The sequence below is a fragment of the Rhipicephalus microplus genome, chromosome X (assembly GCF_043290135.1).
Source record: "Rhipicephalus microplus isolate Deutch F79 chromosome X, USDA_Rmic, whole genome shotgun sequence".
Lineage (NCBI taxonomy): Eukaryota > Metazoa > Arthropoda > Arachnida > Ixodida > Ixodidae > Rhipicephalus > Rhipicephalus microplus.
Window position 1 is genome coordinate 353,178,540 of NC_134710.1, and position 288,358 is coordinate 353,466,897.

Below are 288,358 nucleotides of genomic sequence, written 5' to 3' on the forward strand. Positions count from 1 at the left end.
GTTACAATTTGTATCGTACCTGTGGCATCGGTTCTCATTGAAATGCGCACCACCACTAAAACTTTCTAGGTGGACAAACTTAACTCACTGCCCCAGATGAGTTGTGGTGACACTTGTGCCATTAAAACATTGCATTACTTGATTGTCGCAACAATGTACATCGCACCAGGAAGCTTGCGGACTGACATCATCAACTTCTTGCAGCACAACTTCCGTGTGGTGTGTCTACAGAATGTTTCCATGATAGTCACTGGACACTTCAACGTTAATGTGCTTCAACGTGAAAGCCAGTGGCCTGTGGCGTTTCTCGGTGCCGAACTTGGATTTTGCCAGGCGCCGGACGTTTCGCAGTGAACTATTCACAACAAGACGGACTTGAACACTACGGTTAGTGCGTAACTGTCAGATCAAGCAATATCGACCATGTTTACTACATTTCGTACGGTTCCTAAATCTCCAGGAGGATTCGAGAACGCGCTGATTCTGACATGCCTGTGAATTCGGTTCAGAGGAAAATGCGCACCTCAACTATCGCTTTCGACGAACAAGCTCAACTTACTGCCCCAGATGAGCCGTGGTGACACTTGCGCCATTAAAACATCGAATCACGTCGTATAACAGCGCTATGTGTAGCTGCCGTATTTATCTCTTCAGCCTTCATGTCATTCAGCGCCCCAGGGCTCCTGGCTAACACCAAGACGTGGGATGCGTCCCACCGAGGCCACCGGGTAACGTTTCTTCCTCCTCCTCAATTGATGAAACATGATTAGTTGCCGCTATTCCTTGCTTCGAAGGTGTTGTTGTTGGCAATTTGGGAATATAACATTAATGATCACGAAACCATGCTTTTTTATCACTGAAATGTATCTTATAAACTTGACGCATTCATTTTACATCTGGGGCTTCTACGCTCAGAGTCGAATAGTTTCGATGCAGTTATGTTGCTTTGCGGCATCGGTGGTAATATACAGGTGCTAGATTGCACTCTCTAAGCAAGGACGGAGTGCCAGCCCATTTACGCCTCATCGGCAAGAGAGTTGCGAAGATTGGAAACTGCACCTGAGTAGCCGAGCCTTCGCAGTCTCTTTTACTCTGCCTTCAAAGGAAGAGTGAGTTCCGCAACTAACTATGACATACTTCTCTATAGAGTATAATATCTCTCGACAGTAATACACTTCCTCTGCTATTTCATTATTCTCTTTATTTGTGTGGGTGTGATTGTTTGTGCATTTATGTACATTGTAACATGTCTTAGTATTTATTTATTTTCACAATAGTTCCCGCTTCATTGTTTCGGCAAAAACTTGTTTTGGTACCTTTTTCATTAAACACAATAATTCCATGACTGCTGATTCAGTATACTATTTAATTTGTTTCGTGCGCACTACAATGTACCCGTCTTCACCAGGTGTTCAGGGTGCTGGACGATGCATGTGTCTGTGTGACGTTTTTGTTGGAACTCCCTTACTACCACGCAATCAGTGTGTGTACTTGTACGACATCTAATGAAATCAATAAATCACACCAAATTAAATCCGCAAAGACAGATATTTACACGAAAAGCTCCTTTAAGAGCATTGTCGGTCACCTTAGTACCTTAAAGGTTACCTGCTTCAAAGACGTTGGTAAAAAAGAGTTCAACACAACGATCGCACAGTGATTTATATTGTTTTTTTTTCGTATTCCTGACGCCGACATTTACCCGTGGGGGCAATCAAAGGCTGATATTCTTTCCTTCTTCTCTGAGGTACTTGGCCTAGCACTGGACTCCAAAAGAATGCCCCCAGACTAGGCCGCCTTGACGTTAAAAAAACCAGCCCATTATTATGAAATTCTTGCATTTCCAAGATCAGTAAACTGCTATATGTTCAGCGGTAAGCACAGAAACACTTCTTTTGTTATACGCGAAGAATATGTCGTAAGTGTGCGATTAGTCAGGCGTAAGGTCTTTAACTATGCACAGGAAACGAGATTATCTTTCAAATCATGTTCGACAAGCTCATTGTCGGAAATGAGCAGTGTACTCACGATTCAGAGACCAACGCCGTCATCAATCTTCAGTCATAGCCACCACTGCGCCCTTCCACCCTACATGTTTCCCTTCTCCGCCTTTTTATAGTAACGCCTCTACACCTGACAAAGCTAACAATGTCCTCTTCTCAATTGTTCTTTGAAACGTTAGTTGTTTCTGTTCAAAAAAAACGGAGGAGACCGTAAAGCTCCACCTTTAGGAGTTGAACGTGATAGCGACATCCCGTCCTTTATGTGTGTTTCAAACACTTGATGCATGAAAGCTTTTCGAATTAGCTCTGCGTGGCGTCATGAGAATAGGCGCGATGCTGTGTGTGCTTTTTGTTGTGGGGCAGCAGCTTTCAACCACGCAGCCATTATGATAGTCACATATTCTGACGGTCGTTGGCAATGGACGCTTGCGCCGCGTATTATTACTGCCGTATTGCATGTTGCATTGTGAAGGATGTATACAGGATGCGTGTGTTTGGAAAGCATGACAGGTACTTTTAGTAAATTTTCAAGCAGCGGAAGATTTTTTCACTGTTTTCGCAAGCAGAGGCACGGCCGTGGGGTAGACATCCACTTGCCACGCAAAGACACGGGTTCAATCCCCACTTGGAGCCAAACAACTCATACGGTCCCCACTTTGCTCCAAAATTTTTTATCATTTACTTATTTTATTTGGATCGTTCTCGCTTTTCGCTCATGCATGTGATAATGATTTTTCGCTCGCAACCAACGACGCCGACGCCAACACCGGCAACAACGCCGGAATAACTGCGAAAAAATGTCTTTAACACTATCGTGTTGAAAGACATTGTTGCGACTTTACGATAATTACAGTGACACAGCAATCTTTACTTGATCACGTGGCTTACTTGTGACCACGAAACTCACGGATTTTTGCATGACCCTTTAGCCTCTTTATTGATACTTTTTACATTTAGGCGAGCTCATGTAGGGGTGGTGGTGTAGCAATATTTATCCGGTCCTGTTTCACCTCGGCCCAGATTTTCTTCTACAGCATTGAGTATAATATTTCCATCAAGTGAATGCTTCAAACTGACTTTATGGTCATTTTCAATTCGTGTAGCTGTTCTCAAAACTATGGTCCATATTTAAACAATTCAGATACTTCTTTAGAATGATGATAGTTTTCACGATGGAGCCCAAGTTACTGAAAACTTGAACAGATTTACAGTTAAAGAAATGTGTCTTAAAAATGATCTGGCCCCATAAAACACACCTACGTAAGGCTCCTCGATGATCAGTTGAGGGCCACTCTTCATCCTGTGGCTACAGTGCTGGGCTTTTCGCGCGTGCAACAAATCACTCGAACATTCAGACGAATGGCTACTGCCAAAAAAAGCTGCGATTGTATATAACGCAACAAAATACAGTTTACTTACAACGAAGGATACGTTAGTAGCTGAAAACCTGTGGTTCACATTTACTTAACTGTATGGTTCAATACTTGCAATCACGAGATCAGTTCAATTATTCGTATTTTCATTTCATAATGTTTTAATCTTTTCTATTCATATTGGTGGTGTTCGAACAACACTCATATTGAGGTATTGAGTTTGGAAGCGTTTTCTGATAACGATATACGTCAACAAGATCAAGCTTTTCAAAACTGACATTAAAATTGCCTAGACTACCTTGTATATTTGCTATCTATAAAAAAGAACAAAGGAAGGGGCATGTAGATAGTGGCGCCGGAATATACCTTATATGAAGAATTCTTTTCTACTTCATAATCATTATTCGACTTAGAAGTTTGTACAATGGGAAGCAGCACCATAGCTGCCGTTCTAACATCTGTGTCCATGACAGCTTGGAAAGAATAGGGAAGGAAAAACTACGGAAGTTCGGAACTGAGGGTTATCGGCGAATCAGGATCTTTTGAGCCTTACATAATTGCTTCACTGATTTTCTTATCGTGTTATGCTATTATCACAGGCTGATATAAATTTTTACAGTTTTCATTTGCGATTACATATAGTTGATGGTAGCACCATCATTAAATTGTATATGTACTTCATTTTTGTATCCCTATTATTTATATATTTTTGCCACTATCGTTGCCATTGAAATACTTATGTCTTCAACTCATAGGGGGTCCCATTTCAGTGTGCACTACAGGACTTACTGTATATTTTCTTGTAAGCTGTAATACGAAACAATAAAACTTGATTTGATTTGATTGAATTCAGGTAGCCATTCATGAAAAAATTGGTGATTGATCGTTTATTCTATCGCATACAATTAGTTTTGGTCCTTCATTACAGTACGTCGTAAATAAATGATGCCGACATGCGAGTTTCGGTTCTGTTTATATTACTGATGGTATACTGTATTACTAGAAAACATAGCCACTTTATGAGTTTGATTTTTTTACATAACTTTATAAGTGTGTCTATTTGCTGAGAAGAAAAATACTATTATATTTTCAAATTTCTGAATTTGTTTAAGCACAAAAGGTCTGGTCTACTTTGCAATTTACATAAAAAGAAGTTTCGTGGCGAGCCGATTAAGTAAACTGGTATACTCTGACAAAAATATAACAAATATGCCAGTTAGTACATAGACAAAAATGCACGCGTCAACACATTGTATATCCAACGACGGAATGTGAGTAGACTATTTTCTGGCCCCTTGTATGACTGATTGATGATTGATATGTGGGGTTTAACCTCCCAAAACCACCTTATGATTATGATATACGCCGTAGTGAGGGCTCCGGAAATTTCGACCACCCGGGGTTCTTTAACGTGCACCCAAATCTGAGCACACAAGCCTACAACATTTCCGCCTGCCTCGGAAAGGCAGCCGCCGTGGCCGGGATTCGATCCCGCAACCTGCAAGTCAGCAGCCGAGTATCTCAGTCACTAGACCACCGCGGCGGGGCCCCCTGTATGACTAGAAATGAATGCATTCTTGTGGTGCTGGTATTTTAATGTACTTCAAAAATCTCATCGTAAACTAAAGTGTGCACGACGAAACGCTTGTCGATCTCATGATGTTGCCTGGTGTTCATTTATGACACAAATGTTTCTGCAGCCTTGTGCATAATTTGACAAATTATTCCCAACCTAAGAAAGAACTTTAGAATTCTGATGGGTTATTTTTGTTCGCTTCTCTTCCAAAATTTCAGCAGCAACCGTGAAACTTCGCTACCCAAAGCTTGGTTGTGTAACGTCTCACGCTGCTAATCTCGAGGGCGCGGGTTCGAATACTGGCCACAGCAGACACAATTGGATGGGGTAAAAATGCAAGCAACACCTCCGTCTCATGATCATAGGGTTGTATTGCCACATGAAGCTCCAGCAATTGTTACTATACATTAATACTAAATGTTTAATTACTATATCTTACAGGAAAGAACAACTAGGTTTACATTTGCAAAGGAGATTGAAGCTACATTGTCAGGATTCTGGCGTGAATAGTAAATATTCTCTAAGTAACCTGAGTTCGGAGTGCGTGCTCCGTAAAAAAAACCACCGTATGCATCCAACCACTGCATGATCGACCTCAGCAGGTGGCGAGGACACTATCCAGCGTTGACATGCGTAAACGCATTCAACACATTTATATTGGCCTGTCCCAACACCGGTTATCATGTAGCGGAATATGGAAGGAATGTGCAGGTGTTCTTTTGCAGCACCAGTCATGTTCAAACGCTCAAGCTTGTAATGGTGGCACCCGAGGCTTCATGCCAATAAAGTAATAAAGCGCATGTACATTGTTTTTTAAGACACATAATTGCTTACAAATCGTGGTACCGAGTACAACGAACAGCTTAATAAAAACTCTAATCTGATTGGTTAGACATATTTATTTCAAGCTATTGTCACGCAGATGTCTTTAATTGAAGCCACAGTCAAGTTTGAAGTGGTAGCACACATCAACAAGTATGACTTTCCTTAGAAAAAAGAATGTAATCACGGCAGCAACCTTTGACACTCTACCAGCGTAGAGTATCTTTCAATAAATTTTTAAAATCAATGAGAGAAAAAGAAGTGTGTATGTTTAGATTCAAAATTACGCAAAAAATCTCACACAGTTCTAACGAGCCAAGATATCGCACCAGATCATGTGTCATGATCGTGAAGTCGTATTGGCATGTAAAAGTTTTTGAATTCGCTTGTATGCTGGTCAAAATATTGAGGTGCTTCCAAAACGCCCACTCCTTGAATTTCATTCTGAAGCTCTTCGCACATATTCCAACCAAGCAAAAAGCAATGAAAATGCCAGGCAAACTAATGAACTTCGTATTATTCTCTTTTAATTCTCTTTTCTCTTGCAGGCGCCAGCGTGAAGGAATGTCTCGACTGCAAGTACATAGATTGCTGAGATCAGTGGAACGTTGCGCGTATTGGCTACAAAGTGTGAGTATAGCGCGGGAGCATGACGGTTTGTGGAACTTAGGCTCAGGGAATGGAGAAATTCGGCTTTAGAACAATGTGATTCTCGTTAGGTCTGAGTTTTTTGCTGGCGCACTTGAGAGGCTGAGTACGTGGTCATTTTCTTATGGAAGTTTTTCAAGACTAGTAAGCTGAATGTTTAGGTAATATTTTTGTGGTTATTGTATTATTTGTATATAATAAAATAATAAATATATTATTTTTATTATGAGTAGTAGTAGTATGAGTAGTAGGAGTATTAGCACTAGTGCTACGGACACGTCGTAGTACAATTATTCTTCACATCTTACACACCAAAATAGACGTACTGTGTTAGTTGCATATTTCAAATTAATTTCAAGCACCTGTGTTTTTAAACCTATGCGAGTGCATGAATTATGAAAGCAGAGACGGGCGACACCTTTCCTGGTGAGCTACCATGGCGGTTTGTTCGTAGTCTTTTAAAGCGATCAATATACAATGAGGTGCAGTAACACCAACATCTTAAAGCGAACACGGACTTGAACTCCCCCACCCGTGAATACTGTAGCAAAATAACGGATTCCCAGACGTGAAAGAGAGACGTTCGTTATCACTCCCGGAACGACGTTATAGAACGGGGCTATAGAAGACTCCAATAAATTACTATACGTTCTGAAGAACGCTGGCCGCAAATGTTATAGTTTGATAAAGTGATAATTTTTAGGAGGTGGAGAAAAAATACTAACTTTTGTTGGTTTTAAGCCTTCGGCTGGCAGCAACAAGCACCCGCGGCTCAGCGGCCGTCGTTTAAAGGGTTTTCATGACGTCCGGCTATTTTTCCATCTACAACCCTATTGCAAGAACAGCGTGACGCCAGTACGTTTTTTGGCAGTGGTACACGCTGGAGACAATGGTACACGCTTGTAATAACTGGCCCTTTGCTGGGCGCACTGGAAAAAAGCTGGGTCGCACTGGTAGGGGCGCTGGTTCAACCGCTGTGCTGCTGGTGCGCACTGCGAAGCGCTGGAAGCGCTGGAATTTTCACTGGCAAGTGCTGGTGAATACTGGAGCACGCACTGTTTCTACCAGTGCAGCGTGCTTGTTATTGCAGCGTGTGCCGTGGTATGTTTCGGTGTCATTGAATATAAAACTTTTGATTCGACGACACGAAGAGATGCTACTTTAACAGATACCGAGCATACGTAATTATTGCGGTGCACGTACGTATCGCAGCAATTATAATGCACCTTTTTCGCATATGCCCCCACGTAAACTAGCCATATTCGCCTCATCCGTGCACGTATCGCTGTAACCATTCCAAGTTGCAGTGTTTGTAAGCCTGGAGCTGCACGCCACTCCTAACAGAAACCGGAATGTTGACGAAACATAAATTAGCTCTCTCGATGGCTTCGCAAGGTTTTCCAGTGGGGGCGAGAAAAAATAGCTGTCGTTCGATTCCGCCACGCTGCATAAATGTATGTCTGGCCATGCTTATCCTTCTACTTACTTCAGGTAAGAGTTAGAAATGTTCCGAAGCTCAAATGCGGAATCTTCAACCATCCCAACTCACCGCGTCGAGAGAGGTTTCATCCAGTGCCCGGCCCAGCGAGCAATATACCTGTGGTGCCAGGTTCGTTGGTATATATGTGGCCGGCGCTTCCTGCTTCGTGTACAGACAACTTTAAAATTTGACAATAACTGTAAAGTATAGTTTAGACATCCATGAACCTAAATAAACTATTTTGTATTGTGTCGACGTTCGCACAAGGAGCACTGACGATCGAACGTCGCGCTTTCAGCTACGCAGGCTATCACCGAAAGCTGCCGGCCGCAATTAGCCGGTACTTGTCCGACTGATATGTAACAACGCACAGTTTTCAGTTGGTAATTTAGTACGCCTTCTTGAACTGACTCCCTGACACATGTTTTCAGCGGATTGCACTGGTAATTCTATGTGTGTTTTTTTCAATTGTCGGTATTGATATAACTGCATATATCTGTACACTGGCCCGCCTACTGTTTACTGCCAGCGGAGGCAAGAAAAACAGCTGTCGCTCGGCATAGCCACTCCGTTAATGCATTTCTGGCATTCATTGACCTTCCACTTACTTCAGGTACAGTTTAGGTAACAGTCATAAACATTGCAAAGCTCAAATGCGGAAACTTCAAGCATCGCAACTCAGCTGCTTCGAGAGCAGCCTTACCCAGTGCCCCGTCCCAGTGAGGTCTATATCGTGCCGGCCATGTCGGTGTACACGCTGCCGGCGATTTTGCTTTAAGTAGGCACAATAATAAAGTGTAAGAATGGCTGCAAAGTACAGTTTAGACATCCCTGCACCTAAATCAACCATTTCTCAGCGTGTGCGGTGCCCGCAGAAGGAGCGGCGACGATCAATGTGTCGTGCTTTCAGCAACGCAGGCTGTCACCGAAAGCTTCCTTCCGAGCACAGGAGCCGGTACTTTTTTGACTCGTATGTAAGAACGCGTAATTTTGAGTTGGTAATTTTGTACGCGTTAGTGAACTAACATACTGGCATACTTTTTCAGTGGATTTCATTAGACAGTTCTTCGGTGGTTTCTTAGTTGCAGGTATTGATATAACTGCAAATATGTAATCTGGCACGCTGGATGTGTACCGCTACAACGTCACTTGCGCGAAAAAAAATGCTCAGTATTCACTCGTGCACACGGATGTCTACCGAACAAAACATTTAAATCATCTGTACATGTTGGCCAGTAGCAAGTGCGAGAACCGACTATTGAAGAAAAAAACTATCGGCAGCAACAGCTGACAATCTGGGGCTGCTCCTCCTGTCAATTTGAGATTCTTCAAAGTTAAGATGTGGATGCTTCAAAAACTTTGTTCTCTTGCTAATATCCGCACGTAATTCGGTGCCCGTAAGCCGTTCGTCACCGTCTAATCAAGATACAATTGTTATTTGGAAAGGAATATCGTGTCAGTCTTGACTGTGCAACTTGTAAACATGAAGATGCACGGCGCGTTCTCTAGATAGATAGTCATTTTAAAACCCCCAACTGCATGTTGCGGCGTGGCGTAGTGGGAAGCGTACTCAGGCCAAAATCAGGAAGTAGCTAGTTTGAATGTCATCAGGAAGCGTTTTTTTTTCAAATTTCTTATTTTTATTGTGAATTGGCGTTATTTTACTGATATATTTGTTTAATTGTGGCAAATGGGCACCCCCATTTTAACCCTGCGAAGCCATTTAGCGGAGAGTACTCGGACGCTGCCGCTCCAGCGTCCCAGTGCCTGCGCTATGATGCGCTGGTACCAGCGCCCTACTGGGCCCATAATCAGGCATAATTGATTGATATGTGGGGTTTAACGTCCCAAAACCACCATATGATTTTGAGAGACGCCGTAGTGGAGGGCTCCGGAAATTTCGTCCACCTGAGGTTCTTTAACGTGCACCCAAATCTGAGCACACGGGCCTACAACATTTCCGCCTTCATCGGAAATGCAGCCGCCGCAGCCGGGATTTGAGCCCGTGACCTGCGGGTCAGCAGCCGAGTGCCTTAGCCACTAGACCACCGCGGCGGGGCCATAATCAGGCATAGCGCTGGACGCTGGTACCCAGTGGCGCTGGTTTTTGCAATAGGGAAGTGTTTGTTACAGTGGCTACACGCTTACTTAAACTGAGTTGCACATTGTCTATAGCTATAGGCTTTATGCTAAACCATGAGGTCTGCACAATAATTAGTGTCATATCGAATCTGATTATATATAACAGTCGCGGGCTCATTCATATTTTTAAGGCACGCCCCATTTAAACAGGGAATTTAGTTGTTACATTCGCTGCAACTTAAAACCCCTCCATAATATGTTTTAAGGAGAAACCGGTCACAAGTGTTCTCATTCCCAGTCTGGCTATAATATTGCTGTACTCATTTTTGGCTCTCATCAGTATATATGTCCGGGGACTCACTCAGACTCAGATCTTACTGTATGTCTCAGTGAGTCTGGGTAAGTAATACTTTGCTAAGTTTGGGTCCAAGAAGTCCAGTTGAAAAAAAATGTTCATGACACTACTGAAAATCCTGGGTTGGTGGATGGTGGAATTGTTGGTGGATATGTTGGAAAGAAAACTGGATATGATGGAAATATTAGTGGATATGATGGAAACTGTAGTGGGCCTAATGACTGATGACGGCGAGAGTGGAAAAAAAGGATGGCAGATGGTGGCGGTGGTGGCGAGCCAATGGTGGTGATGGTGGAAAATGTCGGCTGATGGTGGTGAGAAAAAACATGCTTGGTGGAAGGCTTGGTGACCAAGGTGGATGACGGTGGCGTGGTCAGCTTGGTGGATGAAGGCGGCATGATGAAAGAGCGCATGACAGTATGTGAAATCACTTATTTGTAGTGTTTCATCCTTAAATGTGCAGATATATATGTTTACGTTCAAAAGAAACCAACGCTGCTCACTACGCTTCCCAGCACGTTTATTTTTTTATTCTTGTGGTGTCAACAGTGCTTCAATTTTTGTAAAGCGTAGAATACGCGGCAGGTCTGTGTGCTCAGATTTGGGCGCACGGTAAAAAACCCAAGTGGTCTAAGTTTCCGGAGCCCTCCACTACGGCGTCTCTCATAATCATATTGTGGTTTTGGAACGTGAAACACCTCATAAAAATCAATCAGAGTACGTGGCTATGAATATGTTTGTATTTCGCGCACGTACTTACATCAGTTTGACATCCGCGATGTGTTTCTTTGTTGTAATGTTTAGAAGACTAAAAGTGTCACTGTGAAGAGTCACAATAAATGTTTTACATCGCCGTGCAGTTGTCTAGAAACAAATGAGCTCCAGTTCGCAACTGCCCCTTGCAATGTTAGAGCAGAACACAGCGGTCACTTGATGTCACCACGCTAGAAACGCAAGTCTGGTAATTCTTGCACATTCTTTTGCTTGGCCCCTACTTTTAGGTTAACAAAGTGCGTGTGAGTTGCATAAACTTTCACTTTCAACATGCGTCGTGACGACCCCCAGCGAATTTGACATTCACCCTTCTGTTCTAACACCAAGATTTCCACCTGGGGTGAACCGACTGGGCCCCTACAACTGTTATCGGCGCTTCTGGGTTTCAAAATACACAGTTTCGGCGAGTAAAAATGAGAATACAGCGCAGCTGTGGCATCATTTACACAAATGAAGCCTTTTTTATTGTGTACGGTGTCCGCACAAAAAGCGACAGACATCAATGCGACGCGCTTGTAGCACTTCCACCAAATAAATATACGCCCCCCCCCCCCCCCTCACCGACAGCCGCCACTCGCCCTCGCCGGCACTTCACTTTCTCATATGCGAAAACACAGACTCGTAGATTCATATGCTTACTGAACCAGTATGGTGGCATAATGTTTCTGGCGCACTGCACTTGTTTTGGCCAAGCCGTCCTGTAGTTGTTCCTAACGACAGAGCAAGAGCGGTGCACTGGCACGACTGCGTTGTGCGTTGCGCGAAAAAAATCACAATCAATTGTGTGGCTGAATCTATCGAATGAACATAGAAGCGTCATAAAGCCTGAACAGATATCGCCCTTTACAAGGAGCGAGAAATGAATATTGAACTTGGGAGTAACCGCCGATAAAGGGTACCTGCTCCTCAGTCCACTGAGTTGTTTTCTGTCTTGCGGTTGTAAATTGTACCAAAACATAGCGCTGTTGCCATTATCGCAGTGGCCGCAGTGGCAATCGTTACAGGCAGCAGTTGTTCATGTTTATCAAATGTGCAAATTTTCGTACCAACTGCAGATCCCATCCATCTCGAGTAAGCGACAAACAAAACTGAGGTTAAACAGTGAATCTGTGAGTTGACTACTTATTTAACACCAAGGTTGCCATGTGTTGGCGTGATGCAGTAGGGAGAGACAGAAACAGTTATACACCAACTGCATAACGGGCAATCTCCTTGCCCATACGGGAACACGGCAGTATTCTACAAGACTTTCAAGGCAGAGTTAGCCACTGTTCTACAAAAGGTTTCCGCTGAATCTTTAACCAAGAGTGGCCTACCAATTTCATTCAAGAAAGCACATACTTTTCTGATCCCGAAAAGTAAGGACCCTGTAAAACAGAAATATGTGTCTGGCTATAGGCCAATAACATCGACGAATGTGGACTACAAAATAATAATGAAAGTTCTGGCGATGCGGTACACTGCTTGGCCCACACCAAAATTGTTGAATAAGAGAAAGATCAAGGTTTACGAAGGTACATGTAACACGAAGCATATTGAAGTGCTGTGACGCTGACTTCAGAAAAAGTGCTATGTTGCGAATTGATCTAGTGAAACTTTTTGATCAAGTTTACCATAGTATTTTGTTTAAATTGTTAGGACATGTTAGCGTTGGCTCTGTGATACTGCAGGGTGTCAAGACGGCTTACAATAATTGTTCAACCAAGTGTATTGTAAACTGCCATTTAACTAGAAAAATTATTGTACGTTCATCTGTAAGGTGAGAATACGAACTTTCGCCTTTATTATTTGCTTTGTACCTAGAACCTCTGAGTGTGACATTACAAAAAATTCAAATATACAGGGTTTTCATTTGGGCGCTTGTAAGTTGAAGACAATAGCATATGCTCATGATGTTGAATTATTTTGTACCAGTCAGGAGAGGATACTCACCTCCATGAGCATTGTACGAAGGTTTTCCGATGCTACTGGTAGCATTGTAAACGTAGACAAGTGTGTTGGACTGCGACATAAAAATTGGGAAGCATTTCCAGCGGTGTATAAACGGATTAAACAGTCAAGCACGCCTAACACATACCTCGGTGTTCAGCTTGACTAATATAAGAACAACGATGATCTGCGGGCCGAGAAAACCAAAAGGCTGTTGGTTCTGACACAGGAATAGGGAGGTCGTGATCTGTCCGTCTTCGCTCGGGCGACGATATGTAACGTCTTCTTAGTATCGCGGCTGGTTTACTTGCTGCAAGTACTGTCGTGTTCCAGGATCAATATTCAGAGGATTCATAGGCTTCTTGCTGTTTTCATGTGGCCATCCCAGTACGAACGGACAAGCCGCAACAACCTCTTCTTAAAACTAAAAAAAGGTGGTTTAGCCTTGCCACACCAATTTTTGAGGCAGGTTGTATCAAGGTTTCTCTGTTTACGAAATAAAAAAATGTTTTTACGGACATTCCTTCAAATTAGGCTAGCATAATGTATGCCGAACTTTATTGTTACCTCGAATGATGAATTTCGTTATCGTGTCAGTAGCTTTCCTCGAGAAGTTGTTGCAGCTTTTCGATTTCTTAGTGCTAGATTTAACTTTAAATACTTATCTAATGTCACTAGAAAGCGTTAGCTGAGAGATTTTAATAAATATAATTTTCCTGTTCCTTTGTATCAATTTGTGTATAGTGGAAGCCAAGGAGAGGACGTTTTAAAATGAGGTAAAAAACGATCGTACCAGCTGGAGTTAAATCGTTCATTTATACGCTGCACACGAATACACTGCCGGTTAAAACGTGGCTAGAACAAGGAGGACATTTGTTTACCATGGGGATACAACTGCTCATTGTGCCGAAAGCCTGAATTGGTAGATAATGTTTTTATCAATTGCTGACACGCATTTTTGTTTTGGTATGTTCTACAGAGAACACTTAAATAATATTTACCTCTCACTTCACATAGGATTCGATATTTAGGAATAGAACGTGGACTGCTAAAATTTGAGATGTTCTTTCTCCTTGGCTTACACAGCGTATGGCTAAGACGCATGGCAGTCAGACATTGTGATTTAGAGGCGCGGCGAGTACGTATTTATTTTATTGAACATATCTGCAAGTCTCGAGGAATTTTTGCAAAACTTTTCTACAATGTTGAATTGCTAAATGTTATGGACGAATTATGTCATTTGAAACCATTTTAAGTCTGTGTGGCAAGTGGCTCGTCTGTCTGCCTTGAAGCCATGACATTCGGCTAGAAGCTTAGCAGGAGTGTGTTTGTTGTTGTTTTAATGTTGCATGTGGCAATAAAGATAAAAAAGTTGGCCTGGCGCAGTGCTCTGCGTGCTCACTTGTGAATCCGAATGTTGCAGGTTCGATTCCTCGCTGTCGCACCCTTTTTTTGCGGGTGCTTTTTACACCGTTTTTATACAATTATTTTAAATATATTTTTTTCAGTGGCAGCTCGTCACGGTGGTTCTGACACTGCTTCGCGCTTCAGCGTTGCCGGCACTCCACCATCCGTTATACACCAACATTTCCACCCACGGCCTACCAACATTTCCAGCACGATAATCCACCGAAATGTTGGATGGTGGACGTTTTTTTTTTTCAATAGGGGAGTGTAGGTCTGAGTGATTTTCCTTCAGGATGATTTCGGTCAGTCTCAGTTTGAGTAAGTGTTAAGCTAGATGTACTTCTTGAGTGGGTTTGAGTAAACTCCACGTTGTGTTTTCTACCTGTTGTTATTTATACTGATCATTAGTAAGGCTATCAGCCTTATCTGTATTTACTTTTATACACACCTCTGCTCGGACAATATTACCAAGCATTATCAATCATGCAACATCTCAATATTTTTTTTCAGAGGTGTTATTTGTGTAGGGGACTGCTTTGACATGCCCTTCTCCCCGCCCGGAAACCCTACCACTGAGTAGTATTCAGTTGGTAACGATTTAGAGCTGGTCAAGATTACCAGCGCAAAAAATAAAAACTGAGAAAAGAAAGGACACAAAACGAGCACTGACTTTGAAATGACAAAGTTAATGAAGAAACGTCTAACATATACGTTTATTGGCGCATTCACTTGCAAATCAAGAAACCTTCAAAAACCAAAAAATGCTTCTGCGTAGGCGCGAGGCATCTCACCTACACAACGTTAGAATTAATAATCTAGAACTGATATTTCTTTATCATGGGGAGCAATTGATGGTGCGCTGACTCAGTTTTGCCCCAGCTTTTGAATACAGTGGGCATCAAGTATTTCCTTTGTCATCTAGTCGCAGTGGCGTAAAAAAAACCCTCGTTTGCAAAAACTCTGGAGCGCAACCACAGGATAAAAAATATCATATTCAAAATATTACCGCTAGCGTTGATAGAGCAGGATGCCCCATGTCTACGCAGAAACTTTTTTTTTTGTTTTTAAGTTTTCTTGCCTTCGGGAGCATGCACGAAGAAATGTATATTTTGTATGTTTTCTTATTAAATTTCTCTGTTGAAAGTCAGCTTCGTCTTGTGTCCTGTCTTTTCCATGTAATAGTTTTTTGCGCTGTGTACCTTGACCAGCTAGGAGACCCTGCCACGTGAAGCTGTTGATAAATATATTTGTTTGAGTGACCTACATAAAAAAATGCCCTTAGTGGATTTTAAGAGCCCATCACTGGTATTCGGAGGCCTGAAATCAGAGCACCATTTACGTGAGCTGATTATGTTAAAGCACACTGACACTATTGTCGATGTAGGTACTTCTATGCCAATGGACTCAGGAGTCCACTCCCACGGACTAATTGACACTCAAATAGGATCGTATCTAAGTTTGAGGGAGCCCTAGTGAGCGATAATTTGTTAAACTTGAGTCTGAGAAAGCCCAAAATGTTTTTTTGTAAAGAAAGTCTGAGTGAGTCAGAACCTGACAGGTTATTAGGAGCAAATCATATTTAATGAGTGAGTCTGAGTGAGTTTCTCAGTTTTCGCTGACTTACGCTCATGAGTGACATGGACGTGAGAAAAAATGAATGTGTCCCAGTATTGAGCACCGAGTTATGTGCCAGTAAATAACCTTGCAAAGTGAAATTTAGGATGAAGAGAAAACTGTGTTCTTGGGCGATATTAACTTGCTTCGACGAGAATTTAGTCGACAAGTGCTCTAATAAACAAAATACGGTGTATAGACTTTTGCATCGGGTGAGGAGGTCTGGTCTGGCAACCAACGCAATCCTCCTCTGTGGCATGCGGACGACGACTTGAAGTGGTTGTGTTGATGCTGGTATGTGTGGCGTTATCGAGCAATTCGCTGTGTATTAAGCCAGCCTGCGGATTTCGTTTTTCTTCATTGCTATGACGGCCAAAAATTGGTAATCAGGAAATCACTGCACTGTTTTTGGGTGCAGTACCAACTAGAGAAAAAAATAACTGCTGTCAGTAGGAACATGTCTTGTGCATCACCAGACGCCGAGTTTTTGTGGCTGTGGGCTATTCAAGTTGCATTGTTTTCATGTTGACAAGCAGCAGCGGCTTTAAATGGCTTGCAAACCTATTCAGGAACACTTTGTACTTTCTGCGGGTATTCGGGTATGTTAAGAGCACTTTTTATCAGGCGAACTAACTGCAACAATTACGACAACGATGCTCTACCTCGCCTATGAACGGAAGGTACGCAGCCTATGCAGCTATTCAAAGAATTACATAATTTCTCGTTAAACGGCCCCGCGTGACAATTCTTTCTATGGCAGGTCAAAGCACCATGTCACCGAGAGTCACTCATTCATCGCGATTAAAAAAAGAATATAAAAATGGGACGCGCAGGCACGTCAGCATCGTTTAATGTAAGAGCTATATTCAAGTGCACACTAGTAAAAACAAAGAAGCGAGTAAGATACGGTCATTTGTTCAGAGTTGAGAAACAACTGAGACAGTAGTTAGTGCGCAGTTAACAAAAATAGTCCGTGCCACGAAATAAAGACGAACTACTACACTCCAACGCACAAATCCCTGCCTTTCTTCATATCTTCTCTCTCTTTGTCTTTTTGTCTTGCGGCGGCATGGCGTAAAGAAATATTGTTAGCAAAGCGGATGACTACAGCTCATAAAAGATAATCACTATGCTCTCGAAGTTTTTCGCTCATTCTGGAAAAGAAATACGCGAAACACTGCGCAATTTTTGAGCAGAATGTCGGTGTTGTGAATATACTGCATCAACAGAGGCGGGCTCATTCGCGGCACAGTGTCATAAAATGATTGACCCTGAACGACTTCAACTTCGTCAGAACATATCATAGACTCATTTTCTGAAGAACCTGCATCACGTCAGTCGAAATTCACTGCGTAAAAACTACAAAAGAACGAGCCAACTGCATTCGCCCGCTTGTTTCTATGCGAACAATCAGCTTCCCGCATGACACATGAGTTGCCAGACAAGAAAAGGACCGCCCGCTAGCAAGATGGCAGCACCCACGAAAAATAAAAACGTCTATATAACACTCCATTTCAGATGTTCCAATTTTTCGTCCAGCCTTGAATACACCCATTTCGGAACGTTACATCCACGTCAGCCATTACGTCATCGGCGCGCTACGAACGATTGAGCAAGGCTTCTCTATGTGTCACTTCTGTCAGGGCGGCACGCTGAGGAAGTGCCATGCGACGTCTGCGAGTAAGTAGCAAGGTAAGGAATATGCCTTCATACCTGGCATGCGCCCTTATCTAGCAATAAATGCTTCTTGATCTCAGAGGCTTTCGTTGAGATGATACATGCTGTCCCTGTAGTTCAGGCTGCTGCAGAAACAGCCAAGAGTAGCACAGGGACATGAAAACTGCAGAATGCGCGGCAAAAACTACACCGCCAGACGGCCAAGGCATTATTTTGTAGTGCAGATGGCCAGTCGACAAAGTAGGGGCGACGTAATGGTATGTTTGCATAGTGAACTTTCATTGAACACCATCAAATCACTTCGCAGTCGATGATAGTCACTCTAGAGAGGCGTGAGAATTATTTTATTCAAAATAAACTGTAATGATGACACGCATAGCTTTGATATTTGCAAATTGAGATCGCCTTAGTCGTGTGAACTAATCAGCGAGCTTATTTGAGGGATATAAAAAAGTCAGACTTTCGATACTAGGCCCGTAAAGCAATGCAAAACTCCAGTTATGCACCGCTGTTGAAAAAAACAAAATATTCTAAAGCCACTTTTATATTGGCCAGGTTACATCCACCTCTACAATGTCATTGCAAACATGCAAGAGTATTATATAATTGAGTCGATGATAAAATTCACTCGTGAATACACCAACGCACTCCTCCTCCCCCCTCCCCCCCCCCCAAAAAAAAGATGCCCGGCAGCCCATTGCTTTGGTCAGGTACCCTTAGCCTGCTTTTAGAGCCAAGAAATGGCAACTGAAATTTTTTTTAATGTTCAGAATTCCTGGTTGCATTTACGGATTCGCGCTAGTGTGCAGAGATGCCTAATTAAATTAGTGATCACGTTTTATCATGTTGAAGTAGTGTTCCAGGGACGTTGCGCCTCTTTTTGGTACGGCAATTAAAATCATATTCAAATTTTGCCATATTCTTTCTGTATGGCACCTTTCACAACTCACTTTCTACCACGCGAAAATCTCTTTTTTGTTTTTTTTCTAGATAAGAAAACTTTTTCTATCGCGCTTGCCTTCAAAAATAAATTCAATTTGATGTCCAATTACCTACATTATTATTTCTTTGAAGCTGGTAGGCGACAAATCGTCACCCTTCCCTTTTCTACCAATGAAATTTTATCGCAGAAGAAACTTTGACATTGTTTGCTGGATCCACTACGCATTTGTGACGTTTTTAAACACGAGAGTGTTTTATGCCGGGTGTCCACCACAGTTCCGTGACGTATTTCTGTTATAGATATGACAATGTAAAATATTTATTATCAGATAGCAAAGATAAGGGAGAACGAAAATTTCCGCTGTGGTGTGCCGAACCAGTGAACTCACGCTCCTCAGTGCGCGACATAAACCACTACGCCACAGAGCACTCCATCATGCTAACGGTGATCATTTATGTACACCTTTTACTACCGGCAGTCCTCAAAGCTCGGCAATTTCAGCGCGTTTTCGTCATCAGTAGCGAGATGGCATGACGGGGGCGCGCGTTTTAAAGGTTGCCGGGCCGCGTTGCCCCCCCTCCTTCCCCCCACAGGCATCATGATGGTCTTTGTTGCTGGTTCACTTGTTTCAAGTGCTTGATTCTCATTGCAATAAAAATAAATAAATCTGAAGATGTTGGTGTTGACTCTTACGTGGCCATATCCTATGCTAAATTTATAAGATGGGTTTACGAAATTCGAGTAAAAATATCTAAGTTTTTACCATGATGCAGGTATTTGGATAAAGAAATTCGACATGTATTTTTAATTTCATTCCACTAATTGTTGAGGGACACCCAAGCTTCGCTTCAAGAGTATAACGCGATAGCGCATTCGTGCACCGTTCGCATCAACTCCTCAATCGGTAGTCTCGCTTCGCTTTTGGGAGGATGCATGTAACGGGCCGAAAAGAAGGAACGTCCATACGCGTAAAGCTAGCCATTTCAAAGTATCCTAAAATGTTTACTGCAAGCACAGTTGAGAAGTGCGCACTTTACGTCCGTAAGGCAACAACCTACGTAGTTCTTCACTTTGTTCATGCATTTGTTGATGATGTTGAACATGCTTATCAATTGCTATGGGCAGGCTTATAAACGCCGCACTCACTGTACAAGTCAAATGCCTTAATGCCTGATGCAATTCTACACTTCTTTCATGCAATATTACATGCTTTAAGAAGACCCCTTGCAATACATGTCATTCATATACGTTTATTTTCTAAGGTGTTTAGAGCCCCGCCGTGGCTCTGACGCTAAACAGTTGGTTGTTACAGAAAGCATGGGTTCATTCGCTGGTCCAACAAAAAAATTATTACTTACTAGCACCTACCTCGAACTTCCGCTCACAGGCGAGGGTGATTACTCGCTTAGCTTGAACGACACCGAAACAGACGCCGCGCTTGATTATCTGTTAAAGGAGTTTTTATATTTAGCAAAAAATCACGGTGGTTTTGGCCAGTTCGTAGGTTCTGAAGATAGTTATAGCGTGAGCTCAGAATGACGAGAAGGTGCTCATTTTCTTTTCCCTTCGTAGTCGTTCTGGGCTTGTGCTATAACAATCGTGTTAACTCTAGAACGTTTAAACCGACGGGCAAAGTGGTGGATGCACATTGTATCAGTACACCTTCGTTTGAAAATCCGTGTTTAATGTTCGAGGTTGGCCGTTCACCGCAGACAGAAAAGTAACAGCAAATGAACCGGCATGCTCTCACTTGCCACCCAAGCATCCTGTGAGGATAGTAAAAAAAACAGAAGCTTAAAAGGGCGCTCCTTATAGCCTTGTATCGTATAGAATAGCAAGACTGGGAAAGAAAGCAGAGAGAGTAAAAGCCCAGGAAAGTCAGGACCAGTTAGATATCCGCCAGATCTGTCGTCAACCATGCCTGCACGGCTTAGTTCAAGGTACGCAAATTTTAATCATTGCTTTCTGTTGACATTACCTTTACATTATGCAAGGACTCAAGTCCACGTTTTGCAACCACCGGCGTACACATTTTCGACGCAGGCAGCGTAGATGAGCGAAGAAAAAAATAACCTATTGCGGCATATTGTCGCTCTTAAGGTGACTCGCACTCGATTCATGAACCAGTATTCTAAGCGGCAATACGCACTAGTTCACTTGTCAAGATTACCATAAATACCGACAAAGTCCTAGCTGGAATTTTTCTGGTGTCAACCTGTTAGCGTTGTTCAGTGCCATAACTTTCTCCGAGAGCCAGCTCGCAGTCTGTGATGCCTCAGACGTTTCTTTTCGCAGCTAAGTGGCCTATATAACCAAAGCTGTGTAAAAAAACGGTTTTGTGCACTACTCAACCAATCCGAAGGTCTTACTGGTCTAACTGCATTTTTTTTAATCTGTGCGGTTCAGCCTATAGGCCACATTACTCGTATCAGAAGGAGCCTCATGAGCAAGCAGGTTTTTTCAAAGCTTGGGCTGATTCTGGCAACGAAATGAAATACTTATCCAAGCTTCCCCTTGGTTTTTGCTTCTGCAGTTTCTCACTTTGGTTAGTCTCTGTGTGTGATGCACAACCTGCCGATGACTTGTGGAAACAACAGAAGAACCACTCGGGTGTGCAGTCGAACAGTGCCGGATTGCACACAACAGTGCGAATGGACCCTCATTTGAGACTGACAGATGAAGAACTCCCGTTTACTTATAAAGGTAATTATACTAAGCCAGATAATGAAGTGTCTTCAACCGCGGCTGTGGAAGTGGCGGAAGAAAGCACAAATGAATCTATTTTTACGGAAACGTTTTTTAAAATTACGATGACTTCTGCTAGCCAAGCGAAGACTGCATCGATGCATCCTGCGCCTTCTACAACAAGTGTCCCTTTTAATGTAACGGAATTCTCTAGCACCGCCGAAGTGAACACATGGTGGAGGAACCACTCTGGGCAGCCTGTGGCAACGTCGTTGGTGCTACAAGAGACTACCAGGCCACCGAGAAATACAACATTCTTCAGCACTTTGAAAAGCACAATCAAGAAGCTCATGTCTCAAGCCGGCAGTGGATTTCTACGGAAGTTGTTCCATGCTGACGTATCTAGTGAATGCGTCATAGGCATAATCAAGTTTACGCAAGCTCTTCAAGAGTTAAAACCATGGGCATTGAGGCGTGAGTATGATGCATCTTAATATTTTTATCTTCCTTGTTTTAGGTCACTGTTGAAAGTGCATAGGAGATGCAGCCTTTTAATTGGATAGTAAGCTATTGTCGAGCATACATGATATTCTCCGTTTATAGTTATGTCTCGTTATAGCTTTTGTCATTTTCCAGTCCGTGAAACACGTTGGCAGGGAAATTTAAGATAAACTGATGATGCGCGCGTGCTTTACATTCCCTTTTTATGGATTAAGGAGATGTTGGCATTCTTTAAAGAATCCGGTAATCTCTCCGTTAAGAGACACTTTGTATACAGTGCGGAGTATTTTCGTAACACAATCTCTTCATTATTATTTACCAGATTTTATGTTACCGTACCTTCAGCAGTGGCTTTACATCATTACATTCCCTCTAAGGCTTTCATTACTTCCCCTCTTGTTACTCGTGGCATGTAAAATTTCTCTGGGCTATTTCCGTTTCTTAAAATATCATCCTCGTTGTATCGCCTGCTGTATAGATCTGTAGAACTACTCCGCTACCTCAATTATCTTCTCCATATTGGTGATCACCTTTGAACTTTGAACTTTGAACTTTATTTATTTCAACATTCGGGATGCTGAGGGCCGTGGTCAAAAAGCCTCTAATGGGCTTGACTGGGACCACGACCCCTTACAAATGGGCAGCATAGGCAACACTTTTATCGCAGTGACCTCGGCTTCCTTGTCCCCTACGTCATTCATCTGAATTTAGCCTATGCGTAGTTTTGCCATCAGAGCTTCAAGTCTCCTTCAGTTCTTTACGGCGTGCTAAATTCTCTAAAGGTTATACCGTTTTATGTCGGATACCTTACGCCTATTATTTTCCTAAAAATCCCACTAGCTCTATTTTGTCTGTTGAATTTGAGGAGTTTATGGTTCGGCGTGTCTTAATAGGGTTTTCTTCTGGCAAGCTTGCCAGAGTACTGTCTAATTACGGTACACATCACCTCTTTTCCACACATTATTTTGATACTAGCTAGAACATGGTTCTTTGCAACAAAGCTAACTTCAGCTTTCTCCATTTGAGCTATGAATTTATTCTGAAGAGAGGCTGAACTCCTGTGCTTTCCATGTCAGCTCTAGCTCATTACTTGGTTTTTTGCGTATCAGCTTATGCAAATCCTTCCTCAAGTCGACGTTAATTCAAGGCCTCACCATTCAATGATCCCTGCATTGGACCTTGCGAACTAATTGCGTATTCCGCACAAGGCGCGAGTGGGCACACAAAATGGAGTCCATTTAATTTTTCAGTTTTTCCAATAGGATTCTCACACGTCCACTCACGGCTAGGCCGTTTTATTTAGAAGGTATTCAAAATATGTAAAATAATCACGTTTTGCGAAGTCTACCAGTAACTCTCCTCCGGATTTTCTAGAAGTGATGTCATCCCCCCCTGTATGGTCTACAGCCTGCTTCTTGAATTCTTCACTATTCAAGTCACTCATCAGTACAGTATACTGTGGCTTTGCGCTACTCACTGGTGATTTTACATCTTCGTAGAAGCGTTCAAAAAGACTGTCATCAAGGGTGGATGTAAACGAATGGGCCTGTACTACTTTCTTCTTGTAGCTCCTTAAAAACCTAATAACGATACTTGCTACCTTCTCATTAATTATATAGTCATGCTCTATGTTACCGGCTATATTTTATCAATAAAGAACCCCAGCCTTAGTTCTCGCCTGTCAGCTAAGCCACGATAGCACAGAACGTGCCGATCCTTCAGCAGTATATAAGCCTCAAATATTTCCCTAACTTCGCTAAGCCGTAACACGTCCGATTTTACACCCTCTAATTCCTGGAATAGAGCAGCTGGACCCACCTCACTAGATGAATTTCTAGCATTAAAGGCAGCCATGTTCTGATTCTAATAATGGCCTGCCCGGACCCAGATATTCTTAGCAATCTCCGCTGCGTGGCCGGTCTCACCACTGCCTTGGTCAGTTTATTTGCATCTGGTGGGGACTGAGGGCCGATGGCTCATTGGATTCTTGTCGAAGGCAGCGGCAAAGTACTGTACCTGGTTTGCCAATGCAGTACTATACACTCCGAGCAGCATGGTGACTGGTGCGCTGCCTCGCGCCTGTTAGAGCGGACAGCCGTTGAAAGCCCGAGCAGAACCAAACGCGCTCCCAACGCCCGCTAGCATATAGATTATCGGAATTATGAACTGTTGCGTAGTAGATGCACCAAAAGGTACATGTTGCGTCCTGCGCGAAGGACGTTTTACAGTTGTTCGACTCGTCCCTGCTTTATTAGCAAGCAATATAAGTGGCTTTCGGCTGTGAGATGTAAAAAGTGTTTGGTTTTTGTTCCCTCTGCCATCTCTCGTTCAGACGCTGCATGCTTGAATTGGTCTCAGACACCACTTCTGCAGCTGCAGCGTTATTCTATGATATTTCGGCAGACATAAAGCTCGTGGGAAACGAAAGTTTTGCAAGACAGTTTAATTCACCGTAACTCACCGTATACCTTTTAATTTATAACTCACCGTATACCTTTTGCAGTATATAGGAATGCAGAGCGAGGTGATTTAGTGCTTTGCTGGCTTGATTAGATTATCAGCTAAAAGGCGAACTGAATTACGTAGGATATTACTGTGAACACAACTAGCCACCCAGGAGCACTATGCAAACGCGGTAGCATCAAGCTAAAACAATGATAGGTTGGTTCACACTTGATAAGCTGGCGCAATCCACCACGAGCAATGGGCCTTGAATTTGGCGTTGTCTTGTTATGTGTTGCTAATCTGAAAATATTTAGGAATAAATTGTTTGCGAAGAAAGTAATTAGCTTATTTCAGGCAAGAAACCCTAACGTTAGTAAAGAATAAGTGTATTTCATATAACTTAAGCATTCGATTCGTTCCGCCTCACTTAGTAAATAGCATTCATAATCGCAAACGCACCATCGCCTAAAACCTAGTGCTTTAGCCCTAAAGGAAGGAAACTCCGGAATTGATAAATTGAATCTCATCCTTTGGAGTGGTTCATCCAGAAGTCTTTTATTTCGATTGATAAAAAATCTGTATGTTAGGAATAATATTTTCAGGGTTAAGAGTAGCACAAATACAAGGTTAAAAACGAAGTTTTGCTATTGCTGTAGCGGCGGGTGTGCGTTTCGCAAAGCAACACAACAGCGCAAGAGGTTGTCGTTTATGAGATGCCACTGTGGCTAACGGGACCGTGGCCGAAGTAATCGCCCCTTCACAAAGTGAAGCGAAAGACGAAATGGGGCTGCGGCGTCTTCTCTGGCCGAAATCGTAGTGGGTTCTCTTTATAGCCCGCGCCTCAAGCTCTTGGCGTATCTGTGTGAGCGGGGAGGTAAAGAGCATGATCATGATGAGCGAAGATGATGCGGCGACACTTTGAAGCAAAACAATTTGCGTGGCTGAGAATTGCCGTGGCACCAAGCCCCAACAAATGAGCGCTCCACCGGCTACTTCCGATGATTTCCACTGAAAATTATTGTGGAGCCACCGATATTTCTAAATATCGACAAAATATTTTGCAAGAACTCGGGTATTGGGCACGGAGCAATATGATTGTAAGTCAAAAAATGACAGCTTACGGCGACAGTTATGAAGCAAGCGTCTTGCATTACACGCATCGGACGCACGCAGTTGCCGTCAGTGTTCTGGCGACGGGCAACAAGGCACTCACTAGCGTGAAAAACGTGGCTGCTTTCGTGCAGGTTTTCCCATTTATTCATAGTGGCACTGCAGAATAATGTTTCCCTACGATATACAAAATCCTGCTCGAAGAACCAGTGCGCCGACCAGGGACGCTTTTGCCACCACAGCTGTCAAATCAATGAGGAGCTGCTTTTTGCTATACAATTTTGCTCTACAAAAATACCACATTTAATTTGCATGTTTAAAACTAATGTTTGTGTGCTCATCGGTGGTGTCTCGACAATACCCTTAGTGGACACCTATGCTCATACCCGAATCACGTAATAAGTAACATTACTGTCTCGGTATATTTCTTCCTGGAGGCAGACATGGAGAATGAATTGAATGATCCAATTGCGGGAGCTACCCCTGTAAGAGTTGCTGTCGCCAGGACCTTTCGAGCGTTTACGAGCCGTCTATTTCGCCACGTGCAAGATTGTGTCTCATTACGTGGCACAAAATTTTGGGAATTCCACTTGACAACAAAACAATAATGGTAATATCCGAATGTTTGAGTCCCAAAATTATGATGTGATTATGGGAGACGCCACAGTGGAGGGTTTCGTAAATTTCGACCACCTGAGAAATGAGTCGAGCACCTTCACCACTAGACCACCATGGCACGTTGCACTTTGCAGCAGGTGGTCGGTTTGTTGACAGTAATATATCCCAGCAAACTTAGGCCGAAGCCCACGAGATACAAAGATGCTACCGATGGAGTTTTGTTTATGCCATACACTCGCGTATGATGATAAGCTCTCTCTCTCTCTTTAACGCTTATGTAATGAAAAAAAATCTTCTCTACACAAAAAGCTGAAATTCTTGTAAATACAGATATGTCAGCATCACATAAAATTGTTCTCTATTCAGTGCAATCAGATTATTCCTCTTATTCATAACACATCCTACCGCTGCACGCGCTTCTTGCGTGCTGGCTTCGCGGTTTTCTTCGCCTCTTGCATCACAAATTTCAAACGCAGAAGACGTACCTATTGAAGTAAGGCCCGTCAGAAATTTTTTCTAACATTGTCTAACTAGGAAGTAGTGTTCTATCTGTTACCAATAAAAGTAACTTAATATGTTACTCGTTACACCAACAAAAAAAAAAGAACGCGTTACCGCCCTACGTTACAAAAAAATGTAACGATTGCCGTTACAGTTACCGAAAAAAATAACGGACGTTACCTATGCTGTTACTTAATAATATATAAGACCATAATTTAGGTTTTGCTGCAGGAACCCTCAGTAAGATTGTCTTAAAGCTCTCACTTATTTTTCACACATAACTACTTCGCCAAATGACAATTTCACCAAAATATTGGTTTTATTAGAGTTGTTTGCACAGATGCAGTGTACCTTAGCAATGTCACAGAGATGATATATTAAGTTGCATCTATGCTTGCATGTGGTGGCTGTAGACTCGAGCACATAGTGAAGCTATTTGTCTCAGCGTCACGTTATACACAATACGAGATTCGATCATCCGCTCCTCAACTTGAATTTCCACAAACTAGCCGAGTTGTATGTTCTCATAAGTATAAACGCTTTCCGCAAAGGACGAATCACTTGACTATCAACAAATTTACGGCATTTTTTCAGCGTGCTTCTCCTGGCAAAATAAACGCACAAAATTAGTATTAGCGAAGAATTGTTTTAGTGGCGTGGTCACCTGAAAATATATTTGTGCATAAACATTTCTTGTTCATTTTAACCAGTTTATTACCGCACAAATTGGGAGCGTTTATGAAAAGGTGCTCAAATCAGCCTCACTCGCTCAGGAGATTTTTATTTAGAAACGTAGCTACACTTGCAGAGAGAAAGAAGCAAAATTTATTTTCTAAACAAAGTTGATAAGACACACAGTATTTACAACTTGATATTTAATTTAAGCAACGATTTTATTTCGAAATTATCATCGGACAGCTTGCCCCGCTTGTTAGCGAATGTGTCCGCATCTAAACTGAATAGCTGCTCGGCGGATGCTATTGAAAGAACTCCTGTGTTCACTTTTAGGAAGAGCTAATGAATGTGCGAAAAGTTTTCCTTGAGTCCACTCTGCGCGAAGTCCCGGGGTACTAAATGGTACCGAGAGAGTTCTTCGTCAGTCAGCGATTACGTAGTACAGCCACTACCAAAAAAATCCTCCTCCGTCGAGTTGGAGCTCAGGAAGGTCGCTGTACGCAGAGTCTCGTTGTTCGCAAGCCGAGAAAGTAGAGAGTTTTAGTGCTGGGTACCCGAGCGGCTTGCGTACGCAGGACGTTGGGGCGGCGGTATTGCGCATGCGCGAAACCCCAGACAGATGCGTCGCAAGATCGCTGGGTCGATGGGGCCATGCGTCCGCGTGGTCCAGCTTCGCAAGAACTCACAAAATCCGCACTGCGGATACTCTAGCTGTCGAGTTAAAATAAGCCAAACTGCGAGCACTCGTAGCGATTACACGGTTTCAGCCAGATTTCCAAAGCTAGAATGGCCCGGAACATAGAAACTATAAGACAAATGGCAGCCCCCAACCAGCTGAATAGGTGGTGCCATCTAGCGCGGTCATTGTGAAACAGACAACCACAACTTTGTTATTGCAAAAACATTGTGCATTGTACATCTGGTGCAAAAACTGCGCAGCAAAAATATTACAAATGAGTAACCTTTTTATTCATTTTCACCTCAAAAACATTACGCGTAAGCTAACACGTTCATGACTGCGGTTGCACGAAGTGTCACAAGATGTCGACACTGTAGTTACAGTAACCTTGTATTTTTCACTTTTTTGCGTATATCAGATTACTGCACACAATAAAAAAAGTGTCCTTATCACTATGTATGTTTAATTTAACATTTTAAATAATAAAAAGACCTAAATAATACTTACGTGACAAGACGATATGGCTCTGCGAGCGCGTGTGAACTTCGTGCGGCTTGCGTTTGCGTGCGTGCCATCGTGGCGCCAACTAAGAGGCATTCCGGTTGGGTATGGGTTGGGCACGCAACGCCGCGCGCTCCCAAGCCCACAGCGCCCCAAGAGAATGCGTACTCAGCACTAAAACTCCCTAGTATCGACAGCTCGCCTTGGGATGCTCGGGGCGTCATGCATGCGCAGTACCGCCACCCCCCCCCCCCCCCCTCCTGTGTACGCAGGCCGCCTGCATACTGAGCAATAAAACCAGTGAAGCTCAGGGCTTGCTCACGCAGAGGTGACCCTCACAGTTCGTGTGAGCAGCTTCTACAATGACACGAGTTCCTTCGTCTTTGTGCACGTACAGAGTAGTGATGCTGTAGAGCGCAGGGTGGCCGCCGCAGCGATCGCAATGAATGGCCAGAGAGCCATCGTCTCGTTTCGAACATTATTGTCCGGCTCTCAGAGAGAGCCATTGAGATATCTGCCTGTCTGGCCGATGTGGCAGGCTCTAGACGACAAAGGGACTCTGTAGACCCCCCCCCCCCTCCTCGCAAACATTCCAGAAACCGAATATGATGCCATACATAGCATCCAACTTGGCGTCTCGTGACCGGACTGCTCCTCCGTGAGAGCATACTAACTTGTGTGGGTCCAAAAAACCACGTCAGTACCAACGTCTAGGCCAATCTTTTTCAACCTGTGTGAACAAAGCTGATGTTTGTATGAAATTATCACGACTTTTCCGTCTTCCCATACTTTCCTGTACGCCATTATGTGCAGCACGTCGTACGTGCCCCGGAGCTCTGTAGATGCTTTCGGCCACAGCAACCAGCAACGTCTCAAGGTAGCCAGCTTTTCCAAGACGAGCCACAGTGGCCTATACTGTCTTCATGTCCGTGCAGAGAATCGCTGCCTGCTAAAGATACCATCCTGCCCTACCAAACTCCTCAAACTAAATTTTTTGCATGCTTTTTTTTTGTCAATACCTGGTCGGTGACAGCAGTCCGACGCTGGAACAAAAGAATTTGTCGGGGGTAGTTCTGGGAATGGGGCACGATCGGAATGAAAAAGTAACGAGTAACGTGGCACCTCACGTTACCGAAAATCGTTTAAGGAAGTACGTTACCCATTACAGTTATGAAATTGAAATGAGTACGTTACTAAATTACCAAAAAAAAGTTACGCGTTACCGGTAACGTAGTTACTTGCAACGCGTTACCACCAACACTGCTAGGAAGTTGCGGAACGGTATCAAAACTAGTAGATGTGCAACAAGAAAAATTGCAGTGTCACGCCCATTCAGGAAATAACACCTAAAGAACTTTTATCAATAACGACGATTAGAATTTGTGTGTGACATTTTACTACGCTGCCCTCTGCCGTTATGGCTGAGAAAGTGGTGCAAATTAAATGGTCAGAATGAAAGCCTTCGAGATGAAGAGGAGTTTCGTGACATCGCATTAAGCATTTATTGAGATGGCCGTCATGTCCAGTGGTGTAAATAAAGGGGGGAGGTAAAGGTGCTTGACCCTCTTGTGTTCCTGCTGCAGAAGGGGTGGAGGCTAAGCCTTGAAATTATACCCATTAAGAATTATCTTCCAAATGTCAGATTTGCATTTCCTGGCAGTCAAGGACAAGAAGCTTTTCGTAAAAGGAAGCACAAAAAGCTCTGCCATTTTTGTTGCATATTTTAACCTGTATGACGAAGCTGAGAATAGTATAGAGCCTGTCTGCGAGCTGCAATCAGAAACTGACCCTGACATTCGATGTCGCTTGGTGCTATTTTTGGAGACCAGGCACCGACATTAGGCATGCCTTCATTTTACAAATAATATTATTACTATTGCTATACGTAAATCCGAAAGTCTACCGTATTTACTCACATAATTTGAGCCCTAGCATAATTTGGGCCCTAGCATAATTTGCTCACCCCTAATATGTTGCCAGCTTTACGGGAAAAATATTTACTTGCATATTTTGCGCTCTCAGACCAGTACGAGCCAGCTCGCTGGTGCGTGGACGAAAATTTTGGGTTTCATATTTCAGTCGGGCGTGCCGGGCTCGCGCCCTACCGATAAGCGAGCGCAGTCAAACGGGCTGCGAGTGCGAAGACCGTTTTTTCGAGGACTTTCCCTGACCTAGATTTACTAAATCACCGTACCCTAACGCCCAAACCTATTGACGGGTCAACGCTGATGGGTCGCCAGAACTGCTGGATCGTTTTCCTAATACTTTCCTCTATAGTTTTCACTCCTGTATCTCTCTATCTCTACCACTGTGAGCATAGCCGCTGACGTCACGGCACGGGTAACGTTCGGCACCGGAGGCATGAGAGGGCTTGTCGCGCCAACTGTTGCTCTCGTTCTCTGCGGTCGCACTCCAACACGCGCTTGGTTGATTTCGGAAGTTTAAGCTTCGCCATCTGTCAGCCGCGTTTTCTTAAAAATGTCTTGCGATGTGCTACAGCAACTATATATATGACAAAATTCAAGCTCGTTGTTACAAAGTTTGCCGATGAAAATGCGAATCATGCCACCGCCAAGTAGTTACATTTGAAGTGCCTCAACGTGTGACAATCTGTGCGATCGGTACGGGAAAATGCAGAAGAGTCTGCGCTTGCTAATACAAGTTTCTTGCCTGTTGCGGAGCTTTTCAATTATGTGCGAACGCTTAGTTTGTTTGGTTTTGCTGTGTCGTGGGACCTAGTTTCTCTGTTCATTGTCGAGAAGAGCTTCGAAAAAATAGGACATTCGAACGGGCTGAACAGAACAGAGAGCAATGGTCTTTGGAAGGGTGGTGACAGAGGCCACGGCCATGATTCTCAGTCGGGCCTTTCGATCAGTGATTTCGAGGAGACCGCGCTTGACCGGGTTTGACTGCTTTAGGTACACGCTAACTCTTGAAAATAAACAAGTGCACTTCGATCGCACTCCAAGGTAATAAATTTTTTATATTATATGCGGTGCGCGTTAGTAGTACATAGTTTTGTGTGCGTTCACCAAATCCTCGCGTAATTTGCGCAATCCCTTCTCGGAGCCCCAAAATCACAAAAAGGTGTGCAAGTTATGTGAGTAAGTACGGTATTTTACAGACAAATAATACATATTTATAACAAATGCCCAACATTTCAATATACGTGTGTTCCCTATTTGTGGTTTTTTATCAATGTATATATAATAAATCTATCGGCTATACGTACTACAGTATAAAGTTGAGTGCGCATCCTATCCATTTTTTTCACTTTTGCTAAGTTGGGCCCCTTTTGTATGGCCACATTGAAGCTATTTACAAAAAAAAAAACAATACGTAATACAATTAAGACTACCCTATTGCAAAAACCAGCGCCACTGGGTACCAGCGTCTTGCGCCATTGCTGATTATGGGCCCAGTATGGCGCTGGTACTGGGACACTGCCACTCCAGCGTCCCAGTACTCTTCGCAAAATAGCTTCACAGGGTTAAAACGGGGATGTACATTCGCTATAAATAAATGAATAAACAAATAAATAAATAAAGAAAATAGCGCGCAATCACTTAAAAAGCAAACAATAAAGTGCAAAGGATAAAATGCTGCCCGGTGGGATTTGAACTCGCCGCCTTCCGATTTAGACCAGAGTACACTAACCATTAGGCTACGCCAGTTTTTTTCATGGTATTTGATAAAGTACTTGCGCAATAAAGACAAAATCAAGCGAACAAAGTTACAATCAAATAGCGAAAGTAAGCACTCAAGCGTTACTCATAAACACTAAATGGCTGACACAGCGTGAGTTACATGGAGAGTTCTTCACATCGTGTTATACAAACAAAAAAGGGGTGAGGTCAAATAGTTCTCTAAGACGGAGTACCAGTCCTGTCTGAAGTCTAGCTCATCGTAATTGTTTTTTTTTAGGTGAATAGCCATTTGAATGAAGTGTGCGCTTGAAGAGGTGGTGGGCTCTGCGTTGCGGTCTTGCATTCGTGTCTTTCACAAGCTGTGCATACCCATGAAAAAAAAAACATATCATATGGTACTTCATCAAGCGCTGCTGGTAGAAAATAACGTATTGTGTGAGAATTAATGTCAAAACCATGAAGCTATGCCAGAACGTGTTCGTTGAGTTGTAAATCAACTACTTATTGAAAGAAAGAGCCGTTTGACTTCATATTTACAAATTGCACAGTCAAGATTGACGCGATATTCCTTTCCAAATAACAATTGGTCTCGATTCGACAGTGACGAACGGTTTCTGGCGCTTGATAATGTGCGGATATTAGCAAGAGCGCAATTTTTTTTGAAGCATCCATATTTCAACTATGAAAAATCTCAAATTGACTGGAAGAGCAGCCACAGATAGTCGGCTGTTGCTGCCGAAATTTTTTTTCTTTGATAGACGGTTCTCGCACTTGCTAATGGTCAACATGATACAGATGATTTAAAATGATTTGTTCGGTAGATATGCACACATACGAGTAAATATTGAGTTTTTTTTAGCGCAAGCACCAATACAGCAGTGTATATCCGGCGTGCTAAATTACTTATTTGTATGCAGTTATATCTATACCTGCAACTAAGAAATCACCGAAGAAAGTACTCGTGCAGTTCACTGAATATGTATACCAGTGTGTTAGTTCACTAACGCGTACCAAATTACCAACTAAAAATGACATGTTCTCACATACGAGTCACAGAAGTACCGGCTACTGCGCTCAGAAGGAAGCTTTCGGCGACAGCCTGCGTTGCTGAAAGCACGACACATCGATGATCGCCGCTCCTTGTGCGGGCACCGCACACGCGGAAAAATAGTTGATTTAGGCTCAGGGATGTCTAAACTGTATTTTACAGTAATTCTTACACTTTAGCATTGAGCCTACTTGAAGTATAAAGCGCCGGTAGCATGTACACCGACGCGGCCGGCACGGTAGGCCTCACTAGGACGGGGCCCTGGGTAAGGCCGCTTTCGCAACAGCTGAGTTGCGATCCTTGAATTTCTGCACTTGAGCTTCGCAACATTTCTGTTACCCAAACTGTACCTCAAGTAAGTAGAAGGTCAATCATGCACTTGTTGAGTGGTGGTACCGAGCGACAGTCGTTTTTCTCGCCTACGCTGGCAGTATACAGTGGGTGAGCCAGTGTACATATATATGCAGTCACATCGATAACAACAATAAAAAATGCCCAAAGAAATACTATCGTAATCCGCTGAAAACGCGTGCCAGCTAGGTAGTCCGTTCACGAAGGCGTTCTAAATTACAATTGGAAATTGCGTGTTGTTACATATCAGTCGGAGAAAAACCTGCGAAGTGCGGCTGGTAGCTTTCGGTGACAGACTGCGTAGCCGAAAGCTTGACGCATCGATCATCAGCGCTCCTTGTGCGAACATCGACACAAGGCAAAATAGTTGTTTTAGGTTCATGGATGTCTGAACTAATTTATTGTACATACGTGTACATACCCAGCCATATGCGGTCTGATATCTCCGAATATTTTCATGCTGAGCCGCGACACGCACACGCCGGTGTGCTAAAGACGTATGAGCGGATTTGCCAACGTTACTACTGGCGGGGTATGTACACGTTTGTACGCAAACGCATTCGCTTATGTTACCTGTGCCAGCAGCGCAAGACATTTCCTCATTCGCCCGGTCAACTGCAGCCTTTACCATGTCCTGCACGCCCATTTTACCGTGTTGGGATTGACCTATACGGCCCGCTACCGTGCTCTGTTGGTGGTAATCAATGGGTGATTGTGGCTGCCGACCATCTGACATCTTCGGTAGCCGCCACCACACATCGCTGCCATTCGCCGTTCTTGCGGTTTGTCAAGACACTACCGGAGTATTTATTTCTAATCCGAACTCGTGTCCCCTCAGTTTGCACCGCAACGAGACGCTCGGCCACATTCAGCTTATCGATGAAGGTAATATCGTGCCTGCCGATTTCTTCGACACCAAGTCAAATATAGAGCTGAACGCGTTGGTTCCTCACTTTGCCTCGAACAGCGTGTCATCCAATGCATTTCACAGTTCTATTGACAGCCATCTCTCCCCGGCTCAACGAGAGCCGCTTGTGTACCCTGTTGCACGCACTCAGGCGTTCGTTTGACATTCCCCAAGTGGTGCTAGGAAGAACAAACACCGTTGTGCACACGATTGACACAGGGAAGAGTACTCCTTTGCGCCCGCGCCCCTATCGTGTGTCCCCGGCGGAGCGTCACGTAATTGCAGAACAAGTAGACGACATGCTACAGCGTGGAGTCATCTAGCCTTCTTGTAGTCCTTGGTCTTCACCAGTTGTACTCGTCAAAAAAAAAGGATGCTTCGATCCGGTTCTGCGTAGACTACAGTCGCCTAAACAACATTACGAGGAAAGATGTTTGCCCTGTTCCTCACATAGACTACGCTCTCGACTGTCTCCAAGGTGCAGAATTCTTGTCCTCGCTTGATTTTCGCTCAGGTTATTGGCAGGTCCCAATGCCTGAGCCTGATCGTCCAAAAACGGCATTTGTCACACCGGATGGTCTCTATGAACTTACCGTAATGCCATTTGGACTCTGCGATGCGCCCGCCACATTCGAGCGAATGATGGACAGCATTTTACGCGGTCTCAAATGGAACACATGCTTGTGCTATCTTGACGTTGTGGACTTTTCACCCGATTTCACTTCGCATCTCACTCGTCTGCGTAAAATTCAACAGTGCCTCACAAACGCAAGGCTTCAGCTTAACCTGAAGAAATGTCACTTAGGGGCTAAACAACTCACCATACTTGGTCATGTCATCTCGAAAGCCGGCATCCTTCCCGACCCTGACAAGCTTCGTGCTGTTGCCGAATTTCCTAAAACCACTACAGTTAAAGAACTACGGAGCTTTGTGGGCCTGTGCTCCTATTTTCGTCGGTTTGTCCGGAACTTTGCTTCCATCATCGCTCCGCTCACCAAACTCCTTGCTGGCCCTGCAGATCTTCCGAATTGGACTGCAGCCTGTGACGAATCCTTCGCAACACTGTGCCAACTCCTTACCTCACCACCCGTACTACGTCATTACGACCCTACTGCGTCGACCGAAGTACACACGGGTGCAAGTGGCGTCGGCCTTGGTGCAGTACCCGCGCAACGCAAACCAGGTTTTACGGAGTATTTGGTCGCCTATGCCAGCCGCGCCCTCGCTAAGACAGAAGCCAACTATTCTGTTACGGAAAAAGAATGCCTGGCGATTGTGTGGGCGTTAAACAAGTTTCGCCCCTATTTGTACGACCAAACGTTTGATGTGGTAACTGACCATCACGCACTCTGTTGGTTGATCCCGGCTGCGGCGGCTGCATTGCCGATGGGGGCGTAATTGTTGTAGGCCCGTGTGCTCAGATTTGGGTGCACGTTAAAGAACCCCATATGGTCGAAATTTCCGGAGCCCTCCACTACAGCGTCTCTCATAATCAAATGGAGGTTTTGGGACGTTAAACCCCACATATCAATCAATCACTCTGTTGGTTGGCTTCACTGAAAGATCCTTCTGGTCGCCTCGGACGTTGGGCACTACGCCTCCAGGAATTCGACATACGCGTTGTCTACCGATCGGGGCGAAAGCACTCTGACGCAGATGCGCTTTCACGATCACCCGTGAAATCTGATAATACGAAAATATCAGCCCCTGACCTTCCCCTCTCTGCCGTCAGAATCACAGACATGTCATCCGAACAGCGGAAAGACCCTTGGATTGTCTCGCTCTTGAATATTCTTTCTGACGCATCAACTTCCGGTTACCCACGTGCTCTTCGCCGCCAAGCAACGCATTTCACCATACGAGATGGCCTGTTATACCGTCGCACCTATCAAGTGGTGGGTTGTAAATGACTGCTAGTCATACCCAGCACCTCCACCACTTCGCAAGGGAGTTTAATAGCGGCGCCAAGTAGTAGGCAGGCAGCCGGTACGGACAGAAATGCTCGAGCAGTCCAGCGTCTACAGCCCGTGCAACCACTTGTGCTTTGTACTCAGAGAGAGATGGTTCCACTAGTCAGTGCTTTGCGAATGCCCCACTACAATATGTGGGGTTTAACGTCCCCAAACCACCATATGATTATGGGAGACACCGTAGTGGAAGACTCCGGAACTTTCAACCACCTGGAGTTCTTCAACGTGCAACGAAATCTGAGCACATGGGCCTACAACATTCCCGCCTCTATCAGGAAGGCAACCGCTGCCAGGATACGATGCCGCGACTTGCGGGTCAGCAGCCGAGCACCTTAGCCACTAGACCACCGCGGTGGGGATGGATGTCTAAACTATACTTTACATCTATTCTCAAACTTTAAAACTGTGTGTACCGGAGGCAAGAAGCGCCGGTAACGTATACCCGACGTGTCTGGCCCGATAGTTTAATGCTCGCTGGGCCGGGCACTGGGTATGACCGCTCTCTACGCGGTGAGTTGGGATGGACGAAGTTTCTGCATTTGAGCATCGGAACATTTGTAACTGTTACCTCAAGTAATGAAAAGGATAAGCACGGCCAGACATCCATTTACGCGGTGTGGCGGAATGGAACGACAGCTTTTTCTCGTGTCTCCGCTGGGAAACCTTGAGAAGTTATCGAGAAAGCTCATTTACGTTTCGTCAACTTGGCGACAAAAACAATTTTCTCTTTTTGTTGGCAGTGGCGTCCAGCTCCAGGTTTATAAACACTGCAACCTGGAATTGTTACAGCAATACACGGCTGATGCGAATATGGCCGGTATACGCGGGGGCATATGCAAAAAGGTGCATTATAATGGCAGCGATACGTATGCGCACCGCAAAAATTACGCATGCCTGGTATCTGTTCAGGTAGCATCTCTCACTGCCGTCGAATGAAGCGTTTTATATTTAACGAGACCGAAACATACCATGGCACATGTATACATTAATGTGCACGCTACGCTGGAAGAAGCAGTGCGTGCTCCAGTATTTACCAGCGATTTCCTGTGAATATTCCAGCGCTTCCAGCGCTTCGCAGGGCGCACAAACATCACAGCGGTTGAGCCAGCTGCCCTACCATTGCGGCATACATATTTCCTAGTGCGCCAAGTGAAGTGACGGTAAATACCAGCGAGTACCATTGTCTCCAGCGTGTACCAGTGCCAAAAAAACGGACTGGCATCATACTGGGGACACTGTTATTCTGCAATAGGGTACATTTGAGCTCAATCAACGAAAAGAGCCAGAATAATTTCGTACAGGCCACTCAACAAAACACCATAGTCATACTATCAACCAAGTGACAGAAAAATGTGCCGAATATAACAATCTATAGGGCACAGCCTTCATAGATTATGAGAATACATTTCGTTCTGTCGAAATATCCGCAGTGATGCAGACTCTGTGGAATTAGGACACTGACAAAACCTATGTAAACATACGGGAAGAAATATACAGCGAATCTACAGCCTCCATAGTCTTTTATGAGGAAAGTGACAGAATTTGAATAAAGAAGGGTGTAAGACAGGGAGACTGTATTCTGCAATGCTATTTATCACGTGTACATGAGGTTTTCATGTTGGTAGATTGGGAAGAGCTTAGAATAAGAGTTAAATAAGATTATCCTGTGATTAGCAGTTGAGATCGCATTGATGAGCAACTGAGGGTTTAAAATACAGCTCATGATTGCTTAACATGACACGTAAAGCAGAAAAGTAGGACTGAAAATTAGTGTACGTAATATCAAGTTATTGTAAAATAGTCTCGGTACACAACACCCCTTCTCGATAGGTGAAGAGACATTGGAACGCGTGAAAAAACCAGTCTACTTAGAATGGGTAGTAATGCTGGAGTCGAACCATAAATGTAAAATAAACAGGAAAATAAGAAACAGATAGAGCACACTCGGTGAACGTTCTCAAATCACGAGTAATAGCCTACCACTAATCCTTCAGAGGAAGATATAAAACAGCTGTATCTTGCCGATACTTACCCAAGGAGCAGAAAACTGGAGGATAGCAAAGAGGTTTTAATTAAATTGAGGATGACGCTGCCTACGCTGGAAAGGAAAAGGAGAGGTACTCCTAAAGAAACAGAAAGAGTGTATCAGGCAACAAACTGGGGTTATGGATATAGTAGTTGAAATCAAGAAGAAGAAAGGGACAAGGGGCAGACACACAGCGCGTAAACAGCACAACCGCTAATCGTTAAGGGTAACTGACTAGTTTTCAAGAGAAGGCAAACGCGTGAGTGGGATACAGAAATTTATGTGGGCAGGTGAGATTAAGACCTTTGCAGGTATAACGTGGCCGCATAAATCATACTACCAGATTTATTGGTGGAACGGGGGGAATGTCTTCGTACTGCAGCGTTCGTAGTCAGTCTGATTGTGGTGATAATGATGATAATCTTCAACTGAACGTGTAAGCGAAAGGAAACAAATAGAAAGGCCGCGCACTACTTTCATACTTGAACCAATACAGCGAGAAAGTACACACATCAGCACAGGTGAGATGACGATCAGCGATGTCCTCGTATTAACTGTGGTGCTGCTTTAGCTAACTAGGTGAACAATTTCAGGTATTTAATACGAAGAACGCTACTGGCACACGGTGCTATTTTGAGCCGTAGCTTTTGATTTCACACTAACTGATAAATGCATGCCTAACGAACAAAAATGGCAGAAAAATTCACGGAACACCAAACAAATCTAGAAATATACGAATCTTCAAGAAATGAATTATGACTATTGGGCGAAGCTATGGGCACCGTATAGATTAGTAACAATGCGTTCCCTGAGTGTTGCCCTATAAAATACAAAGAGAATGACAAGAAGTGGCTTAGATATGTGGGATTTAACGTCCCAAAACCACCACTTGATTATCAGAGACGCCTTAGTGGAGGGATCCGGAAATTTCCACCACCTGGGGTTCTTTAGCGTGCACCTGAATCTGAGCACACGGGCCTACAACATTTCCGCCTCCATTGGAAATGCAGTTGCCGCAGCCGGGATTCAAATCCGCGACCGGCGGGTCAGCAGCCGAGTACGTTAGCCACTAGACCTCCGCGGTGGGGCACAGGAAGTGGCTTAAGGAGTCGACGAAAAAGCTAGGTCTTAAGGTCAATCTTGTCTACGTTGATGTCGCCGACTAGCAGGGTCGTAGATCCCGGTGGTTGCACACCGCACCCGTGCCCCTCTACCCTACGAAACTTTTTTTGCCATGGCATGTTATAGAGAGCGAAAAGTGTCAATTTCGAAGAGGTGCCCCCCTCCCCTTCTATTTAAAAGTTCTGCCTACGCCCCTGCCAACTACTGTAAAGGGTTTTAGCTTGCAGATTCATTTATTCTTCCATCACAATTGTGTACACATTTTAGTCACGTACACACATACGTTTCTACTGTAGCAACTAGCAACAGTTTCCTATATAGAATGATTGTATACAGTGAGAGCGGAGAACAATGCTACGTCCTAGGCTCCCTAATGTGTTGCTGGACGTCGCTGCCTGGTATAATGGCTGTGTGCTTCTAAGTGTTTTATATTGTTCAGTCGAAGTATTATTGATAATAGCCTATTGGTATTTTTCTCTATTAAAGCTGCTTTTTGTGTCCCACATCTATGCATCTACGCGTGACGAACAAGGCATGGCCTCAAGGTGGTTCGGCCCTAAAAAAGCCTCCATTCAGGGGTGCATATCGATTATATATACACATGTCTAAACATGCTTAAAGCGAGTGTTGCTCTAGTTGCAGCTTTAGCTCGAAGAATTATGCCCCTCCCACCGCCGTGGTGTTCTAGTGGCTAAGGTACTTGGCTGCTGACGCGCAGGTGTTGGGATCGAACCCCGGCTGCAGCTGTTACATTTCCGATGGAGGCGGAAACGTTGTAGGTCCGTGTGCTCAGATTTCGGTGTAAGTTAAAGAACCCTAGGCGGTCAATATTTCCGGAGCCCTCCACTACAGCATCTTTCATAATCTTATGGTGGTTTTGGGACGTTAAATCCCACATATCATCATCATCAGGAATCATGGCCGGTCTTGACAAACGCATCTCACGCTAAAATGTTTTACGAGAAAGTTTCAGTTAATTAAGATGCGAGGTATGATTACTCAAGCGGTTGACTGATTGCGAAATGCAATTACGAAAGACATCATTTCTGAATACGACACGAAGTCCTATTTTGTGACAAGGGCGCTAAAAGCATGCTAACGCTTCTTTTCTTTACTTGCATGATTTCTTAGACCACCAGAACTATCATTGTAAACGCAGCATCAGCCTTATACCAAACAGGTGTATTAAAATTTTTTTGTGTACTGCACAAACTTTTAGCATCTATCTATCTATCTATCTATCTATCTATCTATCTATCTATCTATCTATCTATCTATCTATCTATCTATCTATCTATCTATCTATCTATCTATCTATCTATCTATCTATCTATCTATCTATCTATCTGTCTGTCTGTCTGTCTGTCTGTCTGTCTGTCTGTCTGTCTGTCTGTCTGTCTGTCTGTCTGTCTGTCTGTCTGTCTGTCTGTCTGTCTGTCTAGTCACCTACGCCCGGTTACTCTCCTGATCACCCCCTTCACCATATTAGTATGAGAGCATAAGATGGCTTAATGAATATTAAGACACGTATAATTTCACGTATATAAAGACACGTATATAATGAATATAAGACACGTTAAGACACGTATAATTTCACAATCCTACCGCGTGTATCGTGAAGACCCCCCCCCCGCCCACCTTGGTGGTCTAGCGACTAAGGTACTCGGCTTCTGACCCGCAGGTGGCGAGATCGAACCGCTGCTGTGGCGACTGCATTTTAGGTGGAGGCGAAAATGCTGTAGGCCCACGTGTTCACATTTTGATGCACCTAAAAGAGTCCAAGTGGTCTACATTACCGTAGCCCTCCTCTACAGTGTCTCTTGTAATTATATGGTGGTTTTGGGACGTTAAAAGCCACATCCATCAATTGCGTCGTGAAACCGTTTCCGCCGGACGTGTGGTGCATTCGCGCAGGCGAGTATATGCCACAGGTGTACGCAGTTATGGGCCATAGGTGATTGACAGTTTATTTATATTTAGGAACTATGAAAACAGACATGCAAAAATTTCGCGCGTGAACCTAAGGAAAAAGCTCACATAAGCAGCGTTGACCCGACGAGTCCCAAAAATAAACATCAAGGTTACAGCAGGAATCAAACCCAATCATTCTGCGTGGCAATGAAGCATTGTACCACAGAGCCACGCCAGGTATCGGAGCTTATTTTTAAAAACATCATAATGTTCGTGAAACGTCAATTCGTGTAACAGTGCTGCCTATCCTACTTTATAAACATTGCATATGTACTCTTACGATATAGCTGTCGTGTCGGGTTAATGTTAATTGGAGTTAGGCACCATCCGCTGAAGTTCATTTATGTAGGAATGCCCCGGGCTAACATGCTCGCGAGCACCAGCGCTTCATATCAGCTTATCCCTTCTGGTGTTGCTAACATGCATGTTGCTGTTGGCATGGTTAGGCCACAGTAAACAACTGGTTATATAAAACATACGCAGCTGTTCAGCATGTGTCTCTGCCTGCATTTGTACGTATCTCAAGCCGATTTTGCAAAGTTTAACTCAGTTAAAAGATAACAACCCAGTTACATTTCATCCACATGCTTCGTTTAACGTCAATTCCCAAAACTTGTGGGGTCTGGCGAATGTTTTTCAAACGTGGCAACGCAGTCACCTTTCCGGCAAGGTGTGCTCATTATGCCCGACATGAAATCACTGACGGTACACTGTTGTATATTTATTCTCTGGTTAAAATATTTGTGAGTATTGAACTTACGATATTTGACAAGAACGCGGCATGGCATAAACAACGCTATAGATGCGCGTTATAAAATTTGGGGATTTTAAGTAGAACTCCCTTGCACATTGTTATTAAAGGGCCTCTAGGCCGTCTCCGATGTCGTTTTTCTAGTATTTCAAGTAAACACGCGCATCGTGTGCAGAATGTCTTCGCTATTATCGATTGTACTCGTGGCCACACTTCTAACCACCGGCGCACCAGAAATTCCAATTAACGATTCCTCCTGTTCTCCGGGCCTCCCGGGCCTCGGCCGTGACACTCAGTACGAATATTCTGTGATTGGTGGAGCAAGAGCCTACGGCTTACCGTTAGTCTGCAAACAGCTGTCAGTGCTGCTTGTTGCTGTTTGTCGTGTTACCCACGTGCGCGCACGCGCCCTTGCGAATGAACAATTGCTGCCCGTAACACAGGGCCCATAGCGGAACGATTAGGATAAACACGAGCCAGCATGGCAGCAGCGGTTCGCCAACAAGCACGCAGTTGTCAGAGTCCACGTAGGGACGGAGTCGCATCAAGTGGTAGTGGACAGTGTTTCAAGGAGGGCTGGGCAATATCGAACATACATATATCTTAGATACTACCTTAGATACGCTGTGAATGTCGTGTATCTGTATCGCGATACGTCTCATATTAGAAGCATTTTTATCTGTAGTTGTCCGTTACTTTCGATAATGTATCGTGTATTCTAAAATACAAGATAACTCAAACGCAACACTACCGTGTGAAACATTAAAAACTGACTGATGTTAACTTGAGAAGCAGCGCACAGATTCAAGCACAACAGGAACGAAACGGACACCACTGCACTTGCATCTAGTTTATTATGCAGAAAAGACACGATTAATATACAACATGATAGTGTGTCATGTGTAGTGGGTAAAACGTTAGCGAATCGATCTTTTCTGGTGCAATTCTCCTGATTGGGTATTCGATACGCCCGGTCAGTTAGGGATCTTAAATATACGCTAACGGGAAACGTCATGTTCACGTGGAATAAGCAGGCGCAGTGAAGAACGCGCACAGTTTTGGGTGAGTGTGAAAAGATACTTTAATTACATTGTAGATAAAGCAGTGTTCGAATCATCATCTTCTTCAGCCTGACTACGTCCCCAGCAGGACAAATTCCTCTCCCGAGTTTCACCAGTCAACTAGGTCCTGTGCTTGCTGGTGCCATTTTATACCCACAAACTTCTTAATCTCATCTGCTCACCCAGCTTTCTGTCTCCACTTACCTGCTTGCCTTCCCTGAGAATCCACTTGGTTACCTTTAATGACAAGTGGTTGTCCTGTCTACGCGCTACGTGCGTGACCCATATCAAGATCTTCTTGATTTCAACTCTGATATCCTCAACTCCGGTTTGATTCCTGATCCAATCTGCTCTCTTCTTGTCTCTTAAGGTTACACCTACCATGTTCCTTCAATTGCTCGCTGCGTCATCCTCAATGTAAACTGAGCTCCTTTCTAAGTCTCCAAGCCTCTGCTCCGTAGCTAAGTACCGGCAAGATACAGCTGTTATATACCTTCCTCTTTAAAGACAGTGGCAATCTGCCTGTCATGATTTGAGAGGGCTTTCTAAATGTGCTCCACCCCCTCACATCTTAATACATAAGAAAGAAGATGACAAGGACTTGCAGAATTACAGGCCGATCAGCTTGCTTTCCTTCGTATACAAGGTATCTACAAAGGTAGTTGCTAACAAATTTAAGGAAATACTAGAATTATATCAACCAAAACAACAAGCAGGATTTCGAACAGGCTACTCAACAATCGACCGCGATTATTTTATCAATCAGGTAATAGAGAAATGCTCAGAATACAACCAAACATTATACATAGCCTTCATAAATTCCGAGAAGGCGTTCGATTCAGTAGAAATATCAGCAGTCATGTAGACACTGCGAAATTAGTGCGTCGATGAAGCATATATAAACATCCTGGAAGAAGTCCACAGGGGATCATATGCTACCATAATGCTTCACAAACAAATACACAGAATACCAATCAAGAAGGCTGTAAGGCAGGGGGATACAATCTCCCCAATGCTGTTTACCGCGTGTTTACAGGAGACTGTCAGAGACCTAGAGTGAGAAGAGTTAGGGATAAGAGTTATTGGAGAGTACCTTAGTAATCTACGCCTCACTAATGACATGTCGTGTCTCAGTGACCCAGGAAACGAATTGCAACTAATGATTACAGATTTAGACAAGGAGAGCAGAAAGGTAGGTCTTAAAGTATTCTCCAGAAAACTAAAGTAATGTACAACAACCTCGGAGGAGAGCAGCACTTCGAGATAGGTAATTGTGCCTTGGAAGTTGTAAAAGACTGCATTTACTTAGGACAGGTAATGACCGTAGAGCCGAACCACGAGATTAGAGTAACTAGAAGAATAACAATGAGGTGGAGCACATTTAGAGGTGGAATATCTCTTACTAAATGTATCTCATCTTGGACTCCATGCTGAATAATTGACACAAATTTGATGGCTCATAGCGAACTAGAAAGCGCCAATACACGTAACCACGCGTGCAGTTGGCCACTTCTTGGTCGAGGACCAGTGAAGTGACTGATTTCATGATTGCCGTGCGTAATGTGGTTACACCTATTGATCTTCGCTACGAAAATCTCAACAGGGATGCAGGATTGCATTTCAGTGAGTCAACACTGATCCCCCGTGCACGCGCGGCAGCAGCAGCTCTTTCTACAAATGTAGCCTAACTCCGTGGTTTTCGTTGACGGCATATGCGAGGTGTCCGATTGCCGAATACAGTTTAGGCACATGCGCATTTAGTTTTTCGTTTTATTGATGGCGTTTTCGTTTTGTAGAACTCTACCAGAGGCGCACTGCTTTGAAGAGTATCGTAGTAGAGCAGTGAGCAAGTGCCATGCAGAGCTGTTCAATCCGTCCCTGGAAGGCTGCACGCATCCGAAGAGCATGTGGGAGGGTACCAGTGGGAAGAATTGTAACATGAAGTAAAAACCACCGAAGCCTCATTATTTGCGGTTGTACAGTAGTAGAACATATGTGAATTCCGGCGCAGAATTGCTGCGGGGCGGGCTCATATAAACAATCTCAACGTGACTGGAGCCAGACTACACTTGCGGATGATGTTATTGCGAACATGCTCACTGACAGAAGCAAGGAAACAAAACAAAATGAATGTGCAAGATATGAAGATGACTAGCTTTCGGCAAAGCACGGATGGACTGCGTTTGTGATCATTACGAGAAACGTGAACGTTGGTACTATGGACATAAAATCTAGAACGCGAAGAGCGACAAGCACTGTAGTAATGGTCTAGTGCGTGCCGTGCAGTCATCGCCATGAAAATGTGCACTTATGCAAAATAGGACTGATGCACGCCTATTAATGGTGATGACTGGGGGTGCGCAGCATACAGTTTTTAGTACTTACCGCTGTTCACACCTTTTTTGACACCAATAATAAATATTCTTTAGTTTATCGCATATTTATCTCTCGTTGAAGCAAAGTTCCCATCAATAGGGGCCTGTATGTGATCAGAATAGGATAATTTGCCATTGCAGTTCCGCTTCTTGTATCTCTTTAGTGCTATTACGCATGAGGTTCATCACTGGAGACGTGGGCGCGGCAGTGAACGTATGCTCCGACGTAATGATCACGTGATGCAAGCATTTCTGAGAAGGCGACTTTGTCGGCGGACTAGGAATGCAAATGTTCATTTCTTGATCGAGTATGAGTTCACACGTGGAACCTCTTTCTCTTCGTGAAGACGCAAACACCCCTGAAGCCTTCTCAAAAGTTACTTGGATACATAATTTCTCATTTTCAACCCCATCCTAGGCATGCTGATTGGGAAAATTGCCATGGTGAAAGTACCAGCACGCAAACAAGAATGAGAAGAGGTGACACAACTTGATGCAAGAAAGCATAGTGCGAATGCCCCACCGCAGAAGCCCAGTGGTTATGGCACTCGACTGCTAACCCAAAAGTCGCGGGGTCAAATCCCGGCTACGGCGTCTGCAATTTCGATGAAGACGAAAATGATTAAGACCCGTGCACTTAGATTTAGGTGTTCGTTAAAGAACTCCAGGTTGAATTTGCGGAGCCCTTCACTATACGGCAACTCTCGTAATCATATATTAGTTTCGGGATGTTAAATCTCAGTAATATTGCGAGTATGTGAAGAAGTGGGATTTAAAAAGATAACAATAAACGGTTGCAGGAAAGCCTATACTTAGCTTTTTCATTTCATTCTTTCCTGCCCACGTCGGCCCACGAAAGCTCGCCTTAAGCAGAGAGACTGACGTGTCTGATGAGTTTGCAAAGAGCTTCTTGATTGCAACTCTTCAGCAACAAGACCATGGACAGCGCTTTTCCTTTCCGATTTTCACTAGGGTTGTATACACGTTGAAGAAGCAAAGTTGTTTAAGCCGAACAACAAGATAGCGAACATTTCAAGTGATAAGTTATGTGGCGAAGCTAGAAAGAGGTTAAGCAAGTTCAACCTCTCACCGCGCCAATATCATTATATTTACACGTGTGAATAGGTATATACGCACAAATACAAACAGATGTATATACGCACAAATACAAATGCCACACAAGAAATAAAGCGGAGACATAACCCCAAAAAGAAAATTTTGTCTACAACCCTAGACACGTATACAATCTTGATTAAACTTGTAAGTAGAAACAGGCCTACATCAACCTATTTATCCTATTTATTTTCATAGGCTTGAATATAAGCAAGGAGCCACAAGCTACATGCTTATATGAGCCACAGGTTCTCAGGAACCTCATGCTCTCAGAAAATTGTGTTTCCTTTGCTAAAGGAGAGGAGTAATATTCAACTAGCAAAAGCAGTCTCTAGCATCGCAGATGGTACCAGGGGAGTCGAAAGTGGGAAAGGGAGTGTAAGAAGAGCGTGGTTGCATGCTTCCACTGCTTTTGACCCTGTCGAGGCGACGTTTTCACGGGACGCGGGGCGCCATAGTGCTCCGCTTGGGTCCGCAAGGAAGCTCCCGAGCCCATGTTAGGCGGGCTCGGCTTGCTGCCTTGTCAGAGTGGCGCCCGGGGCACTTGTACCCAACTTGCCCCACCCTAGTTGCGCCACTGCGTACAAGCACCTAAATCCAAGTAGTCAAGGATTCTCACCTTTTTCAAACTGCTAGAGCCGTGGTCCCCATACAACCCGTTTCCTTCAAAACGGCAGCCGAGCACAGTAACCACTGACAGCAATTCTGTAAAAAAACCATAAAAAAGGGAAAGGGAAATTTTTTTCTCAGAGACTCGAACACGCGTCTTGCCAATCGACGGCGCGCCCGCTACTAGCTAGACAGCCCAATTTACTCGGCCATAAAGCCAGCCAGGTGCGTAGTTATTAGATTTCTGTTATCGTTATCGAGATACTATAGTGCAAGACGCGAGTGGTAGACGCGACTGCGTTGTGGAAAATTTCGTTCTAGAACGTATTTTTTGCCAGGCATAAACAAGGTTGCGGGTTCAAATCAAAGCTTAGTCTTCTAACTACTTCGATCTTTGAGCAATTTGCAGGTTTTCGCCTAGTTTTCTTTAGACTATCTTTGTTGTCCCGAAAAACATGGTGTGATTTCGGTGGCTTTCATGACGTCCCATTGTGTAACGTTTATTCTTAGTGGGAATATAATCGGAAGTCTCGATGTAAAAATGCTGCTATTATGAGGTGCAGTACACATTCCAGAACTTGTGCCGTTAGAATTTTTGGAATTTCCGCCTCTAAAAGTTTTTATCGTCGAAAAATGACCTTGTCCCATTGAAAACGCGAGATTTTCCACCAATGGCCGCTAGGAGCGCTGATCAGTCAATGTCCCGTCAAGGAAACAAACTCGTAAATTGTCAAGCAAGTATTTAAACAACATCAGAATACCAAGTAAAAAGGAAACATCGGTTAACAAGATTGTGAAGGAAGAAGAGAGGGACACGTGGAAGATGGAAATGCGGACGAAATCATCACTGGAGATCTACCGAACTTATAAGCAAGAAATTGCAATGGAAATGACCTACGATAATTCTCGGGGTAGTTCTCTGCTCTTCGAGGCTAGAATGGGAGTATTGCAGACCAAGACGTACCGAGCAAAATACGAAGGCACAGACACGGTATTTAGTGCGTGTAGAGAGGAGGAGGAAATGGCTGAACGTTTGTAAATGTTCTGTAAGGGGCTCCACCCTACAGTTGATTATAATGGCGCCAAATTTTTCAAAGCATTGTGGTTTAGAAACAGTGAAGACAAAATCGACTTTAAACAGGTAAAAATAACCAGGAGGAGGCTAACTGAATGATGGCTAAATTCTAGGCGCGAGTGAAATTCAATCCTGAAACACACAAAGGCAATACTTAAATTTATGGCTAGATGGCGTGAGGCACCGACTGATCTAAAGGGCACAGCCGGATACATACATACATACATACATACCTACATACATACATACGGTTTACATACATACATACATATGGTTTTGGGACGTTAAACCCCACAAATCAATCATTCAATACATACATACATACATACATACATACATACATACATACATACATACATACATACATACATACATACATACATACATACATACATACATACATACATACATACATACATACATACATACATACATACATACATACATACATACATACATACATACATATATCCATCCATCCATCCATCCATCCCTGAAAGCTTGATAGGTTTGTGCCAAAAGAATATGATCAAAAAAGTCTCTACAGAGTCTAGATGCACTTAAGCCTTTCATGAAACATATTTCGTCAGTAGCCGATAAGCTCACGTCAGCGCAAGTAAGTATAGCGGTACTGCACTTATGTTGGTCTAGTAACACATGCAGTTAACTGGACTTGCTCATGCGCTCATGCAAAATGAATACCAGCTGAAATAATCAACCCAAATTTTTGTGCTTTCTCGTCACTCGAATATCTTTGCGGAACTGGAAATTCATGGGCTCACAAACCACAGTGCGGCGCAAAACATGTGACACCCCAATACAGCCATCATCGTCTAATGCATGGTCAGACTGATCGACAAGGTCTACGGCAGCTTCCGTTCGCTGCGAGTCACATCAACTGTCTTATCTTTTCTGTATTCATACTTGGCACACTAACCAAGCGCGATCCAAGGTGTGAATCACTGACAAAGTGGCAAGAGGAAGTGCAGGCAATCGCTAAACACCCATTTTCCCGCTCTTCACTCAATTCAATATTGACAAAGTAAGTACTAAATATACTAAAAATACAAGTAAACAAAATATGAGTTCTTTACACTTCAGTCAAATTTCTCGTCGTTTAAAAACTTTTGAAATACAGCAAATGCGACAATACAGGTAAGCGTCACTTCGCTGAAAAAAACAACAACAAAAAAACATGATGCCCGGCAACCGCTATGAGAGCACATGTCTCCTGAAAGCGAAACTAGGGCCCGTATTAAAAAACGCTCCTTCACTCAAGGGCTCCCCTCGTTTTGAAGAAGTCAAGGCAGAGCGTGCTGCTCCACTCAAGGAGCCGCTGCATTTCATGAACGCTCCTCCACACTTCCTTCGCCAAGGGAGGCCTCGGAAGTGCTCCCTCCACTTGAGTGAACTGCATAGGCCGAGAAAAGCACCTGATAACGAGCGTATTCCTAATTGTGGTTAAGAAATGCCTATCTTTGTATAATAAATGAACGCTTTTCTTACTCATTCTTTTTTTATAAATTGACATTACAGCAAAATACATGCATTTAGAGTGGTAGCATGGTTTCCGTAAGCCTTGAGCCGGTAGAGTTAGCGAAGCCCCCGCTTCAAATCTGGCAACAGTTGCGCCCAGGCAGCAGCTGATGGCGTTTCGTCTGCTGCTGAACGTTTCCACGTGCTTAGTTTATTTCGTCTCGTATGCGTCTATTAATTGCAGTTTATATTTACGGTAGTGTCTGAGTGGGTGTTTGAGACCCTGCTTTCGCCGAGGTGACTAACGAACTACATGAGTGATGGCAGGAAGCAGAACATATGGTTTGTTGCTTTGTTTACTTTCGCTTTGCTGAGAGCCTTCTGCTCACTAGTGTAGCCAGCGAACGTGTAACGCGGTGGAGTGAGTAATTTCTACTTTATATCACATTATATTGGTGTGCTTTTAGAATTCACCTCCGACAAAGACTACTTGTACATGAATTCGTTTTCGAAGCGGGAGTACGTGAACAGTTCCTGATTTCAGGGGACTGTGCTATGTTCATTTTTCTCATTTGCTGCGAATTTCAACGTTGCACTTTCGTAGTTGTTCCTCTGCATGCAATAGAAATTTCGGAAGACAATGCTCGCAACTTCTATTCAAGGTTACACCAGAGTGGCGTTGATTTGATTGATATGTGGGATTTAACGTCCCACAACCACCATTTGGTTATGAGAGACGCAGGGTAGCGTTAAAAAGTAGGCATGGTACACTCGTGGCTGAGCGTTCGAATTAGACTGCTATGCAAATTAATAAAAGTGATCGTTTGGCTTTCTTCAACTACTTTCTTTAACTTCCCGTTCCTTATGCTGAATCACTGTTTTTTTCTTATCTAGGCGTGGTGTCTATGTTGCTAAATTTAAAAAACTAAGGCATCCTGTGGTCCTGATAACATACCAAACGTATTTCTACGACGATATGCTTTATCTCTAGCAAAGTTTTGGGCTATTATTTTTCGCTGTTCTTTGTTGTCTTCCCAGCTGCCCAGTAACTGGAGGATAGCCCGCGTTGTACCCATCTTTAAAAAGGGGTACCGCTTAGCACTAGGAAATTACCGTCCAATCTCACTAACTTCACAATGTTGTAAAATTATTGAACACATCATAGCTACTAATATAAACAAGTATAGTGAAGAACACTCTATATTAACCATTTATCAACATGGTTTTCGGAAAAGATTATCCACCGTAACTCAACTCATCACACTGTTTCACTCTCTTGCATTAAACATCGATAGACACGGTAGGACAGATATGCTCTTTTTAGGTTTCTGCAAAGCCTTCGATAAAGTTCCCCATAGTAAACTCATTTCCAAACTTAGAACAATAGGTATACCCGAAATATTCGCTTGTTGGATTTCTGCGTATTTAAATAATCACGAACAGTACGTTGATGTAGGGGGCCAATATTCGGACTGTCTTTCGGTCACATCAGGCGTACCACAGGGCAGTGTGTAAAGCCCTTTGCTTTTTCTATTGTATATCAATCATATGGTTGATGTTACTCACCCTAGTGTAGAAATAAGATTGTTTGCAGACGATTGTGTTTTGTTCAAAGAAATACGTTCCACTAACGATTTCAACGATCTGTGTACAGGCTTTGCATTATATATGAATGGTGCAAAAAATGGCGAATGTGTCTCAACGCGAACAAATGTATATGCCTTCCAGTGACTCGCCAAAAGAATCCACAATCGTATACATACATATTAGGGTCGTCACCACTGCAACAAGTAAACTCCTACAAATACCTTGGTGTGCCACTCACTTCCAACTTATCTTGGTATCTCCATATTGATAATGTTTGTTCATCTGCCTTTCGTAAACTATGTCTTCTTAAACATAAACTTCAAAGTGCTCCCACGAATGTTAAAATACTTTCTTACACAGCCCTTGTGCGGCCAAAACTAGAGTACGCGAGCATAGTATGGGATCCTCATACAAAACGTAATAGACACACTCTTGAGCGTATTCAAAGAAAATCTGTTAGATTTATATTCAACAGGTACTCCAAGTTAGACTCACCCTCAGATTTAATGCTAGCCAACAACATTCCCTTACTGCAGATGCGAAGACAAAAAGCTAGATTAGAATTCCTTGATCAACTTTTTAACAAAAAAATAGCTCTAGACTCATCCCCGTATTTGACACCCCTTAGTAGCCGGCCCACCCGACACCACCACCCAAAAGCCTTGATCCCATATTTTGGTCGCACAGACCTACTGAAGTATTCGTACTTTCCAAGAACCATATGTGAATCAAACTGTCTTACTAATACATGTCATGAATGAACTAACCTACCAAACGACCTTCTTCGCCCTTTATTGTTTCGTTTCGCAATTATTTTATCTGTATGTGTATTACTACCCTGCTTGGACCTCGAGTCTGCAGTATTGAATAAATAAATAAATAAATAAATGGCGAAAACATCATGTTAAAGTTGTTTTCTTCAATTAGCCGCATATATAGTCAGTTAAAAATGTGTGTTCGTGTTTCTGTGTTTCAATTTTAGCATTTCAATTTCCAAGTATGCCTGAGAAGGCAGTTATTTTTTCCGTCTTCTTTTCGCCCTGCATATGTGAATGCTCTAACATGACAGATTCGCATAGACGTATCCTTTAAATCTTTGTAGTTCCGTCTCCATGTTCACACAGCGGCCCCGTCTTAAAATTTTTGTCCCGCCTCCTCTATCTGCAAGCTCAGAAGCACATTCGTTAATAAACAAATAACCTTTGCACTAAAGTTTTGGCTTTTATTTGTAGAATATGATTTCCGGGAATACCTCTTGAAAATATTCGTGGTTTCGGTGCTTCATTCTAAAACCTCGGCGGTACATAATTTATAGGAGATGTTTTTTTTTTTGAAATAATAAAACTCAAGGCGCTTTGACTTTTGGTGCTGTTCTGTCTTAAAAACAGCCGTGGTGGTTCACTGAACCTTGAAGAAAGTGTCTTCAAGAAACAAAGTATTTTACTTTGCAGATTTAATGAAGACTAGTGCAACTAAATGGTAAAAAATGCTCAAGAGTATTGGAGACATCGCGGATATATCTGGTCAAACCCCTGTAAATAAAGTATCCGCTATTGTTTCAACATTAGCATGTGTACACGCTGGAACCACGCCATCTCAGTTTCATGGAAGGGGAGTGGTGGTGCTGTATATAAAACAAGCTTGATTTTGTAGAACCGCTCTCTTGTAGAATCAGAGACGAGGTTTTTGTGATCCTGTTTCATCCTGAAAAGATGAACATGATGATAATTATGCATTCAAAAATAAACAAAGTAGAAATTGCGAATGGCAAAATAAACCTTTATTACATTTCGCTGATGAGGAGCCATGTGGCAACACAAGCGTGCAACTGCAAAGTGGGCATAATGAAGCATATGCAGCTGACACACTGTCGAAATAAATTTAGAGATTCTAAGACATCATAAATAAGTTCGAGGTAGTAGACACCATAGTGTGTCTTATGCAGTGCAGTTACACGCATTCACTGCAGATTTCGTCCTTTTGTGTACAGTCATGCAAACTCTGCAATGCATTGCGAATACGGCACGTTTTAGGAAACCTTTCCTCTGTGTTTTTCCGTCAGCAGCCTGGCCCCTGCACAAAAAAGGCAAGACATAATATTAGTACAATTTTCGGGATGAACTCATTCATTATATTTCTTGCGTTAAAGAACCGACATGGTTGAGTTATTAAGCTTTGCCTATTTTGACACCTGTTTGGCTCAGGCACTTGGGGAGCTCACCAGGCATATGTTTATGTAATTCGACAACCTAATTGCACGAATCAATGACGTAGACAGCAATATCTCTTGGGGGGGGGGGGTTCAACCATAAAAAACCATCTTATATTGTATCTGCTGTATTTCTATTTCGTATGTTCCGTTTTTACAAGACACTCCATGCATTCTTGTGTGCGTGCACGTTTCACGCGGAGCACGAGCCTCTTCTTGATTCTCTAAAGCTGGGTGTGGTTGTTCATTGGTATTGTGAACTGCATAGACACTGTATATCGAAGCTATGTTTCACGCGTAGAAGCAACAACAACACACTTATTGATCCAGCTGCATTGTGTTTTGTTCTTCCTAAACTGTCTCTAATAGTGATCTGACCTGAGCAATGGGAAAATGAACAAAAAAAAACAAGAAAAATAAGAACTTACTTTCTCGTAGATACAGACGATCATCTAACGAAAGTGTTCTTCGTCGTATATTTCGGCTAGGGTAGCAAAGATTCACCGGAGAGGAAGCCGCTCAGGAGTATGGTGAATGCAGCGCATCGAAAGTTTGCTATTACATTTCTTCTCAGCTTGTTTGTCCAGCTTTCGCGCCACGCTAGAAATGGTGTGGTGTGCAAGCTTCATCGAAACACTTGAAAGCACTGGCATCCGCAGTAAGTCTTGGATCACTCGCACGACAAGTATAGGCACGCCTATAGGCAGGTAATCATCTGGCTCATGCACAAAACACAACACATCAAGGCACTGGTGAGCGCTCCGCTTGACACCACGCCCGCCTGTCCCGGCGCCACAGTAGCCGTTGTCGAAGCGTTAACAAGGCAGCTCTGTAGTGAACGTGCTCCGTCACTGTTGAAAGAACGTGGCGGTGGCAGCCAAATTGATCGATAAACGCTGTCAAAGTGAGACGGGCTCCGCCATGGACGCGATGTTGGCACAGAAACTTCCCTCGAGGGACTATTCAAGCTAGCTCGATCGCTTCCTTGACAATCTCGAGGAAACGCTCGAGATTTTCTCAAGTGAAGGAAGCGTTTCAAGTGAAGGGCGGCTTGTGAATGGGAAAACGCCACTCAAGGAGCGTTTCGAGGGAAGGGTCGAGTCGAGGAGCGTTTGTGAATACGGGGGTGAGGTGCCAGGGATGCCAACCTATGATGACCTTTTATCCCTAGATTAACCCCTACATTCTCTAGATAACAGAAAGAATCCCCAGATTATCTTTTTATATCACTGTTCAGGCTATTGACCCTTTACTAAGTATTAAGATAGTGAGCTCTCTGGCAAATCTCTTCCGAATCTTGTTAAAACAAAAAAGTGCATAATACCTACTAGTAAAGTGTTGCTTTTTCTAAATGTTGTGTGGAGTTGCACATAAAGTACACGCAGATGGTACTAGTAGCTATAGACGTCAAACTTTGTAGTTTCACACACACGCAGCGCCGTCTATCGGCGTAGTTTTAGGTAAAGCAAAGCCCGACTCCTTTGCACAGTTTGCTACGCAACCAGTTACAGCTAGCGCGGGGGAAAGCATGATTGGACTAAATATTCGGAGTATTTGCGTATTGAACACTGCGAAAAAGATCTATGAATTTCTCTCTTCTAATCAGACGCATCGTCTAACTGCCATAAAGTGCTTGCTGGTTCACTCGCCAGAACGAAAGCGAAAACGATTGAGCAGACGCAACGGGTCCGTCTTCTACGAAGGAAGACCTTAGCTGACGCTATCAGTACGTTATGCGTTGCTACGTGCGTGAAGGGCTTCAGTTTTACCGATTTCCATAGCTTTCACGAAGCAATATGGCGAGATCGCTTGATACGGGCAGTTGCGAAAATGTTTGGTCAGCGAAATATACTCGCCTTCTCCCGAGCCGGTCCCATGAGAAATGGTGATAATATGAACCTCCTGTTATTTATTTGATTAGCCTTGACGGATAACCGTGGCAACTTTGACTACGAAGCCGAACAGATGTTCTGACCACGGTGCCCGCCGTGCAACAATAGACTGATGGCGCAGGCAATGAACATCGCAGACGCCGTAACCACCGATATCCTGAAGTGGTTGCCACCACACAATATCACAGACGTAGGCTTTGGAGGCTCAAACTTCTGACTTTTTTTCTAGCAAATGCGAACGCGTGCGTCGGACAGGTAAATAAAAAAATCTTTGTCGTGACCACAATCACGATTTTCCCGCCATCGGTCTTTACGATTGCCGGAGTTGTCTCCGAGGCCTCGGTTTTGCATTTTTTTGTACACCGAGAAAGTGGACGTGCATGTATCCCCCCTTGCATAATATTCAAATGGAAGACAATCATCAAGATAACATTCTGAGATGCGTAATCAAACAGTTCAACGCACAGAAAAAGAAAGATGGATGGAGAATGAAACTGCAAAGGGTTAAACTGCCAGGGTCATTTGTGTCGAAAAAAGTGAACTTCGTACCACTGATTGTAAGATACATTGCTCATGTATGCACTTCATCGCTATGCCTAAATTTAAAGCATTTACGCGTACAGAACCCGAGTCTGAGTTTTTGCCTCGAAATTGATGTCATGCGCTGCTCTTTTGCCCCTAAATTACGAGTTGTAGCACGTGGAATCGACTGAAACATCTTTTGCATGGTGACCGCAGTTCAGTCTCATGATATTTTCCCACCTTATTGAAGCGAGGTTTGATTAACCGAAAAACTTTGCCAGGGGCTTCATCTTCAGAAAGCCATGCCTCAACACCTGCGAAACAGGAGGGCCTATGCACGCTCGCTTGTGGACGGCTCCCTTTGCACTACCCAGTTATGGCAAGCGTGGCGATGAGGGCACTGGTGGTGGCTTGTTTCTTAGCGCCGCCCTGGTAGAGTCTTACGTTTATAGATTCAAAAATTCGGGTCAACTACAAAAGCTCCTTCCTTGTACTTGCAGCTTGTGAAGTGGCGATTTATTTTCAGTTTTCACATGTGCAATCTCTGTCGCAATATTTTTTAGTAAATAAGCGTGGGCCCCCTTTAACTGGCTGATAGCCACGCCTTTAATGTGTACTTCCGATCGGCTCCCCGTTCAGCAGAACAATTCTGTCAGGTTTTTCTCTCACGTGAAGGGCGCGACGGACACACTAAAACACCCCAACAGTCTTCTCGTTTATCTTCATCACGCCGTTTCTGCCATACTGAACCAGTACCGCATTACTTATTCTTCAGTCCTGCTTTCGTTTCGTTCCTGTCTAAGCCTCCTGGTTCAGCTATTTCACATGGATACATAACTCGGCAAAAACTGGCTGTAAACAGAAACTTGGCACATGTTTACAAGCACTACAATAAAAATTATGTTTGTTTCATAGAGCAGCAATCAATAAAGGCGCTAGTGTTGTTAGCGTGCATGCTTGAGCTCTTACGACGACAGAGTCTCTTTTTTTTCAGCGTTTCGCATATAATATTGTCGCGTTACAGAACCATTATACCTTTTACTCGGCCCAGCAGAACACCGAGACTCTTAAGCAGGCAAAATATGAAATAGCCAAAGTTATAGCTTTATGAAAACTTTCTAGCTGAAAGAGCGTGATCATTTAGTATTGCCTTAATTATGTCAAGTAAGGTTATTTTTATAGCCTTATAAAAATCTTGAGATTGAATCTGAAGGACGCCAAAGTCCTCAAAAAAATAGAAAATCCCTAAATGTAGGGATAAATCTTTAGGTTAGGCATCACTGTGCGGTGAACACTGTCTCAACACACTACCTGTCCTCGATCAATTGAAATCGAGCGCTTTTAACTTCAGCGTGTGTTCGTTGGAAATTGATATTTACTATAAATACAACTTTACTAAGATTATTATGCAGCTTTGTTTATGCTTTTGTCACTCATTATTCACACAACTGTAGCAAGCCTCTAAATGACTACTTGCGCACGTGTCTCAATACATCCACGCTTCGCCGCTTTCCCTAAAAACGACTCGCCGAGAAAGCCAGCTGCCACAGCCGCCAGCGGTTGGTGATGTCGTCAGCACTGGGAATGCGGAGAGCCCCCCGGACTTGAAAGTCTAAGTGGTGTTGGGCGGCGGCGCTTGAGAGGGGAAGAAGAGGCGCGTGTGCGGCGTCTTTTGATGCTTGTAACTTAGTTTTGCCGTCTTTTTTCGAGTCCCCCTGGCACCCGGTTTTTGCGTAACCATTAAAACACAGAGGCGTGCGCTTTTTCGAGCGCTTGTTTGGGACAAACATGACTTTATGGAAGCTTAAATGATCAGTTCAAACATGGAAATCATCAGATATGCGTTTTCCGAATGGCATGATTCCCATGCAACGCTCATGATGCGCCTGCAGCCGTTTTGTTATAACCAGATGTAACAAAATTCATATGATATTAGGTTAGCCTGCAACATATTTAACAGTCGATCATAAAATGCCAATCATGACATAGATGTCATGTATGCCATGGCTTACATGCCGCGGTCTTGGGACGCTCGTGGCCGTTTAATTGAGTGCATATATACCTCAATTCGTATGGCACAGAAGGAGGGTATCACAAATGCAAGTAGTATGTCGCAGCATGTGAATAATTTTATGCAAGTCAAAGTGCGGTATGATTTCAATGTGACGTTCATTGCGCGCCACGGCCTTTTCGATCATTTGCTTGATATATACCAAAATTTTTATGGCTTGACGCGACTGCGTGAAGAGCATAAATGACAGGCCGTAGCATGAAATTCATGCAATGCATGTCATGTACAGCCTAATTTACATGCCAAGCTCATGGTACCTGTTTCACTAGCTTGATATGTGCCAATGTATGTCGTGACATGACTGCATGTGACATGATGGCGTGACATGACTGCATATATCTGTATGTTTGCAACGGTACAGACATAGTTGAGTTTTTTCTCGTGGTACTGCCGGAATTTTTGTAAATAAGTCATGTAGTTGAGAGATGTTTTTTACAATGTGGAAAAAGGTAACCTGCCGTTATTTTTGTTTTCTTGTGCCTCCCTCTAAGCAGTGGTGGACGCTACAGCGAAGTACCCAAACGGCCTTTTCCAGATGACACTAGCTGACCTCGGGGCTTACGACGAGTGTATTGAGACGGTGGAGCGAGACACGGACGGAATAGTGCAAGTTCGGGGTCAGTACTGTGATGTGCAAATTAAACTGACGGATAACAACTCTGCCGTTGATGAACTCACGCGGGCCGTTACCTTGTCCAACGCAAAGGTAACTATTATTTCGTTACATACTTATTTTTTCATTATTCCTAACTACCTTAACGATCCATTATAGCAGGATTTCATAAGCAGTGCAGACCGACTGCTGGTGCAATCCTATATACAAAGTTCATAATTCTTCCCTTTTTCTATGAATGGGGGAGCGTTAAAGATCTACAGTTCATGGGGCCCTATTGATGAAAACATTCAAGAGCCAATAGAATATTTTATTTCTTGTACATAAACTACACTTGTGCCACATTAACTTATCAGATGACAAGACAAGATTTTGCTGAAAATTTCTTTTTGTTGCGCTAACCAGCTGTCAAGCAAACGTACGTTTTTCACAAATGACAATACGGCCCGTCCTACTACTCGGAGGAAATAAGGTTCTTAACAGCCACTATCCCCTTTCTGCATCGTCAGCAGCAGCCAATCACAGACGCCAACCCCTCTTTCTTCCCGCAAACACACCTCCAGCCCACTTGTTTAATCGTAGTAACGCTTTTCTGAAAAAATAAACCACGTGCGTCTTTGTAGAACTGGGCGGTAAATTATTTGCTATAATTACGTGACGAATGCATCCAATTTTTAAATGCGAAGCATTGCTTAGCGAAATTCGGTGTCTTTGATCTATCTATCTATCTATCTATCTATCTATCTATCTATCTATCTATCTATCTATCTATCTATCTATCTATCTATCTATCTATCTATCTATCTATCTATCTATCTATCTATCTATCTATCTATCTGTCAAGCCGCCTATGACTTTTAGCTCTCGTGGCTGTTTCAATAATGGTATTGACACAAAAATTGGTATAGCATAACATGGCTGTATGACGAGCATAAGTGACGTATTAACAGGAAAATAATGACATTTATGTCACACGCGTCATGATATAAACTTCATGGTCTTGCTGCTCTTGCGGTGGTTTTCTTGGCATGACATATTCCAAAACTGGTATGGTATGACATGACAGCATGATAAACGTAAGTAGCAGACCGTATAACGTGAAAATTATGACATGTGTCGCATGTGAAACATTACTACATGATACGCTCATAGTGCGGTCGCAGTAGTTTCGCAAGCTTCTCATGTACAACATTTGGTGTTACGTGACATGAAAAGATGACTTAAGTATATGACTGGTGCTAACATTATGATCATGACATGCGTTTTATGTAAGAGCATCACATGCCACACTCATGATGCACTCGCGGACGTTTCGCTTGCTTCACATATACTAAATTTAGTATTACGTGACGTGAGCGGATGACGAAGGTATAAGACTTGTGCATGCATGATAATCATAACATGCGGCCATGTAAGAACATGAATACATGTCACGCTTATGATGCGCATGCAGCCGTTTCACTAGCTTCACATATATCAAATTTAGTATTACCTGACGTGAATGGATGATGAAGGTAAATGACAAGTCCAAACATAATAATCGTGACATGGTAGTCATATACGGCATAGTTTACGTCTGCGCTATAAGGTTGTGGTGATTTTAAAGTGACATATCAACCTTCCTCATTTGTGCTTCGCATATCATCAAATTCCACTGTACGTAGGATCTGCCAAGTTTTTCTTCTATGTTTTCAAATAAGCATCGTCCGTTTCCTGGCGGCTGTCAGCAGTGTTTTCATAGAGAACAATGTTACGGTGCCTTGCAGTAGTTTGGCGAAATCCACGTTTCATTGTATGTTACGTAAATGTCATAACAAAGAATAAGCTATCAGTTATGGCCGAGCACCTCACCGCGTCAAGCTACGTTTTCTGAACCTAAAATACATCTTTTAATTATTACCAGGAACTTGAGAAAGAGGAGGTTCAACACAGCTAATGAGGAGTAGAAAGCTTCAACAATACTATAAAAAATATTTACATAGACAAGGCCTAAAATTGATTGAACTCTTTGCGTGTGAAAATAAATATAATTCGTGCTGGAAATTTAAAACATGATAAGCGCCATGCTAATATATTTATTTGCAATCTGATCAATATGTGGGATTGAACGTCCTAAAACCACCATATGATTATGAGAGACGCCGTAGTGGAGGGCTCCTGAAATTTCGACCACCTGGGGTTCTTTACCGTGCACCCAAATCTGAGCACATGGGCCTACAACATTTCCGCCTCCATCGGAAATGCAGCCGCCGCATTATTTGCAATCTTACAATACACAAATTTATGATTTCCAGGAATTTGTAAGAAAGTCTACAAGGTATTTTTTAACCAAGCTCTTTCATTTCCAGACTGATTTTGTCACCTATTCTGCTTCCACCGCTCGTCATTCCAGGGAATATACACGGATTGAAAAAATAATTTGTTTTTCTCTCAAAACGATTTCTGGCGTTGTCAATTATTACTTCTGAATATCAGTTCGCGCCACGATGGTGAACTAGGAGAGCGTAGTTAGAGGAAGCCACTTCTACTGGGCATGGTGGCGGCAAAAGCGCGAGTGAGAGAAAAAAGTCTGTGATCACGAGTGATGATTAAAAAAATACGATTACTTATTCGGTAAACACTGTTGCGGGTTTTACCGATTCGTCGGATACGTAATGGCATTTTGTCACCCCATATTCCTGAAAACGTTTTGAAATTATGGCTGTTGGAACTATGAGAGGCTGCTGGGGATTTGTTTAAGTTAGGTTTTATTCAATGTTGCTACAAAAATAGGACTTTATTACATCCTCATGTGCGAATGAAAGTATGAACAATTCATTATTTGTGATGCACTTCACAAAGCACCACGCGAGTATCTGTCTCGGGCTATATACGGGAACAGTAGTAAATAACAAGACCCTACCTAGTGCGCAAACGTTGTTTCTTCTCCCACCCTTTGGTAATCCGTTCACAAAGCGTGCTGAAGTTAATACTTATTGTGCCAGTTCCACGATGTGTAAGTGCAGGGTAAACTTAAGCAAAATTCCCGTGAATCCACCTAGGTAGTTGCCTTTCTGATGAGTGAACACAGTGTTTTACTGTGAATTTCAGTCTTATTTAGACACTTGCCGGACGGCATCAGCACGGCCTTTCAACTGGCTTCTAGCGCCAGTTACCACCTGGAAAGGTACTGTAAATTCAGAATCTGCTACCGACGAAAAGAGTGCCTGGCATCAAATTTTGGCTAATTTGAAAGTTTTCGGGCGTGCACAATCTTCTATAACGACAATACATGTAGGCATACAGAGACTTTTCACTCCAACACTGCGAAGTGAAACGAAATTCTCATCAAAAGCGCTCCCCATTTACTTTCTTGTGTGCCGCTTGCTCACACCAAACATATGGTAGATTTAATAAAGTTGTATTCGATTCCATTCAGTTCACCTATATTGACATTTTGCAAGCATGTGTGCACAGCCCGGAATTTTCGCACATGAGCATTTTTTTTCAATAGTGCTAGCATGTTTATTGTCGCTGTGTGATTGTAACTCAGTATCGCAAAGTTTCTGCTATTTCGCAATTGATAGTGTTACTATGCTTACTCAAAAAAACATAGTGCGTACTTATTCACTCGTTCGGTAAGACAATGACTGCAAAAAAATTATTCCTAGTCATTTTTATGAATTGTTCTAGAACTATAGAAGGCGAAAGCTGTCTCAGTGACATCACAGTAGACGTGGTCATTTTCTAATAAGACTGAATCTTGGGCTAGTTACTCGTACTTCACAATGATCCGGCACCGCAACCACTGAAAAAAAAGATCACTCATTGAACACGGGAGTGTATGCTTAAGTGGCTTCGCGTGTTCACAGTTATGGGTGTGAAGCCAAATTCAAAGAGGTTAGTATTCTGAACAAACATAGCAACAAGTCTGTTAGAGGGTTGAATGAGGCTTAGTACATTGAAAAATGTTCTGGTTCATGCATTAGTTAATCATCAGTGACGTTGCCTCATTGTAAATATGACTTTTCAAATCAGCGATTCTGACTTTGATATGTATGTAAGCACGTTTCTTGTTTTAGTCGTTTCGTTTTTGTTGGTACACAACGAATTCTGTATTCCTTCAGTTTGCGCATGCGGGAAGCTCAGAGTGCTTGTTTTGAAGGGTGTCGTTTTCAAAAAAAATTCAGTGGTGAATTCAGCGCTGTGTTTTTTGTGTGCCTTCTTTCCCTCTCCTCGTGTGGTTTTGCTACCGTTTCATTATGAAGGTTTGATCCTCCCCCGCCCTCTTTCAAAAGCCGTCGGCAAGTAGCGTGGTTTTGCACTGCTTCCTAGACTGGAAGCACTGCGAGCTGTCGGCGCCCCATTTATTTTTGCACCTTTGACCAAGCGACAATGTCATGTGACGACGTCTTTATCCGACATCACCTGATGTGACGACGTAATGATGCCTCACCTTTCGGTGATTCGTGAAGCCATAACTACTTCATAAGGTGATCAGATCAGGAGGTTATGAATTTCTCATCATTCATGCCGACGACAACGCTGGGGTATGCCTACGCCGATGGTAAATATTCTAGTTTCGTGAGGCATCTAGTGAGCATCGTCACTATTTAGCATAGTCAGAAAACAATGCCGCTTGGTGATGGAGGCTCCTGAGAATACTTGAGCCACATATTGGAGCCCAGCACACAGCCAAGAATTTACGATTCTCAAACTAAGCCATAAATATTTCCATCTTCTCACGAGATTTATAGCCACGCACCTAAATGACGGCACCATGAACCAAAAATCTACTGCTATTGGTGGATTTGAGCAACGTGAGCTTAAAACCTCTGGCGCCCGCCTTGCGATGCCTCTACATGTAGGTGCTCGCACTCATGCTGAAACTATGTCACGCGTTTAAGAAAAAAAAAGTCTAAGGGCTGAGCAGTGAATGCGATAGCAACAATTTAGAATGCCATGCAAAGAATGGAACGCATATCCAAACGTTCAGCGCGCTGCTCACACATTAGCCTAATTACACACGAAAACATTACACACAGAACGAAAGCGAACTAACAACGTCCACAGCTTGACACTTAACACGATGTTCGAAAAAAATGCGCACAAAATATGCTCGCAGGTGCAGACAGGTCGAGCGCGAACAAACAACTGCCTAGTTGTAGCATCGCTCAATTTGAAAAGCGCGCTCTTTTTGGAAGTGGGGACTTCACAGAGAGCGTACTGACCTTCGTGCGCTCAATAACTACAACGGAATCACATCATTTAAAGCGAAACACGTACGATTCTCCCCCACTGCTTGAAAAGCTCGTGCATGCACAGGCATCACATCCCACGGGGTAAAATTCGCAAGGGAAATGAGAGCAGGCCCCACCGCGGTAGTCTAGTGGCTAAGGTACTCCGCTGCTGACCCGCAGGGCGCGGGTTCGAATCCCGGCTGCGGCGGCTGCATTTCTGATGGAGGCGGAAATGTTGTAGGCCCGTGTGCTCAGATTTGGGCGCACGTTAATGAACCCCAGGTGGTCTAAATTTCCGGAGCCCTCCACTACGGCGTCTCTCATAATCATATAGTGGTTTTGGGACGTTAAACCTCACATATCAATCAATCAAATGAGAGCATGAGCTCTCATTTGATTGATTGATATGTGAGGTTTAAAAGCATGAGCTTTTGCACCATGTCGCTGGTACTGCTGGGAACATGCTGATCTTAAATCCGAAGCATTTCGTGGCTAACTTCGGTGACTTTGGCCGTATCTATCTATCTATCTATCTATCTATCTATCTATCTATCTATCTATCTATCTATCTATCTATCTATCTATCTATCTATCTATCTATCTATCTATCTAGCTGCCAACGACTTTTATCTCCCCTGGCCGTTTGGATAATGGCATCTGTTGTACCAAAATTGGTATGGCATACATGACTGTATGACGTGCATAAGTGACTAGTCATAACATCAAATCCATGACATGTCTGTCACGAATGTCAGGATTTACATGTCATGGTCTTGCTGCGCCTGCGGTAGTTTCGTTCACATGACTGCATGGCAACGTAAGTGACAGGCCCCAACATGAAAATCGTGACATGCATGTCATGCAATATTATGACTACATGCCGCGCGGATGATGCACTCATGGTCGTATCGCTAGCTTCACATACTGCAAATTTGGTCATACATAATGTGAATGAATGATGAAGGTATATGACTGGTGCAAACATGATAGTCATGACATGCGGGTCATGAAAAACTTGACTACATGCCACGCTCATGATGCGCTCGCGGTGAATTTGCTAGATTTACATGTACCAAGTTTGGTGTTACGTGACGTGCATGGGTGACAAAGGTATGTGACTGGTGCCAACATGATAATCATGATATGCGTGTCATGTAAGAACACGACTACAAGATATGCTCATGATACGTTCGTAGGCATTTCGCTGGCTTCAAATATCACAAATTTCGTATTACGTGATGTGAATAGACTACGAAAATAAAAGACACGTTCAAATATAATAAGCATGACATGCGTGTTATGTAAAACATGACTACATGCTACTTTTATTGCATGCTCGTGGCTAATTTGCTAGCCACCAAATCAGGTTTGCGTGACGTGAAAGGGTGACGAGCACAAATATCAGATGTAAACACGATATTCATGACATGGAAGTCCTGTACGACGTAAAATTTACGTCTGCCTCGTAACGTTGCGTTGATTTTAGTGTGACAATTCAACCTTCCTCATTCGTGCTTAGCATACTATCGATTTCACTGTGCGTGGTATCTACCAATTTTTCTGCCGAGTTAGGAATACGGCCAGTGGTATTGATGTATTTAAATAGCCTTCCGTTTGAACATTGAAGGAAGTGGGCTTTCTTGGCTCAGCTGGTAACACCGCGAGTGGCGGAGCGAGAGGTCTTTCACGCAATTCTGCGGGTCAGAAACATTTGTCTAAATTGGTTTTCTATGAAGCTCCTATACATACATGTAAACATATTACGGTACATGCGGCGACGAGAAAAACCAGCTTAGAGTGCCCTATATATGCTACAGGAATAAAAATGGCCCGTATCTGCATGTTACAATGCCAATATCGTCAAAAGACGATAGCCTTGCGTCTGGAGAGAGTGAACAATACGTTTATTTATTGGTCTGCGCAAGAAAATTTATGAATGGTATTCTGGAGGTGCTGCGTTACTGTGCCTCGAGCGTGCAGCGGAGGTGAACGAGCGCATCAAGTCATGTCAGATGTGAGACATGAGCGCTATCTGGCAGTTATCTTTGAAAAAATAGAACGTGGCGGGCGCGCCGGTCTCGGAGTTGATAAGGTGTAAAAAGCAGGGAGACTGGTCGGTACCAGCACCAATTGATTTGTGGAGTTTAACGTCTCAAAACCACCATATGATTATGAGAGACGCCGTAGTGGAGGGCTCCGGAAATTTCGACCACCTGGGGTTCTTTAACGGCGCACCCAAATCTTAGTACACGGGCCTACAACATTTCCGCCTCCATCAAACATGCAGCCGCCACAGCCGGGATTTGATCCCGCGACCTGCGGGTCAGCAGCCGAGTGCCTTAGCTACTAGACCACTGTGGCGGGGCCGGTACCAGCACCGTGTCATCTTAGCAAAGCGTTGGAAACACTTGCCGTTTCTGCAAGCGTTGCATGGCCAGCGCAGCGTTATAAAGGCTACGAACTTTAAAATGACTTATCTGTGCCTTTTCTAGTAAAAAATACGCATACATAATATTGACGTGTTGTTGCGGTGCCTCGGATATGCACAATAATTGCTTTTTAATTGCCATCGCACAAGTATAAACGCTGAATCTTGAGCTATACTGGTGAGTGCTGCGGATGGGGTTGGCCGTTTTGGATATCGCCTGGTGGTTTTTAAGGTATCGTTAAGAGCAGACAAAGAGAGAGACCAAACTTTTTGCGTCAAAAGTCCCCAAGAAAGACTTTCGTCTTTAAAAGGGTGCTCAAGGCCATGACGCAGCCTGACAACCTGTCAAAGCGTCTGGCTTCCTTTTCATCCTACTTGCGTAATTTTCAGCGGGCTCACTGGTACGAAAGGAAGAAAAAGGTGCTCAAAGTGCATGGAAGGTTCGTGTAACTCCGCTCGTACATGATAGATTCTCAAAATCTTTTCGGCAGTCGATTCACCAAGCCATCAACTTGTTTACCGAAGTCACTCGATGATTACTTGGAAAAGTCAGCACACATGTAATAGCTGAATTCTTGAAAACTGATTTTTATGATGGGGTCAACTTTGATACCGGTACGTCATGTTTGTAAATTAATTGAGTTAATCATTTCGTTACGAACACGTGCTTTCATAGCATGAATATAACCATAATTATCAAGAGGCCTTATCCATGCGCAAAATAAATTTAGAAACAGTGCAGAGCTCACACTAGTGGTTCAGAGCTCCAATCAACAGTGAAGTTTGTGTTCGACCTAGCAATGCTTTGCTAGTAACGTGGACATTTTACACTATGGACATGTCACGTGACTAGCATTACATGGCTTTGGCGGGAACATCCTATCCTTTGACTTACTCGGTGTTACGCAATTATTTTTTCCGGCACTGTTTACTATGAAATGTTGCATGATTCCAGACATGTGAGTAGCTCTTTTGTCATGTTACGTGATTTTAGTCCCGTGACTTGACGTTACGAGATTTAAGTCACGATAATATAGAATCCTCAAGCATCGCTTAGTGGTGGTACAACTCCAGACAGGCAGTGCCATCTCTGGCACAAAAATAGAAAATAGGATTATACGTCGGACGTATTCTGTCCTATTCACTGCACTGCCGCTCGCTTCCGTGCCCGGTCAATGCAATCATGCAGTACTTGCAGTGCCACCCAATTTACCGCTTCGAAAACATCTCTCAGCTGGACAGGGACTTCGAAAAGCGAACTTAATCAAAACTGAAAAGTTAGTCCATCATGTTTACGATATAAAGCAAACAACAAATGACAACTACACCCGACCTATCGCGAAATACTTTTCCGAAGTGATCAACATTGCCGTGTAAGACGAAGTAAACATCATTTAATCCAACGTTGAAAATGACTAATGCTTTGTATGCACTGTAAAATGAGCCACGCACATGATCGATTTTATACGTTGTCGGCAAGTAAAAACATATGACTGTTGTTTTTATGTGCCTACTGGTAGTAGCCGACGCGTAGTCATAAACAAACTTTCAGGGCGTGAGAAAAACAAAGATTACATGACCATGGTACTCAAAAGCCTGACAAGGTTGTAGTACAGTCCTGAGAGCCACAGGAGCATGACTCGCTGACTACGCCACGAGGCAGCCATTTGAGTGGATCTCTTTGTTTTTAAAGACGATAGTCTTTCTTGGGGACCTTGAATGCCAAAATTTTTGTCTGTCTGTCTGTCTGTCTGTCTGTCTTTCCGTATGTCTGTCTGTACTATTGTCTGTTCGTCCACACTAACGATATCCTAAACGGCACCCAACGATACATCAAACAGTCAACCCATTCGCAGCGCCCACCAATATTGCACAAGTTTCAGCATTCATACTTGTGCGATTGCCAATTGAAAAGAAAATATTGCGCATAATTATGGTACCATTCCAACGCGTCGATGTTTTTTATGTATGTATTTATACTAGAGAAGGCACACAAAAGTAATTCTAAGGACCATGGCGTTTATCACGCACCGCCGAGAGTGCAACGCGACGCTTAGAAAGGCAAGTGTTTCCAACGCTTTGCTATCACAGCATGGTGGTTGCACCTGCCCGTTGCTTTGCGTTCTAGACCTTATTGCCTCCGAGACAGGTGCGCATCTTTCACCGTGGGCGCGCACGCCTTCCTTCGTTTTCGAAGATAACTGTCATATGGCGCTCGTGTCTAACGTGCCTCGATGCGGTCGTTCACCTTCGCTGCACGGATCGAGACTGTCTAACGCAGCGCCCCCAGAATTCAATTCACCAATTTTCTCGCGCAGAACATCAAGAAAACGTTTTGTTCACTCTCCACACGCAATACTATTGCCTTTTGACGACATTTGCAGTGAAACATGCAGATACGGGGCCACTTTTTGTGGCCCCGTATTGCACTTCCTTTTTATGAAACTATCAATTTTACAGGTGTATAAGACTTGGTGCGTGAGAACGGTTCAGTGTGATAGAAGCTGAACTTTCAGCACAATGTCATATCTGGCGTGCGACGTGCTCGTGTAACCAGCACACACGTAAACGCACACTTGAAGCACTCTACGTAGCATAACATGCATAAACGCTGGGCGCATAAAAGAAAACAGCAGAGTCTCCGAAGATGACAATTAGAAGTTTTCTATTATTTTTCAACTGGGTTCAGTGGCTAGATGGAATATCACCCTCATTCGTAACCACCATATATGGTTATGAAAGACGACTTAGTAGAGGGCTCCGGAAATTTCCACCACCAGGGGTTCTTTAACGTGTACTAAAAACTGAGCACACAGGCGTAAAACATTTTCGCCTTCATCGAAAATGCAGCCGCCGCAGCTGGGATCGGACCCCGCGACGTGCAGGTCAGCAGCCGAGTACCTTAAAGGGCCACTCACCAGGCCCCATACCGAATTTTAGTTGGACAGTGGAAGTTGTTGAGTGTCCTATGTCGAACGTTTTGCCACAAAAATTTTTTGAATCGGCTCATTACAAGCGGAGAAAACAGGTTTTTCGAAGCGGCGCGAAACGAGGGTGAAAGGAGGCGAGCTCGAAACTCTTGCTGCTCCTCCGCGTAGCCTTCGCAAGCCAAATCTCTTCTCCACCCTCTCCAGCATCCGAGCATGAGGTGACGTGTGCATGACATGCCCAAACAAGTCCAACCTCCGAGCGCATGAGCAGCGTCGCTTTGTTGACTTGCGTCATTTTGTGGTCTTCTTCCTGTTTCTGCAGGATGGTTTGGAAAGGCTGGCTTAGACGCGGTAGAGTAGATGAGCACAATGAGTGCACAAACGCGTAGGAGCGTTCCACGGTGGTCGTCTGCTCAATGCGCTGACCGCGAGGACACGAACGCATGTGAAACGCTGGCGCATTAGCCCCGCATCTCGTAGCATTGCACGAAAATAATTGAAAGAAAAACGCGCACATTTTTATTGCGTCTCATTATTTATTTTAAGTTTTATTAGTCTCTTAAAGCAACAAATACATAAACTATGCATGTTGTGTTAAATAAGTTTTGCTATGTCACGTGGTATACTGTTGAAAACGTCAGAGCAGACTCGTCTACGTAGAAGATCAACGCCACTGTTTTGCCGTGTACGTAGGGCCATTCCTACACCTACGTCATGCCCTCATTCTCTACGCATGCGGTGGCAGAGGGGAGGGAGAGCAGCTTTCATCTTGAAATTTGACCCATTTTCGTGGCGCGTAGCGTAGCAAAGTTTGGCAGACGTGATCATGAACGCCTCGTCTATGCATTGCGATTGTCAGCTCAAAATTGTCAAACCTGTTGAGCGGCCCTTTAACAACTAGGCCACCACGGCGGGAAATTAAATATCACCCCACTAACGCGACAATATTAGAAAGAAAACAGCAAAAGGATGTCAATATTTGGTGAAAATGCACATACTTTTATACTGGCGTGATCGTGCCTCCTTAGAGACGCGTGAATTGCGCGCAGAGAACCTTTGATGACGTGTGGTGTTCAGTTGAAAGCAACCAACACTGAAATGCTAACTGCGGTATGACCTATGCGAGAGTGAACGTCTCACAAACACAATGAATCGAAACGCAGTTTTGTTTCAACCGATTACCATAACTAAAATTTTACAATGGATCCAAGGAGATAGCAAGCAATCCGTGCTGTGGTCGTCCCAAGGATGCACCACGTTACGTAGCGATTCAGGTAGTCGAAACCATGATATCAAGCAAAGAATTGATACAATCAAAACGGAAGGCGAGACAGAGCTTGAGCATAATGCTTTTTACTGCCTAATCCACGCTTGTGTTCTTTCGCTCTCGTACCTTTTGTCCGGGAACTAATAAAGTTTTAAAGGTGGATCGTGTGCTTTCGCACTGTCTGCACTGTCGTGGCACACAGAAGTACTTCGGACCTCACTCCCACTTTCATGGAGCCGCCTATCCTATAGCGGAAATACATATTTGCAAATAAAGCCTCACTGTTTAGTGTACCAAGCTCACGGCACTTTGCCGAAGTTGCCCGCACCGACTGATAAACGTGTGTTTGGGAAGCAGGCTGAATCGACCACGCTCTCGTCCGCGTGTATCCCCAGTTTCTCCAGAGCTTGCCACCAGGGCTGCAGCAAGGCGTTGCCGTCACTCCAAAAACTTGAGCTTCGAGCTTCTAGGCCTCCAAACCTCGGCCAGAGGGTGCAGCGCCACGTGTGTTTCATCGCCTTTATTGGGATTTCTAGCAATAAAAATCATAGCATATCTACTGAGTGAATGATGATGAGTGGGGTGAAGCTTCCGTACGTTCACCTGTGCTTCTGTTCATCCATGCGTCCATGCTTTCGTCCGTCCATGCGTCCATCTACGCATCCATCTGTACGCCCATTAATGCGTCCATCCGTACGTCCATTCGCCCGTCTGTGGATCCGTTCATTAGCCTGTCTGTATCTGTTTTCTGTCTGTCCATCCAACTGTCAATCCGTCCATTCGTCTGTCCATTTTTCTGTCAGTCTGTCGATCCGTTCATGCGTCCGATTGCATTCGAGAATGCAGACGGCGTGCGGGTAACACCAACAAGACGAGAGCCAAGGAAGCCGAGTGTAAGCGTCTTCAAAGCGCCCGCCGCTCTGCTTCATCAATGCCTAACCGACGATCCGCCACGTACGGCGACTATCCATGAGACTGAGAGAGGCCCTCCTTACTCACGCATCCAGGCCGAACCCACGCAGCAGCAAACTGGAGAGTAAGAGTAGTGCACCATTGAGAATATTCTCACCTAACTGCATGAGACAGTGCCGTATATTACACTGTTCGAAAGATACTGCCTTCAGTTTTTCTCGTCTCTCCTTCTCTCGGTTTCGCCAAACGCAGGACAAGCTTATACTATGAGGAGCTCCACTGCTAAAACCGGTCGCCTTCTGCGTGTGCTCTCTCAGCACGTTCACGCACTCTGCAGCCACTGTTGTGTGGGCAGCTTTCACGTGGCTTCTCATCTGTGACTTGCTGCGAAGGTTTAAAAAGATAGTGAAAACGTTTTCACAGTGCCCATTTCACCAGAACCGAAAAGAATTCATTGAAAACATTTGCGCGATCAAGCAAGTCAAACTCAGTCTTTAAGCGAATGCTATGTGCATGTAGATGGTGAACAGCCGCCTTTCGATGACATTAAAAGTGAGGTGATGGCGCAAATTTTATATTGTTGCGTACATGCACGAAGAAAAAGAAGCGCACACGGTGAACGCACTGGTCGCCCAGAGCGAGAGAGGAAGAAGAGGATCAGGAGGATCTTTAACCAGTCGGCCGCTTCTGAGCTGCCCCTCACGACCTAATAAACGGCCCCTTTCAACGTCTACAAGTCTCTTTCAAACGTAACAGAGTGGTGGAGGTGCTGGGTAAGCGCTTCAACTACGGAACGATCGCTGCCACAGCTTCGACGAAGCCGTTGACTTGCCGGTCTCCCACCATCTGCCGTGAGTGACTTCGACATGCCCGAAGAAGCAGGCGTTTCCCGGACGACACCATCTGGCCGCTTCCGTACTACCGAGTTCCACCGCCCTTCGGAGGAAAAGCCGAAGAAAATGTCGACGCCTGGCTCACCAAGTACAAACGTGTGGGCAAGTCCAATGGTTGGGATGCAGCCGCTATGCTAGCCAACGTAGTGTTCTCCCTTACCGACACCGCACTGGTATGGTACGAGACCCACGAGGACGCACTCACGACGTGGGATCTTTTTGTTGAAGAGCTCAGGGCGTGTTTCGGCGACTCGGTTGCTAGAAAGAAGCGGGCTGAGCAAACACTGTCGCAACGGGCACAACTACCATGTGAGACATGCACCACTTACATAGAAGAAGTGTTAAGGCTGTGCAAGGTGGTCTGTGCTACCATGTCGGAAGAGGACAAAGTTGGGCATCTGCTCAAAGGGATAGCTGAGGACGTGTATAATTTTCTAATTGGAAAAGAAAGCCTCGGTTCTGTGTCCGACGTCATTCAGCATTGCCGAACGTTTGAAACGCTCAAGATGCGTCGAATTGCGCCGAAGTTTGGTCGGCTGGCTAACGTTACAACTGTTGCCAGTGTGGACACGAATCCTGGCCTCGACCTTTTTTCTACAATTCGACAGATAGTTCGTGAGGAACTGTCCCACCTAGAAATGACGTGTTCGACAGCTGACCATCGCGAGTTGCGTCTGCCACGTGAGACTATGGATGTGCCTCCTTTGACTCCATGGCAACCGACGATGAGCGCGGCAACTGTGGAGTACAGCCCAGCCCCACAGTCAAGGATGACAACCAGACTTCCCGCGTCACGGTGTGACCGACGCTCTCGGCGCATGCCTCCTCGACACCCGACGTCTCGGTACGACTCACCCAACCGGTACATCCGTCACACAAGAGCAAATGATGACGCTGTATTCATCGACGAGTGACCGACGTTTCGACCTCGGCCGGTGTGCTATTCCTGCGGTGTGCCAGGCCACATATCGCGATTTTGCAACCGTCGGGTGACTCCTCGGTATCACCAACCATCTGACTTTTCACGACCCTTCGAACAGCCTCATGGTGTCCGGCGGCCGGCCCACATACCACCTGATGACAACTATTGGCCCAGCAGCTTCCGGAACCACTCCCCGGCATCTGACAGGAGTTTAACGCCCCCACCGCGACCTCGTGCTCATCGTTCTCCTTCACCGCTGCGTCGCAAAGCGCCCTCTTCGCCACCGGAAAACTAGCCAGCGCGGCTAATGGGGGTGAGGTCGCTGGAAACGTGCTACTGAGAGAAATACCTCCTGTGTGTATGTTTAAAAACAAAGTGCGTGTTTTGGTGGATCATGTGCCTGTGATGGCCTTGGTGGACACAGGTGCAACGATTTCCGTGATGAGTGCTTCCTTTAAAGACGTGTTAGGGCGGAAAGTTGTTTTTACCTGGGATGAAACTTCGACGTTTTGTGGAGTGAGTGGAGAGCCATTGCGCCCTATTGGTGTGTGTAGTGCTGAGGTATTTTTGGGAGGCCTTATGATAACGACAGAGTTTGCGATTATTCCTCGGTCGACACATGATGTCATTCTCGGCATAGACTTCTTGCGAGAATGTGGTGCCACTGTGGACTGTCACACGGGGAAAGTCTTTGTGAGTGGCCAGATGCCTTCAGAACTTCTGGACACTCCGGCAAATGACCAAACTACGCTGTGTGTCTGTGGCGATACTTTCATACCTGCGTTGTCTACCGTACGTGTTCCTGTTGTTTGTCGCGGCGCGGATTCTGACAGCTTCGATGCGAGCGTAGAACCAATGCACATAAACTGCGTGAAGAAGAATGTGTTGGTTCCCCATTGTGTGGTGTCGATTGATGGCGGACGAACTGGCCTATGGACTGTAAACTGTTCCTCTGAGCCCGTGACACTACCCAATGGTTTGAAATTAGCTTCGGTCAGCAAAGAACATGTGACCTTATCAGTGGTCGAGCTCACAGACGTGCCGGAAAAACGTGACGGAACTGGTTGTCACAATTTGGACGGGGCGCTTATGGCAACGATAAATAAGTCGCTTAGCTCAAGCGAGCGCCGAACTTTATTGAATGCGCTGTTGAAGCACGTTTCGGTATTTGAGTTTGCGCAGAAGGGCAAAGTAGTCCCTATCCCCCTGTCTCGAACGCGCCATACCATCAACACTGGCGCAGCAAGTCTGATTCGCCAAAAACCATATCGTGTTTCCCTGTCAGAAAGACAAATTATCAACGACCAAGTGCAGGAAATGATGCAAAAGGGAGTGGTACAACAGTCAGCCAGTCCATGGGCAGCACCGGTAATCCTCGTTTAGAAGAAAGATGGATCTTGGAGATTTTGCGTCGACTATCGCCGACTGAATGCCGTGACTAAAAAGGACGTATACCCGCTGCCACGTATAGAGGACGCAATAGACTGCTTACATTCGGCATCTTATTTTTCCTCCGTAGACTTACGATCCGGTTATTGGCGGATTCCGATGCACCCAGAGGACAAGGAAAAGACTGCCTTTGTAACCCCTGATGGGCTCTTTGAATTCAACGTGATGCCATTTGGACTGTGCAATGCACCGGCCACGTTCGAGAGGTTTATGGACACCATTCTGCGTGGTTTGAAGTGGAACATCTGCATGTGCTACCTCGACGATGTCGTCATCTTTGGCCGCACGTTCAGTGAACACAACTCTCGTCTGGACACTGTTTTGAACTGCATCCGAAACGCTGGCCTAATTTTAAACTCGAAGAAATGCCACTTCGGAGACCGCCAGACGCTTGTGCTCGGGAATCTCGTTGACAAGGATGGCATCCGCCCTGAGCCCCAGAAGACAGCAGCAGTTGTAGCGTTCAATGCGCCGCGTTCCGTCAAGGAGCTTCGTAGTTTCCTGGGGCTTTGTTCATACTTCCGCCGCTTTATTCCGAAGTTTGCCGACATTGCGTACCCTCTCACATGCCTCTTACGAAAGGACAATTCCTTTGAGTGGACTCCGGAGTGCGATTCTTCATTTCGTCAATTGAAGTTTTTGTTGACGTCACGACCCGTCCTTCAGCACTTCAGTCCTTCTGCTCCGACAGAGCTTCATACGGATGCTAGCGGCATAGGTATTGGAGCCGTCCTAGTACAACGTTACGGCGACCGCGAACACGTCATCGCATACGCAAGTCGCTCCCTAAGCAGGCCGGAAGAAAACTACACTGTTACCGAACAAGAATGCCTGGTGGTATTATTTGCAATTCAGCGGTTTAGGTCTTACCTGTACGGACGCCCATTCACAGTCGTAACCGGCCACCATTCGTTGTGTTGGCTTGTCAACCTTCGTGACCCTTGTGGCCGCCGTGCGCGCTGGGCACTCCGGCTACAAGAATACAGTTTTACCGTCGCTTACAAGAGTGGTCGTCGACATGCTGACGCGGACTGTCTTTCACGTATGCCACTTAGCACAACAGATTGTGAATCCGATGACCTTGACCAGCTTGTAGCGTCTGTGTCGCCTACGTTCCCGGACTATCCCAGTTTCAGAGCAGAACAGCGCAAAGATGCCAAACTCGCACCACTATTCGCCGCTGCATCCGCTTCCACTAGTTCACGCCGTTTCTGTATGCGTGATGGACTGTTGTTCAAAAGGAACCTCTCCAGCAGTGGCGCGCGTTTCCTTCTAGTGGTCGCGGAGAGCCTGCGAACAGTTATTATGAGTGTCATGCACGACGACCCCACATCTGGACATTTAGGTTTGGCGCGGACGCTTCACCGGACTAAAGAGCGCTTTTATTGGCCGGGTATGCAGAAGTCTGTTGAGAGTTACGTGGCAAGCTGCATGCAATGTCAGCGTCACAAACGTCCATCATTTGGTCCAGCTGGTCTTCTACAGCCGATGCCTACTCCAAGCGCACCTTTCGAACAAGTGGGCATTGACTTTCTGGGCCCCTTCCCAAAATCGGCTAAGGGCAACCGATGGATAATTGTTTGCGTCGACTACCACACACGCTACGGCGAGACGGCAGCCGTCCCCTCCGCAACTGCCAGTGAAGTCTCGTCGTTTTTGTTACAGTACGTCATCCTCCGACATGGCCCACCTCGCCTGATTATCAGTGATCGTGGACGACAATTCACAGCGGATGTCGTGGAGGAGCTACTCCGTTTATGTGAATCACGCCTGCGTCACTCGACACCATACCACCCCCAAACTAATGGGCTGATGGAGCGTACCAACCGCACCATTATCAACATGTTGTCTATGTATGTCTCATGCGACCACAAGAACTGGGATGACGTACTCCCGTTCATTACTTACGTGTTCAACACCGCGAAGCATGAGATTACAGGCTATAGCCCTTTCTTTTTGCTTTATGCACGTTCGCCCCGGCACACAATCGACACAATATTGCCTTTCCGTGACCACGACAACGTCACTGTCACCGAGACTCTCTGCCTCGCCGAAGAGGCGCGTCGCATAGCTTGACTACGCACATTGGCATCGCAAGGCAAAGCGAAGGCACGCTATGACATTCACCATCGACCAGTGATTTATCGCCGTGGTGATCTGGTGTGGTTGTGGACTCCGATGCGCAAGCGCGGGTTATGCCAAAAGGTTTTGGCCACTTACGATGGACCTTTTGTCATCGTCGACAGACTTACAGAGGTCAACTATGTAATAGCTCGTCTCACGGCGAGTGGTCGACGAGCTGCCAAAACCCAAGTGGTTCATGTTGCGCGCCTGAAACTGTACACGCCCCGACAACTCGACTGACTCGTCCAGCGGCCTTCGTCTGCGCGGAGAGGAATGTTGCGTACATGCACGAAGAAAAAGAAGCATATGCGGTGAACGCACTGGTCGCGCAGAGCGAGAGAGGAAGAAGAGGATCAGGAGGATCTTTAACCAGTCGGCCGCTTCTGAGCTGCCCCTCACGACCTAATAAACGGCCCCTTTCAACGTCTACCAGTCTCTTTCAAACGTAACAATATGTATATTACGGGTAACACGAGCATTTACTGCGGCAGTTGTGTCTTCTCGGAGCTGTCAGCAAACCACCATTGGGCTTTCGCGTACGTTGATAAATAGCGTTTCAATTTCGACTCCTTTGAATGCCAAGTTTGTCACGCGGCTTTAAAATTATCAGGAAGTCACTGTGAAGAGCCTAACCTAAGTCTCCCCTGTTCAGTCCCTAGCATCGTTGCAACGTGCACTGTTCAGTTTTATAAGAGTTTCACTTTTGTCGAGGCTTTCATCAGAAGTTAACATCGTTGTGTTGTAAGTTCAATGAAACCTTGAGTTGTTTACAGCTCCTTTGAAAGTGTAATGATGGGCACAAAACAGTTTTATTCCAACTTCGACCATGCGTGTTTCATGCTTCAATTCGCATATTGTGCATGTCTCATCAAGCACCGTGTTTATTGATTCGAATGTCATTTGGGTTGCTTTGACAGTTCGCTTGGTCTTCGTCATATTATACGATACCCACTAGGACCTAGCATGTTCTAGGTTACGCCAAGATCTTCCCCTGATAACTACGTACAATTTCATGACACCATTAAAATTTTTCTTCATTGCCACCTTGCTTCTTTTTTCAACTCGCTTTCATACCTGCAGCTGTATATCACTCACTGCTGAGGCGTATGTAATACTTTACGTGCCAAAATCTTGATATAGGAAGCATGTCAAAGTGTGAGACTCCAGATTAATGCCGGCCACCTGAGGTTTTTATTAATGAGCACCTAACTCTATTAGAAGTCTAAGGCGTGAGGACAAAAACGGACAGAGTGCTCACACCAACCGAGTGCCACTTCTCTCTACATCAGGGTTGCCACTGGTGGTTACTTTTCACCAAATTGTTGAGTTTGAAAGGTCCTTGGTGACCAAAAATACGGATGGTGACAGTAAAATCCAAGTTCTTCTCTTTGTTGAAAAACCAACTCTCACCCCTCGGTGCCCGAGACGCACCACTCGAGGTAGTATAGCAAGTGGGAGAAGAAAACGTGCTACTGCTATTCCAATAGCGGCGATAGACTTTCTGGTCGCTTGAAGATGAATCAGAAACGCTGGAGAAACTCTCGTAAGCTTAGAAAAACTTGTATTTACGGACTGTACAAAAGTTACATAGGTGCGGACGTCGACGTCACAAATAAAAAACACTTGGAAATGAACCACTTTCAGTAGGGCGACCCTACGGCATTCGGTGGAGCCGACGGTGCCTACCACCGTAAGCCCTGTTCAGAACACTTGGTCGAAATTTGGGGCCTCTTTTTATCCTCTCCGTGCTCCTCCCTTACATAACTCTTGGCGAATCGTCACCTGCTTGTCCACTGATAGGAGAGTACACTTGGTCGATGAAAAACGCGCCCCGAGGACGTCGCCTTCGTGTACGTGAAAGATCATGCCCCTCGCCTCAATTAACACAACAACCAAAATGTAAGTAACACAAAACTATAAAATTTCATAGAGACAATGGCCAGCTCAGCGGCACACAATTATCTAGACAGAGCTACACGTACATCGTATTGCAGCCATAGGATGACTTCCCTGTAACACGCCAACTTCTTGCGGACGGGGCAATGATCCGTTTGTCACGTGTGCGCTGTAAAAAGAACCTCTGGCTGACCGCCCGTTGTTACACTTACGAGTTCGATTGCGCGGGAGCAGTAGAAGACATGCCAAATAAACAATAGGCACCCCAGTCGCTGTTTTGTTACGAGCCCGCCCGCTTTCGAGAGCTACCCCACCGGACCTTAACGAAAAGTTCAGGCGATCACTGCGTTTCGCAATGCGCGCCATCAATTTTGCTGGCACGCAAACCGTACATGGCCGTGCCATATGCCCCACCGGTGTGAGGAGTCGCCGCGGCACGCTGGGTTTCGGAAAGTGCCTATCAATGCGTCGGCTGCCAGTGCTAAGAGTCAATTAGGGGGCCGTCACAATGCCGCCTATAAAAATCCTTTTGTTGTCCACGTTGGGGAAGGTTTCTTTTCCCTGAGTTAACAGGAATTCGAAACGCTTGGATGTCTCAGGCGCTGCAGAACTACTCGGAGTACCATGCTGCTGCCGTACTGTCTGCATTCTCCGCAAATACGTACTAACACGCTTCCACAGAAGGCAACCGAAGCAATTCTGCCTGCCAGCGGATACATACCTCCCCAAGCTTACGACACAAAGCTAATCAAAGCAAACTAAAACTGCCACGCAGCCTATGCAGCCGCGCAGCCTTAGCGAGGTCCTACACCCCCAATCTAAGTCTTCGCGACAACTTGTTTGCAGTGTTGGCGAAGTAAACACAATAAAAAGTACCCCCATATCCACGAAGTGAATGATGATGAGTGGGTGAAGTTCCGGAAGTAAACCTGGTAAATCATCAATCCTCCGTGCATTTTGCCTACTCGATTTTAATACAACGCTCCCCCTAGTGTACGTCGCCGCACTAAATGAAACGATTGCTTTTTACCAATGGCACGTGCCATATGTGACATCTTTGCCATTTGATAACATCTCGAATCTTTAATCCCCATATGCAAGTACCACCGTCTAGTTTATTACATCTTGCATCTTCTCATCATCAGCTACAAGTGCCGCCATAGAGTGAACACTGCAAGAACTAAACGAGAGGTGGCTACATATAAGGGTTTGTACCGCAATCTAGGGAACACTGCAAGAAATAAACGAGTGGTGGCTACATACAGGGGACGCAGAGACCACGGCTTAAGGAGCTTCGCCCCTAAAAGCAGACCGCGGTCAACCAGTGGACGTAAGGCTGGTTGACAGCCATAGCTAAACTGCTTAGCAGGAGTGTCCCCTCCACTACGCAGTGGTCATGCTGCATCTGGCCGGCAGCCACATGCGCAAATGCTATCCCGCGCAAAAAGCACGCAAAGTGACCCACTTCTGTTTTTTTGGTGCTCAAAAAACGCAACACTCTATATCTGACAACAGCGTTGCTAACATGATAAACCTAATTAGTGTGCTGCCCTGCTCTCTAAATATAGCAAATCAATGCAAAAACTCATGTAGGTGTAACGCTGTATCTAGAAGACCTCATAAAACATGTCAGAGCTGCTCGCTCCGCACACCTATTCGCTAAATTCGGACAATGCATGCGACATCTGACCCCAATGTAAGAATACGAATATTCATGTCGCAGGCAACTCTCTGAACACAATGCAAGTGTTTTTAAAAACATGACACAAATTCCGACCCATGTCACTGAACAATCTGGTGCTGTTGCCCTATCCAATAGAATAAAAAAAACGCAAAAACAACATCGGCACGTAAAAGCAAACTATCACACTCGCAGTTCAGGGGAACACACTTGATAACTTTGACGCACTACTGTATGGTGTCCAATCGTTTGATCGCCATTCGTAAGTGTTCTTGCCAAGTTTGCACAATATATCGTTACGGTGCTGCATCGACATGAACGAGGGTGGCGGTCACCGAAGACGAAGACGAAGAGAAGACGTAGAGCTGGCGCGTGGTACTCATCCGCCTCATCGTCTCGCTGACGATCAGCTGTTTTAATAAACCTCGATCTCGCCTCCATCACACTTGATGGACGTGCTGGGTAACCTCCTCCCAACGAAACTTCGCAGCGGCCGTCGTTTGGGCGGTAACTCTGCAACTCTAACGGAAAATGCGGAATCTTCATCTGCCCTCGGTTTTTCTGTGGCTGGAGATGATGCAGCGACTACATCTGCTCCGGCGTCTACAGCCGTCGTGCTTGATCCCCCACGGAATCTTGGCACGTTTAGCAGCTCCGGCAATCCAGATGAAGTGGACGTTTAAGATTGGCTTGCAAAATAGGAACGTGTGAGGGCTCGATACCGATGGGGTCTGACTCTTATGCTGGCAAACCTGTTGTTCTACATTTGGGAATCACCAAAGTATGGTATGAAAACCATGAAGCAGAACTTGAGAGCTGAGGCCCCGCCATGGTGGTCTAGTGGCTAAGGTACTCGGCTGCTGACCCGCAGGTCGTGGGATCAAATCCCGGCTGTGGCGGCTACATTTCCGATGGAGGCGGAAATGTTGAAGGCCCGTGTGCTCAGATTTGGGTGCACTTTAAAGAACCCCAGATGGTCAAAATTTCCGGAGCCCTCCACTACGGCGTCTCTCATAATCAAATAGTGGTTTTGGGACGTTAAACCCTACAAATCAATCAATCAATCAACTTGAGAGCTGAGAAACCTGGAGGCAGAAAATGTTGGACTTGTCCAGGAAGTCTCTTGGACGAAATAAGGCTGCAAACAAAACGCTCGCGTCTCGGGCACAAACGTCTACAGAATAACACATCTCGTACATCGAAGATGTGATTTCTTTGGGTCGGAAAGTCAATGCCAAGATGCCGGAGGCCGACAATCTTGGGCATATTCTTAAAGAGATTGCCGACGATGCCTTCCATCTCCTAATATGTCAGAATCAGTGAATCGTGGACGCCATTATAAAGGAGTGCAGGCGCTTTGAACAAGCTAAGAGCCGGCGCATCGTCGGCGCGTTTGCCCGGCTTCCCAACACGGCTGCAGCGTCGTCGTGTGAAGACCGCGCGAGAACACAATCACCAGTACCCGTTTTGCCAGACCAGGTAACTAGAAGCGTAAGGCGTGAGATTGAAGCCATGGCACCTGCTCCAGCTTACATCGGTACAGCTGATACGACACCAGTTACTGCCCCAGTGGTTCAGGTGATCGTTCGTTAGGAACTCTCCAGCATCGGCATCCACTCGGCGTGCGCCATGACCAGTCCACAGCCAACCTTATGGCGTCCAGCCTCCTCCTATCCTGAGCAGCGCTTTCCTGCCACCCACTCTCGCGACCCTACAGCTTGGAGGACTCCCGATAACTGGCCGATTTGTTTCCACTGCCATCGTATCGGCCACGTAGTTCGTTACTGCAATGCCCGCTGGTCCTCGCCACCTCGGACGTCGTCTGCCACATACCACCGAAAGGGTGACACCCGCTTTGCGCCACCGACCCAGTTCTCTTTCAGGAACGTGTGCACAAGGTTCAACAGCCACTCCCAGTCACCCCATGGTCACCAGTCACGCTCACCTTCAGGTCGTCGCCAGTCGTCTCGCTCACCGCAGCCTCACTGGTCGTCCTCCCCGTTTGACCCTGCTATTTCCTACCCAAAAAAATTAAACAGTGCAGCGCCTGGAGGGGACGCTGCAACGTCGACTTCATCTCAAAGTTTTCTTTTGACGCTTTTGACGAGACAAAGTTTGCTTGATGTTGAAGTTGATGGTGTACCTATTTCGGCGCTTATTGACACAGGAGCACACATTTCAGTGATGAGCGCAAACCTTCACCGCTAACTGCATAAAATCCTCACACCTGCCGCTTCCTGTGCACTCCAAGTCACCGATGAAGGAACTGCTGTAGTTCACGGAATGTGCAATGCCCGTATTCGTATAGCCGGTCATTCTACCTCTTTTCTATTCACCGTCATTTACCAGTGCCCCACGACCTAATTCTTGACTTGGATTTTCTGTCCAGTGACTCCGCACTGACTGATTGTGCGACAGACGCTCAGCTTGAGTTGCCTAAGCTTGCCGATTTTTCGGCCGACCTGCCTCCCAACTTGCGCTCTCACTATAATGCCCGCTTGCCACTGCAAGCTTCTACCTATGTCGTTTTGTCTTGTTCAATTAATATGCCCGACGGTAACTACCTCGTGTATGTTATTGTCGACGTAATGATGGCTCGAGACGTCACCCTTGCTCACACCATGGTTTCTGTGGTCGATATTAAAGTGGGCATTCCCCTTCTCAACGCAAGTCTATTGACTCAAAAGATTCTTTAAGACATGTCATTGGCCACCATCTCTTCGCTAGACAATCGCATTATTGCCGCTTTGGACGCCGATGTTTTGTCGCCATGTCATGATGCTAGTTCTACTCTGCCTCCTGACGCCATCACGGAAGTGATCGCTTCCGATGTAATACCGGCGCAAGCTACAGATCCACATCATCTACATGTGTCATCTCGCGACATGTTTTGCTTCGACAACCGCCTTCTGGGTTAAACATCTCTCGTTACTCACTGGATCAACACTGGTGACGCCACTCCTATGCGCTGGCGTCCATGTCGCGTTTCTGATCAGGAACACCAAGTAATTCAGTGCGAAGTTGATAAAACGATCACCGAGGGCGTTATAGAGCCGTCGTTCAGCCCTTGGGTCTCCCCCGTCATGTTCGCGAAAAAAAAGATAGAAGCTGGCGCTTTTGTGTCGATTTTTGCCTCCTAAGCAAAGTAACTCATAAAGACGTCTACGCGTGGCCACGAATCGATGACGTTCTTTTCTGCATTTATGGTGACAATACTTTTCATCGATTGACCTTCTGTCCGGTTATTGGCAAATTTCAGTCGTCCCTATTGACCACGAAAAAAACGGTCTTTGTGACGACCGATGGTCTTCAGCAATTCGAGGTCATGCCGCTTAGACTTTGCAAAGTCCCGGCAACTTTTGAGTGCATGATGGACTCCCTCCTCTGTGGATATGAGTGGTATATCTGTTTATGTTAGTTGCATGATGTCATCATCTATTCCCCTACGTTTGACAGCCATCTCACACCTCTCTCTGCCATTCTGGATGTTTTTCACAGAGCCACTTTTTAACTGAATCCAGTGAAGAGCTTTTGGAGAGCGCGAAATCACCATACTAGGTCACCTTGTAAGGGCTGCCGACGTTCAACCGGACCCCGATAAGGTACGGGCAGTGCGAGAATTCGTTATACCTCGCTAAACTAAAGATGTCCGCAGTTTTGTAGGATTGTGTTCCCATTTTCGTCGCTTCGTCCGCAACTTTGCTCACAATGCCCAACCTCTTACTGATCTCCTAAAAAAAGGTCGCTTCTTTCACTTGGGGTGCCGAGCAAGCTGACTCTTTTCCTACCTTTATGCATCTGCTGACTGCGCCACTAGTACTAGCCCATTTCGACCCTGCTTCGCATACAGAGCTTCGGACCGATTCCAGTGGCCATGAAATTGGTGCGGTTCTCGGTAAACGACAGCACGGCAAGGATCGAGTAATTGTTTACGCCCGTCGTCTTCTTTCGCCCGCCGAACGGAAGTTCACCATCACTGAACGTGATAGTCTAGCGCTAGTGTGGGCTGTGACCAAACTCAGGCCCCACCTATATGGCCGAACGTTTCCTGTAGTCACCGACCTTCATGCTCTCTGTTGGCTTTCATCACTAAAGGACCTGTCTGGACGTCTCGGGTTGCTGGGCACTATGTCTTCAGGAATACTCATTTGAGGTACATTACAAGCTGGGGCGACTTCACAAAGACGCAGACTGCTTGTCAGGTCATCCAGTTGAAGAACACAAACTACAAAATCTTGACTCGGACCACTGCGTGTTGTCCATCCACGCTTTGCTTGACATCGCCAGTGAACAGCGACGTGACCCATCGTTAGTGGCTATTAGCGACCATCTAACGTCCCCGTCACCCTACCCGTCTGTCTGTCTGTTCGAGCTGCTTGACAACATGCTGTACCATCGCAGCTTTATTGCTGATGGCCTGGAACTACTTTTTGTGCTACCGCACCATCTACGCAACAGTGTCCTGGAACAACTTCATGATGTGCCAGCTGCCGGTCACCTTGGTGTCGCTCGTACACACGATCGAGTGCGACGTCTCTGTTTCTGGCCCGGCATGTATCATACTGTGGTTCGTTACGTCGCTTCATGTGGCCCCTGCCAATGACGTAAGCGCCCCTTGATACTGCCTTCTGGCCACTTACACCCCATCGACATACCCAAGGAGCCATTTTTCTCTGTTGGACTTGACGTGCTAGGCCCTTTTCCTACGTCCATCTCGGGTAATAAATGGGTTGATGTCACAACTGATTATAGCACATACTTTGTCATCACTCCAGCACTGCCGATGTTGTTGCGCCACCGACTTCGCTGACTTTCTTTTGTACGACCTCATTCTAGATCATGGCGCCCCTCGACAGCTGCTTACCGATCGAGGAAGGTACTTCCTTTCACGTATCGTCGACGACATTCTCCGTACCTGCTCCACTCAGCACAAGCTTACCACAGCCTATCGTCCCCAGACGAATGAATTGACCGAGCGTCTCAAACAAACGCTTACTCGGATGCTGTCGTTGTGAGTTTTGTCTAATCACTATGGCTGAGGCAGTGCACTGCAATTTGTCACCTTTGCTTATAATTCTTCTAGACATTCTACAGCGGGTTATTCACCATTCTATTTGCTATTTGGTCGGCATCCAGTGTTATCAATTCAGACCCTAATTTTTTCGTCCAGACCCTTGTCTACTCCATACGCCAGCGACGTCATTGTTTGAGCACATACAGCTCGACAAGTCGCCCATGACCGACTATCGTTTTTGCAAGCACAGCAATAAGATCGTTATAATAGTTGCCCCACCGTGGTGGTCTAGTGGCTAAGGTACTCGGCTGCTGACCCGCAGGTGGCGGGTTCGAACCCTGGCTTCGGCGACTGCATTTTTGATGGAGGCGGAAATGTTATAAGCCCGTGTGCTCAGATTTGTGTGCACGTTAAAAATCCCAGGTGGTCCAAATTTCCGGAGCCCTCCACTACAGCGTCCCTCATAATCATATGGTGGTTTTGGGACGTTAAACCCCGCATAGCAACCAACCTATAGGAGTCGACATCGAAGCGTCCACTTCACACCGGGATCTCTGGTACTGCTTTGGTCACTCTGCCGCCAAGTCGGCTTATTCAAGAAGTTTCTCTCCCGTTTCAACGGCCCCTACAAAGTACTCCGCCGACTTAGCGACGTCAATTATGAGATCTCACCTGTCGACTCATCTTCTTCGACCACGTCAACCCAGACAGACATCGTACACGTTTAAAGACTGAAGCAACATTGCCCTGCTAGCTCCTCACCGCTTTACAAAGCGCCGCGACGGCGCTTTCGCCACGGAAGGGTGATGTTACGGTGCAACGTAAACATGAAACAGGGTGATGGTCGCTAAAGATAAAAAAGACAAGAAAACGTAAAGCAGGCGCGTGGTACTCATCCGCCATATCGTCTGGCTGAATATCAGCCGCTTTAATAAACCTCGATCTCGCCTCCATCACAGTATCAAGCAATGTCCGTTGCATGTCGCAAAGCACTTCTCTCTTCATGAGTGTTTGGCATAGTCGTTAGTCACAGCACACAATGCACATATTATATTCACTGGGTGACCGCTTCAGCACCCCTTTCCTCACGCTGGTCGCGCTCGATCTGTTACATGAAAAAATTCGCGCTAACACTTTGAGAATGAAATATTGTGCAGTCTTACACTGCAGCTTTAATGTCATCCTCTACCTCACACCATCTGAATGACACCTAGTGCTGAATAACTCATTGTCCACAGGGTCAATTGTGGCAATGCAAATTTGAACAGAAATATTGCGACTGTGGGTCACATTCGCGTGCGCACCTGTCTACCCAACAGGGTCATCTCTTGGCTCGTAGATAGCTGCGACTAATGGTCTAATTGAAGTATAGCCACCACTGCCGCCAACGCCATGAGACAGTGTAGTTACGCTAACGCATTCCTTGAGTCTCACAACTGCCATGGCGCTGACGCACAGTGACTGCTTGTCTTTGGCGCACCTGTGCTCTTACAGGATTCGAACCCATACAGTTTGCTCAAAATACCCGTCTTTCACTGTGTGATTTATTTTCCGGCAATGCACCGGGGATCCTTTACGCGGAGTTGTCATGGTAAAGTCCATGCCATCCACTGTCGCCACAGCAAAAGATTCGTGGCTACCACCGCCCGGTTTCTATTCCTTTTCGCGCAGTACTCGCTCGCTCTCTGTGTTAATCGAGCCACGTTCTACGGTTTCCAGTACCATGATGTCCTCACTGGGCAACTCAATTGATTCAGCCACGACATCGGGACCGAAGAGGTGCGTCGTTTCCTGTGCGGTGTCTCGCGACTGCGCCATGGGGTATAATCGAACTACCTTGGAGCTCGTCCCCACAAGAACCAATGCGTAGCATAAGAACGCCAGGCCCTACGCCTTGCAACTTGGTTTCTACGTCTGCATCATCAGGTTGCCAGCAAGGGTCAGCATTGCACTGAAATCCTTTATTCGATAGGGGAGCGCCCTCAGCTACGTCGTTAATCTCCACGGCCTGTGTTGCCGCTTCTCCAACCTTTTTCTCTGTCTCGACTTTCGACTCGGCGTCCTATATCTTTGCCAAATTTAGCCTTGCTTCAAGCACCCAGCGGCGTTGTTCTGCGAACCCGAGATGGAGCTCCTTTTGCCATGTTGCCAAGGTCCAATGCCAGCACACAAGTAAAATTATTTTCTCCGTTTTTCCAGACTAGCAGCAAAAGATGTTGAAGATTGTGTTGTGACTTGATGAATATTTAAACTATTCCATGCACAGTTTAAACTATTCCAAGCACAGTTCTAGGGAAAAAGAATATTTGAAGCAGTTATTGCGGGTACGGAAGGGAGTTATTGTGCAATGATGGCGTTGTCTAGTGGCGTAACATGAAGAAATCGAAATAATTTTTCTATTATTTATCTTGTAATGGTCATTAATTATTAGATACAAATATTTGAATTGGGATATATGGTTTCTTTCTGAAAGTGAAGGTAAGTCAGCTCTAACTAACAGTTCATTAAGAGAGGTTTGTTCATAACTGTTCTATATGAAGCAATGGCTCTTCTTTTTATTTTTGCGACTTCATGAATGTTATTTCAAGTTAACGGATCCCAGATAACCACAGTATAATCAGGTATGGGGGAGAATTTGTAAGCAAGAACATGGACAGATAGAGGGGAGACTTCGAAAGTCCTTCGTAAAAAGAACAGTTTCTGATTAGCCTTTGAAGTTACTATGTCAAGGTGTTTTGTCCACTTAAGGTAGTTTGTTATCCATAACCCAAGATACTTGTAGGCTTGATCTTTTAAAAAAATGACATTGTTTGCAAAGTATTGAAAATTTAATTTTTTTTTCATGAGAAATAGACAGGTACACTGTTTTTTTTTTCAAAATTCATTCACATTTGTCAAGCCTCGCAGCAGGAAACAACCTTGTTAAACGACTCGTTGAACAAAACTTGGTCATTTGAGGATTCCATTTGAGACTAAATAACGCAATCCTCCTAGTAGAGCCTAATAATTATAAGGATACCATTTACTATGTCGTTAGTATATAAAGTAAATAGAAGAGGACTCAGAACGGACCGTTGGGAGGCGCCAGAGACAACAGAAAGGCAGTGAGAGAAATAATTATGCAAAACTACAAATTATTCTTTGTTTCTCGAGTATCCCTATATTCAGTTATTAGGTTGATCATTCCGAAAATTTTTTCTAGTTTGTATAATACTTTATAGTGTGAAACCTTGTCAAAAGCTTTTGAAAAATTTATTAAAATTCCATCTGTTTGTTTTCAATTTTAATTGAAGTAGCGAAGTCATGTATTGTTGAGTCTAAGTGTATCGTTATTGAAAATCCCTTCCTGAATCCATGCTGATGTTAGTTCAAGAGATAATGTTTGTTCATAAAATGTGAAATAATATTGTGGATAATGTGTTCCAGAAGCTCGCAAACGGTTGAAGTTAGCAATACGGGGCGAGAACTTTTGACACTCTGCTTGTTGCCGGATTTATGGATAAGCTTGACTCTAGCTGTTTTCCAATCGTCTGGAACCTGGCCTTTTGCCGTGATTTCACTACTTTCCTACGCACGGGGCTTTCCTACACACAGAAAGAGGAGGGGAGCCGGAGCAAAGTTTGTAGTGCCTTCTTTCGGGCTCCTTGCGATGGAGAACATTATCGGGTACTGGGTAGTCCCGTCATTTACACACCTAAAGTGTTCTTGCACCATGGTAGAGCGTAAGAACAAGCCCCGGGCGCATTTAGTTTTTGCTTGTTTTTTTGTTTCGTCTCGAGCGCCCGTGACAAATCGCTTGGTAGGGGGATTTCATGCTGCTGTTTGAAGGCGGTGGTGTGCGCCTGATTAAGCGCTCGTTTTATATAAAAAGAAGTGCTCTGTTACAAAATATACGCATCCTCATACTCTTCTCGACACAGTAGATCACAAGAGAATGCAGTACTTCCAAGTAGCGTCTCTTTATGCATTCGAGCTGCTCAGCGGCACACAATAGCTTCGTGGCGTCACACCGCTCAAAACCGTCTGCCACGCACGAGCACACCTAAGAATCGTACTGAAACACAAGAAACTTGATGCAAAGAACCCCTCCCCCCCCCCACATGATCGCACACAAAAAGCATGAGAAAGCACACGGAAAGGAAAACAGACATGCACAAATTCTCACGCAACTACATTGAAAGAAACAGTGTCTGCCACTTGATCTGTGGAGTGTCAGCACTCTCAGCAAACAAGCGACCGAAGCTGTCAATTCTGCTAAGACGCGCTCGCGAAGCGACCCCACCGGCCGCACTTTCTTTTTTACTTGGCGGTCGTGTCCCTGGTGTGCCTAACGAAATGATGTATCCAAAGCACGTTAAAGATAATTCGATATACAGTCCTTCAGGTATACTTCAGCCATCATTTCTGGAAGAACTTTAACAATTTCATCTCCTCTTTTTAATCGTGTGAAGGTGCTAAAATGTTTTAATTTGAAGCCCTTGTGGTAATGGTGACGTTCTTCCGATATTTTGAACGCTTTAGGTTGGTTAAAAGATGGTTTAAAGTTTTGACGACAACTGAAAAAGGTCAATTAGGTGTCCTTTGCGGCCAAGATATTAAATTCTCTGCAACATGTACAGCCGCGGCCACGTCTATGTTGAGCACGCGAAAAGCTGTTCTTTGCTCTGTGGAGCAACACCTTGGGGCAGTATAGGGCTATGACGTGGTAAGCCTGACAACAAGGCTGATCTTGCTCCTGATACACCCCTTCAGAGCCCGAAACTGCTGCAAGGTTTCGGCCCGCAGAGAATAAACCGGCTGCTCGAGCGCTCTACACAGATGTAGACGCAACTGTTCACCTAGAGTACATACTTTATCATGCACACCAGTGATAGTGATCACGCATCGGTCATTACCTGAAACATCTTAAAAACAGCTTAGATGATGAATAGCTCAAATATGTCGATAATTATTTTAATATCCTGTGTAATAACTATCAGAAGCCAAGCACAACGCCTTAATACTATATTGAAGGCCATGTACTGCATTATATTCTTCTGCCTGGGAGAAAGAAGCTGTTCTATATAACCTGCCCTTTGATAGTCCAAGGGGGAAGATACTGTTCCGTAAAAGAAGCTGTACAGCCTATTTTCGACGTTCCATGCAGCAGTATTACTAAATGAAGTAAAAGGAAGTTGTATGACGTGCTGTACTCACTGCCGAAAATCCCCCACTGAAAGCTCGCACTGGCATGCTGAGGAGTGGAGGTGAAGCAAGGGCAGGCTATGTAAACCGTTGTCGTTGTTCAGTTCAAATATTTTTTTTTCCCTGAAACAAAATCCACTTTTTCAAAATTTTCTGCTTATCTTGCTTACATACTATACTATGCAACAATATTGAAGCCCTATTTTTACTTTTAGTACGACATTGCGAAAAGGGAGCCGCAATATGAGTCAAAATACTGTTTTTCTGAACTTTGCCGCAATATTCCGGCATTATTTTTGCGTCATGTGCTCTTGAAGTATCCTAATCAAGTATTACAGGAGCATAAAAAGCAGTAATTGTGAAATTCTTGCTGGGAAAAATTTGTGGTTTTTATAAAACATGCTAAACATAAAACACATTGCAATTTTTCACCAAAGCGAAATATAAAGAAAATTAAAACACAAGTGATTAAAAACTATCAGTCAGGAAAGTGTAGCGCCTTGATAAAAATGAAAGAAAAATTATTTCGCTCAATTCACTCAGACAGTAATACTATATGTACTATTCGGCGTGACACAGTTTCACTTGGGTGCCCAAAATTTGAAGCGCCCTCTAGGCAACACAAATTTTTTTGCGAAATATAACGCCTCCATAACTACTTCTCACATTCACATACATCTGTGCAATTTTTCGCAGCATGATCGCAGATGGTGGAGAATCAACTGGGTGCACTTGATATAGGATAACACACAAATATATATATATATATATATATATATATATATATATATATATATATATATATATATATATATATATATATATATATATATATATATATATATATATATATATATATATATATATATATATATATATATATAAAGAAAGAGAGAGAGAGAGGCTGGGAGGGAGAGTAAGCGAGAGAGAGAAATCATGAGCCGACAGAAAAACAGAAACTGTGCTTTAGGTATGGCAAAAAAATGCGAAGCTGCCTCACTATTTTTCATTTTTACGTGATCGAACATATAATCTATTTAAAACGCCATATAGATATTCTTGGCGTGTTCATTTAGTTGTGAGTGTATAAAAGTACCGAAGAATCAGTACTTATTGTGATTTTGTAAGCGCAACAACCACCGACCCATATGTTTTCAAGTTCATTGATGTCCTTACTCAGTGGTTCGAAGACAATCGTTGCTATCGCAGACACTGGATTTGATATGGCTTAATTTAACAGCCTCTCTAGACTATTGGATCTTTTATTAATGCCATCTGTGAGTTATAAAGGGTTTTACTTGCGCAGTGCTTCTTTTTTTACTATCTTCCCTCTATTTCAGGCTGCGAAATTCAAGAGCCTTATCACTAAGCCGAGTCTGCCTGCTTTTCGGCTGGGCTTGTGCTTTATCGATGCTTGCAAAGAAAGAGACCTGACGAACATGGGCCGTGCCAGTAAGTTTTTCGTCATTTTCAACCAATGGAGTTATGAAACACCCATATAAATTCATAAGGGGATATTCAACGCCTCTTTATTATCAACTAAACGTCTAGCCTGCATCATGTGCTCTGTGGCACGCCCGGGCCATTCTAGAGAAACCCAACATTCTGTGAACGCAAAGCAATTTCTATCGCTTTATTCGGCTATAACTGGGGCGTGAATGTTCACAGTCAAATAATATATACGTTTATTACAAAGAAGAAGAACAAAACAGCCGGCTGGGTTCCTTCCTAAATTGGGAAAATCGGGCCAAGTGGGGCTTGACACGCGCATGCCTGACAGACAACCTTTAAATGTGAAGCATTTATTGCGTACTCCAAGCACTTATAGCATCTATCTATCTATCTATCTATCTATCTATCTATCTATCTATCTATCTATCTATCTATCTATCTATCTATCTATCTATCTATCTATCTATCTATCTATCTATCTATCTATCTATCTATCTATCTATCTATCTATCTATCTATCTATCTATCTATCTATCTATCTATCTATCTATCTATCTATCTATCTATGCGCCTACGTCTGGGTCTCTTGGAATCACTTCTGTCATTTGGCGCAAACGAAATTTGGTATGGGCGTGTAAGAAGGATTGACCCATATGAAAGGCTGGTCATGACGTGAATAACGTGAAAAATTTTGCCGCGTAGACCGTCAAACAATTTACGCCAGACACGCCTGGAACATATCCGTATACCACGGGTGGGTCGATGCCACAGGTATGCGAAAATGTGTCACACGTGATTTACAGGTTATATCTACTTACAGTAACACAGGAAAGGCTAGAAAAAACGTTGGTACTTTCAATTCAAGAGCGCCAAGAAAAAGCTAACACCCGCAGCGTCGACCTCACCAATGCCAAAATATACCACGCCTTATCCATTTTATGAATGATGGCAAGTAGACAAAGCTCTAGAGGGTGAGATCATCGGTACACCATAACTCTCCTTTCAAATTTAGCCCATTACATCATTGTGAATACGTAAGGCTGCGTATACTTTAGAAATCAACTTTTATTTGGGTTATTCGCAGCCGCTCGCAAACGCAGCTGCGGAATGCCTACACATACGGCACCAACTGTTGCCGACAGGCGACGACCGTGCTGGCTCTCCGTGAAAGTTAGCTTACTACAGCAATAGAGAGACGTAATACTGTGCGTATGTTATGTAAACCAACTTTTATTTTGTTCTTGTTTGGAAAGGCGCTTTATGGTTGTTGAAGTGGTGAATCGGTGATGGGGCATAGTGATATGTTTACATGAACAAAGTAGCGTGCACTTTTCAAAAGATATTACGAGCCAGTCAGAAAGAAAGGACAGACTTACGGATTTAAGAGCTTCGTCCCTAAAAAATAAAAGGCAGGGTCCCAGCAGGAATCGAACCGAAGCATTCTGCGTGGCACTCAGGTATTCTTCCACGGAGCCACGCCTGGTCTCCGAAGTGCTTTGCAAATAGACCTTAATGCCATATGGAATGTCAATTGTGGTAAACAGTGCTGGTCATAGTTACGACCAGTGCCTAGGCCGACGAGGGAGCGGCGTTCTTTCTTAGTCATAGAAGTCACCTGAGGGCTGGTGGGCTTACGTTTACCATGCATTGTCTATCAGCCTGAATGCAAGGCGCCGTGCCATCAGATACCGTAAACAGTTCCCTGAAATCACTGCAATGGTTTCTGTGGACGCAACATCATCCCTGGAAGAGACATTGGCGTCAGCTTCAACGACAACTCATTCGGCTTATTGAGCAAGTAGTTCGGCGGACCTTTTTGGGCTTTGTTTAAGCAGCCCATTTTGATGAATCCTCTCGTCGAAGCGCGGGACCACCCACCCAGCGGCACTTTCACGACTAAGAGCCACGTTCGTGCCACATTGCAGGGCAGTGACCACGCCTCACTACTCGTTGTTAACCATGGCGGGTGTGGGCGTCACCCTCGGAAGATGTATGTGACATGTTATTGGACCGTGAAATCTGCCTCCATTCCCCGATCTAGAATTCTGGAGGGAACTTACTCTATATATTGAGCCACCCAGATAATTCGAGAAAGCTCGCCATGTACAGAATGGAAATAAACTCTCCTCTGAAGTCACCGGTGCTACAAAGGCCTGTCTCAACAACTGGATGGCAGGCGTTGGGATATGACTCAGAGACGGAGAGCGACATAGACCAGAGATCAGTCGAAAGCCTCTGGCCTAGAATTTGGCTGGATTGAAGCGGTGTAGTGCGACTGCAGGTAATAAGGTGAGTGGCTGGCTTTATGCTTGAGATATATCGATTCCTTAGCCTAGACCCGTTAAAACGTAGATATAATCCACAACTCCTAGACGCTGTGTCTAGTATGCCAGCAGAGAGAAGCACTCGGCGATTATCTGAGCAAACTAAGATAAGCAGGAAAAGTCAGATAATTCGGTAGAAACACATGTCTGTTTTGTGGTTGTTCCAAGCTCTATTGCTAAAACCGCGTCCTCAGCAGGATGCCAGTATGTTTTTTGGCACTAGTACACCCTGGAAACACTGGTACACGCCAGTATTTACAGTTACTTCGCTAGACGCACTGGGAAATGGTTAGGTCTCACTGCTAAAGGCACTGGAATTTTCACTGGAGTGTGCTGGTGCATACGGGAGCACGCGCTGTTACTATCAACGTCACGTGCACGTTTATGTAGCGTGTGCAGTGGTATGTTATGGTATCGTTGAATATAAAATGCTTAATTCGACGGCACGAATATATGTTACCTTAACATATCCCGAGAATGCCTCGCCACTTCGGATATCACACATTGTCACATCATGACCCTGGCCTGTAATATGCGAAATTACTATTATTTTTAATGTATTCCTTTAGAATAAGGAGCGAAATCCGTTAATAACTTAAAGTGGACAACACTAAATATTTTGTTTACAGGACGCTTTATTTTTATAATTCACGCAAGGTTAGTAACAGCGTTAATTTTTGCGGTGCACGTGTACTGCAACAAAGAGTGCACTTTTTGCATGTCTTGCGGACATTGCATATACACCAATTTCGCATTAGTGATGTATGGTTGCAATCATTCCGTATAGCAGTGTTTAAAATGAGAAGCTAGCCGCCACGCCTAACAGAAGCAGCAAATTGTTTGTGCTGTAAAGTTGACGACACGTAAATGACCTCTCTCGACGCTTCACAAGCTTTCCCAGCGGAAGCGCCAAAAAACAGCTGTCGTTAGATATCGCCACTCCAGAAATGCATGTCGGGTAAAGCTTGCCCTTCTACTTACTTCAGGTAACAGTTAGAAACGTCCCGAAGCTAAATGCAGAAACTTCAAGCATCGCAACTCAGCTGCTCCCAGGGCAGTCTTACCCAGAGCCCCGTCAAGGAGCATTAGTCCTATTGTGCTGGCTACATCGATTTACATGTTACAGGAGCTTCTTGCTTCTAGTAAACACTAATCTAAAGAGTAAAAACAACTGTAACGTATAGTTTAGACGTCCGTAAATCAATATAATTTAAAATCAACCATTTTTATTTGTGCGTGGTGCCTGCACATGGAGCGACTACGATTATAGCGTCATGCTTTTAGGGACGCAGGTAGTCACCGAAAGCTGCCGGGCGTAGTAGCCGGTACTTCTCAGACCTGTATGTAAGAACACGCGATTTTCAGTCGGCAATTTGGTACGCCTCAGTGAACTAACACACTGTCTTACTTTTTGCGCAGATCACATTAGTATTTTCTTGGGTGCTATTTCAGTTGTATGTATCAATATAAATGCCCATCTGTACACTGGCACGCCCGCTGTATTGCCTGCGGAGGCCAGAAAAACAGCTGTCACTCGATACCGCCCCACCAGAAATCCATTTCTGGCAGTGCTTGCCCTTCTACTTACTTCAGGTACAGTTAGAAATGTCGCGAAGCTCAAATTCAGAAACTTCAAGCATCGCAACTGAGTTGCACAGAGCGGTGCCTTACCCAGGGCCCGGTTCCAGCGAGCATTAGGCTTATCGTCCCGGCAGCGTTGGTGTACAGTGTAAATTTTTAAGGAAGGGAGCACGGCGACAAGTGCGTGGCTTGCGCGCTCCGGTGGCTGCTGGCAGCGCATTCAAATGAGAGCGATAGCAACCCCCGCCTCTTTTCGCGTAATCCCACGGTGAGCAAAACAACCATTCGTTGCTGATATAAAACGGCAAGCTTGCAACCTGTCCCCCTTAAAGACAATTACCGGCTCTCGGGTAATCACCTTGAAAGGGGGGGGGTTGCAATCATGCCGCTGGTTCTAGATCAGCAACGAACGGTTGTTTTGCTCACCATGAGTTGACGCGACAAGAAAGTGTGGTTGCTCTCGCTCCCGCTCGAACGCGCTGCCAGCAGCCGCTGGAGTGCGCAGGTGACGCGCTCCCATGTTTCCTTTCATAAAATTCACACTGTACATGCTACCAACGCTTCTTGCTTAAGTACGCACAGTTCAAAAGTGCAACGATTACTGTGTTATACAGTTTAGACACGCTCTTATGAATATTGCAACGTCCTGTAAGTGTATACTGTATGGTTCCCCACGGCAACATGAGGACGCAACCAGAAAGTTTCCTAACTGTCGCGATTTGGCCACCGCTCTTATGTTGCCTCAAGGGGTCATCCTGTGTGTTTTCTATCTGCGACCATCTTGTATGACTCCCAAATGTTACGATTCGGCCGCCGCTTTTTTGTCGCCTCGATGTCTCTGTCCTGGATGTGTCCTGTACGTAGCCACCTGTTATGCAGACCAGATATTAGGTTCATTGGACTGTCTGCATGGTGCGGAATAATATGGCTGCTGTACTTGAAATGTACATGAACATGTATACAAAACTTTGCAAAAACATTGATTTATGATTCCTTATACAACAGTTTAGAGCATTTTGCAGACAATATTTAAACAGGTACTGTACATTTGTCGGTGGCTGAAAAAAATAATATTAATAGATCCGCTACCAATAAAAGTTTTTCATCCATCCATCCATCCAATAGATGCGCTATAACATCGTGCATCTTCAGCAGATCACAGCACTTTAAAGGTTTTATTTTTTCAGCACCTTTCTAGGTAATAGAGACTACATTCATTTCTCGAAAACACACTCTTCGCAACAGTAACTTCTGATCACAAGGCAATTTTCAAAGCATTCAAAACATCATGGACTCCTTAGATAGGCTCGGCACACCCAAATTTGTTATTTCATGTACGATATGCAAAGTGTATCATAATGACTTGTTGGGCTTTACAGTTGGGCTTTACAAATATATGCCGCCTTACAGACTATAAAAGAAGGAACATTCATAACTTCACAACTAACTCAGAATACATGCGACAGTCGTTAAATATTGCAAAAAGTCAAGAATGTGATAATCAACATAAGCATTCACTAACCAGAGCTGCTGAAGAAGGCATGAATGCTAAAATATTTATTTATTGCAGTAAATTAGGAATGTGACAAACACAACATCGGAGCACTAGCAGAGATGCCTGGTTGGCCCCAGACTGCTGTATTTAACTTGCATCATGGGAAACAAGACTACAGCCCGCAACCAGTACACCCTTCACGTAACCCTCGACGGCTGAACTGAAGGCCGCAGAATCAAACCCTGGCTGTGGCCACAATGTCGATCAAAAAAGAAATGGTTGAGACCTGTCTGCTTAGACATGGGTGTAATTTGAAGAACTCCAGGTGGTCCGAATTTCTGAAGCCTTTCAATATGGCGTCCCTGATAATTAAAGACTGGATCTTTAGGCAGATTGCCTATTTTTTTCTGGAGTCTGTTTCGAGTCTTTTTCACATATAAATGCAAGCTAAGGGATGGTAAACATTTTAATAGCATATTTATTGTGCCTATTAGTGCCCAGTTGGAGCTTTGTGCCTATATGAGGTTTTCAGTGCCTAAAAATGCTTTTTCACGTTCGTCGAGTAAACATTTTGCTTTATTGAGCTCTTCATATGGAGTAAAACAAGAAGCACTTGATGTGGCTATATTAAAGACAATACGTGCATGGAGCGCTAGCTTTTTTTTTGTTGATAATTTTACTACTGGTGAAGTGCAATTATGGTTCGAAGTAGGGTCCATACCGTTAGGTTTGAAGGAAGGAAGGTCGCTGGAGGATACGAGAACAAAACAGGTTTATTGCACTATATACACATATTTACAGCAAATAAAGGTTAGGGGTTTCACAGACCACGAGCGTGGTGGTTGAACCGTTACATGGTTCAGAGCGACGTGCAGCACTCTGCGGCGTCGTTTTAAGCCCTGTCGGGCTCCTCCTCTCCAAGTAGAACACCAATCACACACACACAACAGGTGAGGGGGACGAGCATGCAGGGTCCACGTGAACGTCCAATATTGAGTCGTGAACACAGCACTGCAACGTGGCGCCAGCAGGGCTCTTCCTCGTCGTGTGTGTGCCGCTAGTCGAGAGGTCCCACGATCCTGACAGCATACATCAAAGGGTCCGCCGATTTGTTCGCTTAATTAGCGGGATGATTTTCCGTGGCCGCCGCGGTCTCTTCCAGGAAGATGCTGTCTTTGTTGGCCTCTCTCGAAGGGTTAACGGCGTCTTGGGTACACGACGTCTCATCCTCCGGCTAGCACGGACAATGCCTGACGAGCATAGGCAGCCGCCCGGTCGTCTACTTGATTGGGGATTAAAAAAAGCGCCGCTTTCCTGTCAGCTCTGGCGCCGGTCACAACAGCTTCCCCGTCGCCAGATGAATCACCGAAGTCACCAGGCACTGCTGCTGCTTGAGGGGATGACGAAAGGGTCCGCGTTTGAAAGTCGGGAACTCGCCTTTGCTTGCCGCATTGTCTGGGTTTTTACTCGATTCTTCGACAGCGTCTGGCAGGCTTGGCGCCGAAGGGATTGAGAGCCTCCCCAGTAGATCGGCTTACGCACAATGGCGTCTGCCCACACGAATTTCTATGCCAAACTTAACAATACGCGCATACACTGCGTTGTATTGGCTAAAACAGATCATAAGTCGACGCACTGCCACGGCCAACGTATATTTAGTCTCGGCCAACGTGCTCCGACACATGTGACATTTTCCAACGATTCGTTGAAATCGCACTTTAACCTCACTTAGACGTGAGTGGGGCTTGTACCACAGTGAGGACGAGCGTGGCTAGCGCTTGTAGTGTTAGCAGGCCCCCAAAAGATTTCCGTCGCTTGGTTCGAGAGTAATACAGCACGGTTGATTGAGCGTGGCTAGAGTGTACTGTATGTCAGGAGAGGCTAACGCTATGTATCCACTGAACAATGAACAGTGAACTTTATTGACATCATGTACATAGTACACACACATAGTACACAATGCCGGAGGCCAGCAGAAAAGCCATCGCAAGGATAGCTTGACGAAGCTGCGGGCCCCCGTTTTGGCACCAGCGTACAACGGTGTTCTTTGTACATAAAAAATGTACTGAACAGATAAATCACTTAGTACAGGACCCGAAGAAAAATGTGAGCCTACTACAAATAACCACGTCTTGCGTACAAACCATACATAAAAGAAAAATATAAGCCAACGGATGTACTAAATAGCTCAGTACATATAGATTACCTTCATAATACATGCATACTGATTAACATAACTTTGCAATTTACATAGAGTACAATATAGATATATAATTGCACAAATCATTCAATACACGACCGAAAGAAAATATGAGAAAAATATGAGGTGGTTACAAATCGCCATGCCTAGCGTACACCGACATATTATCTATAGTTGACATTCATAGGCATGCGCGAGATATTATATAGTGCCAATGTAATTATTTGCAAGAAAGGAACGTATTGCATTGAAAGTGTTGCTTTCCAGCTGAAAGTTAAATTCGTATAAAGCATTTAGTAGCCTCGGAAGTCTGTTTTCTAACGTATGTCGCCCATATGTTGTTCTACAAGTTTTAACAGTCCGCATTTCGCAGTTTCGCGTTTTATAAGGCTGACAATTTCTTTTAAGGTTGGCAAGTTCAGTCAAGATTACATGTTTCCTCTTTAATTCTTGTTTATAGGCTTTCGCTTATCTAAAGTTGTACATCTTCTCAAAAGGCATTACATTATACTTTTCAAACAACGGGTAGGTGTGAAAATGTGAAGGCACGTCCTCTACAGCACGTAGAAATCTTCTTTGTAGACAATACAATTTTTGTATGTTTTCTTGGCTAATGGATGCGCAAACTAGATGGCAATAGTTAATTCTTGAGGAAAATAAAGAGTTGTAAATTAATATCATTACATGTCTCGGAAGGATCAGGCGATTCCGGTAGACTAGTCCCACTATTTGAGATAACTTACTTGATATTGTGTCGATGTGCTCGTTCCAAGAAAGCTTTTCCTGGAAGATCACTCCTAGTGTTTTAATAATGGGTACAACATCAACCGGGGTCGAATTCAGCAGTATTTGTTGCCTCAATGTTACCTTCTTATTTTTACTTCTGAATATTACAGACTTGGTTTTGCTCGTATTCATTTTAAGATGGTTTTTCCCAGTCCAGCTATTTAGGTTTTCCAATACAAAATTTGCTTCGCCAACTAATTTGTCCGCCGAATTTCCTCGTAAAAATATGCTGGTGTCATCAGCATAAATAATAAATTCAGTGCTAGGGCTAATGCTGACCACGTCGTTAATATAGATATTAAAAAGAAATGGTCCCAAGATGCTCCCCTGTGGTACACCAGAAGATAAAGGCAATAGATCGGAAAAACAGTCGTCGATATGAACCCTTTGTTTCCGATGTTCCAGATAAGACGTAATTAGGTGCGCGGCATTCCCTCAAAAACCGTAACGGTCAAGCTTTTTGATTAGAATTTGGTGATTTATGTGATTGATTGATTGATATGTGGGGTTTAACGTCCGAAAACCACCATATGATTATGAGAGACGCCGTAGTGGAGGGCTCCGGAAATTTCGACCACCTGGGGTTCTTTGGATTTATGTGATCGAAAGCCTTAGAGTAATCAATAAACAGCCCAAGAACCAATTCTCCTTGTTCTAGCGCTGCCAAAAGTGACTCTTTTTGTTTTAGCAATGCGAACTCCGTACTAAGTCCTTTGCGGAAGCCAAACTGTGAGCTGTTTAAGAGACTGTGCTTCTCTTCAAAATCTGTAAGACGATTTAAAATAACTTTTTCTAGCACCTTTGACATGACCGGCAGTATAGACAGGGGACGGGTAATTTGCCATGTCGTTTTTGTTTCCTTTTTTGTGTAAGGCTGTTACACGGGCTACTTGCATTTTACGGGGGAAAACAGCCTGGCACAAACATAGGTTAAAAATGTGGGTAAGTATGGGTGCGAGCTAATCGGAGGTGTACTTTATGGGTTTAATTTGGAAACCATCGATATCTTTAGCCGTACTGGTTTTTAAGTTTTGAATTATATTTACTACTTCAGCTTCAATAACTGGTTTCAGGAAAATAGAGCTGCTGTTATGCGCAATATTTTCAACGTCATTCTGCACTGTAGTAGGCTGTGAAACCTCTACAAAGTATTGATTAAACGCGTCTGCCAGAGACTTCCCTGTCAGCTGTACGTCGTTCACAATCACTTTGCTCACTTTATCAGGTGGGATGTTACGTTTTAAGATGGAATTTAATCTTTTCCAGATAAGATGGGCGCGCCCGTCAGCAGATTCAAATTGGTTAGAGTAATAGTCACACCTCGCTTTTTTTAAGTCCTTGTCGAGGCAGTTACGAATTTCTTTGAAGTCTCGAAATAAGTCTGGGTCTTTTTATTTAATGAATTGCCTGTAGAGCTTGTTTTTTTTCTCGTATTCTTTTCATAAGCTCAAGGCTAACCCATGGTTTCCGTATGTTTTTACGTCTTTTAATATGCACATAAGGAAAGCAAGATTCATAGATGGAGCTCAAAATGGCGAGAAATGTTTCATAGGAACAATTTGCGTCATTACAAGACAACACATCATACCAATCCACTAACTACATTCTCTCCCGAAACGTCAACAAGGCATGTTCCGACATTTTTTGCACTTTTTGTATTGGCTGCCGTATCTTCCGCACGTTTTGTTTACAGCAAATGAATATCGGCAAGTGATCGCTGAGGTCACACGTCAATACCCCGGCTTTGATCTTATCGATGTCTAAATTGGTAAAAAACATATCAATAAGGGATGATGACTCAGTGGTCACTCTTGTGGGTACATCTATTACGTTTATAAGACCGTAAACCTTCAACAGTACATTCAGCTTGCATGCCGTGGCATCATTTTTCAGTGTATCTATATTTAAGTCACCACCACAAATAAAATAGAGGTAATTTCGAGTAGAAAAATCAAAACATTGTTCTAGCTTATCGAGAAAATTTGACACCGAGTCACTTGGAGGACGGTAGCAGAGCTCCTTGAAAATCCCCGTCGCTATGTGCGAGAGTAGTGCAGCTCGGTGGTTGCGTTTCGGAGGCTAGAGTACATTGCACCTATAGCGTACGCTAATCAGTTGAAACTAAGCTAGCCTAGCACTGCCGACTACAACCTACAGATAAGCTTTGTTGCATTTATGCTTTTCATAATGGCTCTGTCGAAAGTGTGCTGCGCAATGCGGAATAAAGAGAAGCCGTAAAATGACCTCAAGCAATGAACCAGTGTATCAAGCGCTACTTCGTTGATCTAGGAAAGGTGCACATGAGTAGCCGGGGAGAAGAAATTAGAAAGGTCAACAATACCCTAATTTTGATGTCCACTCTGAGCCACACATAGACATAAAGCTTCCAAAATTGGTTGTGAAACTGCCAGTTTATTCAAATAACCCCTGAATTTGCGCGAATAACATGTATTTTGCGGTAATTCAACGGGTACACAGATTCATGTTGTTATTTTATATCCACATCTGTGAACTTGCATGCACTGAACTCGCACGCACATAAGACGCAGAATTCAGTATTATGCCAAAGCTTCACTGACACAAGCCACTTTCAACTTTATAAATTATAGTGTACAGTATTTCACAATTTAAACTTGTCGAGTAATATCATGCAATAAAGGTATGCACTAAGTGGTGGAAGTATGCATAAGGGACAGGATCGCTATCGTTTTCAAAGCTTGAAGAGAAAGCTTCAGGATACCCTTTTTTGTTCGGACGTGCTAGAAAGGTTTGCCTCGTCTCCAATAGACCCGTCGCTGACAGAGTTGCCTAAAAGCTTAAGTCTGCCTTGGAAAGAGTCCCAGGTTGTATGTGCTAAAGCAAGTGTTTAGAGTTTCGAGTGGTGCTGATTCAAATATTCTGGATGCCATTACAGCATTGAAAGTGCTAGGGCACAAGTATGCTTCACTAGCTTCTGTGAACGTTGGGCGTCCTTTTTCACAATAAAAGAAATACTGACTGAAAGCAAGCACAATTCAAGGCTGAAAACCTTCAGTAGACGGTTGTTTGTCACTGTTTTTATTGCCTTTCCCACAATGTCAAATTACCTCAGCTTTCACCTAAATCTGTTCAAGCGACTGTGCTTTTTGCCACTCCTTTTCATGGAAAATATAAATTTAGCTTTTCTAAAGCACAAACTTCATCTGCTGTGTTTGTGGGAAGTTGAATATTTGTGCTCAGCACGCTACTGAATCAATTATAAATGGCGCCTATGTATGCCTAAACAAAAGTTTTCAACGCCCATTTATGCCTAAACGGCATTTTTAAGGCCTGTTATAGGCACCTAAAACATCATTTTCGTGCCTAAAGTACCGGTATCTACTGATAATCATATTGTAGTTCCAACACAAACTCAGCAAATATTGTTCTAAATACACTTCACAAAAATAAAGCAGGGAGATATTACTATGTAGTTGAAAAATTCAGCATTAACCCCCCCCCCTTCAATCCATGGACTCAATTTACAATATTTCAGAATGCCGTCTGTCAGTTAATATTAACAATGTTCAACTTGAGTATGTATCACTGCGAAATATCACACATTGAAAAATAAGTATGATGAAATACGACAGTAGGAAATCACTTGATTTTACCTATGAAATGAATTTCCCAAAGTCAAAGAAATAACTAAGGTTGCGTAATAAGATGAAATGTTCAGTGTAGGTTACAGTGAAAATAAAATTAACAATGTGGTAATTTTTTATCACAACGGAAAAAGTGTTTCTTTTAAATAGCTCATTGCACATAAGGCATCAATTAAAATATGACATGCGAGTCTGGAGGGCACCTCACTCAGTAGATCTTGAAAAAACGAAATATGCATTAAAGAGCATAGTAAGTAGCACTGACACATTGAGAAAGGTGCTTTGTAGTTGAACTAAAATTCAGCTCCAAGAGCAGCAAAAAACACTTCACCACATTAGTTGTGTCCAGGGACACAAATAAAGAAAATATTGCTCTCAGTTGCCCAATCGACTAAGAATATTGAACATTTAGTAACTGAAAGAAACGGGTATGTCTGTATTGGAAAGTTGTAGGCAGGCGTGTTTCTGCACAGTCCTACTTGGAAAAATTCTTTGAGCAGGTTTTTGTCCCTAGATGTCCCGCTCCAAAGCCTAATGTTGTTTTTCATGACTACACTCGCAAGACAGCGAGAATCAGCAAACTATTACTCTTTGGTGGGACGACCAGCCAGTTCTTGCTTTTGCCAGCAAAAAGTAAAACAGTTATTATAATGTTCACCCATGCCTTTGACATATGGTAAGATTAATTGCTTCAATCACATCAGGGAGTCGGTCCTAGTTCTCGCTGTCCTGCATACATAATGATGCAGGCCACAAGTAAACTTTCCAGGAGGATTTCTGAGCACAAGCATGCTAGAATCTTTGCAAGCAAAGTTATGTGAAAATATAACTTACTGAAATAATTAACACATAGTGACCACCTGCTGTGGTCACTAATAAGTTCATTATTTAATAATACTCAACGGCACCACTGACAAGGATAATTATTGTCTCACACTGCGTCCCCCTGGATACAATGATGTCTGCAAAGATGCCTTTTACACAAATGGCTTACAGCGCTAACATTTTTTTTAAGGAAAATCAAAAGGCGTTAACTTTGAACATTCTGAACATCTGAACATGCGTGTTCCTTGAATACAGCTACCAGGTGATTCTGTGTAGTTCTCTTTCTACAGAAAACAGAAACCATGTGCAGCAGCTGTGCACCAGTAGCCAAGTTTTCTACGAGCCAGCATTGATGACGTCTTCTACACTCTTCCTACGACGAGCATGCATTGGTTGCCGTGGAAACAAGAAAACATTTCAGCGAATATGTCGGCTAGTTAGGTTTTATTTGGCAGTTTTTTTAGAATGATGAGAAAATATCTGCTTTAAAAGAACAGCATGTACAAAATCTGGACATGTTACAGAAAAAACTTCCTCAATGTTTTTGGCGAATACAACTGGAACTTACATTAAAGAATAATATGCAATTTTCACAATACAGGTATGTCACAAATATACTTGAATAGCCCTCCTGCATAGTGCGTACGCATGCCAATTCATTGATACGACAGCAAATACATAAAGGTATACACTTTTATGAAGTATTCATTGCAGCTAGGTAACATAAAAAATTACATTACGAATTTTATTTTGAAAATAGCTAATGTAGCTTTGTTCCGGCTGCCTACATTGAGACGATTATACCTATAATATAAGAAATTGGTTTCAAGAAATTACTATTGTTTGCTGCTTAATAATGGCCATTAGTTTAATAATTCTGGTTGCCTGAATAGGCAGTACCTCTCGCATACCTGTTATTACAGGCTGTGTTGTGAATGTATGAAAAAAAAGTGGAAATGCTAAAACATACCCGGCTTCCATATTGAAGAACATACGATCACAACTAAGCATGTAAGCTTCTGCAACAATCTGCGGTAACCAGAATCCTTGAAGCTATTGGCCGCGATTTAGCAATACACAATAAACATTATATGAGATTGATTTCCGACATTGTATAATTGCTTCAATGCAAACAGCTTAGAAAAATTCAGTCTATATTCAGGATTTTCAGACAAATACAATGTTAATTTACATTTTAAAAGTACACGTGCATGCCTTATGCTTGCATATTGTGATTTATAACATTATCGCGAGTTGTGAGTGATAAATGAAATATTTGCTTCTGCTAACACCAGAAATCTCTCTTACAACTGTAGCACATGCCTAGAGAATATACTTAGGCTTGTCATCTCATGTGAAACCAATTCAAACAACACGCTGGCTACGATTAAAAGCAAATAAAGCATGACGTTTTGGCTACTGTACAGGAGCCTTGCTCACAAGTGACAAACATTGTGCCTTTATTCGTGGTCAGTGTGTAGTTTTTATTTCTTTTCATGTCTGTTCCTTACCAGATGGGTTTATGCTTGTCATCTATTAGAAAATTTCATTGGAGGTGGTGGTCTAAACTGTTCGTACTGTTTGTACATGTAAAAGTGTTTATCAATGTTAGAACACCAAGGTTGGGCAAGGCGCACGCAATATTTAATAAACGAAAACGAAAGAACGAAATCCGTGTATATTGATAACAAGCTGATTAAAATCAAATGTGCTCAACAACATAGACTTATGATCTAATTAGGGCTCTCACAGTCAAGATACAGCGATTCAGCCGCAATTAGCCACGAAAGATTTGTTCGATTGGAATGAAAAAACTTTATTTCAGTCCTGCGGGACGCGCTTAGCGCGTAGCCGGCGTTTCCCACGTAGGGACCAACAGGGAGTACCTGGCGGCCGCTTCGTGGGCCTGCTGGACGGCCCATTGCTGGTCGGCGAGAATCGAGCTCCTGAGAGACCTCTCCCGCTTGCTTGAGGTAGAGTCGGGAGTTGTTCTAACTCCCAGAGCATGTGTGCGAGTTTCGCTGTGTGTCCACATGATGGGCATGTTTCGCTGGGGTATGCATGAGGATAATTAACGTGAAGCGTGACAAGGTTTGGGTACGTGTGTGTCTGTCATAGGCGTAGGGTTAATGCCTGTGGTCTGTTAAGTTTTGGATGTAGGGGTTAAAAAATGCGGCGTTCCAGGTAAAAGTGCTTTGCTATGTCATTGTACGTAATGGGTGCATCTCGATTGGTATCTAACTTAGCAAGATGGGGTCGCCCTGTGGCGGTGCGGTCGGTAAGTGCGCGCGCTGCATCATGGGCGATCTCGCTGAGGTTGGATAGGGCACCCGACACCTGCCGAGATGGGCGGGAAACCAGATGACAGTGTGGTGCTTCAGGGCCCTCGGGTATGCTTTGCAGGATACGTAACGCCTGGTGCTATATGACTCCACGTTCGAAGGCTTTCATGGCCACCCTAAAGCTGCTGTACATGAATTCCCGTTTGCTGTCGAGCATAGCTATAGCTATACTCACTCGCTCCGCTACTTCGGGGTTTCGGGTATGCATTGTGACAGAGTGAAGAGACTGCTGCGCGGATGATACCACGACCGCGACACAGGCTTCGTTGTTGTGATAGGCAGCGGCGTCCACGAACGAGACATTGTCCGCTTCCACGTCTATGCGCTTGAGAATGGTGGTCGCCCGCGCAAGGCGCCTGCCTCTGTTGTATTTGGGGTGTACATTTCGTGGAATGGAAGCTATCGAGATAAGGTCGTGGATTTCACGGGGAATTAGAGTGAATTCTTGGGGGTCCCTGGCCTTCGAAAAGAAGTCGAGCTCGCACAGAATATGGCGGTCTGCCTTGATGGTGGTGAGTCGGGTCAATTGCACGCGTTCCTGAGCTCCAGCGATCTCTTCTACCGTGTTATGTACGCCAAGCTCGAGGAGTTTGTACGCTGGAGTGGTGATAGGGAGGCGAAGGGCTCGTTTGAGTACCTTGCGAATAAGCGCATTGAGTTGATCGCGCTCAGCACGTAGCCCTTTGTGTATAGCGACAACGTAGGTAAAATGGCACAAAACAAACACGTGTACGAGACGCAGCAGGTTGTCTTATTTGAGGCCATGGTGCCTGTTGGCTACTCTATGTACGAGTCGTATGGCATTCTCAGTCTTAGCCCTGAGCTTGTGTACTGTTTGGGGGTTGGTTCCTTGGGACTCGATAATCATACCGAGGACCTTGATGGTGTCTACCCTGGGTACGGTATGACCATCTTTGGTGTGAAGGGTGAAAATGAATTCCGCCGGAGGTTCCCATCCTTTGGGCTTGGCACCCTGGCGTTTGGGCAAATATATCAACAGCTCCGACTTCACGAGTGAGCACCTGAGACCAGTGTGGTCGAGGTAGGACTCGGCGGTGTCGATAGCCTCTTGCAGGGCAGACATGATGCAATCCGACCCTGTGGAGCACCATATGGTTACATAATCCGCATAGATAGTGTAATTTAGCCCGTCGATTTTCGAAAGTCATTCGGAAAGTCCGATCATCACAAACTAGAGGAGCGTGGGCGAGAGGACGGATCCCGCTGTTCGAGCTCCACTTCTTTTGACACTAGGTCTCCTACGAGGAGGATGGCTCTGCGTCGAGTGAAAAAAGAGCGGATGAAGTAGTAAAATCGATGACCGAGGCCGAGGGCTGCGATCACTGCCAATATTGACGAGTTCGTTATGATATCGAAGGCCTTTTCTAAATCGAGACTGAGTATTGCACGAGTGTCCCTAGTGTTTACACCATCTAGAATTTGATGCTTTAGGAGTAACATGGCGTCTTGAGTGAATAACCCTGGTCGGAAGCCAATCATGTGGGGCGCGATGCAGTCGTTATCTTCGAGGTATCGACCAACCCTGTTAAGTACGACGTACACAGCCACTTTGCCCACGCACGACGTGAGAGATATGGGGCGTAGGTGATCTAGGCTCGGCGCCTTTCCCGGTTTGGGTATGAGAACCGTGTGAGCTAGTTTCCAGGCATCTGATATTTCACCCTTTTTCCATATTTCGTTGATAATGTCAGTGAGGTAAGTGACGGAGGGATCGTCCAGGTTGCACAGGAGATGCCATCGGGGCCAGGGGCTGAACGGCCATTGAGCTCATGGAGAGCTCGGCGCACATCTTCGTGGAAACGTGGGCGTCTAAGTTGGTGTTGTCGCTGCCAGAGTAATTGAAGTGAGCAGTCACAGGGCCCGTGGGAAGCCGGAGACAGTTTTCTACAAGGTTCTTGACAACATCTTCCGGTGACACTGTCCGTTTAGTTTGATGAAGTATCTTCTTGATCAAAGGACGCTAATTTGTGCGGGTGTTGGTTTTATTAAGGAGGTGTTTGAGTAAGTTCCACGTTTTGCCATTACGAATCTGACCATCAATCAAGTTACAAACTTCGTCCCACTGCTATTTTCAAAGGGTGCGAGTGATCTGTCATGGCCTCGTTCAGCTGGGATATGCTTTTGCATAACCTCCTATTAAGGCACTGGCCCTTCCACCGGGCCAATAGAGACTCTTTGGCCTCAAGTAGATTGGTGAGACGACTGTCCATCTTTTCGGTTGGAAGGTCTGTACTGATAGTTTTGGTTGCCTTGTTTACCTCAGCTTTGAGCTGGGCCATCCACGTCTCGAGGCTCGGTGGGGTATCGGGACGAGGTCGTTCTGCGCGGGTCTTACGAAGGAGGTCCCAGTCAACCCGCGTGTACGACTTGGTCTTCCTGCTGACTGTGGGGAGATGTAGGGCCAATATGAAGGTTGGACCAGCGGGCGTCGGAAATATTCTTGACGAAGCAGAGATCCGGTGTAGTGTCTCTTTGCGTGGACGAACCGGTGTGAGTGCGGAAGGCCTAGTCCATAATGAGAATAAGGCCCAGGTCATTCGCATTTTTCCAAAGCTCGTTACCTTTGGGTGTGTCCTACGTGTAGCCCCAGGCGCTATGCGCGGCGTTTAAATCACCTGCAATCACTAGTGGGTTAGGCCCCATGTGACGGACAGCTTTCTGGAACAAGCGTGTGAATCTTTGTCTATGATGAATGGGACTACTGTACGCATTGAGCATGTACATGCTTTGTTGTGATATGCTGCCAGAAAAAATTATGGCCATAATATGTTCGATTTCAGGCATATTGAGACTGTGCGCTGTGCAGGTAACCTTGGTAGCAACCAGGGTGGTGGTACCGCGTCCTCCCGAGGGGCCAGGCAACCACTGGTATCTGGTAAACGTGGCGGTTGGTAATACAGTTTATTGTAATAGCATGAAGTGAGCTTTGGCGTCGTGGCTACGGAGGTATTGGTGCAGGAAGGCTGTCTTGTGGGCGAAGCTCCTGCAGTTCCATTGCCAGAATCGCAACTCGTCATTGAAGTATGTAGGAGTCGGCCTTAGCACACAGCGGGGGCACAAGGGCCGCGTGAAGTGGTGGACTGGGCACGGCTGTACGTTGCGACAACGGCTTACGCGTGCCAACGGCAGGGGCGACGACGTGATCAAAATATTGCTCCACTTGGCCCAACTGATTACCGTGGGCCGCAAGGGTAGACTCCACGAGAGCCATGCTTTCGCCAAGAAAGCGACGGTTTTCCTTAATCGCGCATAGCGTGCTCTTAATGTCGTATAACTTTGCCATTAAAGCTGGCTGGTCGTGGGCAACCACGCGTTCCTTGGGTGCGCTCTCGCCGTCGTCGTTACCGGCACCTACTGGTTGCGGCTGCAACTAGGCGACTGCATTGTCGTCCTTGTCGGTTGTGGGCGTAGCAGCGCGTGCGTTTTTGTCAGTTTTCAGTTCGGCAATTGCGACTGTGAGTTTGCGTATTGTTTCTTTCATCATCGCATTTTCGTGTTTCAAGATTGCTATCTCAGATGTGGTGTGTGTATCATGCTATGGGAGTGAACACGACCTTGCCTGTGATGTAGTGTTTCCTTTTCGCGGGACGGCGTCAGCTCAAGTGAGGGTTTCCCGCTTATTCTTGTTGGTGTCGCCTGGCGATGGTGGTGCCGATGGGCTCAGCGATCGTTGACGCGAGACCCCGGTGAGACGAGTGAGGCCTGGAATCGGCGTAATGCCCGGAGCCAGAGTGGGAGCCGGAGCGTGACCTGGAGCACTACCCGGGCCGGGAACTTGAACGGGAACCGGGATGTGAACCGGAACGGGACCTGGAGTAGCCTCACGATATAGATCTGGTTGGAGTCCCACTTCGCGCACTGCTGGAATGGGTCCGAGGGTGGCTCCGGGACCTCAATGCATGCATGGTGCGGTTCCTGGGACGACTCCGGGATGGGGACTGGGATCGGCTGCCATCCGATCGACCGTCTGTAGAAAGCTTCGAGGCTAGGTCGTTGTCAGCGGTTGCGTTGAACTCGTTCATTGCTTCGTGACTGTTGCGTCGCGTCGAGTGTGCTCGCTCCCATCGTCGTCGGCGGAATGGGTAGCGTATGGAATGTGGTAGCGTTCTTCGCATTCCTTGTTGGCAGTGAGGTGGGCTCCTCCACAAAGCTTGCATGTTGTTGTGCCGCGGTGTTTTTTTTTAGGGGTTCGGCACGCTTCAGCCTCTACAGATAACGTCTCCAGGGTTCGGGCACACGTCCGCTTGATGGCGGAGTTGACCGCAGGCGTAGCAGATATCTGTCTGCGATATATCGCACAAAATTGGGCCCGCGATGTTCATCAAAAGCCCCAATCGCTGCAGTGGTACTTCCGATGCGATTGGCAGCCAAAGCTGATGGATTGCGGTCGTTGACAATCTTCGCATCAATGTCCGCCGAACCGTCTTTCACGAAAATTCCTTGATTGACGCCTTTGCATGTAGAATGCAGTGCCGCTTCGTAGGCACTAACTTCATAGGTATTATCAGCATTTTTAGGATTTAGCATTTTATAGGATTAGCATTTTTTTCTTTGCTTGCTACTAAGATATTCTGTTTAATGTTGGGCTGAGCGTGTCTGCTTGCTGTTCCAATGAGCTGATACCTGCCGAAGTCGAAATGGCTTCAGCGATTGTCGTCGGGCCAACCCTAGCGATGTTAAGACCCCCTCTAGGCCTAATGATTATGCGGATGTAGTTCTTTGGTAGTTGAGGCATTCGGCTTGTTCGAATAATTTTGTTCTTCACATCTTCTCTGTTGCGGGGCTTGTGCTCGTTGCGTTTCGAAGCGCTATATGAAGGCACACGTTTAGAGCCTTCATTTTGGGCTCGCCGACACGAGGCGGTCGGCCAGCCTGGGTCTGGCGTAATTTTCTTCTGGTCAATGTCTTCTCCTGTCACTTGGTATTCCATCGCTCAGCGAGACAGTGCAGCTACAGGTTGCGCGAGTGAGCACGAGCCACGTTAGAGCGAAGAAGACACTAGTCAGGGCTAGCTGTCGGCAGGCGAGCAACGATGGCGTAGGCGAAATAAAATGCAAGAAACAAGCACTCACTGCGCCTAAATCGTGTCCGCAGAGTCCTTGTGACTTCTGGAAGTCGTTGCACTAATCTAACGTTGAAATCACAAATTGGCGTTGCGAAAACGTTGAATAAAGCAGGAGCCGTAGTGGAAGCTTTCGCACACTTCGGCTTCTTCGAAATACAGTTCAATTTTAACAAACGGCTGAGAACTTATGAGTTTCGGCTTAATCGGGTAACCTATGTTGCGGGTGTATGCTGTAAGCTTGGATTTGACTAGACAGGCAGCATTACCACCTAAACGAAAGTGCAAGCTTTGCGAGTCCTACCTAAGACGAAAACGTGCTGCACGAGAACACTAAACTCGACGATAGTTATAGCGCGAGAGCACTATTACTCGAGCAACACTAATACTAAACTCGAGTAACACGGTAGTTCAATAATGCGTGTCGGGACGGATGCATACACCGGCATACGTTCGGCTTTCCGCCTGAATTCATGATCGCAATTAAAAGACGACGTACAGCACATGAAACTGTTGTAGACAGGTTCACGTTTATGGCGCACAATATTAACAGGCGCGCAAAAAAAAGCAGATTCAAACATACGCGCCCTAGATGTCATCAACGCTTAGAGCTAACAAACGCCACCTTCGCCCAAGAATTATTTAACCAAAATAGTAGTCCATCACCAGCAGGGCCCCTTTCAAACACCACTGCCAACTAAGGTGGGCGCCACCTTAACTCTGCTCAAATCTGCTGCCGAAATTCCGCTGTGCACACATACACACTGAACCATACTTCAATCAAAAGAAAAGCTCGCCCACGTCTAACTTCGCACAAATTTGCCTTCAACCAGCAGAAATTATACACACAAACAGATTTGCTACATTACAAACTTAACTTATTGTCCACATGTTACCAAAAACGTAGCACGGTACCGTTATCACGCTCTCGGTGTTAACAAAACGCTGACAGCAGGAATGTGGTACATACATGGCGAGTGCTCTACAATACGACGCCACACGTCCTCACTTGAGTATAGCTCATCTTCGTAATAAGCAGCACCAGCAGAACACAAAAAAACACGTAGCGCAAGCACATCTCAAAACACGGCAAAAATCGACGCCAAACCGATCCCTGCCAGGCGCCCCAAGGCCCCCACCAGCACACGTATAGTGGCTATAAAGGTTTTCCTAATGTCGTGAACGGGTGCCTTCCCAAGAGGCGGCGGAGAAACCAAATTCTATGTACCACGACACGACGCTGCCTGTTGCTGGCGCGCTGGCGACGTAGATTGACGATGGGCTGAAGCTGGCGGCAGTGAAACTGCGTCCCTGTTGCATAACTCCTTTCCGAAACACTCAATTAAACCATAGATATTTTCACTAATTATCTTCGTGGCCGAGATAGAAGGAAATAAATGTACTTTTTGCTAACCATACAGCCTTCTACAGATGCACAAAGTAGGAGTTTGACGTAATGTTGTATCACGCACAAAGATTACTTTCTTAGCAAGAAATCTTCTTAAAAATGCAATACTTTGCCAGTGCTTGCCCCCCCCCCCCCCCAAAAAAAAATCAAGGTGGATGTTTCAGCTGGCAAAGGCTGGAATAGAATGGTCAACAAGTAACTGCCAGACTGGTGAAGTACCAACAAAAAAAAATATATGCAACAGACGATGGACGCACACGTTTTTTTGTTTTTTCTACTTAGAGCTGTCCATACCAATTGTTAATTTGGGAAATGTACCCTCTTTATTGTGCTTTTCTACGCACGCAGAAAAAGCTGCGAAACAATCCTTGAAATTAAGCGTGTCAATTGCTTTCAAGATCAGTTTGTCTAATTTAGATCGTACGTGCAAGGGGAGTGGGAAAGACATCGTCACTAGTTGTTGGAAGGGGGGGGGGGGGTTCCTGTTGGAATTCGGCACTGGAATTTATTTCTAACCTGCGTCTTCAGAGGTTTGAAGTAAGCCCGTGTGCAGCTGTGAATCTGTCTAGCCGCTCCAACGTACTATATGGCTGAAACGCAAAAAGGACATCTTGTTTTGTGCCAATATGCAAAGGCGGATACAAGTCCCGCGAAGAAAAGGTATTCTTATTTAGAGCTCCCATTGACCCAGTACGCCTGCAAGGGTGGGCACGATAGATCAAGATGAAAGACAAGAAGCTTGGCGAAACGTGTGTGGTGTGTTCGCGACATTTTGGTGACCGCTATGTCAACGTTCAAACACGTGATCAATAGCGAGGTTGTAGAAATTGATCATGAACGACCAGCATTTTGATTTCCTTCAAGCTTGGGAACTCGAACAAATTGGTTGCCCAATACATAAGCAGCGGCTCACTGGAGTGGTGATAAAATTTTATGCATTCACCAGGCTGCTGTTTTTTTCACAAAGTCACTGAATATATACCGTCACCTCAAAATGGGTCAAAACAAAAACACCTGAAATTGCGGCGGTGCCAGTAACCACGATTTAAAAGTCACGCAAGAATTTCGATTTTTTTTTCTAAGTGTCATTGCATTGATAAATCGAAGTTTGCATCCAGCTGTTGCTTGTTTTTCTCTTTTTTTATGTTAATGTACGTGCATTCGGTTTGTCGCTGCTTCCTGATATCTGTTCAAAATTTATTCCTCGTGTGTGCTTGATTTTCAATTCATCGGGGGCTGATGCTCATTTTTAATAATTCCTTATAATTTAGTGTTTATTTCATTGAGATATACCTGTCTTTATTTCTTTTTTAATGTTCACCTACATTCTGCATCAAAACATTCGTCTTTGCATCTTTTTATCTCGTTGCTGTATTTTTTTGGTAAGCGCTGTAAATATATATGGATATTTATGTCTTTATACTAAAACGGAACTGTGTGGAAAAGAATGATAATAAACTGGGACTGAAGCCCTGAATCTTCTACATCTTCGTTCCGTACGCGCCTGATGTCCCACTTGATGACCTGGCAGTATACTCCAAAATTCTGTTTTTTTCTCTTGTTTACAACCTTGTTTACAACACAGGCGCCCTGTGTGAAGAGTACAGTGAGTTTGTACCATTACCAAAAAGATTGGCTTCAACGAGAAACACCTGAGAGTGCGAACTGGGACACGTAAATGCCGCGTGCCAAAAAATGGTTGCGCCCTCTGGCTGCTGTATCGTAAAATCTTTCAGCTTCTGCGCCTCGTTCGCGACACTAGGAAAGTTTTCTAGCCACCATAGCACAAATATTATGGTTACAGCCACGCAGACGTAGATCGCATTTGCGCACTAAAATAATCTTTGTTATTGCATCTAAATATAAACAATATACGTAAATATATGCTACACAAACAGTTAGAGCACGAAATATTTTTTTATTTTTAGAAAAAAATTAAAAGGCAAACGCGCGAAATTTTAATCGTTCGCAGGTGCTACATAGGTAATGTAAAAAATAAAAAAACAGCAGCGGCCATAATTGCCACAAAATACTCAGGCCTTTTGAATAAAAATTATACAATCGTTCATGCAGGCATGTACACGCAAGATTTTGTTGCGATGATTGATGGCCCTTATGCATAGGCCCTTCTGCATAGAGGGGGGGGGAGGGAAAGGGGCAGTGGCCGTTTTCCCCTTGGTCACTGGAGCGATGTCAAACTAAATATACAGCAAAGAAAACAACTAAAATAAAAATTTACGCCATGGTACGCGCGTGTATTTCCCACGTTTCACTATATATATATATATATATATATATATATATATATATATATATATATATGTTGTGCGTGTGTGTGTGGTTGTAGGAGTGTGTGGGGTACGTGTTTGTGTCATAACAAGAAAAGGAGGGGGGGGCGAGAATTGGGCGCAGTCACTCACTCCTGTGGCTGCGGCACTGGTAAGAGCTGCTTTTGTACTACCGCTTCTTACCGACATGTGAGCTAAGGTGCACTTGCAGGTAACATTCTGCAGTAAACATTAAGGACACATTTCAGAGGTAACAAGAAGGAATCCTTCCACAGGATGGAAAGGATTTCGTAAACATAGAGTAGTGTCTTTCAGGCAACATATAGATTAAGGAACCTTGAGGACACATCTCAGAGGTAACAAGAAGGAATCCTTCCACAGGATGGAAAGGATTTCATAAATATAAAGTAGTGTCTTTCAGGCAACATATAAAATAAGGAACCATAAACGTCATGCAGGACATTAGTAAGAAACAGACAGTACATTGACAGGACATCAACATTTTAATATGGGTGCTTCAAGCTAAATCAACAATTTTTTTCTTGTGTACGGTGCCTGCACCAGGAGCGACGACCATCGATGCATCACGCTTTCAGCAACGTAGGCTCTCACTAAAATATGCCGGCCGTGCTCTGACTGGTACTTTTCTGACTCGTATGAAGATGCAATCTTCAGCTGGTAATTTGGTACACCTTAGTGAACAATCTAAATGCACTTGCGTACTTTTCAGCGGATTGTATTAGTATTTTCTTGGGTGGTTTTTAAGTTGTGGATATCTCCACAACTGCAAATCTACCCTGTGGTACGCCGGACGTATACTGCTATATCGTCGCTTTAGCGAGAAAACTACATAATAATAAATCGTGTTCACGCATATGTACTGGACAAGGCATTATAAATATTCTGTTCACGTTGACCAGTAGCATGAGCGAGAAGCGACTCTAAAAGCAAAATAATATCGGCAACTCAAAAATATCCCTCAGCTCATTTGAGACTTTTCAGAGTTAAGATGTGAATTCATTCAAAAACTTTGTGCTCTTGCCATTATCCACACGCCATTCGGTGTCCGGAAGCAATTCGTTAGTATTGAATAAAGAAGCAATTCGTATTTAGGAAGGAATATTGCGTCAATTTTGACTGTGCGACTTATAAACATTAAGCCAGATGGCGTGTTCTTTAGATAAGCAGTCATTTTATAACATGTGGAAGTGTTATGGAATGGCATAGTCAGTAGAGTACGCATTTAGGAATCAGAAGGTGGTGAGTTAGAATCCTGTCATTGGGCTTTATTTTTGTCTTTTAAATTTGAATGTGAATGCGCGCCATATCACTTCTTTTACCTATATATTTCTTTATTTATGGCGAATAGGTTTAACCTTGTGAAGCCATTTTGCGCGCAGTACCTAGCGCTTCCCAGTAACAAGCAGCCCCAGCGTCCCAGTACCAAGCGCGATACTGGGTCCATAATCAGGTAAGTCGCTGAATGCTGGTACCCAGTGGCGCTGGGTTTCGCAATAAAAAGGGTACGTTGCGTGATTGTTTTGGGTTGTAGCAAGACCAGAAGAGTGAAAAAGACACAGAAAAAAGGTAGAGAGGGAAGTTGGTCATGTGGTACTGCTTGAGTGGTTAAGCTTTTGATCTCTCCTGTTGTATTTGCCAGGCTTCATTTTCTACAAATCCCGTATCAAAATGCTGGTTGGTATGTGTTTTATCACAGCTGCGCCAAAGCAAAATAGTCGCCATGGATATACTGTGATTGACGTGGGATAACCTGCTAAATTTTCGTTGAGGACAATATGTCTGCAGTTCAACTTCCTAGGTTTTTTTATGGCTAAGGCATAACGCCCCAAAATCACCATATCATTATGAGAGGCGCCATAGTGTAGGGTTCTGGAAAAAGCGACCACCTGGGATACTTCAACGTGCACCCAATACTGAGCCCATCGGCCTTCGTCTTCACCCCCATCGAAAATGCAGCCGCCGCAGCGGGTATTTGGTACCGTGATCTGCGGATCAGCAGCTGAGCACCCTTAGGCACTAGACCACCACAGTGGGGCAACTCCATAAAGTTTTTCTCAAAAGCAAAAGCAACAAGGCGGATAACGAGCACTTCGGGAATAGGTATTTATAGGAACAGGAATGAATAGAAAACGTAGAATAAGCGATGAAGAACACTGAAAGGCGATGCGAGAAACAGCGGAGGAAAAGGAAAGATTCAAACGCGAGTGTGAAACCCTAGAAGACGGGTTTGATACGAAGCAGCAGACTTGTTAATATATGTAGCTAGCGCCAGAGAAGAGCGAAGAACAGTTAAGAGTGGCGCGATCCAAAGGCATAGCACATGTGAAGCACATGTGAAGCACATGTGAAGGTAGCAGCATGTTCAAGAATGAACCGAGGTTGGCAGCTGCAAAAGAAGCTGCGCTTAGAGGAGAGGCCACCGAAAGTCAGAAAAGGTGAATTGTGGTGCTGTGGAAGGTGAATTCTAGTGAAACAGCTAAGATCGTGTTAGAAGATGTGGCAGAGACGCCAGGCGAGGTTGTACTGACGGTTGATCTTGCATACAAGATTGAAGGAGATTTTGATCCGCTAAGCAAGAACACCCACGTAAGATCAACCGAATGTACGGAAGTCGCGCAGGCTAGAGCAGTTGTGGACAGCTCCGAGGCCTGTGAGCCTGGTTCACGTGATAGCATAGCCACTGGGAGTCCTGCATGTGATGTTCAAGGGAATTTCGACCCACTACTCAGGAACACCGCGTTGAACAGAGGAGATGGAGTGATGGTACAGATTGGTCAGTACAATGCAGTTGGGGCAGCTGCGGGGAACGTGAGGTAAGTGCGGAAGAAAATGGCTGCACTGTTACTAAATGCGGTAATCTGTCCACCAGTAATAATAGTGAGAGAAAATATCATTTGTACCTAAACAAACGCTGTGCGAGCAAGGCTAATAAAACCAACGAAAGTTGCTGGTGAGCAAGAGATGCAAGCGAGATGCTCAGAATTGGAACCCATATAGAAGAGTAGGCGGAAAAGGGTTATTGAGAAAAGTGTGCGATAAAGAGCACAGCCAACTTTAGGTAAGGCAATAAACGTTCGAGGGCTGCAAACAGAATGAGGCGTTTGTCGTTGGTGCCAGAAATGTCTTGCATGCATCCGAGCCATCGGAAGAAGAGAAATTGAATTGCGCATTGGGCGAAAATGCAGACAGAAGGAAGGGGGAAGTTAGTCTCCCGTCGTTCTACCCATGGCACATTTGATGGGGCATGGCAGTGCAAGTCGATGGCTTACAATGAGTAGCTGAGCATGGGGAAGCACGCAGATCAACAGCGAGGAGCCTGGTCTGGTCTGGACAAAGCGAATGCGTTTTGTCATTGTTACATTCATGGTTCACCAAAAAAAAAACCACTAACGTGACCTCCACACGTTCGTCTGAAAACTGAGTGTAAGCCGTAAGCTTTTGAAGCCCGTCGCTAGTGGATTCGTTTTCTTTTGAAGTTTTGTTTTGACTGTTTGAGTTGGTTTTGGTTTCTGAAGTGGTAATTAACTACCTCGGCTACTAGAAAGTGTTAAGGTAACTAATTTTAGGTCTTGTTTATTGCTGAGGCATTGGATTTTTTTTAGGGTAAGCGTTCTGTGTTTGCCTAACAACACGCATAGAACGTTTTTGATGGTAGATGCAAGTAGTTGAGTAAGAATGACGTCAGACGCTCATTTTGAGTTAGCGAGGATAAGCAAGAATATTCTTTCAATTTTTTAGGATGCATGCGAATGTTTTTTTGTTCATTTAATGTTTTGTTCACATGTGTCTGCTGTGGACGTTGGGAAAGTTATTTTGTGAATTTACATGTATGTTTTACAAGAAGGGCAACCGCAAGGATAGTAGTTAATTCAGCAGTAGCACTATGAAGTGCGTTTGCGGACGTGTAAGGTGAATGTTCTTAATGTTGGTGGACCCCGACCGTTAACCTTTCGTCTTCTCAAAGGAAAATGACGACTAGCATGGGCAGCACAAAATCTTGGAGCTCAAAAGATAACGTGAAACTTAAAGGTTTTGTTTATTATTGTGAGCCCTAGTTGAATTTGAGTGGAATACTGACGCTGGCACACAAGTATGCCATGAATGGCACACCCTTTGAGAGATCATGTTCTACGAACACTGTTTAGTTGAAAGCTTATTTTCGAAGGAGGATAGGGATCTTCGGCGAAAGCTCTGAGAAACGTTCTGACTGCGTCTTTGTGTTTCGTTATGGAATTTGAAGAAGGTTGTTTTTAGATGATTTTTTGGACTCGATCTGTCTCAGTGTAGGCATGGTGCTCTCTCGTGCCTATGGTTGTGTATATGTATATGTATTCCCAGGAAGAAAGCAATGAGGAGCAAACGGGAGAGTCGTTCGCTGGTCATCATCAGCAGTGGCTTGTAGGACGCCCCCAAACGACGACGCTTCAGACAACCTGTATGGCTGGTGACCCCCAGGATGAGTCTCCCGCCGGTGGACGAGCTTTTGACCGGTGCTTTGGCCGACGAGGGAGCGGCATTTTTCATCAATAAGGTTGCCGATGGGCTCCCGGCATGTGGTTCACCGTGTATCCTCGTTGGAAGCAGGAAATCGAGGCCCCTTGCCATCACATGCCGTGAAGAGTTCTCCGAGACGACCCCGATGGCTTCCGCAGATACAACATCTTCCTTGGAAGAAACATCAGTGTGAGCCCCGGTGACAACTCGTCCACTGATTGAGCGAGCAGTTCGATGGACCCTTTTGCGCGTTGTTGCGGTGGCCTCTTTTCATGCACGCTGCCGTCTGAGCGTGGCAATCCTCACCCAGCGGCATTCCCAAGGCAAAAAAGAACCACGTTGACGCCACAATGCAGTGCATTTACCATGGCTTAATAGTGGATGTTTACCCTGGGCGGGAGTGGGCGTCACACCCGGAAGTTTTATTTGACATATTAGACAGTGCAAATTGATTGGACCCATTCAACTATACTGAAAGCTGAGAAAATACACTCGTTATAGTGTGCTGCCCAGCACATTCTAGTGAACTCGCCGTTTACAGAATGTAAATAAACGCTTTGTTAGGTTCGCCTTACTCTTGCCTCGGCATCTTCATCGCGGGTCTCGTGTGGCTGCTTAGGCATGTCGCCACACAATCCAATTTTATGAAATTTTATATGCACTGCTACAATACACCCATGACGACGGCCTAATATAAACAGTACCAAAGCAACAAAAGAAACTGTTCAATATATATTGACGCTTACAATGTTTGTAAATATCTTTAGCGTCATTTTGTATTGTTTCACCAAATAAAAAAGTTACAAGTGCGTCACCTTCAATATCCTTCGCATAAACATCGATTCTCAAGTTACTTGGGATGTGTCGAATTTTATTGCAATGACAATTGTATTGACGCTCTCGGCTGAATTTTGCCGTCACCATCGCCGTCACGCCCCGGGTATTTATGTGTAATTATATATTGAAAACTGCATAAAAATAAATATTGAGGAAAATTCTAGCGCCATTAATCAGACATTCAAACAAGAAGACGAGGGGTGGCAACAGAAGTGGGCGAGAAGTACACGTGGAGTGTGGTGGCACGGTGTTTGCAAGATGGCGTTTGTTTAGACGGCAGCGAGAAAGACGGTTCGCCAGGGTCACGGTCATGATTTTGTCCCGAGTGCGTGGCAGGTGCCAAGGGTCAAAGCGGCTTGCTTCGCTTGGCTTCAAGCGTTGACGGTTCCTGGTCCACGCGTCAGACGAGAAGTCTGCTTGGCTTCGTCGACCCCAGTCTTCGGCACAGACATGCTCCATCGGTGCGTCTACTTCAGCGTCGCCCTGCTTTCTGCCAAACTCCTGTGGTGCCGGCATCGCAGTTTATATTGCGCGTACGCAGACGTGCCCGGAAAACGTTTCAAGTACTCGCCAGGGAGACGTTCTTGTGTTGAGACTCAGCTTGAGCTTGTGTTTTGCTTCTGGAGTTTTTTTTGTGTTATAACGCATTGTGTACTACTCATACACCGTCCTTTTTGTATGTACTTTTGTATGTTTCTTCATAAAGTGAAAAAAAAAAGAAAACAGCTTACCAGTTTCTTCGGAGTGTTGCTGTCCTCGACGCCACTTGTTCCTATATATTCAGTATTCAAAGAACCTCGTTACACCGTCCCTGCCTCAGTACTTATCTCAGCGACTCCTATCGCCATCTCTTCGCACAATAAGGTTTTCTTTTTCCATTCCCTCTCCCTACCACCTCTATCTCATCGTACCTTCAGACTTTAATGGTGGTCCCATGTTGCCTTTTCGTAAGATCCGACTCCACCCCTTCGTGGCACCTCCTTGCACCTAACCAATTACTGCTGTTGATTTGACCTATGTCCCGGTCGGTCGGTGTGTGTCAGCCTGGAAGACTTCCCCCACAGCCTAAACCAGTGGAAAGCCCTCTCTCAAGCAAAGAAAAAGCAATAAAAATGTACAAGCTCCAAGTTAAGAGAGGAAAAAAGGTGATCTGCTCAATAACGCGAGCATTATGGGCGACCAGGAGTTCTTACGCTAAGATAACGTGTGCTGGCTTTATTGCCCGATGCGTCGCGTTTTGAGCGCTGCGCTAAACAGCCTCTGTATCTGACGCCTGACGACCTGATGCACAAGCCGGCTTCCGACACTTCCAACCTGGTGTTTTCGTCGCCATTTTTCACCATCGCCACTCTTCTTCCTTGAACGCGAAAGACAGCCATTCGTGGAGAACGCACACAGAGCACGGCAGCTGCGGAGAGTGACGAAATGTCGGGCCTGGCCTGGCTGTCAAAATGCAGGAATCATCGTAAGCTTCGCTTATAAATGGGCACCTTTTGCAACTACGGGATGATAAAAATAGGCACAATTCGCGGCACTCACACCGTACCCTCGCGGCATAAACTCGGTATAAATTAAGTGATACATATTTCTTTGCCTCCCAGCCCAACGTCTTCCATGAAGTTTTCTTTTCTTTTTTTGCAGTTCTGTCTTTCCTCTTGTTTTTGTTATTTTCTCTTTGTTCCTTTCGATACTGATGCATGTACCGGTGCGTTTTTTTCTCTTTCTTTCTCGCTCTGCTCATGGCGCATAGGCTTTTGCGCATGCACTTTTTCATTTTTACAAAACCAGTGGTCAGTTGTGGCACTTGCTCTTCTTCTGTCATTTAACACCCACTAAGAAGCTGCCGACGTGAAATCTTCTGGGATTAGCCTTGATCTCACGCATTTTAACACTTAAAATGCCAATTAGACGTGCATTAACAATGTATCAAAAAAGATAGCATGTATTTGGGGTCTGTGTTCTCATTAAAGAAACTACCTGTGTTTTCTAACGCATTCTTTTTTTTCTGCGGTAAAAATTGCCCTTTGTGAACCACCATGAGCAGCAGTAGGCTGTCTTGTACCAGGTCTGCCCCATTGTTTTTTGCAAAGTGGTTAGTAAGTGTTCACGGAGTAGCAACCATAGCTCTTATCACTTGTGAGCGTTTTTCGGCAACTATTTTCAAAATCTAAAATAACGAAGTACCATATAGCAAATTAATTTTTACAGCAAGCTAAGCGCAATTTCGGGTGGTCACGCTTGATTTCAGCTTCAATATTCTTTTTATTACAAAAGAGATAACGCGAGAGCCACCATGATATCGGATATAACAAAACAATGTGTAGTTCACGACTTCATTTTTGTGCAAGGTGTGGTTAGGACATCAAAAATTGGTTAGAAATGTGGTTAAAAATTTTGTGGAAACTTTAGAAAAAATAAGGAGCGTCTATACTATGAACAAGACCAGGAGACTGAAAAGGTACTTGGAAAAACTACAGCCGAATGAAATCGCTCAAGCATCAATGACAGGGGCAGAAACTCCTGATACCTCGCATGTATTCGCTTTCGACAGCGGCGGTTGCCGGGCATCCTAATAAAAATGAATCACGAACAAAGAATTTTTTATGATATCACTGGCGAGGTCCCCAAATAGAGGGAAAGGACGAGAAATCAAGAGGAGGAGGGTTGACATGGTAGCCCTCAATCAGTATGAGGTAACCATTAGCGGCGTATTGTGTGCAGTGCAATTAATAGAGCTGATGCAGAGCGCGGAGCCAGTCCCCAACCCATCAACTAACGAAGCTGATCGGTTTCGTGAAGGCGAACGTGGGAGAGCTGCGCACGAGAAATAAAGAAGACTACTTCGTTCCCACTGTTCAAGAGTGGAGGTTCGGGCTTGGACTCGGGCAGACGGTTGAGGCTGCAATAAAGCGTCTCTTTACCGGACTATGGCTCTTCCTTCGCGCTGCCACCGTGCACTCTAGTCATCGGGGGACCCATTCCGAACCTCAAACATCTTCCCTGCTTAGCAAGTGTAGAAGCTAGTCAAAAGTAGGATGAAATTAACTGCCGCTGTCGACCTGAAGTGGATAGCCCACAGCCAGGAAAGCGCTGAAGTCCGGGAAGTTGACAAGGCGCTCACCGCTTTTGGGATCAGCTGGTGCGCTGCCAGGAGCAGCATAAAGACGCTCGCTGCTTTTGGACCTGTTGGCGTGCTGCGATGCGCAGCATTGGAATCCAGCAAGAGCCTGCTGATCAACTTTGGAGCCAGGAGTTTGGTAGTGGAAGAGCGCGGCGCGTCAGCGAACGAGAGCAGAGCAGCAGCGACAGTTGGTGTGACAGACTGAGACCGCGACAGGGGTGGTGTGGTGGAGCACCCGAAGCATCACAGGATTCATAGCAACCAGCGTTGGCAACGATACCGACGCCATTCCAACCAACGTAGTCATCGGGCGACGCATCATTGCAAGGTGAGGCCTGCTTTGTGTTCCCTCGCGGCCCCCTCCAAATTTTTTTTACTGAATGCACTTGTGTTCAGGCACACGGTTGGAGATGGCGGACTCAGATAGAAATGTGATTGAAGGTGAGAGTGTTAATGAACTTGATTGCACTCGTGAGTTGCAGCTTGTGATTGAAGTGTTGAAGCTCAAGCTCGAGCTGGAGCAAATCAGGTCGTTGCGTGCTTCATCAGAGGATCCGGACAACCGGAACCAGCAGAGCAGTATCGGAAGGTACGCGAAAAAGGTTAAGGCAGTGCTAGCACCTATGCTCATTATTGAGCATTTGATTCCGGTTTGGTTCAAAAACGTGGACGCTCTTTTTGCGGCATTGAGCATTCCTGGGGAAGTACAGGGCACAATGTTACTACCATTCTTAAGTGAAAGGTTGCGTACATTCGTTGCCAATAAGGTAGAGACTGGGGTGATGCCATACTCAAATTTCTAGTATAAAATGTTAAAGGAGCCGCTTATGACTCCGAGCGAGTACCGTTTGTTGAAATCAAAATAGAAGCAGGCGAGTCTTGGAGCCAAGTGACGGCGCGCCTAGATACTATGTTTGCGTACTACGTGAGAAGTAGACAAGTGGAGACATTTGAAGGTTGTCAGGAGTTGCTTATAGCTGACAGGCTAAAGCAGTTGATGCCAAACGATCTCCTCTCACTGGTCACTCAACAGGAAGTGAAGGGCTGGTTGAAGGCCAAGGATATTGCGCAGTTTTCCGCCAATTTTGAAGAGAGCCTCGACAACGCTGACAAGCAGGGTTGTTGCCGTGGTACGGCACCAAAAAATTTCAAATATAGGCCGCAAGCCAAACCATTTGCTAGCGCGAATTTCAGTTCTAATTCAGAAGCGTGTTTGGGCTGCGGAAAACGGGGCCACTTTCAGAGAGATTGCGAGCTATACCGTAAGAATGCTGCTAATACAGACGAAATTTCATGCGTGGCTTCCCAGATTAAGCGAACATTTGAAAGCCGAGCCACACCATCGCGACACTCTGCGGTTATGAAGAACTTACTGACGAGGAATCCGCAGATCGAGGTCCTCGTAGGAAGTGAGCCCTGTTACGCACGCATTGACTCGTGTGCGGATGTCACGGCAGTACGAACGAATGAAGTATCCACTGAAATTTTGCGTCATAGTACTGGCAGATTAAGATTAACTGGCACCTTTGGGCAAGGTGTTACTGCGTGTCTTGTGTGGGTACCTCTCGGATTTCCAGCCCCACCAGGAAGCGTCGCTGAGCTGGTAAAATTGCGATGCACAGTGACCAATCAGTTGAATACGAGTGTGCCCGCAGCGCTCACTCCCGCAGATTACGAATGTCATCGTCGTCACTGGCAAGAGTCACTGGAAGATCCAAAGGAGGGTAATACGAGGGTGAACTGTGTAAGACAGCAAGTTAGACCGGAGCAGTATTCACCGATGAGAGAGCCAGAGCATGTGCTATGAGATTACAGCCCTAGTGCTAACACCGTGCAGCGGACAGTGGAGAAACAGGACGGCCGAGCAAGGGAGCCGCAAATGACTAAGTTCTCGTCACGTGTAGACCAGGCGCTGTTGAAATGTTGCAATTCTGCTGCGGAATGTAAGAAAGTGGGCAACGAACGACTTGGTCAACTCGGTCGAAGTAATCTCGATGGTGAGAAGGAATGACATGAGTCACTTGCAATTGTGCAGCGTTAGGAGAAAAAGGGGTCCCACGCCAAGTTAACTGATAAAGAGCAGTTAGAGGGGAAGCGGTCACGCCAGTCAGTAGAACCAAACTCGCGCTGAGACGAAATGTTAGCACACGACAACTCTTGCGGTGGTAAATTCTCAGAAAGGAAAACGAAAAAGCGCATTAAAAAGCGGCTAGCGTTGGGGTTTTCTGGTGGAACGAGTGGGTTCTACGTCGTGTGTATTTCCCGTTCAAAACGAAAAGTCGTTAGGCCAGGACCATCGCGTGTGCGGCTCAAGTGTGACGTGGAGCCGTAAGATCTTTGTAGAGTTGAACTACCGTATTCATTGAAGGTTATTTTTGTTCCAAGTTCTTGATTTAATGCTCTGAAACGTTTTTTTTCTCGTGATCGCCACGGCGAGAAGTTATTTTTGTTACCAGTTTTTTTTCTTTTTTTTAGTGCTTAGATATGTCATGTTACCGAAGAGTGGTGGCATTGTGAGAGGCTTCTAGTGAAAAGTCAGTTATTTATCGGTAATCGCTATTCGAGAGTGTCGAACACGCGACTGTGAAACGTAGAGGCACAGGTAGTCTTTGATTGTGTTGGAGGCCTTCGTGTTTATTTCTGAGTTCATGGCAACCAACACCAGCCAAGCTTTTGTTTGGCCAAAGACGTATCGGAGACGGCCATTAGGGGCTGCCTCTCCCAAACGATAGGTGAATGTGAACGATCAGTCGCATTATTCACTGAGAGGCAGAACCCCTCGCACCAGTAGGCGTTCACACTTGAATGAGAGGTGAATGTGAAAAAGAAATTGTTTGTATTGAAGACACGCTGAACGAGGCTGCTTGTGCTTTTTCGCGTTTAGGATGATCACTGGATTGCGTGATTGTGACTGTTTAGTGACAAAGTGATGTTTTGTCTGTTTGATATGGTTGAGTGCTTTTCGTTGTCTTCGTTGTCGTTGTAGCGACTGAAGTCGTTTCTGTGAATGAAATGACTGTACAGGAGTTTGCATCGCACATTTAGGTTATGTGCGTTATGTTAGGGTGAGTCGAAGAGACTAACAGTTCCGGCATGATGTGAAAATGTTCTGTTTGTTGTACTAAGCATTCTTGTGTTATTTTTGAGAGGCGAGCTGTTCTCTAAGTGGTACAACTTTTTTAGGTGTAGTAGAAATGTTGTATAAGAATAAATTTCTAGATAAATTAGGGTGGTATTTTTTAAGTAAGTTAACCATAAGTTTTTTTCTTGATGCGATCCGTTGAGACCAAGATATACCTATTGCGCTGAGTCCGTCACTCTGATTGTGTTTCGCGGGGTCTAGAGGGCGCATGGAGTGGGTCTCACGCGTTGAGACAATGGCCAAGTGGTGTGGCGAATTCGAAAGACAATAGTCACAGGACTATGCACGGTGCGTGTGCCCTGCTTCAAGCTAATTCAAACTGACTGACGCTGTGGTCTTCATTCTGAGTGCGTTCTTTAATTTTGTGCATTAGGAGAGTGTTTTCTCTCGGAGGACCGTTTGAGCATTATGTGTCGCTGTGTCTATTTTTCGCAGAAGGATGCGAAAGTTCTCCTGTTCCGATTAAAGTGAAAATCGGTTCACGCATGTGCGCGCACCGAGAGAGAAGTTATTTTGAGTGACTTTTTTTTGTATCGCGTTACTGGACATCAAGTATCCAGTAACACTCTCGAGGAGGGAGGAGTTACTATGAGGTAGCCATTAGGACGTGTTGTGTGTAGCGCAATTAATGCGGCTGATGCAAAGCGCGGAGCCAGTCCCCGACCCGTCAACTAACGAAGCTGATCGGTTCCGTGAAAACGAACGTGGGAGACCTGCGCATGGCGAATAAAGGAGACTCCTTCGTTCACACGGTTCAAGAGCGGAGGTTCGGGCTTGGACTTGGGCAGACGTCTGAGGCTGCAATAAAGCGTCTCTTCAGTGAACTACGGCTATTCCTTCGCGCTGCCACCGTGCACTCGAGTCATCAAGGGGATACATTCCGAACCTCAAACATCTTGCCTTCTTGGCTGGTGTAGAAGCTAGACGAACGGAGGAGAAAATTGATTCCCTCCTTTCCCACTTCACATGCAAGCGAAATGCACCCGTGTTTCTTTCAGGTGCGCTAGCGGCTTGAGCAATGCGGCCATAAATAATTGTTAATGTCTTTTTTCAACTTTGTTCATGTTTTGAAAGGGGCGAAAGTTAAGCTGACTGATTTCACAATAAGATGAAACTTGATCAACGCAAATTAAATGCACTTTATTGCAATTTTTGTACAAAAACATACACGTAGTTAATTTACAACTGATTTATGAACATATTTAGCAAACGTTGTGCCAGGAATATCCCAACAAATGCGAAAATTTTCAACATTCGTGAGTAGGACACAGTGTATTTGACGCAATCACATTTCGTATGATGACGCTCATAGTTTTCTTAAAAACCTTGACTATCAAATACGGCTGATGTTCAGAGTCACGGAGAGGCTTGAAGCGATGAAAAGTTTTTCGAGAAAGAAAGCTGCTAGAAACAGAGTTTCGGCAAGTTGAATTGTCTTCGTCAGGGCAACAGCGTTGCCTTGACGAAGAAAAGTTCACTTGTCAAAATGTTGGCCCCATCGACATTTTCAGTAATTGTTTTTACAAGCATTTGGTTCATCACGTGTCTTTGAGGTACATTGTTAGAAGGAAAGACTGACAAATTTTAATACCGCGGCTACAAGATATTCATCAGCAGGAAGCCTTTATGACAACATTTGAACTACATGCCGAAAGTAAAAGCAACTAAAAGTATGTAGCTGAGTCAACTCCCAATCGAGCCTTTCAACTATAGCGTTTTCCCGACAGCAGCTTGGCTGCCGTATTAACCAATTAGTCAACCGACACTGCAATTCTGTCAGTCCAGTCAGGCTTGCAGAGAACTGGGTTTCTTTATTACTTCAGTGCTCAACTTCCATGTGTATAACGACGGAGCCTCGCGCGCGGAACAGCACGAGCTACGTCTGCAGTCGCAAATACGACCCATCTGAGAGTGCGCGGCGCTAGTAATGTGCCTGCCTTGCAATACAGATCGTTGTTTATCACCGTGGATGCACCAACCGCTTTGGCCGTCGAAAGCGCTACGAACACTTTAGCGAAAAACAAAACAAAAGCTAGCAAAAGCGAAGCTAACCTTTCTCGCTTTGATATGATATCATAAAGCGAGAATAAGTTTAGAGTATAAAAGGCGCTTATACGGCCAATTGATTTCTTTCTTCTTCTTTTCTTTCGGTTCTATAATGTTGACAGCACTTGATCGGCCAAAGCAGTCATTGCGGCCGCGAAAATAAAGAAGCGTAGAAACTGCAAGGCAGGTAAATCACTGGCACTGCGGATGCTCAGATGTTGTGCATTTGTGACTGCAGGGGCCGCTTGTGCTGTTCTGAGCACAACGCTCCGTCGCTATAGACATGATGGTTGAGCATTGTTCTCATGCAATATCAACACCTGCTCGACTATTGGGTTCAAATTCTTGTCCTCACCCGCTGCCTTGAGGAAACGCTGAAAAACGTTCGCAGAACTACAAATCCCGGGTTAGCACACCGCAGAACAGCAGAAAACATGTGTTGCCCTATTAAGCCATCTCGGAAGATAGCATTGTTGAACTGTTCGGCATAGCGCACTTTGGCTGCTGTTCTCAGCTCGCCACAATTTTCTGTTTTTATCTTTCCCGTAGGTGACATGCCAACCAAGCGATGTAATTGAGCGCAATACAACTTCTGATATCACTGAGCGAGGGGCGACAAGGAGCACTTCCCGTGATCACTTCCCGCGATTCGCCTGATTTAAAATTCACGAAATAAGGAATAAGAAAAGACATATAAACAGAACAGAAACTCTTTGCAGGAGTATCAAATATGTTTTTATTTGTAAAATTTGTGACAACCAATAAATGTGAACATTCACACTAACCACACTTCGTTCAACCGGATCTTATGACGCCCAGCAACTGCGGCGAGCGTACATGTTCTTTCAAACCGAAACGAGCACCAGGTTACCGGGACTTGGCAAAGGCCCTCTTGTGCATGCACATCGTGGGAAACTTCGCTGTCATGGTGTATTTGTTTTCATATTTAGTAGTTTACCACGAGCCAGAATAGCAATTGCTAGAGTTTGGCTACATGAACAATATCTTATAAAAAGAACTAATTCATGCTCTACACTCCAGTTTTTTACAAAAGGTTTGTGCTATATTTTGCGGTCTGGCATGCCTCAAACACGAATGCTTCAGTTGTGTAAATAATGTTGGGTTGCTCAGTCACCCAAACCTCTAACGTAGGGGTGTAGAGGTTACAGAAATAGACATACAAATAAATACTTTAGTTTTTAATAAAGAGTGTGCTTTTCTTTAAATGGATGTATTATCTGATATGCACAATACAATTACAAGCAAGGCTTCAATAAACCATTGAATTTTTTTGCGTATATTTAGTCGCAGGAACTGGTGTAAAAGTTGACGTGAAGAACTGCGTGAGTAATGAACCAGAAGAGATGAACAGAGCCCAAATGTGCATCATGTAAGTGTGTACGAAAATGCTTTATTCGTTTGATTCCTTATTTGGGAATGTTTAAAGCGAGATTGGATTACTGCGTTGAATCTCAATAGTAGGTGGTACAGCGCAACAAGTAAAATTGAGGCGAGAATATGATGTCACACGGTAAAAACACGCAGTGTGTAATACAATACGTGTAGCATGTATAGTCTGTGATGCGTAGTACGTGTAGTCGTACGTGTAGTCAACAGAGTACGTATTGTCAAATGCAGTAACTGTTCCTACACCCGGTAACTGCAGTTTCAAGCCGAGAGTGTCGAAAAGCTCACTTAGTTTATGACTGAAAGGCTTCAGTCGTAAGTGGATTGTGACCAGGTGTGCTTGTTTTCTCGGGGAGCTCTAATCAGTCACGCTGGAGATTTCACACCATCATTTACATGCGAGTGAGGCAGTCACACGTTAAATGTATACTCTGCAAATAACTAGCAGTGTGTATAATATGGTTTCGGATTGATGTATGATGGACGCTAGTCCTATGTAGGAATAACAATATATAGGAAAAAGCGTTGGAAACGACAAGACATTGAATTGGAGGTGCTTCTAGCCACCTGACAAAGGCCCAACTTTTTTTTCTGTTGTTCGGATAGATTGTTACAGACGGGTTTAGTTGCAGCACAGATAATAAAGAAATTTTAAATGAGATTGATTGATATATGGGGTTAACGTGTCAAAACAACCATATGATTATGAGAGACGCCTTAGTAGAGAGCTCCGGAAATTTCGAAAACATGAAGTGTTTTTAACGTGCACCCAAGTTAGAGTACACGGACCTATAACATTTCCGCCTCCCTCGTAAATGCAGCCGCCGCAGCCGGGATTTGATCCCGCGACCTGCGGGTCAGCGGCCGAATACCTTAGCCACTAGACCGCCATGGCGGGGCAAGTTCTATACGAGAAATTGCTGCATCGAATGAAAGAATATGCGACCACAAAGACGATAACAACAACAAATGCAACACAAAACCCAGTAGAACAGTGAATGTACTGCGAAGTATACAAGATTGGTGAAAAATGATCAGCCATATTTGTTTGCAGCAGCCGCTGGATGAAAACCATGTTTTTGGCCGAACACTTTGCGTAGTTACTGGAAATATCAGAGACAGGTGTTCAAGTAGTATAGGTAGAAAGTAAATGAAACACCACAGGAATGCTGCGAATTCCCACATTGAAAATAAACAGAATGGTGCTAATGTGCCAATCATGGAATAATGAACATGGATGATAAGCATTTCACAGGTGAATCGTTCCTGGGTGTAAGAATATCTCTCCATTCTGCTGATAATGAGGATATCTTGGAGCCCCACCATTATTTTTTCAGTGGGAAGGTATCAACAAGTCAATATTTGAGAAGGTGGGGGAGGGTAGATACTTATGCGTGTATTTGGGTAAAAGGGGGTAGGAAAAATTTTTGGAGGGTGTGCTGTTCTTCGCCGGCACCATCTGCTCGCGCAGCTCCTATAGTACTAGAGGCCACCGGCTGTACTTGGCGGAGGTACTTATCATGAAGAAAATAGTGTATTAGTTCCAATGATGCTTAATATAGCCACATGAATATACCTAATCGTGTTTTTTTAGGCTTGTATGTGGGGCCACTCTTGTTTCTCCTGCATATTATTGATAGTCAGAATTTTTAGCATTCCTTCAATGATGACGTCTGGAGGCGACACAAATATTGTCTTTCTTGGGTCTCGTCTGCACTTTGTAGAGAGTGAAGAAAATATAAAATATATTGCTGGCGGAAATATCGAAATGTCTGACAGCAAATGGTATTGAACACAGCATTTGATTTACTCTAGGGCAAATGATCAAAAGCTTAAATTGCAATGAGCGCCAATGCTTCTTCCTTCTTATGACAGTATAAACCATCGGTAACAAGAAAACTGCAATCACATGCAAATCTGAACGTTTTTGTTCCGCAAGAAGTAAAGCGCTATAAACGAGAGGTAATGTTGCCATGAAGTTTATTGTCCATTATTAAGAGTACGTTAGGTGCAGCAAATAAATAACAGGCAGCTGAGAATGGCAGAAAAGAAGTAATACAGATAGTGTGTAACTGGACGTTACAATGCGTATTGATCATTTGGAATATTGAAGTTTTGATAAGTGACAAGAAAATCATAAGTGTTACGAGAACAAGAGCTCCGTCGCGGTGGTCTAGTGGCTAAGGTACTCGGCTGCTGATCCGCAGTTCGCGTGTTCAAATGCCGGCTACGGCGGCTGCATTTCTGATGGAAGCGGAAATGTTGTAGGCCCGTGTGCTCAGATTTGGTTGCAGGTTAAGGAACCCCAGGTGGTCAAAATTTCCGGAGCCCTCCACTACGGCGTCTCTCATAATCATATGGTGGTTTTAGGACGTTAAACCCCACATATCAATCAAAGTTACGAGTACAAGAGTAAATATATGAGAGTATGACAACAAACTAAAACATAATACAACACTAGAGCATGCTCACGAGCGATAAAAAGGGCACTAGGTTTGACTAATGCGCGAATATCAAACCACGCCTTCTGCTTCCAAAGATCGATGTGAAAGCAAATTTTATGGTTAGGATCAAAACCTATGCGAATAAAAGTAACAATATTACAAGCTAGAATATATTTAATGAGTAGTTTTAGTTTATGTATAGATGTTATTAGGACATCAGCACTCTTAAGTGAGTAATTAATTTTAGTGGATTACGGACTTGATAACGGTTGCTACACCAGTTAATTAGGTTGATCAATGAAATATTCAACCTTCTAGTACATAAGAGCAGCCACCCCCTTCTAATAGTGCTTGATTGCCGACCTTTAAATCGCTAAATTGAGTCCCGCACAAGCCGTCACGCTTCAGTTGACCCGAGATGCTACTCGCCCGTGCACTTAGACTTGCGTGCACGTTGAAAAACTTGCAGGTGTCGAAATGTTTGCATCACTGCAGTACGATATTCATCATAATCATTATCGTGATATTGGTGCGTAAACCTGAGTATTTAGGATCCTTGTATTACTAGCATTAAGACTTGTCAGAAGCAAATATGGCAGTGTCATCTGCGTATTAAGCGCTATGATTGTTAATGAAGGAGTTAGGAGAATCCGGGAGATGGTTCTTATATAAAATGAGAAGCAAAGAACCTTCTAATAAGCTTTGTGGTAAACGCTGTTTATTGCACTGAATGTATATATTAACGAAATGCTAATATGAAAAATCACGTTAGCTTTATATTTTCGAAAGTATCCAGTTCCGTTGCTGAAATATACATGAGAAATTTGATTCCATTGTGGATCAAAAATGATATTTATTATTGTGTTTGTAATCTTACCTAAATATTGTTATTGTTCTTGTGAGGCTCCTTGCTAACTAACTTGGAATCACTATATCCCTCATAAAAAAGGCTGTATAGCCATTATTACAATTACATGTCTGGACAACCCAAACGAACTGCGAGAAAAAAAGATTACTAAACGTGTATAGCTTAAAAATCCATCAGTTGGCTCTTTAGGTACTATGTTTAAATTTATACTTGCCATTTTAGTCATATTAGATGATCCTTTAAAGTCTCTATTTCATATATTTCTATATGTCAGCAAATCGAATAACTGTATCGCAGTGAAGTATTGTTCCCAAACACTGCACTACCGAATCGTGACACTCAATGGCAATGACAAATGTACAACCGAAATAGTAACTCACAAATGCTGAAAAACAATAAACCGTGAACTATGATTTGTGCTTCTGCAATAGCTTATATTATGTTTATATCACGATAACTCACGAATTCGTATTTATTGTGTAAACTCCAATAAATATTGATTTTTATTTTGCCATTAGTACATGAGCCTACAATAAGGATAGAATGACTGCAATTTGTACATCTTTTTTCAAATTGTTAATTTATCTCTCTATTGACCACTTCGCCTAATTTTAAGATTTCATTACCAGGAGCATGTCCTACGTGCTGAGAAACTTCCGGTCACTTCACTTATCACACTTTAACACCAAATCATAAACCTTCTTGTTTACATAAGCACAAGATATACCTTGCGCTGAAGTAAGGAAAAACTTGTTACCCTATTTTGGTAAAAGGAAGGCGTTTAAAACCAAGTGCTATCTCTTTTATTGTTTTGCGTAGCCTAGAAGAAACTATAATTGAATTGTTTGTCCACTCACCAGAAGAAAGATGTTCAAAACATGCGGGGTTTTCATTATAGCTTTTATTCTCTGCCAGTGCTGCTAAGCTTTGTCAGTGAACCCTTTTTTGTAAACAGCAACTACGACTTTATGTAATTATTATTGTACATGCGGCTTTGTTGTCCAATGCGTTTCCTTACCAAAATTTTCAATTTACACCATGACTTAGTTTAAGTACTTGGTGCTTATGTAGAAACGGATGTTTCAACATAAGCACTTGAATAAAGTTCAATTTAGTGTCACGTCATTTTAACTAAACGCCCAGTTGTCGTTGTATCCATAGCAATTTGGGCACGAAGAACTAGAGCATGCCATTTTTTAAGCAACACTCAGTAAAAGGACCTTTCCCATTACACTCATTATACTTCAATCATTTGTGCCATTTTCAGCGCATCATTGGTTGTTGTTGCAGCTATTATTGTTGCTGCAACATGTCTTGACCTCTACGCTGAAACGCAAGACAAAAAACTGATGAAAGGTGCGTAAAAGTGCACAGTATTCTTGTTGTTTCATGCAGTTTAAAGATGTCTGAAAGCAGAATTATTGAAAAGCGAAATGTTTTGTTTCAATGACTTTTTAGTGCAATGTTTGTTAATAGGCTAAACAGTTTGAGTGTTTGCTCTCAATCGCCTCGTACAAACGTCCCAACTTTACGCGCCGAAAAGCATATTTCTTCAACTCACCTTGTCTGCGGCCAGGAAGGGAATCAGTTCAAGGGCATAATGATGTCACACTTATTGACAGAAACTCAAACACGCGTCTACAAGAGCGTATACTCATGCGTACTTCTACTTTATCGCGCAAGTTAAAACACGCTGAGTTGCGCACGTGCATAAACGTCTAGAAGTCATATACTGGACTGGCTGGGTACATCTAGAAATGCTTGGCGGGGATCATCCAAAAACACACACGTCCAGAGCTGCAGGTGACGATTGAGCAACATTTCGCTTGAAGAGATACGTTTTTGCTAGATTTTTTTTCTGCATGCAGTACGGGTTTTCCAAGTACGATCTGCACAAGACAGTACTTTCAAGACAACGATTGTGTTTATTGGACTCATAATTTTTCATTGCAGTTCTTTCGCACAACTACTTCATGGCGTTTTCAGTGCTAAGAAGCAGCAGGCTGCTGCGAAGCACCCAACCAAATCACAACTTCGATACGCGGTGTTTCCATGGACTCCGGTTCTTGAGCATATACTGGGTCTGCCTTACTCATATGTACGTCCTCTTCAATGCAAATATATGTGAGTTACTTTTCAGATCAGGTCTGTGCACTGCAATACATCTTATCTATGCATACTGCGATACTGAATGAAGAAATAGTGGACGCGGCGTGCCAAAGATGATAAAGAAATACGTTTTTCACATGATTGACTACGAAAGACTTGTTTCATTGATATAGGATATTTCTCCATGTATTAATCTTGGTGAATGTTTCCAACGAGGCGCATCTTGCCCCCATATAAACATTTCTATATTCTAGGTGGAACACTAATAAATTAGGTTAAATCAGTGTAGAATTACCTCAAACTCATTCCGAGCATGCGGGTGCCACTGCAGTGAATCACCCCTATAAACTGTATCACTTTGTCATATATAAGACATAATCTATTTTTGGGCTGTGTATTCACCTGATATTAATACCATAAAATTATCAGATATATTGTTCATTGATAAGAACGTTACCTGTGCCATGAATGAATTGATACTTTTCATCTTTCAGCGAGGCTAATCAACACTGTGCAATTCAGCCAGCACTGGACGTCACCCATCCTAATCGCTGGATTTTTAAGCGTGGATACCTTTTTCTTTTTGAGGTGAGCTTCATACACCTTCTACGCAAACGTAACAAGTAAACAAACCGTATTTCAGCCATTCAAACTTCAGTTCTGGAAAAAAAACAGTGTGTCTTCAAATCCGCTCACGCGTATAGAATTTTGTGAGTGCCACGACACCCGAAAGCTGAAGCAGCACTTGGGCGGTAAACAAGATGATGTCTTCAAACTATCGCGTCACGCATGAGGTTAGGAGACTAGTCCCCGTACACCAAGGCTATTCTGAAACATTGCTGCCCAAATATGTCTATACAACCGCCCTTATATAGAGAAGAAGCCTCTTGTTGTAGGCCCGTGTACTCAGATTTGGGTGCACGTTAAAGAACCCCAGGTGGTCGAAATTTCCGGAGCCCTTCACTACGGCGTCTCTCATAATCATCAGTGGTTTTGGGACGTTAAACCCCACATATCAATCAATCAGAAGAAGCCTCTGATTTACGTCACAGTTGTCCACATGGTGTCTCAACTATTGTGTGTTTCTTGCACAAAAAAGAACACCAAATTGGTGCAGAACGCACAGCGCAGTCACGTAGTAAGCTCTAAACATTTTTAAAGCCTGTTATAAACTGTATTAGGGTGCCTACGTTGAGTACAATAGCTCAGCACCAGCTACGCCCTGTGTTCATCGTCACTTTTCATAGTAGCGAAATGCCGACTACTTGTTTGCAAAACACTGTTTACACCTACGTAGACGCACACTTCATCGTCGCTGTCGCTGATGATGCTCACGATGAATAACGGGTTAGTCCTTTGTAACGGACCTGAAAGTTTAGCAGCAACGCCAATCATCATTGCCGGCTTGCTGGTTTTTTGTGTGATTACAACGTAAAATTACGAAGATGTGCACTTACCAGGACCAAGCTATATAGGAATATGAGATACTCAGCAAAAATCTCTTCGAAAGTAATGTCCCACGAAAGAAACGACAGTTTTGCCGTCCGACCTTTTTTGCATGTTGAGAAACTGATTTCATTTTTACAGTGAAAGCTTTATATGATTAGAAGAAACAGGAAAACGTGCGGCAGCCATGTCCCGAGCGGTCTCCATTGGCTGTGTTATCAGTTGCGTCATTCGAAGCATCATACACACGTGCGGCATTGGCAGCGTTGTGAGAGATGTCGCCCACCGCACCGGTGCCGTGGCACGGTGTGCACGCGCATCAATTCCTCCTAAAACGTTCCACATGGGTAAGCTTCTGTGTCACGTCAGGCGGAACCGACTGCTAAACAGCTGGGCCACGCGTTTTAGAGTATGCTGGTTAGCCTTTTTTACGGAGTACTTGGGCCGTAATTTCATATTGAGCACCATGGCTGCGAAGTACACACGTTAGCACATTTAGCACGAACGCTCCGCCGCGTGTCCTGCAGCAGTTTGATTGATGCTGCCGCCACGTACGTACGATTGAGTTCTGTTGCCAAGATGCTAACCATACATGTCAAAATACTATCCAAGCCTACCGAGGTAATATCTCGGCAAAAGCGCAGAGCACTTTGCGGCTGGCATCAATCAAACTAACCCTGGCCACGCATCGAACTGTTCGTGTTAAAGGTGCTGACGGCTGTACATTGGTAGCTGTGGCGTAGGTGGCAGACGATGTCCAAGCAAAAATTGGCTGTTATTTTGAACTCTGACGTCTTACTTCAAATAACTTGCGATTTCCCGAGAAATTATCTTTGAAAACATCTCATCGCATTGTAATATTGTCGCAGTACAACGTGAACAAAACACAAGTACGCCTTGAGGCAGCGAAAGCAGCGTGTTTTCAACAGCTGAGCCGCCAGATTGCCTTCTTTGTTCTTGAGTCAAGCCAGAGGCCCACTACCTAAAGTCCGCTCAATCCCCACATCATCGTTGTCGTTTACACGCAGACACGGGTCATTTGCCTCTCTCTCAAAGAGCATCGACCCAATGCGAAGTCAATAATGCAGTTTTTTAAGTCTCACGCTATCACTCGATGACGCAAGGCTTCATGCGTACTACGTGAACGAGTTCAGGATGGTGCTGGCGACGCTTGGTACTACACGAACTGCCGGCAACAACTTCGTAAGTAACCTCACTGAGTTGTCGCATCACTCGGTATGGCCCAAAGTATCTTCTTAAAAGCTTTTTGGAAAGTCCTCGTTTCCGTACGGGTGTCCGAACCCATACTTTGTCGCCAGTTGGATAGACGACTGTTCTGCGGTGAGCATTGTAGCGGCCTGCATCGTACTCTTGCTGCTGGTGGATCCGTAAACGTGCAAGTTTCCTAGCTTCTTCCGCACGTTCCGTAAACGTGTTGGCGTATGGGTCGATGTCGTCACCTTCGTGCGACAGCATCGCTTCTAACATAGTTCGCATTTCTCGTCCATGAACGAGGCTGAACGGGGTCAGGCGGGTCGTTTCTTGCTTGGCCGTGTTGTACGCAAACGTTATGTATGGCGAGATTTCATTCCAATTTTTGTGTTTAACGTCTACGTACATCGAAAGCATGTCTTCAATGGTTTTGTTTACACGCTCTGTCAGCCCGTTCATTTGTGGGTGGTAGGCGGTGGTCTTACGATGCGCTGTTCCACTCAGTATGAGGACGTCATCCAAAAGAGCTGCCATAAATGCGGCTCCTCTGTCTGTGATCACGATGGTTGGTGCACCATGCCTCAGTACAATGTTCTTGATGAAAAATCTTGCCACATCCGCTGCTGTACCTCTCTGCATAGCTTTGGTCTCGGAATAACAGGTCAGATAATCCGTCGCGACGATAACCCAGTGGTTCCATGCAGTAGAAGTAGGTAGTGGGTCCAAAATGTCCATGCCGATCTGGTAGATTGGAGCTGTTGGGACCTGTACGGGTTGCAAGAGGCCAGCTGGTTTAGTCGGTGGTGGCTTGCGTCACTGGCAGTCGAGACAGGTACGGACGTGGTGCTTCACGGCTGTGGTTAGTCTCGGCCAGTACTACCTTTGCTGTATTCTGGCCGACGTTCTCCTGTAACCCAAATGGCCAGAGCTCACCTCGTTGTGGCATGCTTTGAGTACTTAAGTACGAAGGGCTGCTGGAATGACGAGCAGATAGGCGGATCCCGTCGGCGAAAAGTTTCTTTTGTAGAGTACTCGGTCCCGTAAACAAAACGATGACAACACTCTTGCGAAAACTCTTGGCGCCTTCTGAGATCTGCCACCCAAGTAGTTAATTAGGCCAAGCAACTCACCGTCGTCACGTTGTTGCTGCGCAATGGCGATCTTGTGAAGGGCACCGCGAAATGCCGTTTCCTCCTCTTCAGGTAGGGTTGCCGACTCAATGGGCGAACTGGACAGACAGTCAGCGTCCATATGTCGCTTGCCTGACTTATGTACGACTACCATATCGAATTCTTGCAGCCTGAGATTCCAACGCGGTAATCGCCCAGTAGGGTCTTTTAGACTTGTTAACCAGCACAGTGAGTGGTGGTCGCTAATTACTTTGAAGGGGCGGCCATATAAATACGGGCGAAATTTTGAAACCACCCATACCACGGCGAGACATTTTTTCTCAGTTGTGGAGTAATTAGCTTCAGCGCGTGTTAACGTTCAGCTTGCGTAAGCAATTACCTTTTCTGTGCCCATTGGAGGGTACTGGGAACCGTGTGACAGCGGCCAATTTTTCCAGGATCGGGCCGGACACCGGCGTTACTGACGACGTGACCAAGAAACTGAAGTTCGTGGAAACAGAAATGACACTTTTCTGGTTTCAATGTTAGGCCCGCAGACCGTATGGCACGTATAACAACGTCCAGCCATCTTAGATGCTCGTCGAAAGTTGTTGAAAACACTACAACGTCCTCCAGATAGATTAGGCACGTCATCTACTTTAATCTCGAAAGTACCTTGTTCATAAGCCTTTGATAAGTCGCGGGCGCGGAGCACAAACCAAAAGGCAGGACTTTAAACTCGTATAAACCATCTCGCGTCACAAAAGCGGTTTTCTCTCGGTCTCTTGGGTCTACCTCGATCAGCCAGTATGCACTCCTCAAGTCCATGGAAGAAAAGTAGCGAGCGTGCCGAAGTCTGTCAAAGGAGTCATCAATATGTGGGAGCGGGTACACATCTTTTTTGGTCACCCGATTCAGCTTCCTGTAGTCCACGCAAAAAAGCAGCGTGCCGTCCTTTTTCTTTACAAGCACTACAGGCGTTGCCCAGGGGCTCTGAGACGGTTGAATTACATCATCTTCAAGCATTTTCGCGACTTGTTGTTGCATGGCTTCCCGTTTCTTTAAAGCTACACGATAAGGGTTCTGGTGAATAGGTCTCGCCGTGTCCTCGGTGATTATTCGATGCTTTGTCAAAGGTGTTCGACCAACTCGTGAGGTCGATCAAAAGTAGTCGCGGAATTCGGCTAGCAGCTGAAGGAGTCTCTGTCGGTCATCCTGTGACAGAGTGGGGCCAACGTCGAGAACGGGTTCTGGTTCTTGATTAGGCGCTTCGTCTAATACCGATAAACTTGAACTGCCTCGCATTTCTACGATATTGTCGTACGAAGCGATAGCTGTGCCTTTCGGCAGGTGCCGGCACTCAGTACTGAAGTTGGTCTAAAGTGAATTCCTGCGCCTACCAGTGAGACGGACGATACCTCGTGTGACCGAAATTCCATGGCTAAATAGCAGTGAGCCAATTTGGTCGGCAATGCCTTCGCCATCAAACGCTTCGTGCCCTTCCACCGAAACAACCGTGGCGGGACGACAACATCAACATTAATTCTACGTAAAGTGTTACGTATTGCGTCTGAACAGTCAACTAAACCAGGGCTGTTGCGGAATGTAATTGAACGGTCCGGGATGTTGATGACAGCACCATATTCTCTTAAGACGTCCATCCATATGATCAGGTCCTTGCAACATGAGGTAAGGATGACAAACGTCGCCATGAAAGAAGAACCGCCGATGCCAAGTCTTGCTGTACACCTTCCGACAGGCATCAACAGCTGGCCACCTGCTGTCCTCAGGTGAGGTCCCTTCCACGTAGTCTTCACTTTTTTGAGGCACATGGCAAGGTTTTCACTTATAATAGAAAAGTCGGCACCGGTGTCAACTAAGGCTGTTACTTGCTGTCGATCTGCAAAAACGAAAAGATCTTTGGTCATAGTTTCGTCAACGTTACAACTGGTCGGCTTTACGGTGTCCTGTGGTGAGAGTAACGGGGGCCTTTTTTCGTCGCTTTGGCGGCCTGAAACCTCACCCCCGGAGGTTGCCGCCTTCAGTTTCCCCGGCGTGGACTTGGTGACCTCCTTCCGCTGGCGTCGGCTGTAGTGGGGTGGCGCGATGAAGGCGAATATGCCGGAAACGGAGAGCGTGGTCGACGTCCCAAACCTGGCTGTGGTAATCAGGCTCACTGTCGTCATTGTTGGCACGGCGGTTGTCAAAATGGAACTGAGACAAGGAAGGTTCTTGAGAATCAGCGTCCCGGCATGGTGGGTAGTCGTCGTTGGGGCGTCAATCGTCAGACCGTTGCCGAAGAGGTCGAAACGTATCGATGTGGTGCCAGCAATGACGGGAAATGTGGCCCACACCTCCGCAGGTAAAGCAAAGCAGACGTCTGTCTACGGTGAGCCAGACGTCTGTTTTACGAAGCTGTAGACGCCGCAACGGCTCGTAATGTTGCAAATGCCGTATCTCGTTGGGAGACGGCTCTTTGTACGGCAGCATTTCATATGGCGGCACGACGGCAGGGCACCGCGGTGTCTGTTCTTGCGGTGGCGACCAAGGAACGGCTGCCGATGGCTGGCGGTACGACGGCGCAACGGGCGGCGGACGGGGAAGCGCGGCTGCGTAGCTCATAGGTCGCTGATCGTGAGTAGGATCAGCTGCTGAAAACGCTTGGCATGTTTCTTCGCGGACGACTTCAGCGACAGACGCCGTGGGTGGTTCCGTAACCAGAGTCCGCAGCTTCAGCAGCTCTTCGCGAACAATCTCTCGTACTAAATCGCGTAACGAGCTTTGATTATCAGATGTCGTAGCGGTGAGTTGATTGCAGGTGCTGCTGGACAAGCGATCGTATTGTTGGCATCGTAGTTGAAGCGCCCGCTCGATAGCCGAAGCTTCTTGGATGAAGTCTGTCACGGTGCTTGGCAGGTTCCGCAAAAGTCCGGCGAACAATTGCTCTTTAAGGCCATGCATGAGGTAGCGTAACTTTTTGTGGTCGGTCATGTGCGGTTCAGCTTTACGGAAGAGACGGCCATGTCCTCAGTGAACATTGCGACCGTTTCATTGGGTTTCTGAACCCGTAGCTCGAGTAAATGTTGCGCACGATCGCGCTGGTCGGCATTGGCAAATGTGTCAATCATCCCTCTTTTAAAGTCACTCCATGTTGACAAACTGCCTTTTCTGTTCTCGTACCAAGTACGAGCACTGTCGTCGAGATAGAAATAGGTGCGGGAAAGCCTTTGTTCAAGATACCACTGGTTAGTGTTGGTGACACGTTCATAGTGATCAAGCCAGTCTTCGACGCCTTCATGTGCTCCACCAGCCCCGCCGCTGTGGTCTAGTGGCTAAGGTACTCGGCTGCTGACCCGCAGGGCGCGGGTTCGTATCCCGGCTGCGGCGGCTGCATTTCCGATGGAGGCGGAAATGTTGTAGGCCCGTGTGCTCAGATTTGGGTGCACGTTAAAAAATCTCAGGTGGTCTAAATTTCCGGAGCCCTCCACTACGGCGTCTCTCATAATCATATAGTGGTTTTGGGACGTTAAACCCCACATATCAATCAATCATGTGCTCCACCAGCAAAGCGATCAGGTACCAGCGGTGAAAATAAGGTTACCTGAGATGAGTTTGGCAGACTACTGTCTCGTAGTAACTTTTGTGGACTGGCGGTGGCCATTGGTAGATGTGAGCGGTGCTTCGTAGAGGGTTCCTCGAGGAGGTGAACTCTGGAGGGAGGCTTCGCAAGCGACGACTGAAGCGATGCACGGGAGTGTCGACAAGTGCTGCTGGGCTCGATGAACGTCTCCTCATGGGAGTGTGGAGCAACAGGTGGGGTCGCGGGCCAGCACCTCCACCAGTGTCGTAGTACAACGCGAACAAAGCACAAGTATGCCTTGAGGCAGCGAAAGCAGTGTGTTTTCAACAGCTGAGCCTTTGTTTGTTTGTTTCGCTGGGATGATTGCTCATATCCACTCAGGGGGATTGGCCAAGAAAGTGTAGTTCAGTTTTTCTGTGATCATTTTAACTATGCGTAATGAATTGGTAATATAATAATGTAGAGGGGAAGAAGAATATGTGCCGCAGTGGGTCACGCCTTTAGCAAGAGGAGTAGAGCGCGAGCTGTTCCCCCGAGCGTTGCGTTTCCTGCGTCGGTTCCTGACGCCCACTTTCCGCATAAATAGACCTGCTGTGCAAGTATTACTTGCGCCAATAAACCACGTTTCAGAGTGGTGGAGGAGCCGGGGTAACTCAACCTGGAACTCCGCAACAGGAAACTACCTGCCATCCTAGACATGGCTGAAGAAAACACCCAGCAAGGTACGACCCAGCCTCCGATGGTCATCGTGCCCACTGCGCTACGCGTGCGCGATCCACCTTTTTTCGACGGTACTGATGAGCAAGACGTAGAAGACTGGCTGTCGACATTTGAAAAGGTAGGCGCAAGCAACAAGTGGGACGCCCCTTCGAAGCTGCTATATGTACCCTTCTACCTGAAAGAGGTGGCGAGTCTCTGGTTTAACAACCACCAGTCGGAATTCACCACTTGGGGTGCCTTTAAGCAACGCATTACCGATGTGTTCGGTCGCCCGAGGTACGCAAGCTCCGCGCCGAAAAGCGCCTACAGGGACGCGCACAGCTTCAAGGAGAAGGCTTCACAAGCTACATCAAGGATGTGCTCGACTTGTGCAAGCGCCTTGACCATTCAATGATCGAGGCAGACAAGATCAAACATATTTTGAAGGGGATAGACGACGACGCCTTCCAGATGCTGCTGGCCAAGGGCCCACGTACCGTGTCCGAACTCGCCAATCTTTGCCAGAGCTTCGAGGAGTTGCGCAAACAATGGGTCATGACATGGCGTCCAGCGGCTACTGATGAAACTCTCGCGGCATTGAGCCTGGGTGGAGACCACAGCGCAATCATGTCCGAAATCAAACGATATGTGCGCGAGGAGGTGACCCGACAACTTTCGTGCCTGTCATATCTACCGGCAACGGAACCCTCTTCTGAGCGTCTCGCGCCCGCCATCAGGCAGGTAATACAGGCGCAGGTCTCTGAGGCATTGCCGTCCGTCTCTCAGACAGCACCCGTCACCGCGCCATTGGCTTATGCTGCTGTTGCTGCTACTCCGCCACGACCTCCGCTTGGGCCGACACCTCAGCCTGTACGAGTATCAACGACGCCATTTCCAGCAACACAACAGCGCTATAACGGAAACCCTTGGCGCACAGTTGACAATCGCCCGATCTGTTACGCATGCGGATATCCAGGTCACGTGGCGCGCTTCTGTCGCCAGCGCTTCGCAACGGGCCCGGCTGCACCTCCGAGGTACCCTGACTACTCTTTGCCGGCTCCGTACAACGCGCAACGAGAACTGCCACGTCAATGCGACTGACAATCAGTGGAACGCGACCCGTCACCAACCGAAGTAGACCACCGCCCTGCTGACGACTACCGATCATTCGGTCCCCGTCACTCTTCCTCACCACGCCGCTACCGTTCTCCGTCCCTTCTGCGTCGCCGACCGAACCCTGTAGAGACGGAAAACTGACTGCCGCAGCTCCGGAGGCACGAGCTGCGAAATCGTCGCATTGTACAAGTCCTCGCCCGTCCCCCAGAAACATGCTGGAAGTGTTTGTTGAAGGTCTACGAACTCTTGCGCTTGTTAATACGGGTGCCGCCGTATCTGTGATGAGTCAGAAACTCTGCCGTTCGATACGAAAAGTAACAACACCGCCTTCCGACGTTTTGCTGAATACCGCGAGTGCGCAACTAATTCGACCAGTCGGAGCATGTACGGCAAGAGTAAACATTCAGGACGTCTTGTACCACATCGAGTTTCTCGTGTTGACCACTTGTGCCCACGACGTGATACTTGGATGGGATTTTTCGTCACGCCACCACGCCGTAATTAACTGCGCTCGCGCGCAGGTGGAATTATTTGTGTGTTTAGATGCGCCATCTACCGACAATGAGCACACTCACCTGGGCAAGCTTCTTGTTGCTTCCGACGTTGATGTTCCTCCTCTTAGTGCCATCGTTGTCCCCGTCAATCGCACTGAATTATCCGGCTCTACCGTTGTGTTCTCCCCATCTGACGTTTTCAGTCGCCGCCACGGTACGTCTCTGCCATACGCCGTTTTGCCACCTCCCCAGGATACTTCCGGAATTGTCGTTTGCAATCCTAGCTCATGCCCTGTCACCTTAAGAGCTCACGAAACACTGGGCTACGTTCATCCTGTTGATGACAACGTTATTGTGCCTATTGAGTCCCACGACCCTGGCCAGCAACTTCAACTGAATGCCGTTACTTCTCTTTTTTACACGGGATGACTACTCCTCGGATATCTTCAATCGTTCCATCGACAGCCAGCTTCCTCCGGATCAACGGGACCAGCTAATTACCTTTCTGCATGAATTCCGAGATTCATTCGACCTTCCTCAAAAGGCACTGAGTCAAACTAACACCGTCGCTCACACAATATACACTGGAACGCACCCTCCTTTGCGGCAACGCCCCTACCGCGTATCACCCAAGGAACGAAGGGTAATTGCAGAACAGGTAGATGATAGGCTTCAGCGCGGTGTGATCAAACCATCTTCTGGCCCCTGGTCTTCACCTCTGGTGCTAGTGAAGAAAAAAGGCGGTTCGATTAGATTTTGTGTCGACTACCAGCGTCTGAACAAAATTACACGGAAAGATGTATACCCTTTTCCCCGCATCGACGACGCTATTGATTGCCTACAAGGTGCCCAATTCTTCTCTTCGCTGGACTTACGTTCAGATTACTGGCAGAATCCCATAGCAGAGTGTGACCGTCGCAAAACAGCGTTCGTTACGCCGGATGGCCTATACGAATTCATGGTTATGCCATTGGGTCTGTGCAATGCACCTGCAACGTTTGAGTGAATGATGGACAGCATTTTACGTGGCCTTAAATGGCAGATATGCTTATGTTACCTCGATGATGTTATTGTATTTTCTCCTGATTCCCTTACCTACGTCGACCGTCTGCGCACCATCCTTCAGTGTCTTACCAAGGCAAACCTCCAGCTTAACCTAAAGAAGTGCCGCTTTTGGGCTCACCAACTTACTATACTTGGTCACGTTTTGTCAAAGGATGGAATTTACCCCGACCCAGGCAAACTTCGAGCCGTAGCCGACTTTCCGAAGCCGACTTCACTCAAAGAAATTAGGGGCTTCATCGGCCTGTGCTCGTATTTTTGTCGTTTCGTCCACAACTTTGCAACAATAATAGCCCCACTTACACAACTACTGAACGGTCCAGCTATTCTTTCTAACTGGAACCCGGTATGCGACGAAGCTTTCCTTACACTGTGCCGCCTACTTACGTCCCCACCGATTCTACGCCGTAACGACCCACGTGCCCCCACTGAAGTGCACACAGATGCCAGTGGCATTTGTCTGGGAGCAGCACTCGCGCAACGAAAGCCCGGTATTCCAGAGTACGTCGTCGCATACGCAAGCCGCGCACTCATGAAAGCGGAGATGAACTACTCCGCAACTGAAAAAGAATGCCTCGCAATCGTTTGGGCATTAAGCAAGTTTTGTCCTTACTTGTACGGACAGAGTATCGACGTCGTGACCGATCACCACGCACTTTGTTGGTTGGCGTCGCTAAAAGATCCTTCAGGTCACCTTGGACGTTGGGCTCTTTGACTACAAGAATTCGACATTCGTGTCAACTACCGCTCAGGACGAAAACACTGATGCGGACGCCCTCTCACGATCACCAGTGAGATCCACCGCAGACCTGCATTCGGACACCAACTTCTCCATCGCTCCCATTTCCGTCACAAGCATGTCGTCTGAACAGCGGAAAGACCTATGGATAACATCTCTCTTCAACATTTTTCCCGACTCTTCAATGTCTGCGTACCCACGCACTCTTCGACGCCAAGCCACACATTTCGCGATACGGGACGCGCATCTATACCGCAGAAACTACCACGCGGATGGTCGTAAATGGCTCTTGGTTATACCACGCCACATGCGATCTGATGTCTGTGCGTATTTTCATGCCGACCCACAAAATGCTCACGCTCGTGTGTTAAAAACGTATCAGCGGATCCGCCAGCGTTACTACTGGCGTGGTATGTAAACTTTTGTACGAAAATACATTCGGTCTTGTTCATTATGCCAACGACGAAAGACAGCTGCCCACTCACCCGGATTAATACAGCCTCTACCGTGTCCGGCGCACCCTTTCGACCACGTGGGTATCGATCTATATGGTCCCCTTCCTTACACTGCCACTGGAAATTGATGAATCATTGTCGCCATCGACCATCTGACGAGATATGCTGAAACAGCTCCACTACCTACGGCTGGTGCACGTGACGTAGCCAATTTCGTTTTGAGACGCTTCGTACTGCGTCACGGGGCACCACGTGAACTACTAAGTGATTGAGGGCGTGTCTTTTTATCCGAAGTTGTACAACAACTCCTTCAGGCATGCCGCACGGTGCACCGCACCTCTACAGCCTACCACCCGCACACCAACGGTCTAACTGAGCGCTTCAACCGAACGCTAGGAGACATGCTCGCCATGTATGTCAATTCCGACCAATCAAACTGGGTTGTCATTCTTCCATTTGTGACCTATGCGTACAACACCGTGACGCAGTCAACCACAGGCTTCTCGCCTTTCTTTCTTCTATATGGGCGTGAGCCATGCTCCACCCTTGACAGCATTTTGCCGTATCGTCCCGACGTTTCAGAGTTCAGCCCTCTTTCTGAAATTTCGCACTACGCTGAAGAGTGTCGTCAGCTGGCCCGATCATTCACCTCGGACATGCAAGCATTCAAAAAAGACCGCCACAACCGCGACCAGCAAGTCGGGACTTTTGCCGTGGGCTTGCTTGTCTGGCTCCGACTGCCCTTCCACTCCCCAGGTCTGTCCGCTAAGTTTGCTCCCAAGTTTCACGGTCCTGATTGCGTCGTCAAACGTCAATCTCCTGTCACATACATGATCGAGCCGGTCATGCCATCTACAGACAGGTGATGCCTTGCTCGTGAGACTGTCCACGTGAGTCGTCTCAAGCCATATCATGACCCACTTCTAATCTCGTCACCTTGACTTGCCAGGATGGCTCGTATTCATCGCCGGGGTATTGTAGAGAGGAAGAAGAATATGTGCCGCAGTGGGTCACGCCTTTAGCAAGAGGAGCCAAGCGCGAGCTGTTCCCCCGAGCGTTGTGTTTCCTGCGTCGGTTCCTGCCGCCCGCTTTCCGCATCAATAGACCTGCTGTGCAAGTACTACTTGCGCCAATAAACCCCGTTTCAATAAGACTAATGTAAAAAACAACATAAAAAGAGCAAACGAAAAAAAATGAAGTTGAGCAATTTCAAGTTTTTAGGTGTTATGATTACCACTAAGCCGTGTTTACTTAACTCTGCCCTGGGGAGTAATAAATAATAACTTTTTGATTGAAGATCACAAAGGTATGCGCTTCGTTGCCTGAATATAATCGCAAACGGCATTAAAAGCATCCCTGTGGCAATGTCCCAAAACTGAAGCACCAAAGTTTAGCGCCGTTTCCGCCGTCAATCTAACGCCTATTTTCAGAAATGGCATAACTAGTAACCTTTTTCGAAGTATATCGTAGCGGCGACAATACGAAAAATAATGATCTAGTGATTACATTTCTCCGCAGAATGCGCAGAGGGGTGATGTTGTCTGACCAGCTCTGTGTAGATACAGGTTTATGGGGGGGGGGGGGAAACACGACATCAAAATTAAGTAATTAAGTCTTCGAGCTTTCTGGAGTGGCTCCAGTGGGGTTGCCATGGAAACATGAGGTGGTTATATTCTGTCCATGTAGTTACTTTTTCTACCGTATTAGTGGAGATTGCTGATTTTGGATATCCTATTGCCGTGATATATTCAACATCTGGCAGTATGAACAAAACTGGCCCATCAAGTGCGGCTCGTGCTAAGGAATCGGCCAATTCATTCAATCTCAATCTACAAGGTCCCGGAACCCAAGGTAACTTCAGGAGTCTCAACTGCAGGGGTACTAATGTTTTGAATGTGCTTAAAATTTGAGATTTCTCTGAAGCTGTCAGAGCTGCACAAACTGAAAGAGAATCCGTCATTATGACGGCGTTGTTTTGGTTTGATGCCGCAAGATTGTCTACTTTGTTCTTGAGTCAAGCCAGAGGCCCACTACCTGGTGTCCGCTAAATCCCCACATCATCGTTGTCGTTCACACGCAGACACGGGTCAATATATTGCGTGGAAATATTCTGGTATTCTATAATGTTGACAGCGCGCAGTCACGCTGAACCGAAGGGGGAAGAGTGTTGCTAAGGTTTGACCATACCGATTTGTGCCAGTTCTAGCTTGCTGGTTTGATTGGTCCTTTGGGGTGCTTAACCACGGTTAAAAAATTATTTTCATGCTTTCATTACGCTCCCTCGCCAGTTTTACTGTACTAATTCTTATTACAGGGGTAGAAGAGCTACGTCATTTGCGCCATAATGTGCCACTTATGAGCGCCATCCCACGCTAAACCACTTCTGCTTTGTCAAGCTTTCCTATGAACGCAGTAGTGTGCCGTACCAGTAAAATTTAGCCGCAAAGCGGGAAAGCCATCAAGCATCATGCCTGGAAACCTGGCTGAAACATTTTAATTTTGATTTTATCGAAGCAGTTATAGTTTCGGTTTCGTAAAGGCTGTGATTGTTTTTGGAGCAGCTGTCAACTTTCCACTTAAGGAAGTGTGCGTGATCACTTTGCGCGCGCGATTACGGCTGGCATCAATAGCTCCTAAATCTTTCTACGTGCTACGCTGTAAACGCGAAGTGGCTGTGAGAATAGCATCTCTCCCTGGCACGGCTGATTTGCTTACACCTTCGTTTTGTAGAGTTATGCAATGTCGTATTTCAAAGAGTTTGCGGACAGGCATATAATTTGTTGCTATCCTATTCATTGGTTCAACTTTCCAGTGAAGCTTTTTTATAACATGCTATAGCTCGTAAAAATAAAGGATGGCAGTAGAGGTGTTCAATTACAATTGGCAGATTCCACGTACAGTCGGTATCAATATTATCTAAAGCACGAATAGGGAAGCTGGATATGTCACTTTAAAATCAGCACGACTTCACGAGACACATGAATGTAGTACACAGTAAACACAAGTAGAAGTGGCATGCGCACTCGGGTATTAAGCTAAGGTGCAAGTGTGTTATTTAGAGTCACGTAACGATGGCCCCATTAACGCTTGCAATACCAAAATCACCAGGGGTGGGCTTGTAATTGCTGCTATTCATGACCTAATAATACATGACTTAATAAATAATAATTAATAAAATAATATATGACCTAATAAAAATTGGGTAGGCAGTACTGCAACGACTATTGATGTTTCACTAACATTTGCGTCTAGCCCCGCCGTGGTGGTCCAGTGGCTAAGGTACTCGGCTGCTGACCCGCAGGTCGCGGGTTCGAATCCCGGCTGCGGCGGCTGCATTTTCGATGGAGGCGGAAATGTTGTAGGCCCATGTGCTCAGATTTGGGTGCACGTTAAAGAACCCCACGTGGTCGAAGTTTCCGGAGCCCTCCACTACGGCGTCTTTCATAATCATATGGTGGTTTTCGGACGTTAAACCCCACATATCTATCATCAATCAACATTTTCGTGTATTTGAAAAGTAGTTTGGAGACCTGGCGTAGCCTTGTGGTAAAATGCTTCATTGCCACGCAGAATGCTTGGGTTCGATTTCAGCTGGGATCCTGACATTTATTCTTTGCATTCTTTGGGTCAACCCAAGCAATGTCAGGTATTTCTTAACGCTCGCGCATTGAAATTGCCGATGCGTGTTCTTGTAGTTACTGGGTGGATTACTAAGTGTCAATCACCTGTGGCATATACTCGCATAGCAGCGGCAGATACCCGCCCGTGGGTATGTGCCACTGTCTGGCGAGAAGTGTTTGACGACGTACGCAACGGGATTATAACATTATTCATGTCTTGACCAGTGCGAAATATTTGTCAAACCATCTTACCCTCCTATGCTAATTTTGGTTCACGCTACGTTGAGGAGACCCATGAAAGGACCCAAACGTAAGCGGCCAGATAGATAAATAGATAGATAGATAGATAGATAGATAGATAGATAGATAGATAGATAGATAGATAGATAGACAGAGAGATACACTGAAAGTTGCTGAAGTGCCCTAAGAAATGCTTCGCAATTAAAACCAGAAGGTAGGGCTTGCAATTCTAGTATAATGTGAGACGAATAGTGATGGCGGAGATGGCCTCACTGGGTGCATAAGTCTATGGCGTCGTTTGGCTGCAAGTGGGTGTATGAAATCGATATATAGCAGCAAGATAGCAAGTTCAGTCAGTCGGATTACGTTCATATTTGAAAAGTTTGTCGGAGCTCACCAACAAAATAGGTGGCTGGAAGAGGCTGACTTGGATAGCGCTTGCTTGCACAAGTCAAGTTTTATGAGTCAGAGAAAAAATGTATTTAAAGAGAATACACGGTACTTCGCGCATGTGCCACAGAACGGGGTGCAACAATAGCCACTGGTATATAGATTACAACATTGTCTTTATTATTTGTAATTTATTATAATTTTTAAACGCTGTGTGTAGAGATACGTGTATTCTTTATCATGCAGCACAGTCGTGGCTTGGCTGACACTGTCATGTGCCCTCTTTTGGATGTGGTATGATTCCACTACCTTATGTGTCAGCTGATTGTTTTGTTAAAATATTATTTTTTTGAATAAGCAGACGGTAATATCCGAAGTTTTTACATTGCTCTGATAGATGAGTATCGGCTGATGCCTTAACAGCTGTGGGGTGTTCTCTGAGCCGGTCCTTTTCATCTCTTCCTGACTGCTCGATGCAAACTTTTCCACAAAAAAAAGTGTCATATATACTACTTTCTTTACGCATTTCACGAAAATTTTTTAGTGTTTTACGGAGTAGGCTTTAGAATATATGGGCTCATTGACGCGTCGACACAACCTTGCCAGTATTGTTTTTGCCAAAAGCTTGACGTCCACGCTTTTTCTAATTCCAACGTGCTTTAGGATTTATGTCAACTTGTGTACGCATGGAATGACAGCATTTTTTTCTCACGTTTTGTCACCGAACTGTATCTTTTTTTTTGCGCTCTATATTTTGAGCTAAGACCAAGCAGACTGAAAAAATAAATGTTTTGGAGAACCTGCTTTCCAAGAATTTTCCAACTAACTCTTGAAATTTTCACTGATTAGATGTACACCGAATGTCTGCAAAGCCGACATGATACAAGATTTCACTATGCTCCCATTTGACAACTTTAGGCACCCCGATGCGTAATCTACACTGACATAGCACTTCTTGGATGGTAACAAGAACAAATGTGCTCCCTAATAGATTCCAATTTTAAATCTAAGAACTGCAACTCGCTACTTCTAGGCAGCTTGGTAGTAACCTCTAGGCCGAATTATACTCTCCTTAAGCACTTCAAAACGTTCACTACATCCCGAGAAGGTTTTATGCCATGTGTGAATATCAGGAAGTCATCCGCATACCTAAATATAGGTTTAGCAATTCCAGAACTGTGCTTCTCAATTCCCCTGTCCAGTATACTCAAAATTATTTTGCTTAAAATAAATGCGACAGATAAACCTATACATGTCCTAAATCGCTGAATTAAAGACCCATTTTCCCACGAAACAAAAGTAGACCCTAAATAGAACAGTAGCAGCTTCAGGATTGATGCTACGTTAACACGGGATGGATTTTTGCGCAAACTCCCCCTGGAGAGGTTTCGCTGGAACGAAGTTCTCAAACAGTATTTCAGCCAGCCCTCACACTGAACCTATTATAATTAGCGAAGCCCATAGGTCAATGATATAGCTTCCTTACGAACAAGCAGCCTTATGAATTTGTTCACCTCGTCATTACAGTGGCTACGGTGAATAGAAGTTAGCGGGTTAACCAGGCAGCAGCAATCGCGTTTTGATCAAGACGAAATGCTAGAGACCTCTACGGAGTGCGATGTTAGTGAACTTTAAAGACCAGATAGTCATATTTTTCGCAGAGCTCCACTACGCGTACCTCACAATCTTACGTCATGGTTTTGAATCGTAAGCCCTGACACAATATCACCTCAGTGAATTTGGCCCCATGTTTTAGGGTTCGTCTTCACAGATCAGGGGCCGTATTCACAAAGCTTTTTCTGGCTACGCATTTTCTTGGCCAAGAATTCTCTTATCTCAAAGGATTACAATAATTCGGGTATAAACTTACCTTATTCGGCCCTTAAGAGGGCGAGGAGGACACATGATAGCCGATGAAACGACAAGAAAATGAAGAAGTGTGTGCCCATAACATCAAGGCAGCACGCAAAGCATCAATCATCGAGAGTATACAATGAGAGCCAATGATTTGCTGCTTCTCAGTTTCAGTTCCGCGGGTGTCTTCTACAGCGCTCACGCGATGCCGCGTTGTAATGGACGCCTGGTTGTGCTGAACAAAGCCAAGCACTCGCGCTTCATCAATGACCGTAGCTAAAAAAAATTGTTCAATGGCCTTAGGCAACAATATATGCACTATCTCGCCAAGTACAGGTGAACAACACTCCAGGTGCACCACATCAATGAAACCACGCAAAACTTGATGCATGCAATGTTTGAAATTGTGCCCCAAATGTCTTCCCCTGTTTAACGCGACTAGTTACTTTACATTTTAATGAAGCTGCACTGCTACTCAATGAATCCGGTGCAATCGAGCATGGTGTAGTAGTGAACGTAAGACGCTTTGTAGTTAGACGTAAAAGGTTGCCTTTTTTACAATATACTTATTACGAGACACAAGATCAACTGTTGTGCCTGCGGACGAATTCTGCAGAAATCTAGAACACCAGTAATGAAGTTAATTTGTGAGCGCAATTTTGCAGGTTCTTTACACTAAAGCCGGAATGCAAAAACGTGATACGCTTGCGCTTAGATATGTGTCTACATAAAACGAGGGAGACTCGTCGGGAGGTGTTTCAGTGCTAATTCTTTTCACAAATTATGGTGCAGTTATTTCGTCCAGTGGTGCTTGAGTGAGCAAACAAAGTAACGGACGTGCATACGAGTCTTGAAGTCAAGAGACGTTACCACACGCGTGAAAAAGATAAAGAGAGAGAGAAAGAGACTATTGTTTTGTTTCTGCAAAAGCCTGAAATTGAAGTGATATACAGCAAAGACAATTTTGTGGCCCAGCAGACGCCAGTAAAAGTTTCCGCAAAGAAGCTTCAAATTCTGGAAGAGCATAAAAAAGTGTGGTACACGTTTTGTGGGAGCGACAGCCACACAGAAAGCGAGATGAACTGTCAATGTCTTTAGATGTGAGAATCAATGCTAATTAGGACAGTTGTGAAGCAATGAGCGAAATCTTCTTTAAATAACGATAATGGAAACAAACTGAGTATTCATTTTGCGAAAGTGACACTAGTGACAATAAATTCAGAATAGTCGACTAGCGTTGTCATACGCCGATCTATTCTTATTTTTTATTTATATTTTTCAAAATATAGAAAGGTAGCGTATGTTAGAACCGGCTAGCCCAGCATCATGACAGTAATGTACAAGATAAATAGTGCACAGTTATACAGCCACATTTGGTGGTTTCTACCTTCTAGTAATCTTGGGCGAGTGAATTCTAACTATTTTTTTCTATTTTTGAGCAAGTTTCACCAAACATTGTGCCTTTTGCGTCATTCGAAGCATTGACAATATATTAGCAATAGGGTAAACGCTGCAATAGCAAGCTCTAATCTCAAGCCTTGCATCAGTGGACAAGTGGTTACAACGTTGAACTACAATGTAGGAGATACTGGGTTAGATTCGCAGTGTCACCAAGTAATTTTTCTAGAGGTTGCCCTGCCTGAGATTATGCGTGGCGCCTGGTACTCATTTCTTGAGAAGGTGCCTTTCGCACTCTCTTCTTCACTCCCCTTCTGACCCAAAAGCGCTGTGCCGTGTTCCCTCCTGAATTACAAACATTAGGGTTCATATTTTCCCCTTCTACCCTTTGTTATCGCATGAGTGCCCAGTGCCGAAATACCAATATCATACCTGCTTATTACTTTTCATGTGTTCCGATATTCGACCAGCAATCAGTCATTATGATATTTTGAAGAAAATCTAAACACGCAGCGAGCTAATTACTTGCGGCAAAGTCGAATGCCTTTGTCGGGCACGTTTTCTTGCTAATTTGGTGGGAATCATTTTATGCATCAAAGCAAAAGAGTACAGACAGATAGAGAAGACACAGAGTGATTAGTTTTTGTATTCTCTATCACTACCTGTCGTGTTGCGAGCTTCAATTAAATGCTGCTGTCAATGCCTAAAATTAACTATAGCAGCTAATCGAGTTCTGCTGAGAAGGTCCCCGATTGTCATGAGCGGAACAGAACAATGCAAATTGATTTAAGACTAAGAAAGATACTCTGCTTTTGGTTACTACAATCAAATTCCTAACCAAAGTTCATGTCTTAATAACAACAGTTGCAGGACAGATGAAAGGTGCTTGGACAAAATTCATGTATAACGCTTGACTAGGTTTGTGCCCTGATATGTATATTTGTGCCCTTATTAAATCTCTTCAAAAAATCAGGTGTCATTAGAATGGGCTTATCGCTTAAGACCTGTTTCAGCTTGCAAAGCGCATTCTCCTTTTTTGAGTCCCATACTACGTTAACCGGCTCGGACTTTCGTAGTGCGTCTGTAAGAGGGCTGGAAATGCTAGAGTATTTTTGCACGTAATGCTGATAGTATCCAGCTAAGCCAAAGAATGCTCTTATCTCAGATTTTCTGGTTGGTCGTGGATAGTTCACAACGGTGGCTACTTTAATTTCTGAAGGTCTAGCCGGTTATGCCCCACAACGTGTCCCAGGTAAGACGCCTCGCCGCACCCTAGGTGACATTTAGTAGGTTTCACGGAAAGATCAGCTTCTTTCAAGCTGTTCAGCACAACGCGTAAATGTTCGACATGTTCTTCCCAGTTGTTTGAGAAGATAGCGACATCGTCAAAATATGGCAGAGCAAACTCAAAGAGACCATTAAGAACGCAGTCCATTAAGCCTGAAAAACAAAAGGCCACATTTTTCAATCCAAAGGTCAGCTTAAGTGGAGGATACGTTCTGATTGGAGAAACGAATCTGGCATAGCGGCTAGTGCTCTTCGTAAGGGGGATTTGCCAATACCCTCGGACGAGGTCTAACGTGAAAATCCAGCTAGACTGTGACATAGTTTCTACCCCCCTCTAATCTAGGTTTGGTATCGTGTAAGCTTGGTCTCGAGTTTTGGAGTTAAGACGCCGATAGTCGATGCATGGCCTCCGATCTTTTCCCAGCACTTGAACCAATATTTGAGGGGATATATAGTCACTCTCGCCTGGCACTATGGCTCCCAACTCCAGCATTTTATTGATCTCCTCTTTCAGGATCCGCTTTTGCACAGGGGAACATCAATACGGCTTGCACGGATTGGCTCCTCACAAGATAGCTCGATATCGTGTTCAATCACCGTCGGGTTTCCGGGACGGTTCGAGAACACGTCTTCAAACTCGAAAACAATGTTTCTAAGGTCCTCCTTCTGGACATCGCTTAACCTAGGCTTTAGGTTCAACTCCTTCAAGATTACTTCCGATCCCCTGTCGATTACATCACTAGAGGTCAAAATTTCTGCTCCCTCTTCCTCTGAAGCATTCAAAAGCAAATTCACGACCACTTGAAGTTGAACGTATGGCTTCAACAAGTTACTACGGTAAATATCGTTTGGCCGCCTTCATAATTTCACTGCATAAAAGGTATTAGAAAGTTTCGACATTACTTTGGCCGGCCCTTTCCACTGAACTTCAAGCTTGTTCTTTTTGGACGGCCGCTGCAGCATTGCCTGACTACCTATTTCAAAGGTGCGCTTGTGCAGTTTTCACGTGGCTTTTCACAAGATCTTTCGTTTTTCCAAGCCTCTGAAGGAGGTCTAGAACATTGGGGGTCCTCATCGAATCCCCCCCAGGACTCGCGTAGCATTCGCAATGGTGTTCTCAAACTCCTGCCATAGACAAGCTCTGCAGAGCTAAAACAAGTGCTCTCATGAGGCACTGATCTCAAAGCGAGCATAGCGGAAGGAATACATGCTTCACAGTCGCATTTGTGCACGTAGCAAACAGCTCTTAGTATCTGTTTCAAAACGGAATGAATATGGTCTACCGGATTAGATTACGGGTGATGGATTGAGCTGTGCACTATTTTCATTCCGCACTTATCCAAAAAGGTAGACGTAAGGCAGCTGGTGAAGACACTACCATTGTCGCATTGAATTGCAGAGGAAATCCGACCCGTGCAAATATAGATAGCAGTGCATCCACGATATGAGGGGAATGGAGCTCCTTAAGTGGTATCGCTTCCGGAAATTTTGTGGCTACACAGAGAGCCGCCAGGATGCACCGACAACCTTGCCTTGACTCTGTCAATAGCCCGACGATATCAATTACTAGGCGCCGAAAAAGTTCTGTCATAATTGGCACAAGCTTCATTGGTGGCTTCCACTTGTCCGTGGATTTCCCCGCTCTCTGACACGTGTCACCTGTGCGTACAAAGTCTTCGATATCCTTCCAGCATTTCGGCCCATAAAACTCAAAGGAAACTCCAGCGTTGGTCTTCCTTATGCAAAGATGCCCTGCCCACGCATTTTCATGTGCCAGTTCTAATAGTTGGCGATGACGCTTTTGTGTTACTAAGAGCTGCTCATACTCGCGACCTTGCACATAGCTCCGATACTAGAGCCCTACCTTCTCAAAAAAGAAAAAGAAATCTTTATTTGTTGCACCCAAAGATGTGTTATGTTGCCACGCATTGCGTAGGGCTCGCCAGACTGGAAGGCGCCGATTGCTTCTTCAGGCTCGTGGGCCGAAGGAGCTCCCTGTGCGTTGAGTAAGACAGACCGGCGCCGCCGCTTGATGACATCGTTGAGTTGATCACGTCAGGCGGGCTAGATCGCTGGCCTTGACACGTATTGCCTTTATTGACGTTCGATGTAGACTCCCAGGCGTAACAATACATACATACATACATACATACATACATACATACATACATACATACATACATTTTTACATTTTTTACATTTTATTGAGGTTGTTATGACCACATTTCAAGAAATGCACAACACTGATTAGACCCATAGCCATAGGCTAGTAAGGGGTCTAACGAGAGAAAGTATACAAGCAGAATACAATTTGTGTATAAGAAAAAAATCAAAACATCAAAACACGTTGATTTTTCAACAAACGAATAAAAATACAAGAAGATACACATTGTTGCACTTTGTTCATAAATAATGAAATAATCAAGTATAGACAAAACATCAAACTATGTGTAAGGCTTAGTACATGGTCGTTACTATTGATCTACATGTAGCAAATATTTTATTTTTATATATACATATATATTTATATAATTTTTATACATACATACATGCATACATACATACATACATACATACATACATACATACATACATACATACATACATACATACGTCCCGCCGTGGTGGTCTAGTGGCTAAGGTACTCGGCTGCTAACCCGCAGGTCGCAGGTTCGCATCCAGGCTGCAGCGGCTTCATTTCCGATGGAGGCGGAAATGTTGTAGGGTCGTGTCCTCAGATTTGGGTGCAGGTTAAAGAACCCCAGGTGGTCGAAATTTCCGGAGCCCTCCACTACGGCATCTCTTATAATCATATGGTTGTTTTGGGACGTTCAACCCCACATATTAATCAATTACATACATACATACATACATACATACAGACAGACAGATAGACATACATACATACATACATACATACATACATACATACATACATACATACATACATACATACATACATACATACATACATACATACATACATACATACGTCCCGCCGTGGTGGTCTAGTGGCTAAGGTACTCGGCTGCTAACCCGCAGGTCGCAGGTTCGCATCCAGGCTGCAGCGGCTTCATTTCCGATGGAGGCGGAAATGTTGTAGGGTCGTGTCCTCAGATTTGGGTGCAGGTTAAAGAACCCCAGGTGGTCGAAATTTCCGGAGCCCTCCACTACGGCGTCTCTTATAATCATATGGTGGTTTTGGGACGTTCAACCCCACATATTAATCAATTACATACATACATACATACATACAGACAGACAGACAGATAGACATACATACATACATACATACATACATACATACATACATACATACATACATACATACATACATACATACATACATACATACATACATACATACATACATACATAGACTGAGGTGCGAACATTAAGATGAATGGCTCTGAAATAACTATTCTATTACACTCATTTTGATTATGCAGAAAGGAACTTACGAGATAATTCTCCCAGCACTGTTATGTCTGATCTCTGTGTTTCTCGAACCTTCTTGAAAAAACTTGATGAGTAGTTTCTGCTGCTGCAAAGTGAGAAGCAGTTTTTATAAGAAACACTGGAAGAAAGCCTAGACAATATCATGTTAAAGAAATGGGCTGTGTATCCCAATTTGGTACATGTGTGCAATAATAATTTGTTTATTTAAAGAGCTCGGCTCATTTACAATACAGTAACAAAGCATGTTAGGATACTTGGGCTGAAAAGTCGGCAGAGCGCAAAAGAATTCTAGACAATACATGAATATTAAATTCTAAGCTATTAAGCTCTTTGGTGCAAACAATAATTATATTGACACCCATAGACCCAATTTCGTTTCCCTAAAACACTTCTCAAAAAGTGTTCGAAGTTTGCAGACAAGCACAGTTACCATACAGCTGTGTGTCAGTCTGCTTGAAAAAAAAATCTGTTCACTGGTGAGCAAAGACAGTACACTAAGCATGTGAGGTGACGCTCCAGTGCACTGCATATATGTGTTGCTGCTCGCTTCAACTGCAATGTTGCTCAGCACAGACACACACACACACACACACACACACACACACACACACACACACATATATATATATATATATATATATATATATATATATATATGTATGTATATATATATATATATAAACACAACTAATACTATGTCACTACAAAGTAATTATGCTTCATTTGCAAGAAACAGGGACCACATTAGAAGAACATAACATTTACCTTCACAAGGTAAAAAAAAATGTAAATACAAGTTGATAGGTTCACAGCTTATCTGAGAATAATAATAACGGTTACAAAAACATCGTTACTTCCACTAACAAAGTATTTCAAGTTGTCACCTTCAAGAATAGAGTATACCAGTACCCTTGTAGCGCTAAACAGTGGTACACGCACTTTGAAAAAGACAGATACAATGCTATAGCTATATATAAATTAAAATAAATACTTTTATTTCTAATATGAGGAAAGATGCATAGATGATAAGTCATTTGCAAAGTACACAACTACATTATGAACAAACCTATTTGACCAAAGACTATATTAAAAAAAGTTACACTTACACAGTAGAAACAGAGAAGTAGAGTTTTTAGGATGGACAGGCATTGGCATAATCCTACACAAGTTCTAAAATCTTGTGTTAGATACACTAGGAGTAGTGATGATCATTTTCCGTCCAAATAAAATAATTCACATAGAAGCACTTCCCAGATCTTATACACACAAGGCATCATTGGTGAAATACAAATGAGTGTACACTGATTATTATATCTACTAAGTAAAAGATTATCGCATCCATGGTTTCTTCTTGTACTACAAAGAATGCAAACACAGTTACCATTGCCGACCACGGATGCTGTGATTTATGGCAGTGAAATGCAGAGAAACGCCGGCACTTTGATTAACATGCATGTTAGAAACTTCAACTCAGGTCCACTAACACTATCGCAGCATTTGAATTAGTGTCATAGTTTGGTATCTTCTATGCAACACTTAAATAATTTGGAATGCAAGCAAATGAACTGCTGAATAATGCACTGTTAAGAAGTTACACTGCAGCTGCACAGGATGTTACTAAGTAAGCAATTCAAACTGCTCCTGACAATACAATGTGCTTTTTTCTACTGTCATGAACTTTGAGCAGGAGAACAGTCCCTGGCAGCCCGTTTCTACTTATCTGTCTTCTGTGCTTTGTTCTTGATGCACTGTACATGACTATGGAGCACCGGATCCCTTGTTACTGCTGCAACTTGCAAAAATACAGATCATCGTTGCAACCATGCGACATGCAAGAGTGTACAAGTGTGAAATATTTGCTCATATTTACAGATGTATTTTCAAAAGCCGATGACAAGTATGCAGAAATAATAGAAAGAAACGAAGAATAAACACGCACACACACAAACAGTGAAGACTGAAAATATATTTCATTTTGGTACAAAGCTAAACTACAATGTTAGAGATGAAGGCATAAAACTTCTGCCAGGCATAATAAGCCAACAAAGTTTCTTCTATTTCGACTAGATGCCAGAACCAGACCACAAATAAGTTCAATAGGAAACATAAGTTAGACTGCGTTACAAGACAACAGCTATGTACATAACTTCAAGGCTATATAACATAGCCAGCTTACCATACAGCATATAGGAGCAAATGGGCAGTCTAGAAGAGAAAAACTCTTGTAGATTATGAGTGTGCTTGTAGCTCACATCTATTATTTCAAACAAAGAAAACCTTTGAAAAATGCACTTCATCAGGGAAAATAATCATATGCAACAAACACAAAGGGATTCAACTGGTGCCACCAACACTCACCATTATTATTGATATAAATGTCTTGCCGGATCGATATGCTGTGTCCTGCACAGAACACTAAAGAAGCACTCCATGACTTGGCTTGCATGTGTGCTGGCTGCACCGCACTGCTGGTGAAGTAGGCTAGGCACAGACAGGGAGATGAGGAGACATGGCTTTGAGGCACACAGAGCATCACCTTTAGAGATCAACAATGCATGATTAGGTCACATATAATTTGTAGAAAAAAAATATATCACTATGCCATCGTGGCCAACACGTTCGGCTGAAACACAGCCTGCCACAGCGCTTAGAGACAAAATGGTATATCAATGAAAAGATGCAGTTACTGACCCTATATCGTCTTAGGCTTGCTCAATAGGTCTTTCTCCTTGCAAGTTGTGAACAGCCAGGTGATTTTCTCCCACTTGCTATTTTCTTCCAGAGCACTTGATTCACAGAGTGAGTCACAAGCTCGAGAACTCAATGAGGAATCAAAGTATTTGTGCTCGTTCAAAAGCACGAGCTTTTGAGCCTCAGATGATTGGAGTTTCATTTATAAGCTGCAGGCTTTCAACTTTTAACATTCTCAATTATCTCACAATTTAGTTCTATTATTGTTCAATGAGCATTATGTGTGAGAATAATATACAATGCGAGCAACCATGCTTCGGCTTTCAATTTGTGCGCAGTAAGTGGTGTTTACTTAATCATATGTTAAAAAACTAACCTTGCCACCAGCAGTTAGGCATTTTTGTGCCCTCGAAGTTCTCAAGCAGATCAATGTCTTTCCAGATGAGGCTGCCATGCATGCTTCCAGGCCACTTCCAGGTCTACTGAATAATAACAGTTCCAGCAGCAACATAGACTTGCACATTTATGGAGCACGTGTTTGGCCTATTTTTGTACAAGTGCTCCAAGTCATGATGAGGCTTGATGTGCCAGTGCGTGCAACCAATGCATCACAGGACCTTAATAAACTAAAGTCTGAGATCTGTGATGAGCCAAAAACGAGATATATAAAAACAGTCATTGAAAGTACTCACTTCTATTGCTTATTTGACGAAGATATCACTTTGTCAAAGTGATAAAATCTGCTTTAATCACTTAGAAGCAAACTGAAGCCTCATGTAAAATTTACGTACTGCAATATATATGTTCTAGTGAGGTATAGTGCTACCACAGTGGTAATCGTCTATAGAACTAATTTTTCAAAATAACATGAATTCCTCAAGTGCAACCTGGTTCCTGTAAAATAAATTCACATTAACTTCACAACTCTAAATTGTGGTAAATAGACAGGCCCATCCTAATAATCAAACAAGAGCTTACTTATATCAAATCACAAAAAAACTGCTGCTGTATTTGCCTGCCTTTCCATAACATGTTTATGTATATAACAGTAGTAGTAAATTTTTCATGCTTGAACTTAACATAGAGAAACATTACATCTGCTGGGCTTAGAAACTTGCACACTCTATAGTACTGCGCGAATAGCAACAAATTTAGTTCTGCAAGGTCAACTCACCGATGGCAGCATTTAGTAGCCGTCAGTGTCATCAAGAACCGAGTGTGCTCTAGGGCCTACAGGCAAAAAACATCTTCAGCCTGTAAGCTGCTGATGACAGCAATGAAAGGCTGATTAGGCGTGCACGTTCATCGATGTAGTGTAAAAACTGGCCATGACAGGCTGTTTTAAAGGCTCCAGTGCCGTGCAAAACGATGGCCAGACGAACTCGAAAACCTGTAGTAAGCCGGTACTGGCCTACAACTTCTTCCAAAGCAAGGTACCGGTGCAATCTTTGCTCTTTCTGTGGACCGGAAGGAAGCTTGCGTTCATGGGCTCTCACTGGCACAGAGAACTCTCAGGTTCTCACCGAAGAACAGTCTAGGTGCGCTGTCAAAGTAACACGTCCACAACAGAATGTATACATATATATAGCATCTCGCAGCTTCAGTTCGTCACAACACCGCGCTCGGACTATAGTAATCACAAAAACGAGAAAGGACGAGTTAGCAAACAAAAACTCCAAGCCCCACCGCCGCAACTTCGCAGGGCAAAACAGTTTTCAGAGCTGTCTTTCAACTTTTGGTCACACGAGCACAGCCCTTAACAAGTCTTGGAAACGTCAACACAACACCACTGTTCACAACGAACACTCCCGAACACTAGACTGCTTACAAGGAAATAGAAGCGTACGGGCTAACCAGTAGCGAAGCCAGAACCGAACACAGCGCGTAGTTCATGCGTTTTCCATACGTACTTGGGGTCACTCAAGATGATTGATTTGTGGGGTTTAACGTCCCAAAACCACTATATGATTATGAGAGACGCCGTAGTGGAGGGCTCCGGAAATTTAGACCACCTGGGGTTCTTTAACGTGCACCCAAATCTGAGCACACGGGCCTACAACATTTCCGCCTCCATCGGAAATGCAGCCGCCGCAGCCGGGATACGAACCCGCGCCCTGCGGGTCAGCAGCCGAGTACCTTAGCCACTAGACCACCGCGGCGGGGCAGGGTCACTCAAGTAACGTGCCAAAATGCTGTCAATCCGAAATGTCGCACAGCACCCAACGGAGAGACTGGAAAGTAAAGTGAACCAACAGTTACCGGCACACAAACACACATTGCAGGCTTCTCGAGTGCTAGTTGCCGTTCATCACCCCGCCGCGGTGGTCTAGTAGCTAAGGTACTCGGCTGCTGACCCGCAGGTCACGGGTTCGTATCCCGGCTGTGGCGGCTGCATTTCCGATGGAGGTGGAAATGTTGTAGGCCCGTGTGCTCAGATTTGAGTGCACGTTAAAGAACACCATGTGGTCGAAATTTCCGGAGCCCTCTACTGCGGCGTCTCTCATAATTATATGGTGGTTTTGGGACGGTAAACCCCACAAATCAATCAATTTCCGTTGATAAGTCGGTGCCGATCCCCGCTTGATAAACACACCAACTCACAGGCTTCACTGCGCTTCGCTGTACTTCATGACACCGCCACCACTCTCCACACTGCTTACACGCACCGAAAGAGCAGCCGTAATCACAACGCATCCGGTCGAGCGCTGAAGTAACTCATGCGAGAAGCGTTTCTTAAAATCAGCAGCAACATACCTACACTGTTTACGACGCTATGTTGTTTTCGAGTACTGCGCAGCACGTAAGGACGTAAGTAAGCTCGTAAAAAAAAAAAAAACAGTTGCGCATTTTTCTCGACGAGACGAAACTTGCTCTTATGTGTGAGGGGAACGTTTGACGAACACGACAGTGGTTCTTGATGAAAGAAGTGTTTTGTCAACGTCATTGAATGAGCTGATGTTGAAAGCATTCCTTCACAACCAATTACAAGCAGCGCCTGACGGACAAGCCATTATCTGCTCGCGTTTGTCGTCTGCCTTGACCAGATCATGGGACGGGGGTTTCGCCTTCGCAACAGAATTATTCCCAGGCCAAGTGGTCGGTGCGTCACACAAAACACATGTCAGTGGCTCGTTCTACCTTTGAAGGATAGTCGTGTGCCAAGTTAATCAGCTGGTAATAGTCGCAAGGACGAACTAAGCCAAGGTTTGCTCCAGAGTAGTGAGAGTTTGCATATTTTTGGTGCCAATTAACATTACTAGGGTCATTTTATCCTGACTGATTGCCATATTATCATAGTCCATCATAATGGTTTCGGAACAGTGAAGGTAGAAACGCTTGATTTGTTCGCTGTTCTATGCGTTATCACGCACCCTCCTAATGCGCTTAGGTTTACAATGTACGCGCCCGTTCCAGATAATGCCGAAGTGTAACGACACCTGTATTTCATAGATCATGCCCGTTGGACAGTTAGAGCCAATCGAAGTACACTAGAGCACAACCACAGAATAGACTTTATGAACCGCTAACTGAAAAGTTCCGCTCAATTTTATTTCGAACTGTGTGCAAGGATTGTGCCCCCTATTAACCTCTTTGGTGGTAATTTTTACCAATGAGGCAAGGTTATCAAGTTGTACTTTTAATTGGATGAGGTGGCGCGCACCACAACAACATAACAAATAAAGTTGATCAGATGCCGTGCCACATTGGCTTTCATGCAACCACAAGTCTTTACATGCACAATTTTACGCTACTGACACTCAATAAAATTCTTCAACTACTGCGACTCCGAACTCATTGGTCGATGGTGGTTGTCAATACGGTGCACTGCGTACTAAACAAACAACACACGAAGCTCAAAGCGCCGAAATAAATGAAAACGCCCCAGCCGTCATCAGGTTGATTGATATGTGGGGTTCAACGTCTCAAAACCACCATATGATTATGAGAGACGCCGTAGTGGAGGGCTCCGGAAATTTCCACCACCTGGGGTTTTTCACCGTGCACCCACATCTGAGCACACGGGCACACAACAGTTCCGCCTCTATCGGAAATGCAGCCGCCGCTGCCGGGATTTGAACCCGCGACGTGCGGGTCAGCAGCCGAGTATCTTAGCCCATAGACCACCGCGGCGGGGCACCCGTCATCAGACAGCACTACATGTGCGTGAATCACCTAAAAACGAGCCAGGGCACCAAAGTATACCGCCGCTAAAGCAGATTATAACTCGTCACATTGTTCCTAAGAGTAGTCCGCACCACTCTAAGGATTTTTTCTCAGCCATGCTTTTCTTACGCAAAATTTTGCTTCGTCAATTCACTTGCGAGCACTTTTCAGTGACGTAAGCAAATATAGCAACTGTATCACCATCGCTGACATGTACGTCAGCAGTAGCAGCGCGCTTTATTGCAGTCGCCAAAACGACTTTTTTTTTTTGCTTCGTGCATCGACTTACGCGACAAACTTTCTCTTGCGCGAAAATGTGCTCGTAAGTTATTTTATGAATCCAGCCCCAGTACTATACTTTTCACCCGCATCTAAGTTACTAAATCATTTAGCATATATGACTATCTACTCCATCACTAGTGTATGAGGTTATGGTAAATATAGATTTTTTTCATATAACTGGCATACGGCGCCAAATATCCACTATGAAACATCGGAGTTTTCACGCCCTGGTATGATGAGCCCCGGATTCTACTTTAGTGCATGTCGTTCCAACAGGTGACATTTATGATGTGCAAAGTTCCTGTGTAATTTTTTTTCTGTTACACTTGAAGCTTCCATTCAGCAACAACGGTACAGTAACGTTTGGTGCTTTTTGTTCCAGTGGTTTTCTGCTGTACCACAGCCTTAATAACCAAAAAAGGAATCGAATCATCGGAGTAGTCATCATGCTCATCAGAAGAATAATTCGGTAAGCTGGGCCAAAGAGCGGCACTTATATATTCCTACTCAGTAATAAATCATTATATCTGGCATATTGTATATATATATATAAATTAAGACTAAAAAGTACAATTTGCTTCACTAAATTTAGTGTCAACTTCGCACCATGAACCTTTACTTTTACACGTAAAGCTTTCATTCACTTTGGTTTGTTTAAAAATTCTCATAAGGTGTTACAAATGCCTCAATTATTGGACCATTGTAAGGGTGAATTATTACAAATTCAACCCAAGAATGCCTTTGGGTCAATTGCCTGAAGATTTTTAACAGTAATTTTTCTCTTTTGTTTGCAGAACTACTATTCCAGTATTTTTTATGATCATGTGCATATACCTACTGCCACTGATGGTATCGGGGCCCAACTCCAAGGAATTTTACAACAGGTTTTACACTGAAGTGCACGATCAATGGTGGAGCTTGCTTCTGCAGATTCGGAATTGGAGAACAGAAGACTATCAAACAGTAAGCCCGCTGCTCTCAAGCCCACATTAAGACAGCGACCACATGACAAGTGCTGATAATTTGGAAGGAATATGAAGGCATATATGTAAAAACATGCGATTTCTTGAAGTGATTTGACATAAAAAACATCGCTCAACTGCCAAAAATAAGCATGTACAGCTCCCTTGCTCAATGGAATTGAGCACGCTCAATTTGTGCCCAAAGATGCAGTGGTGCACGGACTGGTTGGTGTGCTGGGTGTCAAAATAAAATGTGAAGCGTCAGGATAGAATATAACGAGGCAGCTTAAATAAAATCGCATCAACACACGTGGTCATATTTCGTAATTTGTGAATTAACACATTTAGCCAAAATACTTTGCCAAAGTCAAACTGTCGTGGTGAAATTTAGAATAATTCAGCTTTGTAGAGTCCCACTCTTTCTTTGGTGGCGTGACAGTAGAAGTTCTTTCAACTTGTGGGAGGGTTTGTCTGTGAACGTGCTCCAGTGGGATCCAAATAATATAACTTTAGAAGTGTAATTAGGTCTGACATTGTTTTCCTTATATATAAATTTTTCCTACCACCTATCTCGGTTGCATAGTCGTGAAACGCAGGCATGGCTAAAAACTAATGCGACAATCGCTATGACAAAGCTGAATAAATAAGTCTAAAACTGTGTTTATAAAATACGAACTTTATTCTGCGTTTTAAGGATCAAAGCGATTATGTCAGACCTGTGAACTTTGTCTGCTCTTTATCTTTGCAGGCTCCGATGATCCAATTGTGGTACCTTTCCGCGGACTACCAGCTGTTTGTTGTCGCCGTGCTCGTAATTCAGGCATTCGGGACGTAAGTATTCATTGCAACATGCTCACTTGATGTGAGGAAAATACCAGGAGTTTTATGATTTTTTGAAAACTTTGGTGCTAGAAGGCACGTGAGAACCACTTGTGCAAACAAGTTAAGCGGCCAGCGGGACAGAAAGTTAGATGATAATTATCGCTATCAGCAGCTCAACTAACTAAAATGTAATAATTAGCTTTTTACTTGCTGTGGTAAGTTCGCATGTCTATATTGGAAAAAAAATTGTAGACAATGGTGTTTGTGCACAGTTTAAGTTAGAAGATTTTTTCCAGTATGCCTGTGCTGCGATGTATCCACCTCTAAAGTAGAATTGTCATTCGCATGATAACGCATGCAAGATGTTGACGTTCAGCATGAAGCCCCTCCCTAAAGTGACGCATCTGTTGTGTGCGTTGTTTAGTGTGTGAAGAAGGTGGAAGCGTAGACATAGGTGATAACAGTTAGCCTTGGCCTCTCGGCCGTCGAAATAAAAAAAAGAACCCTTGCAACTAGAGTAGCAACACGCAACTGCAGAGCCTCTGGTGATTGTGGCAGACACCATGTGGAGGTAATGGGGCGAGCAAAAAATCTGGATGCCAGTGCGCGTGCGAAAGAAGTGTGTGTAGTTGTTGCCAAGATTACGCGAATAGCGTGACTGTTGATGTCCGTGTACTGTAACTTTTATTAAAATCAAGAGCAACAACTCCACCAATAACACCTGAAACAGCTTTATCCTCGCTAACGCATACTTCCTGCTGCTACATAGGCTTATTTCGGTCATGCACAAATATGATCGAAATTCTTCAACTCTCTAACGTCAATGCCGCAAAAAGTTTTCAAAAGGCCAGCTATCAGCAGCAACGCAGAGTATGAACCACTCCCGCGTCACCTCGATGACTAGGCGCACTACTTATGCAGGAATACTCGCACAGGCAGATGTCCAGCAGATGTTCTGTCCTTTATGTCATTACCATTGCCGGGCTCTCTTACCTAAACTCTATCTTTAACCTAGGCCGTAAGTAAAAGTTGAGCGGAGAAAGGTCCAAGAAATCTTGGTGGCCGAAACATTGATCCTGCGCGCCCATATCCACTGTTGTGGAAAACGCCTGTCCAACCAGTTTATTGCCCTGGTAAATGGATGTGATGGCTCGTAGGCGTGCTGAAACCATAGCTGGCGCAGGGCATTCAGGGAAACACTGCAGAGAATATCATCAGTGACAACACTGAATAATTCTTCTGTGTACAACTTTTTCCACTCAAGTTGTCCTCAAAAAAGTGAGGTTCAATTATCCTGTCCCCGAGTATGCCCCACCACACATTCACACTCCAGCGAACGCTATTGTTGTGTAGCCCTAGCCAGTGTGGGTTTTCTTGTCGCCGATGATGAGTGTTGTAAAAATCAACACTTTCATTTCGGCAAAACCGAGCTTCATCAGTGCAAATTATTCTGTGCAAAAAGTCATTTCATTTATCAGTTTTAATGATGCTGCAACTGCAGAAGTCTACTCGCTTTTCCAAATCCGCCCTATTTAGGTCCTGATGAAGGTAAACGTGATATGAACAGACCTTCTGATTTTTTGAAATATTTCTGGCTGTTCCCACGCTGCCACCACACTGATCGGTAATCTGTCGAATGTAGAGCTCTGCATCAAGGTTACGCAAGCGAAAACATCGATTTCAAAGTATTTGTCGACGATTGTCGGAGTGGGCCGTCTTAGAAGGTGGGCAGAGCCTGTTGTGTTAAGCGCCAAAATAGTTTTAGGAAAGTGGGCCTTGTTGGTGAGTGGCAAGCCGCGTAAAGCTTCATTGTTAACGAAGCGTTGCCATTCATTTCAGCCGTTACAAGCACCACGTGTACATTTTTGTTAGGATACCTCACGCCAGAAGCAGCCATATTAGCTCGAAAGCACTCCACTTAGATTTGCTTAGTAGACCTTCATAGCAGAGACACTGAGCTACCAGAGGCACCCTAGTACAAGACGGTCAAGCTAACGCGTTAACAAGAAGCTGACTCCATGTGATATAAAGTCATAAAAATGGTCTTTTGTTATCGCGTTCATCGGGATCATGCGTCATGCTCATGGCGCACCGCGCTGTCACACTTTTATTTCGGCGGCCGAGAGGGCAAAGGAAATTCTTTCCGTGTATGCGTACGCTTCCACCCTTTTCACACACTAAACACCACACGCAACAGATGCGTCCTTTAAGGGAGGAGCTTTGCAGTGACACTCACTCTCTTGCATATGTGATCATGCGAAAGGCAGTTAAACTTTGGAGCTGCATATTTCGAAGCACAGGTCTACTAGAAATAAATCTTTCAAATTAAACTGTGTACAAACGCATCTGCCTACATTTTTTTCAATATAAACGTGCCAACTTACCGTAGCCAGTAAAAAGTTAATAATTAATTTTTAGTTATTTGGGCCACTGAAAGCGATAATCATCACCTAACTATCTGTCCCATTAGCCGCTTAACTTATTCGCACTAGTGGTTCTCACGCACCTTCGAGCGCCTAGTTCTTAGAAAATCATAAAGCTTAACTTCGAACACCTGGCATATTAGCATTGCCTTTATGACTGACAGATGAAGCTTCCAAGAAAGATGCAGCTGAGTAGGTACTTAGAACGCATTCTTCATTAAAGCGTAATCTGTCACCCCAAATTTAACCCTGTATCGTGTTGGATAGTCAAGCAGTCGACAAAGAGTAGTCACTGCATTTTCCTTCTTTGTCGGCTATATTGGTACGCAATTTTTTTTGCGATGTGACTTGTTAGGATGATGATAACTTATAATATATATCGGCTGTTCATGTTGTCGGTTCTCAAACATGCTAACGTAACCTAAATCTAGCCTGGGCACAGGAGAGACAAGCAAACATGTGCGTGCGCGCACGTGTGCTTGTCTCACTTATTCGATGCGATCAGACTAATTTATTCATTGATGACCGTCTTATCTGATGAGATTTGTGCGTGCACGAGCATGTGCGAATGCATGATCATTCATGTGCGCCCGCTATCGCTTCACTCCTCCTGTATACCTTGCTACCAAGCTCAACAGAAAACTGAAATTATCTCTGTGCAGGAAAAAACGTTTGGTAGCTTTCGTCTTCACGGCGCTTTCACTGATCACTTGCGGTGTTTCTGCGTGGCAGATGTACGGAACAAACATGTTGCCTTTAATTATTCCGTGGTACAGTTCTTACAGGTAAGTAAAAAAATTATTTGTTCAATTGTTGTTGGGTTTCAACATATGTAAACCTAGATATGATTAATACTAGCGCCGTAGTGGAGGACTTCAGAAATTTAGACCAATAGGTGTTTTTTGACGGGCACCTAAATGAATGCAACCAGGCCTCAAGCATTTTCGCATGGACGGAAAATGCGGCCGCAACGGCCGTGATTTCCTCCTGCAACCTTCGTGTTAGCAGTCACGCACTATATCCACTATATTACCGTGCCGGTTAAAGCAAAGTAAATTTGTGCGATACATAAAATCAGTTAGATGTCAGCTCTGTGGTAACATAGCGCTGCTACTACAATAAAAAAATTACGAAAAAGCTGAGCAGGTCCCATGAAAACGTGGAAATCGGTGAAGCTTTTAACGCGATAGCGTGAAAGAGCTGGTTTCACAGGAACACTGGTGTTAGGGGCGCCGGCTGCTTTATTTGTGCGAAAAAAAATCCGCGTGCTCATGAACAATAATTTAAGGTAGATACAAACAAAAAATACTAGAAACAGGGGTTCTAGTGAGAATGGAAAGTCGAACCTGTGACCTCACGCTGCAGGATACTACCTTCTTAGCCACTCGGCCACCACGCCTACAAACGGCGAGCTGTTTATACACATCATTAGGCATTGGTGGTACGCACATCTTGAAGCTTCTTCAGAAGCTTCACAGGATCCTAAAAGAGAACTTTTATGGAAAGTGAGAATAAAACATATCCTATGAAAGAACATAGCCCCGAAGGGAACCCTGATGGAATGCGAAGCAGCAGCGGGGCGCATGGCGTCGACCCGGTGGAGATGAGCGTCGACACAGGCGCTGGAAAAACGGTGCGAAGTGAGACACGGTGCAGCGTTTACTCGAGTAAACGTTTGTTTGAAACGCAGAGACACGGGAAGCTGGACACGTTCAAAACGCTAGCGCTTGGCTTCTTTTTCTCGCGCCTCATCGTTGTTATCCGCACGTGATCGGTGGTCTAAACGCGCACCTCGTCGGCGTTTCTGGTCTTCCAGCGTAGATGCTTGCGTTCGTCTTCCCTGGCTCACGTCTTGTCGGTGTTGACGTTGCCGTTCGAGAACGCGATCAGCTTCGCTAACTCTCAAAACGCCTGCGACAACCGCGAAAGGTATGCGCATCATAGCGGGAAGTGTGTCGGGACGGCGTCCCGCCCGTCGGCTCGATCGCGCTCGAAGCATCGGCACGCTGTCTGCATTGTCTACATAAACTACCCGCCGCCTCGCGGCTTCTCGCCAACAGAATAAGAAAGATGGCGTGGGTTTGATGGTAGCCTTAGATGTTCTTTGAGAAAAAAATAATCAATATTGGTGCCGCTACTGTCTCTCCCTATGGATGACACCTCGACAGAACACACAGATGATAGAAGAATGTGAATGAAAGGACCAGAAGAAAAAAGGTAAGGGTAGTGGGAAAAAAGCATTCGATCCGCCCCACGTACGCGCGCAAGAATGCCCGCGCACCACGCGCGGTCTACCGAGAAGACCACCGAGAAAGTCGAAATTAGAATGATGCGCACGTTCACTACGGGCAAGAGGAAGAAAGGGGCCCTCCGAACTCACGGTGTTAGTCTGGCGAGCCCCGTTGGTAGCACCACTTCAGAGGCTAATCCGTAGGCTTGAGGGCATCGTAGGCAAGCAAAGCTACGGCACACAAGCCGTGCGATGGCGAATTCCCTAGTCGTAAGCATCGCACGAATTGCTTCAGCAAGTCCAGCTAGTACTGCGTCCTTCGGGTCGACGGCTGGAGCCAGGCTGTAGCCAATCGAGGGAGACAGGGTCGTCACAATGATAGGCGCACTCGTGGGCGGGCGGGGGTGAGAAACCGACATCGGTCGGCCCCCGCAGGACAGGGTCGCGAAAGGAGAAATTTTTCACGACCGGCGCACTGCCACGATTGTAGTTGGTGTTGAGAGAGAGTTGTTGGTGTTGAAAGCGGCCCCGGCTTTCTCTAACGCTTGGCGACACGTCACGGGGCCATCCCCAATATCAATGATGACGGCGGCTTTGCGTTGAATCTGCCAGAATGGGCAGCGTGGCTTGTCTGAGTGGTTTCCGCAACAGTTAATGTAGCGTGCGGACGTCGTGGAGCGCGTTCCCTCGTGATGCCTGCCACCGCAACGAAGGCAGCGCTTGTCCCGCGAGCAGGTCACCGTGGCATGGCTGAAGCGACCACAGCAGGAGCACTGAAGAGATCGTGGCTGCCGAGGGCGCACCAGCCTCTTGAGCTTGTACAGAAAAATTTCCGGTGGAGTGGTGGTGCCCTGAAAAGTGAGCGTGAGACTGCCGTTTTGGCGCAGACGGGAAACGACAGGGACAGCAGAGACCAGATTGCTCATGATGTCATCCATAACGAGGTTTGCATAGACGCTGAAGATGGTTCCGACGCTGGTATTATCCACAACAAGTTTTCCTCTGACGTAGATCTCGCATTCGGCTGACCTGGAGAAGAGGGGCTGGGGTTGGCAAAGGGTTGAATGTGCGCTCCAACGATGTTGCGTCGGTAATAGACGCGTACTCGCCGGGTGGACAAGAAGCCCGTTAGAAAAGCCGCGATGGCATCGCGTGTGGCCGTCAGAAGATTGGCCCTCTTCTATCTATCTATCTATCTATCTATCTATCTATCTATCTATCTATCTATCTATCTATCTATCTATCTATCTATCTATCTATCTATCTATCTATCTATCTATCTATCTATCTATCTATCTATCTATCTATCTATCTATCTAGCCACCTACGGCTTCTATTTCCCCCGACCGTATGGATAATGGTATCAATACCAAAATTAATATGCGTAACATGACTGTATGGTGAGCATAAGTCCCTAGTCATTACGTTAAATGCATGATTTGTAAGTCAATAATTGTCATGACTTACATTTCATGGTCTTGCTGTTCTTGCGGTGGTTTTGTTCAGATGACATATTGCATAACTAACATTCCTTTCGCAAAACCCAGTGCCACCAGGTATCATCGTCCAGCTTCATACTTAATTATGGGCCAGGTTCCGTGCTGGAACTAGGACGCTGGAGTGGCATGTAGCTGGAAGGTTCTAGGTGCTCAACGCAAAATGGCTTCACATGGTTATACAGGCGTTCCTATTCGCCATAAATAATTAAATATGTAAGTAAAAGAAGTGGTTTAGCGTGCATTCACAATGAAAAATAAAATGTCTACCGACAGGATTGCACTAACCTTCTTTTGATTCCCAGACGAGTATTCTATCTACGACGCCATGCCAAAACACTTAAATAGGTTGTAAAACGAGTATTTATCCGAAGAACGTGCCATTTCGGTTCATGTTTACAAGTAGCACAGTCAAGATCAACGCGATTTTCCTTTCTAAATAACAATTGCGTCTTCATTACACACCGACGAATGGCTTCCAGGCACCTAATTACAGGAAGATATTAACAAGAGCGCCCAGTTTTTTGATGAATCTACATCTTCACTCTGAAAATGCCAATATGAACGGTAGGAGCAGCCACAGATGGTCGTATGTTTCTGCCAATACTTCTTTTTTTTTTCATAGTTGCTTCTTGCTCTTGCTACTGGTCAACATCTACATACAATTTATATAGACTTGTTTGGTACATATGCACGCACAAGATTAAATGTTGAGTCTTTTTCTCGTGGAACTGATGATAATGGCAGCAAACAAAATTAAGCCGAGGTGGAAGTAAACACCTTGTTCTCTAGCGCTTGTCCCTATGGGGGTTTTTAAGCACCGTCCGGAGAGAGTAAAGCATTTCTAACAGGAGGATATTTTTGAGTTGGGTGGATTTATGGGAGTTTTTTTCATTATTCAAAGATCTTTTTTGGTTAAGTATGAAAGGAAATTTTCCCATTCATAGAGAAAAAACATTTGGTCCGCAGCCATACTATGTGCAAGGGTAACTTTATTTACATTCGAGGAAGGACACAACATTGATCACAGTACAGAAACGTGCACCCAACATTCACGTAATTTTACAACACCCACACTCACCACAGCTTGTGGCTCGTGCTGCACACCCACGATTAATCCTCAAGGTATAAAGAGTTTCCCATGGATTTTTAGCCAGAATTTAAAAATATGCCGGAACACATAATGACGACTCGACCAAATGCATGTTGCTCACCGTTGCCTGAAGTTGGTCAGAGTATTTTTTGTGTTCTCAATTATTGTTTAACTAGATCTGTTTATTTACGTAAATTTTGAAGTAACGAAGATGGATAACAAATTTCAATGAGAAAGTTGTAGATCAGTTCGCAAAACGTCCAAATAGATTGTTTTGAACTTTATCACAGTTCAACATTAGTGTCTTTCTGCTAATTACAAAAACCTGCAAAATACAAAAATATCACATGATAACGAACAACACGATTCTCTTGCACCGGTTCATGACAGCGATAAGCAGTCACAGTTGTTATCGCTTTTGTGGTCGATAGCAAAACGTGTTTATCATGAAGCCACCACCATCGTTGTGGCCCTGCGAGACAGTACAATGCGGCAAATGCCTTGGTCTTTCGTACACGGAACGTTAAGGAGGACTAGAATCATTGCGCGCACTGGCACACGAGTGGGTTTGTCACGTGGTATTTTTTCTATTTTACGGGCATTTGTAATTAGCAGAAAAACACTAACACCTAAAGGGTATAAAGTTCAAAACTGTCTAAACGGACGTTTTGCAAACCTATCTACAACATTATCATTAAAATTTTTATCTAACTTTGTTTTTTGAAAAGTTAGGTAAATAAACACTTATAATTAAACAACATTTGAGAGCACAAAAATAGTCTGACTAACTCCAGGCAACGGTGAGAAACATGCAGTTTATCTCATCTTAATTACGTGTTCCGGCATAATTTTAAACTCTTGCTGAAATTACGTGAGACACACTGTATAAAGGAAACCTATTCTGACCACCCAAGTAGCTTTGAAGAGACCCTTCTTTTACTAAAAATTAGGCAAGAAACATGCACGGCGTAGGTTTAAGTTTGCGGTGGCGAGATGTAAGCACTTCAGCACACATGCATTTCATACTAAACCCGCCCAATATGCAATAACTTTTAACTATAGCAAATGGTATTTATCAGTTCGTGCTCTGTCGTGTGGGCTGCATTTGCATTAGCAATACTGTGTTTGACTCCGTGAATTGCACTGAATTGTACACAAAACCCAGGCGGCTATGCAAGAACACTTCAACGACCAATGACGCACATCCAGCAGCTCCAGCGATGAACCGAGCAACACCGCCACTACCGCGTTCGACGACTAGGCCTCACTCAGGAGTACGGCACTTTTATACGTTGAATGACAGCTGGCGATTACAAAATGCTTGCTGTTTACCATGCACAGAAATAGGTGTCCGCTATTCACGCAGTTCAAGCTACGAAGCGATGGACTTAAATGAACGAGACGGTTCGCAGTCGCGGTTCCTGTTCCTCGCATGCATTGCATGGACATTTATGCCGTACGCCGTTTCTACGTGCCTCTGCCTCGTTCGGTGCTCACCTGCGCGTTAAGCGCGAAACAGGCGGTGCGATTTCCCGTGCGATGCGGCGTGCGGTGCGATGAGGCGGCAACAGGAATGGTGCCGTTTCGTGACGTTTCATGGCAAATCATCGCATCGCACCACCGCGTAGCCGGTGAGGCGAGCATCAAACCAGCAAAATATTAGGAAGTTATAGAACCGTTTGCGAGCGCTGCGGTCGTAACGGGCGCCATATGAGTTTTAGAATAGCGCTTGCCCTGCTGCTATCCGCAACGCACAATCGCTGTGACACCGTAGCCTCAAAACCAGCGCTTGCGGGCCACAGGCTGGCCGCCATCACCGCACACAATTTTGGATTTTTGCAACCGGTCCGCGAACGCGAACGCCGACTCGCGTTACGACGCATGCGCAATGCGTTACGACGCAGCGAACGCACCGCAAGGGCTCGCGGTGCGCTATTCTAAAGCTCCCTATTTTCGTCGCCGCATCGCACCGCCGCATGACAGCAGCCAATCACAGTGCGACCAGACGAACGGCGTCACGCTGCTAGTGGTGCCATCTTCCTGTCGGCGCTCCCATCACCCGTGGTCCAAGCCAGTTCAAGCGAGTCGATGGAGCGGTGCGAGCGTGAATTCGCTGACATCGCCCACTGCGGCGGTGTGACAAACATCGAGTACATTTCCCTGGCGACGTGATATTGTTCCGGATTGAATTAAGTGACATCAAAAGTGTACCGTTTCTGCATGACAACGCCCATTTTTAAATGGTTAGCGAGATCGGAGAACGTGAGCAGCGATTCAAGATCATTTCGCAGGTAAACATGGCTACCGGCCTCGCGGCCCTATCTCGCTTCCCTTCCACTTTTTCTCGTCACATTGATGGCATATGATATGTGGAGTTTAACGACCCAAAACCACCATACGATTATCAGAGCCGCCGTAGTGGAGGGCTCCGGAGATTTAGACCTCCTGGGGTTCTTGAACGTGCACCCAAATCTGAGAACACGGGCCTACAACATTTCCGCCTCCATCGGAAATCCAGCCGCCGCAGCCTGGATTCGATCTCATGACCTGCGGGTCAGCAGCCGAGTACCTTAACCACTAGACCACCGTGATGGGGCCATAATAATGGCATCGAGAAAGTAATAGCGTATGCTAACGCATTACATACGAGTGCAAAGCTAAATAGTGTTATCAAAAACAAGCACTCGATGACGGGCTCGCGTTTGAACGGTGTAGGTGACGGCTGGCGCCCGCCATGCTAGGCCTACCTGTCACAGTAGCGAATAATAAGCTGTTGGTGCTGTTGCGACATGCTTGTCCTCCACGAAGGCGTTTTATTATTTATGTTTTATGAAACGAAGCATGACTGTGCATTGTTGTTTGTTTTGAGCTTCATTACGAGGATACGAAATCGTCCAATTGTGCATACCAAGGCACTGCATGGGGGCGAAGCCTGCCAATGATCGCTTTTTCGCCCCCGTGTGTCCCAAAATGTCGCATGCGGCACACCACAGCATGCGACGCCACACGCCACATCGCACTAAAAATCGCACGTCTTTCTCGCGCTTTAGTCATTTGACAGCATGGGCGTTGGCAAGAGGGTGCAAAAGAGGCACTTGGTCTCCTCAAGCTTCACCAACTCTTACCTCACCCAAGCTACATGAGTACTCTCCCTCTTCCCCAGCCGCGATGCAGCACTAGTTTCTGATCCCCCCCCCCCCCCATGAGAAAATCCTGCCGACGACCTTGTTTGGCAGCTGCGGTTGCAAGGCGCCGAAGACTGTTATTCGTGCCAGCAGCCTTAACTTTTGTGGCACATTCTTAGCCTCGCCGGTGGTCGGTGCTACCTGACAGTGCGAGCTCGCTACGACGCCGGCTCAATACCGACGGCATAGCGAGGTCTTTTTACAACTTAAATGTTGCAGCCGGTGAAATACCAGAGACACTCTGAGAAGCCCCGATCGGCGAAGTCGGGGCGAGCACGTCACCAGCACAGCTCTTCCACTGGTTGCCAGCGACCCTGCCGTGGTCGAACAAAGCCTACATCGGACCACTTGGAATTTAGACGGTGAAACTGCAAGAGCAATCGCTGACGGTCGTAACAGCTTACTTTCGTTACCCTTAAGTTATTCATCAAATTTTTTTTTGTAACTCGGCCCTTTAGAGAACCGTATTCGCGCTGTTTTGTTGCGGAATCAGACCTATGTTCATCGTGGTTCAAAGGTTCGAAATATCTTGAAACGTTCACGTTAAACTACAACAGTTCCTTGCAAATTTTCGCTGCACTGATAATTTCATTGCCTGTCAACAAATGCTCACACATTCAGCCACACAAAACAATTGTGTTTCACAGCGACGTGCAAACAGATGCCCGTACATGCACAGAAACACACACACGCATGCACGTCATGACCAAACATGGTTATAAAAACTCTCACGGGAAGTTAATGACCACGTAACCTGAAACTCCTTGGGGAGTTTAATAAGATCTTGTTGTTTATACACTCCGCCATTAAGCTGGGGGCGTTTTACGACGACATGTGCTGAGTTCACTCCATACCAGGGAGTAAATAATTGGGGCAGAGGAGCTTTGGGGGCTCATATGCTGGAAAAACTCGCAACTCGGTTAATATTTGCTGACAGTTTAGTAGTATACAGCTAGCATGCCACTGTGTAAATTTGCAGCTACGTCGACACCAACAAATGAAAAACCTCCCAAGAAAATATTATAAAATCTGCTAAAAAATAATGCAAGTGGGTTTGTTGACTAAGGCGTAACAAATTACCAACTGAAGATTGAGTGTTCATATGAGACAGAAAAGTACCGGCTAGTGCGCAGCCGTCCGCTTTTGGTGAGAGCCTGCGTTGCTGAAAGCGCGACACATCGATGGTCATCGTTTCTTTCACGGGCACCGCACGCAAAAGGTATGGTTGATTTAGCTTGACAGATGTCTAAACTGTATTTTGCAGTAATTCCTACACTTTGGAACTTTGCTTATCATAGGCGTACTAGCCGGGGAGGGGCAAGGAAAATGCGAGCCCTCCTCCCCCCTCCCCCGCTGGGAAAAGTTGGGGGGGGGGAGGCTGAGCCCCCTACTTTTGACAGTGGTCCCTCTTGGCTGCAGACTGGGGTACGAACAAGTAAGGCGAAGTTTTCCTTCACTACAGTAATAACTTAATTATATTCTAACGGGAGAGGAAAAAAGTTACGGGGCAATGTTACAACGTAGTGAAATGTTACTAACATTGCTGGTAAGATGATTTTGCTTGTAGGTTTTTGCGGTACGGGTCGCCTATGCGATGTTTTCGCAGCTTGCACTGTAGTATTGCAGAGGAGACAAGCACTGGACAGGGGCCTCATCAGATTACATCACATGTTCATGCATTTATTCAGCTGTGACTTGTTAATGTAGTTACGGAATAAAGCAAGCAAACTTTTTATGGACTGGCAAATAATTTTCTTCGAAAAGAGTCTATCACCACGCTACTATGTGGAAGCTGTTGTGAGCCGATGAGTGTGACGAATTGTTTTTCGATATTTAGGTTATTGAGCTATGAAACACAAAATTGTTTCCGCGTTAGTCTCTGATAAACCTGATGGGCCTTGCCTATGGTAACTTGAAAGTTGGAGTTATAGAGGCAGTAAAATGCGAAAGTGAAACACACCTTTAAATGTAATTGGATATTTACTGTACATTTATAAATGAGGGTTTGCCAAATGTATGTTTTAGTGTTTGGCAGCTATACCCCTGTTTATTGTTTATATATGAGTCCTCGTCGGCGCTTGGTACATTTTCACCCCGACGACTAACATCCATGATAAATTTCATAGATACACTATTGTGGTATCTGTAGATGTTAACCGTCAAAGCATAAACAGAGAAAGAAAGAGAGGCGTGATAGCAGGATGAGCGTCACATATTGGACGCGGAAATCGGGCCAAGGGCACTTTTCTTCGGCCTCAACCTTTCTAAGTGTGATTGAACTTCGTGGTATTTATTAAAGTGCGTCGTGTCACGTCTGTGTATACCAATTCATATAATATCTATATATTTTGAATATGCATGCAGTTTATTCATCACACACACACACGCACACACACACACACACACACACACACACACACACATATATATATATATATATATATATATATATATAGTGGGAGTAATAATTGAATGGGCCAGTTAGTCTTCGTGAAGGTATGGGATATGGCACAACGGGAGCGTTGTCAACAAGGATAAATATATTTATTTCCCAACAGTTTCGGGAGGGGACCTACCTTCATCAGGGGATGAGTTATCCCATATATATATCCCATATATATATATATATATATATATATATATATATATATATATATATATATATATATATATATATATATATATATATATATATATATATATATATATATATATATATATATGGCATGTTATCTTTTCACCCACTTTTCTTTCTTCTCATTTATATTACAATTGGCCTAATAACTTCCCCTATACCTTCCTTGGCAGTATTGTCTGTTAGATCTTATTAGTATTGTGTAAAACACGAAAAACGAGCCTTTAAGTATACACTTGTTTCCCTTATTCATTAACCAGGGTCTCGTACTGGCAGACTTGGTGCCTCTAGGTTGTATACAGTGGACTATTGGTCAGCTGCCAATCAGCAATAGGTTCACGTGCTACGTGATGCCAAACAGGCTCCAAAGAGTTTACCACACTCGCCGCCATGGCTACTAGTGGCGCTGACTGACACTTCCACGTTTAAATTGACATAGATACCCAATAAAGTGGCTGGGGGGATGGCTGTCGTGGTAGCTCAATGGAAGAGCATCGAACGCGTTATTCGAAGGTCGCAGGTTTGGATCCTGCCCACGGCAAGCTATCTTTTTACCCACTTTTCTTTCTTCTCATTTACATTACAATTGGTCTAATAAAGTCCCCTATATCTTCCTTGGCATTATTGTCTGTTAGATCTCATAATATTGTGTAAAACATGAAAAACGAGCCCTTATAAGTATACACTTCTTTCCCTTATATATATATATATATATATATATATATATATATATATATATATATGGGGTATAACTCATCCCCTGATTAAGGGAGGACCCCTCCCGAAACTGTTGGGAAATAAGTATATTTATTCTTGTTGACAACGCTCCCGTTGTGCCATATCTCATACCTTCGCGAAGACTAACTGGCCCATTGAATTATTACTCTCTCTATATATATATATATGTATATTAAAATACCACGGTTCAGCTGACGTTTGTTCAAGCGACAGCAAGATGGCGCCGATGATGAAGAGGCCAAAGCGAAGACTGATGATGGTTCTTGACAGATGAGGAAGATGAAGTCCATGAAGTCCAATGAATTCTTACACTAATTTTCCCGGTCGACGGAAGCGGCCAGCCTGGCCGCGAATCACGCTGTGGAACGCATACAATAGGGCGCTTGAGACGCGAAACGTGCACAACCTCTGTCCTGTGGCAGCAGGTTTGGTCAGTAGCGGCATTAACAGGTGTGATACGGTAGTTCACCGTAGGGGGTCTGTTCGACAACTTTGTAGGGGCCAAGATAGCCCGACTCAAGCTTCTCGCATAAGCCAGGTGATCGTGCAGGAGTCCACAGAAGTACGTCGTCGCCGGGGCGGTAGAGGACGACACGATGAGTGGCATCGTAACGATGTTTGCAAGCTTCGGTGTTTACACAGGCAAGATGACGGCATTGAGCAATACGGGATAGAAACTAGTCGAAAATTAATGGTGAAGCGTTGATGGGGCCAGAAAAGAATGAAACATCAAATGGTGATGTAGGTTGGCGTCCGTATACTAGGAAAAATGGAGAATAGCTTGTGGTTGGTTGAACTGACGTGTTATATGCATACGTAACAAAGGGAAGAATGGCATCCCAGTCGTGATGATCCGGTCGGATATACATGGACAGCATGTCGCACACCGTGCAATGAACTCTTTCCTTTAAGCCATTGGTTTGTGTGTGATAGCTAGATGTTGTTTTAAGAACTGTTTTTGATGCTTGAACAACTTCACTGAGCGTGCTTGAAAGAAATGCCTTGCCCCGGTCACTCAAAAGAACATGGGAGGCTTCGTGACGAAGGTAAATAGCATTCAAGAAGAAAGTTGCTACTTTGGAAGCAGTTTCTGAAGTGATCGAGGCCGTCTCAGCGTACCGGGTTAAGAAATCAACCGCGGTGACGATCCATCTCTTGCCGTCTGATGTAGTTGGGAGGGGCCCGAAGAGGTCGATTCTGATGACAGAGAACGGCTCTGCTGGGCAAGGAAGTGGTTGTAGGGTTCCGACTGGAGCAGTAGTGGGCCGCTTGTGGTGTTGGCAAAGTGCGCACGAGGAAACGTACTTAGCTTTCGTCGTGGAAAGACCTGGCCAGAATAATCGACTGCGGATGTGCTCGTAGGTTTTGTAGTAACCCAAGTGGCCTGACGCGGGTCGTCGTGTGAAGCGCGCAGAACTTCAGTGCGTAGTGCGTGTGGTACGACGGGAACCCATCGATGACCTTCAGGGTGGAAAATGTATCGATAGAGCACATCGTCCTCAAACCTAAATAGCCGGGGTTGTTTCCAGAGCCTGACATTTGGGGAATATGAGGCACCCGTAAGCCGATCGATGAGGTCAGTGCAATAAGAATCGGCTCGCGGGTGAGTGGTAGGTACTGACGGACGGGTGGATGAAGGTAGGGAAGAAATGTATGATATCGACGAGGCGTCCTCCGCATAGCCAATTTGACAAGGGGATGTGACGTGCACCAAAGACTGCGGCAAAGGGCATTGTGACAAAGCGTCGGCATCTTGGTGTTGTCTTCTGGTCTTGTAGATGACGTCAAAGTCATTTGACTGTAACCGGAGAATCCAGCGACCAAGGTGGTAGTACTTGAGACGGCGAGGGTTGCATTGAAATGATCTGTGCGTACGAAGCGGGTTGGGGGCAAGGCGGAGCATGATAGGTTCTTTGAAATGCTGACATTTCTTCCCTAATAATGCCACGCAGATCGCTAGAGACAGATCGAGCGGGAACGTTGTTAAAAGGAGGTACACTGTAGGCTTGTAATTCCTCATGAATTATGGCTCGAATGATGGATCGGAGCTCTATACTGTTTGCCAGGGGGTTCTCAGAGAAGTCGGGTCGCAGGCGGATTGACTGCAAGTTATCAGGCCACTGGCATACAAAGACGACATTGGAAACTGTCGAAGGGTTCTTCGCGGCGAAGGAATTGAAAGCGGTAGGTCCGATACCCTTCAGAAGGCGTCGGACAAGATCAGCTTCGGGCATGGTGTCGTCGATATGACGTCAAAGTACCAGCACGTCCTCAATATAAGAAGTGTAGGACTGACCACAATGTTGAACGCATTCTGCCAGTTTCTTGCGAGCAACTTCTGAATGGACGGTCAGTGTGCCAAAATGCGTCGGAGCTGGTCTTTGAAGGAAGACCAATCGCGGAAGTCACTCTCATGATTTAGGAACCACGTCTTGTCAACCTGAGAGATGTAAAAGTGTACGCATGATAATTTCGACGCCTCGTTCTAGTTGTTGTAGACACCTACGCGTTCATAGTTGTCGAGCAAGTATTCGACATCTTCACCAGGCAGACAGGAGAAGATTGGAGGCTCGCGAGAGGGGTTGTTGACCAGTCTGGGGTTGGCGGCGGGTGGTTGGGCCGGCGGGTGGTTTGGTTGGGCTTGCTCTTGCGCCATGGTGCTCTTCTGGCGTAAGAGACGTTCTGAACGGATCTCCGGGAGCAGGCTTTCAATGGAGAGAGGTCGAAGAAATCGTGAAGCACCACTACCACTTGAAATACCATGGTTCAGCTGACGCTTTATTCAAGCAACAGCAAGATGGCGCCGATTATGAAGAGGCCGAAGTGAAGACTGATGATGGTTATTGACAGTCCAATGAATTCTTACAATTCTTATATATATATATATATATATATATATATATATATATATTGTGAAGAAGAAAGAGCGTCGTTGGCAAGCAACATCGCCACCGCTTGGGTACTGGGTGCTGGGCTTCGCTCGCTCGGCTCGTGCTTATCATCGCCGCCATCTGCTTGACCGTTGCTCTTGCACGATCGTGTTTCTTCGTAGAACCACCGTCGCAACAGTCGTCAATAAACCCTTTTTCAATTGGTGGAAGGTGCTGACATTCCCCGTCGCCTGAACCTGGGTGCTGCCATTCGCCGTCGCCTGAACCTGGAGCTGCGCAACCGAACGCTACCTCCCATCATGGCTACCAACAACGCGCAACCTGGCTCTTCCACTCCATCCCCCAGCAACCCCGGCGTTCTTCGTTTGCGAGAGCCTAAGGTCTTTAGCGGAGCTGGTGAGACCGACGTGGAAGACTGGTTCGCTAACTATGAACTGGTGAGCGCTAACAACAAGTGGGATGACGCGGACAAATTGACTTACGTCATTTTTTACCTGACTGACGTGGCCGAAATGTGGTATAACAACCACAAAAACGACATCACGACGTGGTCCATCTTTAAAACCTTGTTTGCTGACGTTTTTGGCCGACCCGCAGTCCGCAAGTCCAGAGCCGAACAACGCTTGCGGACTCGCGCACAAAAGCCAACAGAATCTTTCACCAGCTACATCGAAGACATTATTGGTCTTTGCAACCGTGTCAACACCACCATGGCCGAGTCGGAGAAGATTCAACACATCCTCAAAGGGATAAATGACGGTGCATATCAGCTGCTCCTTGCCCGTAATCCTGCCACCGTTGCGGAACTTGTCACTTTGTGTCAAAGTTTCGACGAGTTGAGCAAGCAGCGCGCCCTGACTCGCCCATTTTCCTCACACGCCGACTCACTCTCCAGTCTCACTTCTGTTCCCGACCACTCACCAACCCTGCAAGAGATTAAAGACTTTGTGCGTGAAGAAGTAGCTCGGCAACTGTCGTTGATTCCCTTCACGCAGCAGCCACCGTCCTCTCGTCTGCCCTCACCACTCCGCGACGTTATTGCAGAAGAGGTAGCTCAGGCTGTTCCCGTCGCTGCCCACCAGCAGCCTGTGGCCATGCCTGTTGCCCATGCGCCGGCTATGCAGCCCGTGGCCGCGCCCCTTACGTATGCCCAGGTGGTACGTAGCAGACCCCGCCAGCAGCATTTGCCACCCATGTCTTCAGTCGCTCCCCAATCCGCCCCATTTTCGACACCTTGGGCCGCACCACGAGTCAGCGATTCCTGGCGCACTCCTGACAATCGCCCGATCTGCTACGCCTGCGGTACTCCAGGACACGTGGCACGATATTGTCGCCGTCGCTTCCAACCACTCCGCGACGCTACTCGGCCGTTACCGTATGACCCACAGCCCATGCACATACCTGCTCCCTATCCCTCACCGCAGTATGGATGCACTAACTTTCCTGAGTCTCGGTCACACCAGCCTCAAACTCACTCTCCCCGCTCCCCATCTCCTCGCAGGCGATCACTGTCCCCAATGCGTCCTAGACCCGCTTCCTCCAACCGGGAAAACTGAACGCCGCAGTTCCAGAGGCAAGAACTGCGCCGTCGTCGAAATGCTCAAGTCCTCGCACTTCACCAGCTAACGTCGTCGCTATATCTGTCGATGGTGTTTCTACCTTTGCCCTCGTCGACACAGGTGCTGCCGTTTCTGTTATAGCCGCCCATCTCTGCCGCTCCCTACGCAAAGTGACCACGCCGCTCTCTGGACTATCGCTTCGTACAGCTAGCGCACAACAAGTTCGACCTCTTGGCACCTGTACGGCCCGCATATTCATCCAAGGCTCTATGTACGTTGTCGAGTTCATCGTCCTTTCGGTGTGCTCGCATGACGTTATCCTCGGGTGGGACTTTCTGTCAAATCATCATGCCATCATCGACTGCGCACGCGCTGAAGTTCAATTTTCGCACCTGTGTGACGAACCTTTGCACGAAACCCTTGAGCGGTCGCCAAAACTTGTCGTGCGTGAGGACACTGAAATTCCGCCAGCCTCTCTTGCCGTTGTCCCGGTTTGCTGCGATGACTATAACGATGCTACAGTAATGTTTACACCTTCCGACATTTTCATGAGCCGCAGAGCCGTTTCCTTGCCTTTCGCTACACTCGACGTCACTGCGGGCCGAAGCAATATTTTCGTCCACAACCCCCTTTCTGCACCGCTTACGCTACTTGCCGGCGAATGTCTCGGTCGAGTGGAGTACCTCGATTCCTGTTTATTCCTTAACATGCCAGACGAATCGTGCAGTAGCGCCTCGACCGAACTTCATGCCCTTTCCCCACTGGAGTGCTCATCGAGTGACACCTTCTCGAGTTCCATCGCCGACACCTTAAGTGCCCATGAACGCGCCGAGCTTCTTAATCTCCTCCAGCACTTCGCGAATTCATTCGACGTTTCTCAGCCGCAATTGGGTCGGACTTCCGCAGTGCACCACTACATTGACACCGGTTCGCACCAGCCATTGCGTCAAAGACCGTACCGTGTCTCTGCTGCAGAACGTCACGTCATTAACGACCAGGTCGAAGAGATGCTACGCCATCGCGTTATTCGACCATCGCACAGTCCTTGGGCATCTCCTGTCGTTCTAGTTCGAAAAAAAGATGGATCGATTCGATTTTGCGTCGACTACCGGCGATTGAACAAGGTGACGCGGAAAGACGTCTATCCATTGCCGCGCATAGACGACGCCCTTGACAGCCTACAAGGAGCCGAATTCTTCTCCTCCTTAGACTTACGATCTGGATACTGGCAGGTTCCTATGGCAGAAGCTGATCGCCAGAAAACTGCGTTCATTACACCAGATGGCCTGTACGAATTTAACGTAATGCCATTTGGTCTTTGTAATGCTCCTGCCACGTTTGAACGGCTCATGGACAACACACTGCGTGGACTGAAGTGGTCTGTGTGTCTATGCTACCTCGACGACATTGTCGTTTTCTCTCCCGATTTTCCTACGCATCTGCTTCGGCTCCACCTGGTTCTGACGTGTTTAACCAACGCTGGGCTCCAACTGAACCTTAAAAAGTGCCGCTTCGCCGCGCGAGAGCTGTCCATCTTAGGGCACATCGTGTCCAAGCATGGTGTTCGACCCGACCCTGCAAAACTGCGAGCAGTCGCTGAGTTCCCGAAACCTACTACACTGAAAGAATTACGCAGTTTTGTCGGACTATGTTCGTACTTCCGGCGCTTCGTGCGAAATTTTGCATCGATCATGTCACCACTGACCAACCTCCTACGCGGTGATGCAGACCTTTCATGCTGGTCTTCTGACTGCGACGTCGCGTTTGCCACGCTCCGTAGTCTGCTAACATCTCCTCCAATTCTTCGGCATTTCGACCCAACAGCTGCAACGGAAGTTCACACAGACGCTAGTGGGGTTGGTCTAGGCGCCGTCCTCGCCCAACGCAAGCCGGGCTACTCCGAATACGTCGTCGCTTATGCGAGTCGCACACTTACTAAAGCTGAGGCCAATTACAGCGTCACTGAAAAAGAGTGCTTGGCGCTAGTGTGGGCGCTTCGCAAGTTCCGCCCTTATTTGTACGGTCGCCCATTCGACCTGGTAACGGACCACCATGCGCTTTGTTGGCTCGCCACATTGAAAGACCCTTCTGGCCGCCTAGCTCGGTGGGCACTGCAAATCCAGGAGTACGACATTCGTGTCATCTATCGCAGCGGACGCAAGCATTCTGACGCCGACGCCCTGTCGCGTTCGCCTTTACCTCCCGACTTGGCCTGCGGAACCACTGGTATCTCCATCGCATCTCTCGACCTCGACTCCTTTACCAGTGAACAACACAAGGACCCGTGGATCGCTTCTCTTTTTAACTGCCTTTCTGGATCGTCAACCACTGCGGTACCACGATCTCTCCGACGTCAAGCTGCTCATTTCGCCATTCGTGATCGGCTACTACACCGACGCAACTACGCCCCCGAAGGTCGTAAGTGGCTCTTGGTTGTCCCGCGCAGCTTGCGATCACAAATCTGCGCCTCCTTTCACGATGATCCCCAATGTGGTCATGCCGGAGTTTTCAAAACTTACGAACGCATTCGCCATCGCTTCTACTGGCGCGGAATGTATAATTTCGTTCGAAAATTTGTTATGGGCTGTCCTGACTGTCAACGTCGCAAATCACCGCCTTTCCACTCGTCCGGTGCGCTTCAACCGCTTCCGTGCCCTGCCAAACCTTTCGATCGGATCGGAATTGATCTCTATGGCCCTCTACCGACAACATCAGATGAAAATCGGTGGATTATAGTCGCTGTGGACCATTTAACACGCTACGCTGAGACCGCCGCCCTTCCAAGTGCCACTGCGCGGGACGTAGCATCCTTCATCCTTCATCGCTTCATATTACGACATGGTGCACCTCGAGAACTACTGAGCGATCGAGGTCGAGCCTTCCTATCAGAAGTCGTCACGTCTCTGCTTTCTGAATGCCATGTTGTTCATCGCAAGACCACGGCATACCACCCGCAGACTAATGGGCTCACGGAAAGATTTAACCGCACCCTTGGCGATATGCTCGCCATGTATGTGACATCCGATCATACTAACTGGGATCGCATTCTTCCATTCATTACGTTCGCATATAACACCGCGGCACAGTCTACCACTGGATTTTCACCTTTCTTTCTTCTTTATGGACGCGAACCATCCCACACCATCGATACTCTCCTTCCATACTGTCCTGACGCATCCGAATGCCCATCTGTGTCCGAAGCTGCCCGAAATGCGGAAGAGTGCCGTGAACTCGCACGCACCTTTACGTCTCGAGAACAACAGCGCCAGAAAGAAAACAACGTCGACTCTTCCCAAAGCCCCAGCTATTCCCCGGGATCACTTGTATGGCTGGCTGTTCCTTACCAAACCCCCGGCATTTCCTCAAAACTCGTTCCAAAGTACGAGGGCCCATACCGCGTTTTGCAGCAAACCTCGCCGGTGAATTTTCTCATCGAGCCACTTTCCCCATCTGACGACATGCGCCGGCGTGGACGTGACATCGTCCACGTCGCCCGCCTTAAGCTATATTATAGCCCTCTGCCTCCAGACTCTTAGGTCGCCAGGATGGCTCTTTTTCGTCGGGGGCAAATTGTGAAGAAGAAAGAGCGTCGTTGGCAAGCAACATCGCCACCGCTTGGGTACTGGGTGCTGGGCTTCGCTCGCTCGGCTCGTGCTTATCATCGCCGCCATCTGCTTGACCGTTGCTCTTGCACGATCGTATTTCTTCGTAGAACCACCGTCGCAACAGTCGTCAATAAACCCTTTTTCAATATATATATATATATATATATATATATATATATATATATATATATATATATATATATATATATATATACCAGGTTCTTTGAACGTCATTCACGCTGGACCCGACGTATTGTAGGCAAAAAAGGGGCGACGAAACTTTCGTGGAAGCGTCTTTACTAAACGTTTTCAGCTGGTGGACCAGCTGAAAACCACTCTGACGAAGGCTGGTCCACCAGCTGAAAACGTTTAATAAAGACGCTTCCACGAAAGTTTCGTCGCCCCTTTTTTGCCTATATATATATATATATATATATATATATATATATATACGCCAGCTGATGAGGTGAGGTAGGTCTGCCCCCCCCCCACACACACACACACTCGCGACAGAGCTGGTACGCCACTGGTGCGGACACAAAGGAAGAAGCGCCGGTAGCGCGTGCACTAACCCGCCCGGGACGATAGACTTAATTCTCGGTGGTACGGGGCACTGGGTAAAGCCGCGCTCTGTTGCGATGCTTGATGTTTCAGCATTTGAGTTTTGCAATATTTTTAACTGCTTGCTAAAACGGTACCTGAAGTAAGGAGAAGGTCAATCATTGCCAGACATGCATTTCCGGGGTGAAGATATTGAGCGAGAGCTGTTTCTCTCTCCTCTGCTGGCAGTATACAGCGGGCGTGCCAATGTACGGATTTGCACCGTTATATCGATACCGACAACTAAAAAACCGCCCCAATAACTACTAATGCAATCCGCTGAAAACGTATGCCGGTGCGTTATTTTACGAAGGTGTACCAAATTACGAACTGGAAATTGCGTGTTCTTACATACTAGTCAGAGAAGTTCAGGCTAGTGCGGCCGGCAGGTTTCGGTTGAAGCCTGCGTAGCTGAAAGCACGACGCATTGATCAAGGCGCTCCTTGTGTGAGCGCCAACACTAGGCAAAATAGTTGATTTAGGTTGATGGATCTTTAAACAATACTTTACTATTTTTCTCACATTTTAAAAGTGTGTACTCAAAGCAAGAAGCGCCGGTAACATATACACCAACGCGGCCGGCAGGCCTAATGCTCCCTGGGCCGGGCACTGGGTAAGACCACTCTCGACGCGGCTGAGTTGGGATGGTTGAAGTTTCTACATTGAGCTACGGGAAATTTCTAACCAATACCTGAACTGTACCTGAAGTAAGTAGAAGGATAAGCATGGCAAGACATGCTGTCACGGTGTAGCGGAATTGAACGCAGCTGTTTCTCTCGCCTCCGCTAAGAAACTTTGTAAAACGATCAATAGATAGCTTATTTGTGCCTCGTCAACATCGCGGCGTTAACAATTTCCTGTTTCTGTTAGGAGTGGCGCCCATCTCCAGGCCTATAAACGCTGCACATGGAATCATTACAAGAATACGCGACTGATGCAAATGTGGTGTACGTAGAGGCATGCAAAAACGTGCAATAATTGTTAGAATGTGTACATGTACCGCACGAATGACCAGTGTTATTGGCGCTGTGCGACTATTAAAGATATAGCGGTTTAGAAAGCAACATATTCAGTGTTGGCTACTAGGTTATTAACACACTTTTTTTCTCATTCCAGAGGATAACATTAAAAATTACGGTGATTTCGCATATTTCACATCATGAATGTCTTAGGTTTATTCTCCACCTCCAACATGCGAAAAATATTGTGGCATGCTCGGAGCCCGCTAAAGTAGCATCTCTCCGTACCATCAAATCAAGCGTTTCACATTCAACGATAACAAAACATACTGCTGCACCCCTTACATATAAGTGCACGAGACCCTGGTAGACGCAGTATTCACCAGCGCACTCCAGTAAAATTTCCAGTATTTTCAGCGCTTCCCAGGGTGTGCCAGCGTAACAACGGTCAAGTGCACATCTTGGCTTGTCTTTTGCGTTGCATCTCAGTCCTACCATTCAAAAAATTTTTTGACGGTGCACTTTGTCTCATATTGCCGCTGTCTTTGTCTGTGGAATGTTCAACGGTAGCCCCCTCTCAAGCTAATTCACGGGTGCCTTAGCATAACTGACTTGTGGTGAACAATCGTATTGCATCGTTTCAATAATGAAATTGCACGCGGTGTAAGTGTTGACTGTATTGAACGGAGAGAAGTGGCGAGTGCGTCAAAAAATACGATGCGTAACAAAAAAAATTCAGTCTGAATATTTATTTATTTTTTATTTATTTATTTTATTTTAATTGGATTTTCACCAAAACAGATACATTGGCGGAAGACGGGGAGACGGCAAAAAAGCTGCAGTTATTGCAGCTTGCCTAAGCACCATCCACCGTACGTCAGCAATGACAGGGTGAAAACGAAATACAAGAAAATAAAAAAAACAAATATTATAAAGCAGGAAACAATACAAACAGAAGACAAAGTAAATGACAAGCAAAACATACAAACAAAAAGAAATATTTCATAAACACATGAGCACAGTATTTCGCAGAGTAGGTATCATCGCTTTCGTGCATAAGAAAGGTACACAGTGAGATTACGCAAAAGAAATAATAACAAAAATATATAAAGGTACAAAATAAATGATGCAAAGCAATACAGAGTGACCTATGTAAACAATACGAATCTACAAGAATAGTGTTTGCACATTGATATTGTTTACTGTGTGAATTTTTATGTCTTGCTGCTCGTATGAGTTCATTATAGTAGGTAGCATGTGGCTAAGTCTTTGGGTGCCGTAATTGGTGCGAGATAACGGAATTTTCCACAGGGGTTTATATCGATGAAAGTAAACGGTTTGTGTATGTTCAAGATTTACAAGTGTCAGGAATGCGTCGAGTTTTCCTCTGTTTGCGCTAATATAGGATTGTAACAACCTGAATTTGTATATGTCATTTGCCTTAACAATTTTTTGTTTAACAAAAAGTTGTCCTGTGTGTTCAAGGTATGATATGTTTTCTATTACCCTGATTGCTCTTTACTGGTATTTTTAGCCTATTTAAATTTGTTGACCAAGTGTTTGCCCATACTAAAGCGCACTAGTTCAAGTGGGCATAGAAAAGAGCCTGATATAAGAGCCGCTTTACAGTTACGGGCAAAAGACGTCGACAGCAATTTAGAGTGCCAACCACGAGTCTCAACCTTAAACTAATGTGGTCTGCATGCTCATTCCAGGACATATGTTCATTAAAAACTACTCCAAGCGTCTTAATAGATTTGGTCACTGCAATTTTGTAGGGGCCTAGGGTAACATAATTTGGTACATGCTGGGATATGCCCGGAGCTCGGAAAAGGACACATTTTGTTTTTGATTCATTTAACATTAAATTGTTCTTGGTAGACCATTAACGAAGCTTATAACATGTGTTGGCCGCTAAAGCCTCGAGAGTACTGAAATCTTTTCCTGTAAAAAATAATGTGCAGTCATCAGCATATATTATGAAGTTACAATTTTCACAAATTCTGAATACATCATTTATGTAGTATAAACACCATACAGGCCCCAGGATACTACCTTGCGGTACTCCGGTTTTAATTGGTTGTGTGCGCGATTTGAAGCCATTTATTTCAACATACTGAGACAGCGCACTCAGATATGACTGCATAAGTTTGAGTGGTATTCCCCTAAATCAATCGCATTCTAATTTATGTAGTAGCAGTTCATGAGACACACAATCAAAGGCTTTACTAAAGTCCAAGTACAATGCAAGTGTCAGAAGTCTCTTTTCGATATTGAAAAGTATGATTTCTTTTTGTGCTAATAAGGCACTTTCTGTTGAAAGTTTTCTTCTGAAATCATATGGGCATTCGGTTAATTAATTGTGATTCCTCGAGAAACTGTCCATTCCATCATTTATTATTTTGTACAGACATTTTAAGAAAATTGGTAGTATAGATATTGGGCGATAATTGCTTAAGTTGTTTTTACCTCCGGACTTAAATATTGCAGTAACTTTCGCTAGTTGCATGTTGGTTGGGAAAATACTTGTTGATAACACTAAGTTGTACATATGTGCTAGCACTTCCGCTATGAGGTCCAATACATACTTTATTGGTCGCATTTGTATGCTGTCAGGATCACAGCTCCGACTATTTTTTATTTTACCGAAAAGCGTAATTACTTCAGATGTGGAAGTCGGTTCAAGAAAAAGTGTGTTTGATAAGTGAGTAATGTCAGTTGTTTGCACGCCCTGGCTGGAATTTCCTATTTTCACAAAGAAGTCATTATATGTTTCAGCAAGGTCGATGCCATTCAGTATCCTTCCATCTATTTCAAGATTATCGATTTTTGTGGGAGGGGCTCCTCTGTTCAATACTTCATTTACATTTTGTCACATGGATTTACGTTGCTCTGGACGTTCCAGATCAAAAATACGACTGTAGTAATCACTTTTCGCCCTTTCTTTTTCTTTATTCAATAGATTTTTAAGAGCCTTGTATTGAACCCATAGGTCCGCATTACGTGTTTTGACGAACTGCTGGTAAAGTTTATTTTTATGGTTTATCTGACGCTTAAGGTAGTTTGTTATCCAGGGCTTCCGCAATTTGCTCGACCTGTGATATGCCTTAAGAGGAAATGATTCGAAGTAAAGTTCCTTGAATATTGCAATAAAGTTGTTATATGCGTTGTTTGCATCTTCATCTGCCATTATATCATCCCAATGTGTCTGCATGATGCGGCACCTAAAGTGCTCCAATGTATTTGGTGTTATTGAATGGTACATGAATTTTTCCGGTTTTACATAAGCCAAATTTGTATGCAATTTTAAGAAAATGAATATAGGCAAGTGATCACTTATGTCAGAACTGATCACACCTGAAATTTTTTCTTCTGAAGTAGAATGTAATAAACATGTCTAGCAATGACACTGTAGATTCAGTAATACGCGTAGGCATAGTAATGGCATTTTTAAAAGAGTTGCACTCAAGCACGGATAAAAATTTAGTACTTGTGGCTGAGTTCTTTGAGACATCTATGTAGAAATCGCCACCTGCAGTAAGGATATATTCCATGACACTTGCATGTGACAAAAGACGATCAATAAATGTTAGGAAATCAGCTTTAGAACCACTAGGAGGGCAATAGACAGCAGCAAATACATTTGTGCCCATCTTTAGACACAGTGATTTGTAGTTTTTTGGGATAAGACTATATTCTTCGATTACTTCACAAGACTCAAGTGTTGTTAGAATGGCAACGCCTCCCCTCTACTCTCCATGCGATATAAAAAGAAGTGATTGTACTCTGGTAGCATGAAATGTTCTGACTCATCAGTATACCACGTTTCTGTGAACATTAAAAAGTCAAAGTTTGTGCCACACGATTCCAACAGCGAAGTGACATCATCCTTTTTGGTTGCAGTGATCAGGCGTTCAAATGCATCACTTTGAACAGACTACGGGCGTTTTTTCTAGATTTCAAAATGCGCTGAATGTCCTCAGCGAGGATATAACTAGCTGACAACATGGTTAAAAGATTCATTAACCAATACTTCAAAAGCTTCACTAATTAAGTGGCGCTAATTTTTTCAAGATGTCTTTCTCGACAGATTGCAACGTTAGGTGACGTCTCTGTGCGACGGGCAAAAATATTTCCGTTTCTTGTCCAAACTTCCAACCATGTTCACGCTTTCGTGAAATCACCATGCCCAGTAGTTTCTTTATTTCCGGACAGAAGTGCTCATTGATATAGATAGGGGCGTCACTTTGCAAGCCGATGGTAGCGTTCGTTATCTTCTTTTTTCGAGCCACATTGAGAACCCTGTCACGCTTTTCACGGCGTTGGAACTGAACAATGATGTTGTGTTTTTCTTTATCTTTACTCGGCACCCGGTGATACACATCGACGTCACAGGCTGATATGGTTTCTCCGATAGCCTGTCCAGCTTTTATCAAAAGCTGTGCAATGTTCCCATCGGCTGCCTTTACAATTCCATTGATTTCAATGTTTCGATTTCGCGAGTATTGTTCTGATTTTAGCATGTTCGTTTCACAGGTAGCAAGACTCTTTTCTAGAGTGATGATTCTGAGTTTGAGAGCGTCATTTTCCTTCTTGATTTGTTTGTTCTCATTCAGAACAAAGTCAAGTCAGCGATGCATATTATCGAGACTGTTGCTAACATGAATTAGGCTGGATTTAATTTCCTCGAATTCCGCACGCGTCTTGCGCTCGTCTGTGCGCATGCCTCGTTCATAAGCCTCTTTCACGCTTTTCCACTCGGTTCTCATTTCCTCTTTAAAATCTTGCAATAGTTTGGCCATTTCTTTTGACATGATAAGTACAGAGACTCACAGCAAACACAAAGAAAAATAAATCACAGGGCAGCAGCGACAGCGGCTAGATATTGCAGAAACGTATCATAGATCAATGCAAGAACCTGTGCACCAACCTGGAAAAAGCAGTAGATGCTTATGAAAAGACGAGCGTACACCACTGTCACTGCTGCCGAAATGCCGGTTCAGGGGGGCGGTTCCAGATATATAAGGTGGCTAGTTGAAGCCTGGTACACCAGTCGTCGCTTGCAGTCAATCGTTGTGCTCGCTCACAGGCGTCGACAAAATGGTAGTTCCCGCTCGCAGCCGTTTAGCAGTGTTCAGAAGTGCTCGACATCCAACGGAGTCAAGATCTGGAAAAAGCAGTAGATGCTTGTGAAAAGACGAGTGTACACCACTGTCACTGCTGTTTCAGGTGAACGCGTAATCAATCGCACGACCAGTTCCTGACGTTGTTAAAATAGGCTTTCACGATGATTATCCCACGAGCATTACCGCGAAAAAACGCAACGCTCTCTATCACCAGCGCGCACAAACGCGCTATGGTAAGGTTCGTTAATTTTCCGACACGACTCAGAAACGGCACTTGAAGTGGCTAATCAAGAACCACGCGTTTATAAAGTAATAATCAAGCACAGTGCAATAATGACGGCACTGTGTGCCCTACAAGATATAACCCCCCAGGGCCGATCCAGTACGCCTGCCTGCGGTGCTACACGAAGGCGAACCAACGAACTCTCAAAGGAGAAGCAGCCTGCAAAGGGAGCACGTGACTGTGTCGTTGCACATGAGAGAGCATCTCCCACGGCAAGCGAGCGCCAGCCAGTAGCGAGCTCATGTGGAGAGGTTGCTGCCACTGGCAGACACTGAGAACTCGTATATGCTAGCGTGCCATGTGGTGAGCAGCGAGAATTGGCGACACATGCATTGCTCTAGACAAGAAAGCCTGCCGTCGTAGCCATGGTCGCCGTGTTGCCAATTGACGATGGTTCTCAGAGTAAAAAAAAAACTATGCCCGGATCTGCATGTTACCCCGCAAATCTCGTCGTGCCTATTAAGAAAAAGAACAAAACGTTTATTTGATGTTATGCGCAAGAAAATCGGTGAATGGTATTCTGAAGGCGCTGCTGCGTTAGAGTGCCTCGAGGGTGCAGCAGAGGTGAACGAGCCCATCGAAGCACGTTACGCACGAGCGCCATCTGGCGGTTATCTTCGAAAACGAAGGAAGGCGTGCAAGATGCGTGCCATTCTCGGAAGAGATAAGGTGTAGAACGCAAACCGACGGACAGGTGCCACCACCGTGTCACCTTAGCAGAGCGTTGGTAACGCGTTTTTAAGCATCCCGCTGCACTGTATTAGCGCAGCGTGATAAACGCTACGAGCCTTATAATCATTTGTGTATGCCTTCTCTAGTATAAAGGCACACATTCAAATTACCAACGTGTTGTTGTAGTACATCAGATAAGTGCATTATTTGCTTTTTAATTGACAATCGCACAAGTATGAACGCTGATCTTTGGGAAATATTGGTGGTCGCTGCGGATGGGGTCGGCCATTTGAGGTATCGTTAAAGGCGGACAGACAGACAGACAGACAGACAGACAGACCAAAATTTTTCCGTCGAAGGTCCCCAAGAAAGACTATCGTCTTTAAAAGCCAGAGGAGATAATACGTCACGCACATCGGCCAGAACACGCGCTAGCTGGGGAACGAGGCAGCAGAAAGGAAAGAGCTCTCGGTTCCTACTTTCTCTTTTTTGAAAAACTGAGGACAGCCTGTCATAGATGCTGTCCTAGGCCAAAAGGCAAAGCCATGTCAGCCGTGAGAGAGCGCGCCAACAGGAAAATTTCCACGGAACGGTGTCGTCTAACAACTGAACAGGTCAGAATAATGGCGCCACAGATCAATACGGAGATGTGAAAGCCGCTCCCATTTCAACTCGGTTGCTTACAAGTCTGTACGTCTCCATCCTAACGCGTTATGCTAATCTCACTACCCTGTTGATCAAACCGATGGATCAGCTGTACAGCCTACCCCAGCCTCATGTCGATGTCTGAGCTTCTTCATATTGGTGATGAGCAGCGTCGTGATGTTTCACTGCGACCACTCATTAACCGTCTCAAATCAGCTCCGAACGACGCGTCGCTTCGCATGTACAGTACCGTCCACTGTTAGAGGGAACACGCAAATGCGTGGCCGGCGGTCCACGTGGCGTGACCTTGGGGCGGGATTTGCAAAGGTCGCACACCCGCATAAAAGAGCAAAGGCGGCACTTGTCAGGTTTCGTCTGCTACTCTCGGCCTCTGCGCTTGCCGAACGCCTTCGTTTTTACGCGGCGCGATTCATGCCACCACCGGTCTGCCGGTGCCCTGTAAGGTATTCAGCAGGTACAAAAAAGGGAGCTTGTTTCTTGCTGTGGCTTCTAACTCCTTCTAATAAGATGCCATGCACGCCCACAGCGCTCGATTTTGATTAAAGGCGATAAACAATGAATATCGATGCATTTAATTTATAAGCAAATCAATAAACGCCTAATAATAATAAATAAAAGTGTCATACATGGCATAAAAGCGATATGATTATGATAGATGAAGTTGTTGAAGGCTCTATAAACTGCAACCTCCTAGAGGTTCTTAACACGCACCTAAATCTCAGTACACGGATCTCGAGCATTGCCGCCTCCCTCGATAATGCGCCTGAAAGGACCACGATTTGACACTGTAACCTGCATTTAAGTAGTGGAGACCATAACCCTTACACCACCGTGGCGAGCTAGGTAAACAGTTGCAAATGAAATGTCTTCGAAGACTCTCTATATACCGGAAAATATAAGTTTTTACCTTCTAAATAGCATGAGGTTTTTATTATTGAAGCAACATGAGTGTAAGGGCCATATTTTGAATATGCGATAACACGCACGTTTACGAAAAGTACTACGCTTTACCAACTTGGGCCCACATGAAAAATGCTGTGCGTTGAACTATACACCAGAGTAAACACAGAAGTGATCATTTATTCCTTATATTTTTTTACAAAGATGAAGCAGGCCAGATATATGGCCTCTAAACATTAAAATAAGGAAAAGCTTCGTTTAGTATCGGTCGATGTCACCTCCAGCATGGAGTACGGCCTTCATCCTTGCAGGCGGCGGCTTGTACGGAGCTTCCGTGAACGATGAATTGCACTTAAGACGATCTCATTCTCCTTTTACACTATCGCAGAGGTGATCAGCAGATTTTTCGTGGACACTTAGACCATACAGTGAAGATTTATTTCTAGCCCACACGTCTTCAATTGCGTTCATGTCTAGGATCGTAAAAGCAGGAACAGTCACTTCGCGCTGCTGTAGCAGATGGTTCATCTTTTTCGCAGTGTGATGGGGTGAGCGCTCATGCTAAAAAATAGCCACGCTGCGTTGTCTTGTAACTGGTGATGTGTGGAAGGCTGAATGTGTCCTGAATATTTTTCTATTTTTCTACTGTGAATGCCTCTTCTGTGTGTCCAAGGACGCATTCAAGTAACACAGCCTAAAACGCTCACCACAATTTGTCCTCTTGCTGCTACTCGCTGAACAAACTCGGGCCTTAACCTGCTGTAACAGACACGAACGGCAAAAAAAACTGTTCAAGGTTGTGTAGTGCTGCACTCTTGTTTTTCGATGCCATTATTATTATAACGCAAGGGACAATAATACGCAACACCAAACACAAGGTTATTGGCACAAACGCAAAACGTTTGAGTCTCGACTGAAGGTACCTTCTTATTTCACGTGTAGGCATGCTTTACAATCACTGCGTATGGCTCTCTCGACCATGCTAAATATTGTAAAAGTGTTAAAATAACTCTGATCACGGTACTTGGGTGAGGCACGTATCTTTAGTTTTGAATAAAAATGTTCTAATGTGCAGTTTTCTTTACAATGACGAATGTAGCAAGACCATGCAACTGGATAGAACTTGAGAGTATTCAAATCTCTCGAGTTCTATGTGGATGTCAGACAAGAGCCCTCTGGTCCCATTTTGTAGCGAAGGTGCACCCGTCACTGAAAAAAAAACTTTGCTCCACGCGCCAGCTCACCACGCTTCTTGTTGCTGGGCAAAAGACAGACGCTTTCAATTGCTCACTTTCGTCAAAAGCGGTTTATGCACTGATATCCTGCACTTAAGTCCCGCTTCAGCCAGCCGTCGCCTCACAGTTGTTTTTTTAAGCGGTCAGTTGAAAGCACTGCCGCATTTCATTACCTGAAGCTCGTGGGTTGTCAGCTGTGCAGGCAATCATATACATATCTTCTTCACTAGTGGTCAATCTCTACCCTTGTCTCCAATAGTTCCATCCCAGAAAGCCTGGATAATCTTGTTAACATTCTTCTGTGAACTGTTCACCATGTACTCTTTAGTGTAAATGTATTCTTTAGTGTAAACTCGACTATGCGATGCCTTTTGTCCTCAGGTACCCCAGCCATGCCACATATAGGAGCTGGCGCTACCAAAAGTTTGTTCGGCGACAATTTACGCCCCCACCTGGGCAATTCTTTGAAAGCGATAACGAAGCCAATGGCTTGCGTAACCTCAATGTTCACCAAAATGCTAGTAGTAAGCGTTGCGCAAGCAATCGAACCTGCAAATTGCTTTGATTGATTGATATGTGAGGTTTACCGTCCGAAAACCACCCAATGATTATGAGAGACGCCGTAGTGGAAGGCTTCTGAAATTTTGACAACCTGGGGTTCTTTAACGTGCACGTAAATCTGAGCACACGGGCTCACAACAATTCCGCCTCCATCGGAACGAGGACAACCTCCTGCGGCTATTCCATGCCTTTCTTTTAAGTCATATCGATTACGTTGCCTCTATGCACGCTTAAACTACTGCCGAAAAGGCCAAACTAGAAGTATTGATTCAACAAACTGTCAAAAAGATTTTGGGCCTCCCTTCTCCAACGAGTACCATGAAACTCAAGGCGTTGGGTGTTCATAACAAGCTTGACGAATGAATTGAAGCGCACCGCACTGCCCAGATTTCCAGACTTCCGTGCATTAGAGCCAAAATAGCGAGTCTATCCACACTAGGTATCACCTCTCCTCTGGCTAAAGAGAGAGCAGTTCCTTTTCCAGACACTGTAAGGTCGACAATAATGGTTCATCCACTACCACGAAACCTGCATCCAGTACATAATCATGGTAGAAGAAGAGCGAGGGCTTAAGCCCTCCGATGTAATTTAAATAGGAGAAGTGAAAACACGCTCTTCGTGGACTCATTTTGGTCGGAACCGAATTGCTTTGTGGCCGCAGTGGTAGACATGAGTGGCCGCACCGTTAGTGCTGCCTCGGTGAGGACCAAGTACGTAGCTGAACAGGTCGCTATCTCTCTAGCGCTGATGACTAGAAATCCGTCCACTGTTTTTTCTGATTTCATGACGGCTGTCAAGTTCTTTGACACCAACCAAATCTCTTTGGCTCCTTACAGAATTTTCATGAACGGCACAGTATTTCCTCATGAGTTGACGTGGTTTTCCGTCCAAACACTCTAAGGCAAAATTTCCCGAAAATAAGTAACGGAGCCCAATAGGCGCGCGCGAATAACAGATCGAGCATTGAGGGAGCAATCAGAGGGAAGCGTGCCGCGCGAAACCAAGGGATGAACCGCCCGGGCATTGCAGGGAGTGCGAAAAGCGTTGTCAAGGTACCAGCCCTCCTTCTCTTCCCTTCTCCTCGTCTGCTGGCTCAGTCTTTCCCCGTATTTTTGCCGGCGACGGTTGGTGTTGCGTCGCACTCGGAGTGCTTGACCATGGCCGCCTGGATTCGACGATCTAAGAATTACGACGTGGTGCTTGTGTGTACGCTTGGATGAGTGTGGGCTGCTGCTTTTGCGTTTCGCTGCACCCATGAAATCTGGAGCAACTCTCGACATGTCACCACGCCGCACTGTATATCTCTGGCTTCAAGATAGTCACGACGAACACACGACAGCAACAGTTGGGAAGGCCAATATGGCGGCCAATATGGCGGCCAAGAAGACAACAGGCCTATCGGATATATACTTCAGTCCGACTCAGGGCAGAAAACAGCGCTGGATTCTAAGGCAAGTAGGTTATCATTCTTTATTCTACTCTACTTGTCGCGTGTGCGATACGGATCGCGGTTGTCGTGAACGGGCTCGGTCGTGTACTATATCGCACGCACGAAATGCATCGCGATGGTCAGCTTCGGCGTCTGCAGTTCGCCTGTGCTTTGCGATCACCTGGAAATCGGCCCCCATTGCCGTTGGCCTCCCGTACGCTCGCTCGTCGAGTGCTCGCCTGTCTTCGCCACCGCGATGAGCTCCGGGCTGACAATACTGGGCTAAGACCTCGTCGCTGTGTTGGGAGTCGTCGAAAACACGTTGCGATTCTCGTAAAGAGCTTGGTTGTAGTATGTCGCGCGCTCTAAGTGCACCAGCACGGGTTCGCGGGGCTTTCGCTAGCGTCGGAACTCACTGAAAATTGGTCATCCTTACAGTTGACTTTCCTGTCAGCCAGTCGCAAGCAGCTCGGCGCCATCCATTGGCCGCGGCGGCGGACTCGCGTTTGCGCGCTGCACTCGCTCGAGTTTGTGGAAAAAAGGCCACCTTACCGTCGATTTCTTCGGCACTAGCTCCAAACCAGCTCGGTGTTGTTCGTGGCGGGGGCCAAGCGTACGCTCCCTCTCCTGTTCGAAGTTCGCTGGCGGCCGACACTCCGCGTGCAGCGTCGTGCTTGATCTCGAATTCGCTTGCTCGAACTGAACGACGTCGCTCTCTTAGGACTCGCCGACTTTTTAGCGGCACGGTGGTTTTCGGAGTTGCGGCTGCGGCCGCCGCTCCTAAGCTGTTGCGCTACGGGGATTGAAATGAGTCTTTGACGATGTGTGACATCATGGTGAAATTATTAGCATGTCATATCTCGCGAATGTTTTCATTTCACCTTGCACGTATTTCTCATATGCATTTGTATTCACCCTCTGTCACGTGTGACTCACTATTTACACATACTTATTGTCCAGCCATGGGCACACACCGTGCTGAAGACTGTGTCGCTGGCGTCTGCGATGCCTGTCATCCACCCCTTTCGTCAGAGCAGCTTCAGTTGAACTGTGGAGATGTGAAGGTAAAGTTATTTGTGTGTCAAATTTTAACGCTTGTTTTTATATTAACGTGCACGTACTTGTCATATGCGTGCATCTTAATATTCTGTCACGTGTGTCTAACTATTTCTATTATATTATTGTACGTGCAGCCGTGGCAACACAACAGGCAGAAGGCTGCGTGCGCTGGCGTCTGCAATGCATGTCATCTATCGCTTCCGTCGGAGGAGCTCCGCAAGGAGTGAGCAAGATTTGACAACCAGACTGGAGTTGTACACTTCACCATGAATTCAATTAAAAGAATGGAAAAAACTTCATGTGTATGTGGAAAAATAAAAGATTTTGGTGTCTCACTTTTGTCTATCATTGTTGCCGTGACTGCGAACGCAGTTACACATAAGTGGCTAACTATTTTTTCGTGTGTTCTTTTTTCGTGCAATATGTTGCTAACTGCACAGAAAAACAGGTGAAAAAAGCATATGTCTGGCGGAAAATAAACAAAAACAATGTTTGAACTGGGGACAAAAAGTCCATCCGCTTGGAGTATTTGAGTAGATCAACTGTTTGTCCGGCAAGGTGCAACTGTGAGGACTAACGGTTGCCCGGTAAGGTGTAAATGTGGAGATTGAAAGTTGCTCTATAAGGTCCAAATGTGATGATTAATTGTTAGTCCTTTGAGGTGAATTGTGGGACTAACGGTTACTCACTAAGGTTTATATGTGAGGACTAAACGTTAGTTCCTTGAGGTCGTCTGTGAGGGCTAACTGTTAGACCCAGTGGCGTTAGTTCTTAAAGAGAATAATGGTTGTGGCAGTTCCATTAGTCCACAAAAGGATAAACCACACACCATTTTAACACCCTTAGAGTGGATGGGTGCCTCCGTCTCCGACATCACCAAGCCAAACGAAATGGCTCACGCTAGGTCGCGAGGACTCATTCTCCGCCCCGGGCTACCGAGCCTCCCTCATACTGAGGGAAGGAGAGTGGTGATGGCAACGACGGGGAGCCGTTGACCACCTTTCATGAGTTTTCTTCGCACTACCGATTAGGTAGGAAATTCTTTCCAGATTTGGCCAGAGAGAACAAGGAGACAGCGGATAGCTCTCCGACTCCTCCAAACTAGCTCTTTTCCGTCACCGGCCTCTGTGGCGCTGTATACGGACATTTATCCTAGCTGCTCGGCATGCGACGAGCCCGCCACCTTCCTTCATTTGATGTGGTGGAGCCCCCGCATGCGCGTTTCAACAAGAGGCATCACATAAACGAGACAGACTCTTTAGATTGTATCGCAAGTCCACAACTTGCGAAACAACTCCGAGTGGTCCAGGGAGCCTGTGAAGCGATCGAGAACCTTTGATCCCTGACCCCGTCGCGGGTGCAGCCCTTGGTGGTTTCTTAGGAACCTTATTCCCAGAACGCAAATAAAGTTCATCTGTCTGTGTGTAGCATAGAGTTTCCTAGTATACACTAGAGGGAACTCTAACGCTAGTGTCTATGGGAGCTGCAACGCACGGCGCTTGAGCGAGCATGGGAATGATGGGTAGTACACACATTTGTCTAATCTTCGTACTTCTGGCCTGATTTTGGCTCCGTGTCTGTTCGTTTGGCTTGGAGCTGTTTTCTCATGAAGCAAAATTCTGCAAATGTTCAGCGATTGTGCTTCACCACCTTATTCTTTTAGACTTACCTTTCCAAATCGGGTCACGAAGTTCAAAAGTGTTGAAGCTTTCTTTCAAAACAAAACCAAAACACAGAAATAAACGAAGCCGCAAGTACGATTCGCTGCCCGCAAGTACCAAGACTAGGCAAATGTGCGTCATTCTCTTGGTCACTGAAAGATCGCAGCTACAGAGTCTCCTCTAGTTAATTTTAGGAAACTGTATGGTCGGTATGCTGTGTGTGCTGTCTTCCATCTTAGTCGATACTATGCGCATTTGTGTAAATATAGCATGTAATAGCCACGCCTCGTGTCATTTTTACGTAACAATATGTTACAAGCGATGTGCATTGGATGTTCCGCCGAGCCACTGCAGTGGCATGGCAGCGTTTTGTTATTAATTTTTCTTTATTAATTCTTTATTAATTCTTTATTAATTTTTGTGTACCTCCTGAAGGTATGTTTAGAAAAGGTTGAAAACAGCGCAGCTATATGACGTTACAATCATAAGTAAAAACTCAACATCCACAGCTACGATTCCAACATATGTCGTTTTCAGGGGAGAACGGGCATTCTATTCCTGCACGACTTTCGGCGGAGCCACACGCAACTCTTAAATTAACCACAGGTTGCGGACTACCGGCAGCAGCGCCCCATGCGGATTGGCCCTTTTCAGGGTTCGCTTTTCGAAGCATGTTGCTGGCACTGTTCTACCATACTCTGTTTAAGGGCTCTGTGGGAGGTATACAAAATCTTCACTGGTGTTAGTTTTATTTAGGTGGCTTAGCGGCAGTGATTTCACCTTGATAATCGGAACTCAAGTCGACGTTTATTGTTCTTCGTGGGGTACCTCCGCCGCAGTATTGTATCTATATACACAGTACGTTATTGAATGTATCAAAGGTACAGATATTGATTGATTGATTTGTGGGGTTTAACGTTCTAAAACCACAATAGGATTATGAGAGATGCCATAGTAGAGGGCTCCGGAAATTTCGACCACCTGGAGTTCTTTAACGTTCACCCAAATCTGAGCACACGGGCCCAGAACATTTCCGCTTCTATCGGTAATGCAGCCGCTGCAGCTGGGAGTCGATACCTCGACTTGTGGGTCAGCAGCCAAGTATCTTAGTCTCTAGACCACCACGGCGGGGCTCAAAAATACACAAAAACATTCTCATTTTGCGAGACATATCGTGATACAGACAAAAAATGCCTAGAAAGTATCTAAGATACTATCTAAGGTACATGTATACTTTATACAACCTAGCACTGCTGCCCGCCATCAACTACTCACGCGAACTTGCAGCTTCACTGTCCGATGGTTTTCACGTGCGCCGTAAAAGTGGCAGAATTTGTTTTGTTGCAATAACCTTTATTACCTATTCTGAAGCGGGGAACCTAAAACGTCTTGTGGTAAGAATCATGAGCGACAACAATGAACGCAGTTATACAAAACACAATTCTATCGCTGTTAGCATAAAATATTCATAAAAACCATCTAATTATTGCATACCCGTTCATCCTTAGTCGCGCAAGTTACTGCAATATTTTAGACTATGTGCCTGTTGGTGAGAAAATAATTAACACGTATCAAGCGTCCTCCAGAACAGTACCGAGGAGCAATACTGTATAAGACAGAGTGAAACGCATCAGCAGGTATCAGCTAAACTAGCTAATGCTGTTTTTGTATGCTGCAGAACGAAGATACATCTCCGTGATATTCTAAATTTGTTAGCCTTCCTTTCTAAGATTACCAATGTAATTCTTCCTCATAAACTTACAAATATATTGCTTATATTTGAAATACGCGACAGTGGCTAAGGCATTCAATTGCGAACCCACAGGTCGCGGGATCAAATCCCGACCACGGCAGCATATTCCCCGATGGAGGCGTGAATGCTTGAGGCCCGTATGGTTACACTTACGTGCATGCTAAAAAACCCCAGGGGGCCAAGATTTCCGGGGCGCTCCCCAACGGCGTCTCTCATTATCCTAGGGTAGTTTTGCGACATTAAAGACCAACCGTTATTTTTATTATTAATATTATTATTATTATTTAAAAACAATGTATGGCGTGTTCTTCTTTTTACCGCAGCGCTTTACATGACACACTCCGGTTTTCCTATTACTTGCCCTTCTACCACGCCGTGTGCTTCTTCTCTGGCTGCATCACTTTTTTTCTGGTCAAAAAATATGGCAAGGCTGAAATCTCAAAGGTAAGCCATGGGATTTTTTTGTCATGCAGCTTAGCGGTATAATTTCGGTTGAACCAAATGTTTATACCACACTATTTAGGTTTCAGTCATATAAAAGAACCGTAGAAGTGAACTCTAACCTACTTCAGCATGTGTAATTTCATTGCTGTGTCAGTTCTCATCTATTTACCTGTCGGGCCACGACGATTCGTTTTTTGTGCCATCATCCACCAGTGTTGAAAGCATAAGATCCCAACAATTTTTTGTTCTACGTAGCTGCTGAGATAACTGCAATACCTACTTCGGATATTTAGACAATCTGAACCGCCTTTGTTAACTAAAATTGATCCCCTCGAAGTTGGTTTTGTGTATGCTGGGACAAGAATTCATCTCGATCCTCATGTGCTCAGACAGATACAGAAGCGGTGCGCTATCTTCTAGTGTTTAAGGCTAAATCAGTTAACTTTTAATGCAACAGCAGCGGCATTTCGACTGAAGCGCAGTGGAGTGATCACATATTGCTGAAAACTGTGCGTACGTTGACGAGCTTCTGCAGGTATAAATTAGTCTGGAGTTCCCTAAGAAGTGCTCCTTCGCCATGTCGTGGCTTGTGCACATAAAACCTCAGCAGTTATAAGTGACTTTACTATCTTCACTGGCAGTGACACAACATAATGCAGGGTACTTCAACAATGCCCTACGGTGTTTTGGTATGTGATATAGATGCCACCTCAGGCTGTCCCTACGCGTTTCAGCGGGGTCATTTTTAAATTTTTTTTGACCTACGAAATAGCTCTAACCTGCAGAAAAAAGCTGTGTTGTCTAAAGGGGGCATGGAGCCACCAATGGTAAAAAGTGGGAGCACGCTCTTACTGCAGAAAATAAGGACGGGGCACATGTTGGCACGCGTGTCATATGTGGAGGCACGCAGCGCTTTACGGATATTATGGTCTGACAAAAAAAAAACAAGATAGCACGTGCTCTTTTTGTTTTTCAAGGTATTTTTTTAAAGAAGTGGGGTACAAGTTGCGTATGCGAGAATTCAGTCAACCTGTACGAGCCAACAGTTTGGTGTTTAGATATTGGGCCAGATCATGATTATGAAGAACCAAGCACGTTCAGCATGATTTAGCAAAAAGTGGATTATTTAAAATTATTAGTCAAGGAAGAGACAGTTCTAAGTGAGCGCAATCCTGCCTAAGTGTTTCTTCATCTTTCAGTATAGTGTAGATTTTCATGCGTATTAGGGTATTGATTCCAGACGTACGCAAACTAGCCCAACCGCGGGTACCACTAGAGTAAATATAACCATATATGCACCCGCAAGCCGCTCTCTCCTTTGCCTTCAACCTCAGGTGCATTTTGTTTTCATCAACGTATGTCAAAAAAGCCTGCTCAAAAATATAGACACTTTCAAGCTGAAAAAACTATGATTCGCATAACATGCGGAAAGCACTCATCAGAGATATTTGATATGCAAGAGATGCCCTATATATGAAATAAATATCAAGAGTACCTTTGTTTTGACAGGCAAATTTGGATAACAATGAATATTGATGAAGAAATTTCATTACAAAGAAGGCCCACCAGCTCAATATTAAGAACTAAAGCCGAATACTATAACTGCGAATTGTTTTCAGGGTCTGGAAAATAGATTATTTTGTTTAGCATCCGTTTGTGGAAACCTTTGCAGTTCAGCAAGGTGCAGTATGGCTTTAAAACTTGCGCATTGTGTAGTATTTGACCGGAAAGACAATAATGTTGCGTTAAGCAAGCCATCCTTTAGCCGCGGCTGCCTTCACGGAACAAAAGCGGCCACCTCATTTTATGGAGATAAGAAGCACGGCGAAGATGGCCTGCTGTCTTCATGTATTTGGTTGTGCGTGGTTGCAATAACTTGACAGAGCACAGCTGTCATTGGGGCCATCGCGGGAATGCGACAGTTGGCGTCTTTGTGTCCCAGGAAAGCGGCGGAGGCTGCAATGCGGTCGTGTGCATAAGATCAAAAGTTCAAGCAAGATTAGACATTAAGCAACGTGGAATAGGTGGGCTTGCCTTAGGAGCTCACGGGAATACACCAAATCAGGGAGTACAAGATGATATGGGATGGACATCATTTGAGGGTAGGGAAGCTAGCAGCTAGATCAACTTTGAGAAGCGATCTAGAAAAATGGGGAAGGAGCGTTGAGCTAGGAAGGTATTCAGCTACTTGTACATGAAGAATGTTGATACAAAATGGAGCAAGCGAACCTGAAAATTGGCTGGTAAATACTTAGAAAACAGCAGGGGGCCAAACCAAAAAGAAGAAGGTGAAGGAAGCTGAGACCGATATGTGCAGAATTGGCTTAATTAAAAAGTCCGCACCAGAGATCTATGAAACTTTTAAGCAAGAAATTGGCAAGGAAATGATTTATGATAATACTCGGGGCAGTTCTGTACTGTTTGAGGCCAGGACGGGAGTATTGCGAACCAAGACATATCAGGCCAAATACGAACGGGTAGGCATGGATGCAGTGCATGTGGAGAGGAGAAAGAAACTGCCGATCCCTTGATGTTCTGTAAAGGACTTCACCCTATAGTTCAGGTTGATGGCGCAGAGTTTTTCAAAGCACTGAAGTTTAGGGACAGGGAGGGCAAAATAGATTTTAAGCGGGTAGAATTAAATAGAAGGAGGTTATCTGATTGGTGGCTAAAGTCAAGGCACGAGTGAAAATTAAACACTTCACTGCAAAATATGAGTCCTCAACCTCACTATTTAAAGGGAAAATAAATCTAGTGTTTGGTTCACTAAGTATTACGGCTTCGTGGCATTAGCCACCGCCTGATCTATTGGAAACAGTCATATCAATCAATCCATCCATTCAATGGCCAAAACACCCAGGTTCTACCGAAGATGAACATCGGACAGGATTACCGCGCTGTGCATCTCTGGCTAATAGGTCACCGATGCCATTCAACAACAAGGATGGTTGGCCCAAGCAGCGAGATGTGACTCATCACACCTTAGTTGCTGGAAGCGAAATTCACCAGCATTGCCGGGACCATGCACGAGTTTAGGTTTCGTATGTTTGTATGTTGTTGGCGGTGCTCGCATAATGAGCCTCGTCAGCGCTGTGGGACCTGTTATTGAATAGTGCAGTATGGACCTATTTCCTGATTTAGGGATCTGGGGAAATTAGACTATTTAAAATCAGCCCTCGCGGGCTGCTCAGAGAGCCTTTTAGATGGAGAGCTTTTCAGTGTAGAGCGTTTTCAATGTAGAGCTTTGGGCCAGAGTGATCTCGGCTTGTACATAATGTAAAAAAATCCTCAGCTCAGTTCAACTTCCTCCTGCTTCGGCATCTTAACTCTGGATTTCCGGTGCCAGCAAAGGCTGGTCGCATCAATGAACTGGAAAATTTAGAAAGAAAGCTTCAGGCTTCAGTACTACATATCATGCTCTAGGTAGAACCGCAAGTCGCGGGATCGAATCGCGGCTGCAGCGGCTGCAATTCCGATGGTGGCGGAAAAGTTGTAGGCCCGTGTGTTAAGATTTGGGTGCACGTTAAAGAACCCCAGGTGGTCATAATTGCCGGAGCCCTCCACTACGGCGTCTCTCATAATCATATGGCGGTTTTGGGACGGCAAAATTCGCATAGTATACAATCAAACCTTCCAGGTAGTCAAGGGTTATGGTGCTTGACGGCTGACGCGAAAGTGGCGAGATTGAACGCTGACCGCAATTTCGATGAAGCTGTGATTGCTTGAGGCCCATGTGCTTATATTTAGGTGCGCGTTAAATAAATTCAGGTAAATGCTTCATTTTTTTATCAATACCAGTCAGATGCGTCCAATCCGACCGTTCACAACCCTCTCCTGAAGCCATCACATAACCTTCGCGTCTGCTTTGCGGAACGAGTAAAATCATATGAACTGATATTTTGTTCACTTGTTTGCCGTTCCGTGGGGTGGGTCTCGCATTCCTCGTTTTCACGTTAATGGCTTGCACGCTGGCTTTGTAAAAGGTATGCTGTTATGAGATAGCGTGTCGCCGTTCGTGGTGCTCTGGGGGTAATCCATGGGGAAGTTCCACTGAAACACGACTGCATGCGCTGTGCTGTGATTTTGCGGTGTCATTGATTCGTGCCACAAACAATGCGTACGAAAGAACAAATCTCAAAGACTTATGATATTGTAGTGGGAAACATGGCTATCGCATCTCTGGAGGAATGTGCTCAGAAGCACATGTGACGCAAGCAGCGCTACTCACCATGTAGTGTCGCATCACGACCACTTCCTCAACTAAGGTTAGCACTCGTTTGCACTAGCATTGAAATAAAAGAGGCGTTGCCCAGTTGCTCAAAATTTCTGGGGCTTTTCACCGCGGCCTTCCCCATGAGCGCATCGTCGTTTGGAGAAGTTCAACATTGACAATTATTCGGTGTATTTGTACACGTCATCCGAGGACATGATTCTATGAACCGTAATTTTATAATAACGAAGCTTCAGAGGCATCGAGTCTCCCACGACAGGTAATTTATGTTTACATAAAATCGGCACATGTATGCACATAATTGAAGACTTTATATTAAACCATAAACTACATAAAAAGAAAACGGGTGTCCTTCAAGGCAGTATTTATAGAGTCCTGGCCATAAATTTATGTACAAATGGTGTTGTGACATATCAGAAGGTCAAATTCATTATGCATGCAAACAATACCGTTCTGTTTATTTCATCGCCAGCGAGTATATCGAGAACTCAAGTAAAAAAGAAAGTATTTCACAAATATTTCAAATTAAACAAAATGTCTGAATATTTTATGTCACGGTATTCTACAATAACAGGATAAAAACGATATTTTACAATACCAGACTTCACAGGAAGGTATTAAACATACAAGTAGTGAGTGACTTAAATTACTTGGTACACGTCTTGTTCACTATAGTGGCGTTAAAATGTAGGTTGCAGCTCAAAAGCTTTTCTATGTCACAAAAATGCAAAACAACAACACGTATTGTGTGTCAACATCGATGAAACAAATAATTTATAACTATATAAATGGCTCACATACCAGTCACATACCTTGTTTGTGGCGCAACAGAATCTGACCTAAGGTACACGTTATATAGTGAAAGAACACTTACAGTAACAAGTGCAATATAATGCTATATACATCTTTGTCCATGGATTACAATATGCCAATCACTTTTCCCTCGGCAACTGCACCCTACTTTGCCCATTACACTGAATTCTGAATTCTAAAAGTGCGTGTTTATTAAAGCTTTAGTCTGTACCCTGCTTTGGCCGTTTGTGAAATGTATATTCCCTGAATAATTTTATTGCTGATTTACAATTGATATTACCTTGAGTATCCCTTTGCCAGCCAGCCCTGGACGTGCAATCACAGAGCTCTTTAGGTCTACTTGAACGAAAAAAATACCTAACAGCGGTAAGCATGGAAAAAGATGCTAGTAGCCCATCCTATCAACTGTTTGCCCTGTTAAGCCCGTTTACTTGCTTGGCACTACCAAGTTCAAAAACTACGAGTGAAGACAAAACGAGCACTGAATTTCAAATGTTAATTTTATCGAAATAGCTGCTTTAAAATACAAATATATATACACATGTTTTCACAATGTAAAAAACTAGCTCATGACGACACTCTTCCAACAAAAAGGGTTGTCATGAGATGTTTTCGTGCTCAGTAAAAATATGTGTAGATAATGACATTTTATAGTGTTTATTCAATAAAAGTTTAGTTGGTCACATGTGCACAGCTGTGCGGCTATGGAACAAGCATGTCCAGGGTATTTCACTTCTGTCCTCTCTCAAATCTGGAAAACGGGGGCGCGCTTGATTGATGTGTGGTGTAACGTCTCAAAACAACCATATGAATATAATTGACGCTGTAGTGGAGGACTCCGGAAATTTTGACCACCTGGGGTTCTTTAATGTGCGCCCAGATCTGAGCACACGGGCCTACAACATTTCCGCCTCCATTGAAAATGCAGCCGCCGCAGCCGGGATTAGATCCCGCGACCTGCGGGTCAGCAGCCGAGTACCTTAGCCACTAGAACACCGCTGTGGGGCGAGGGCGCCCTTACGTTAGACATTATTATCTAGCACAAGACCACACTTACGATAAATACAAACAAGTCAGGTATTAGACCAGGAAAAACGAAGAGAAACTTCGAATTCCCGCACATATGACCACATGACCGCGCAATAAACGAGGCATTTCGCTTGAGTATTGATTTCCTGAAAGCAAGTAACTGCCTGCGTGCTTTATCGCAAGCAATCACACCACAGAAAACATATTCCACGCAGCGAGCTCCCGCGTCAGTTAACTAGCTGTGTGAAGTATGTAAATAATGCCCTCACAGCCATTTTCACACGCACATCAGGTACCTCACAACGTTTCTATATATGTGCCTTTATTGCCGTTCCTTTTCTTGCTTTTAATTTCACATTCCCTGCGACGATAAGCGCAGAACGACACCCGCAAGCACCCGAGTGGTGATGCGGACGAGCAAACATAACACAAAAGCATTACTTATCGTTTGGTTTTCTCATCGCACCAATTTCCGATGGAGGCGGAAATGTTGTAGGCTCGTGTGCTCAGATTTGGGTGCACGTTAAAGAACCCCAGGTGGTCACAATTTCCGGAGCCCTCCACTACGGCGTCTCTCATAATCATATGGTGGTTTTGGGACGTTGAACCCCATAAATCAATCAATCAATCTGATCGTACCAAGCACGCAGCGTGCGTATTGCACGCACGCATTACAGTGCAGAACGCTCGAGGCTGGAGGCCATCACAAAAAGAATGCGCTTGCAGATACGCAGCGCCAAGTTCTGTTCATGTTAATTCTAGAATTCTGTAAAGCTGCCAGCACAAAATACGCAAACATGGTTGACACCACCGAGCCATTCGGAAACGACCATCACAAGATAGCCGCACAAAACCGCGACGCACAAATACCACGGCAGGCGACGGTGAACGCGTGTGTGGTCAGCTGGTGCCAGTGCCGTGAGCCGAGCTTGCAAGGTGGTGGCTTGGGGAGGGGCGGCATTTCTTTCCCCCTTTTTTTTCTAAGCTCGCGCTCATCGCTGAACGTGTCTTCATACGCTGACGCAGGACGCGGGCGCCTTTTACGGGTACGTACCGGGGCTGGTGCGACAGAGGCGGCGGCTTTCTCCTTTTTTTCTCCTTCTTGCACCTGCTCTTGCCTGCTGTAGGCACTACTTCCGCACCGCACTGCTTTCACGGGTATCTTTAATTGCTGGGTTCCTTACAAACAGGATTATGGTCAGCACGTAGGAGTGAGCTGCCTCTATGCCGTTCGTTATCCGGCACCTCACTGAGAGTGTAGCCACCCCCTTCTTCAGCGTTGACGCCATGTGCAAAGAAGGCTGTTGCATCTTTAAGGCCAAAAGCATTGCCACCCACACACTCACGTGGTTATCCGCTCTCATGGTATCCATCATCGGAAGTCTCACAAACATGAATGAGCTGGCACACACGAACGTACACATTCCCGCTTTCCGCTACTGTGCGAAGGCTCCCGTCAGGCCGCTGCAATAGAAAACACAGATCCATAACCGATCCTACATAACAAAATTACACAGTATTTTATCTTCGCAGGCAAGCCTTTCCGTTTCTCACAAGAAGTTCAACAAAGAAAGCACTGGAATTGACACTCAGAATATTGCGGCGGGTTCATATTTCATTACGGCTTTATTACGTAAAACTTGTCCCCACACTTATCTCAGTGGCTCTTGTACGCACTACAACGAATTAACTAGCCTACACCACAAGCGTTGCCCCTCGTTTCAAGGCCGACACCAAGTCAACGAAGTGGCTGCCTGCTATCAAACGCCCCAATGCCAGGGCTCGACTATGGGCTGTAGAAAGGGCCCACGATACGGCACTCAGGCTTGAAATGACTCTCTGACCATGAGGGTGGCTCGCTGCATGTTAAGTCGTGCACTTAAGGGCATTGAATGAAGTTTTCTATGCATGCAATAAAGTTAATGCAGGCCGCGAATGCTCCTGAGCAAAACACGTCCGATCCCGCAATGATCACAAGGTGTCGCTACGGCGATCAACGCTGGCTGTTTGCGTGTTCTAGGCCCACGTGAACGGGTCTGCACGTACCTACACGCATAATAACAGTACGCCTTTGGTTACGATTGAATGCTTCACATTAAAAAAGGAGTCCCGTTCTGCGCTCTTCTTTCAAGTTATAGGGAAACAGGGTATGCAAAATGTTCCGGAGGTTTTAAATACAAATGCTATGCCCAACGGTTCTTATGGCTTGAATCAATATATGATATATCATGATTCCTTAATCTACAAAATGTTTCCTCATTTTCTGCTCTGATCACTTATGTGTGCAGGTGATGCAAGCTTTACTTTGGTGTATCGCCTTATCTTGTGGCCTGTGCTGCCTGTTCATGAAGCTTGAGTGGCACCGCAGCAATGAACGGGCTACATTGATCAAAAGGATGATCGTTTCATTCAGTGACCGCCTACTCTGGTCCATCTGCATTTCCTGGTTTTCATTCGCTTGCATCTCAGGCAGAGGAGGTAAGACGGCAAAAAGGAACGGGCAAGACTGCTCTGGTAAAGAGTGCGCGTGCTACAGAAATACGAATTTTCAGGACGCCTCAAACCATTAGCCTATATGAGCGGTCTTCATAAGCAAAAGAGATAATACCTTGGGAAACAAACTCATGCATTTAAAAGAAACTGAAAAAATGAACGCCAAAACTACGTGGCGCATACATGCCACACAGTCTAAGCGAAACCTGGACGAATGGCCTTTGTAGAGACCATTGCAAACTGTCTTAGTTTGACTAGAGCTTGTATACAAGCGTGGTAATTAAAGCCCTACACTTGATTTATGTGTAATTGGACCATCTCATTAACTCTTCATTTATCATCTGCTGAAGTTTACTCGAAATGACATGGCTACTTGCTGATCGATGAATGGCAAGAAAGTCTCGAAACTTATACGAGTATCGTGATTACAGGCATACGTCTTTGTGGCCACAAACGTATTTGGTACTGTGAGGAGAAGCATTGCGGCATGCCATCCCTCAGCAATGCCGTATTAAAGAAGAATAGTGTGTTCGGCAGTGGTTTACACTACGGTGCCCGCAAAAAGCACGATATAGCGTTGCATGATGAAAAGAGTGGAAAGGAGTAGTCTGATATGAAACCAACAGCTGTGAAGGTTGCGGGTTTGGGTCCCACCAACAGAAAGAAGGATTTTAACTTCATTTTACTTTCTTTCATTTTTTGTGAGAATAATACGATTACTGCTAAGGAACCAGAAAAAAAGTATCCTAGTTTTTTACTTGTTAGTTGTTTCTTGGTTTGATCAGTTTAACACACCCATATGGTGGTTTTCATGCATGAAAATGCTTTAATATTATTTTCAATGTAATAATGCGAAACAAGGGGCGCAAAGGTGGTGTTTTGGATTATATTATCAGTCATAAAGTTACTCAACGAAGATCACTTGACGTTAGCTAAATGACCCAAAGTAACTGGTGCTGCATCCCTGTGGTGTCAGGGGGCCGCAGACCACAGGCAACGCAGACACAATTTCTCTGTGCTAACAGTGAAGTCTCGCGCAACTCCTAAATCAAGAAAGATATCAAGGTAATGAGGTTCCGTGTGATCCGTGGTATTGCTTTACAGAACTTTATTTCGCTCAATGGCCACAATACCCAATGTTTCCAGGCTTTTCTTTGTTTCTTGCATTTGACAATTTTGCATTTGCTTAAGCAATAATTTGCTGAGCTGAGGACTCCTGTGACATTGTTTAACAATCAGCAGTTCAACATATGTGTTAATTTATTATTGCTAATATAATGCTCTATTTCTCCTATTGTTTAGTGTTGGTAAACGTGAGGGGAACAGTTCATACAATATTACAAACTAATATTAATTGTTCTTACTGTTTGTTCCTGTGAACATTGTTATTATTTTTCATACGCACACCTAATATGCTGCATTCTACTGTAATTCACATGATTGCAATTTTTGTCTTGTTACAATTATTTACCAAAGGATTTGTCAACAAGTTTCTATCCTGGAATGGATTTGTGCCGCTTAGCCAACTCTCCTTCGGCGTCTACCTCATTCACTTGCCCTTCTTACATCTCATGCATCGCATCGCCAGAGAAAGGAGGCACTATTCTCACTTCAATGTGGTGAGTCACATGAAATTTTTTTCAATAAGTCTAAGAGATGCAAAGTAATAGATTTCTAATGCAAAATCCTTGTATCTTTGTGTAGGAAGGTTTTGTGATGCACAAAATAATGTAAAATCTTCGCATAAGCTGCGTGTCCTCTTGTTTATGTGAGCAACAAAAAATGACAACATAAACACATAACCTTATTAATGTTTTCAGTCGGAATAGTTGGTAGAATAATAAAATTGAATTTATTACGCAAATGTTTAGACAGAGAAGACACATAAAACATAGCTAGGTGCACGAAACACATATCTGCGTAAGCTGTGCGTCCACCTCCAATTTGTCGCATGGTCATGAGTTAAAAATACAGAAAGTGCTGATGCAACCTCACCTGGTCTTAGTCACAGGTGGCGAAAAGTGTGACAGAAAGTGGAGCGTAGCGCTGAGGGTCTGCTTCGGCTAGAATGTGGTTACTCTGACGCTTAGGTTTGGCCTACACTATTAGAAAAATAAACAGTGAGAAAACCTCGTGCTACCTCACTTCTTTCAAATATTTTGTGGATCTCTCTATAAGATGTATTCATACCTTAAGAGTCATCTTTTCCTCATGGGCCACTTGACTCTGTGGCACTGCATCTAGATCTACCACCATATTTGAGACACTGCCGTGTACGTTATGTGCACAAGGCAAGGCTTGCGTTTGCCGCCGTCCAGTCTGCGTCTCTTCCTCTCCACTCTCTCGCTCAGTTTCACCTGTTCCTTCGAATATGGTGCGGCTTTGACAGTCTTGAACACGAGGAAACACGAACACATTTAACTGTAGTTGCGTCGTATTTTTACGAGGTGGTTCAGTGATTTAAGTGACGCTTGGGGGTGGCCGTACTTATAGAGTAGCAGACCTAGATAACGCGCGCCTGTTAAAGGTGAGTGGGGTGCGTCCATGCTTTCGTAGGCTTTAATTGACCTGTTTACATTAGATACATTTTCTGTATGCTTTTATACAAGCTCCTATAATTCGAGGCATTCAGTCAAGTATGAAATTAAGGGAAAAAGCTCGCTAAATACCCTGAATATTTGGCCTGAACTGATGCAGCATGAGGTCGTGTTCACGAGTGCTTTCGAGTAAATTGCAATAGCATACACAGTTGTATACTGATATTCCTGCGTACGTTTTAGAGTGTAAGCATGAGAAAAAATACCGCATATCCAGGAAGTGATTGGTGATTAATGAGCATGCACGCAAGCATGCAACCACTCTAGCATGCAAATTCATGATAACACGTGCGTACAGCGCATACTATGCCGTTTTATTGGTCATAGGTTGTATACTGTGTTCACTTGTGGGCGGCATTTTTCATTCATTAGGACGGGTGACATGCGGAACCAGGGATGTAACCCATGTATTCAGGAACTTTCCTTCCCATGCCACCCCCATCAGTGCAGCACAAATATGTTAGAAGCGCGCTGTGTTTAGCACTACCAAGGCAGCACAAACCAATTTCCAAAGCGCTGCCTTTAGGCGGGTAGCGTAGCCACGCTGCTGCAGAAGAGAGCGTGGCGGGAGGGGGGAGGGGTGCTTTATTTTCCCCTACTCCACGTTTGTAAACACAGTAGGCGCCAAGTGACGTCCCGGCGCGTTGGCTCCGCCCAGTCGTTTCAGCTAAAAGCGTGCCGCCACCCTCTATGATGCCCTGAAAACTAGCGCCGCAGGTGCACAAGCTGGCTTCGAGAACAGTGCGTCGGGACGCCTCTCGCATGTTTACAAGCGGCGGCCACAACAGAGGAAGTTTCAGTGGCTGTAGAGGGGCTCCTAACGATTGATATGTAGGGTTTCACGTCTCAAAACCACCATATGATTATGAGAGACGCAGTAGAGGGGCTCCGAAATGAACACGTGAGCTATGTTGACCTGTATCTCTAGCTTTAACTACCTCATCAAAACTTATGAGGTATATCTTAACGGCGTAAATGTAGCTTATTCTTGAAGTTCCGTCGCCGTTGCTGGAGCCATGCCAAAAGTGCACATTTCAATTTGTACTAATTCAAGGACAGGCCCACTTCAGCAAGGGGCTCTCGGGAGAAATGAGCAAATGTGCGGTGTAAAAATACATAGCCACAGATTGTTACGGTAAATCCTCGCATATAACAATTGCGCTAGAGAAGCTATTCATGTAAACAACAAGGGCGATCCTGGCGACACTTTCATCCGCAATACGCTTGAAATATTGCTTCAACAACATGCTGTAGACAATACCGTTGAGTACTTGTAAGGACCGCGGCTCAATTCGTACGCTCAAGCTCACGTCGCGAAAGGCGCGCGGACTGTAGGCAGACCCGATATGCTTTCTGAGTGATTTTTTTTCGTGAATTCGCACGTGAAAATCTCGTGAAGCGCTCCAAAACCAGAACAGACTTAGCCGATACACTTTTGTCTGGTGTGTCTACGCAGCCGCATATATAATCAGAAAAAACTTAGTCTAAATCAACCTTCCGTTTGCTGCTACTTCATTGAGCTATACCCACACAGACAGAATAACATGCTCGATCGTTGACCCTGTTACTGAGCGACACCTTTAAATCACGCGAGTATAACGATATTGTTTTGACGTGTAGAAGACTTTTGCAGTTATATCAACAATGAAAACCGTGAAAAACGCTTCACATATGGCAACGCTATCCAAACAAAAAGGTAACGCGTTTTGAGGTAAACGTGCTTTTTAAACGTGCTACACAGGTTAAGTTAAAAAGGCATAATTACACGGCTTATTTTAACGCCTCAGAGAGGTAACCTTTTTTTTTTCTGAGTAAGCCGCTTCAAGTCACCAATAAAGCAGCGTCGAAGGTAAGTTCTCGCGTGACAGAGCTGCGGCTATTCTGCGACTGTTTTCATCAACAGAAAATAAAAAAACTAGCCAATCTTTCTTGTGCCTTCCATTGCAAATAACCGTGCCAGCTGGGGTTATTTAACCCACACTCAAATCTGAGTACACGAACAACATTTCCGCCTCCATTGGAAATGCAGCCGCCACAGCTGGGATTTCATCCCGCGACCTGCGGGTCAGCAGCCGAGTACCTTAGCCACTAGAGCACCGTGGTGGTGCTTTTCAGGAGTTTAGTGAGAGGGCGTGCGACGTCAGCGAAGTTTTTAACAAAGCGGCAGAATTAGGAACAAACGCCGAAGAAACTGCGAATGTCTTTGGTACAGGTTGGTACATGGAAATCTTTTACTACCCGTATTATATCTTGATCAGGGTGAACCTCAACAGAATCAACGGAATTTCCGAGGACAAAAATTTCACGACGGCCAAAGTGGCCCTTTGCCGTATTCAGTTGCAGTCTCGCCGTACAAAATACAGGTAATATTTTTGATAGACTTTCAAGGTGCTCGCAAAAGAAGACGAAAAAACGATGAAGTCGTCCAGATAGAACAGGCAGATAGACCACTTGATGCCATGCAACAGGGTGTCCATCATATGTTCGAACATGGCCGGCGCGTTGCATAAACCGTATGATATCACTTTAAACTGGTAAAGGCCGTCGGTAGTGATATAAGCCGTCTTGTCATGGCCCATATCATCAACGGCTATTTGCCAGTACCCGGAGCAAAGGTCTATGAAGGAAAAATAGTTTGTGCCATGAGTGTATTCCAGGGCATCGTAGTTCTTCTTCGTTATCTTATTTAAATGCCGATAATTGTTGCGAAATCCCAGCTGTTGTCTTTTTGAAAACTACAACAGGAGACGTCCGTGGAGTGCATGACAACTCGATAATATTCCGAGAAAGCATTCGGTCCACTTCCTATTGGATGATACGCCACTCAGCACGGGAGTCGCGGTAAGGTCTCCGATGGGTGTGACTCGTATCGCCTGTATTAATCCGGTGCCTAACAAAGAACGTCTGGCTGAGGGGGTGGTCGCCAATGTCGAATATGCCCCAAAAAGATGCAAGTAGAAGCGCAGGTCATAAGCTTGTTCTTTCGGTGATTCGGGTGCAATCATCTCGGTTAACACACTTTGGTCTGATGGAGGAGTAGGCGAAGTTTTCTCGGCACTCGGAATGCTGTCATAACTTGGAGGGCAAATATGGCACTCTGCCACCGGCCTGAGTTCAGCGAGAGATATAACACGAATGAGAACTTGTGTACATAGGCCATAATTCACTAGTTGTAGGTAGGATGCGTTGGCCATTACAGTGACGATGGTGTGAAGAAACGCAACGTTATGCGAAAGCCGGACGTTAACATTGGGAGTCACATTATAAACACAGTCTGGGGCAGGTGCAACAGGGGAGACGCCTATGTAAGCAACTGCTCGTTGAGGGAGATGTAGGTATTCTGTGGAACAGAGCCGACTCGGAGGGTAACTTGAAGGATCAACAACACTAGGTAAAGCAAGTTTCACTATACCGGCTGAACAACCTATCAAGGCCAAATGTTCGGACGAAATGTCCAAACATGTGGCCTAAAATTATGTCCTGAGGGCTCTGTTTTAAAACATAAAACAGAACTGATGTGTGACGTCCGGCGAAGCTGACACGAGCTCAGCACACACTTATCGCGGTGACTTCTCTATCATCGGCAGTTCGGACCACAGGCGTTGGGCCAGGAGTAAGGACTTTCTTCAGCGTGTTCTAAGGTCAGCGTTCATAATACGCACGTGTGCACCAGTCTCAACGAGGGCTGTAGTTGGTAGAATGTCGACGTCCACATTAATAAGGTTCTGATGTGCGGGCAAGGTCAGTAGAAGTTATTGGCATCGGGTCGGTATTGCAGCATCAACTCCAAGAGCTGTTCCCATCAGTTTTCTGGAGGTGAGCGCCTCAACAAGCTTGGGGACGGCGATCGGTGAGATGGGGGCGAGCGGTAGAAATGGCGTTGCGGCGAAGGGGAGTGGCAGGACTGAGGGGGCGAGGAATGGCCAGGCGTTAGCGGCTCTGTTCACGATGACGAGCGTGAATTCCAGGCAGGTCGGCAGTGTAGTGGAAATTGAGGTCACAGAGAAGAGTTGGACCAAGCACCACAGTGGCGCGTAATGTTGCCTATACGACCGCAATCAAAGCATATCGGCTGGTCGTCTGAGGTGTGCCATTCCACCGGCTTCTGATAACGTGGGCTTGCAGAAAAACATCGGCTGGGCCGAGCGTCACGGGTGAATTTGGTGGGGCGTATTCTGGGCGATGAATGTAGCAGACGTTCAAGCCAGCGTTGGCCAATTCGTGCCTCATGACGGTCTGAATGAGGGAAACAGTGGTATGATAACTGTCGGAGTTAGGGAAGGCTGACGCGAGTGGAGCTGTGGCTCCGATTTCCCGACGGACAATATGAACAACGTCACCGCGAATTTTTGTAGAAGGCAAGCGAGGGTCTTCGCATGAGGATGTTGCAGCCGTGTTTGGAAGCCTGGAAAGCTGGTGGAGAACACGGTGGTTTTTTGGCTTCTTCAAAGCGTCGGCATTCAGAAATAATGTCCAGGACCATAGACAAATTTGTGAACACAAGAACGTGAAAGGCGTCATCTGCTATGCCTTGAACAACATGACCAATCTTATCGGCTTCGGACATCTGCGAGTCTACCTCACGGCACATAGCGAGCACGTCCTGAATGTACATGTGGAGGTATTCGGTGCACGTCTAAACCCGCCGTGTCAGCTCATTTTGGGTGGTGCGTTGACTTCTCACAGACCTGTCGAATAGCTCCCGCAGCTTTTAAAAGCACCACTCCCAGCTGGTCACTTTTCCTCGGGCGTTTCATATCAGACCTTTGCGGTGCCTCCGAAATAAAAAATCACGTCGGCCAGCATGAGCGTTCCGTATCATTGCATACGTACACCCACTCGCTCGTATGACTTCAGCCAGGCTTCTACATCAATGCTATTGGTGCCGAAAAAGTACCCGGATCTCTCGGGGGCTCCAAGATGAGGGTTGACGTGCCAGTTGGAGAAAGCATGGAAGTGGTGAGAAGGTGCGGTAGTCGGAGAAGGGTCGGAATTGTTGACTTCAGTCGCCATGGGGGAGACAACTAGGCGCCCGCTACGAAGGTCCGTCTTGCGTGAAGTGAGTACCCCGCACCTTCCACCAATGATGTTACGGGGAGAGTAACTTTACAAAACACAGAATAAACTCGGTGGTGTACAAGATGGAGCCCAGTTGGCTCACAGTGTCTGTCCACATCATATTTCTCCTTGTCCTCTTCGTCGCTCTATTCGCCCTTTACAATATTTCTTGAAACATCGTATCTTAGGTACATCACACCAACATATGACAGTGTACGTAACTTTTATGAATGATTAGCTACCCAACGCCCAGTGCATGCGTTTAAATTTCATGATGTCACGCGGTTTCGCGCTAGAAGCTCAAGGCGGCATCTGCACCCACATTTTCTTTTCACATGTTCTCTCTTTTACCACGCGTTATGTCACGGTACAAATGTTATTTCGAGGATTTTGAAATGGTACTTTACTAATACGCAAAAAGTGTTTTCCGCTTTAGTGTTTTTTAAGGTGTACCGAGGCAACTTTCAGAAATCGCAAAATGGACATTTTTTTGTTTCCTGGGTATGCAAGTAGGATTACCATTTACCCCACAATAGTCATCCAGCATGCATAAGATAGTTACGTTGATTTAAAAGTTTTCTTTGCACAGTATTGGCAAGCAATGGAGTGTACATTATCGCGGCGAATCAACAAGGTGTTATTCCGAGTTTGCAAACGAAGTCTTCCATGCAGCCTAAATCACAGAAATCTTTGCCAGGGTCTATAGGCACAATGTCCTCATCGCTTATATGTACGACGAGGAGATCGCTTATCTTTCATTAGTACGTAGAGAATTGCCGAGTTCCCGCAATGACACACTGCCTTGTCATGTCACAGAGAAGCCACTCATTTGATATCGAAACTGAAAGTGTCTTTTGAAGACAGAGGTGTTAAAAATATAAGCGATGCTTTGCCAGGCAACACATCACGCTCTTTTTGAAACCTATCTCCTTGTTTAGAGCGAAAATTCCTGAATACTTGAAATTCGTCTCGGTACTCCTTCAAGTGATGCCGACAAGATGAATCAGGATAGTAATATTACTTGGTTTGGCAGTATGTGTTTTGGTACATGCACGATTACTACATCAGTTGTGAAGGGAAAAATATAAACGAATGGATTGTGAATCACGGCTGGTCTAGAGGCGCTCACTCACTCCCTCCTTTTATGGCCTAAATAGACGCCGCGTGTACAATATAGCTGTTTCTATACAGTGACAGCGCACTCCTGGTGAGAGCGTCGAGAGCCAACTTCTCAAAGCGCGTGCAGCCGCGTACGCTTTGCATTGTGAATCAGCTGTCCCCGGCCACTTTGTCGTGCCAATTACTTCTTCCACTTGCAGAAAAGAGTGAGAGCAGTAGAGGTGCGTGTGGGCGCAGCCTGTATTGCTCGGCGCTCAGGCATCGGGTAATGACTACGCACACGCAACAGTGCAGAAATCTTTTTATAACGGCTTGAACACATTACATTCGCTGAATTCGAAAATGCTTAAGCTGATGTGTTTAGATTTATCATTTACATGCACGTTAAAGAACTCCACATGGTTAAAATTCCCAAAGCCTTCCACTATGGCGTTCTTCATAAAATATCAGTGAAATAACTTCCACAAACTAAAATCCCTGACAATCTGCACTTAATTCTTGAGCCATACATTTAGGATTCAGTGCTACTGAACTGTCCAGAAGGTGTGAACAATAGTGACGCAGAAGGGTCGGTACATAACACTTCTGAAAAGTTTCTCCAGATTCTTTGAGTTAATTTTGTAAAAGTGTTAATGAATCAGAATCACATACCATCTGCCTTGGTTCACAAGCCCACATGAAAGCTTTTATGGGTGGGGAAACTGTGGGTACCTCATATAAAACCTTCACAAAAGAGTTTTTCCAACAGTGGAAAAACTTTTTTTTCTCAGGTGCAATGAAAATGTATTAGTAATAATGAAACATTTTCTGATTCTCTAAACTTTTATTATTCCCCCACGTCTCTGGCGTGTCTTATTTTATAAGAAAACGTTTCACATCTTTTTATCTGCACTGAAATTTGCATCTGGGCTTGTGGGGGTTTTAGGCTTTGTATGTTTGCAAGGAAAAAGCGTGGTGTATTTAGGCTTGAGATTGTTTTTTCTTCTACACTATAACAGCTTTCTGAATCTGTATCAGTACATCTTGTTTGAAAATTTTATCTTTTGTGCATTCACTTTGAACAATCATTATTTTTATTGACATTCTTTTTGCTGTTGTTTTTATCCTTGCTATTGCAATTGCTATTCACGCCTACTTGTGAAAAATAGTAGCCATCTCTCTTATATATTTCCTTTCACCTTTTTGAAGCAGTTATTTCAATAATCACGAAATGTGGTACCTCGAACGAAAATGTGCAAAATTCATTTTTTAAAGGGCAGTGGCTGCCGGCATACGGATTCGAAGGAAACGTTTCCAAAACTAATTTTCTCAAAAAAAACACACATAGAGAGAGAGAGAGAGATGACGTTTTCTGCCATTTCATCTGCCAGTGGATGGCGGATCATGTGGCCGACCCTTGTGAAAGGGACACACCATGATACATGCGTGCAGAATGGAATATTTATCAATTTACTCATTTCATGATGTTACAGAAAGTGTTGTCCTATATGCTTCCTACCATGTTTCTATTGCATTGGTACCACCAAGAAGTGCAGCAGCAGAAACAAACCCGAGCCTTATTTAAGCGCGCTAGCCTTTTTTTGTAACGGCTGGTGGCGAGTTGGCTTGGAGCGAGATTGCAGCGAAAGGTAGAAGCACAGCCCCCTGTCCGCAGGCTGTAAAGGAAACGAGCGTGCGCCTCCAGACCAGCCACAGGTAGATATACTCGGGACAATAAAGAGAAACAATATATTGATTGAGATTGACAAACTGCTATTTGAGAACTTTGATGCTATAAGTTACATTATCACAAGTTACTTATTAGCGGATAAAAATCAGGGTTAAAGTTTCAATGGTAAATTGCGTACTTAAACATTTGCCAGGGCTGCAACAGCCGAAATAGAGTTTGGAGCAATTTTAGGAGCAGTAAAATATTACATTTGGAGCACTAAAACCCGGACTTAGAGCAGGTAACAAGATCAAAAACATTCATTTTCTATAACAAAAGACCGAATTTCGAGCAACTTGAGAAAGAAGGCTTAGATTAAAAAAAATATTCCTATATGTTCAAGGCCTTCAATTTTCCGTGAACCATGCACAGTGAATATTAGCACTGCTATTTAAACAAATGTTACTTTCATTTATCACCCCACTTAGGAACCAATGATGAGATCCACATTAGAATTCGCCACGCCTATCAAATTTCTTTACATAGTCCGAGGATTCACATGTGGATCCCCTAAGATGGTGACCATGAGATTCGTAAAACTGAAAAAGAAACTGACTTTTTACGGTTGCAGAGATGTCATATTGTATTCCAAATCATTTTGCCAGTAACTTTTTAGCTGTCTGTGAGCATATTATTACTCATCAATAGTGTGGTGTATACAGCGATGAATAATTGAGCATGTGCTGTGTCTAAAGACTACTACTACTATAGGTCCCTTCCAAATCTTATAACGCTTTCCGCAGGTCACCTATGTACTTTGGCGAAGGTTTCTTAAGTGGTGTTTCTGTACGGGGTAGCACAAAACCAAGAAACTTTCAAACCTTCACCTCCCCCCCAGTTCATTTTTTTTGTCACGAAGGGGTTAGGTTTAGCGTACGGCTTCTCAGCTTGCTTGCAAGACGCCTTTGACCAGATAAAGTAAAAACGACAAGTGCCTATGGGCCTGGCAACGGCACCGGACATCTATTGCATGTGACGTTGCTATGATAACTAACGTACTCGCGGCATGAACTAAAGCCGATCGATTGATTGATATGTGGGGTTTACCGTCCCAAAACCACCATATGATTATGAGTGACGCCGTAGTGAAGGGCTCCGGAAATTGCGACCGCCTGGGGTTCTGAGCACACGGGCCTTCAAACCCAAATCTGAGCACACGGGCCTTCAACATTTCCGCCTCCATCGGAGATGCAGCAGCCACAGCCGGGATTTGAACCTGCGACTTTCGGGTCAGCAGCCGAGTACTTTGGCCACTAGACCACCGCGGCGGGGCGCATGAACTAAAGCTGGAAGCGAAGAAACTCGACGTGCTGATAGTTTGTACAATTCCAGCTTCAGTTCGTAATGGTTCCTATCATGCCACTGCCACGCTTACTAAAAAATTCATATTTCTGACGAAGTGTTGCTGACTACGACAACGCATTTTTGTCTTGAAGTTGCGTCGTCCCACCGGTAAATATCTGCGGAGGTCAGTGGACCAACGGGCGCTCGGTGTTGTTAACTCATCTGGTCGATCGCGTGTCGCGAGTGTTTTGGCCTAATGAGAAGCTATCTTACACTGCAGGTTAGAGTTATGGTTTCCTGCAGAGATTGATGACGGAAACTACAAATGGCCAAAATTACCTCCATTTCTTGCTTTAATTAGGGCCATTGAGAAAATTTTGAGACTGTGCGAGCATTTTGGCGTTGCATGGCAAGATTTTGGCAATTTCATGATTTTGGCGCAGCTTGGCGCACAAAGGAAGAATTTTATCAAATCGGTGAAACAGGTGCAGCTGTTGCACCCCTGCGTTTTTCAAAATGCAAACTTGAAAATGTCTTTTTCGTATTTTCACAACAATGACTCGATGAAATTTTGCATACCTTCGTATGCTAGGTCTAGGGCACCAAGAGATGACATTGTACTTTATTTTTATTGAGTAGAAGCTATGTAGGACCCAGCGGATGCCTTCAATATTTCATACGTCACTGTGTTTGCCACGGGTCTCTCAGTACAACCTCCACCCGAATTTTCTTCTTGCATAATTTCTCTGTTGCCAAGCATCGTGTCGTGGTAAGAGAGATATTTTTAGGATTGTGAAATTATGGTTACTAGTATGCAAAAATGGTTTTGCTCTTTAGAGTCCCTTTAAAGAAAATGGCAGCGTACTTCACTTTACCACAGAACTGCCGCATAAATTCATAAACATTCATTTTTTAGACCTAAGGCTAACGTCTTACTCAAACAGGAGTGAAATGGCTGAAACTAAATTGGGAACAGCTTTTGGAGCAGCGAAATTTTAATTTTGTAGCAGTTAGCAGCTTTAATAGGTTGTCTTGGGAGCTTAAAAATACCAAAGTTCAGCAACATGGGAGCACCAGTGCATCTTTTAAATGGCTTATAATACACATTACAATGAAACAGATTTTGAACGAAATTTGAAACAGATTATCGCTAGGTATGAACTGCACTACCTTTTCACATACTACGTGGCCTATTTAGCCCTCGTAACATGTGAAATATTATTTGAAAAACGTTTTGTTGACTGCTAGGCTCTCTAGATTCATTTAAAAAGCGCATCACACTCAAAAATAAATTCAAAAATTGTGATTGCACAAGAATCTCAGTGATGTAACAGTGGCCGTTCAGGTAAAGAAAAGCGTGACATGATGGCGTCAAGAGCTTTCAACAGACAACAAAAACACACTGCACAGCCGTTCGCGGCCCCCTCGTGCAGGACCACTTTCAAGAGTGCCACGCGAGAGCCAAGAAACTTCGCCTCATCGACTATCTCGTTAGGCGCGTGCATATAGGGAAGTTAGGCTCAAGTTTGCGCAGTGCCTTTGGCTGCCCTACACTGTAAACAAAAAAAAACCCCAAATGGAAGTTTTTGGCTTGTCCTCTCGATCACTCCAATCTGTACATGTTCTTACGCCATCGAAATGGCAGTAACGAAAACACCCATGCGGTAGGGCTTACACAAGGCGTAGATTGGGCAGAAACTTTACTCCCTTTGTGGCTTAGTGAAAACGAACCAGGGGTTTTATGGTTATTACTTGGGAGTTTTTTTGGTGTAATTAAGGCAATATTTTACTCCCTTCTTATAGTTTTCAAGGGGCATGAGTAGGAGTATTTTAGTCACGGGATCAAGCTGTTTTTTGTATTTTTTTACTTCTATTTTGATGTAAATAGGTGGAATCTATGACGTTTTAGCTCGCCTGTCTTGGAAGTTCTTTTGGTATTGAATGGAAGTAACCACAGCAGCCGGAACTCTCTCTGAGCAAGCATTCTTGCAAGACTGCAGGCTGCATTCTAAAAAAAATTAGACGCGAACAAAAGCTTATCTACAGCCCACACACCAAAGCAAAGTACGAATCCTTTCAGAAATCCTGTTTATGGACTACGAGAACACACAGACTGAAGACTTACAGAATATTTATTATGGAGGTTAAATTGCACACATGTGACTTGTAGTCATTTCCCAGGAGTGAGCATGGTTATTGACAACAGGATTTTTACAGCACGAGCACAATAATTACGACCACATGAGGCACTGAAAGTACAAACACTACAAACACAATTTTTTTCACATATTTGTATCATACAGTTGAAATGTAAAAAATCAAATAAAATACAAAAGTCGAACACACTTTGCACACCACATTAGAGGATCTGACTAGAAATCTGCCAAAATTCTATTAAAAATCACCTAATTTATTAAAAAGTGCATTTCTGCAGCTCTGGTACTGTATATGATCATGCCCAATAATATATATGTAGAACTTAATTAGAATTTGTCAAGAGTTCCACTTAAGGCACTTGTTTGAAATAAGTGCTACACCAGTGACTAAAGTTCTCTTTGAGATTTCTGGACATTTTTCCCGTGGCACACATATAACATATTGAATAAATGGGCAATCCTCAAATGCATTAGATGTATGCACCTATATTTTTCTCTAAGGAAATAAAAAACCTGAAGGCACTATTACATCAGCTTTCAAGTTACAGCAAAGCCATTTTCACTTGATTATCCCAAATCAGCTTCGAATCAAAACAGTACAAGAGAGGTTGAAGAGTGTACGACAATATACTTCTCACTTCAGTACTATTAGCGACCATAGTGATGTAGCTCAAAGAAGACATTCATGAACATATAAATAAGCGCACATTCTATAAAACCATAATGCATTCAAAGTACTCAAAAACATATACCATTGGAAAACTGGACAGAACAAGCAGACAGCTTTTTCTGTCACTTTCCGATGTTTGCTCTACTAATGCTTTGTAATGAATGCATTCAAAATTGTCCAAGCTTCTACTTTTATAGCATATTGCATTTAAAATGGCAGTGGGGCAAACCAGCACACACACACCCAGCAAATAAAAATTGCAGCATTACAACACCAGAACTTACACTACACATTAATAAATCATACTTACGTCAGCTAGCATACTTGCACGCAGTGGGTCACACCACTTCAAATCATTCAGCGTTTCTCTGACCACCACTACTATAGCTGAAATAATTTCCATGTGTTTCTAGAACCTCGAAACTTGTCGTGCTCGTTTAGTTCCATTGCCGAAAACTTTCCTGCATTTTTATAAGAGTCTGTAGTTTTTCGCCGACTGAGATAGAGGGCGCTAAAAACAATTTTTTTCTCAAAATAAGTTTGTGGATTACACTCATTACAATGGTATTTACAGCAAGGCAATGAAATGATCTATCCGCAAAAAAAATTATTTGTGTATATCAATTTTTAGGGCTTTTCACACAAGCAAAATGCATGAATTTGTTGAAGCTTATTTTTGGCAGAATATGAGTTAGCTCAAAAAGCACACTTATAATATGGGCAGTCAGCCTGTTTGACATGCTGAAAAAGAAAAGTAATTTAGGTGCTCAAGGTGTACCAGTTCATCTGAAAAAAATATGCAAATTTCCCTTTTTTTCCGGAAAACTGTACACAGCAGCAAAAAATTACTTTGGTGTTGGACTAAAAATATGCACGATAGCTCATTTTAAAGTAATATATATGAGGTAAACATAGATGCAGTTACTCGACAGTGTAATTTTTTAACTTCAGAAATATTTTTTTGAAATTGAGTACTCCTTACATATTTTTACCTACGCAACTCAAGCAGCATGATGCGTTCACAAAAGCAATTATTATCTCAAGCCGACTGGCCTAGGATGCAGATGGCAAACTTCATGCAATTTACAAGAAAATAGATTTACAATCTATATTATATTGCTAACAAAAAAAAGCGAAACAGTGTATCTGGTCAATGTGGTGACTTCAGATGAACCATCCAGCATTAGAGATTTATAGTAACAAATGCCACTTTCCTATGAACTTCTGCAAAAGCAGAAGGCATGTATTACACACTTAATAAAAAAAGTTCATTCCTATTCAGTACGCAAGTACCATTCACGAACACACTGATGAATGCAGACTTAATACAAATTCATTTCTTCCATCTTTCAGGAGACTATCTTGCTCATTGAGACCCGAACCCTGTGATATGACTACACAAATGAAGAGCTTTATATTAAGAACTTGGAGGTTAGCCTACTGTATTCTCTCGCTTGCGTTGTGGGTGTTATGTAGTGTTATTGCGTGTTGTGTACTTTTTTAACAGCTTGGTAGCTCATCTCCGAGTCATCACTAAGAAAGGAGAGAGAGAGATGCTCAATTACCCCTACCCCTCTTGCTGTTCAGATATTTTTCAGTTTCAGTTATTCATAAGCATATTTACCTGTACAGATACAAAAAATACATTTTTTTCTCAGATGATCTGCTATACTTTGAGCACCTAAATCATTTTCATTCTTTAGCGTGTCTAACATGCCAGCTACACATAATCTATTTGTACCCTTTGAGCTTGCCACGTTTCCTGAAAAAAATAACGAATTTGGCAACTAATCAGTTTTGCTGGTGTGGGAAGCCCTTGGAGAATTGATATACATAAATGAGTAATTATTTTTACAGTTATATTGCTTCATCCCAAAAAATTTTATGAAAAAAAAATTTCACGCCCTATAGCTCAGTCGGAACAAAACTAAAGACTTACAGTAGGCACGAAAACTTTTGGTAACCACAATAAACAACCAGGACAAGTTCTTTGAAAAATGTGAAATTTTTCGGCCATACTTGTGATCGTCTGAAAATCGCTGTTTGACTTGGCATGTCATGACCCAGGTATAACATGCTAACTGAATGCAAATTAATAAAAAATAGGAGCATTTTTGAGGGGCTTATTTTTGTTAGACACAAGAGTAAATCAATTGACAATTAGGCTAGGAAAAACATTGTGGACAATGAATATGTACTGTAGTGTATTATTTATGGTGTCAATTACTGAGACCATGGTGGGTGAAAAATCAATGCTGCACTTATTGTAAGACCAACTAACCTGTTACATTTACCGAAATTTCGTATTCAGCTTTCTTGCACTGGTTTGCAAGGCACAACATACTAAACATGTATGCACGGGTCATTGACCTATCTGCGCCCAGTCAGAAAACCAGTAGAGAACTATGACTCAATAAAAAATCACATTGAGTTAGCATTCATACAACGCATATGTGTTAGTTTAAATACCTTGCCACCACTCTTGAGGCAAAGCCACACGAAGGCGCTGAAGCGATGACCTTGAATCCTGACGCTAGAATTAGTGGCGCACTTCTAGCTCCTACATGGTATTTACTAATTTCATACCTTGATGCCGCCGTATATGCTTGGTTTAGCTTTAGCGGGAATGCCTTCCGGTGCACTAAAACACCCCGATTGGCCACACTTAGCGTCTCATTTTAGCGTAAGCATCAAGACGCACGCCAACGCAAGTGTTTCTCACTATATGAAATCTTGCTAATAAATAGAATTATTAGCGAGTTTAGTATAGCGGAGAATGCTTGCGTTAACGTGCATCTTGACGCTAACGATAAAGCAGGAGAATTACGCCTTGCACCATTCGTTTTCCAGGAAGCAACGGCCGAATACGAACTCTTGTGGTGTTGGGTGAAACGCATGGGATACCACAAGAAGCAATAATATAATAATGCGACACACGGGCCATAGTGCAGGTTGCTCACAATGCGTTTGCACTGTATCGCAGGTGACCCATGCTAATTTTTGATTTTGGAGTTGTAGCGCCGCGCCACTCGTGGTCACTCCGTGGAAAAGTTTTGGTCTTTGTATGACTTATCCACAGAATGAACGAAACAAGGTGGCTGCATTAAATTCACAGCATATATCGTATATTGTGATATTAATCAACGCCAGTAGGTAACGCGAGCCACGGCTTCACCTGCTGCTGCCAAGTGTCGTCTTTGTTTCCTTCTTTTGGTGTCGCCTCCCCTCTGAGTTTGGTTTAACACCCAAAAAAGAGCGCTATACGGCGCCTTGTGATAGCGCTAGTGCATGTGCAAGACAGTGCCTTGCGTTCTACTTCTGCCTCGTCCCCAAGTTTCTTGGGTTCCTAGTTCTAAAGCTTTCGACAATTTCGTCGTTGTTGGGGTGTTTCTACCTCGTTAATTGCTTCGTCATTGCAGCGAAACTGACAACTTATTGAGAGTCCATGACGCGGGGTTACCTTGGGGACCCGGTTAGAAAAGCAGTGTTCAGATTGTTGTAGCTGTATTCTGTATTGGCTAACAGCACTTTTTATCTGCCACGCAGGTGTCCGACTGCTTTGTTGTCCTGATTTGGAGCTACATGCTGAGCTATGTTCTTTTCATTGCCTGTGAAGCTCCTAGCAGACGTCTGGCTAACATGGCCTTCAACCTACAAGGAAAGAACACTGCAATGATTCGCGCTACAGATGACGACAAAAAGAGTACTTCAGACTATATGAGAAGTAAAGACTCTCGATATATAGAAATAGGGGACAAAATGATGAAACTATACCCGGCAGAAAGCAACTCTTCAAAAGGGAAAGAAGATGGCTCCAGCAGACTTTGATCACACAAGTGTGTTAGAGCTGCGCTACTGAACTTTGCAAATATCTGCGTCCTCAAAAATTGGTCTCTTTTGTAGCAGCTTTGGCCCCACGTATTCAGATAAGTGATGAATTTTGTATTGCTCGCATATGTTCATATATAGGTTAAGGAAGAACCAATTACTATAGCAAACGCCCTAATAATTCACACAATGTGGCAAGAGCTGTCGAAATAAAAGCTAAATAAGATTTATTCATGGATTTTTTTCATGTTTCTTTCCATTTTATAGTGTACTTATTGCCTCAAAAAACGGAGTGATTTACATTAAAGCTATGCATGGGCCAGATTACCAAGCCCCGGTTCCCTGCCCGGACCCGCTGAATGTGTCTAAAGCCTACCCGAGTTCAACGCTAAAAGGCTGCGAGTCAGCGTCGCCCAGCCTTACTTTCATAAACCACTACCAAGACCCACCTGACTCGCACCAACATTTTGAGAGTTTGCTGCGGCGAAGACAGTGTTGTTTTTGGATAATGTGTAGTTTTGTTGAGCCTATCATGAAGACACACATATTTCAAGGCGCAGTTACAGCATATCTTATAAACTGCCGTTCATGGTGTATGCAAATAACCAAATTCGCACAATTTCTACCAAAACAGCACTCGCGCTTTTTTGTAGCCCACGATTGGTGATTGTTTAACCCCCCCCCCCCCCCCCAATGGTCTCATTGAATATTTACGTTATACCGCCATCTGATAATATTTAGTTTCTGGCTATTACTCTAAATAAACCACATAGGTAGAACGTTTATGCCAACTGGCGCAAAAAAGTTTCATTTATTATCCCTATTACTATTAAAACACGTACATTCTTTCAACCTTATGTTTTTTTCTCTCTTTATAATGCTTAAATTAACAGCCAGTTATCATACTGGTTATCATCATGCGGTAAGACAAATGCCACTCTTCTCAAACCACTTCAGTGTCTTCTGAACCAAACAATAAACTAATGACGTTCAGCCCATTCCATCAGCACTATCTACCTGCATATAAACAGCTTGGCATTGTACCAATTCAATTGTTGTTTTGCCACAGTTTGTTTCTAATCACATACCGTCTCGTTCATCATGAAATATCAATACATAGTATTCTGCCTATGTCCTCTTTAAAATCAACCATACAAAGTTTTAAAATAATATTATCCTTGATTTACCTACAATAAGATTGAACTATGGCAGATATACAGATTTTTTCTATGGTAATCAGCTTTGGACCTACATAGCTCTTCATTTTAGGTCATCTCGTGCATTGCAGTCTTTCAAACACAGCATGTAAGACCTACTGTTCAATGAGCCGTTTTTTTTCAACTCTAATAAATATATTTTCATCATCATTTCACTCTTTTTTATTCCTACCTATGGGTATCTTTAGGCGTTGTATATATGTGCTTTAAAATAAATATTTTTTGTTTTTTAGTGTACATGGTTTTGTATTCGCTGCGTTTTTTTTATTTGATGGCACTTTTAGTTTTTTCCTGTTCTTACAATTATGTACGCAGATAGTGACAGGACGTCTCCCTCCTAGTTTCTTGCTTTGGGGCCTCCTGATTCTCTACGTATGATGTTACCTGCTTTTTGTACATGCAGAAAGACCAATAAACTTGATCTCAAACCTAGAACAAGACATTCTCGTTTTTTCAAAAGAGACATGTTATTCAACATATGAAGGAGAAAATTCAGCAAAACAAGAGTTTTTTTCTGGTGCTTCTCTCTAGCTGCGCTCTAAAAGCTGTATTTTTTTCGTTTTGCTTTATAGAATCGGACCAGTCGCAGTGCTTAATTTTTTCCATAAGTTATAGTCCTATAAATTCTGTTCCATTATTTCTATTGCAGTTAGCGTTACCTACCAGGCTTCGTGACCAATCAAGCACGCATATCTCATTGCAAAGGCCATGCCCTACAAGTCAACCGCCCACGCAGCCACACCAATACATCGTCAACCTTTTGCTTTCTACGGGTACTATCTGAATGATTCACACAGCACTGCTGCCATTACATGCTCGACTTTATTTCGGCAAGGTGCAACACACCGCCTGTCGCGCATTTAATGTACGTGTAATGCGTGTGTATCCACCTTTTATGTGACACCCCCTACACTCTAAGGCAACAGGATGTTAAAAGGGTGTGTGGTTCGTCCTTTTGGAGACTAATGGGGCTGCCGCAATCATCAATCGTTTTAAGGACTAACGGCACCGCGTCTGACAGTTAGTCCCCACAGAAGAGCTCAATGAACTAACATTTAGTCCTCACATTTACACGTTGTTGAGCGACCGTTAGTCCCACAATTCACCTCAAAACTAACATTTGGTCCTCACATTTGCACCTTATAGAGTAACTGTTAATCCCCACACTTACGCCTTACCGGGCAACCGTTAGTCCTTAGAGTTGCACTTTGCCGGACGAACGGTTGATTCACTCAAATACTCCAATCGGATGAACTTTTTATCCTTACTTCAAGTATTATTTTTTGTTTATTTTTCCGCCAGGCCTTATACTTTTTCGCCTATTTTTCTGTGCTGTGAGTAACAAATAGCGTAGAAAAGAACACGCAAAAATGTATTTAGCCACCTATGTGTAACTGTTTTCGCAGTCATGGCAACAACGAAAGACAAAAGTGAGACATCGAATTTTTTTATATATCTATATACACATGAAGTTTCTCCATTATATTAAGTGCATTCATGGTGAAGCGCACAAGTACAGTCTCATTGTCACATCTTGTTCACTCTTTGGGGAGCTTCTCTGAATGAAAGCGATAGATGACAGGCATTGCAGACGCCAGCGCATGTTGTGTTCTCCTGGCTGTACTCATGGGTTCTGCCTGTTGCGTTCTCATGGCTGTACGTACAATAAGATTGTAAAAATACTTAGACTCATGCGAGAGAAGATGAATATGCACGCATTTAGGATGTATGCTCAAATTAATGTAAAAACATGTCTTTAAAATATGACACACAAATAACTTTACCTTCACAACTGGTACAGTCCTTCTGAAGCTGCTCTGACGAAAGAGATTGATGATGGGCGTCGCAGACTTCAGCGCGCACAGCCTTCAGCACGGTGTGTGCCCACGGCTGCATAATAAGTATGTAAAATAGTGAGTCACACGTGAAAGAGGATGAATACGAATGCATATGAGAAATACGTGCAAGGTGAAGTAAAAACATAGGTGGGATGTAACATGCTAAAAATTTCACCGTGATGTAACACATCGTCAAATACTCATTTCGATCCCCGTAGTGCAACAGCTTAGAAGCGGCAGCCGCAGCCACAACTTCGCGAACCACCGTGCCGCCAGCCAGTCGGCGACTTCTAAGCGAGCGACGTCGTTCAGCTCGAACAAGTGAACGTGATACCAAACACGGTGCTGCACGTGGAGTGTCATCCGCCAGTGAACAGGAGAGCGAGTGTTCGCTTGGCCGCCGCTGCGAACAGCGCCGAGCTGGTTTGGAAATAGCGCCTAAGAAATCGACAGAAATGCGGCCCTTTTCCACAAACTCGAGCGAGTGCGAGTGCAGCGCGCAAACGCGAGTCCACCGCCGTGGCCAACAGACGGCGTCAAGCTGCTTGCGACCAACTGACGGGGAAGCCAACTGTAACGGTGACCAACTTTAATCGAGTTACGATGCTAGGAAAGCCCCGCTAGACCATGCTGATGCACTTACAGCACTCGACATATTACAACCAAGCTCGTTATGAAAACCCGCAACGTGTTTTTGACGACTCCCAACACAGTGACGAGGTCTCAGCCCAATATCGCGAGCCCGGAGCTCATTGCGGTGGCGAAGAAAGGCGAGCACTCGATGAGCGAGCGTACAGAAGGCCGACGGCGATGGCGGCCAATTTCGAGTCAGTCGCAAAGCACAGGCGAACTGCAGACGCCCAAGCTGACCTTCGTGGTGCATTTCGTGCGTGCGATATACAACACGGCGAAGCCCGTTGAGGGCAAGTGGGATCCGTATCGCACAGGGGACAAGTAGAGCAGAATAATGATGATCTCCTACTTGCAGAAGAATCCAGCGCTGATATTTCCCATAGTAGGGCTGAAGTAATGTATCCGAATGGCTTGCTGTCTTCTCGACCGCCATGTTGGCCTTCCTAACTGTTGCTGTCAAGTGTTGGTCGGGAATATCTTGAAGCCAGGAGATATACAGCGTGGCGCGGTGACGTCTCTATACTCACCAGACTTCATGGGCACGGCGAAACATAAAAGAAGCAGCGCACGCTCACCCAAGCGTACACATAAGCAACACGTTGCAATTCCTAGATCGTCGAATCTAGGTGGCTGTGGTCGAGCACTCCAAGTGCGACGCAACGCGAAGCGTCGCCAGCAATATACAGAGAAAGACTGAGCCTGGAGAGGAAGAAGACGGCTAGTGACCTTGGCCACACTTCACGTACTGCCTTCAATTATCGGGTGGTTCATCCCTTCGAAGCGTGTTTGGAGACTAAGTGGTTTGCAGGCGGCACGCTTCCCTCTGTGGTTGCTCCTCAACGGCCTATTCGTTCATCGCGCGCCCTTATGGAGCTCCGTTACTCCTGTTTCGGGTAATTTTGCCTTGGAGTGTAGAGGGGTTTCCGAGCAAATAAATTGATTTCTGTGTCGATTTCTACGTTTTTGCGTCGATTACCACCGCCTGAACTATATAATGAAGGACGTGCACCCCATTACACGTGTACACGACACCCTCGATCAACTCCTGAGTGCCAAGTACTCTTTGTCAACAGATTTCAAGACCAGGTATTGGAAAATCAGGGTCAAAGAGAAAGATCGAGAGAAAATTGCCTTTATCACCCAGACAGTTCCTTTGAGTTGAAGGCCATGCCATTTGGTCTTTGTTCGGCGCCTGCAACGTTCCAGCGTGTTATAGACACCATGCTGGAGGGACTGAAGTGCTAGAATTACCAAGTGTACCTAAACAACGTGGTCGTATATTCCTCGAGATCCTGCGAGCATCTCAGGCTACCTGAAGCAGTGCTTGAAGTCATCAAGACTTCTGGACTCACCCTGTAGCCAGAAAATTGCCGCTTCACGTACAAAGACCTCTTGTCCCTGGGCACGTGATTCGCAAGTCTGGAGTCCACCTCGGCACGCGGAAAACAGCCGCCATTGCCCATTTCTCGCTGCTCATTATTCTTATTGAAATTGTGCGCCTATCACAGGCGTCCGGTCAAAGGCTTTTCACAGATTGGCGATCCAACTCATCTCACAAAAACTAATGCGGAATTCAGGTGTGAAGTAGCACAAGAGGAAGCAGTTCAGGAACGTAAACGACGTTTGGAGACAACACCAGTATTTGCGCATTTCGACGAATACGCCAAAAGAGAAGTACACACCGACACGAGCAGCATAGGACTCTGTGCCATCCTTGTGCAATGGACTGACGGCCTGGAAAGAGCTATCAGTCATGCTAGCCGGTCGCTATCCAAGACCAAGGGTAACTAATCCACAAGAGAAAATGAGTACCTTTCCTAATATGGGCACCGTCAAAGAGACTCCCTTCTCCTCAACGTGAGGGTGAGCCTACCAAGAACTGAGGGGCCTAGTGGAATACCTGGGAGGCCACACCGACGTCTGCCCAAAAATATTCACGCGAGGAGCAGCATCATTTTACTCAAAAAACAATGTCTTCGTAAAGAAAACTTTCTCTCCGGGCATAGGCACCTACTTTATAATTGTACCTTCGGCAATGCCACAATACAATCTGCAGGCCTTTCACGATGCCCTAAAATTGAGCATCTTGGTTTTTTTAGCACGCTCGCAAAGATACAAGTCGAGTACACAATAAAAGGTCACACCTTTCCGCCGGTGTCGTTCGTTACGTGAGGACATATCAAGACTGCCAGCGATATAAGACATGGTCCACAAAATCAGCAGGATTCATTATTCCAATGGAACCATCTAGCTGGCCATTTACACAAATCGGGACCAACCTACTGGGGCTGTTTCCGACGTCGAATTCCCGAAACAAATGGTTTGTCGTAACTACCGACTACCTCACCTGCTACGCCGAAAGAAAGGCCCCACTCAAAGGTGGTGCCAAGAGCGAGCTAAGTTCGTTGGGAAAATTGTTCTTCGTTACGGCGCCCCAGAGGCTCTCATCGTCAATAGAGGTACAGTCATTACTGCTGATTTGACTCAGGTGATCTTGGCACAGCCAGACAAGCCATCGCCACACCATGGTCTCACCAAGCGCCTTAAGAAGATCATCGCCGACATTTTTGCAATCTACGTCGACGTCAAACCCAAAACGTGAGGCGTTATCCTTCCGTGGGAGATCTTCGCGTACAACACAGCTGAGCAGCAGACAATGCAGACGACTTCTTACAAGTTGGTGTATAGAAGTAACCCGGCAACGACTCTAGACGCAATGCTGCCCAACGTGGATGACGATAAAAACGTCAACGTCACCATCTAGCTTCAGCGCGCTGAAGAAGATCATGAACTCGCCCACCTGCGCATCAAGAATCAGCAGACGACCACACACCGTCGTTACAACCTGCGGGAAAGCTTCTTAGAGTACCATCCCGGTGACCACGCTTGAGTATGGACGCCGATACGCTGATGTGGCGTCAGTGAGAAACTTGATTGAAGGATATGTGGGGTTTAACGTTCTGTAACCACCATATGACTATGAGAGACGCCGTAGTGAAGTGCTCGGAAAACTTTGACCAACTGGGGTTTTTTACCACGCACCCACGTCTGAGCACATGGGCCTACAGTACTTTCGCCTCCATCAAAAATACAGCCGCCGTGGCTGGGATTCAATCCCGCGACTGGTGAAAAACTTCTGCGACGTTACTTCGGGCAGTATAGCGTAGTTGAACGACTCGGCAAACTCAAATACGAGGTTGTTCAAGATGGTATTCCGAACTGTTAACGGCGGCGCAAGGGACCTGAAGTAATTTATGTCGTGTGCCTCAAGCCACTTCAAGAGCGTGAACAAACCTAAAGACTGTGTTCTTTGCCGTTGTTTTTCTGTTATTCCACTTTATTGGTTGAAACTACTTATTGCACATTCTTGCTTTATTGTTGATAGCTTTTTTTGGTGCACGTTAAACAACCCCAGGTGGTCGAAATTTCCAGAGCCCTCCACTACAGCGTCTCATAATCATATGGGGAATTTAAGACGTTAAACCCCACATATCAATCAATTGATAGCTTTAAGCGCCGGGACTATGCATTCTCAGAAAGGGCGATGGCACGTGCATCCATTTTTCTCTTTCGTTTCATTTGGTTTTCGCCAACGAAGCCTCTATGAAATGCTGAGCTCTAACTGTGCCTCATTGCTAAAGAAGGTTCTCTAAAATTGTAGCCCGTTCTGTTAAGATTGCGCATGAAACGCGAACACTAGAGCTTATTCCAGAGCTTACGCTACAGTCAGTGATAAGGCTAGAATTTTTGACGGCACATATAAAAATGCCATTGCACTTCGTCATATTTCAGTTGATCGGCAAACGACGCTCTGTTCGCCGCAATCAGTGCCAGCTTGTTGCTGTAATGTGACTTTCCATTCACCAGCCATACGTCGCCGCAATGAACAGTTTCATCTTCGCCGTACACTCTTCTGCTTTCGAGAACGTCATGACCACGTGACAATATTCCCAGCTGAGGTATTCCCTTACACCAATCTGCAGTTCTTGTACTTCAAGCTGCTCTGCGGTTGTGACCACTTCTGTTAGCTTTTGCATCCTCGTGTTAAGAATGAACTGCTGCTATTCCGTTCTGTGCACATTAGGCTTGTAAAAACAGCGATGTATTCATTTTTCTAGAATTCGCCTTGAAAAATTCCAGCCCAAACCACATGCGCACTAAAATTCAAATCACTCGTCAGTCACAAACACAGTTGCTGAAACACTCATGCAAAAGCTGAAAAGTTGAATAAAAAATCATGGAGCTGCTTGCGATCTATCTGTGTCCAAGCTTCATGTGATGCCCTACCAGGGCAAGCTCTCTCACGATGGTCCCTTCCTTTTCTTTCCTTTCAGTTTTTTGAATCTTGCTCATCCCGTTCCCATGTGTAGTGTAGCAAGCCGGTTACCCTGTACTTGTTTGCCTCTCTAAGTTGTGTTCTCTACCATATATTATCTGTTGAGAAAGTTCCTGCAAGGCATGATGTCGCACTGCGTTTTTCGGCACTGGAAAAACTCGCAAGTTTTTGCCTGCGCACTTGCACTGACAAGAGACGCGGTTGCCAAAAAAAAAGCATCAGAAGCCTTTCGTTTACTTCTCCGCGAGAGTTGTTTATTTAATTCCTTTATCGTGCTGAAACGTGTACATTGGGCAATATGGAAGATGCCTGAATGACCGCCTCAGGGATCATGCTCAAAAAATTAAGGAAATAGAGGATGAGTACGCGCATCGTGTAGTACTTGTTTCAGCGTGTGAGCGAAAACCACGGTTTAGAGAAATGCAGGATCTTAAAAAAAGCTTGAAATGGTGTGCACGTATTTCATTGTAAATATATTTTATAGAAAACTAAGGATAGCTTTGTTATCGAGCCATCGGTGACGTTGTATCAAAATCAAATATCTGTTCAGGAGGCAAGATGTCATTGCTCTTGACTGTTTTATCATTTGTTTTTTTTTCATATTTTGTAACCTTGTTTGGTGGTGGCTGGTCCTGTCATATATTATTGATTTTTCCCCCAACTACACCTTTGTTTTTATTGTTTCTGCGCATCATTTTGTAGGTGTACATAAGATTGTCAATCATAAACAGTAAGCAGTTGGTAGAAAGTGCTGTGTATGGTGGGTGTTTCTCGAGGGCAGGTAGCATGAATGTTTCTAGGAATTCCTGATAGTAAATGATATGTAAGGTTTGACTTCCCAAATCCACCGTATGGTTATGAGAGACGCCGTACTAGAATGCTCCAAAAATTTCGTCCTCCTGGGGTTCATTACCACCAACCAAAATCTGAGCACAGGGGCCTACGACGTTTTCCTCCATCGTGAATGCAGCTGCTGCAGGTGGAATTTGATCCCTAGGCCTGCGGGTCAGTTGCTGACTACCTTAGCTACTAGACCACCACGACAGGACTTTTTTAGGAAAGTTGCGCTGAAATGCAATGTGACGAGTGACCAACTAGCCCAAAAACTTTTAATGTGTGTTTACACCTTTTCTACGTAGATATGAACTGTCATTATATTATATTTGAAGTTTAACGTCACAAATCCATCATATGATTACGAGATGACGTAGTGCAGGGCTGCGGAAGTTTTGACCACCCGGGGTTAATCAACATACGCCCAAATCTGAGCGCACAGGCCTACAGCATTTTCGCTTTCATCAAAAACGGAGCCTCCACCGCAGGGATTCGATCCCGTGACCTGCGGGTCAGCAGCCGAGTACCTTAGTCACTAAACCGTCGCGGCGGGGCATTTCGAACACCTGTAGCACATACCAGTAAACCATGGCTGGTGGTATTCGGCTATGTGCCGCATGTGTCTGTAGAAAAGTGTATGTCGTCGTATGCGGCGAGATTTTTCTGTTATTCATGTCATGACAAAGCAGTGATAAGTGTCAAATCGTCTGACCCTGCCCTACTAATTTTGGTCCACCCCAAGGTAAAAAAGTGAATACCAGCATATCTTTTTAACAGGGGTTAATTATTAGGGACCACTAAAGCACTTATAGATAGATAGATAGATAGATAGATAGATAGATAGATAGATAGATAGATAGATAGATAGATAGATAGATAGATAGATAGATAGATAGATAGATAGATAGATAGATAGATAGATAGAAACGCTACTACTGTCTGCAGTACGCAAAGAATTGTCTCAAATTTACTATGGGTATCCATGCCGGAATCGAACCTAGGCATTGCTCTGGCATTCACGTATTCTGCCACAGTGTAATGCAAGCTCTTGATACTGCTTTTTAAAATGACCATATGTGCAAGGGTCCAGTAGGTGTCACTGATAATAATCGTTGTATTGCTGAGCATATAACTCTATAACAAGGTAACAAACATTAGTTTAACATTCCAATCATGGAGACGTCACTTTGATTGAACTTGAAAGTTGGTGACAGTGATTGCTCCATTTCTATAGCAGTCGAATGAATATTACAAAAGCACTCGAATTGAATCACTTAGAAAGCTAAATAATAAAAGGTTACTCGATCCCGGATCATAACGTCAATGAATTCCACGTATATAATTCGAAAAACTGCGTGCCAAAGGTGAATGGCAGCAGCGTGCACTTCGCTTGAATAAAACTGTGGTTTCTGTTCTAATATAAGTACCACCGTTAGGTCAGGTGAGACATAAGATTACCTTTTAAACGCACCTCAAGTCGGTGTGCCTAGGAACCACTCTATTTAGGAGAACACGTCTATCCACGTCCTACCGTTTGACTCAACCCCCACCCCCAAAAGAAAAAAGAAGGAATGAGGGCTACAGTGGGGGAATGAGAATGAGGGATTAAAAGATTGGGAGGAAGAAAGAAGACAGCATAGCCCAGCACTGCAGCGTACCCATAATAATGAACGCAGATTCTCGGGTGCATGACGTCGCACTGTTTGTAGTCGAATAATGGTGTTTACTGGAGGCCTAGAAGTACTGGACATCGGCCATTCAGCACTTGTTAAAAGGAGCGTGTGTACGATGATTTGAGCTTGCCGACGCACATGCGAGATGTGTCTATAGCTAAAGATCTCAGAACAACCAAACCTTCGAACGGTAAGGTTTCTTCTTCAGTGTTTTTAGGAGTTTATCGATGCTCCAGATTTCACCAGACGAAGATGTTTTTGCTTGAAATCAATGTCAATGAAGTTAGCATCCTATTCACTCTCATCATCGTTAGATTCACAGTGATGCTTGATCAAGGCAACTATGCGACATTTTGCTGCCTCAGTTTTAATAAAAACGTATTGGCAATATTTTACCTTGTATACTGAAGCAAGTGGCGTGGTTTAACCTAAAGTTTCTGAATATATCGAATGGCTCTAGTGGACGCAGTGCGTGAGCTTCCCTCAAGTTACATATTGGTGGAGTTTTCTTCAGTGCAAGGTAGTTTTATTGTTCTTTCAATAAATTTAGTGCACGCTTCTTTCAAATACAATGTTCTGAAAATCAATCGTCATTCTGAAAATGTTTGTTTTCTAGAAAACAATTCACGCAATATTGCATTTGTATTTGTATTCGAATCGGTGTCGCCACCATTTGATTCGCGTTCGATTGGCCTCTGAAATTGACTCTGCATACAACCCTACAAAAGATCGCTGAGGAATTGCAGACTGCTTACGCAACTATCGCGTAATAAGTCGCATCATACGCCAAGAAAAACGGTTATAACGACACCGGTTTTTCACAATAGTGCCACTAGGCAGTATTGAAATTGGGGCAAAAAGCGTTTGAGGGTCCCTGTCTCTAAGAAACAACTGGACTAGGTGTATAGAGACTGGTTCCAGCCCGCCAGTGGACCAGCCACTACCACCGCCAGTAAATATTTGTGAATATACGATTTTAGTAAATATATATTGGCTCTAACAATGAGGAGCTGGTGCACCATCAGCTTTTAAATGCCTTTCTGACGTACTAATTACACGCTTGCTTTTTTGGCCAGTGAAGAAGGCCCCCAAAATCTAAGAATCGACACGTGACTAGACTGCAGCTCTCATGAGGACGACACGACTTTATACAGGATGTCTGTGAGGTGGCAAGTCAATACTACTCTCCTACTTTTTGTGAATCGGAGCATGGTTACGTGTTTATTTTCGCAGTTTTTTTTTATTTTCGTGGGCTTTATGAGCCAAGAAAAAATGGGCACGTAACTAGTACATTGCTCAAATTAGTGAAGCTATCATTAAAGCATCCCTTGCTTTGAAGCAGTAAATTGCTGTTACAACATTTAATACCTAAGTAGTAACATGGGGTACTAAATGACACGGTAGTAAAGTTACTACCATGTCATTTACTAAGTGGAGTTACTACCTACCAGAAGGTATTAATATAAAGTTGGTATATGTACTACACTGATGGTCACTAGCTCCTGTTACTACTTAGTGTAAGGTAGCAAACTAAGCTAGTATTATTACTACCATGATGGTAACTACTTTGTTACTACATACCGGAAGGTAGTAAGCTGAGCTAGTAAGCTTACTACCAAAGACACTCCTAAGTTTGTTACTATCTATGCAGGAAAGCTGAATATGTAAACAAACTTTCACAGTGAATGTTGATTTTTTGCCGAGTAGAGATACAAACTTGTGACCACACTTGGCAACAGTGCGCAAAATTATGAACTATACTGTTGTCAAATAGTGTAATAAAATAAAAAAAACTGCTTGCTACTATATATAGAGAAAATGCATAGCTTAACTCACATAAGTATGAGTTAAATAAAAAAAATATTAGTTGCCATTCAGTTCATACCACGTAACTATTAAGAAACGCTCAGCGTGACAATAAAATCAAAAATACAGATTTGCAATGAAACATTTATTCAAAAGTGACTTTTTCTGGGCACCTCGATATTCGCCATGTTTCTTTATAGCTACAAATAACCACTTCACTTGTGGGAATGTTGACGCACATCGTAGCCCGCAGAAGTGTTCAAGCACAGCAAATGTTTTTATTTTGTGCGGTAAATATTGTACATTAAATGCATGATATATCTGCACAATGGCTCACGCACCAGCAATGACATCCAGGACCTCCACTGGCAGGTCTCCAAACTCTGCGGCGATCTCCACTGCATTTCGGGGCTCTTTGTCTTTCAGGCCTTATGAGGGGTAGGAATTTTGTTATAAAACGCCCCTAAGCAAATGATGAACATCCGTATAACCGAATATTGGCATGAATGAATATCAAAAGAAGGAGTATTCAATGGAGTTAAACTTCCTGCCTGTCTGCTGTTAAAAACTTAATGTTTTTATGATCATAAAACGCAGCATTCTTGACACTCGAGCCTAATTTTGACCAATGTTCATTAACATGCACCTAAAGCTCATTGGTGCGATAAATGGTATTTTTGTATTGCTATATATTTATAACATTACTGAGGCACGTTGCAAATTTTTGTAACTTACGCATCTTCTATTGATTTTTTCAATATTCTCACTGACATTTCTTCACCCACACCTGCTTGGGCCCGTATAAGGCCTGAAGCATTGGTGAATAAATAAGTTGAAGTGTGCAGGTGCTCTTGTGTTTCACCCACATTAAGATGTTGCTGCTGTGCGGATGGATGCACCTGGTGGTTGCCCTGTCGTGCGTCCTCCATTTGCAACCTGCCTAGTTTCCAGTTAATTCAATGCTACAAGTATTTGTAAAAATACTTTCTTGATCTGACGACTGAAAATAGCGCTATAAAATTGGGATACAAGAAGAGGACACATGACACAGGTGCTAACTTCCAACATGTTGTTTATTACCACCACACGCTCGCCTACATCACCAGAAGCCTACCGTAACATGACTGGTATACAGAATACAAAAAATTATTTTTCTTTAAAAATACAATTTCATATCACTGAGCATAAGCGAGGGAGTGATGACGCACTTAGACCAAAAAGATGCGATAGCCTCAGCCTCAAGAATCTCTCTTGCAAGTTTGTCAGACATTCTCTTGATGATTGTGCATGCAATAAATATCGTTGAGCAGCTGCAGGATTTACAATAAATATCCAGCCAACTTTTATGGCGATTTTTCACGTTAATACATTGTTTTCTCAATATATAAATAGGGCAACGGCCCGTCTGTCCACAAAACTATTTACCACAAGAAAGCGGGATATGATAAACAACGCAAATGAGGCCGTGAACAAAGCAGTTCGATGCTTTTTATTCCAACCTTTGGGATTTCGGTCATAGTCATGAAAGCCAAAAAGGCTGGCGTACTTTTTGCGAGCCGAGAAGACAACCCAAACTTCAGAGCACTTAGCTCGTTTCTTTAGGTTGTGCGATATCTTGTGATGGTATGGTATTACGACTAGGTGCTTCGGTTTCTCGGCATATGAGGCGTTGTACATCCTTGGTTGCGAAGCGTACGAAGCAAGCCTTCTGCAACCAAAGTTTGAACGTTCATACGATCACCTGCTCTCGACAATGGGTCTGACAAATCATGAAAACTTTCGATGATTTTGTACTCAGACTTGCTTAATGCATGACGGAAAGAATGACTGATGATAATACCTCTTTTTACCAGTTTGGATGAGCTGATTGTTAAAGAAGTAACGGTTTTTTCATGCGTAGTTGATATGCCCAACAAATTCGGTAAGGATGAAAGGTGAAAAGACATCGCGGAACTTACAGCATTGCTCTCAGGCAGTTCGTGAGTAAAAGTCCAGAATTTAAAACACTGAGAAAATTGCGAAACTATTTGAACAAACTTGCCTCGTCTGCTACCGTATGGTTAGTTAGCAAAGTCAGAGTGTAAAACACTATGTTGTCTCCTACGAACATCACCTCTATTCACACCACCATTTAATGAATCACAAAAGCAGACGGTATTTCTGGACAAGAACTGATCGTATGCAGAACAAGCAGCAGGATGCTACAAATATCTATTGCTATTGTAGACAAGAACTCAACGTTAAACACACTAAATTCTAACTGTAAAAGAATTCATATTGTCGCATAACAAGTTTTATTTAGTCAGTGGGATGGTGTGGCATAGCAGTTACAGTTTCTGTAACTACTAAAACCATGAAGAGTTATGTGGGATGAACAAAAGAGTTTCGCATTGTAATATAGGGTTTATTAGTGCCTCTAGGTTATATACGAGGGACTATTGGTCAGCTGCCAACTCGTAACAAGTTCACGTACTACGTGACGCCAAAAAAGCTCAAAAGTCTGTGCCACACTCACCGCCATGGCTACTGGTGGCGCTGACTGACACTCCCACGTTCAATTCACATATAAACCCTATAATGTGACTGGGGGGGGGGGCGGGATAGCTGTCGTGGTAGCTCAGTGGTAGAGCATCGAACGCGTCATTCAAAGGTCACAGGTTTGGATCCTGCCCAAGGCAAGTTATCGTTTCACCCACTTCTCTTCATGTTTACATTACGATTTCGTCTAATATTTTCCCCTATACTTTTTTTGGCATTATTGTCTGTTAGATCTCATCAATATTATGTAAAACACGGAAAAACGAGCCCTCAGGTACAAACTTCTTTCCTTATATATATATATATATATATATATATATATATATATATATATATATATATATATATATATATATATATATATATATATATATGAGTTATAAAAGTAATTCCTAAAAACCAATTTAATTATTTATTAGAAGTTATCCTAAAAAGTTTAAGCAGAAGTTATAATCTTGGTCGCACTCTTCTCCCTGAAGACACCATAAATTACCACGATATCAAAGATCATCGCTGCCTAATCACATTGATTGTCGTTTATAACGTTTAAGGGGTGTTTCTTATCTGAGAAGGAAATAATATCTACTCCAATATATTGCGTTTTCTCCAGCCCAATTGCTGTACTTCGTCATCTACTACCAAAGATCACATGTCCCCTTTTGAAGTAGTGGTTTACTTTAACAATGCAAAGAACAATAAATCATATAATAAGCTGATTCCTTAAAACAACGTAAATGATGGTAAACACACTATACTGGCTACCAAATATGGTTGAGAATAGTATGATGCTTTCATAGCTGATGAAAAATATTTGAATGCTTTCTTTGTAGTGCGATTTTAACATGTCCACAAGCTCGCATGTACGCACATACAATCCGTAACACCACGCAATGATGCGGCTATTTTTGTGGCATTAGGTACTGCATTTTACAAAATTTTCAAAAATTTACACAAAGAGTGAAGTGCGAATCCGTGATATTCTCTAGTTTCTGTTTCTGACTGCTAGTGGCCACACTAATCGTTCGGTACACCCTGAGATGTACGTTACGTGTCTCGGATACTATGTTCGGGGGTGCGAGTTGGACTCCTAGCCACAGCGGATGCATGGAGATGGGGCAAATTTCAAACAACACCAGTGTGCGCATATGCGGGTGCCCAATAAGGAACCCCAGGTAGTCGAGATACAGCAGAGTCTTCCTCTGAGGCGTAACTCATATTTATACCATAGCTTCGTTCGTTAAACACAGCTGATTATGACAGTATATTATTGGCAAACAACAATGAGAGCCTAAAGTACGCTGAAGTGTCGAAATATTTTTCTTATTGTTTTCTTCTTCTACCTTTTACTTCTCATATTTTTTATTACCCACACTTCATTCCTGTGCCGACCTGTTGAGGTGTCCTCGAGAGGAGAGACAGTTACGGGTTGACACTTTTCACTTCTTTTCCTTTTTAACCACCACCAAGGTAGATATTGATGTATCAAGCCTAGCACCACCAGCACAACTGGGCAGGAGTTTATGAAACGATGGCACAGGAAAACACATTCAAAACGTTTGGGCTTCAAAATTCTACGTGTGTAAAGACTGCACGTGCTCGTTTTTTTTGCCAGCACCATCAATGCTATGGCGCACAAGTTTTCTTCTTCACCAGTTAAGACTTCGCGCCATTAAAGTGCTTGCTCGAACTTACAAGGTTTCGAAAAGAGCGTAATTGATTATAGTGAGCGTTACTGAGTAAACAAAGTACCAGTTTCACCAAAACATTCCTAGTAAATCCCAGTATTACAAATTATAATTTAGATGTGAAATTTACGTGCGTATCTCTTCTTCAAAACCAAGTTTAAGCTTGTACTGGTTGACCACAGCATATAGGAGTACGACTTGCCCTGAAAAAGAGTCAATATTTGCGGTAAACCCCCTTTGAGGCTATGCAAGCGCGGCGTAACTGCAAATAAAACTGTCAAAGGCAAACGCACTCAGAAGTGCTAATTAGGTGTTTCAAGGTCAAAGAGTGGGAAAGCTTACAAAGCAATAATAAGTCTCTCTGCCAATTGACGTACTCTACACTGACCGATGTAGCCTAAGCTAACACACACTCCGAAGGGGCTCGCGTATATCTTGTTGCAATGCTATGCGCAACAACGCCGGCTCAAGTTGCGGCTGTTGGGCGAAACGTAGAAGCACCCGTATATACTAGCAATTAAGAAGGGCATTAAGCAATTTGATGTGGTCAATATTATTGCTGACCTTATACGACGTCGTGCCTAAAAAGCTTAATTAAGTTGGCATGCGCAGTAAAAAATATGAGACCTCATAATTAATTTATTTTATGATAGACCCAACATTGCTACAACCCGCGACCTCTGTTTTTTGAATTTTTTGTGTTGACGTGCATCCTGCATTCAAGTGTCGTCCAGTGCGCGTTAATTTGCCCGAATGACAACCAAGCCAGAGGGAAGAAAAGTGCTTGGCATGCTAATGGACACTTACTATTCAATGCTTATTATCCTGTCTCCCCTGCTTGTGTCAGCGTAAAATGCGGTTACAAATGAATGAGTTCGAGTAACGTGGTTGGTGAAACTTGTCAGGTATTGGTGACAATATCTGAGAAGTACGAGAGCACTGCACGGTGCTGAACGCAGTGTCAGGAAACAGGTAAATCCGTCTTCGCAATGCTGCATTTTTCGTTAGAACTATAAATTTCATTGGTTGAAAATGAAAGAGGCTCAGTCGGTTGTGATTTTTTTCTGCGTGATTTTCAAGACAGGACCACTGAAGGTTTTCTTCTTGTAATAGTTTGCTTATTATTTTTATTACTTTTGAAAACTCGCACATTTTGATGTTCACTCGTCTGCTCTGGATCTCCTGCATAGCTATCTGCTGAATTTATGATAATATGTTGCCGTAAATGGCCAAACGTCGTACAACATAACTAGAATCGTTCCGCAAGGGTGGGTATTAGACCCACTGATATTTTTATCTCACTTTAATAACGTTTGTTTACCAATTCATGGTTGTTTTTTCTCTTGTATGCTGATGAAATCAAGGTATTTATTGAAAATCCTTCAGTTAATGACTGCAAATTGCTCGCTGCTGTGCGACTTGTGTTCATTGTCTGAAAGGTGTAACAACAATAAGCTTTCCCTGAATAACTCAAAAACCTAATTCGTGAGTATATTTAAAAAATATTCTCCGTATGACGTTCATACTCTGTCATTCCAGTTTCGTTATGCAAGGTTTATGAGCTCACTGATATTGGTGATCTGTTTGATAGCCGGCAACATTTTTATTCTCACACATCATGCTGCCATGTGAGGCCTCTAGAATCACTCTAGAATTGAATACTCCTACAGCTTTCCACAGAGTGTAAACCGCGATAGGTTTTCCTCGACTTGAGTATGCATGTGTCATCTGGTTTTACACTGCTACATTCAATAGTAACATTATTTAGTAAGTCCTGAGAACGTTCATAAGCAATTACAACCAATGATTTGCTAGAAATTACTCGGGATTTTGTTCTAAAACTGCTAGATTATTATCATATTGATTACTTTACTGCTGACGAACTCGCGCTGATGTGTTATTTTTTTACAAGCTAGTTCACAGCATGACATATTTACCTTTACCTCTCTGTTGTTTTATTTTCAAAATCTCCGCGAGAAATCAAGAAAGTTGACCGTTTTATGTACGTGCCAACTTCATCTAACACTCTACAATTCACAGAATACAAAGTCTCTGGGGATCACGTTCTGGTTCAGTGTGTTTTTCATGCCATGTTTTTATCTGTTTCACTGTGTTAGCATACTGTTGCACAATGCACACATTCTTTCATTTGCCGTCTTTCAGAAAGTTTCCGCATGATTGTGTATATTTCACATTATTTTTCACTACTTTTTCTTGATTATCTTTTTGTTTTTCATTCTTGGCAATTTGCGTTTTCTTTTCATTGGTGCGTTTTTATTTTTTTATTTCTTTCTGAAGTCTGTTTGTATTGTGTTGTTTATTTTAATGTTGTATCTTAGCGTGTGCCAGTACAACGACATGTTTCTGGGCAGCCTAAGTATGTGATCAATGGATTATTATTATTATTATTATTATTATTATTATTATTATTATTATTATTGATAAATTTAGTTATAGTTTCTAGTCGTCAAAATAGTTATTTCATGGGTTTTACACTCAAAATCAACAATAAGAATTGGAGACAAGGCGTAGGGCAAAGACACCAAAGTAATAATAACCACTTGTGCTTTTAAATTCATCCCGAAATTTCTCAAGCACATCGGAGTCGTAGAATATTGCGCTGTGGAAACGCTAGAGCTAGATATAGCAGACCTTTTAAAAAAAAAGAAAATATTTTTCAGGGGTCTATATACTACTGACATGCTACACTGTATAAAAATGGTGAAATTAGATGAAAAAAATCCAGACTAGATGGTAGAAATATCAATCAAAAGGAAATACAAAAATAAAAAATGCTTACTTCAACTTGACAACAATAATTATAATTCTGCTGTCAGGAAGGTCAAGGTTTTCTTACTTGACGTAGACAATTACTACAACTTTCTGACCAATGTGACAAGTGACAGTGAAACCCAGCGCTGTATTGAAGAGCTGGGTAGTGGGCCTGATATACAAAGCAACATTCTCTGATCATGGCAAACCATTTCTTTTTGTGAGTCAAACCATTGTCTCTCGTCACTCTATGCTAAAAAGTTCAAGTAATATGCGCTTCACTACCTCCATTACTTAAAAAATATTATTCCGAGTTAGGAGTATCACGCCTGTCTTCTAACCTTCCCCCTATAGACGTCAGACTCTGCCCCGGCGGCGCTGCGAAAAACGCCTCCACCAGCGCCCTCATCGCCGCACCAGTTAAATGGGTAGGGCTAAGAGAGCCGTATGCAAGCAGACGTGCATAAAACATCCTGTTTCAATGGTTTCAAGGCGCGGTTTCTTCAAAATCAAGGACCTTTCAAACTTCTTACGTCAATTTCAGAAAAGTTTCAGAAAAGTAGGAAGCTCACCAACGCGAACTGCGGGTACAACACAAAAGATGTTTCAGTCGTCTGGATGAGCTGCAATTTGATTGCAAGCGAGCATGACCTCAAATTCGAGGGAATCACTCCGACGTGCGTTATTTAGTACCTAATGCAGCATTTTTGGGCATACACGTGATGCCAAAGCAATGAAGTACATGCGCGAGCAATCTATCTTACTATTAGTATTAAGAAGCTCGCTTTATTCGGCACCAATTGCCCTGACAATTTTCGTCTTCGTAAATGCATTCTTTATCAATCTCTCACTTCCTGCGCGTCGAACTGTTGCTAGAATGTTCTGTTGACAGTAGTCTTCCGTTTGAAGATACTGGAAATGGGGATACATGCGTGTCCACTTTCTCAGTGGACATCAAAAGACAAAACCGAGGCCTCTCAGATTGATCCGGCAATCGCGGATACCAACGGCAAGAAAAAACTTCATTAGGGTAACGATCACTTTGAGGTTTAGCTGTATGACGTATGTGTTTGCAGTTCCTAATTAAAGCCAAAACATGGAGCATTCAAACTCCCATGTGCGTAATGCTGTGTGGCGACCATTTCAGATTATCGGTGGTCGCGGCGTCTGTCATGTTTATCGCACGCGTCACCTGTCTGCTGTAGCACGGCGCGGACCATGGTCATAGGTTCTGTTAAGCTTCATAGTCAAAGTTGCCACAGTCCTACATCGGGGCTACTCAGAACGATAACAGGATATTTATATTATCACACGTCTTCGTGCGACCGACAGTGCAGAACGCGAGTAATTCGCTTACTCAACACGTTCGCGACGGCCCGTATACATCGAACGCTTTCGCCTGCCTGCTTAGCGAATGCTGCGGAAATCAGTTAAACTGAAGCCCTTTACTTGCGTGGCCAGTCATAACGCAACCGTAGTATCAACTGGGGTCATCTTTGTAGAGTGCGGAGGTGTTACGACCGCTCTTCCCAATGGGTATTTAAACAACGATGGACGTCCACTGGGCAACCGCTTCCGGATGTCTCGGTCGTCCAGTGGTCATCCGCAAATCACTGATAGGCGTCCAGCAGACATCAGCAGGATTCCAAGGCACATACTAATTGGCAATCCAGCGAGAGTCCTGCGGGTGTCTAGGGCGGATATGTGGATGTTCAGTATACATATAGGCTATTTTATTGTATCATTGTTTTCAATACCCAATTTCCACTAAATAAGCATTGGGTAAATCACAGACATTAGTGGACACCTAATGGACCGTTTGTTCTTATTTATAATGCTTGATTGGTGCAGCTGGTCATATATGATAGAGGAGGTTCGATGCAAACACAAGAACAAACCAAACCCAAACGGTGTTTGTCTGTCTAGTTCACTTCCATGCGGCAACAATACATGAGAAACACCATTTTTGTTTTATTAGTTCCCGCGTTTATGTTTGCACCACACCTCTTTTACCTATATGGTCAGCTGCACCAATCAAGCATTGTTATTAAAAATGAACGTCGAACTATGTGTCCTCTAATGGCTGGTGATTTACCCAATCGATATCTCGTGGCGTTTGCAGAACACTTTCTATGAGACCTTACCAACTATACTGAGACTTGCATCGTTCCGCACTTTTCACATTTATTTAATCATACAAAAGACATGTTTCTATGCATCGCAAACTGCTATACTGCAACTGCCAATAATTGATAAGCGTCATGACTTATGCCATCACATTTTTTTTTGTTTAAAAGTCGATCGTTTGTGTGTACGCATGATTGTCCTCAAATGAATGCTCCATTCATAAGAACCGAAAACCAGAAGTCAGCCATTATTATGAAAACGGTCATGTCTCTCAAGTGCACTGTATGGTTCTCCAAAGCAGCATGAGGACGCAAACTGTATGTCTCTAAGATGTAACGGCTCGGCCACCGACTTTCTGCCTACTCATAGGGTCCGTCATGTATGTGTCCCATCTGTGACCGTCCTGTATGTATGTGATATGTGATCATCCGGTATGTCTTCCAACTGTCATAATTTTGCCACCATGTTTATGCCTACTCTATTGTGTCGATTGTATGTTTCCTATAAGTAGCCACTTTTATGCACACCGGATAATAGGCCAATTCATAGCCTGTATGGTGCTGCATATTGATGGCTGTTATAAGTGTAATGTATATTAACAAGCATGACAAGCTGCATAATGACTTATTTATTTTCATTTACACTGTACATTTTAGAGAATTTGCAGACAATATTTGAACAGGTATTGTACATTAGCTGGTGATTGAAGACAAATAAAATTAACACGTTAACCTTAGCACAAAAGAGCTTGAACGTATCATTATCATTGTATAAGTTTTTACTTTTTCAGCAATTTTTAGGTAATTGAGAGTACCTTCATCTCTAAAAAATACGATAACAAGTGTTTTATCTAAGTAACTTATCACAACAGTAACTTCTGACCAGAAAGCACTTTTCTAGGCATTCGAAATTTTATGAAGAGTATACTTAAATAAGCTTGCCTCACCCAAATTAGCCAACTGTTGTATAATACATAAAGTGTATCACAGTGACTTCATTGACTTTATAGGCTAATAACAATTTATGCAGCCTTACAGAGTGCAAAAGACGGAACATTAAGAACGTCAGAACCAACTCACGTTGCATTCATTAAATATTTCAATCAATTCGGAATATCATACGCAACATCAGTGCACACTACCCTGAGCTGCAGAAAACTGCATTTATGGTAAAAAGATGAAATATCATACTAAATTGTGAATGTGATAAACACACCTTCAGTGCACTAGCAGAGATACCTAGTTGGCATAAAACTGCAGTACTTAATATCGATCGTTGGAAGCAACACTACAGCTCGCAACCAGCAGTACACTTAATGTAACCTTGACTGCTGAATTGAAGGCTGCAGAATCGAACCCCTGCAGTGGGGGCTGCAACTTTGATCGGAAAATAAAGGCTTGAAACCCATTTTCTTAGACACTGGGGCACCTTAAATAACCCCAGGCGGTGAAAATTTCAAAAGTCCTCGACTATAGCATCCCTGATTATCATGTTTTGTGGTTTTCAACACGTGAAACCTAGCAGTTATTATTTTCATTACACATCACGAAAAATAAAGCATTCAATTATTACTATGTTGTTTAAAATTCGCCATTCCTCCTTCAATTTGTAGACTTAAGTTGCAATATTCCAGAATGCCTTCTGTTAGTTATCATTAAAAATGTCAAACATGGTTAAGTATCACTGTAATAAATCACACATGGTTAGGTTTTGGCAAAATTAGGTACAATGAAGTATGACTGTAGGAAATCACTTGATTGCATTATGGCAAGAAATTCAAGAAGAAATAAACTAAGGTTAAAAAACATACTAAAGTATAATATTTAGTCAATATTAGATTAAAAATAAAATCATTGATCTACTACAGTCTTATCACAATGCAAAAGGTTTAACTTTAAAAGGAACTAATTGCACATGACAGAAAATTCAAAACATGATATGCAAGTCTTCAGGACTGCTTACTAAGTAGATATTCGAAAAAAATATATAACCTGCAAAAAGCTTGGGAATAAGCGCTGACAGATTCAGGGATGCGCTTTGTGCTTGCATTAAAATTCAGCCCTAAGATTAGAAAACTGCCTTTGTAGATGAGTTATGGGTCCAGGGGGACACGAAGTAAGACAGGAATGCTGTCAGCTGCCTCATAAACGAAATTTCGGTGGCTACAATAGGAGGGTATGTTTGCATAGAAACGTTTGTGGCAGTTTGGTTTCTACACAATTGCACTCACGATAGAAACACACAAAAAATAATTTAAAAGACATGCGTCTATTAGAAAACTGAATTTTTCAGTCTATTTGAAATGATTTGCAACAATGTGTCTTAAACTAGCAGTATATACAAAAACAAGAGACGTTACAAGAAAAACTTTCTTGATGTTCTTCGCGAACACAGTTGCAACCTCATGAAATATTACGCAATTTCCACATCGCAGATGTGTCAAAAAAGTTCTTGAATTGCGTTCGTACATAGTGCGTTGACGTGCAAATTTTGTGATACCTTAACACACACATGATGGTTTGCACTTTCATCAAGTATTCATTGCAGGTAACCTATAATTTTAAAGTATGAATTTGATTTCAAATGCAACTAATGTACTTTTCTTCAGGATGCTGACATCGGAACAATTATATTCATAATGCCTAAAATGATGTCAATAAATTATTATTGTGTGCTGCTAAACTATGGTCAATACATCACTCGACATCACAGGGTGTGTAATGAAAAAAAGTGGAAATACGTTTAGCAAGGTTTCAACACTAAGGTTGGACGAGGGGCATACAATGTTCAATAAGCCAAAACAAAACAACGAAATTCAAACATAGTGAAAACAAGCAGAGTAAAATCGATAGAGCTCGAAAGCTTGGACTAATGGCCGAATAGGTGCTTGACAAGTAAGGTATAGCGGTTCGGTCAGATTTAGACACGAAATATTAATTCGAAAACGCAGTTCCCGTTCAACGAATGGTATAAAATGCACGAGTTTCGGCCCCATCAGGCAATCTATGTTGCAGGTGTATACCGCAAATTCGTATTTTACTAAATAATCTGCATGAACACCTGAGCGTAAGGGAAACTTTGCGAGCCCTACCCAAGACGATCCAACAGGCTGCACAAGAACGCTTATCAACTCGAGTATCACGGTAGTTTATAAAGATGGGTGCCCGCGCGTATGTCCACACCGGTACATTCGGTCACTCGCAAGGAAAAAACTTCTCTGATAGTAGTCATAACGCATACCAATACTGTAGCTTTTTCTATTAGAGCGTACAGCGTATTAAACTGCCGTATAGACACGCTCAATTCAATAGCGCACAAAAAATATGAAGGGCTTGCGCGCCCTAGCCTTCATCAAAGCCTACAGCAAACAAACGCCCCAGAATTCATAAACAAAAATTGGCCTGAGTTTGCATGTTGCACTGCAAATGTCGTCGAAAGACGATGGTATTGCGTCTAGAGAGAGTGAACAAAAGGTTTATATGATGTTCTGCGCAAGAAAATTGAAGAATTATTGTAGACGCTGCGTTAGAGTGCCTCGAGTGCGCAGCGAAAGCGAACGACCGCATCAAACGAAGCGCGCGCGCCCTGCGCGCCTGTCTCGGAGGTGATAAATTGTAAAACGGAAAACGATGGGTAGGTGCCACCACGACGGGTAGGTGTCTTTGCAAAGCACTGGAAACACTTGCCTTTCCGTGCAAGCGCTGCCTGGTCAGCGTAACGTGATAAACGCTATGGTCCTTATAATTACCTATGTATGCCTTTTCTAGTAAGAGACACACTTACAGAATAATGACGTGTTGATATAGTGCCTCAGATATGCACAATATTTGCTTTTTATTGACAGTTGCGCATCTATGAACGCCGAATCTTGAGCAATATTGGTGGGCTCTGCGGATGGGGTCGGCCATTTGGAGTATCGTTTGGTCACTTCGGTGCCGTTTAGGGTACCGTTAAGAGCAGACAAACAGACAACTGTACAGACAGACCAAAATTTTTGTGTCTAAGGTTCTCAAGAAAGACTACCGTCTTTAAAACAGTGGTTACTTGCAAGCAAGCCCCCCCCCCCTTCCCCAACACCACTGCTGACAGAGGCAGGCACCGCGCCAACTCAGCTTGAATCTGCCGCCCAATTCCCGCTGCGCGTGCATGCGGTCCTTGCTTCACACTCCATACAAAAGAAAAAAGAAACTCGTCCGTGCTTAAGTTCACACAACTTTGCCTTTACCCGGGTTATCCGCTACAAACAAATGGGCTCACACCGAACACAAAAGCTCCTTTATCATGCACATGGTACAGAAAACGCGGTGGTAACAGAGCGCCGACAGCAGCAACGTGGTACATACCAAGCGAGTGCTCCACGATACGAAGCCACACGTCCTTGCTAGAGTGTAGCACATCTTTGTAATCAGCAGCACTTTCAGAACAAAAAACACGTACACAGAACGCAAGCACTTTTCACACACGAGAGAAATCGAGTCAAACACAACTTTTCAAGAGGCGGTCGTCGGTTGAGCAGCGGGTACCACGCCCCATAGAGTTTCCCAAAATTAACTAGAGGGCACTCTGGCGCTGCGATCGTCCAGCGACCATGGGAATGATGGGTAGTACACACATTTGCCCAGTCTTTTGTACACACATTTGCCCACATTTGCCCGGCTGGCATGGTCCTGACTAAAAAATTTTCTGTGGAAGAAGGTAGTTGCATTTTCCCGTAATTTTTTTCCAAATATTTGCCATTAAGGCCTCTCTGAGAACAAACCCCCTCTTTCTATCTCTTTCTGATGAATATTGCTGATACGTAGTTTTCACCTGGCCACTGTAACAATGCTGGTCAGAACAGGGGAAAATAAAATTTCTGCTAGCCTTGTACGTACGTCATGACACCTTCACGCGCATTACCTTCCGTTGGCCTCAGGACGTTTCCACGGACTGCTAAGTTGAGTAACTTGGGCGGCCTACCCTTATTTCTGTGGGTATATGTAAAAATCCAGTTGGCAAAGGTGGCGTAATGTTTTTACCTTGTATTGCTCATTTGTTTTGTTATGTTTAAGATAACTTATCTTATACTTTGGTCCTTGAGGCTGTTTGTTTTAAAAAAAACACATGCTCATGCAACAACTACATTGAAAAATGGTAACTACGACAAGTATCAAAACAGAGTGGGCAGTGGAAATTAAAAATTAATGACAACTCATCTCGAAAATATTTTGCGAAAGAGATGAACTTGCGCTTTTCTAAAGACAGGCCACAACAATGCAAACTGAAATGGCCCAATGTTTTAGTAGTATGACGCTGACGCGTACTAAAGTGCGACTGTAATATGAAGCATTGTTATTTGTGAAAATATGAGGTGATCAGAAGGGGCATTCTTGATGCTGTCTATAGGAGTACCGAAATTCATTTATTTTAGTCAAGAATTGCTTTTGAATGTTTCAATAAAGCAGGTTATCCATTTAAAGTATATAGAAACATTTGTCCAGATTTGAGCTGGCGTCAAAGAGGTATGTTTTTATCATTTAGCGTCTATCTGACACAGTATTATAAGGGATCTGCTTCTTGATATTGAACGCTTATCCTCTCTTTGTGTGTGCGGGTGCGTGTGGTCGGTTCTAGCAGCTGTTAGTTGTCATAGACTCGCAGACTGTATAGGATTCATTGTGTGCCCGTGGCTTCAGTGTTCTCATTTTTCGCGCCTGTGGCACGATTGTGTCGCATCGTACATAACGAACATCATGACATAAAGGGAGACATCCTGTTTATTCCTTCTTCTTCTTCCCTGTGACAGCCACCGAGCGCGCACCATCGCACAAATGCTGTAGTCGGTACCGACGCCTTATATTGCATATTCCTTCGCGCAAAAGAAAAGTTTCATGTATAACTATTTTCGGGCAAGATATTACGGGAAGAAATCAGCTGAACCCTTGCGTCGTCAGTGAACCTTATGAATGGTCCATCGGGGATGGTGTAGAGTTGATCCCGTTGGCCGTGCATTGTTTGTCGTACATCGTTTTGCAGCATTTGGGGCTTGATTTCAAAGTGCTGCACATATGATTTGTGTGCTGTTGATTTTATGTGATCCGTGTTCTCGTGATTCGTTTTTTTAGTCACTTTCTCCATGGTTCTTTCCCAAAGGCTGGGTCGTCAACCAGAAACTGGAACATATTTCGAATAACTCAACGACAATGAACATAAGTGTTTTCTTGAATTTTATCAGCTAGAGCTCCATAGAAAAATACACAGTAACTCTGCAGTGCTTGCTTGAGATTTCCTTCTTCTAAACAATGCGTGAAATGATCAGCAAACAGTAAATAAAGAGTGGAGCAAATACCTAAACAAATACTGATCCACCTCACTGATATTCTGCCCGGACAATGTAAGCACATTCGTAAAATACTATGGCACTGCCACACAAAATCTCCCCATAGCCGGAGAGAAAAATCTGCGAAAAACGGTCTGGGGGTGCCACGTAATCACTCCGGCCCGGCAGAGGGAAATGCCGGTAAAAAGCACTCCGGCGGTGCCACGCAATAGCTCTGGTGGACCGGAGTGAATATGCTACGGTACATACCAGTTTGAGTGCGGTCGCTGGAGCAGAGCAGGAGCATCATCTCTCATTTCCTCCAAGCTGGGCATAGTTTTGTTTACAGTGTATACTGACCCAGCCATCAGGTGCGGCCACCGTGACCAAAAATCCCACGTACACTGTCGTCCTTAATGGAAAGAATTGTGTGAACGCGTGGCCCGTGCTTTAGTGACTGCCTATAACCCCGAGTTACAGCTAAAGAAATCACGTCCTTTTTTTATATCATTTTCCAGCAAACAAAACAAAATGTCATGGCCGTCAACCAACCGCTGCTATATTAGGCTCCCATTGGTGGTACTACCAAAATCAGACGTCTTTTTTTCTAGCTGTCGGCGGACGGTGCTGTAGGCAGCCACCGAAGAGTGCCGGCAGAGTGCTCGCATGTTCCCTTTCATAAAGAGTAAGATTGTACGTCTGAAAGCTTAGCTCAACATCTTGCCTACATAGCTGCCATCACGAGTTCTTCGTAGTCTTTCAACGCAATCAATCGCAAACGCGTGTAGTAAACCTTCTCCTTCAAAGTTAATATGGCAATTTTCTCTCGTACAACCGCCATTGCGACCGCTGTCAAATCACAAAGCTACTATTTCAAATTTTTTTATTGAAGGGGTTTTCAGTACCAAAACGTGGAACACCTGTTTCAAAATGCCGTACCCCAGAGCTCCCCAACACCGGCTCTCGCAGGTCTTCATTTTCAGGCAGCACAACGTGCAGGTGAGAATGGGTGAGAAATCGCACGCGACCATCTCGTTCACTGCCTACTTACATTCACCGCCTTCGAAAGTTGAAAGTGCTTTAGGCTATCTATGTCAATACTCTGGGCCACCGCGACACGATAAACACCTCCTGGTTTCATGTCAAGGCGCAGATGTGTAAAGGACAGCGATTTTTATGCGCCACAGTGCATTTCTGACTTGTCAACTTTGCCATACGAAAACTCAGGCAAGGCGCCGTCAATGATTCTGATAGACAAGCGTGGGAAGAGAAGCGTGTCAATATTCGTCCTCCTGCTTTATATAAAAGTACAGGAAAGGCCCACCTTCTCTTACATAGGTACCTAGGCTTTGCAACACATAACAACACCAGTTGCCGTTTTTGAGGTTTCTGACATTATTCATCTGGGGTCACTACCAGGCAACAACCGGCGTGAAAATGCATGTCTTAGTATTATGAAGAAAGCCTTAAGCGCCTAAATTAACGCCAAATTAAACCATTGGCGTCCGCATTCTCCGTAGTCGGGTCACCGCGAATGATTGATTAGGAAAATCAACACCACGTTATGACGGCCCATTGTCGTCACGAATTGCCAAGTCCCATGATGGCGTCATTACATGACATCGCAGCTTGATCAAAGGTGGCTCGATAACAGAGGGAATGCTAAACGAACTTACGAAGCTCTGATCATGCACGCCCTGCAAAACCACTCTAGGTTAACCAGACCATTTTCTAGCGTTAACCACACCGTGCCTACGTCATTATATAACACCAATGAACTATTAAAGCACAGCTTTTGGAATTCTGTTCAGAGTTGCCAGATTTCACTTCTTTATGCCATATTAGCTAAATTTAAAGGCCACGGTGGCGAAAAAATGCCGTTGGCTACGTGACTACTTGACCACTTTTTTGCCATTGTAGCGGCGCTAGAATCAACAGCTAATATACGCTGATATCAAGCGCAACTATAAAAGAGTATTAGGCGTTCATTCAGGCTGCTAGCAGTGCATACCTAACTAATAACATTTTTTTACTTGGTGTACCGGAAGCAACTGCGTCTGCTCAAAACGCGTCCTCGTCGAAATGGCTCTCACTAATAATGAAACCTTTAAAGGTTAGGCAGTGCTGTAACTTTGCAGGTGGGGGACAAGCTCATGCTTTGTAGCCACTATCAAGCTCCGGCGCTGTTGTTCTGAGCTGTATAGGGGGCGCCACCCTATGTGAACGGTGGCGACAAAGGATGCTCGCAGCTCCTTTTCGCCGTGCTCCAAGCGCACGCATCTCGCTATTAAATGCGAAACATTTCTTATCAAACTTCGGTTAGTTTGGCCATATCTATCTATCTATCTATCTATCTATCTATCTATCTATCTATCTATCTATCTATCTATCTATCTATCTATCAGCTGCCTACGACATTTAGCTCTCCTGGCTCCTTGGGTAATGAGATATATATACCAAAATTTGTAGGTCACTACATGACTATATGACGATCATAAGTGAGCAGTCATAACATGAAAATCATGGCATGTATGTCATGAATATACGATTTACATATCATGGCCCTGCTGGTCCTGTGCTGGTTTTGTTCAAATGACATATTGCAAAACTGATATTCTATGACATCACTGCATGGTGAACAATAGTGACATGCCCTCACGTGAAAATTATGACATCTGTGTCATGTAAGATTATAACTAAATGCTACAATCATAATACGCTCGCGGACGTTTACCTAGCTTTATATATACATGGATACGCCAAATAACTCACGGCCCTCAGTCCTCAGCAGCCGCGAAGCAACTGACTACGGCGGCGGTCAGATCTGCAACGCAGCAGAGGGTGCTAAGAATCTCTGGGCTACAGGCCGCCATTGGAACCTGAACTTGGCAACGTTTAACGCTAGAACCTTATCTAGTGAGGGAAGTCTAGCTGTACTATTCGAAGAGCTAGAGGGTGTTAAATGGGATATAATAGGACTCAGTCAGGTTAGGAGGACAGATGAGGCCTATACGGTGCTACAGAATGGGCACGTCCTTTGCTATCGGGGCTTGGCAGACAGAGGAGAACTGGGAGTGGGGTTCCTAATTCACAGAAACATAGCTGACAACATGGAGGAATATTATAGCATTAATGAAAGGGTGGTAGGTATTGTAATTAAACTGAATAAAAGATACAAGATGAAGGTAGTACAGGCTTACGCGCCTACATCCAGCCATGAGGACGCTTCAGTTGAAAGCTTCTATGAAGACGTAGAATCGGCAATGAGTAAGGTAAAAACACAGTATACTATAGTGATGGGCGACTTTAATGCAAAGGTAGGGAAGAAGCAGGCTGGAGACCAGACACTAGGAGATTATAGCATCGGCACTAGAAACGCCAGAGGAGAGCTACTAGTAGAATTCGCAGAACGCAATAATTTGTGGATTTGGAATACCTTCTACCGAAAACGAGAAAACCGCCAGTGGACATGGAGGAGCCCTAATGGCAAAAATAAGAACGAAATAGACTTTATAATGACCGCACACCCAGGAATCGTGCAGGATGTGGAAGTGGTTGGCAAGGTACGATGCAGTGACCATAGAATGATACGGTCTCGAATCCGCCTAGACTTGAAGAAGGAACGACAGAAACTGATACGCAAGAAGCTTATCAATGAGCTAGCACTGAGAGGGAAAGTACAGGAATTCAGAGTGTCGCTGCAGAACAGGTACTCGGCTCTTAGTGAGGAAACAAACCTTAGCGTAGATACAATGAATGATAATCTGACGAACATCATTACACAACGTGCAGTGGAAGGTGGAGGCAGGGTAGTTAGACAGGACACTGGCAAGCTTTCCCAGGAAACGAAGAACCTAATTAAGAAGCGTCAAACCATGAAACTGTCAAGTACAGCAGACGAAATAGAACTGGCAGAGCTTTCGAAGTTGATTAATAAACGTAAAGTATGCGATGTAAGAAGGTATTACATTGAGAGAATTGAACACGCTCTGAAAAACGGAGGAAGCTTCAAAGCAGTCAAGAAGAAACTTGGCATAGGCAAAAGTGGGATGTATGCACTAAGGGACAAAGAAGGCAAAATAACTACCATTATGGATAGGATAGTTAAAATAGCGGAGGAGGTTTACAGAGATCTGTACAGTAGCCGAGACAACCACGACCTTAATATTATAAGAACTAGCAGTAACCCAGACGACACCCCACCAATAATGATAGAAGTCAGAAAACCTTTGGAGAGCATGCAAAGAGGCAAAGCTGCTGGTGAGGATCAGGTAACATCAGATCTGCTGAAAGATGGAGGACAGATTGTGTTAGAAAAACTAGCCACCCTGTTTACAAGGTGTCTCCTGACGGGAAGGGTACCAGAGTCTTGGAAGAACGCTAACATTATCTTAATACATAAGAAAGGAGATGACAAGGACTTGAAGAATTACAGGCCGATCAGCTTGCTCTCTGTAGTATACAAGGTATTTACAAAGGTAATTGCTAACAGAGTAAAGAAAACATTAGAATTCAATCAACCAAAGGAACAAGCAGAATTTCGAACAGGCTACTCAACAATTGACCGCATTCATACTATCAATAATGTAATAGAGAAATGCTCAGAGTATAACCAACCACTATACATAGCCTTCATAGATTACGAGCAGGCGTTTGATTCAGTAGAAATATCAGCCGTCATGCAGACACTGCGGAATCAGGGCGTAGATGAAGTATATATAAACATTCTGGAAGAAATCTACAGGGGATCAACTGCTATCATAGTGCTTCATAAAGAAAGCAACAGAATACCAATCAAGAAGGGTGTAAGGCAGGGGGACACAATCTTCCCAATGCTATTTACCGCGTGCTTGCAGGAGGTTTTCAGAAGCCTAGAATGGGAACAGTTAGGGATAAGAGTTAATGGAGAATATTTTAGTAACCTGCGCTTCGCCGATGACATTGCATTGCTGAGTAACTCAGGGGACGAATTGCAACTCATGATTACGGAGTTACACAGGGAGAGCAGAAAGGTGGGTCTTAAAATAATCTGCAGAAAACGAAAGCAATGTACAACAACCTCGGAAAGGAACAGTGCTTCGAGATAGGTAATAGCGCACTTGATGTTGTAAAAGACTATGTCTACTTAGGGCAGGTAATAACCGCAGAGCCTAACCACGAGATTGAAGTAACTAGAAGAATAAGAATGGGGTGAAGCACATTCGGCAAGCACTCTCAAATTATGACAGGTAGATTGCCATTATTCCTTAAGAGGAAGGTATATAACAGCTGTATCTTGCCGGTACTTAGCTACGGAGCAGAAACCTGGAGACTCACAAAGAGGGTTCAGCTTAAATTGAGGACGACGCAGCGAGCATTGGAAAGAAAAATGGTAGGTGTAACCTTGAGAGACAAGAAGAGAGCGGAGTGGATTAGGGTACAAACGGGGGTTAAGGATATCATAGTTGAAATAAAGAAGAGGAAATGGACATGAGCCGGGCATGTCGCGCGTATACAGGATAACCGCTGGTCATTAAGAGTAATCAGCTGGATTCACAGAGAAGGAAAGCGGGTTAGGGGGAGACAGAAGGTTAGGTGGGCAGATGAAATTAAGAAGTTTGTGGGTATAAATTGGCAGCAGCAAGCACAGGACCGGGTTAACTGGCGGAACATGGGAGAGGCCTTTGTCCTGCAGTGGACGTAGCCAGGCTGATGATGATGATGATGATGATGATGATATACCTACTTTGGTATTACGGGGCGTGAATGAGTTGTGAAAACTTATGACTGGTGCAAACATGATAATCATGGCATGCATATCATGTAAGAACAGGAGTTCTTGCCACTCTCATGATGCGCTCGCGGTCCTTTTGCTCACTTCACATTATCCAAATTGAGTTTTACGGAACGTGAAGGGATGAACAAGGCATGCAACTGGTGCAAACGAGATAATCATGACATGCGTGTCATGTGAAAAAGTGACTACACGTCATACTCATGATACGCTCGCGGCTGTTTCGCAAGCTTCACATACACCAAATTTCATATTACATGACGTAAACAGACGACGAAGGTAAATGAAAATTCTAAACGTAATAATCATGACAAGGGTGTCACGTGAAACATGACTATATGCTAGGCTCAAACATGCTCGCAGCCATTTCACTAGCTTCACATACAACAAGTTGGGGAATACATGATGTGAATGGACAACTGACCACCAATGCCAAGGCCAAACAAGATAATCCTGACATGTAAGTCATCTACGGCATAATTTACGTCCACCTCATAACGTTGTGCTCATTTTATTGTGATATTTACCTTGCTTAATCGTGTTTCGCACATCATCGATTCCCACTGTACGTTGCATTCATAAATTTGTTTGCAGTCAATTTTTAGTCTGGAATAGTATTTTCACTATTGATGCTGCTGCGTTGCAGGCGCGGTACAAGCTTCTCAGCCATGACGTTTGTTATGTCTAGTATTCTATTTGATTTTCATATTTGAACAGCTCAGCAGGGCACAGCGGTGCTAATTTATTTGTTTCGAAATGAAAGGCCGTTTTTGATCACTGGGTGTGCGCATAATGCACTGCATGCGTTTTTTTTTTTGCGTTGATCCGTCTAAGCTGTTGGTGTGATCTGTTTGCAGAGACGCGGAAAAAAAACCTTGCTTGCGAATAGCCAAGCCGTTCTTGTTTTTTTTTCAGTCACTCTAGCTGCGGACCGGTCATCGCGTGATGTGTTATTGAGCTGAATACGCTGAACATTCGAAAATTGCCCCAACAAACGTATTCGGTTGCCTCGAGCCCGTACCCAAGTAACGCAGTACGTTCAGTCATCATGGTTTGAATTCAACAAATGTGAGGCAACGTTAGACAATATAATATAACGTTGCACCGAAATTTATAGTATTACATTGTCATAACACAGTGTTTTTGTGTTACAGCTACATTCAAATAATCACGTTGACCTAACGTGATGTTTTCAATAAGGCGACAACATTCAAATTATCTCGTGGCATAACGGGATGGTTTTATGTGGCCACAACTATGAAATATTCACATTTTATTAACAATATATGTATACATCAAGCCCATGTTTAACAGTGAACGTAGAGACAACATTGAGAACATAATCGATGAAACGTTCAATAACACGCATGAGAACTTTTTTCAACTATGTGTACTCATTTGAATAATGGCTGACAGTGGCTAGTTAGTGTGGTTGAGTAAGCAATAGAAGAAACACGAACAATACAGACAACAGTTCAGCCTATGCTCTTCAAACACTAATCCTTCAATGAATCTGATTACTTTATACAGCTGCACCCTGTGTATTATTTCTTTATTATTTCGGCAGTGCACGATTGCCGAAGTGCAGGAGACAAAAAACAAAATCATGAGTCGCTTGACTAGGCCTCTAGAGCTCCACACGATACATTATTCGCACAGAGTGACTGCATTGGCAAAAAAAAAGAAACAGAAGAACACAATCACATGGTCAAGAACGTTGCATTGCCTTCTTATGTATATAGCTACACACACTAAACAAAGTAAATTCAAGTGTGAGAAAGAGATGTGCAAGAGCAACCCTATTAGTGCCCCGAAAAAGGGGTTCAGACCCCAAACTTGCAGGCTATAAAAAGCCTCCTGTAGGCAGGCTTCATCTCAACATGTAAGCAGGCTGATTTGAAGAATACAAATCACCCATCTATTTAAAATATTACTGTGTGGTTGTGAAAATCCTATATGCACCATTACTTTATCAAGTGAGCAAGCATTTTTGAAATCAAACTGTGTCTGCACTATGAAGCATCGCCACAATCATGTTTTAAAGAGTGGTTTCCGATTAAGCACACAAGAAACAGATCTAGTAAAATGGGACCTACATTCTTGCATGATGCAAAGAAACAACCACAACCAACCCTGCGATTGGCAAGAACTATGGAGATGGTACCAACACACCATACAGCTAGAGAAACTGCAGTTTCACAGAGGCCTTACTTTTGGGGGACATAAAAGGCAATGCTATGATTTGAGCAGAAGATACAAACACAAAAATATCTGAATGAAAGTAGTAATAAAGTGAAATCATGGTTGGGAGGGAGAGATAGAGAGAGACATGGTATGAAGAAAGGCAGGGAGATTAACCAGAAAGCAAGTTTTGCTACCCTGCACTGCAGAAGGGGTAATGGGAGACAAAAAAGTAAGTAAAACAGAATGAGAGAAAAAACTAGAGCGGGAGAAGCGAAAACATATAAACACTAGAATTTCACAAACGTTTGACAGGGTGGGTCGATTGGAGAAACTTCAGGAGAATGGTTCAACTCACAACAAATATGGAGACATGCTGAGCTTTCGGACAAAAAAAGGTGCCGGTGCTTCTTCGGAACTTGCCTAACAACTGTTCGCAGTATTCAATTATCTGGTAGCGTCTGTGACTGATGGAAATGCAATAGAGCAGCTTTTTGAGGTTCCCTGCACGTACACCTTTGTTGGCAACTCACGTCGTCGAGAAAGCATTTGATGTCTTTTTTAGAACTGTGTATAAGTAAACATAAGGCAAAAATAAACATTCCTAAAAAGTGTGTTCCTCTGTTACTGCCAAAGCTATCAGTGACAGCACACACAACAAACACCAGGCCTGCAAAACACTGTCTGCAAGCAAATATAAATATAAAATTGCACCACGACGAAAGGCCAAACTAATGCACAATAACAATCACACACAACACACGTAGGAGACACCTACGTGGAGAAAGCAGGCCTGCTGAACACACTGTGTTGTTGGTAAGGAAACCTAAACCACAAATTGCAGTATCGTAAAAGGGCACAGTAATCTGCAAACAATATCACCCACAGCAAATCTGGGAGACGCCAACAAGGAGATGCCAAGCCTGCCCAACACACTATGCGGCAAACAAATAACACCAATCCACTGCGGTCCTCGTGCCATTTGTCCGAGACCTGGCTTCACCTTCACTTTGACTTTTAGGCGCATGTCAGCTTGAACATATGCAGCTACTGATTGTGATTCCCTTGCTCGAGTGGGTCAAGCGATAAGACACACAACTCAGGAAAAGCTGCTATTGAGATGTTAATATTTCTTCACATGACATCACGCAGCTTACTATGTAGTAGATGTAGAAGTGGCAGCACGTTTATGCAGTTGTCTGGACGACTGATGCATTTGATCAACAGCAGTGTTTTTCCAGTTGGTCAGAACACAAATAGCTGTGGCGCATGTCACAGGTGTGCTTCTTTCCTTTTAGCATGGCACCGAGCACTTCGATTCTGTTAGATCTGGTCCAACAACAACGCCCTTTTCCTATTGCACTCAAGGCGTGAACGTTTATAATGTTAACGGAGTCGTCTTCCTTCAGTAAAGGCAGCTCCAATGCTTTCCCTCTGTAGTAGTGCCTTATCCATTTCATTTTTCGCTACTAATTCTGCTAGTGCAGAGTAGGTTTCTTAAGCAGCATGTTTGTTGTTGACAGAGTAGGTATGGTAACCTGTTAGCAGTTACGCGGGCTTCCCTTTATGTTTCAACGTTGTGTACATCTGTGGTCCAAAATGCATAACTACAGCTGATGAACAACTTTCAATGCTTCCTTGAATTAAGGCTTAGCTGCATTCACCACACTGTCAACTATTCAAATAGACTGAGGGAGATTTGAGCTGGAAGTCTTGTGCGAGCTTCCACTGCTTGGTGAACTTGGCAAGCTCAGTGCATGGGAAGTGTGGAATATTGCCGCTAGTTTGCAAAGATGGTGATTCATACCTGGGGAGGTCTGTTGTCTGATCATCTTTTCGCGCTGCAACCTATTATTACATTCATGCACTTCTAAGATTAAAGCAGTAGGAGATCTGCCAAGACGTTATTTAGCTTGCCACTTTAAGCAGCGAAGGGTGTAGTGGGTATATGATTCGTTGCATGTCGGCGTAGAGAGTGCATGAAGCGTATTCTACACAATAGAAAGGTATATTTATGGTTACGGAGTCACCTCAGTTAGAGGATAAGGATTAGAATAAGTATTGTAGATAAGGGCAACAGGTGGGCTGGCTACAAAAAGTCGGAGGATGACCGTCTGTTCGATGGATGCAGTTTTTCGACTTGCAACGGTGAAATAAAGCTGAAATCGCCGTGTGAACAGCATTAAGTTCGCACACAAATCGCCGATGATGCACTTACGCGCTCTGGTGTCTCTAGCGTGGACGTGACTTTGTGTAAGAAAATTCGCATCAAGTGAGCTCACTGATGATGCTTAGCTGTTCATGTAGGGACTCAGCTTTTTTCACGAGAGGTTGTCGTTATCGGTCACGCTTGACTAAGCCACCCTAACTTGACGCCTTTAACGGAGAGTGCAGTGCGGAAACCCATGAAAATAAGATTCTCCATGCTACTTGGTTATGATAATGAAGATAGTGAATTGAAATCGAAATTGCACAAGTTTAGATTTAGACTTCATTTTGAAGGTAGTTTTGTAGCTTCATAGAATGGAGTCTACAGTAAAAAAAAAGAGAGGTAAGGCAGCATCAAAAAAGTGAGACAACAGCTGTTTACAAAGGACTGAATTAGGTGTACGTACTAAAATATCTGCAGACCAACGCAATGACTTAGTGAGGCTTGTTTAGCATTAGCAGGTAAGTTTTTGATTGTGCAAGTCTGTAATGCATTGTGTTAACTCGGCTAATCGAACTGCAGCCAGATTGCGCCCCGTTGGTGTCGTCTTCTGTGATAAGTCATCAACCTCATCATAGGCTGATAAAAATTGTGAAGCTCAGTCACACTCACTCTTAAAATATATCATACACTTAGCGCTCATTTGGACTCACAATCAACAAAATTTTCTTGAGCCGGACTCACATTCTCGAAAATCTTTTTCAACTGGACTCTCTCAGACTCAAACTTACCAAAATATTACTCACCCGGACTCATTCAGACGCACACTAACGGCTCGATCTGAATCTGAGTGAATCAATTGATTCATGTCTGATGAGTCTACCATGGCATGGTGCTCTTTAACACAAATATCTGACGTCATTGGTGCTCTTTTTGGTGCCTTTTGATACTGTACCCTAGATTGCAAGTTCAAGGGAACAATATTGTTCAGTACACGTTAGTGTAAACGTTAATCTAGGCAAGGCTGATAGTAATACTGAGGGTCAGTAGGTAGGGTTGGGCACAAAAAAAGCGATAGAACTTACTGAGACTCACTCAAGAAATATGTTTTGCACTTCGAACTCACACTCGCGAAAACTTTCTTTAACCGGACTGACTCGGATTCAAGCTCACAAGAATACAATTCACCCGGACTTGCACTAAGGTTCAACCTGGATCTTGTCGAGTCTCGAATGAATTCGCCATCTTACGTACGTGCCTCCCTGACCTCACTAATTGCTTAAATTCGTATCTGCTGGCTGTGGAGAGGGTCTTGTACCGAATACTCCGAAAAGCGCACAAAAAGAAGCTCACAGCGTCGAAGCTTGTTTGAAATTGCACCGCATTCTATTAAGTTCCTATATAAAGCATATACATGGTCGCATCGTGGCTACTTGTGAATATCCCACATCAGACCCTGTTTCACAGGGCATGTAGCGGAGTTTACAGTGCTAAAATCAGCCTTTTTCTTCTAAATTTGTGCTCATCAGAAGAGTCGGCAGTTGGCCGATTTGGTTCTTTGACATAGAGACTATCGCGAGGGCGCAACTACCGACAACACATCAGAAAAGACACACGAAAACCAGCGTAAACTACTAACTGGCTTTATTCAAGAAACATCCACATCTTTATATATCAACAGCCAGCGCATGGCACTGCCACAATGACCACGAAAATTTAAACCAGACCAGAAAGACATTGGAATTCAGCATTGTACAGCGCAATGAAAGTTTCATTTACGCACACTTCACCTGCTTTTTTCTGCACCCTCATGATGCGCTCTCTCGATGGTTTCTATGTTCCGCTCCTCAGATATCACTACAATCAAAATGCACCGATGATTAAAAATAATATTACACTTTGTACGTAGAATATTTAAAATACCCTAGATATAAAACAAGCGATAGCGTTTAAGATCAGCACTGCCTTTGTTCGTCTCGGAGGCTATACCTTGCCAACATCGGGTCCCGCATTGTATCATGAACTGTTTTAGACACGTGATAGCGTTTCGTACTCAAAACAATGGAGGTTTGCGGCGCGGTCCCTTTATCAGTAGTTACCAGTGTGATATTTTAATTTACACAGAGTCTGCGTGGCTGCATTTATCGGCTTTGCGTTCTGTGGTGCCCCCTTCTTTCCGTGTACAACTAAGCAAAGCGTTCAGCGGCAATGGCTTCCACCTGACCACTTCTCACGCTGCATGATTGGTTAAGTAGTGGGGCTGTAACGTAGACCACTTGCAGTTTTCTCTTTTGTAGTCCTTTTTGCCATCGCATGTATTGCCGCACTATTTGTGACGTGAGTCACGTTCACTGCTGGTGTCCCGCGTGCACTTTTGATGGCGATCTGGCTTTTAAATTGCGGTTTGACTCACGTCTTGGCCAAACTCGATCCGGATTAATTCGCACCCCTTAGCAACAATCATTGTTGATCGCGATCAAGAAATCAGACCTCAAATTAGCCATTCTGACGAGCAAAAGTGCTCGTGTGACACCGATGCAATCTACTGTATGCAGCCAAAAATCGTAATTGTGCCGTTTGTTCGTTCATTCGCTTTCAATATTTCTATTTAGATTGTGTATACAGTGTATACACTAAATGAAGTAAAAGTATGAACTATTTTTTCTTATAATTGTTCCTAGGTTCCTCATTGTGATTATGTCTATAAAACTTGGTCCTTTGAGTGGCAGCCCTTGTTCGTTTAAAAAACGATTTAACCTTGTTTCCCTGGGCCACCAGTTTTGTCATAACCTCTTTCGTAGCGTCTGTTATTATGACCTTCTGCGTTTGGCTCAAGTCAGCGTTAGTATGTTTGTACAGGTTTGTTTGTTTTATACCATGAATATAATTTTATTCTGATTATTCTGAGAGGAGAACGAGTATGGTGCTAATATGGCAGTTGACACAGCCGCTGCATGTAAAGCCTATCCCTATCGACGTGGTGACGGGCGGCACACTATTCATTTGCTTTCCCCACTTGCAAATAATCAAAAAGTGAATAAATGAATGCATCTTTGTTAATAAATCTGCATTGATCATTGAAAATACACTTTGTCAACAGCTAACGAATCTCAACACTCATTCGGGTTATGTTGAACATAACCTGAATGATGTAATGTTTAAAAATTAACAGAGTGGAGTATCTCCCTGATACAGACTACTTTCAAGCATCACACTGTCTTCAATGACATCTACAATCCCACTTATAGATTTGGAGATATCTTGTCACCGTTTTTTGTATGCTGTAAATGTCTCATGGAATCTATTATTAGGACAGCATCCCATCTGACCCAACTATACCTCCTGCTGCATGTGAGTGATTGTATACACCATGTCTTTAACGCAGTTGACATACTTCTGCCTATGACGAGGGCTGCAGTTTTTTCTTCCTTTCATAAGATCTATGAATCTGCATGGGTCAGAAATTTTCACGGGTCATGAACACCACTTCGACTCCAGCACTTTCTCCCTATTTTCTGGTAGAGTTTGTGAGAAACGCTGTGATCGCTAAGTATGACAGCTGTCTTTTTTTCTTTCAGCCCTTCAGAAGGTGTGTAGCTCCTTTCTGCGCCTAGGATACCTCGCATGCCTAAGCAAATTCTTAGATACAGTCAACTCGTCTTGAGTTGAACCTGAAATATGAAGTCTAGACGCTTACTTGAAAATTGCTTGAACCACTTGGTGATAAGGTGATCTACACAGACCATTCTGCAAGGCCATGTGTATGGTCGCCCTCTTCGCCCTAACGAGAAAGGCAGCAGTGGCTTCCGCGGACGAGATCTATGCCACCAACTTTTGCACCATTTTGTAAAAAGCTGCGTTGAGCGCAGGGATTCCATTGTGAAATATTCGGGAATCTCATGTGTTGCCACAAGATGCTGGAGCTTGTGCTGCAAAACCTTCATACTGGGCATGACAAGCTGCTTGCAGCCCACAGATCTTGCCAAATTAAACAAACAGTAAAAATTATTCACATAGCAGGAGATTGTACAGCACTGAAACCTAGCAATCTCTTAATATTGTTCCTTTAAGTACAGGTCAACTGCAGGTCTACAAGAATTGATACAGTGCTCAATTCAATACTAATACGCTGCGTTAAAAATACACATTTACGACCTAGCCAGATAAGATAGACTCAAGTAACAGCGTGAGAATTACTTCCAAACACCTGCCAGTGACATACGACACTGTCCAGGGAAATATACTGCTAAAAAAAAATCGATAGCATCCCTGCCTCAGAGCAGTAGATACTGTGCGCTGGCAAGCTCTTTATATTTGGTTAATCATTGCGTTGATTTTTGATGACTCGTACTTGGCCGGTGCTGAAAGAAAAAAATAATAGTAAAAGGTTGATGACTTCTAGTGCTGCAAGATCCTCTGCTTTGTGGATGATTTGTTGCTGTTTCACTAAGCAGAATCAATAGGCTAGGAGTAGAATGTCGTGCGCTCTTTGACGCTTTCTTAGGATGTGCTCCGACTTCTTGAAATAACGTAGCTGCTTCTTGAATCAGGCACAAATAAATTCCTGAATCTAAGGTGGTTTCAAAGAGAATAACACTCATATTGATGGTTTGAGCCTTGTGCTTGGAAGCCATTTCTGCTTTTGTGTCGCGGTGTTCAAAAGTGGCTAAAAGGCGGAACTTGCATTTGCCTTTGCAGAATGCTCTATGGTAATCCTCTCATCACAAACAAGGTGGATGATGCATTCTTCGAGTAAGCATCCCATTTTAAGATTTCAGGTTTCACTCAAGAAGTGATGTTGTTGCTAGATGTGAGTTTGCTTGGGTATGTGATGGATCCTAGAAGTGAAGAGGAGTGGCAGGCTACATCGAAGGCCCAACAAAGGAATAAGGCCACTGATGTACATTGCGTGTACAGTGTCTCTTCCAGACTCAAGGAGGTAGGGATAAAGTGTTGAAGTCCAAGCGGTGTTCTTTCTTGCCTGTTCAGATCCACCTCTTGAATAAACTGAAAAGGCTGCAGCTCTGATCACAGGCAGAAGTGCTTAACATTTTTTAAATGCATGGTGAACACAATACTTTTAATACAGAAAAGTAAGCCTCTAAAAATTTTCTTTTGTTCAATCACAGCGCGAGCCTCGTTCCTGTAGACCTAATGCGTTTAGGTAGTGTAGGAGGACTTGTTGTCAGCTACTCACGCTTAAAAAGATCACGTGCTATGAACCGTGCCGACTAACACTTCCCGGTTTACGTACTTGGAAGCACTTAATAATGTCAACAAGAGGATAGTCGTCACTTTAGCTCAATTGATAAGAGCATCCAATGCACTACCCGAACGTTGTAGATCTAGTCTTTTCCGGTGGAATGTTGAGTGTTTGTCCACCCTAATTTCTTAACATTTTTATTGTAATTGCTGTACTACAGTAAAAAAAAAGATTGTAATAACGTCTCCTATATTTTTCATGGGCTGATTGTGCGTTCTCATTGAAGGACTGCATATATATCTGCGCTGCTATGTAATATATTTGTTTGGATGGTGGCGCTGCATTTTTGTATCTTTTGTCTCTCCTCTTTCATTTGCTCGGAGCAGCCTTTGCACGCGAGTTCATTTGTGGGATAGATATGTCGGGACCGGCTTGTTGTCTACCAAACATCGACAGATAATATACGCTGGAACAACCCTAAAATCAAACTTACAGTGCTTGCCATACCATTATTTGCAGAACACCCCTTTGGTTTACGTCTAAACAACCCACTGCTTTCTACGTCATAAGTTTATGTTAGCTTTCACAACCCTTGCAAATGCTCTATTAGAAGACTTTTTCTAATGAAGAGAAGGCAGACTTGCATGGGAGAACAAAGGCTGGTATTCTTGCTTCGGCTGTGCACTTTTATGGGTCATGCATAATACATCTCAGAGACAATTATCGCGGCATCCAGGAAGCCTTTAATAAAGAAAGTTGTCTGTGTAGTAATCACGTGGATTCGGTTTTGTGTTCATCTAGCCAGCTATGTTCGCATGAAAACCACGCTATGTCCCACCTCACTAGGCGTTCTCCGAAACCTAAACTGTGACTGAGCACTGTAAAACATTTTTTAAGCAACTAACCGTTCTATCCAGGATGAGGGTGTCGTTAACCTCTTAATGCAAGCGAAAAAACACCAGGTAATTTTTAATGAATGCTCAGGTTGCGTCTATGAACAAAAAATGAGCCCGTAAGTTTTCCTTCCGTTCTATGACATGCAAGACGTCAGTGGCTCAGACAGGAACCTTACGTAATGATACACTCTGTGAGCACCATTGCAGTGTACAAAGAGCAGTTTTAAGGTTTTTCGGAATCCTTGCGTTGGTCGATGGGTTAGGCTCATTTTCGAAGACAGTGTGTTCCTTGCATTTAGTCCAGGTCAAAGGGTCGTGGATATAGTAGAGGTGAAGGATTTTTAGAAGTTCAGCTGAAGCATGTGTAAGCATAATGTCGCTGCACCTTTGAGATAAGGAGCATTTTTTGGTGTGATTTAGGGATGTGAGCAGTTTGGCTGCATCTTTTTCATTTTGCTTATCTTGATATTTTTATTGTGCTTCATTGTTTGATGCTTTCTTTTCTTGTTTTTTTTTCTGGGTACAGCTGACCCTTGGTGTAACTAGATGGACAGGTGAACAGAAATATTTTGGTGTTACAAAAGTTTTGTTTTTTTGAAAATAACACATTACTTACTGAATTACACAAAGGTGCATACAATCGGGCAAGAAAATTGAGGACAGAACAGAAAGGGTGTCACTCGCAAATAACTTTATTTTCGGAAAACCAGCCCAATATATAAGCGTAGAAACCATGTGTGTGCACATTGGCTCATATGTTAGTAAAATACACGCAATCAGATTGACAACAAAAGAATGATGACAAAAAAGCACTAAACGAAAACAAAATTCTTAAAGACAATTTTGCACCCATGTAGAGCAACAGGTGTATCACTAACATGCGTATGTCTTCTTTTGAATGTAGTATGCTTCCATATTTTACGCGCCAAAGTAACATTACTCTTTCCAAGGACGGATACACTGAAAAACCTAGCCTCACGCTTGCAGGAACCACAATTTCCAGGCAAATTTGCCAAAAGTTTATTTTTCACAAAAAGTTGTTGCTCCCTAATTTTGTCGTTTATGCACCGGCACATTTGCCTGGACATTTGGTTTCTGCACGTGCGAGGCTAGGTTTTTGAGTGTATCCGTCCTTGGAAAGAGTAATGATAGCTTGGCACGTAAAATTATGGAAGAATACTACATTGAAAAGAAGGGAGATACGCATGTTAGTGATACATCTGTTGCTCTGCCTGGTGGGGAACTGAATTTTCGCAATTTTTTGTTTAATTCCTTTTTTGTCGTCATTCCTTTGTTGTCAATATTGTCGTGTGTTTTTTGACTAGCATGTGAGGCAATTTGCGCACGCATGGTTGCTACGTGTATATATTTTGAGAATTTTCCAAGAATAATCTTAGTTGCGAATGGCGCCCTTTCTGTTCTGTCCTCAACTTTCTTCGCCGAAAGTTTGCGTCTTTTCGGAATTTAGTAAGCATGTACAATTAGCCCGACAAAAAGATTTAGTAAGGTGGTAGTCCCACTTTGGCAGCACCCGCTCTGCATTTTAGTCATTCTTTGCTGACATTCTACGCTCAGCCTATTGATATTAAATCTATTGCATTAGAAAGCTTACATTCGCCACTCTATAATGACAGCTAGTAATCTCGCCTAGTCTGAAGCGGTATTTCCTAGCAATTAAAACAGTGCGAGCAAAGACCAGGACTTTTGTTGCACAAGCCTCCGTTGCGCTGGTAGTGTGGCAAAACTGTTCAAAATAACCAAATGAAATTTTCGATGCCTCTTCATGAAGCAATGTGAAGGTTACTATGAGAAGATGTAGCCAGTAAAGCAATGAAAGTCACGAAGGCTTCAATAAATCTGGGCATAACATTGCAAGTTTGTGAGTGAATAAAATGTTTATGTTTTGTGTAGAACACAAATAATGAATTGGTTTACAGGCGGCATTGTACCTAATACCTACGCGAAGTTGTTTTGCATTTTGACAGATAGTTCATGAATTATAACCATTTGTATTCACAAATTTATAGATCCACTTGTTCGGGAATTACGGACGAGGCGAAAAAACTGTCCAAGATGAAAATATGAAGTTTTGCATATTAAAGCAGCAAGCATTTTTATGAAGAGAAAATTGTCGTAAGTCAATTAGAAATATGTAAGACAGCAGTGAATTTACCTCATTTTTCTACTTGACAGGTTTGTGAATTTTTTTCTTTTATTTGTAATTTAGATCAATTATCGCAAATTAGTGGAACCTTGTCATGTTTTGTAATTACCAGTCCTCACTAAATTTGCGTAACAGTGCTTGAATCAAAAGATTTTCAACAAATAATAATTCTTGCAAACACTTTAGGTGGTGCCGTCATCTGTAAAAAGAACCATGAAGTTGTCTTGCATCAGTTCCGACGTTTATCAAAAGTGATGCCGCTAAACATGACTATGCCGGCGAAATACGTATGGGTTATTTCTCAAGATTCCCGACTTCAGCGTCTAGCCTTGTGGGTAAATCTAGTCGCTACAGCTGAAGTACAGAATACAATCTCAAGGGGCTGCTGGAAAAGTAAAGAAAGAAAGAGAGGGAGTGACAGAAAGAAAGAAGAGAAGAAAGCGTGCCACATTCTTCACCAGGTGGTTTTGCAAGTGTGCCGAGGATTCCAGAACCTTCTTGGTTGCTCGCCTTTGTGGCCAGGAGACTGCAGAAGCGTTTCTGAAGTAGACAAAGAAGTTGACTTTGCCTTCTCCTATTTTAGGTTCTCGTAGGACATTATCTGGTGGTCTTTCATTCGTGGGGAGGTGAGGAATGTTTGGCAGTGTGTGTCCGATGTTACACTGGATGAAGTATAACATTGGACCTTTTTTGAGAGATTAGCCTCCGCTTGCGAAGTGGTGCTGACATGACGCGCGTCACGTTTTTTTTTTCTTCGGTGGGTAGGGGGGTCACATGGCCAAGAAGCCTCTATAAACGTTGCACAGGGTGGCAAAAGGTGCTAACTGAGAGGTACCTTGAAACGTCTAGATGCCGTTCCTGAGAAGTACCAAGTCTTTGTGATTTCTTGAACGGTGCGTGGCTAATAACTTCAGAGGCCACGGACCCCCAGTTTTAATTTAGGTGAGCTCCATAAAGGCGCTTTTCAGACTTAACAAGGGCCCATTGACAAGTTAGTGGATAGTTTGCCGACAAGTTTGTGGAAAACAAACATGCATATGCACAGTAACTATATTCTTAACTGAGAGTTAATGAGCCATATTTCGCTGACTGCAGCAAAAAGTGCGGATGGCTGTGTGATGTCTATTTGCAAGTTTCGTCGTCTATAAGGGGTGCAGTGGGTGATTCAATAAGGCGCCCACAGAGAGTATCAGAGTCGTTGAGTATATGTGTGGCCTGCACTTCAGTGTTCTTTATTTTGACTCCGTACAAGATGATGGCGCAACTTTTTTCACCGTCGCTATCACTAAGTGTTATTTTGCGTGACGCATACATTTCAGAGACTCGCATACGATGCCTCAATGAAGGCGAAGAGGTGCTGAATGCCAAACACCTAATTTGTTATAGCGTGAAGGCCTGCATCGCATCATTCGTGATTTTGCAAGGACTCTGCCTGCAGACGTCTCATGTCCTCCAGAAGCCACACGAGCCGGAATTCGCCTACGACAGGGAAGGTTCTATAAAAGTACCTTAGCTTGCTTTTCGTTTTTTTCTTCAAGATAGCTGTGCCGGTCCGCAAGACGCGCCTTTCGACCACCGACGTTCGCCGACACAAGTAATTTGTTTTTCAATGCTCGATAATTGTCTGTTGCAGTAGTGTGGTGGTTATAATTTTCTACTATGACTTTAACGTTGCTTGTTCAGTTCCAAGCAAGCGGCTGCTTTGCGATAGAGGTGGAATGTTAAAAGAGGCCGAGTACCGTGCGATGTTAGTGCACGTTGCCCCCCACTAACAGCGTGACTCACGATCGTACTTCCTTTAATGTGCTCAGGTCCACCGATGTAGAATTTTGCCAAGTTAGCACAATGCCGATAGTTTCGACAAACTAAAAAACTATGTGTTACAATACAACGTTTTGTTTATATCCACTCGTGCCGCTTGTGGGGGTGCTGACACCCCCTGTAATGTTTTTTACGCCGCGTGGCTAATTTGTTTCGCCCAAAAGCCGCATTTCGGGTTACAACGACCAAGTTGTAGGTAAGGTTATATTCGCGTTGAGCACCACTATCGTCATCACCATCATGGTGTAGCGCTGGCGGTGACCTCTGGTGGAAAGCAAGCATTGGTGGCAAGCGAGAGTTGAGCGCCTCTCTTCGGCGCGTGGTGGTTGCCGCGAACGGTTGTCTACAGCGTGGGTCCCCGGTGTGTGGCACCGCGGGCTGCACGTCAGGGACCGTCGTGGTAAGTCAAGCGTTGGTGACGCCACCTTGGGTGTGTTATTCTGTTTGTCATGTTTTAGAGTATTGCGTTAGGTTGTTTAGCATTGATAACAATCGATTTATCAATTTGGAGGGCGATATTGTCGTCTAATTAGTTAAGTGAATCTATGTTGTTTGGTTGGTACCAACCGTGTCAACTGTGTCCTTTCACTCCAAGAGCGTGGCGTGTTGCTCGCCTCGTCGAGACCCCACACTGGCTGCCCAACGTGCAGCTCTTGGAGAATCGGACGACAGTTTTTGCGGTTCTGTACAAGCTTTTGTTTGAGCCGGGGTAGAGTAGGTCTAGGGGGACTTCTTTGCTAGAATCAACGGTGTGCTCTGTTGAGAAGCGAGGAGATCGGTTTGTAACGTGTTTGAATTTGTCGGCCCATTGAGATTTTTTCTGCTCGCAAGTGGTTTTTTTTGCTGTTTGATAGGTTTTCAAGTGTGTTAATGAATTAGTACGAGAGCCATGTGGTCCACATCCTGGGGTGAGCAAGGCCTAGAGCACGTGGATTCTAGGCTTGGCCCGAAGCGAGTGAGTACAGAAGCCTTGTGGGTAGTCCGATTTTCTGTAATTAGCTTCTTCTATCTCTTTTGGGCTCAGGGAGCAGGACGTCATTGAGGTCTTGTATTGCGGCTTGACACCGGGACGTCGTGACAACGCCCGGGGTGACGGAAGCCGACCGCTCGGTAAGCTGCTGCACTCTAAGCCAAAAGGGAGCAACAGGGGTATAGGGGTTGCTCCTTTCAGGGAGCAATTGCATTGCCACTCCCATTACTCCCCTAAAATGAGTAACTGCAGAGGGAGGAACCGTTGCTCTCCTTTCAGTTCCTCCTTCAGGGGATGAACAGTTACTCCCTCCAGTTCCTCTCTGCGGACCAACAGTTACTCCCACCAGTTGCTCCCCGCGGACCAACCATTACTCCCACCAGTTGCTCTTCTAAGAGCAACAGTTACTCTTTACCGTTCCTCCCACGTGTTCGCAGTTACTCTCTGAAAACCAGCTGCACATGCTTCCAGTTACTCCTTGGGGAAATGACTATTTATCTTGAGTATGCTTGTCACAAGCTTAACACATGGCGAGAGCTCCTTGGAAGAGCACTGCTTGGGTGCTTCTAACACAAAAAGTGGACAATATTGAAAGGAAAATAAATGCTTTATTGTTCTTTTTATGAGGCGACGTCACGTAAAAGTAGACTTCGCCCCACCACAGCCAGCACTCAACAAGCACCATAATACATCAAAGGTTTTCTGCGTCATCCGTGGAAAAACAATCTTGAATTTCTAGCATAGGGCAGTCTGTGTCATCATTGGTGAGAGAAGGGCAACTTCTCCAATGCTGAAGGACTCAAGTTTCGCAGCTGGTGTTTCCATCAGGCTAGCACAGCGGAATGTCACCACAGGCATATGTGAAGCATCTCATTGCTGCAAGAAAAAAAAATAGAAGTGTGAGGTTAAACATGCCAGAATCAATACATAACAATGAGTCACACACACTGCAGCAGCGCTTACATTCTAGGATGTCTACTGCAAAACGAAATGTGAAAAAAAAAGGAAGGTTCGGCCAAACGTTACTTGGCAAGCCATATAAATGCTGATGTGGTACTCTTTTCACAAGATGTCTCAGACAGCAATATTCTGGAAGAAAATGTGCAGCACCTCAACAAGGCATATTTGTAGCGGTTAAAGGTACCCTTAGGTTCAGTTAACTTGTTTTCTATACACAGCTGAGTGACATTTCTATGAGCCCATTCACCAATGGGCATTCTAAGCGAGATCATGTGTGTGGCAAATAACACGTACCGTCCGCTCATGTTAAAATACTTATTTAGCTCGTGCACATAGTTGCTCTCCATTCTACTGTTCTATCATACGCTGCTGCGTCTTGAATTGTGCAATACCTGTAGGCACAAGCCAAGCATGCAAAGCCTGCTTGAAAGCAACCATTTGCAGAGGCTACATGATAATCTTCAGCATATTTCCTTGTATCTGACGCAAACGGCTGGACAAAACTATAGACAAATAAATGTAGACCGTGCTACCTTCAAAAAATGCTTTAAATTGAGTAAACTAGGGTGCATTTGTTCACTCGGTTGACGAGTCACAGCCACGAGATATGTGAACGAAGCAATATATCTTAAGGCATGCAGAGATATTCTGATTCTTTGTTTGACAGTGTCACAGATAGCTTGCCAATGCATATATATCTGAGAGCAACAAGACGTGAAGCTTTTATTAGTTCAACGTCTTGTTGGTTCACAGCCAAACAGGTTACTGCTCTGTTAGACAAATTGGAATAAGCGCACCGTGGTTTCCAAAAAAAGCATTATTAGAAGTTAGCTCTCGGTGTGAATGTCTGCCTATTTATTTTGTACTGCCTTCTACATGTGCCACAAAGACATTTGTTGAGGATGTGCTACCAGTCAAGCCAAGATCGCATACTTGGTCAATGTGATGGAAATACAAACATTAGAAACACTGCCACCTCTAGTAATAGCATAACACTTCAGGATCTTGGAACAGCAAGGAGGTGCACAAGAAAGTTAAGCCCACTCTTGCAGAACTTTGAACGCGAATTTTTCAGAGTTGGGGAGGTCAACATGCTGTGGCACTTTTAAACTCATGAAACATCTGCAGAAAACAGGGTAAAGGCAAGTCAAGAAACGCTGTTATGAAGGCCTGCGCATGGACAGCTTTGTGAATCTAGGCCCAAGTATTATGCTTTGTGCAAGCCAAAATCCATGTAAATAGGGAAAGCGCACTTTTAGGAGCACCAGCGTAAACAAATCTTGGCAGTTGGCTTTCTAGTACAAACAGCAATCCCTGCAATGAAAACATAAACATTTTATCTTAACGGTAACAGTGTGAGCACACACACGGGCCAGCGGAGCCATGCCAAATTGTCAGTGCCAGTGTAACCATGTGGCATGATAAACTATTCTCTGATCAACACATGCACAGTTTGTCCCTAAAAAGCGATGCTTTCATATACGTAGTACAAAAAGTCTGCACTTACCAAAATTCACTTGCTTTCTGTACTTTAGCATTGTTGGGAGCATATTTATCTGCAGTATAACCAAATTTGTGTCATATCCCTGAAAAAAGGTAGTAAAAGACATGAATCAAATATTGTTTCATTTGGTAGCAGTGAAGTCAGGTTAAGAACAGCCAAGTGGGAATCAGCCTAATTATGCGCATGCGGCAAATCCCAAACGGCGTTATTGAGGTTGTCGAAATTTTCGTCGATTGGTATTAACGTCGATATGCGACTTCACCGGCATGCCAAGTTTTCACAGCGCATGAAGATTTCATGATGCAGAATAATGACAACGCTAACGAGAACATACAGCATTTATGATTGTCTTTTGCAATATTCAGTTTTGCGATGGTTTTACATGACTAAAGAAATCTGAAAGATTTTGGTCATTCCTCCTCCAATTGTTCTGTCCATATGTAAATTGCTCGCTTGATGGTGCGCTTTTAAAATAGTACGTTCAGCGCAGAGGTGAAGCAAGTGACGCAGTGATGTGGGCAGATTTGTTTTTTTTTTTTTTGAGGCGTGCGGGGAGGGGGAGGGGGGGGGGGGTCCGCTTATCTGAATTGGAGGCCGGGCAAGCGAATATGGTCGTCATTATGGGCTCCCTACGACCGGCCTAAAAAATTTCTGTGCGCAACCGCCTGGCTATGCCGGTGAAGTGATGCGACAATGATTTGTTCACTTACTGATTTACATACACTTTACAGCTCTAAAAAATGCGGCCCAAGGCCCCAACACTCAGCCGTTAACGTTACATAAAGCGAATGGTAGAAAAGTGCCCGCATGAAGGCAGCTACAACCCCGCCCCAATGTTTTTTCAAGCGAGGTAGTGTTGCGGAAATGAACTTTTAACTGCAAAAGTACACTGACACTGCAGTGGTGACAGGGGAAGCAAGAGGGTATGCAGGCGGTAATAATAGAGGTAATTTAGTCCGATACGGCTATCAATGGATACGGTAAATAAGAAAGAGCAAATCATTTCTCTTTTAATAGCGCAACCACTCAACAATGTAATTGTGAGAGCATTAAATGTTTGTGGAAATTCCACTCACCTGCACGCTGATGCATGCACTGTCC

General features: G+C 44.3%; 2 protein-coding genes across 2 annotated transcripts; both read left to right on the forward strand.

Moving 5' to 3' along the window:
• The first annotated feature begins 20,830 nt into the window (after window positions 1–20,830).
• On the forward strand, window positions 20,831–216,219 carry LOC119161145 (nose resistant to fluoxetine protein 6-like). The gene is made up of 13 exons (XM_075876715.1): window positions 20,831–21,842; window positions 58,676–58,887; window positions 92,054–92,165; window positions 131,087–131,171; window positions 135,768–135,856; window positions 136,454–136,624; window positions 137,104–137,197; window positions 168,289–168,375; window positions 168,701–168,869; window positions 169,617–169,699; window positions 172,776–172,898; window positions 208,773–208,893; window positions 216,157–216,219. The coding sequence occupies exons 1-13, from the start codon at window positions 21,173–21,175 to the stop codon at window positions 216,217–216,219; spliced, it is 2,079 nt and encodes a 692-aa protein (XP_075732830.1). The 5' UTR covers window positions 20,831–21,172.
• A 1,039-nt stretch (window positions 216,220–217,258) lies between these two features.
• LOC142777284 (nose resistant to fluoxetine protein 6-like) lies at window positions 217,259–236,109 on the forward strand. Its single transcript, XM_075881599.1, has 3 exons — window positions 217,259–217,444; window positions 218,936–219,078; window positions 235,598–236,109. The coding sequence occupies exons 1-3, from the start codon at window positions 217,312–217,314 to the stop codon at window positions 235,877–235,879; spliced, it is 558 nt and encodes a 185-aa protein (XP_075737714.1). The 5' UTR covers window positions 217,259–217,311; the 3' UTR covers window positions 235,880–236,109.
• Window positions 236,110–288,358: the final 52,249 nt, after the last annotated feature.

What these genes read in the sequence shown, in the direction of transcription:
- LOC142777284 (XM_075881599.1), top strand. Translation starts at nt 217,312, where the DNA reads ATGAAGCTTGAGTGGCACCGCAGCAATGAACGGGCTACATTGATCAAA. An exon ending in TTGCATCTCAGGCAGAGGAG is followed by an intron (nt 217,445 to 218,935) that starts GTAAGACGGCAA and finishes TATTTACCAAAG; the next exon opens with GATTTGTCAACAAGTTTCTA. An exon ending in ACTATTCTCACTTCAATGTG is followed by an intron (nt 219,079 to 235,597) that starts GTGAGTCACATG and finishes TCTGCCACGCAG; the next exon opens with GTGTCCGACTGCTTTGTTGT.
- LOC119161145 (XM_075876715.1), top strand. Translation starts at nt 21,173, where the DNA reads ATGAAATACTTATCCAAGCTTCCCCTTGGTTTTTGCTTCTGCAGTTTC. An exon ending in GACGAACATGGGCCGTGCCA is followed by an intron (nt 92,166 to 131,086) that starts GTAAGTTTTTCG and finishes GCGTATATTTAG; the next exon opens with TCGCAGGAACTGGTGTAAAA. An exon ending in CCGTGGTACAGTTCTTACAG is followed by an intron (nt 172,899 to 208,772) that starts GTAAGTAAAAAA and finishes TTTTTACCGCAG; the next exon opens with CGCTTTACATGACACACTCC.